We start from the raw sequence: 288,358 nt of genomic DNA on the forward strand, positions 1-288,358 counted from the left end.
ATTAGATTTAATATTTAGGAAAAACTAAATGCTTGCCACTGATTTGAAATTTATTTTATGGTAAGTCTGCTTTTGGCATTACAAAATAATAATAAGCTTGATACTACTGTCAAGTCTGTGAAGTATAACTCCAATTGGATTTCAGATGACTGATTCACTATGAACAAAAAACTTCAACAAAAAAGTGAATGGTTCAAATAAATTCAAACTTTGTGCCTAACGCTTTTAAAAGGTTTACTGGCTTATAAAAATAACTGATACTTCACCTTGAAGTATAAACAATTTAGTGTATTTACCTAAGACTCAAATCATCAACATCCAGATTGAGAGTATCTTTTCTTCTGAGCCGCTCTGTAGTTTGTTCAACAATAAGATTTTCCTCAGATGTTATTCTTACTTGTACATCAAATTTATCAGTTTTAGATTTCACTTCAGCTTCATTAGGAACAGCCATTTTAATATTTTCCGTTGACACAGTTTTAAAGTTGACTTTTTTCCCATCTATATCTGTAAGATTTTCAAAATGCTCCTTTTTTTCTTCAAAATGGAAACCAGCTTGTGAATCGGTAGACTCTTTTCTGAATTTGTTATTATTAGTTTTCTGATCAGATATGGAGTCAGATTCTGTAGTAGAACTTGAAATATTGCAATTTTCTTTAATTGTTTTTACTTTAATTTTTACATCAAATTTAGACAGTAACTCCAACTTAGTTTTATAACTTGGCAAATGATTTCCAATGTTTTCAGAAACACCTATTTCACTATTAGGGTCTGCTTCAGAGTTATCTGATTTAGGTGATTCAGTATCAGAAATAATATTAGCTCTAATGTTTTCCTCTTGAATCTCTTCTAGCTTTTCATTTGAAGAAAATTTATCAACATTGGCTAGCTCCTCTAAAATTTCTAGACCTTTATTATTTAACTCTGTTGCAGATGTATATTCTTCATCATTCCCTGTGTCCTGGACAGTTTTAGGACTGTAGGAAACTTGTAATTTTATATTTTGAGATTCTTTCTCTAATCCAGAGTCTATAATCTTCCTTCTCAAAACATGGTTTTCTACTGTGAGTTTCTCTATAACATCAGCATACTCTATGCAGTTAGAATGTTGTTCGTATTTTTCCTTCAGCTCTTTTAATTCATTCTTTGATATCTCTAAAGCGGTTCTCAGTGATACAACAGTTTGATGGAGAGCCCTCACTGTATCCAAATGCGCAGTCCCCGGTGGGACCGATTCCAGCCTCCCACTGTCCATTCCACCTTGTATTCCATCCGTAGTCCAAAATCCAACATTCCATACATGACTACCGATATTTTAAAAACTATACTTCACGATTACTGCTGTTGCCATTGTCGAGATAGCACTGTTTGACGATAAAACTTTTAATTATTCTTATGTTAACATTTGGACACCATATTCTATAAAAGAATTTAATAACTCACCTTTTAGTCCACCGATGAATAAATTTTTAAAAACACATCTGGTGCGCATTTTCGATACTTATCAAGTATCACAATAGATGAAAGACCTAACGGCGTAGCAAAGCTTAAGGGTGCGCAATCGATATAACAACCCGGGCTAAAGCGAATCGTTAAATTAATGCCCTCAAACCTAGTTTAAGTTTCGTCTGGTACAATTCAGTGATAAAAGCCGACACGAAAGCTAACAATTAAGTCAAAGTAATATCTCCCAATCTTGACAAGGTTGTTCGGCATATCTATAGTATAGAAGTAGGATGTCTGAAAATTTTCCCCCAGTTCCTCCTTGTAAACAAATCAATACCTGAATTTGCTGTTCGCGGGTGGCGGAGCAAGGAAGCTTACCGATATTACTGTCTCTCTTTGATTCTGTCCTGTCATATTGTAAATTTTATTAATTTTCTTAATTTTATTTATTAAACAACCATTTATATTCATGGTATATTATAGTCTTTGAGGTGTTTTAAGTAATTAGTGTAATTCAGTTTAAAAATAGGATTAAAACATTTGTCTCATTTCATTATGAACGCTGCGTATTTCCAAAAATGTCAAACTCATGTGTTGACTTTTGGATAACCTATAAAATGTAAATAAAAACGATATTTGAATTACAAAATGTTTAACTTATTTAAAATAAATAATTGCACCGCATCGATTTCTTACTTACTTTTACAATCCAGATTCAAAACAAAAACACATTGGGTGATTAAAAATAAGATTTTATGTTATCATTGCTATAATATATGTGAACAATTATAAAGAAAAACATTTGTTTATAGGCAAAATTAAAAAAGAAAACAGGTCCAAAATACAAGGCACTTAATCATTTCGATGATTTTTATGGCTCTATTTTTGGTGAACAATGGCCTCCAATGAAAGAAGCTTTGCTTCGTCGATCTAAATACGTAGCAGTCATCAATAATTATGGAGATGCAGAAGAGACCATGAAATATCTTAATTATAGAGGTATTGTCATATAATATTTCTGTATATAGCATTTAATAAATAAAAAGTACTTTTTGCGAGGAAGAGCTAAAAATTTAATACCAATTACAAATTTCAATTAATAAAAAATAAATTTAATAATCTTACAGGTGCACATTGTCTAAAAGATCTAATAAAAATACAGCAAGACTTCCATAATGAATACATGCCTAATCAAACTGAAACTGAACTACCACAGTCAGACACTAATGCTATGGACAACTACATATCAAGATTACAAACTAGTGAGGTAGCGGAAGTTTATCCAAATTGTAATGACATACCTGAAGTATTGGATATAACAAACAAATCTTCAGATAACACAGAAGAATTAAAAAGAGATAAAATGTAAGTACTACTTTGAAATTAGGTTGCAGATATAACTTAGATAATTTGTGATCTCCCAAACTTGTTTATATTTCATCCTAGAGAGGATACTAGGGCCTGGTTACCCATGATTAAGCTAAGTGAAACTTATCTTGGGTCCTTTAAAGGTGAATAGATGAGCAGCCAGGCTGTGGGTGTGAGGATGCTATTAAGAAAATTATCTTATAGCTCTTATACAGGATTATAATCAGAAATCTGACATCCAAATGCATATTAAACTGAAGTTGTGTGTGCTTGCTATGGAAAGCATTTTTATATAAAAATATTGTGGATGTGAATCAGTAAGATGGACAACTATATTTGCTTGTGTAGGTGTGGATTTGGAGAAAGGATTGTTCTTTTTTTTTGTATTTCATTGCTGTCTCCATAAATTCATGAATAGAAGAAATAAGTAAATATGCACCAAAACATAGCATCTCTGATCATTATTGTGCAAACCAGAATTTATTACTTGTCCATAATGATCTTCTTATGTGTGTGTGTGTATATATATATATATATATATATATTATATATATATTATATTTTGATACTAAATGTCCAAATGTACAATTTTATTATGTTTTACTTAGTCTCTACTATATTTTTGCTTAGAAAGTTATGTATTACATGCCAGAAATATAAAGTTGTATGAAGATGCCGGGTGTAAGATGCGTCAATCCACTGAAATCCTATTACTGAAATGATGATGATAAAAGGAAAATGGCTAAATATAATGAAGTTAAAGTTATAATAAAAAGAAAATCTTTTAGAGTAACAATAAATAACACTCTTGATCAAGCACTGGAAGAGGCAGAAATTGATCAGACTAGATTAATTGATCCATCGATGGGAATCAATTCAGAAACTTTATACCAATATGTACCAGCAACCAAACTTAAAGGGTTAGAAGAATGGGTACCTGAATCTCTTCATTATTCTTTCTATAATAATCGTGAGTAAACTATAATACTTTAGTAATTACTTATCTTAGCTCTAAAGTTTTCTGAATCGGTAGTAGTATTGATTAATGCAATCCTTGTGGTAATCCGGTAATGGTGACCAATCAAGTCACAGTTTGACCCTGAGTAGCAATCTCACATAAACTAAGAACTTAGAGGGCTTCCGAAACTATTTTGAGATGTAAGTTCTTAGCATTCTATAGATTTGCTGGATAGGGTGATCGGGGCTGGCAACCCACATAGCAGGCTTCCGTCAAATGCTTTTGCATTTACTTTAACCAACCATACTTTCCCTATTTAACCAAAAACTTAACCATATTCTTCTAATTCTGTTTTAGAAGATGGTTTCAGAAAAGTGCAGATATTTTCTCTTGACAGGTTTAAATCTTTCAGCATGTCACAGAGAAATTTCACTGTTATATTTACCTCTTGCACTACCTCTCTCACATACGAATTCACTGTTTGTTACTAGATCATAATATGTAAACAGCCTGTGCTGAGGTTTCCAAGGAAGCCATGGAGCTGGGTAAAGAGTTATACTTTCTTTAGTGCTCTGTTATCTAACAATCTACAAAATAAATAATAACTAGAAGATCATTATAAAAAGCATATTTATAATAAAGAATGCTATTACATAACAATGAATCAAAAAATTCATTTTGAGTCAATAGCAATCTCATAGTCCCTCTCCAGTGAAGCCTTAAAGTTCTAGAGTGGAGACTGTGGTCTGACAGTTGCAATGTAGGACATCTATTCCTTAGGTGGACTTGCTAAAGTCATCAAAAGACTATGCAGGTCACTTCCTATAGGTCTTATTAGAAATCTATTGGAGACTCCTATGTCCAGCAGTGATTATTCTACAGCCGAAATGTTAAAAAGTATGATGATGATGATGATGATAAATCAAAAATTTACTGTTATCAAAAATTTTCGCATGAAATATTTTATACCAGTATATTTGTATTTTTATTTTACTTATATTAGTAACTGTTCATCATTCGCTAAATAATTTTACATTTTTATTAACAGAGGTTAAGGATTTTCCATTAATAGTAGAGCCAGAAAAAACATTTACATTTCCGGAGCATTTGAAGGTTTATACATATGAAATGAATAGTGAATATACCATGTTTCCTGAACCAAAGAGATCCCAAACAGGTATTTATGATTATTAAAATTCAATTACTAGATTCAGTATTACACAAATAATGGAAATAAGCTTTTGTTGTGAAATTTTTCAAATGTTTTGTACAGGGTGATTGTTTATAGATGAAAAAGCTCAATGGTTTAAAAAATAAAAAATACTATTATAATAACATACAAATATTTACAGTGGTGAATGTATAGTTTATTTGACAAATAAGCTACACATTCAACCCTTTAAAGTTTTCAAACAATACATATATTCAAGCAACATTTACTTATATCCTTAATGAAAAAAGGCAATTAAAAAATGCAATTGCGGGAAGTTGCTGTTTGTGTGCAGCGCTAAAGTACATGTACAAGTAGAATAAATTAAACTAGTTTTTTTTTATTTTTAGGAGTATTTAATTATTATCCTATGGATTGCAGTAGTGTTTTAGCAGTACTAGCACTCTGCTTGTCGTCCGGCGATAGAGTTCTGGATTTGTGCTCAGCGCCCGGAGGAAAAGCTTTGGTGGCACTTCAGACGCTGCTCCCCGATATAGTTGTGTGTAACGACGTATCTGTGTCGCGATCTAATAGGTAAGAACAACATGGGCGTTTATATTTATTATTGATAAATGTATACACATATATACTCCCTAACTAAAAATTGCCAGTTCTTAAAACTGACAACTTTTGATTTAATTACTTGGTATTTCTATTTACAATTCCAAATTCAAATTATTTTAAAATTACGGGTAACACAATTCTGTTACGTAACTATTTATTTATTAGTTATAGCGTCTTTTTATTTTATTTTAACATAATAACATAATTTTTGACATATTTTTCACCTTGACGATCTTGACGTCTAAATATGTACCTTCATAAGATATATGTGATTTTCCATATGTTATATCCAGATTTAAAATTCGTCCGGAAAAAGATGGATGGATTTATCTAATTACATAGTTAATTTTATTTATAGTTAAATTCGTTTATAATTAATTCTCAAATTATTCTTTTAATAGTATCTAGTGTTAAATAAACATTTTCATATGACTTTTAGGATAGGAAGAATATTCCGCGACTATTTAATAGACTTTGACAGCAACGCAAAATGGCGGGAACGTGTTTTGATTACTCGGGTAGATGGTCGGGTATTTACGGACGACCACGGCTTTGACAAGGTATTGTTTTTATTAATAATTTTTTAATCTGTACATTACGGGATATATTATTTTCAGGATAATCTTTTTTATTTTCTTTTGTCGCATTTTGTTTTTTTTTTTCTCTAAAAAGTTTGCAAGCTATATTAAGACGGTTTTAAATAAATGTATTGATCTTTAAACATGTTTTTTATTCAATAAAAATATATAATTACAATGGAAACAATAATTAATAATATTATCACGTTCGTATGAAATATTTACCGCGTAAATATCGTAAATATTCGTATGAAATATTTATCGCAGTTATAAAAAATTATTGACGTTGATGTGTGAACTAAATTAGGTTTTTCTGTGCATCTACGATCGTTGTCGATCAGATGTTTTTTTTTATTACAGAACAAGGTTACTATTAGTACATAGGATTATGCTTAAAATTATTGACATTATTAACTTTTGTCTCCCACCTACAAATAACTTAAAATTAAAATTATTTGTAAGTAGATTTAGCAAGGTAACAGCCACCGACCAAGTCGAGCTTCGGCTCTCTCGCGCGCCTTTGAGTCGGAATGCTAACCAGATGTTATTGATGATTGACAGTCCCGGTTAGGTGAAATTGTAATATGTAGCATCCTGAGTTAAAACTCTTCAGTAAGCTCACAAGCTTAAAAGAGGTTTTAAGTTTAGTGCCCTCAGCACCCTGCCTCTCCGCACACGCAGAATACGTAAATGCCACTTGGACCGCAGTGAACCAGGTCAAAAATATATGTTGATACATAGGTGTTCAATCTTTAATTTTATATTAATGCTTGTAAAGGTGTATTTCTTATTAACGATGATATTGACGCTATCATTTTAAGGTTTTGGTGGACGTCCCGTGTACAACAGACAGGCACTCCGTGACGGAGGACGAGAATAATATATTCCGACCTGACAGAGTGAGAGAGAGACTTACGATACCAGAGACACAAACGCAGCTTTTGGTGTAAGTATTTAAATTAACAAAAATATAATACTGTAAAGATAAACGAGTTGTTGAATCCATATAACTCTGGTACTATTTTATTTTAGAAGCTTTAACATTACACATATTATGATTAGCATTTAGTATTTAAATTTATAATAATCTTATGTAAATGTTGCCAAAATTATAAGCTACCACACCATGTACAAGATCAAAATCAAGAATAAGTTATAATAAATAATTATATGGAAAATTAATAACAAAACTTCATACACTTTGTGCATTAATTATATGGGATTGCCACAACTCACAATCAGGTTTCCAGAGGATGGACAGCAGCGTCCTCTGCTTACCATAATACCGCACTGCCATAACGAACCCACCTGTCAAACGTGGCGATTATGATACATTCCGCTATAGACATCTTTGGGGGAGACTTAAGCCTTGCAGTGAGCGTTTATGGGCTGAAACGTCGAATATTTCAAGTCAATTCTCCTCTTACGAACTCTTTCAAAGAGAATAATTTTCTTAAAATGGATCTTTGAAGTTGTACTCGTGATCATCTCTATTTCTTCAGTATTTCTGTAGCTATATATCATTCTACATTTATACCAGAGAATTGCAAGACATAGAAATTCAATCCACATGAGGAATCTTTCTTGTCTTGACTTAAGTGGCAAGGAATGTTTCTTAGTTCACATATGTCGTACATTTTTGTCATACTAAAGGCATTTTCTGTAATTATAGCATAATGTACTCGTATTTCTGTTTATTATTATTATAAACAATTGGTTAATTTCCTTATAACTTTGATTATCGTTTAGACAAATAATCGGTCTTTCAAAAATACCTCAAGTTAACATCACTAGTCTTAATTGACAGGAAATGAGTTTTTTGTTAACAAATGCGTTTAAAAAATGCATTTTAGATTATATTAAAAAAAAATACTTCTTTATATGACTATGCACAATGAATAGGCAATGAATACTCGGAGCTTCACTGCCAGTCAGAAATGAAGAGATCCGCAGAAGAACCAAGGTCACTAACGTAACTCGAAGTTGCGCGTCTGAAGTGACAGTAGGTGGGATATATCGTTGGTGTGACTAAAGTTTTCAACTGGCGATCACAAGTCGGTAAACTGCATGGGTAGGGCTTACATTAGGTGGATCGACGACTTAATCAAGGTCGCGAGATGTTGATGGACGCGGGCAACCATGGGAGAAAGCCTATGCTTTGCAAGAGTCTATTGGTTGACTTGATGATGATAATTCTTATTATATATTAGATAATTAATGATTAGATAATTAAGTCTATTGGTTGATATGATGTGTAAAACAATTTGTATCCAGAAACGCATTGAAGCAAGTGAAGGTTGGAGGCGCGGTGGTGTATTCAACGTGCTCATTAAGTCCGATACAGAATGATGGCGTCGTGCACGCGGCTTTACGACGCGCTTTCGAAACACACCAGATAGTAGCCGTTGTCAAGTAAGCACAAGGAATTCTGTACAATAAACATATTTTTACCGTGTAGTTATAATAAATATCAATAGATAGCATTCACATACAATCTGATTAGTTATAAACGTAAAACCTATGAAGTGATGAATATATAGACATGCGTGACCAAGCTCCAAGATAGTTCGAGAAATTGTTCGAAATTTGATATTTTTCGCGAGCCGTAATTTAATACGCATTTAAAACATGCAAACAAATGTTTTGTTACAAAAATTATATTTATTGAAATTATATGACAAAAGTAAGCATTATACGCATATGAGTATTAAAATTACAAATAATGGCAGGCGTTTATGACAGCACTCCTAATAATTCTTACGATGCCGGTTAATTAATTATGATCAATGTATGAATTTCTCTAATTTTATGATAATTATAATAATAATTATTCACACCAGTAATTTGTTTTGATTTCCCAGGATTGACATTGGTTATATAAATTTAAATATTAAAATAATTCGGCAATCAATCGGAACCAAAAATAATCGTTCAAAGAGCCGCAGTTTGGCCACCCTTCATTTAGCTCATTTGTCAGCAAAAACCTTTAACGATTTTACACCTATTTACTTTATTGCTACGAAATTGAATTATTGAAGTTTCGAGTGCCGCCAGTAAACGCTGCGTTGGTAGGCCTCCCATGTAAAGATCGATAGAAGTTACTAGATGCCGGCAGCGTAAGTCGTGTAGTCTCTCGGGGTTGTTTCTGGGGTGACTTATGACTTGCAATGAGCATGGAAAAGAAGAAAAAGAATGCCTGAAAAAATCTATTTTTACGATAATTGAAGCTATATTACCTGTAAAACTTAGCGTACATTCTTATTGTATTCAACCAGCAAATCCTCCTACTTAAATATTAGTATAGAAAATTTATAATAAATAATCTGTTACAGAGATTTGTCAGCGTCGATAAGTGGGTTAAGCAGTACCTTACACCTGGCCAGTGGGGCCATCAAGCCGCGCTACGGGCAGCTGGTGGTGCCCTCTATAGACGCCAACTTCGGACCGGCGTACATCGCACGCCTTGTCCGGATTAAATAAGAGTTATTATTCATAAATGTATAGTTGTAATAAATGTGAAACATATTTTTTATTTTTACTGTGTTACCAGATTTAGGTTGGATTTAGACCGAAAATCAATAGTTACTAATTTTAGGAATAACAAAAACTAATATTTTTTGCAGTAAAAGTTACAAGTATTACATGAAATTTAAACTTATAGTATATATGTCATAGTTATGGCCCCAGATTTTCACATTTACGTGTTAAATCATACCCTATATATATTTTGTGTTTAAATTAATATTCGTCGTTTTTAAACATGATACACTTGTGCCGATGTTTTGATAATTTTTTTCACAATAAGGCTCGGTCACTCCTTCATAGCTAACACTCCACCAAACCATAACTGAAGTCAGATAGTGAGTGATAGTTCTACTATGTTCACTAATTGGAAAGTTTTTTTTTTAAGATTTCAGCATATATAGGTTAATTTTAAGTTGTAAAAATGTTCTCATCTGTAAACGCAATTTTTCTGTGACATCTCTTTGTGTACCACTTAAGTTGTTTTGATTTTACCACCCTATTCTTTTTTTAAGTCTCGTATAGGCTGCTAGACCTATGTTATCTTTTTAAATTTGCAACGTGGTTTTCATTGCTATTTTCATCTGATGAGATAAAATCTTTTGCTTTCGGGCAAGATTTCTTCGAATTCTTTTCCATACTGATTGTTTTATTCGTACGAATATTACGTCGACGGCCTGATATTTTTCTGTCACAGACAGAGGTTTCATTGTACTAATTAAGAGTCCTAAATACCTACTTTATGTAATACAAACACAGCGATTAGATTATCTTTGTCATCTAATTCCTTTGTAATGTTACAGAATATTTTATAATATATTGGTGCGAAAATAAGAGAACTCAATAAACAATCACATAAAAATGACTGATTCCAAATTCAAAATTAATATTTTGTTTATTTTTTATTATAAGTATATTTATGGCCAGACTAAATATCGCTTGGTATATCCATGAAGAATAATAAAGGGATGTAAGAGAAACAACACAAGAGATTTAAAAAAAAAAACATTTATTAAGAATTACTACATAAGTACTGCACTGTTATGACAATAAGTACAGGTCTTTGGTAAGCAGTGTCAAAATAGCGGTTCTATTACAAAAATGTATAAAAGTACATTTAAAGCTTTCATAATCCAAAAATATTGGTCATATATAGCAGTTGATAAATCGACAGTTTTAACATAAAAAAATCACACTAAACACATGTTTTATGATAAGTACATTGTGGATATTAATTTTCTTAATTATTATACAAATTTGAATTCTTAGTACATAAACATAAATCTGATATTTGGATCCATATTTACCTAAAGTTTAAGTGTTAGCTTAGTACGGAAAGAAACTGTATCGGAAAAATCGTTGTACCATCAGTATTATTTCAGCCATAGGACATCCAGTTCTAAACAAAGACTTCCCCGTTGGATTTTAAAGAGAACTGATTGGACGTCGCCCGCATCCTTTGTTTACAAAAAAAGGTCTATGTGCTTTGTGGGTATGATGCTATTTTTGTTTCTTACCTGCTATAATTTGCCTCATGTTGAATTATATAGTATTTCCTAATTAAAGCTGTCTCCATAGTTTTTTTTAAATTAAATATAGCTTTAGGCAAATATAAATCAGACTATCCGACATCTGTATATAATATATTAAGTTTAAATCTAAATTTATGACAGATTTTTGACTTATCGCACATCGATATAGCATCAAATAAAACTAAAAATCACTTAATTCAAGCAGTCATACAGAATAATCACTACACTACAATTGTTATTACAAGAAAAAATACAAGGAGTTTAAAAATATTAAATACCTTTAATTCGATATTCTAATTATTTATGATTGTTTTATAAAAAAATATCGATAACTTATGCCATTTCCCATAAGAGGGAGCTTTCTCATAGAATTATAACTTTGAACTAAAAATTAAATCAACTATAAGTACATATGTTTACTTATAGAAATAATAATAACATTTGAAGTTATATATTTATGATATTATATCATTATTTCAATATATTAGTGTTGGTATACATAACTTTCTTAGTCGATAAATTCTTAATTTAAAACGTATAAATAATAAACTCAATTAAATAATATTAAATTAAAATAAAAAATGTTGCACGAATTTGAAGTAAATGCTACATGTAATACTATTATTTCCAAGTAACGTATATTGTAATCGTATATGGACAACAAAAAATATTTTAATATGGTTTATATAAAATATTAAATAAAGATGAATTAGAGTAAAATATTTGGGAATAATCATAAAAAATTTTAACTGTAGGGTGTTAACTGCGTGATATAGGTCGCACAATAGATTTCCAATAGGACCGGATGGAAGCGTCCGGTTTGTATCGTCTGCCGATAACTTATAAAAGGTCATAGTTCCAACTTGTGGGTGGACTTCCTAGTTTGGCTATAGAAGTATTTTGGAGATACTGCGAAGACGACGTGTATCAACTCAACCAACTAGTGGCATCTACTACTACATACCACAGGTACACCATCTTAAAATAAATCTCATGCCATGCTGTACTTTACCCGGTCCAGATCTATCGATCCGAAGACGCCAGCCAAAATTAGTCATTAATACACGGAATAGACACGCTCAAGCTAGAGGGCTGCCCGAAAGAAAATTCATAATTAAAAAGAGAAAGAACGAGAAGAACACACTAAAAGCCCTTCTGACCAACGAAGCTGTGACGGCCTAGCAAGTGTAACTGTGACTACATGAACCAAAAACCTAATTTCCGGTTATGTATCACTTAAAAGTTTACAAAAATCATTATTTCTTAATTGTCAACCGATAAATAAATAAGATTAAAATCTCTTCGTGTAAAACTTACCAACCAAATGAATTTAGTTCCGTCTTAGCGTCTGTAGTGAGCAGATGTCTTTTGCGTTAACTCCAAGGATATCAAACGTATAAATAATTATGTATTAATGAAAATATTACCTACTCAATAATCATTTAGATTCAAAGTGGCAAAAACCTCGAAGTTCTTTACCAAATTTACTAATTAGATATAATTAGATTTTTATAAACAACAGTGTTCTACATTTATAAAATTATCAGTCATTAAAAATAAAAAAAATCTCATCAATTACAAATATAAAAATATTATATATACATACTTTTGTTTCTTTTTTCTGCTTTTATTTCAAATATAAAAAATATTACTTTGCTAGTACAATACGCATATACAGAGTGTCCCATAAATCAACGTCAGGCGAACACTGGCGATTGAATATAATTAAAAATTCTGAAGAAGCTGAAAAAACCAGAATTGCTATCAGCGTCAAGCACCAATGGAATACACGAGAATCTTCTAAAGCTAATATTTGAGATAAGTACCAAGAATTGTAATTAAAGTCAATGTAATCTAATTTTGTAATAATCGTAGTGTAAATGGGCAATTGTGGGTGAAATATTAACGGTAATGCACGATTGTGCAGTTAACAGAGATAAGAACTAAGTTGATCCGAACAGCCTTCAAATTCTTGTGCGTTTTTTATTGGCAATTATTTTAAAAATGACATAGATTTTTTTGATTAAATTTTTTGTTACGTGTTACGTTCTACCTCCTTTATACCATATTGCACCTTCAGTCAATAACAGGACATCCTGTATAAATAGAGAATAAATTAAGCTAAAGTTTGTAGTTAAAATTTAAAGCTACCACAGATTGTTCACACGAGAGTCTTCTCTGTCTTGTTGAGAGGTTTCTCAACGCCGTCCTCGTGATCCTCGGGCGGGTTATTCCAGGGCTGCTGCTCGCCCGACCCGAACAACGTGTACGCAATAATCTCAACGATGTACAACCCTATCGTTACGAAGAATATTACGCGCCATGCTGATATGGTTTGCTAAAAATAAAATAAATTCAGTTATTTCTTATGTCAATGTTACCATTATTTCAGCTATAAGACGTTCAATGCTGGACATAGGCCTCTGTAGACTGACAATAGGATCGATTGGAAATAGTCTGAATCTAGAATCTTAACAAAGTTGGCGTGTCACACAGGAGACCGCCGGGAACATAGGACAAATTCCACGAAAAAATGCAGTCGGGGCTGACGGCGCGATATTTAAAATGTGCATGTGGGGAAATTAAGGCATTAAAATTATGCGGGCACTATTGTGTGTTCATCTTTATTGCACCTTTCTCAGTAACTTTCAGGCGCTCACATAAAATAATGTACGGGTTACTAAAAATCTTCGTCCTTCAAGTGGATTTATCGTTTCTTTACCTCACCTTACCAGCTCGCGTCGAACTTTCCAAATATTACCTGCCTACGGTATTTAAGGCGCGACCTAAAAGGAAAGCAGAGAGTCTTTCTTTTTTTTGGAATAATTTTTCTGCTAACTCTCAAATTTCAGACCCTGAGTCCGAAGAAATTGTAAAAGCCAGAAAGGCTAACAGCGCCAGAAGAGTGCGACACGTTACCGGGCATCGAAGTGAAGCAGTGTTCGCGGAATTATAGTCTAGTGTTCGCGGAGTTAAGAAATTGTACGCAAGCGGTAAATAACCTTCCACTGCTATATTTACATTCTGTGCTGTAAAATAACATAGTGAGCTTTTAATTCGAGCCCCACCGATACGTAACAATGTTATAAAACAAATATACAATACTTACATTTCCATGTGTAAGAACGCCGACAAAAATTGGCACAACAATACCGGGAATAGTTGCCACTGTATTGGTTAAAGCCATGAGGGTACCTGAAAAAAAAATTAAAAAATTATTTTTTTACCCCCTACAATGGTTACTCGATATGATCAATGATCACATCAGACATGTATCGATATGTCTAATATGTATATCGAGATATATCGATAGACGCCCTGCAAGACATAAAAAGAAAAAAAAATCTTCTCCAAAGATCGCCACGATGAACGGTCTCGGTGTGAGGATCCAGCAATTTCCTGCACCCTGGACTTTGTATTCGATACACTCAAATTTAAATATTGTGTGTGAAATTAAATTACTTTTTTTATTTATTACACAGAATCGAATATGCCATTGAACAGAAACTCAAACATTCGATATGTAATTTTTAAGAAGAAATCTAATAATTTATTCTTTTTTTTCTATGTATTTAACACAATTATGATAGAAAGGCACAATTTTCCGATAGTACATAACATTTGGATTTAGATTTATTCCATGACATGATGTTGAATAATCTTTTTTTCTATGGGATCCTCTCATTGTCCAAGCCTCATAGCTTCGTATACGCTGAATATTACCATTATAAGGGAGATCAATTTGTTTCTAGTTTTATACATTTCTACCTCCACTAGCATTCATCTCGTGAAATACGCTGGTGGTCACTAAATGACTTAGGTGTAAAAAAAAAAGGAAATTCAATTATAAAAATACATCATAGATGAAACAACGTTTTCCGTCATATTAGGCTCCTTTAAAAAGTTTTGTCTTGTACCGCTGGATGTAGCCCTCTCTATATAATCAACAGAAGCGATAAGAGACTGCATCTAGCGTCCTAACCTAACATATACACAACAAAGTCGGACAAATGGTCCGGTTTTTAGTTAAATGTGGTTCTCACCAGCGAAGTTTGGTGCGATGTCGATGTGATTGGAGAGGAAGCCGCAGAACATGCCGCCGATGCCGGTGACACCGATGGCCATGAGAGCGACGGCCGCGCCGCGGTTGCATCCGATGTAACACAGCGATAGTAGGCACGCCGCAGGGACCGCCGAAGCTACCAACACAATACTTAGGTAAAACCACAAATTATCATTATTATTCAAATACAAAAATTCTTTATTTAACATTCGATTGATTACATCTCTCTCGCGGTCTTAACTATGTCATCGATCTATGAGCAAATATTGAGCACAGCCCTATCCATTGCTCTTTGGGTAATCTAGAGCCTTCTACGAGGCCCATAAATGTTTCAGTTCCATAAGTCATTACTGACAACACACACTAGTCAAGTACCTTTGTCTTCAGGTCTTCTTTTTATTCGTCTCCTATATATATTAAAAAAAAATAATAACTCACCAAACAAGGTTCCAATCTTCCTAGCAGTGGTGGTAGTGATATAGTCTTTAGCTCGCATCCAGTCCAACGTCCTGCTCAGTGCGATGCTGAAGATCCAGAGAGACAGGAATGGCAGTGAAGTCGTCACGGCATTCTTCAAAAAATTCAAAATAATGTAAAATGATTATAATATATGTGGGTACTTCGCGAAAATATATGACAACATTTTTAAAAATTAATCAAGATGGCGGCAAATACTTATGTAGATATTTAAGTCAATCCGTGTGGCTCTGGGGGAATGCTCTTCTGACGCGCTTCAGAAAACTGATTTATAATAAAAAAAATATGTGCCACAATAGTAAATAAAATTGTAATAATTAAGAGTTTTATTGATATGGTACAACTGCACCTTATTCCAAGCATTCTTTGTGCGAATATGAATAGATGGAGTAAGGAACAGTAATTTAAACAAAGAGCCTACATGTATACAATTTATAGAAGCAAAACATTGCCAGTGTATTATAATTAGTTAAGATATTTAATCAAAGAAAATTTAAACTTTTGAATAATAGCTAAGTCTAAGAGGTAAGGTATCACCTAAACACGTATTTATTCCTTTTTCATGGCGACCAAAATGACGACCAAAATGACGACGGGCGTGATCGAGGCGTTTTATTTACATGTATACAAAGATTATTTACAATTTCGCTCAGAACGTAACGGCAGCGCCAACACTGATGGCATCTGAATTCAAATTGGCGTTCGAATTTAATGTCAAATGCGCAAAAATAATTTAATACCAAAAAGTATTGTAGCCATAGTGATCTAATAAAGCACGTTTTCACAAGAATGCTATGTGGGAATCTACGTAGGTCTAGTAAGTCTTGGGGTTGTAACAACACGAATTCAAATTGTGTATATTCATTCAAGCTTCGCCCGTATTTATACGACGTAAATGAACAATTTTATTTCAGTGGAATTCCCCTTTTTGATGCGCTGCTGACGATGACGTAATGTTGCCCTTTCATCTATAAATTATTAAGCTGAAAAGCATTTTAACCATTATAGTTAACTGTTGGGACCGAAAGGTTCTTAACGACCACAAGACAATATAGACAATAAGGTTGCGGGAAGTCACTGGATCCAGGGGGAGGACTATACCCTGCAGGGTCTATCGGCTGACATGATTACGGTGAACTAACCTCGGTCATGTTGAACTTGAGCACCTGCTTCATGTAAAATGGAAGTTCGATGAGCAGCATGTACCAGCCCCAGTTGGAGCACGCATGCGCCACGAGGATCGACAAGAACGCGGGGGAAGTCAGTACGGCTCGCCAAGGTACTGCTAATTTCTAAAATAAAATACATACATTTGTAATTTATAATTATAATGATATATAATATATATTAGCTGACAATGCTTTTAAAATGTGTATTTCCCTGTCATTAATATTACTGTGGTATAAGGTTTGGAAAAAATTGTGCAAATATTTTGTTGTTGTGTATATTATTGTTTATTTTTATACCACAATAAAAAAAAATCAATTTTAGGCACTGACGTTTTTTTCTTAATTACTGGCCAGCCAAGTCGAATTCATTATTCGATATAGTAAAAGAATTATCAAAAAAAATTTAGAAAATTAAATTTATCTCCTCTCAGACCAACGCGCGTTTGGAATCCTCGTACATTTATATTGAAAGATATTACAGGGGAGCTCCATTTAGTATGTTCTATCAAATTGAGAGCTGGGACATACAAAAGTGGGAAAAAAAGACTTGAAGATTTACCTTATGCGGAGTGTGATCATTGGTTTTCCCTCCAAGCGAGGTGACGATCATTTCCCTCTCCTCCGCGCTGATGAGCTGCTGCTCTTGCGGCGAGTCCTGAACGAGTGCGACCCACAGCACGCACCAAATACACGACAATCCGCCCATCGTGTAAAACACACTCTCCCAACCTGGTGCAACAGATTAATAAAGAAATATACTTTATATATATATGTGTGTTATATAGATATACCGACCACTGATATTTATATTGTATTATAACTATATACGAGCAATTAATTAAAAAAATATTTTTTGTAACATTACATACTTAATTTACATTTAATTTGAACATAATCTGTCAAAAATGATAGAAATTTAGATATTTATCTAAAAGAAAAGTGTTGGCTTATTAAAGAACACTTTTGTATTGGAATAAAATCGTTGCAAATGATAGAGGGAGTCAGACAGTGGTATATGCTTGTGAGTAGGAAGATAAACTATATCGCATTGTGTTTGTGTTTAAAGAATCAGAAATTCACATTGGCACTTAACGTCATCTTTTCTCTGTTATAACGTTCGCTCACATTCTGTATTTTATATATAATTAACAAGGCAATCCTTCTATCTGATGATGACTAGTCAGTAGTGGTATTGTGACTGTGTTATTTCGTTGAACGTTGGAGTCAAAATAAACGGGAGATTTCTTTCCATATCACCTCCCAAAACTTCTACGATTTGGACGTAACATAACAAGTTAAAATTTTCATTTTGAAATTGTTTCATAATGTCGTGTATAGCATTGTATTAATATGGAATAGGTCTAACACCATCAGATTAACGTTCTATTCATTATATTTATATTTTCATTATATATATTTTTTTGAACTTTAGAAAATGACAAGTCATTTTCTTACAAAAATTATTTTATAACAAATAAATCGTATATTAAATACACAAATCTTTACGGAGTACCTTGACGTTTTACTTAAGGAAGCCTACGTTAAGTTAAATTAAATTTGTTATTTTTTTCCATCTTTTAATTTAAAAAAAATACATTATATTAAGGCTTACCCAAGGAAGCGGTAAGGACACCGGCCATTAGCATCGATATGACAGTGCCCAGCGAAGTTCCCGCGTAAACCAACGCCGCCATTACGCTACGTTCGGCGGGAGGCGCCCATTTTGATAACAGCACGTGCATCGCCGGAAACGTCACTCCCTTTACGATAAATTTAAACAATAAATTAGAGAAAGACACAGTAAGTCGTATGGAAATAAGGTGCTCTAAATAATATGTTGATTTATTTTATTTTAACAATTAATATCTAAATAAAATGTTAAAACTGCTGAGGAGGATGGATATGGTCTATTGCCAACAATCTTCAAGAAAATCGATCATATAGACAAAACAATTGATCATACATGTACATTAGCTATATATATAAAATTTTCATATGTCTGCGTAGTAGTAGACTGAAATCACAGTATTTACCCGCTCATAAAAGTGTCATAAAAAGAGCAAAACTACGGTCTCTTTGACAACGAAAATTGGGAAAGAGCAGAGTGGAGAAAAATTGGACCATGTCTTGAGTCAGACAAAAGCTAAGATCAAAACCATGACACCTGTAAATGTATGAAAACTAAGCAGACATAGAAAGTTAAGGCTGTAAACACACGACATTAACAATCAGTTAGTTCGATTTCATTTTATAATTTAAATGCGTAACAGGTCTACGTACCCCACCAATACCTTCGCCTATCCTCATAAATACAACAGCGACGTAGTGCGCCTCGGCCATAACTGGAGTCAGCAGTGTACATATGACGTTGATGGTAACACTGAAGAACATCACCCATTTCGCAGAAAACAGCTCTGCGACGCGAGCACCTGAAATAAAACAATATGATTATACTACTCGTAATAATTTAAACATTATAAGGGGGTGTTATAGTCAATATACAGTTATATAGGTGTAAAAACTTTATATGGTTTAATGTATAGCTTTTACATTTATTTCCAATCATCGTGTATAAAGGGACCACTATGAAATTTGTTATGTTAAATTAATGTTTTCCTTTGTAATGCGACAGGGCAATAACTTCTAAAATTGCCAAAGTCTACAGGAACAGATAATTAATTACTACGTGAAGTGATTTTGATAATGCTTTTTTTGACTATATTATTGTGATTATATTATCTTGATAACAAAGTAATAATTAGAAAATTTTATTTTCCCTTCAGATTAATTTTTCAGAATTTTTCCAAAAACGTCTATTAGATGGTGTATAATACGCATAAAAGTACGTTAAAAGTTTTATTAATAAATCAATGTTACTTATATTAATATAATTGTTTATGGTATACCCCAAAAATTACGTACAGTACCCGGCGATAAATATTGCACATCGACCTTTGGAAAGAGACAATCGGCTAATTTCGCCTTCGTAGAGCATTATCTCTGTCCCACATACTGTTTGTATTTCGTGCGACAGAGATAACGCTCTACGAAACCGAAATTAGCCAAAAGTCTCTTTTCAAAGGTCGATCTGTAATATTTATAGCCGGGTATTATAGAAGTATTTACTTACCAGGTATTTGAGAAACAAAATAACCCCAAAAGTAGCAACTGAGGACGATACCCTGGATCTCCGATGACCAATCGAATGGCCCGTCTAGTTCCTGAAAATAAACATATTGTATATATGTTAAAAACAACGAAATAAATCTATGCTTTTAAATGTTTAATCTTCATTAGGAAAGATAGCGCTGTAAAGTTCTACGAGTAATCAGGTTTTATTTTTATATTACATTTACGTACCATTTTTAAATTACATTTACGAAAACATGATTCATACTTACATTTTCATACATATTGGCTATTTATACAACAACGTATACAAACATATATATAATAAATATAAATAATAAAGTAACATATGGTTATGCTACAATATTAAATATTGAATGTATTAAAATTTAAAGAAATACTATCGTCGTTTCATTTATTGCTTGTATGTATATATAAACGCATGTTTATGTATGTTTATAAGTAAATATTTGTATGTTTGTGTACACGTATACTACTCGCTACTTGTCCTTCTATTTCGGTACAATGGTTGTCTGGAATAAAATGCCTCATGTAATAATAATTTTTGGTTATTTCACATCAAGGTATTTTTTCTGACCTGAACAATAAAGAGTATTAAGTAGATCGTCCATTCTAGGATATAGGACTCTCCCATAGATTTCCAACAGGTGCTTTTGGGAGGGTTCCATATCCAGCGTCATCCGGCGACCTTAACAAGGATATTTATCCACCTCGTGGATGCACATCCTACCCTGGGCTAGACGTTCCGTGTCCATAAACCTTAAGGCCGCAGTTCCCACATTTACTAACATATAGTAATAGCATCGCATTTGAATTTTTACTCTCTATCCAACTGTTAGATATAGTATTAAACCACATAAATAAACGGTAGAGTTGTATGCAGTTAAATGATTAAATTATTGTTATATATATATTGCTTGGGATTAGTATACAATTTTGAAAAAATATGTGACTAGTTAAACTTCTTAAAATAGGAAGAATCAATTACAAAAAAATAGATTCAAGCTTGATAATATTAGATTTAAATAAGACAATCCTTTTAAAAGGTACTCGTGTGGCGATCAAGAGTCAGGAGACGCGATGAACAAAACGACAAATTGACAAGGTTACGAGAAGAAGAAGATGATGATGATAAGACTTACTATCATCACATAAAGTGTTTTTCTGAGGTTCTATCAAAAAAACCTTTGTTTTAGTCATTTCTTAAAAGCATGTTATATTGAAAATACATTAAAATCAATTAGTCAAGACGCATCACCGGGTATACGTACTTCAACGTTTGCAGTAAACTTGCGTAAAGACTATTATTGGAACTGCAAACAATGACTAACCGACAACAAAATCATTAACTATCTTATACGACACATTCAAATAACGTGAAGAACGACACGTACAAAATGTATACGGTATACCATTGTGAATAATGCAAATCATCACGCAATTCCATTTTTAAATTTAAATTATAGAAGTGACGTCACCATTTATAATTACGTCACACCTTTAATGAGAAAAAAATACGAAAACAATAACATATTTAAATAAATAATTTTATTAAAATAAGAATGATATTTTAACATCAATTATTTCGAATATTCTGGAATATACGTAAATAGTAATTCAACATACTCATTTAATTCACTTCTTACACAAAATGTAAAAAGTGTAAATAAATAATTAGTATGTAATAACTCTATAAAGAAACCTAAATAAAATTTAAATATGCCGACATATTAATTAAATTTAACGCGGTATATGTCGCCCGGGACAGCTATATGCACGTACTTATTTATCTCGTTTGAGAATATTTTCGCTCCACAAATACATTATTCAGGTCAAATTGATACTTTTATAAACGTTTCACGGTCGTTATGTTTACTGATTTATAATTACAATAAAACAGAATGACCCGTGATAAAAATAATTCGCATCGAATCATCTTTTTTCGTCCTTGCATGTGGAAGGAGATAAGTTATTACTGCTCACTTTAATGAATCTTGCAATGCAAGATTAGAGGTGCGTTCTATGGTTATGAGATTTGTTTATTATTATCGATATTTTATATTTTATTAATCCTGCAAATGTAAGTCTGTAATTCCAAGTGTACAATGTTACGCTGCCAGCCAAATTAGACTTTGTGCAGCTTCATCGAAATTGAGCTCAAGGTTCATGACCTAAAAAAATTACTTTGGCTGATTGTATTCGCGTATAGTATAGTAATAAAGTGTAAAAGTTAGCGAAGCAAATATTCCTACGAGCCGAAGTGGTATGGTATAGAGGTAGGGTTCGGCCCTCCAAATCACCCTAGAATTGGAACACCACTTAGGGTTCCAGATTCCCCTGACTACTCTAGCCAAGATCCGTTAGTGGTGGTTTTTGCACTTAGTAAACCCACGGAGATCCGTCTGAGCTACAGATGTGCGTCTTCGAATTAAGGATCAAAAGTTCCTTTAGACATAAAGAAGTCAAGGTTAAGAGTCTTCAATGCTTCACTTCCTGCATCCTGATTAAAATGTTAATATTAACGATAGTACTCCCGAAACCGCTATACCTCGGTTTTGTAAAGCGCAGCCAGGTGAGGGAGCGATAAAATAAGAGTATGAGCGAAGCCGCTCGTATTCCTAAGGCACAGAATAGCTATTTCAGTAGAGCAAACGACATTTGGCAATGACAGTAGCCTTTTTTGGGTAGATTTCCACTTAAATCGGGTACAATCTATCATTTACCTGACAGTCGATATCACAAGAAAATTAGATGAAAAAAGTATGAAAAATTATGATTGTTTTACAAACAATTTAGTGCAATATTCGCATTAGGTAAACGTAATTAAAAACGTGACTGCAAAGTATTTAAATTTGCTTTAAGTATTACATATACGATATACCTATAAAATTATAATTTACAATATTATTTTTGAACGCAGTCATCGAGTTTTAGGACCTCCAGATGGAAATATTTTATGCTTTACACGCGAAAATATTTTTGATTTCTCTTGTTGGAATCGTTCCAATATATACAAATGGTATAACTACACAAGCACGTGATGTTAACCTGAAAAGGTTTATCGACTAAAATAATTTCACAGATAAATATAAACCACATAAAGATTACTATTTAGAACATCTATAATCATGAATTGTTCTTGAAGATATACCCATGCAGTCTTGCATTTTTAAAGCGACACCGGCGATCGATGCATATACACCAATACCATATTTGCGTCGTGGTTACGTTCCAAAAAAACACGACGCAAATTGAAACGCCGCAAAGTGAATTAAGATTTTCTATAGCAAAACCATGTAAAGATCGAAGATAGATTCCAGGGTCACAAAAATACTACTTTTTATAAAGAAAATTGAACAAAGTAAACATTTAAAAAACAAAAATAATATAACTCTGCCAATATATATAAGTACGAGGTAAGGTAAATATTTACCTTTTTTGTAACCAGAAATAATACTTAAAAATTTGTATAAATTCATTATTCTCTTTAAAAAAGAGCACAACACACTACGTAATTGAAATTGAACTGTAAAATTAGCAAAACAAAGTGAAAATAAAACAATATTAAAATTGCGTTGATTTTTAGCTAGAAAAGGAATCCCCGAGTTTTGATAGCATGGCGCTATTAGAAACAAAAGTGTTGCCATCTTTTAGAAAAAAAGAAAATCCCAAAAAAAAAATAATTAAAAACTCGAACCCAATACAACGCAACCTCGAAAATCTAACGACGCACTGTGAAAATTAGTACTAATTAAGCAGCGACGCAACTTCGAAAAAAACGCAAAACGAGACGACGCAAAGCGAGGTATTGGTGTATTAACAATCTGAATGCTGATATGAATACTGAATAGTATCAAAAATATTAAGTGCCGAAATTGTAAATGCATTGGGCAGACTACATAGCGCAGAACAGATAGCCGCTGAGGCCTCAAAGTTTTGGAGTCCTGTGTATTTCGGCAAGCGCAGAATAAGACGTTCATCCATAAGGTGGACAGACGACATTATTCAGGTTGTTGGAAGACCTATTAGACCTAAGATCGAACGTCCTATTGGAAATCTATATGGTAGACTATATCAAGATATGGAAGTACTACGTCTAATATGGTGATCAGGTGATGAGACCTCTTTTGAAGAAGGTTCTAAGAACCTTCTAGAATCTGCTTGCAAATTCTAACAAATATAATATGAACATATGAATGTTTATACGCGGTGAAATATTGTGTAGCAATATCGAACAACATTTCTCGTGATTATACCTTATCTGTGATTTATCATACTTAAAATCACTTGAATTTAGATGTCATAATTTTCTTTAACCCATTTAATCTTATTTAAAAATTTAGTTCTCATTAAACCAGTACCAATAAGTACTTTAAATTTTTGTGTACATGTCGCCTAATTCTGTGTAAAAATAAATTTTTATTGTCAGAACTCACATTGTTTATAAAAACCAGTTGACGGTCCGGTAGGTAAAAGTGCTATAAATATTCAATTTTACACTTTATTTAACGCGCATTGCCAACTGCGGTTGATGAAGTTCTCATATATGACTTTTTATTGCATTTGGCGCCAGTTTTAACATGTTTGTTTACGATGCGAACAAACGAGCAAGACGTTAACCTAATTTAAAGGAAATTCGGGATGTTAGAAAAATCCTATTAACAGAATTTTATGTGGTAATACTGCTTGGACTCTGCTTCGGATTTTTCTGTGAGATCGAATTACTGGTAAGGAGAATCGTAAACGAACAAAAGCAACTGATGTACTCCACATAGCGTCCGGAACAGCTGGCGGCTGGAGCCTTACGGTTCTGGAGTGGAGACCTGGACCTGCTTGCTGGTCAAAACCAGCAAGCGCAGCGTGGGACTTCACCCACGAGGGAGACGACAACTTTGTCAAGGTCATCGGAAGACTGTGGATGTAGGCCTTTTCCAATCGGTCCTATTCCGGAAATATACAGGGGAGGCCTGCGCCCGAAATGATAATGTTAATAAATATAGCTTGAGAATAAATGGCTTCAAGTACCGCATTAAAGATATTTATAAAAGTTATCTCCTAAAGAATCCGTCTGAACTCGCTGTGAGCTCTTCTCAAATTATAATGTGTTTAAAACTGATGATTTGATGCTTCTAGTTTCTATCAAAAAGGATTCTTTGGATTTTTTTCTCTTGAAGTTCAAGTGATCACTATAAATGTTAAATTTAAAAACAGCCCGTATGATGAATTTGACCCATACTGTCTTTTTTGAAAGTAGTCCTGCGTTCCAACAGTGCTATAATAACTGACGCGAATACCTTCGTTTAAATCATAACAATATATATGTATATGTACGTATATATATTTTTTACAATTTTAAAAGCTAAGTAACGATACTGTGTTACAGCCAGCCGGTGTTTTGATATTTATTTTTTATTTAAATATAAAATTTAGCAGCAAAATCACTTGTCGAGACAGCACAGGTTTAGTAGGAAATTTGTCTACGGAAATTTCTTTAGCAAAAGATTACGTCTTTAAAAGGTATAATTTGAACCATAATTAACAATTATAATGTATAGTCAGGGAAAATTTCTAAACTACTTAATATTCATTTAATCGCTTGGTTAATATAATTAAATAGGATAATTATTTAATAAAAAAAATTGAAACAATATTTATGCTAATTTGGTAGCTTACCGTCTCATTAGAGCCACCTGACGTTGGTTCACATTCCAACTCGCCGGTGTGATTGCCCATGTCCAGCGGTTCCCTGTCGGCGTGGGCTGCCAGTCGAATGGAAGTATGGTTCAACATGCCCACCATTGCGACCGACAGGTTCACCTTCAGTCCGTAGACAATCGCCATGCCGATGGATCCAAGTACTGCGAGAATGTAACGCGCCGGTACCAACCCTGTCAACAAAATATATCCCGTTATTGAAGTCTTGTTCCTTTAAATAAAACTTGAACTGAAATTTTAGAAGTGGTTGTAATATTAGTTTTAGAAGTTCTCCTGATAATCTTATAGGAAACCCAAACTCTGCGAAGAGGTAAGTGCCAACAGGCAAAAAGCATTTGTAGATAAAAAAGCTGGCAAAGTAGCCTTTAATTTTATATACAGGATGATGGTTATGGGTGTAAAAGCTTATTCGCTTTCAAATAATATCTGAAAAAGCGCTTCCAAGATTCCGATTACTATATATATCATAATTAATTATTGTTTATCGATAGAAGTTATTGGGCTGTCGTTTTCTAATTAAGTTTCAGAGAGGTAATTTTAGGCAGATAAATAGGTGTAAATTCTTTAAAGCTTTTTGCTGTCAAATGAGTTACAGATTTATCCATTTAAAGTTTTTACAACGTTACAAATGGGAAAATTACTGTAAATTTATTTTTGTAGGGTGGACACATATTTTAATAACACATGTTCATCAAAAATTATAATAGCGTCCAATGACAAGGGTAAATATCAAACGTTATGGCAGTCCGAAGAGCTATGTAGAGGATTGCTCTTTATGCGCTTTAAAGAATGTTGCAAACGTAGTGATTATGTGATCAAAATGTAATATTAATTGTATGTGTGAGCATGGGGATGAGCAGATCTGAGAACAGGATTGGGCCGCGAAGAGACTACATATTTATTGAAGATAGATAAATATTTCTCAGTATTACACGGTTTAAGGGAATGTTATCGCTTAGATATCTGTCGATGTTACACTTTTAGTCGCATATAAGAAGGTTTTCCGAAACTGTATTGTATTAGAATTGTATTGTAGTCACCGGAATTATATTAGCGATGTTGGCATGTTTGCTTGGCTTCGGTTGAAGTGGATGCTGTTAGCCCGGTGACTTTTACAGTTTCACCGGAACTGAGTTCAGGTCCGTGAACTTAAAAATGTTGGCATATATAATAGAAGTACTAATATCGAATAGAATAATAAAAACAAAAAAGAAATCGATTCCGCTTTAATTGCTGATATATTTTAATCGATTTCACTCAATAATCGATTGTATAGCGATTGTTACCTAATTATACATGATAAGCAAGGTCTATCCAATATAAAAGCTAATGACGTGAGCAACAAGTAGTGATTACAGTGTAATTTGATATCAGATTCGATGTTATTGAATTGCGGCTACAAATTGGCACATCCCTGCCCAAACACAATCGTTCAACGTCAGTGTAGTGTTTACTGAATATATTTGAAGTGTTACCTTACATAGTACACAACTAACGATAACTATAGCTCTCTTTAATTTTAGCTATTATTCTAAACAATGTAGATTATGTACAATTCAGATTCACACGTGATTTTTTTTAAATATCTTCTGAATCGTCAATTATTTTAACATTATAAGTAGTAAGGAACCATCAGTTCGGATTGCAGATCTGTTGAGAAGACCTGACCCAAAACTCAATAAATGCTCTTTTTTAAAAATGTAACAGTGTTTGATATATACGTTATAATATTTACGATGTAAATGAGACAACAATCTGAGTTCGATACATTTCAAAATACTCTTGAATGCTATTGAGATATATTTAATTATATAATTTTATACATAAATGTGATAATAGGATGGTGTAAGAGTTCTTTGTTGACATAGATAATTACTGTTTTGGTGTTGAAATCTTACATTCCAATATAATATTAATTTATCGTGTAATGGAAGCAGGCCACATATCGCGCAGAACGAATATCCGTTGGAGCCTGATTTTGTTTTGAGATAAAGGACCACCGTGGTGGACAGACGCTAACGTCTTCCTGCAATATGCAGGCCGCTTCCTACGGGTCTCATTGAAAATAAACGTCATACGGGTGAAATAATAAAACGTGTATTCAATATTAAATTTAAAGAATTTAAGACGACAACAGTAATATATACTTTGAGTACTCTGGCGTCAAACGTTGCCCTATATTTAATTAATACTACAATCAAATACAATCGTCATCAATTGGAATGAATGATATTTTATCTGTTTCAATTGATTTTGACAGCTATAAAGTAACTGGAGTTAAAAAATTAAAAAGTTATGCGAGTAATAATAAAGGATACTTAAATCGTTTAAGCGACTTACTTTAATGAGTAGCGTGGTATTAATATTGTCCTGGTAAATAAAGATATTTTTAACTTGAAGGATTTAGACGTGTGGTGACTTTAAGATATGTAATCAAAAAGCCATCATTTCAGCCGTAAGACGTTCGCTTCTGGACAAAGACCTCTCCTATAGATTTTCAATAGGATCAGTTGGAAGCGGCCTGTATTCAAAGTCTTTCAGGGATCTTAACAAGATCTTAACAAAGTAGTCTGTCAAACTTGTGGTTTTTTTTCTTCTATATGCCACAGACTTTAACGACCGCGCCATTGTGTTTACAATTTCGTTTAATATTAATTTATTTTTTACTCGCATATCTTAGTATTTCTGCATGTCACAGTGTTTACTAAGTCTCTTACACTATTTCCTAATCAACTTAAATCTTAGGTTCTTAAATTATTAGTGTCTTGTTTGTTTTTCACTACTTAAAAATTTCCAATTTTTAACATTACGGTTCGTGCGACTATTTCCTTATCCCTACTCCTCCGCCTTGTGATTAGACGTTCTACGCTGCGCTTGCCGTTTTGTCGTCTCCACTCCAAAACTTTAAGGTCCCAACTTCAAGTTACCAATTCGCTAATCTATGCCGGTCACTTTCGAAATTAAGTTTAAATTAACATATTAATTTTTCTCTGTATTATCTGAATATAATTTATTTGAAACCACTTATGCATCTCGCAGACATATTTTTTAAAATATAGTTTCTAAAACAAATTCCTACAGCTATCTGTTTATTATTTCAATTGAACAAAGCCACTTTTGAACCGAAAGTCTAATAATTTCTAATCAAAAATCGATCTTGGCAAATATTTATGTGAGCCACAAATGTTGTCCATATAAAACACCTTCGACTATCCTTCGATAGTACTGCACGTGTATTTTGTATATTACGAGTATTGTTGATGTGATTGATTATAGGTGTAAACGTTTTGTAGCGGTTAATGTATAGCTCATTTGCTGTCAAATTATTTATGATACTTTATATACATACATACATATATATATATATATATATATATATATATATATATATATATATATATATATATATATGTATATATACATGTATATACACCCAATTAATGATATCAGAAATTACTTAATAATTATATAATAAATGAAGCGTTTTCAAAATTCAGATTACGACATTAAAATAAGTTTATGTAGCACATTTTTCTCAGTGACCACGTTATACAATGTGATTTATAACTTTTGCTGATAAATGAGCAATACATTGGCCCCTTAAAGCTTTAACACCTACATTACCCAATCACCCTGAATAGATTAAACATTACTACATTACTAACCCAATGAGATGTAGAGTTATAAGCGACAAATTTAATTGTCGAATGTGCTTCTTAATATCCATGATCTAGATATAAATAAAGTTTTTTCTTATATTATAATTTAAAGGCATTATTAGTGAAAATTGTATTAAAAGTAGAGAACCTATTTTCTACTTTTGTCTTTCATTATCCTGTAGAAACCGTTGCATCTATCGCGCTCTATGTAAACACACCTATACAAACCACTGTTTAAACATGCACATTTACGAAAACCGGATTTTAACCGTTTCTGTTGTCGACGTGATGTGAAACGGAGATAGTTATTTGGGTTACTCATTATCTTTAACTAATATATCTTAATAACGAAATAAACCGGAAAAATATAAACTATACCATGTTTTATATATATTTATATTTATACTATTTTACAATTTAAAATCAATAATGACACTCACAGCACATTAGTAAAAATTCCAGGTGAGCTAAATTTTAAAATATCTTGTTAAAATTAAACTACATTTTGATAAAAACCAATATTTTCTTGTGCTTACATATAATGATATACTTTAACCCAAAATACAATACTAAGAGGGTACCAAATGCAAATGGGAAGAATCCAAAAAAACCTGTCATTGTTATTTTAGCCCACACACGCCCACTGCTCTATGCCTCCACCAAAATTATCTGTGGGGGATATACCATAATCGCCATATTTGGCAGGCGGGTTGACGATTGCAGTGTGATATTATGGTAAACAGAGGACGATGATGCCCATCCTCTGGAAACATAATTGTGAGCAGCGGCAATACTAAATAATTAACGCACTAAGTGCGAATTACATTAGATTGTAACCCGGTTGTCCCAGTCCTAGCCCAGTGGAATCCAAGACGTATGATCGCACCACTACACGTTAAACTAAGTGGGTCTTTGTTTGATAATCTTCACAAATGTCCATAGCACAGTAATTACATCAATTTATCGATATACATTATCATTTTCTTTTTTTTTTTTCATTTTTATCTTGAAATTTTTTAATTTTTGATTTAGCTAATTTATCTATCAGTTAGTTACTTCTGAACCAAGTGAATTGCTCTTTGTCAGAAATTGTTATCATATCGCTACGCTCTATCGAAAGTAAATGTAAACTTATTGTCGGTTACTAAATAAATATATCATTACTGTTACAGCAAACCAAATTTATTTATTTTAGAAATCATTGGAATAATTTGTAATGCATCTAGGTAAAATTCAAACAAAAGATTATTTATAGTATAAAGTATAACAGGAAAATGTAATACTATGCACCGAGTTACTGCTTTTATTATTATGGTTATTACTTTGTGTGTTTTGTTTATTAAACAAACCTATATATATGTGCGTGTACTCCCTATCTTGTTGTAGGACAGGGTTTAATTTTCTTTAACGATTTTTTCACTTTCTTTTCCTTTTATTTCTGTACTCTTCTATCATTATTTGTATGATCTATCTTTCCTCTTCTTTCATTTTACAATCTTATTTCATTCTTTTTTATACTTATTCATCGCTTCACTTCCTTCACCTTGTTTCTCGAATATCACAGATTCGGGGTAAATAACATTTCTTTACCTTAATTTATATTTATTTTGCGCTAATTTACATTCTTATTTAATATGCTAATTTATTACGAATTATCACAGTTTGCAGTTTTTATTTTATTTACCTAACATTATGTTTTTTCTTCCCCGTTTTAATTATAGTTTTATTTTTCTTTTCTCTACCTCCTGATTATTTAGTAGTTTGCCCGAAGTATAAAAGTATTAATAGAATCTATGAAAATATATACACATGAGAAATTTCACCACGCACTTATTCATCACGATTTCGATTTTTCCTTAAGGTTTAGAGACTTGAAATTTGTTAGAGGTAGTCTTTTTCGTGAGTAGATGACAGCTAAGAACGAATTGTGACGAAAGACGACTACTTTAAAATATAAATACATACATATAAAATTTTTATTATTTTTTTATTTAAACTTATACGTAGAAAAGCAATATCACTTAAATTATAAACATCAGTTAAACTAAAATTGGTTTACATGTGAGTATATGTTTGTGTTTTAGGTTATTTTCCTTATAATATGCTTGCCTATTGCACACACTTGACCAATATGTCAGTTTACTCAGGTTTGTATAATTCACCTCCATAACACGTAAGTAATGCTAAAGCGCCCTTAAAATTAACACAATAGTACTAAAAACAATATCCAACCATGCTGTAGTCGAATTTAAAAACAAATGAAAAAACATACAAGGAAACTTTGAGGCCTGGACGGATAGACGCATCGATAATATACTGACCGTAGACTAGTGTTAATCGTAAGTTATTTATATAGTTATTTATACCTAGTTTATATACAAAAATTAACCTTAACGTATTTCTACAGGGTAATTACTTATAGGTTTAAAAGCTATAAATATGTGAATGTATAGCTAATTAGTCAGCAAAATGCTTTTAACTATTTCCAATCAGCCTGTATAAAGTGATAACTCTGAAAGTTGTTACATTAATCATTATTTCATATTGTAATGCGAGAAACCAAAAACTTCTGGCAGTACAAAGTCCACAGAGATAGATAGTAATAGTAAGCAACAATTATACTTTTGCCAAAGCTTTAACTAATCACCCTGTATAAGAGATCCACCAGATCTCAAGGGATTTAAAATAAATGTAATGTTTCGTATCAACTTAGCATCGTACAATAAACCCGAATATAGTACCACGTGACATAGTACGTCTAATTAAATCAGTAATTTCACAACAAAATCGTAATTACTTCGACATTCTCATAGCTTTATATCATTAGTTATAGAGTTTAAAATATCAAATTTAGTATATTATGAATAACTACGCAATTGTCCTAAATAATAACGAGCTACGTGACATCCTGTGACCTTTACGTGCTTCAATGTCATATGACTAAAATAATTTTATTCCGGGTAACACTATAACACCATACGAAAATATTAAACTTCACACCGCTGCATTTCCTAACAAATGTGATCTTGAAATGAGATTGAAATACATCTCTTGCAAGCCGAAAAAGTAAAATAACCGGCATTAGATTTGGCACAAAGGAAATATAATAAACAGAAGCGGTTATCACTACTGTTTCTATATATAATATCTTCTTTATATATTTTTAATTTTTTTTTAATATTGCATTACAAATAATGGCGTAACAAAAATTTAACCAATAAGAATAGTATAGAAACTTAACAATTACAAAATCAGCCACAAAGCCAATATCCACTATACAATACTAATGTAATATTTACGTTAAAAAATATTTCGAGGTGCCAAATCAAATGCCGGGTACAGTATCATCGTATAAAAATCAACTAATAGAAGAATGTTATAATGAAATATTTTCATTTTCTATTATCATTGTAATATTTCATAATAACATTTAATAACAAATTGTTGAGGAGTTTTATTAAAGTTTCACATAGACACGCAATAATAAAAAAATTAAATGACGCAAGTAAAACCTGTAGTTACATAAATTAATTATAGATATTTCACAAATTTATATAGATTAATCAAAAAGCTCTCGAAGTTTACCTTAGATTTTAATATTTTAATATAATCGCAACGGATAACCGCTACCGAAGAAAACCATTACAAATTTTTAATATGAATATGTCATGTATTCTAAAAATGTAAATAGAATTAAAAAAAATTATCCTTTATCCCGGAATTTTTGATTGCTGGAACTACACACGCACGTTATTTTTGAATTTTATCTTTATGCGTTCTAGTTCAATGAACTTTTATTAGTGTGCGTCGTTATGGGATCTGGTGTTTTTGGAAACAGAGTTTCAATAACTCACATCTGTATTCTCACTCTTATTCTCACTCACATTTTGTTATCTACAAATCTTTTTAAAAAAATTCTGAATAAATAAAATAAACAGCTTTAAATATTAGCCACATAAATAAGAGTTCATAAACTAGCTTAAAGTTTCGATAAATAAGCATATCTATAGCAAATAAATATTATTAAATCGTAAAGAAATATCATTATTTCCTTAGCTTTTATTGATAATCATTCTACAGCAATTATAAACAAATTCACTTCTCGAGATTAATATTTCGTCACCGCTACTTTATAAACTTAGTAAATAAAGAGAAATAATATTGAAGTAAATAAAATAGACTTACGTCCTAAAACGTTTCCTTTAGCCGGTACATCCATTATGACGATAGTTTCTTATATTATAATTGATATAATAAGTTTCAGTTAAAAGTTCATTTAAATAAAATTCATTTAAAGCACACGTTTGTTTTCAGCGGAATGTTGCACGCGTCTGTCACCGCACGTATTATAAATGTAATACAAAATGCAAGACACTAAAACATGTTGCAATCATACTGAGATGCATTAATACTCTTCGTGTGTCTCTTAATTTGGTTTATATACCAAAAGCATTCTTTAAGTCCATCGTACGTGATTACCGCCATGTACCAAACCGCTTCTGACGTCCCGGTTGCCTCGTTTAAGCTTTCGCGGTATTCCAAGGTGACCTTCAAAGCTTCGGAGATCGATCAAGTCTGTCCCAATATTTAATAACATTGCATTATCAGTCCAGAAAATACACATTCTATGTATTTCATCATTTTTAAAAATAAAAAAAATTTTGGACACATTTCACATAACATTCTATCAATGTTATATTTATTATTATTTAATAATAGGAAACAATATATTTGGTTGCTAGTAGTGACATCTATGATATTTAGAATCATATATTTTATCGGAAAATATGATAGCAATGTCACTGTTCTGTTTGTACTTGTCAACAGATGACTCTTTTATGATATTTTCCGTCATGAGTCTTTATTGCTGTCAGTTCAGGTTATTTTATTTATTATATCGGAATGGGTGCCCCATGCTTTTTTTTTTAAAAAAGCGACTATAGATCGCTTAGGTGTATATTCCATAGAGTGGGCACCAAAGCCCTGAGAAAAAACTTCGGTACACATATAAATTTCAAATTTGAGACATAAATTACGGGTCAATTGGTTGCTATTATCGGATTAAAACTGTGGCAGAAATCAAAGAAATTATAAACATGTATATTTAACGGAATGTTAAATTTTTTATGATACTAGGTTTTATCTAGAAATATGAATTAGTTTATAGACAGACATTTAGTAATATAGTTATCCCTTTCTTCCACTCATGCTAATGTATAGTATATTATCTATGTCATTCATTCCCATTCAAATCAATCTCATTCGAATAATTGTCAATGATTAACGTCATAGCCAAACCATTTTCAATTTTCAATGAAAGTTGACGTACGTGTGTTTCTTATTAAAATGAGATAAAAAACCTTTACAATTTTTTTCTCACGTAAAAATGTACTTATGAGTGTACTGTTTGTTATTCAATCACGGGATAGGAATATTAGCACACGCACAAAGCGTTTCTGTTACAAGACAAACAGTAAAGTAAGGAAAAGTCAAACTACAATCGTGGGTGAAAGTTTGTTTGAAGATGTTCCGAGCTAATTCGTGAAGAAATGCCAACTAGTTTTGAATATAATTAAAATAAATTATTAGAAGCGATAACCAAAAAATTTGATGTTTGTAATTTGTTCAAGAAATTACTAAATTATTACTTAGTGTTCGTGTTTCAAATTTTTTTAGAAGATCAATTGAAATGGCTTTATCAATGGAACCGAAGACCGACCTGGATTTTATTCTCAGGAATTTATTAGCCGGAGGTTTGTGACTAATTTAAAAAACAATGTTGTGTTACACTTTTCCAATATTTACTGCAACTGTTGGCATGAATATTTTATAAATAATGAAAAAATATATTTTTTCGTATCATGTTCCTCTCCAATCGAGAACATAAACCTGTTTTTTTTTTATAAATTACGAGATTACTTTAAAATCCCATTTTTATTTAATTGAAAAAACTTAACATCGCAATTCTTTAAAAAAAAGATCATTAATTATTGTGCATTATCTGACTGGGGTTAGTTTCAGTACTTAACATTTTGCGATTTTTTTTAACAAAGAGTGAAAAATAGGTTTTATAATGTTTACTAATTTTTTTTCCTATACTTGGTTGTTACTGGTCTGTACGAATTATTTTTTTTAATTAATGTCAATTTCAAAAACTGAGACATAACATTGTGATGATTAATCTTTTTATTGCTAATTGCTGGTTACTTGGTGCGGTTTATTCTTTAATATTTCCTACTCTTACTTATCAGGTGTAGCTGGCATGTGTGCTAAGACTGCAGTAGCACCTCTTGACAGGATAAAGATATTACTTCAGGCTCAATCAGTGCATTATAAGCACCATGGTGTGTTTGCTGGACTGACCGCCATTGTACGCCAGGAGTCTATATTTGCTCTGTACAAAGGAAATGGTGCTCAAATGGTCAGAATATTCCCCTATGCTGCTACTCAGTTTACAAGTTTTGAAATATACAAAAAGGTAAGCTTTAATATTTTTTAGTGTGATAGTATCATAATATATTTATCATAATTCTTTATAAAAATACCATCAAAATCAGTTTTTATCAGACATCTAGATGTATTAGGTGGACCAGAAAGTAATGACACTTTCTTTAGTTAAATTCTCACAACTACATTTCTAACAAGTTTTTATTTCTAATCAACAATATATTCACCTTCATTATCAACAACCTTTTACTATCTATTATACAAATATTCAATGTTGGAGCAATAAAAATCAATTGCTTTTTCTATAAAACATGTTGACGGAAATGACATTAATTTCCGGTACCCATAATATATATTTGTAGTTTAAACCACAGGCTTAGAAGTTTTAAAGCAGCCTTGAAGAGCTAAGTATAAAACTTTGGATGTATTGACTTATTTTATTAAATTTCATTTTGAGACATGGTAGTTACTTCATAATTACATTTTTGATAAAGAATTCCTAATATCTTTTTAAAATGGGCATGCAACATTAACATTATTAAACAGAAATCTATTCAAAGTCCACAATTAATAAACTTTATATAATATAATTTTAAATGTTAGAAACATTAAATTTATAAATCAGTCTAGCATAAGCTTCAACTATCTAGGTAATGTTTGACATGAACGGTCATGTTAACACTGGCAAATTTGCCTTCAAACTTTAGTCCCATGTATTTGAAAATTTATTCCGGCTTTAACTGATAGACACTCACTACTAGGGATGTGAATGAATGAAATAGTCACAGTAGAACAGGGAATATGAGTCCCATGAAATGAAAGTGAAAGAAAAATCAACATTTTTATATTCTAAAAGTTTTAATTATATTCTTAATCCCTTAAGGTTGTGTCCGTCTTGAAGTACCTTGGCAATAATGATATGCTGTTTATATCTCCTTTTGACTTTTGTTTTCCTCAAGATGTGATCAATAGAAATTATAGACTTAACTTGATTAGATCTACAGATAATTTAATATGGTCTTAATTACAAGGTCTTCTTTCTCTATAACTAGTTTGTAAAAGGTATGTAGTTGGCTATTAAAAATTTGACTAAAATAAAAAATACATATGTATTAAAGTAAAAAGTCTTATTGAATTAATTACATTAAAATGACCTAAAGACATTGAACATAAAAGGTTGAATATTATTTAACTCTTATAAACTTTTGTCTTCTTTTTTAGTAGTAGTTTTTTTTGTCTTTAATATACATTAGCAACTTTGTATGTTAGAAGGTTATCATTAATTTTTTTTTTCTAAAAAAATTGTACTGACAAATGATAATCTTAGAATGTGCTTGATCTAGCCGAATCTCTTTTATTACAAAGATTTAAATAAATGGTAATTTTTGATACCACACATATAGCACATTTGCTTTTCAAGGATGAAAAAGATTTCTTTTAATTATATGTAATAATGTTAAAATATACAAGTAGAAAACAATGAGATAGGAAGATATATGTTTTTATTAATAATTATTTATGATTTCATGCAAAATGAGTTTTAAAATACCACAAGTCTACATTAACATTGTTTATAGTAAATGAAGAAATTAAAGTCATTTAAATATTTTTTGTTTTCTTAAATAGTACTTAACACTAAATTGCTTAAACTTATTTTTTTTATGATTTATATCATTAATGTGACAATACACTGTCAAATCGCTGAGAGCAATATCTTAAAAAACAGCCATATAGAGGAATTACTACTGCAGATAAGAAACTTATGTGTGTATATTGTAAGTTAATGTTTGATTTTTGCATCAATAAAAATTTCTTTTAATGTTATATTGGCACAAATACATTTTATACCATATAATTTTTTTCGGCTTGGTATCTCACTTCGGGCTTCTTTGGCAAGCTCACTAGCTAAGAAGAGTGCTATGCTCGAAATTTTACTACGACATCGAATTAGGTATGAGGAGATTCGTAATTTCGGTCACTCTAATAGCAAATCACCTTTAGTAAAAAATCACCGATATAGCTCGGCTAATTAGCAAGTTAAGTGGCTGTGAACTAGCCGCATAGAGAGCGAAATAGGTGGCCGCTTTGGCCTTATGATTCTGGAGTGAAGACCACGGATCGGCAAGAATAGCGAAGGATGTCCACCCATAAGGTAGACAAAGGAAGGAAAGAAGTAAGGAAGACTTCGTTCGTCGAAAAACCCGGGATGAAAAACCCTTCCTTTGTATAGCAGTGAACGTCCTATGTACCTTTTTAAAGTTTCGTGCTTACACACTACATGGAATATCCAATCGCTGAGGAGGCAACGAAATAGTTATGCCAGGTTTTAACCAGTTACATTCCAATTTTTAAATGCCTTTTCCTCTACCGTAGTGTTAAAGGAATTGTCCTTTTTTCTTGACGACTTAGAGTTAAAATCACCCACTTACAGGCGAAAGCAAAATTAATGCGCCCTCCAATACGAGATGATGACTGCATTTTTATTTTCTTGTCCGCCGATAAATGCGCTACTACACCGCGTAGGGTGTCTCCATAGATCGCCACGATGACAGACCTTACGATGTCCGCAACCAACTACTTCTCGTTTGGTTTTATGGTATTCAAATATAATTAATACTAAAAATAAAACCAGCATATTTCATCAACTAATTATATGAACAATTAGTAAATAAATAAACAAGTCGATGCTGGTCAATCTCGTTGGCTATATTGAGTGATTGTATAACAATTTGTTTTCTATAAAAATAAAATGCAATTAATTTCTATTTAACCTAATGACGCAACCAATTTGTTTATATACTCTGTAATAATACGAAATAATATTTAATATTATTAACAATTAACTACACATTATTAATGGTACATCATCAATGCGTTAATCATTTTGACGGTATACGTAAACGTGTTTGTGTAAATGAAACAATAATAAACTCTTACAAGATTTGAAGTACTTGAAATTGGTTCAGCTCGATTCATTTCCGGGGGCGACCTCTCGCTCCATACCCGCGATCAGTGTGGTAGGATCCGTATCTACCCTCAGATTGCCGAGTGATCTACGCTGCTGTCCCAAGCCGCAAACCATACACCTACACGCGTAGAGATCCCATCTTCATGCGAACGATATCATGCAACTGGAATACGACTACCCTGTAAATTGTTTTGCAAGTTCACGGATCCTTCTGTTTTCTGAATTCAATACCGATGAAGCTATAAAAGCTCCCGAGCTAACAGCATCAATGTCCACAGAAACAATACTACTGATGATGATTAGGACTAGGATGAGCAAACATAATCCGTCTCATGTATATCATATAACAGGTGGGTGGCAACAACTCTACCCTAAGACGATAAGGCGTTCCTGTATTTTTTATAAAAGCCGTTGGGGCTTAAGGCGGTGAGTCCGGCCATAAGTTCATTGCTCCCCTCAACGGAAGGGCATACCACGTAGGATTTCCTGACAAGACAAAGCCGTGGATTTTTGCCTATTTTTTGCGATTGCCTCTCATACTACTTAATTAAAATAAAATTAAACTATAAAATACCTTTATAACTTAAAAGGAAATGTATACGGAGTTATTGTAAATGGTATATACAAGCTTTAAAGAGGAGAAAGTGAAATACATTTTTCAGGCATTGAGTAAAGTGAAAAATCATGTATAGTGATCAATCTGAAAAAAAAAATGTTGGAATGCAACAGCCCAATGACTTCAGACAGTACAAAATCTGCAGGGAAAGATAGTAAAGAATAATTAATTTTAATACGAAGTAATCAGAATTAAAAAAATATTTCTCTATCTTTATTATCATTAAGATTTAATATGGTTTCAGATGAAACCATAGATTTTTAAATAGGGTGTACTATACATTATTTCGCATCGGTATATTCACCCGTTTTTAACTTTTACACTTCTAACCAATTACGTTAAAAGTACAAACGTTGTTTTTAATTTGTCTTATTTTCAAACGAATGTTCACATTAGAAAAGAATAATGATTTTCAATGGCAATCTTGGTTATTTTTAAATTAATAATACATTTTTATTATATCTTATCAGTATAATTTTTATTTAATTATCGTTAAAATTGTTTTTTCTCTAACAATGGTGAGAATGTACATGTAACCTCTACTTGTTGTATAAAAGATTTCAAAAATCGAATAATTGAAAAAATCAGTTTCAATTTAAAAAATAGCCCTTTGAATAAATTAAAAATAAAATATTATGTATTTACGGTACCCGGCGATAAATATTGCACATCGACCTTTGGAATGAGACAATCCGCTAATTTCGGCTTCGTAGAGCACTATCTCTGTCCCACACTACCTATGTGACGTTTTGTCAGTCGTATTTCGTGCGACAAAGATAACGATATAAATTTAAAGAATTTTATTTTAAAAATTACAAAATGCGTACGTAATTAGGTTTAAACAAAACTAACTTATACTTAAGAGATAGGGAAGAACTAGACAATTTAATTAAAGATATTGTCTTAAGATATTGTATAGTCAGATAGTAACAACTTTTACTTAAAAGTTATATTCATCCCAGCTAAGTATTCTATACAATTTGAGACAAAGATAGTCAAACCAAAAGTTGAGCTAATGACCTAGTAAAGATGATCGGAAAAGATACAGAGAGAGAGAGAGATACAGGGCGCTCATTATCCAACGCGCACCCGGTCCTATTGGATATCTATCGGGGAAGCCTATGTCCAGTATTGGACGTGACGAATTCCATTATCTTGCCAATAAATTAATAATAAACACACTAGTACATGAAACCCGTCTTTTTTTGCTAGAAAATTTTAACAGATTAACCTATTCGCTTTTTACTAGTCTATAAGTTTTTGAGTGTATATATATGAAGTATGAATTTTTATGAAATATATTGTTACTAGGTAGGTAAATAATTTTCAAGCTTTAATGTGCCATGTCCCACTTTAGATTGGACTTGGGTTAAGTCCAGTTTCGAATTGCCCTCCTTAACAATCAAACTGCCCCTGTGTGGGGCGTGGGCCCCACTTTGGGTGACACTGATGTAGGTAGACTTTAGGTATCTGGTATGGTAACATTTGACTTCACCAAGCTTCTGTTGTTAGGCGGTAGTCTGCTATTCGCTTTGATTTATTTAGGAAACCTAAACTCGACTGTTGGGACCTTAGAAATTTTGAGCTTCGGTCGTTAAATCAGGTATTTTACCCGATAGATATAGGGTTTATTGCGCATTGCAAATACTCTATGGTTAAACTAGGCACAAAAGAAAGAAGAGAACCTAAGATTCTTCCTCGGGGTCTCAAAACGTAATTAGCGTTATTAAGTACTAAAGGCATAGGCACGTAGAAAGCATTACACGGAAAACGGCTACAATACGAGCAAAGGCGGAAAAGTTATTCTAGTGCATAACAACGTTCAGTCTTGTGTTGGGAAAACTTGTTAAAACCTCTAATTCTTAAACGCCACTGTCCCCCCGCCATGTTCGCCGATTATTGAGTCGTCCGGTTACAACTTGTTCCGTTCGTCGGCACATAGTCTGGCTAATCATTTCTGCTCATATGAAGACATCGAAAATAGTTTAGTTCGTCGATAGCGTCAAAAGACGAACACTTTTATCGTAACAGTGTTTTTATTATGCCAGAAAGATAGTGGAAAGTTGTTGCTATCAATGGCCAATAATTTGAATTATATCTGAGTATAAGTGCACAATTACCTTGAATTTTAATGAAAAGAATAAATAAACCAAAACTTATTTGCGCATATAATACACAAACAGATATACCTAAAAGCTTTTCTGTGTTAGAACAACACGGAACAGCTTTTAGGCTTTTCAATATTTTGATTTTCAATATCAAACTGGTTCCGATTGGGCCCCTGCGGTTGCATTTCTACCATATTTCCAAAACTCTGTGTTTGGCACTAATCGGTGTAACATAACTCCTGAAGATGCCCCGTGGAGGGGTGAAACACGTGTTGAGTAATTTGGCGGTGGCGGTTGTGTGATTCGCATTGTTTGCCGCATACGCATTTTTCAGCGGGCTGGCGGGCAGTGCACTTTGTTGCACGACTACCACTGCATGTGCGGAAATGGCTAAATATTGGTCCTTTTCTTACTTACGATTATATCTAACTATAGAAATTTGCTTTGCGGCTGAGTTACGATCACGAATCAATAGCTTGCCGAAAGAAAAAAGAAAATTAACCAAATAATTGAAAAGTGATTCCTTGCTTTGTAAGTCTCGACACACGTTATATTGAATAAATAATTCAAGGTTTTACACGTAACAATCACTGGTATTCTTAATACATCTGCCTATATTGATAGATGAAATCAAGCTTTAAGTTGTTCACTTTCGAAAGCAAATTAATAATAGTTAATCCCAACTTAAACATCATACCTCAATTTTTTGTCACTTCGGCGTAGACACCTGTCCAGTCTAGTGAACCCCTGAAGGTCCACCTGGAGCACTTTGGGAACAGAATTTAGACCAGTAGTGTGTGTGTGTGTATATATTAAAGTAAAAGGGTTAGACTCGTGTCCACTTTTGAATTACCTCCCTTAACAATCAAATTGTCTCCCAGTGAGATCTTACCCATCTGCTGGAAGTAAGATAAAAAATGTTAATTAAAAAATGCTCTTTTTAAACTGATGATAGCTTAACCTTCCTTTAAAATACCATACCTTCATTGAAAAGATAAATGCGACAAGTGCTACACCTTGAACTTTATTAACTTCTCTTCGAAAGTCACGGACGTCTTCCAACATATTAATTTCATTTTCCTCGTATTATACACCGGAGAAATAGTATCAGTAGTGATTTTAAAGAGAGTGATGTCAGCTTTGCCAATATCGCTAACAATTTTGGTGGTTAAAACAAACATTTCAGTTTCAGAATATCTTTCCACATAAAGCGAGTGTTTACAGGTGTAAAAGTTTTAGAAGAATTTTTTTATAGTTTCATTTGAAGTCAATTAAAGTATGGTTGCAGAAATTATGAACAAAGTAGTGATAATATAGTAAGAAAAAGCGTTTTCAAAATTAGGATTACGACATATTGAAATTAATTATTGTATTGTATCTATCCCTGCAGACTTTGTACTGTCAGAAATTATTGTCCCGACTCATTCAAATAGAAAAAATACATTAACCACATATTTCAAAGCGATCAGTTAAAAAAGGGGAAATAAATGTAAAATCTTCATAGCTTTTTACTGACAAATAAGCTTTACATCCACTCCCTTAAAGCTTGTGCACCTATAACCATTTACCCTGTGTATTTTTACAAAGTATAATCACGGTTGTAAAAATACAAACATTTATTTTGCTAATTATCATTTTGAAATGAATTTATTTCAAATAATTATTGAAAATGATGTGTGATAATCATCTGCTATTATGGGAGGGCTTTCAAGACAGCTTGGCTGACACCTCTGTATTCGAATTCAAAAGATATTTACATGTATGTATAGTAATAACAATTTATAGTCATTATTATTTCTACACTTCACAATACGCCAGTCAATAATTTTTTTTTATGATCTATGTACTACGTACCATCTATGTACCATCGATATAAGATAAATGAAAGACTATGTTAATATATGTATTTTTGTTTTTTCGTTATTTTTTCTTGTAACATTGTTCGTTCTAATAAGATTAACATTATGCTGTAAGAAAAACCAGCCTCATGGTAACGAAGTAGATATTGAAATAAATAAAAAAAATGTTGGCAGTACACTTCAACTGATTTATTTGTATGCAAATATGCAACATAAATCTAACGATTTAGAGTCGAGTATACTTTACAGCTATATACGTATTCAAACTGAATATTCAATTGTAGCATATGAAATACTATTGATGTTATCAGAGTGCTCTGAATAAAACATCTGTCTGTTGCGTTAACAAAGAAATCGCTAACAACCGTAAAAGTACTGAACAATATGTTATGGAGGTGTTACGTGACCGTAAAGGTCGCCTGCGTTCGAATTTTAAATCTCATGTTGACTTTAAGTCAACAAGGAAGCTACATAAGTACCGTTTATTTTGAAAGTGGCATAAGTCACATTGTTTTTAAGTCGAGATATTTTTTAAAAATGAAAAGATACCTTTCAATTGTATTTAGTGTTGCCATACCCTGGAGTTTTTAAAAAGGTGACTTAAGCCACTTCCAAAATTAACGGCTCAGATGAAGGTCTACAAACAATGTATGATACCAGTGATGCCTTACAGCAGTGCTCTGCATCTGCTGTGCATCTACGCACACTGAAATCTTTCCAGGATTTCTCGGCACACCGAAAGCTATATTCGAAAGACGATTAAACGTGACATGCCACTATGTTTCAAATACAAAATATGTACAATGAAAAATTTTAAAATTTCAATTTGTTAATTTTTACCACGGCACACTTGTATCCGACCTATGGCACAAGAGTGCGCCACGGCACACCGGGTGCGAAGCACTGCTTTTGGACTCACTGGCAAACTTAGAGACGCTCAACGAACCATGTAGAGAGAGTTGAATCAGGAATGAGGACATGAAGGCATCCGATGTGGCCCAGCAGACTGATAAATTTAAGAGATAGCGCGAAGAACAAATGGCTGGTTGTACCTTAAGACTCCGCCGTGAGGAACGCATTGACGATAGCCAGATGACGTTGTTAGGTCGATGGAATAATTTTCATAAAACTCCAAAACAGGTATACAGTCACTCGAGTGAATCGTGTAGATGTAGTAATTAAAAATTTAATATTTTTTCTTATGCTTTTAACCTTATCTCAGTCTTAATGTATAGAATACAAACTTGCCATACCTGTAAGTTAAAAACTCGAGTGCACGACGTTAAATTAGAAAAAAAGTTTTATGGTGTAAATTTCTTGTATCCAATACGTGTTGTTTTTATTAGAATAAATTATATTTTATAATGAAAATCTTTATACATCTTTTTATGTAAGATTTTTAACATTTTATATTCTTGTCCTTTGGATAAGGCCAGTCTGCGCTGTTACGGTCTCCTAGACACTTGCATCGGACAAGCGTAACACTTTAACTCTTTGATGAATGGCTATATAATTTGCACTCGTGACTTTTTCCGGCGAGAGACTTTTGTATGGCGACTAAACTGTGAGTCCGCTAAGACCGCATACAATTTAGAGATTGTCTTACACTCAAAGAAACCTCAAAGAGTAAGATAGACGAAGTTTAGAGAAAAACGCTTGCGCTTATTGATTAGACTCGTGATCTTAATACAAAGATGTAGTACGAACTAGTTTTCGCCAATTTGTATAACTGGCGAATGTCGATCTCATTCGACTTAAACCTCTTTTCGTTAACTAAACTCGAGTCTAGTCGCGACCTCAGATCGGGACTTTATATTAGATATTTCACCAGATGATTAGGCAGCCAAATTCTTACATTGCTTAGATAAATGCTCACGGGCACGCTTGCCTTTATATGTATATACCAAGACTAACGCGATTTTAAAATATCTGTAATTTCGCTGAGACGAGACAGGGTCAAAGTTGAAGGTGTATGTATTGAATGACTTACCTACTGTACGCCGATATTTTATTGAAAAAAATTGTTTTAAATTATACTTGTTTAAAAGTTCTGCTGGTTAGTGCGTACTAAAAATATGTTTGTAGCAGCTAGTAAAGTCGCTATAAACATACTTCGTACTGTTAAAATGTATTAGCCTGTTGCAGCACAATAGAAAAATAAGTAAATAAAAATTATTTTTAATAGGGGCCTTATAAAAATATTAATTACAATGACAATATAAAACAGTACATTTTTTTCTACGAGTCCTTATTATTACGCTTTTTTATTTTGATTGACAGCCAGGGACAAGTACTTTTAAGGACACATTTTAATTTACTCTGAAGTTTCTATTGGTAAGGAATATTTAATCAAAACAGGGTCAAGAGGACAGGAAAAATAGCTAACTATACTTACACTAGATTTAAGTTAAATATGACAAAACATTTGGAATGTATAAAAAAATTAAAAGTGGAATTAAAAGGCTTAGTATTCGCATGCAAAATATTTATATGTAAATAAGTGACCGCGAACCAGAGGGCACAGCGAGAGACGTCCACCCACAAGGTGGACAGATCTCGTTGAGGTCATCGTAAAATCCTAGGTGCAAGCCTCTTCCAACCGGTCTTATTGGAAATCTATGAGGAAGTCCTATGTCTAACAGCGTTTATAATGTATGTGTAATTACGACTGAATTGTTTGTAAAATATATGTTTCCATTGATCACAGTATCTGAACGGGCTGAACATTCCGATGGTGCAGCACGGCGACAAGTTCGTAGCGGGCGCGGGCGCCGGAGCTACGGCTGTCACACTCACCTATCCGCTGGACACGATCCGCGCGCGCCTCGCCTTCCAGATCACCGGTGAGCAGCGCTACACCGGCATCGCGAACACCGCCATCACCATGTTCCGTACGGTCGGTGCCTCATAAATATTTTTTTACACCATATAATGACACAAACTCTATACCCTTTCTACAAAGTGGTATTCAAAACTATTATTCCTTTTAGAAAAAATGACATTCATAATGATTTTTTCCTTTCAACTAAGTGACACCGATAATGCATATTTCCTTGCAACAAAAGTTATTTACAATGCATGCAACTTCAAAAAAATTATCGATACTCATAAGGTCTATTGCTCTAGGACACCGTGGTATTAATAATACATATTAGATTAGACAAAGTGACATCTTCAATTAATATTTCCCTATCGACAATTTGGCATCCATAATGAACATTTCCTTTTGGCAAAGTATTATCTACAGTGCATATTTCCTTACGACAAAGCAACATCGATAGTAAATATTTCCTTTCAAAAAAAACTATCTCTTATGCATATCTCTTATAATAGATAAATCTTTTCAAGAAAGTAGTACAAGTTTTACTTGTCGGACGTTATCAAAACCATCACTGCTATATACAGTAAAAAATATATTTTAATAACATATTAATTTTTTGTTAAAAATAACAGAGATGCAACTCTCAACATTAAAAGGTTGATTGGAGCCACTAAAATAGTATGTACATAAGTATTTTTTTAATTTCACATAAGAACTAATTTATTAAATAACTCAAAGTAATGCCTTCTCCGTCTATCTTATATTAGTTTGAAAACTATCGATTTCCTTTGGTCGAAGTGGTAACCATATCGAATAATATAATTTTGAAAAGTGACAAAACACAAACCATTTCTGAATGCCTTATTTTAACTGGGTATTGTTAATACGTTAATATGGAAAAATCAAATCCCTTGTTAACAATATAAAATACTAATATACAGAGAGAGAATATACTAATATAAAATACAGAGATAGCGAGAGCTAGTCATGCAATCTTATGGCGTAAAAAAATAATTTTCAATTCAAATTAATACATAATAAACACACACGCGCAGTAAGTTTTACGCTATAATTACAAACAAAACTTACATTGTTTAAATGTATGTATTATGTACTTTTGGTCCAAAGTGCCCTCTGTAACTTGTATGTCACAGGGCTAAAAGCAGAGTTGCCAGATCTTGTCATTTTCAATTCTTGAAACGAAGTCTCTATTTATTTATAGCTGTCCTCTACCAACGTGGCCCGCACAGCCTTGTGTGGAGCTGCAATTTTATTAAATATTGTTTTTGTAATCCTTAATATGCCAAAAAAGGAGTCTGGCCAATTTTTATAAGAAGTATAGAGGGTTGGTAACATGATTTTTTTAAATACTCCTAGTCCTCAATTTTTCTTTCGCATTGGATTTGTTAAAATCTGCTCTACCTAACCTCTACTCAGCAAAAGAATTATACGTATCAAATTTCAAATCTCTAAGTCTTATTCTAATAAATACATATATATACGCATTATTAACAATTTTTAATTGTGTTTTATAACTTTAAGAAGTACATTTTCAAGTTATAACGTTAAAAAGTTATTGTTACCAGATGTTAAGAAAATAGGAATATGCACAACAAAGGAATTCCTTTATCGTGGATATACCTTTTGTGCATACGAATCGATTCGCTTCAATTTTAATGCCTATAGAAAATGAATGGAATTATTATTGAATCGTATCAGTGTTGCTATTCCACCTACTTTGTTAGACTAGAAATACTGCAAATGATATCTTTAAACTCATTTTTTACGTAAAAATGCATATTATTGCCACAAATAAAAATGTTACAAAATGACAACTCAACATGAGTGCCGTAAGGTATTTGATATAAGGTAACAGATACATAATGATTCATTCTGTAGTGGATTCCAAGTTTGACTGGAGGTTCCCCGTCCTGGTAGCCGGTAGGGTAACAAGTAACGTCTTAGGTTGCCATTTTTTTGGACAAATGTAGTCCAACAATCTTCACACATTTTGTTCATACGACAATAAAATAGCAGAAAACAATAAATAACGCTTTAAAATGGTGAACAAATTGGTTTATTTTGCAAAAATGAAATAAAATTTATAAGTGCGTAATTTAAAATGGCGAATAAATTGTATTATTTTGCAAAAATGAAATAATTTTTAAGTGCGTAAACTTTTTAAATGCATGTTTTTTTACAAGAATTTTCGTTTTCTCAAAATTTTTTTTATTCTATTTCAAATTAGTTGATTTAAAAAAGAAGAACTGTATTAAACAAACGAAAGGTATATTACATCAAAGGATGGCAAAAGAAGGGTTGGTCCTTATTAATAACATAAATTATCTACCTCCATTTTAAAAATAGGAAGAAGTCATTAAAAAGTCATTAAAAGGCATCACAACGATAGTATGTATTGTAGATCTAACAGCGTTTCTTTTGTGTAACGTATATTATTACTGCACTGTTACTCAATTGAAAGTACAGTCGTTTTATAAAGTCAGCAAGTTGGCGCGTGCCCGACACGGTACGCCTCGTGTAGCACGGATGCGTGCGCAACAACAAACCGTGAGGTAAACACAACGGTCGGAACGACTGCGCACACTCACATGACTGAATATATACATAAACGATTTACCGTTGGCAAATTAAATTACTCATTTTGATATATACTAATTGCCAGTATCTGAAAAGTCATTAATTTTATTTTTTAATCACTTGCTAATCGTTGTTTAACATGATGTGAGTTGCTAGAACATTTGAACAGAACGTTGATATTGTTCCGACCGATCGTGAACTTCATTCGAAGAATGCAAAAAGAACCTAGTCTGATGAAAACTAGGCTACTATTAAACTTAATGTTTGGATGTTACCAAACACGCTCTTATCTGAAAAGACCTCACAGCTTACTCAAACGGGTTTTGTTGTGTGGTCACTTTTACAATATTCTAATGCAGTAATAAAACAATTCATTCCCAAACTTTGTTATCATTCGTAAAAAATCACTTTAATCACCAACTAACGAACAATCAATATAATAACAAACGAGTTGTCGAAATTTTCGACACCTAATCTAGGATTTTTTATACCTCAGATTTTACTACGAAAAATGAACTTACTGTCATCACAACTCGTTGTAAGTTATTTTATTGGCATTTCAATAAATTAAATACAAGCTTACATAAATTACAGAATTTTTTTCTGGTTATTTCATGTTTACTATGAATAAAAATCTAACCCTATAATACCACTCCTCAGTCACAAAATTTCTACACGGACGAGTTTGTCGACCAAGTGTCTGTCGGTGTAACTTTCTTTGTGTTAGAGTACCGCGATCTCCAGTGTGTTTGGTTATGGTATATAAGTAAAAAAGTATCAAGACCTTCAATATCGTGGTTTCCAGGAAGGTGGAATCCGAGCGCTATACCGAGGCTTCGTGCCCACCATGATGGGCATGGTCCCGTACGCCGGTTTCAGCTTCTACTGCTTCGAGTCGCTCAAATACGTCCTCATGAAGTACATGCCCACCACGATGTGTAGAAAATGCGATAGGAATACAGGTAAGTGTTTCTTTTATATGAACGTAGGCTTATTTAATTTGAACTATGTGTTCCATTATGTACAGTAATAAGTTAACAATGGTCACAGTTGCTTCGAATCATTTACTGTGCTTAAAATTGTGCGACCGATACCTCCAAAGCGCTGTTTCTAGTCCGTTGTTTGACTGAGCTGAATCTGCCAATAACGGCATGTCGTTGTTTAATTTTCTGTGTGAAATGTTTGAAAAATGAGTTAAATCAATGCAGTGTTTAGAATATACATTAGAAGGGTTAGCAGTTGAAGGTGATGGACGTAAGCGCGCGTATTTGTTCTTTGTGATCGAGGTGGTAAATAATACATATATACAGATACAATTTCTACTCAAACACGATGTCGCATCAATGATGCTGTCGGATTTTAAATCGTGTTCAAATCTGAATTTGAAAACAAGAATAATTCAACAATTAAAAGTATTGTCACCAGTTGATGAAATGTTTTGTCTTTTTCTTTTGATTTGATAATTAATAAATATAGTAATTAATTACAATGGACATGCATACCACAAAGATCGCCACGATTACCGATTTTGCTATCTGCATCCAGCGACTTCTCCCAACCTTTACTGTTTGGTCTTAGTAGTGGGGGGCCTCCCCAAGCCGCGTCTACTGGCCGTCTATGCTACCGTTTTGTCTAAAACATTTATATTGTCTCCATGCAGGTGGACTTGTACTAACTGTACCAGGCAAGCTTGTATGCGGTGGGCTGGCAGGCGCCGTCGCGCAGTCCGTGTCGTACCCGCTAGATGTAACACGGCGCCGGATGCAGCTCGCGTGCATGGACCCGCAGACAGCCAAGTTCGGGTAAGTACACCCTCAGTTTATGGACATAGCTAGATTCGCACGGTATACTAACCTTCCTATGGTTCGGGGTCCGCCTATTAATCGGTGAAGTCAAAAAGTTTTTAGTGTTTTTCGTTAGATGGCGTTAATTAGCTGTTATACTCAACATGTTTTTATGCGATTAAAGGGGACTACTGAAAAGAAAATCGTAAAAAAAACTTCACAATAGCTACGATAGCTTACGCAACAAAATTAAGAAGTGTTTTTTTTTTTCATGTGTTGTATAGGGGCCGCAGAAAAAACTATTATGAAGGAAATAACTGTCCTTACGAAATAAACAAAACATATAACCATTATCCTTCTGACAATACGCAAACTTTGTGTAATAAACTGTTTCAAATTCGCTTTCGTTTCGCACTCGTTAGAATTTACGCTGCGTCTGTTATTTCACTTCTGTATCCACATTTACAAGATTCTACCAGCAATTTTTTATTTAACTTTGAAATTTCCATTTACCGCACAAAAAACTGTACAAAAACAGTTTTGTTTAAAGATGCGAGATTATTCAATCGCGTAATTAATTACATTTCTTAGATAAAAAACACTAAAAATATTTTATTTCACCTGATTAAGTTCTCTTGGCGGAAAGTAGTTAAATTTTAGATGAATATACTCTGTTAATGAATCGATCTCACAGGAATTCAATTATATGCTCTATGTTTACTATAGTAATGAGAAATAATATTAATTTACGATAGTTTTTAAATTTGATAAATCAATATTAGATAGGTTGCTAGATTTAGGTTGTAACATAAATTTGTGTAAAACATTGTTGTGTGATGATCGCATGGCTTCGTAAATAATTTTTCTTTATGTATGATAAAATCGGTCAAAAAGACAAAATAAATCGTGCGCATAACAGTTTTAAATTTATGACCTAAAAATGTGCAAGTCATTATCACTATTAACCCTTTCGTTACCGAAGTACGTTCGTACAAAATGACGCCTACTGATTCGGCAGCGCGCCGCGAAGTGTACACATTGCATGGCGGTAGGCGGATGTTCGTATTTTCTTATTTAAGTGTTATATGTTTAAAGATTTTACTGGTATATTAATTAATAATGGAAGTTAGGATAATTCTTAGTAATTTATTTGGCTGTAATAAATCTTAAAACAGAGATCTACACATAACCCAAATTTATTTTTTTACAAAAAACGCACCTTCTACTTCTATTTATTCCTCCTGATTTATTAATTGAAAGTAGAACGCCTTTCGGTCAAAATTTTAGTTACCAAATACATACCATATACTTATGATCGTATCCTTAGAGGAGTCAATTAAATAACAATGGATATAACAATATAAGGAACGGCAACCGGATGCCACCTAAATGCGACGCTGGTACACACGGATGTCCAGTGGATGCCGTCTAACTTTGGCGCTGGTAACGAAAGGGTTGATAATTGATAAAGCTCTTTGACATTTTTTTAACAAATTACTGTAAAAATGATTCAAGGTGAATATTAAATTTGTACGAAAATAATCTATAATTATATATGGTTAAATAATTCTCGAATGTAATTAGGAAATATTAAATTATTCATATATAAAATATTAACAAATTCATTTCTATATACCAAACGATCATTACTACTTTTACTAATTATATAGATAAGTAACCAATAGATTGTATAACCAAAGACATATTTATAATGCACCTAACTAAACATTTGTGCTTGTAATTATTCTGAAGCGCATTATGTAGTCACTAATAATTTCTATTAATTATTTCCTATTGCATAATCCTTGCATGATGGTGTTGGCGCCGGTAACAGAAGGTTGGTTACATTTTTTTTTTATTTAGTTGGTCTTAAATTGTGCTTGTTATATACGTGTTTTTAGCATTTTATGAATATGTCTTCACTTAATTTTATTGCGGCTTACAAAGTAATTGTTTAACTTTAATATGGTAGTTAAATAACATAGTGACAGTAAGTTTATGGATTAAAATAAAATATGTTCAAAAAAAATAATAAGAACACAGCTGTTTTCATTTTTAAGAGAAGGTAAAAATAAAACATGTTTTTACACAGCAAGTACGCTATAAATTTTAATTGTCTAGCTAATTATCATTAACAATGCACTTGGGTGGAATTGTCGTTATCACAGAAATTATATTTTATTATGCAGATAAAAAACACAATTACATAAAAGATTTGTTAGTCATTATTACATATTTTATTATTCATTCCCTTTAGTACCAAGAAGTAATCTGATGACTGTTTTAGTAAAGTTAGTCATGTTTCCTTAAATCTGGCAAAAACCCATAGCCAGCAAATAAACTGAATCACTAATCAAGGTTATGGAACCAAGTGAAGTGTTATAAATGCACATAAATTATTGCTTTTCTGTACTTTAAAATAACCAATACTTTAATTAGGTATACATATCATCAATATTACAGCCGTAAAACGACCTTGGCTGAAAATAGGCCTTTATGCATCCCAATAGTAATGGCACACAGCTTCTTCCAACGACCTAAACTAAGTCGCCTTTCCATCTTGTGGGGGGACGTCATGCTTCACATGCCGGTTCGTGGTCTCCAATGTAGAACCTTAAAACTGTAGCGGCCATTTGTTCTGGGCGCCATGTAGCCTGACTACTTGCTTAATTTACCTCATTTCTTTTGCTGATCTTTTAAGAAATCATCTGTGTAATATAATATATCTCTTTTATGTATTGTGCTTCTTACAGCAGACATTAATAACTATCAATACTTCCTGCTTATCGGAACATTTATTGGTATAAAGAAATGTGCAAACTTTTATTTCAGTGCGGGCATGATACAAACGCTGACCCTGATATACCGCGAGAACGGCATAACGAAGGGTCTGTATCGAGGAATGAGCGTAAACTACCTCAGAGCTATACCCATGGTGGCTACCTCCTTCTCGACCTATGAACTGATGAAGCAACTTCTGCATTTAGACACTGGGATGACCGTCGCGTAGTTTATTTAGACCAAATATTTAAATACATGTCATCTAGGTAATAAAATGATCATACAATATTTCTACCGAAAGTGGTAGAATGTTTTCTATAGAATTTGGTAGAAAATTTTCTACTGAAAATGGTAAAATATTAACCAAGTTATTTATTAACTACAGTCATGAACGATGATGAGCAGTCTCTCTGTTTAGTGAATAAAAAGTATTACACATATATTTTTTTAATTTATAACGAAACAGTATGTAAAAAGTATTTATCAGAAATTTATAATTTAAAACAAATTATGATGTGGTAATGTGTGATTTTTCAATTATAAATACATTGTCAATAGTTTCGATCATCTGAACTATGTTAATAATATATATCTTATTGAAATTATAAATTTTATATATTTTGTAAGATAATTTATGTATTAGTATAGGTAATGTGAAACGGGTGTTCGTTTCTTATAGTGATATTATTAGCTATCAAAGAAAGGGATTAGGTTTAAATACGTGATAACTTGTCGAGGCAACTAACGTGCGATGCGTTGAAAGGTTAAGTGTAAATGCTATGAAATAAATATGGTGGTTGTATTCTGTTACATTGTCATGCATTCCTTATAATGACGTAGGTTAATTAAGTTTCAAAATTGTTACATTTTTATTACGGTGATTTATTTGTCGGTATTTACAAAATCTATGTTTTTTTTACTTACGTAATTTCATGTTAACTTTTCATGTATATGGTAAAACGGCACAAATATGTAACGTACATTGTACACTCTCTAAAAATATTTTATCAAAACAATGTCCACGTTTTATATATAATTTTAGTATGATTCTAAATTTATTACAAACACAAAGAAATTTTGTTATATTTGTATGACGTGACTCCATGTAACAGAAAAATTATATTATGGGATTGTGGTAATTATTTTGAGTTTGTTTTGGTCACTTTTAAATGATCATTGACAAGCTTTGGCCACGTCGAATAATTTGAATACAGGTGTGCTGTTTGTATTTATTTAAATTAAATACCTTTTGGACTATTTTGTTTTTCTCTTTTTACCCCTCTGAGACTGTATATGTTTTTATTTAGTGGAATTAAGAAGCTGGGTTTTAAAGGTGGTAAGTAGAACGGTGCGCCTAGAATATACAACAACTGTACTTTTTGTTTTGTGACATGTACAATTGGCTAAGTCCAATTATCATCATGTCAGCGAATAATCGCCTCCTGCGAGGTATAGGTCTCCCCAAAGATCGCCACAATGGCAGGACCGGACTTGCGCTGACATCTAAAAACCGCGACTTTATCTATATCGTCGATCCATTTGAGAAACTACAATCTTTCGGCCCAAACAGCAATTGGTTACCTGAACAATGTGCCCCGTCCTCTGCCACTTCAGACAAACATTTGAGTTACCTTGGCTCCAATGCTGCCATCAATCTATAGAAACCGGTAACGGTTATGTAATATTTTTTGGCGGTAAATACAGCCTTTTAACCAGCTATCTCGAATCTGAGGCCCAGTTAAGACTTATGGTTAGGTCATTAACTTAAGAACTGTTTATCATGTCAATAATCCATTTATTCAGTTAATTCGACGAAACGTTTTGACATAAGAGTAACAACTTGTCGAAGTCGTGGGGAGATGAATCGTCCAGTTGGATATTTACAGAGGAGACTGTGATGCAGTAGACGTTCTGAGCAGGAATCGTTTAACAAGCTAAATTTTTAGTATATTTTTAAGGGTACTGAATAAGCTCTCAATACTCAATTTGAAACAATCGAAAAAACCAACGATTTTTTTTAAAATTTTGCTGCCGCAACACCTGAACTCTATGAAAAAATAGCCAGTGCTCTACACACTGATGTATAATAAAATTAAAAAAAAAACATCAAGACTCCTAATAGAACTATCGATAGAACACAAGTATGTAGGTGGAAATCATACAAAATGAACATGCAGTACAATCTGTCATTACCATGCTGGTATTCGAAACTTGAATTTGATAAGTTTCTTTCTCCGAACAAAGGTCAGGACTTTTTCAGATTTAATTACATTTTACTCGCAATGTGTTATAATAAGGGGCGTTCTTGTAAGTTCGTGAAAATTTCTCATAAAACATTGCAGTCTGTTGCAATCATTATACATAGTATAATAACTAAAATGTTGCTGCAAAGTATTTACAGTATGTTATATTATAGGAAACCTTAATGAAAGATAAATATTTTTATAATTAATTTTATTTATTATCTAATTCCTATCAACGGGCATATTACAGAGTTGTAAGAATAAATTTTCAATTAATAATCGGTTTACTCCTGACTTTATTGCCATTACTGTATAGCTATTCCAATGTATTCAATATCAATATATTAAATTAATATAGTCGCAATATCAACAGCTTGCAGTTCTCTCCATAAATGTCACACAACAATCATTCAATAAAAAAAAATCTTATCCTTGCTTCATATCTGATACTCCATTGAATGTTGAATAACCTATGCAAATAACCAGGAAAGCCTTAATATACAACGGGAGCTTCAGCTGCGTGAAATAATTGCTTAATACAAAAAAACCACCTCTTACACCGACATTTCCACGTTCACTACAACTTGTATTTCACACAAATGAAGCTCAAACTTTTACATTTTTTTTGAGTAATTTTTGTTTTTTATGATTTACCTACAACTTATTTAATACTTAGATCGATAAGACGTGTGGCTTCAGATGTTATTTGGTGGGAAAAGTCTTTGTATAAACTACACACGCGTTTTCATACATATTCAATTGAAGTGCAAATTTGGAAATGTTTAGTTTACAGAGCCCGTCTTAAACTATACCATGGCACTGACAAAAGACTATCCACTGTCTGAAACCCCTTTGATTGTGCCCTAACTTCTGTCAGTTGCGTTAAGAAAGTACGCCTTGTCTTTAGCGAAACAATATGCAAAAATCGAAAGGCGAACTGAATAAAACCTAAGACTGTAAATTATACTAACACGATACCTGGTGTCTCATAGCAATCCCCGATGAATAGCAGGCTTTCTCACACAAAATGCTGTACCATTAAACTACATACTTCATTAAGTATGGCATCGCACGAGTAGATTTAGGGTAAATAATCCGAATTTATTTAAAACAATAAACTATTTAATGCCTTGACATTTAGGTATTTACATAATCGCCTAAAAAATTATTGACAGTGAAATATATATTAGAAAAAAAAAAAACTATTAAAGCTCCACTCTTGTGAAACACTTTATTCCATGTTATACAGGTACTGTGGCACAAGAAAAGGAGAATTTAGAAAAAAAAATTGAATCTCGAAATGCTATGATTAAATTATACATTTTATGGCAGAATGGCTGGGGCACGGCTTCGATAAAAAATTAAATATTGATTCCCTAATACTTTCCACTGACTAAGTCACGCGCTACTCATAAAACATATGCATTCGAACCATTCTGTCACAAAATTAAATGCTCTCTATTGTTCGATACAAAGTAACGCGCCGACGGTGGCTCGTCGCTGCGTACTTTGTGCTCTCCATTAAAAATTAATTATAAATAATTCCATGTGCATAAATCAGGATCATTTCCATATATCGAACTGGGAGAATGTATTACATAAAATTAAAAATAAAACGGACTGAATTTCGATCAATGACTTACACGCAAAATTACAAAATTAACGTGACGGTCGCACGAAGGTCTAGTCACCAAGGATTGATGGTGGTATGTCCATTCCGCGAGTCCCAATGGTGACTCGTGGACGAAATAAAACCACCGTTTCAGCAAACGTACGCCGTTTAATGAGGTCTTAGTGTCTTTGATACATAAGTTATACATAATATAGTGAAGACCGCCGCACTTCGGACGCGTAATGAACATACCAGCATTACCTGGGAGTTGGTTGTATGGGCAAGGACCTGCGAGCGACCACACGCTGCCGCCGCCCACCGCTTCACCTCACTCACACCACCACAAGCATTTCTAAAACTTACTGTGCTTTCATTTATTTGTCTACTATTTTAACTATAGCAACAATGAAAAGTAACGATATGCACATCTCTAATAATTCAGAATAAATGTGCACAAATATACTAAATAGCAACAGATATTTTTTTTTACTTGATACAACTTTATATATTTTTTTCTCACACAACCGCGTGAAATTAGAACTACTAATTGCAAGATAAACTTACAGAAATAAACAGCTGTATCAATTTAATAGACATTTCGGCACATTAAAAACCTTAAGAAAAAATCCTGAGTGTAACAATTTATTTTTTATTTATTGGCTTTAGTCAACAATAAGTCCGCAATGTTGCAAGACGTTAAAATATAATTATCTTCAATATGAACGCTAAGCATAATCAGGTCATAGTTTTGTAAAAAATTGTTTCTTACGGGAATAGTAATAAGACTTTTAACAATGTAAGTGCAGAAACAAAAGCATATAAAAACAAAACTAATCACATCTTATTGGAGATGTGATAAATTATTTTTTCCATATTCCAGACCTATAATTGTGGAGTTTAGGAGGGGGTTTTAGCCCTAACATTTAGGGCGATTTTTTATTCGCAATTTAGCTATCAAAAAGTTGCAATGATGAAACAAAGTAGACATGAACAAGATGCAATGAAGTTGAATTGCATTAAATAACTTGAGTAACGGGCTGAATCGGCCCTGCTCAAGAAACATTCGTTCATATGAAGACTTAGTTGATCTATATGCATAAAGTGAAAATAGTAATATTTCTGTTACATGACTTAAGGTTATATGGTGAATCAAATGCATTCTTTCAGAGACTCAATTGAATACTTTAGTTTGTGTTGTTGAAGTAGTGTGGTTCCAATATTACTCAAACAACATTAATATAAAGACTTAATAGGTATAAAGTGAAAATAAAAATAATTCAAGATTTTGTGGTAAATTAAAGGATTCATTGAAAAGAGTATCAAAAAGGTGCTTCGAGTTCGTGTTGTATAAGCAGAGTGGTTCCAAATATCTCAATGGTTAATATTCATAAATGAGAGACCAAGTCTTGGATGCAGCCGAGTAAGGCAGAGTGAGAAGTCTAAAGTGGTGGGCGTGCGGGGCGGGGCGGGGCAGACGACGCTTGTCTCTGCGCGGGGTCAGGCTACACTTTTTATGTGCAGGGTCAGAACGCGGGCCGGGCGGGTCAGGCGGCAAGGCGGATGGGCCGCGGGCAGCGTGGGTGCGGGCGGGAAAGCGACGAGCGGAGCGGACGACTGAGCGGGAAGCGAACGGCGGAGCGCGTCCCGCACGCACTCGCGGCCCCTCCCTCGCGCCCGTCTGCGTTTGCGCCGCCGCTGTAAACAATATCACATATTTATTAAAATTATTACGAGTATAACAGTTCATTACTTTCAACCTCACAATGTTCTCTTTGGAGGAAGGGGGAAACTATCAGATATTCAAGATACCTTGCTTATAGGACAGGACGTGTTTACAAATTTTAAATTATAAAATTTTAAAATAAAACGTTATTTTAATATGATACTCAAATTCCCATAGCGCTATTGATATGTACGAGTTTTTCTATACAGATGTGGACAGAGAAGAATGAGTCATCATCAGATCAAAAGGAGGTCTATGCGTTTTTGTGTCTGTCGGTTGATATCATGACTAACGTGGCGCTATTGGCGCTTACCCTATGGTTTGGAATAGCATCATAGTGGCGCCCCCGCACAGCATTGTGTAAATAGTTTGGGTGTCTGTACTTACGTTTGCGGTGCGGGTGTGCTATCGTGCGCCTACATGAAATAGTCGGGCGTCCGCCGCGTGACGTGCGGCTCGCCGCGCCGCGGGGCCGGGTCGAACTGCAGGCTGCAAACAAACACATAAGTCTCACATAGCTCAAACTACCAACAAAAATGTAGCACCGTTCTTGGTCATAAGTTTCAATATCCATTGCATGAGACACAAGTCTGCTTTAAAGAACTCAATTGTAAACAATTTATTCTTTTTGTCATCACTTTGCGCTGATAATCATTCCGATGGACAGATTAAATTTCGGTGGCAAATTAAATTATACTTACAATGAATACTTGAGTGCATCATCCAATTCCATTATGGCCGCCTGGTTACCGCATCTACAACAAGCAATGACATTTATAAACTGCTCAAAATATATTAAATTTACTATAAGGATTTTCTCTACTAGTCGACGCGTGATGCGGGCTGCTTCCAATCAGTCCTATCGGGAACTTATGGAGAAGGCCTATGTCCAGCAGTGGACGCCCTAAGCCGAAACGATGATTATGATATTATACTGCAAAATTGACCACGGTGAGTATTGTCAATAAGGATTTTAGTACTTACAGTCGAAAAACAAATCGTTAATTTTATTAATTCAATAATGTACACGTGTAAGAAAATTCAAAGCAAAAAACTACATAAAAACAAAATTTGATATTGCCGAGTGAACGTCATTTGGTTGCCTTAGCATTTTTTGCTTAACAAGATCTTAGAGGTCGCTTTTTACGCTCTTCTTAAAATGAAAAATGTGGAATTCATTCAAAAGGTCAGCGAGTGGCACTGATTTACAGTTGAATTCATGCTTTTCAAGAACACTTAATAAAGGTACGTAAAATAAAATAAATATTTGTTTTTAATCGCATCAACCAGTGTTCTCTCACCAGGCATATTTTATCTAGATAGTTCCTGATTTATTATACACAAAATCTAACTAGCATATGGCCGTTGGGGCCTTGTCCTGGAATAGTGACCACGCAGCGTAAGAAGTCCATAAATAAGGTGGATATACCTTGCAACATTGTCGGAAAATGCTGGAGGAAGCTCAAAATCGGTCTTATTTTAAAGGTAATCTAAGAGAGAGGCGTACGTCAAGCAGTGGACGTTCCCTAAGGATGAAATGATAATGGTTTTATGTAAAATAGATTAGGTCACCTGTAGCAGTAGTTGGGAGCGGAGAAGATGGTGACAACGTTCCTGTCGTGGCACCAGTTGTAGCCCTCCATGACGAGCTGGTGGGCGCGCGACACTAGCGTCAGCCCGTTGCTGTGGTTGAACGTCTCCGAGATGTCCTGTCCGAACGTGTAGCCTGCGCCGCGCGGAGATATGCCCCATCCGCCTCTGACCACACCGACAAAAAAAAAGTAATAAAACGACTTGAATAAGATAATTTATACTCACTTTTTACGAGTGTACCTACACCATTCGGGCAAAAACAAAATAAACAACTCAAATATTTTTTCTTAAATAAGAGCTATTTCAGTCTAAAGTAAGTAAAATACGGTTATTTATACATAAACAATAATTAGAGACTTAGTATCTAGTTTTAGCCATACAGCAAAAGGCCTACAGCCTAAAATTTTGTATGAAATTTGAAAATCACGCCGTCCAGTTGAGAAACTGAATCCCACGCGGCTTTTCTGTGTGTGTTTTGTTTGATATTTGAAATATGTGGCTTGCGAGAAATATTTCAGATGAACCTGTTTACCCGTGAGCCGCGTATACGGAAATACTCGCTATTTTACATAGCGTCCAACGTGCTAAAGGATTGTGAAGGATATAGCTATGTGTTCCCAATGTTTATGTTATAACCGATATTTATTTCAAAATAAGGCTCGAGACTTATCTGCGGAAGAATCGACGTAACTCCTCTCATGTAATTATATATAAGTATGAGTAATTTATTTGTATATTAGATCCTTTTATTTACATATGTGTTTCTCAGCAATAAGATAATAAGTATGTACAGTATATTCTATTTGTTTTGCATTATTTATCTATCTCATTTACACACCTGGTAGAGAACGCCTATAAGGCAATAAGTCAGCCATTGCATCTAGTGTGAAAAGAGTGGATAAGTATTTTAGAAAATTCCCAGTTTAATGTCTACCACAAAACTCATTTTTTTACAAGAAACAATGAAGAAAAAGAAAAAATGTACTTCGTTACAATAATTATATCTACGGTCTCCATCATTCACAATATGCATACCAGAGATGAAATATTTTAAAACCTGAATGTTAGGTACGTAAGTAAAATTATTTCACCCAGATGACACCTACAACAATTTTTATTTTTACGACAACTTAAGGCTAAAAAAACTGTTAATTAAAGTAAAAGTGAGTGTCGGTCTATATATAAGCAAAAGAAACGTACTAACTTCAAGGTTTTAATACTCAATTTTTTCTAAGTACAAATTGTACAAGGTAAAAAACTATTTGTAATTTTATTCAAACAAATTGGGAACCTTTCTTTTCTAAAACATAGAACTATTTTTGTAGTATAGCCTTTATACTGGCATATAGGGACAAATGCAGTCGCAACTAACGGGGGCGAAAGACCGGAATCGTGTCAAGGACTCGAAACAGAGCGGAGGTTCGACTCAAGGGTCCGCTAATGTTACCCTTACAACACTCACAACTACTTTAAACTAATTATGTACTTTTTTTGTTTTTAATGAAAACATATCGAGGCCAAGACGTTTCCGTGTAGGAGCGCCGCCAATATTTTTTATTGTTTAAATTAATTAGATAACCTCATTGCGTCAAACGACTACCTTGAATATCATTAAAACGGTCATCAATGGAATGATTGTTATTGATAATATTAATGACAAATAGTTTGGTAACCGTTACACCGTGCTGATGTTAGTAAGTAAAATTAGTAATATTAGTAAGCGTTTTAATTAATTTAACGTGCTAGGACTCCATTGAGAATTAAAAAACAACTCATGTAACATTAACATTGTTGTGTCGACGGTTAAGGACCTTTTAGGAAGGTAGCAGAACACAAAGGTAATTTCTTTCTATTATAAAGCACTATGATGGGACATTAGAATACAGTCTCCCTAGAAATAAAGCGTTGGCTTATTAAGGAAAGCACTTTTGTGCCGAAAAGAAAAAGTAAATAGTCGAGTGTACAAACTACACCTGCTAGTGCATCAGGAGTGTGCGTGTCACATATAAAATATAAATATCTTAAATACAATTTTATCTATAATCATTACAGCGAAGAAAATATGGACACAGCTTTGTTTGTTTTTTAAGCACTTCTTATACAAAGTATTTATATAAGCCAGAGATATTTTCTACCACTTAACCATTTGGACAGAGAAGAGACAAATTAAGGAAGGTAGTGGAAATGAGTAAATATCAGAAGAGAAAACATTATAAATAAAATAAGACACGAACAATCTATTTACAATTTCAGACAAGATTTTATACTTTCGTTACTGATATATAAAAAAGTTAATAATAATAGACTATTATTACAAGCTAAAAGTTATAAAAGGAAGTAGTAACGCTTGTAAATTTTGCTGTGAATTCGTATATAGAGATCTCTCTACCGCAGGGGTGACGAACTCAAGAGCTAACTTGGGCCAATTAAATTCTTACTATATTTTATATTTGGGTATATTGACTGGGGCCGCAAAAGCGCTCATCTCGAGCAACATGCGACCAGCGGGCCGCGAGTTTTCCACTCCTGCTCTACACTCTCTCTACGTACAAAGACAAAAGAAAATAATTTCACAATTCTATAGTTTATAACATTTAAGATGGAAGATACAATAATTTTATTCAACAAAGCGGAGCATTCAACATTTAATAAACTATTTCTATCTCGATTGTAACTATTTTATTGTCGGACGAAGTCCACGTTTTAATCTTTATCGCTTTCCGCATTATACCTTTCACTTATCCGAAATTTATGTGTGTTACTTAACAGCATAGATTAGAAATAATAAATATTGAATCGTTTGTTAACAACCTTAAAAAGCTTGCCTTTAATTATACATGACATGGGCGTAGGCAAAAATCTCACAAAACAAATAAAAAAAATTAGGACGGACTTTAATTCTTATCTTCAATTGCCAAAAATATGTGTGAGAAGCGCCTTAAAAATACGCGTAAGCGGGCGAAAACTCAATGAATGTATTGTTGTATAATATTTGTATTGTACAATGTAGTTAGACTAAAACTTAGTCCATAAACGTTAAAATATGAGTAACTAACTTACAATAGAATAGTTAGAAAGTAATAGCTCCTGTGCTGTCAATTAACCATACGCCTCATACAAAAATCATTGGTTTCAAAAATAAAAAGAAGAAATAATAATATAGTAAAAAACAATGTTCAAGACTATGTAAGTGTCTATTCACGCATCAAAAGTAAATTAAAGTTACATATTTCCGAGTACTTGTATTAATTTATACAAGAATAACTGGAAATAGGTGTAAAAACTTCAAAGCTTTTTACTGATTAATGAGCTATATTTTGAAGCCTTAACTTTTACATTCTGTGTAACTATTTACTTTCCTGTCGTATCTTCATTGCAGTGGGTCGCGTCCGTCATGATATTTATTGACGAAATCGATGACATGCTCTTTCCATAATGTCCTATGCTTCCTGAGCAGTAGTAATAGATTGTCAAATTATTGATTTCATGTAATCAGGCCCGCGGGTAAGTTATAATTATTCAAAAACGTAATTAATAGTTAAATGTCTGAAGATCCAGAACTGTTAAACTCACCTATCATCGGGGTCGCTCCACAAGAGATCGCACATGGGTCCCTCGTGGGGCACTTCCTGCACGCGGTCGAGTGCTCTGATGTGGTCAAGGGTGTCGATAGACGGGCTCAGTCCTCCGTGGAGGCAGAATATCTGGCCGTCCACGAGCGCGGTCAACGGGAGAAAGTCGAATAGGTCCGTGAAGTGTTTCCAAACGGACGCGTTGCCGTATTTGCGGAGACACTCGTCGTAGAAACCGTACACTTGGGTGATCTGACGGGATTCGTGATTACCACGGAGGATCGTTATTCTCTCGCGATATCTGACCTGAAAACAAAATGCATGTATATAATATCAAAACAAATTTTTTGGTTAAGTAATATCAAAATGGATTGTTAAACTTAACTTCAAGTAAGTCAAACAATTGTAAGACAATTAAGGGATTATTTCTATATGTATGCTCCTCGTTTAGAGTGCTTCGCAGTACCCAAGGTCACGGGTGGGTCTGAAATATTGCGACATCATACGTCATAGCCATTCAGAGGTACCTGCAAACTTGTTAATTACTGTTCTTGGTATGCATAGCTATGAAGTATGGAGCTCACCATATTTCGAGGTTTTGTAGTTTAGAACTCAAGTAAGATCATATTTTTGATTCGGCATAAAATCCGATTAAAACCTTGCTTACTATTGCAAAAGCTTTCAGTCAACTTTAACACATTAAATCTAAATATTGATCCAAATTATCATTTACCTAATTCGATTACATGAACAAAACCATTATATCCTAATTACTTATTCACTTAAACATAACTCTAATAACCCTAAACTTCAAATGACAACTTCATGTACATAGTTAATGTTCTCGTAGATCAAAAGATCATTCGACACAAGGTTTCATGTATAAATTGCAGTTAATGCAACACAAAGTTCGAGTCACAGTTTAACGAGTTCTTTAATAATCTTAAAAACGCTAAGTGTGAGTAAAACCTTACAACCATTAGAAACTGTTAGGATGAAAATAGCATTTGGATTAACAAACAGGGATTCGTTTTTAAACCGACATTTAGATGACTAAGTATTTATTTTCAAAACAAATATATTGAGCAACTGCTGGAAAGAATTTGCACCACATACCAGCCTACCTACGCAGCACCGCCTTGTCACAAGTATGAATAGGTGAAAATCCCTATTAGCTTTGTCACTTATACGATCGGTTGGGAACGCCCTGCATTTATCATTAAAGTTACAAAGTCCACTGCGCTTGCCTGTCCGCAGTATCTACTCCAGAACCCTAAGGCCCAGTGTCCAATCTAGCTCATACAGTAACAATTACTAATCATATTACGTTGCTAAAACCAAAACTGTTTTACTCAATTTTTGTGGAAATTTCGGCTTATAGTGTATAGACCAATGGGTGAAATATTCATATTTAAAATTAACAGAAAATGCATCCTTATTTTCTAAAGGTACAGTGGGTCCATGTGAACATACGGTTTATTAATTAACTATGATCTGAGGCAGTGTTTCCCAACCTTTTTTCGTCCATGCATACATCATTTCAATATTAAAGCGATGGGGATAAACTAGTGTTGATTCCATTTTCGAACGATGCCCCCCGTTAACAATCAAATTACCCACACCCGTATGGAGCGAGGGGACCACGTTGGAAAACTCTGATCTAAGGTAAATGGGCTGAGCCGAATGAAAGCCATGACTCAAAATTTTTGTCTGTTTAACTACTCATTCTTGCTTAATATGTGATGAATCTTTACGTCTACGGTTAAAATCTTTAAGAAATATCTATTTTGGGCCAATATCTCAATGAAACTAGTAACTGACATCGATAATCCGAGTCTCCGCTTCCAGTTACTCACCTTCATTGTACAACATTGTAACATAGCCGCAATGTCACATTGCAGGGTGCATTGGCTTCATCTAGCGCGATTGTGCCGGGAGCTGCTCGTAATTGCAGCTTAATGTTATCGACTTTGTAATGTCTTTCAACATTTATTACACATTACACTTTACTAAATTGAACAATAAAAAGTGCAATATCCCACTTTGTTTTATTACTTGTTATATTTATATTACATTATTTATACTTATAAGTTCTTTATTTGTTTGTGAATGTACATTTATGGAAAAATAAATGTTAACCTTTTATTAAATATCTAATTTATAAGATGAAGTAATTGCTAAAAGTTATATTATAAAGCTAGAATATACCCTATGTGTCTATAATATATCCACATAATTGAAATACAAGGCTACGATATTTTAAGAATGCGAAGTTTATAGAATAGAGATTATTTAATTAGTCAATCAACGTGGTATTTGATATTTTAGCTAAATTGCTCGTCTCATAATTTTTTAAGAGTCTAAATTATTCTACAATATCTGCTATAATGTTTTATGTTACACTATTTTATACCTATGCGTTTTACACATTTATTTATCATTAGACAATCCGATTCCTGCAACAGCTTGTCCTTCAACAAAGGCTTTCTGGGAATGGAAGACTTTCGCTTCCATGTATCTCAGTTTCTCTTGTTGTTACGGTATAAAATGACATTAAATGAGGGTTTAGCATATGTTTCTTGTATTAGAGGCGGTTTTTCAAAAACAGTCGAGAACGTACAGTTAACTAAGTAGAAAAGATTGTGAAAACGCCCCAGGAACTGTTGCTGTGCGGATGTTATCATAAATGACAACTGTTTACCCACACACTAATAATCACCGCTGTGTTAAAATAAATCTTTCAAATTAAATTATCACTTGAAAACGGTATGTACGTATGCAACTTAAACAAATCTATTTGCCTAACAATCTTGAATCACGTGTGCATGAATGCTTAACTGTTTTCTTTTCTTGAAAAACATCAAGTAACTTTATATAGTGGCCGTTAAAATTATCCTTCTTTCAGTATTATCTAACGCTACAGACCAGTAAAATATTACCTCAACCTAATTCACTCTACAAAATCGACTGTACTTAGTTTTAGTCTTTTGTTATACATTAAGTTTTATCTCAATTCTTGTTATGAAAATAAAATGTAGTTTAAAATTTTATCTAAAGTTTTAATTGTATATTAAAATAATTTCTGTAAAAAATGTATTTAATACTTCCAAAGTTCGAGTAAATTAAATCTCACCGCAAAAAATTTAAACACGACAGCCATGTAATGGCTGGTGGAATTTTTTTTATAATGAATAAACATAAGTTTTAGTCATAATCACCAAAGAGAAAAATATTTAAAAAAAATAAAATACCATTGAATATAACTATATTCAATGCTATTGTATTTTTTGGAATATATTGTTCCAGCCTACTTAAAGTTTTATTAATAAAAAAAAAATGATTTATATCGGGTATTATAAAATTGGGAAATCACAAGTTAGTAAAATGAAAGAAGCAAATAGAAGTTTTATTCTCAAACCATTGGGAGAAACAGCATTGGAATAATGAAAACGTAACGAGCACGTCTAATGTTAACCTCGGTTAGCGTAAGGCGCCAGAACAATAGCGCTGCGTCCAATTTTAGCCATTTAAAAATCCGTTACAAATTTAGTTGAAAGTAGGTTCATGCCTAATTTAGTTTAAATTGCCTATATTGCTAAAATAAATAGCTCTTTATAAATAAATACAGCGGATTATTTTAATGTCGTCAACATCTGCAAACGAATTTCTTTTCAAGGATATACAAACAGTTTTAGGAAAATATTCAAAGTAATATAGGCACTCTATAAGACTCAGTCGCCCAGAGAACAATAGAGACATACATGAGATCGAAACAAAAGTGATCTGCAGAAATACTAAGGTCTGTTCCGATCTACTGTTGTATCCGAAAGGTTCTTGAGTGGCGACCACAAACCGGTAGACGCCCTTGGATAAGTCCTCCACCCGGTGGACCGACGACATAGTCAACTTCGAAGTCGCTGGAAGCGGACAACGCAACACCGATCATCGTATCGGTCTTTGGGCATAGGCCTGTACCTCAGAATGAGCCTCTATTGGCTGACATTAACAAATATATGCCCAATGTGTTTACATCGGGAGAGCTGGCAATAATCTTAATAGTGTATATATGTACATTAACCCATTTTCGACCACCGTTCATACGGTGAGTTGTTTATTATTTTGAAAGGAAAGTTTGTTATAGGCATTAGGAATACTTGTCTCCTACTGTAAGTGAATATTTATAATTTGCTCTTAGGTTAACTACGCTATGCTTTGTATAATTACTTACAGGTGTCAGTCGCTTATACAAAAATATATTTGAATGGGAGACTAACAGTCGTAGGTTATTAGGATTTACGTATATTACTCTTTTTGCTGTATTTTTGAATAATAAAAATGCCGGATGAAGGTTTCAGTAAAATATGGATCGCATTATTAAACCGCGACATGTATAGAGAAAATAAAAATGACAACATTTTTTAGGCACAAAATAAATATAAAACAAAGAGGCGATGGAAACATTACTTATACAGTCGCAACCACGATAAGTCAATTTGAATCGCAAATTGTTATACTCGGTGTGCAGCTCTAGATATCGAACTAAAATGTCGAAGCACGAATTTATCAAAATATAATGGAAACTCCTTTACTTTATAAAGAAGTATAAGAAGTTGACTGACACTTAATTTTACAGTGCAAATGGATCAGTTTTGCTAGATCGGATGTTTATCGCTTTCAGTTTAGTATTTACCATAGGCCGATGCACAAAAATGTAAAAACGAAACTTTCCAGTGCTTATTGCCATAGGTCACAGTTAGAATTTTTATTATATAATTAGATGTCAAGATACGCACTACCAAAGGTTAAGACGAAAGAGTACGTACAGCGATTCTGGTCTGGTAGTTTCTTTGTCCATCATTGAAACCATCTCCAAAATTTCTATGAATGAACAACTTAAGGCAAACATATATCCGAATATCAAATCTCAAATTATAACATTTAAAATACTGTATGAAGATCCGACTGTGATGATATTTCGTGCAAGTAAATTTGCCTACAGCTCAATGTAAACAGTGACCAAACTATTGGAGACAGTGCTGATAAGGTAGCGACGGGACTACGCGCACGTAAACCCGCTGTCGTTTATCATTACACCTTTGTTTCATTACAAACTCTTCAACCATGTTTACTATTACAGATTTCCGAGTTGACATCACCATGTTAGCCGCTAGACGTCCACTGCACAGCATAGACAATGACCGGCCTTGCACAAGTCGCATCCAACGGCCTTATATAACCTTTGGGGGGGGGGGGAACTTCCGGTGTTCAAGATGCCCCGCCTCTGGGGGGAGGACAGGGGTATGCGGGGTCTCTCGTACCCCTATTTATGGTGGGACAGGGTTAGTTTAATTTTTCACATTCATTTTTTATTTTCATTCTCTTTTCTTTCGTTCTTCACATTCTCTTTCAGTCTATTATCTCTCCTTCATGCTACAGTTCTTCTACCTTTCTCTTTTGCTTTATTCAACTTTCATTCTTTCCTCTTTTCTTATTACAAATTCCATTTTTTATTTTTATTTTACATATTTATTTTTACATTATTATTGCTAGTGGGAGTTTAGGGCCCCCACCCTAAACTCCCGCGACTCCGAAGGCCCCGTTTATGGCAGGGGAGCACCATTACATAATGCTATTATAAAGCTTAAAAAACCTTGACTATATCGTCTTTCCATCTGTTATTATGAGTGGTTGAGAGGGGGTTGACTTGACCCACGCTATGTCTATCTATCGACTCGTATCCAATAGCGCCCAATCCATTACCATTCCATAACAGCATTTTTAAAGCTACGTTAGTGAATTTGGTTCTCCTCATTCCTCATTCAATCTCGCAGTGAAGCTCCAAAAAGGAAGCAATGGACAGCCTTCTCAAAGACCCATCGATGTGCCAATTTGACAGCTAACAAATATATTTTAATTATATATGAAGTTCATTATAATTTCTGGCGTAGAACGCGCACTGCTGGAAATCTTCCTATATATATCGAAACTGTTGAAGACACCTCGATCCATCGTCTTTCTAACATGTGGGCCAAAACTTTAACGACCTACCGGCCTTCCCTTTGGCACGTTCTATGTGACCTATCCACTGACTGATCAACTTGGGAATCCGTTTACCTATGTCTGTTATTCTAGTTCTTCTACGAATCCTGATTCCAACTAGTAGATAAATCACAAACTTCTACGTTATTTGTGTTTTATACATGAAGTAGCATCTACTTATTAGCGTTTGCATGGAGTCGTGGTTTCAGCCCATAAACATTCACTGTAAGGTATAGGCCCCCCCAAGGATATCTGAGAGGAGATATACCAAAATCCCCGCACAGGTTAGCGGTCGCAGCGAGGTATTATGGTACACAGAGGACCTTGCTGCCCATCCGTTTTAGAGCAGTGGCAATTCCATAAGAAAAAATTACTTAAGATTATATCCCGGGAATCAAGCTAAAAAAGACGATCGCAAGTCTCAATCCTCCACCGCTTGGTAGAGAGACTACAACGAACCCACTCGCATGGATTAAACAAAGTAAATTTACAATCATACGTGAAAACTTTATTTGGAATATTTCACATATACTGTTACTTTGTCGGGTGTTACTCGTATTGAAGCGGTTCTATGAAAACTCAAATCCGAGCCTCCGCTCATTATGACGCATTGTTTGTAAGTAAAATCGTAATTTACTTATTACTCTTTGATATTCCAAGATAAAATGAATATTTTATCGAAATTATATTTGGAGATAAAAATCCAATTTTTTTATCATCAACTATTATAACTACGTATGATACGTATTATCTTTGTAATAATACTGATCATTTGTGTTTATTACGTCTGATTCATTAATTATTTCGTAGTTTATCAATTAAAAAACAATCATGATGTATACGTAAGAAATAAATAAAGTTACTTAATTTTTTCTATACTGTCTGAAAGTACAATGAAAAATACGTACTAAAAATCTTTCGTGACTAAAGCCCGACTGTTGTGTAGAACACTTCATATGTTTTACTTGAAGTATGCCCCGGAGACGGTAGCCTATTAGTTAGTGTCAATGCTAATAATGTTAGGAAATTAGCTTAGAACAGCCATACATCAAGAAGCTTTTCGATCTTGACGTTTCAATACCATACCAGCGCTGACTTTTCATTTCGCACCATGCTTGCCTTTGGCTTAAAAGCCTTAATTGTCAAGCATAAAATGCAGCGAATAAATGACGTGGTACAAAAATAAAATCTTGTTTATAATATTTCTTTACGAGTACATATTAAAATATCCATATTTTGCTATCGAATAGTTTCCTATTCAATACAACGTCAGAGTCATATTGAAAATGTGATTCTATTTAATTTTCCCAGACAAATAAGGCTTCGGCAGTGGGTGGCTAACCGAAGCTTTATTTATTTAAAATATTGTATTATTTCGTACACACCAAAAGTCTCATACTGAATAAGAAGCTGATTTTAAGAATTTCCTTGGAAATGTCTTTGAACTTAAAATTTGCTGTAGACTGAAACTTGATTAATGTATCTCTAGAACATTCCAGGTCTAAGCTATTATGTGAAATTTAATGGCTAAACGCGAGGAAATAGTCACAGCGTTTATATGATATGATTCGGCCAGATCAAAAACAATCCTTGAGAGAAGTTCGTAAACTTTTAAGTAGTAGTGGCTTAGCCCAAAAATCAGCTGGCATTTTGTATAATCAATGCACTTAATTAAAGAAAGTTAGTTTCTTAAAACATAAATGTCGAATCGCTGTTACTTCGGAAGATGCTGATAGATAGTGTTAATATTTGATTTCTTCGAGCTACAGTTTGACACGGGTATCTTATATAAAGATCCCTCTGCTAGGGGAATAACAAGAATATCGGAGCTCCTCGCTGCTCTTAAAGCGGAATTTTTATAAATTCCCCTTTTCGTTTCTACGCTACAATAAATATAATAATATTGCGCCCCCGTCAGGCACTATGCACCACACATCACACTCGTACGTACGACACCGGCGGCAGCGTCCGCCTCACACGCGTTCGAGGGCGGTCAGGAGAGTGCCATGTCACTCCCGACCGCTTAGTAGTCCTCGCTTCACTAACTTACTTTACGCTTTAGTCGCAACACTACACACCTACACGGGTATGGTCCCTTTTCGTGCAAATATCATCATTGTAATACGAATACGATCCGCCAGAGTAATATTTTTAGTTCACAAACCTCTGTTTCCGTGAGCTTAATTTCACACCACACAGTATAACAAGGATCAAAGAAGACGCGACATATAAATGAAAATGGTTATTGCTTAGCATCATCTTAGAACCGCATAAACAGTATCACATAAAATACGAAATACCGAAAAGTGTTGCCATATAGAAATAAATGAGTAAAATTCTGTGCAAATTGGACATATGTTAGGAGTTATTACCAGGGTAGAGCGTTTTACCAACAATCAAACTCGTAACATGTGTAGATCGATTAAAAAGGTATTAAATAAACAAGTAAATGTTTACCTTAAGCGCGACGAGCAATGTGACAGTTTCCACGCTGTAGTAGCCGCGGTCCACATAGTCGCCCATGAACAGGTAGTTGGTGTCGGGGGAGCGACCGCCGATACGGAACAGCTCCATCAGGTCGTGGAACTGGCCGTGCACGTCGCCGCATACCGTCACTGGGCATTTCACCTCTTGCACGTTTGACTCCTTCGTGAGGATCTCTTTTGCCTGCAGAAAATCGAATTATTTAGTTAGGTCTAGTAATGTAACAAAGATAAAATTAAGATACAATCATAGAGTCTAACACCGGGTGTCGCCACACCTAGACAGGACCTCTTTTGTTATATGCAATTGAAAGGATATTTTAAGACATGCAAAAATGCAATTCATAATACAGAAATTATGTTGATGGAAACATAGAAATCAAAATACAATAAATATGAAATAAAATGAATGAAAATATACACTTAACACTACTTCTCTTGTTAATTCTTTAAAATTTGGTGAAAATTGTGATAGCATTTTGTTAATTAATACTTACCTGCTTTTTAATTCTACGATTTTTTTTTAAATACAAAACCACTAAAATGTAAGAGATAGTAGCAAAAACGAGTGTTCATATATTAAAGAGAAATTTATTTTACCGTTTCGTTAATTCTCTTGTTTATAAAGAATTTGAATTAAAACATAAATCTTTAATAAAAAGATTTAAGTCTTACTGTTTTGCTAACAACACATCTTGGAATATACTTCAACATATAATACAAATTATTAACAACAAGAAGCACGCTTTCCGTAACTGGCTTACAGAAGAAATATTTAATGCTAATATTGCAATAGTTATGAAAATAATGAATGCTTGTTAGTAAACTACAGTCAGTTATTTTATTATATAATTGTTATGCAAGGTGAATATGTTGCTGGTGCAATTTTTAGAACATGTACGCAATTTACCAGCAGCGAGATAAATTAATTCCACAAATATATACTTTTACTATATTCGCAGGACTTGTTTAAGCGTTCTTTCATCCCGCACTTTTGCAAGCAATTGAATGAGGAACCGTATTGGGCGCCAACAATTTTAAAAGAATTTTAACCCTTAACTTGGCAGTTTTTTTTTAATATTACATTAATATTCATACAACTTGACTTTTAAGACCCAAGGATGCCAACAGAAAAAACTGAACAAGCGTACGAAAATTAAGAAATTACCTAAACATTCACATACAAATGATAACTTTGCATTCAAAATTGATGCCACTGTTATTTTTTAATTCTGATGTATCTCTACAGATACATTATCGAGAAAAGGGCTAAAGATGTATTTCCACATATTTAATAGATGTTATAGTTAATAGCTATTATGTCGATTTTTTAGTTCTTCGCATTAAAAATAAAATTATCAGTCATTCATTTTCAATTAGATTATTAATTTTTCCATATGTATAAAGTACACAGCGTGTGTGATACAACATTCTAACTCTGAAACATTAGACCCGAGGTTAAGTTTAGTTTACCAAGTTTTGCAAGCATTTGCATACCTGCGAGTTGAATTTTAAATGCACAGAAAATAGCCTAATCATCACATAGATTCATGTTCGCTAAGACGTAAGATCATACGTTGCTATCTACACGACTGATTACATACGACCTAGTTTAGCTTATTTGAATACATTTGGAACTGTTTTGGTATTATTCAAGTACATTACATTTAGTAATTATTTTTTTTTTACCTATACTAAGTAATAGAACTCACACCCGCTAAGACTCTCTAGATAGACAAACCTAACTATTCTATAATTAAATAGTCCAACTCCAACAATCGTTATAAATATTTAATATTCAATATCCCAACAGGACATGAGATTGAATCAGAAATGAGAAGATCCTTATACTAATGAAAGTAAACGAAGGTGATAATGGGCAGACGACATAGCGCACACAACAGATGCCCGATGGGATCTTCTGAACCGATAGTCGTTGGTTCTGGAGTGACGACGACGGAGAGGCATGTGCAACGTCGAACATCCACAAGGTGTATAGACATCCTGGTAAAGTTTGTAGGATAACACTGGGTCCAGGCTGCTTCTAACTGGTTTTACAGTAAATTAAAAAGGCAAATTAATGTTCAGCAGTACAAGTCCTGTGGCTGAAATTATGATGACAATCGATTTTCATAATTAAAAAAAATTCTACTACAAAAGTGTATGCCTCTAACACGTGTCGGTCATTGGGCTCTTAATACGACAATATCGATTTATTTAGCCACATTGTATTGTCAATAATAACTTACATAATTCAGAATTTTATAGTACTTGATTTTTTTAAATTTGTACGGTAATGAAAAATTTATGCACGTAAAGGATTCTTTTCTTTATTAATAAATTACGTAATAATATTTGAGTGCTTAAATTCCACTTATCGAGACTATCCTGCGTGTTAAATTTGAAATGTAATTTCAATGGAAAGAACAGAGTTTAGTGAACGAGTGCTATACTTCAGATTCGTAAATTAAACATTTTATATTTTTGATAGCGGATGCAAAAGTTATTAGAAGCCATATGGTACACCGTAAGGAATATTTGATCTAGATGTTATGACCGGCGCAGCTCGTTGAGACCGGCCGCCGACAAATGAGCAGTTTATTTTGAAAGTGACATATGTCACTTTTTTTCGAAAAATCGAGTTAATGGCAACACTGAATATAATTGAACGGTATCTTTTAATTTTTTAAAAATATCTCGACATAAAAACAAAGTGACATGTTACTTTCAAAATAAACGGCTCAAATGTAAAGAACGTGCGATCGATTGTTTCGCGTTGACAGTACGCGAATAGAATCCACTCCGCTTCCGTACGGGGAACCGAATCCGCCCGCCTGTGTTATTGATCCGCTTAATAGTTTAATCTTTGCGGGACTTACTACACTAGGGCGGGCTGAATGTATTACCGTCGAACAATCATTATTCAACTTAGCATACTGTCAACCTTTTGCACATGTTCGAAATTATACTATCAAATGGATATAGGGATGGTTGAAAATGAAAAAGTTTTACAGAGGTGATTGTATAGCTCATTTGCCGTCAAATACTGTATGGTATTCCTTATCCAAAAATCAATGATTTCAAAAATAATAAATAACGTAAATAAAATTGAAATTGAGTTAATTTACAACTCCAGAAGTTTTTAATGACTTTATACAGATTTATTAGAAATAGATGTAAAAGTTAAAGCTTTTTGTCGAGAATTGAACTATACATTCACTCTTTTTAAAGCTGTTACATCTCAAACCAATCACCTGTATACAGGGTTTTCTTTAAATCAACATCAAGCCGAAATCGCGTGATAGGACATGCTATGGCTAGCTTATAATAAAAAAATAGAAACTTGTTCACGATGTTGTAATGGTTTACATTGTCATCGGAAAAACGTCTTTTTTAAAATAAAATTTTTTACAATCGTTTACAGAACTCACTGTAACTTAAAATTAAAAAAGCAAAGTTTAATTAGTAGCAAGAACATTGTTTTTAATTCTCTTATATTTAGTTATGTTTATGCACAGTACGCCAACATATAAGCGACAATTATCTTTTTTTACTATATTTAGCCAACATACAATTTTACTGTAATGCTGTTCTTGTTTAAAAATAAATTTATTATCTTTATTACAGGACTAATCTATGTCAATGTATCTTAAAACCCCATATACCATTTTAGAACGTGTCGTCTTAAAGCAAGCGTTTTCCTATCGATCATAATCAGAAGGAAATGTTTGTGTATAGAATAATGTCGGAAAGGGAGACTAAGATAGCAACAAATGAAATGGCAACGCCATCAATAAATGTTCTCTGATCGCAAGAGGATGCAGCCAAGCGACGGTTCTCACGTTCGCAGAGCTATGACAGAGCGGTGTTACGTTCACTTTTTAAATACATCAATTGCCCACAATCAGGTGATACAGGTAAAGATAATTAACCAAATAAGGATAAAATATTTATAAACGATCACAGATTTAGATATTTTCAATCTTAATACTTCTAGTGATTTCTATCGAGTCATATATCTGCTAACACCATCTAATTTCAAAGAGTCTTTTTACCTGACTTACAATGCTTCATAAGTGGCATTTACAGATTCCTCTGGTGCAAAGGGACAGGCCACTGAGAGCGCTTTGCCTAAAATTTCTTTTAAGGTAGCGAAGTACAAGGGCTCTGTTCAGGTCGCTACTTGCTACAACTTCATCGCTGCGGATCTCTTAGATCGCTAAAGCATACTCTTCATGAAGCAGCTAGGGTCAGGGGTCCCCACGAGGGGACCTCAACTTAGGATGTAACTCGTCTATATTATTACCCGCTTAGCTTTCAGACTCAAGAGCGTTGGTGAAAGTAGAACCTTGACTAGATGGGTTGCTATGGCTAACACTATCACTGGAGTATTCCACATTTGTGCGTATTACTCGATATAATCAATTTTAAGTCATTTATTTATTATAGCATATAATTATCTTAAAACATAAGTATTTTTTAATTTATGCACATAACATTTCCAAAGCCTTTCATTTCTTGATGACCGCCATATTTGAATTTTTCTTTGGAAACAAGTCTATATATAAAGGTTGTCTGGATAAAATCGTAGTTTTTAATAGTTATATACTTTCTATCAATTTTCCCTTTTCGTTGTTGTTACTGTGATGTACAGATAAAACTAAGTTTCAGTAAGTAAAATCTAGGCATATCGCTACTGCAAGACGTCACCTAAATATCGCCCATTTTTAAAAAAAGTATATAGGTGCCGCAGTAATTGAATGGTATTATTCTGTGTGCCCTTGATAGGATTCAGAGCCTAATCGTAAATCCTTAATAGTATCGGTGTCTAGTTGAAGTTCAATAATGAATTGGTATAAAATAGATTAATATATGTCTTACGTCTTAAAACAAAAATAGCAAAGTTTCTCACCATTCCATGCTTTACGAGGCGGCTGAGTACAAATAAAAAATGAAAGTGTGTGACCGCTCCGTTTTAACAGGTCGTTTGAGTAATGGTTCGCCGTTGTATAACAGTTGGGGAGCTCAGATTATAACTGGCTATATTATAAACTAGTCGTCACTGGTTTGAACTCTCGTCTTCCTAAACCAATGACTTAAACTATCTAGTATAACAAGTACGTGATAGTATATATCTGAATGATTGTAGATAGAGAGGTGTCCAATTAAATATGACATCCACAGGAGAACCAAAATTACCGACGTAGCTTGAAGAATTGCTCGTCTAAATTGATAGAGCGACAGCCATTACGGCGAAAAGGTTTTCGAGTGGCGTACACGAGTCGGTAACGTGGGTGCCCCCCCCCCCCCCCACTAGGTGCACCAACGACATAATTAAAGTCTTGCAAAGTCGCTGGACAAAGGCAACGCAGGACCAAACATCGTGAATATCTTTGAGAGAAGTCTAAGTCTTGCTGTGGACGTCTATCGGCTAACAATATGATGAAACAACACCTGACACACACATGACAATTGTAACTTGTAATTTTAAATGCAAAATTCTGCATTTAAGTGTTTTCATTAGTCTAATAATTTCTACAGACGGAACCATTCAAACGAGTCTTTAATTTTTACTCAATACAGTCCTATACAAAACTGTATATCTCAATATAATTGTGATAACTTATTTAGAACAATAAGACGCCTATACATTTCATTAATTTTATACATTTAAATATTTATTTTAGTTGTTAATTATTCTTTCAAATTAAATTAATTATATGAAACATTGCTGTTGCTTATTATAATTTTATGCAGTTACGTTATCTTCAGATCCCTTATATAAGTTAAGACATGATGACTTCGTGTATTGTATTCAGTATTACTATTTCTTTTTTCTTTGAATATATGATGTGTAATGGGAAACTTTGTTTTCTTGCGCATCCTGAACAGTGTAATTTTAATTTGTCTTTTTATCAGCTATTATTAATATACATATTCTTTTGTATATTGCATTGATTGCTTAGTGGTAGAACACTGAATTACGATCGAAACTCCCGAGTTGGATACTCGGATAACGACACTACTCACAAACGCTGACAATAATATCGTCTTACCAAAATATTTGTAAATTATTGTCCTACAATGTTTTGGGTTGTTAGGGTAGTAATTCTAGTGTTATTTTGTGAAAATGAAAAAATCTAGCACTTGCGCACTGTCAACACATCTAGAACACAGGCTTAAGCAGCAATTATACCTTTTCTATAATAACAACAATATAAGTCGTGTTTAAAAGGATATCAACTAAAAATTACAGCGTACATTCAATTTAACTTTTTCACAGAAAAGTCTTGCTATATCAACTCTTAAAACAATCATTTGCGGCTTAGTTTGAAGTTGGGTTCAAAAATACAATTGAATCATCTGTGGGAATATTAACAAAATTACATTCCGAACAACCCAATATATCATATCTACTTTTTAGCATTGGGCCCGCATGGATTCTATGCCTTTGTGTCTTTCAATGTAAGAATTTTACAAAACCATCTAAAACATACAAAAGTACTTATACAGTTCTAACTCTATAAGCCAAACAACATCCCACGGATAAAATTCACATTAATACCATTTGTTTTGCAACAAAGGATGCACAATATACATACGTACCTTAACAAAAACGACGCATGACGCACATGTACAATTGGACAATTAGCAGCAAGGGGTGCTTACATGTTAAGCATACGCTAACAACATACACGTTCGAAAAGATGTGTAATATTTAGCTTTTAAAGGCACCAACAAAATATTTATTTATTCACTATTTTTACATAATGTGTATAGACAAACTTATCCAAGATAATGTAGAGATAGTAAATAGGCAACTGCATAAATGTAATAGAAAAATAATTTAATTACATGTATGCTATATATAGGTACTTGATTGATCGATGACATAGCCAAGGTCACGGTCACGGGAAGTCGCTGGATACGAATACTGTAAGACCGGTCATCGCGGCGACCTTAGAGGGGGAGGCCTGTGACATTGAATTACGTAAATGAATTGTAACATGTACAACACAGGGCGATAGGTGTAAACGTTTACTGTTTAACTCATTTAAAAGCTTTAAAACTTTTGAACGTATTCTCAATCAACCTGTATAAAGTGAACACTCGTAAAATATTTTACATTAATTTAATTTTTTTATTGGAATGCGACGGGACATTAACTTCTGGCAGTACAAAGTCGAACACGAGCCGGTAGACGCAACGTGGGGAGACCGCCCACTAGGTGGGCCAACGACATAGTTAAGGTCGCGGTGAGGCGCTGGATGCCTTCTGCGCAAGATAAGTCATCGTGGCGATCTTTGATGAAGGCCTATGCCTCGCTGGGAATGTCTATCGGCTGAAATGAAGAAGTACAAAGTCTGCATGGACAAATAGTAAACCATACTTAATTTTAATACGTAGTAATCCTAATTTTGAACACGCATTTTCTTACTTTATTATCATTAGGCTATTTAATATTTATGCAAGTAATGATTTTTGGATAGATTGTACATTATTTAGACAAAAATGTACTATTTATTAACCTCTTTAAAGCGTTTACATCTATAACCAATCCACCAGTATATTGTTAAGATATTTTTGAACCTCGAAAATTTGGTAATACTAACAACAATCAACAAAAATTGGAAACTGAACAAAACAAACAGAGAAAACAATATTTAGTATTAATGTTTAAATATAGTAAGCAAAGGTAAACGAATATTCTGCTTTGCGTTCAGACGTAACGTTTTAGACAAGGACAAAACACTAATTATTGCAATGTTCTTGACCTAAAAGAACAGACAAGGCTTTCCATATAAACTTCCAAATCATGCACGCGAAGCTATCTGTTTATTCATAATAACTATATGTAATTTTAGTATATCGCGGGCAAGCTCTTTGCATGTCTCAACACGTTGTACTGAGTATGGAAGTTTTACAAGTAACTGTCGCAGTTTCGTAAAATATATTTGCCATCATTATATATCAAGTAAAGCCTACATTTTTGTTCTTCACTATCGAGTAGAAAAATTCTCGTGGACACCTAGTTTTATGTCACGCCTACGTAGACTCCCGTAAAGTCTCCTCTAGGGGTCTACGCAGACCTCTTTGGGAACAAAGGATTCGACGTCGTCATTACATTACATGTTCTACCAGAATGGAAGACCATGCTGTCCTTAGGACGAACACACCGGACGCTCCATGAAGTGACTACGTACGAGCCCCTCAAAATAGATCTCATGTTTAGCATTTCTATTAGAGAATGCACGAGAGAGCCAAACCAGTGTCTATAATCATAATAAATAATTAAAAAATATGATATTTCAATGTGGTTAACATGTGCATCTATATAAAACACAAGTGCACAAAAAATCAACTTGAATGACGCAAGCAGTTTCTCCGTCGTACACGTGCTTCTCATAGCATACTTAATTTGTTATTAACTTAATGATATTCAACAAACATCGGACTAGGCCAAAATTAAATGTAAAAAACACTAACTGTGTATCCTTGAAAAAATTCGTGACGACCACATTACAAGAAATCACTTTGCGTGCAACAAGACATTTCCTTAATGTCAATTTGATTGAATGCATGTAAATGAAATCGTTAAGAGCGAAAAATTCATGTAAAAAAGTAGGGTGTATTTGTTAAGAAAAACAAACTATGTATTTTTAAGTACTCTTTCTGGTATTAGTTATTTTTTTAAATTCCCCTTATACACAAATTTGTACCGTTCGTTACCTCTAGAAACGCTTTCACAAGTTTTACTTTGTAAATTATATATATAAAATAAGACTTTATATATATATATATATATATATATATATATATATATATATATTGGGCGTCTTGTTCATTCATCAATGTTAGATAATAGACGCCCAATGCACGGCATAGAAGGTCTTAAGTCCATTGCACAAGAGATGCGTAAGTATAGGTTCATGCAGTATGTGTCGAACTCCCACTACAGTAATAACCATTAAGTTTTAGTAAGTAGAAAAGTTTATCATTTTTATTTTAATCGATAGACGCCCACTGCAAGGCAGGCCTCCCCCAAAGATGGTCACGATGTCAGCCAAGTAAAGAAGTTCAATGAAGAGTAATTATAGCAACACGACCATTAAAGGTTAAGTGAATGACCTCTAGGAACGTCACTATTCTTAACGAAGGCCACGACCGACCTGCTCGTATGTAAATAGGTTACTAATCAATAATACAAGAGTCAGGACTGAATGAGTACGTAACAATAGCCGCTCTTTCTCGCATAAGCATATAGTCCAGTCGGACCATTCCTTTTGATTTTTTGTATTACTATCAAATTAAAAATATGCAAGATTTGACAATATATATACTGATTTTTTTAAAATTTCCTTTGTTTCACTATACCGTGTATTTGGTACATATTAGGAGCACCGAAAATTAATGTCGCTTTCGTTCTCTTTCACACGACTACATTTTTAACAAGTTTTTATTTCTAATCAACAATATATTTACCCTCGTTATCAACAACCTTTTGCCATCTAGTATACAAAATTTCAACACCGGAGCGGTAAAAATCAATCAGTTTTCTGTAAAAGATTCTGCAAGATATGACAGAAACGACATTACTGTCCGTTCCCCTTAATACAAAAGTATTTGTCTTTTTGGTAAGGGACATCGCTCATGCAACCAACCGGTAGACGCGGCCCCCCCTCCCCCCACTAGGTGGACCAACGCAATATTTATGTTTGCGGGAAGTCGCTGGATGTAGTTTCAATCATCGTGGCAATCTTTGAGAAAAGTCTGTAATGTCTTGTAATGCGTCTATCGGCTGACAATATTGTTGGCAAAAAAAAAAACTAGTTAATATCAAGTTTTTTTTTACACATAGTAGACATGCATACTCAAACAAGTTCAATAATGAAACTTATTTTTAAGCGATTACATCACTCAATGTTGTAACAAAATAAAAATAACGTCCTTTACCGTAGACACCACAAACATGTTATACATAACAAAAACTCTTCCAGTAACACAACTACATTTTTCTCACGTACTATAGTCGACTGTACTGTAAAAAACGTAGCCAGTCCCAAGGGACAGGTAACAGGTACGATGTGGACAAAAAAAAAACAATGGAGATTAATAATAAACGACCTGATGTCTTTCGTGAGCACTCAAATTCCCTAGTTGCGTTCCACTGCTATGTCAGTATAATATACAAAATTATAAATGCATATTAAATTTTTATTAAAATTTCTACTATGCGATGAAAGCTTAACCGTCGTCTTTAAATAGACTCTTGTATGATATTTAAGTTATTTAATACATATATAAAATATATTTTTGTAAAAAACAAACATTCAAAAGTCGTACAAGTATGGAGAAGGCCCGAATACTTATGTTAAGATGCATGTAATAATCATAAAAATCCTTGTTCTTATAAAGTTTATTTTGACTAAATTAAAAACCGTATCAAATAGACAAACAAGAGAAGATTAAAAGGATAAAATTTAAACAAATGTAAATGGTATGCCACAGTAGTAATTGTTCGGTCATTTAAAATTAAATATAATCGTGCAATGTGAAGCTATCGGATTGGTTTCGTTCTTGTTAGAACGTGGAACCTGTTTAATAAACACTTCAAAAAGTGGAGCAGATACACTGCAAAAAGATAAGCTTATTTACAAGGTAAGTGGCTACTTCGCCTATGAATCTTTAAATTCTTAAGTTTTAAATATCTCAAAGTCAAACGACAAACAATTATTCTTGTGTTTTCGAGGACAATGTTTTGATTTCTAATTTTAAGAGAATTTAAGACAGGCTTGCCCCAAGAATTTTCAATATGACCTGTTAGAAACGGTCTACGTCCGGAGTCTACTTAGGACCTTAATAAAATTCTCTGTCCTACTAGCAGGTGGACATCCTACGTTGAGTGAGTTTACATTCACGGTGCGAGAAATTTCTGTACACTCTCGTGCCACGGGGATAGCATAGGATAATTTTTATCCTTCAGTCGATAGGCCTCGTTTATTGTTTTTCCATTAGGATCTCTCGTAGCATCATTTGGCTGTTTTTTTTTTTTCAAAATCAAAATTATTCAAGTATTTGCATGCGCGTAAGTGGAAAGCCGGTCAGAAACTCAACAGTTATCTGTTAAAAGAAATTTAAGATTTTTTTGCATGTACATTATAATATGGATTATGTAAATGAGACAACAAACCAAGTTCCACACATTTCGATCAGCTAATAACTCTGGAATACGATTTATTTATTAATATACTTTTAATTATTGATTTAAAACTAAGAAATGGAAGGTCTAATATATCTCGTGAAACATTATTATATATATGTACACTCATACCGATGAAGGATTTAATAACAATCGTAAACTGAACTGACTAAATTGTAATGAAAATGGAATTTCAGATATAATATTGATTGATATATTATTGATGCTTTTAGTATCTTTTACTTTGAAAAGTAACAACCACCGACGAAGTCAACTTTTGATGGAACATTTATGTATTTCGGATAACACCTGTAGAAAACTTGCGTTAATTTTAAAAAATTCGGCGGAATAAGAACAATAAAATAACGTTCTATCATCTATGTGACCGTAGAGCAGGGTGTGCGTAATTATCATGTACCCACTTACACAGTTCGGCGCTGGTATATCCTTTGCGATAAGCACCGTTGTACACACGCCATAAAATGGACCAGATAAGATTGCATATGCAAGCTTTTTTAATGAAGAATTAGCCGCTTGAATTTGTTAAACACATGACTATACATTATAAGGTAATAACACAATGTGATAAGTCGTTTTTAAAAACGGTCGCCTAGCCTATTACAATGTAGTGCACTGGTCGGAACCCGGGCTAAAAAACTGTCCTTCTTGCGAACCTTGTCGCGAACCCATTATTACAAGAAATTTTTTTTTTCAATTAAACGTTACAATCATCATCATAATTTCAATCGTAGAACGATCACTACTAGACATAGGTCTCCAAAGATTTCGGATAGGATCGATTAGAAGCGGCCTGCATCCAGCGTATGACCAGTCGTCTGTCCACTTCGTGGGTTGATCTCCTACGCTAAACTTGCAGGTTTGTGGTCTCCATCCCAACCTTAGCTTAGCTTCAGCGGTATGCTGTTCTTCGCCTGCACACTGCCATTTCAACTTACCTCTCCGTTTAGCATATGGCTACGTAACAAAACCATTTAATAATTGTGTTTACGAGTTTACACATGTCAAAATAAAACCTTATTTTATATGCACATATAAAATGACATTCAAAAGCCTTACATAAAAACTAGTTTTGATAAAAACGAGCATAATTGTAACACGATTCCACCATTAATAAAATAAAAAGTAGCACCTCGTCTGCTTTTTCCTAACATTTACAATTAAAAAATCGAAATAATTCAATATGTAAATTATTTAAATTTTAAAGTAAAAATGTATTAAAACCGACTTTGATAATATACTCGTCAACTAACTGTCCTAACAGACTTCATTCTGTCAAAAGGCCCAACAATAAATAAATAAATTGTATATCAACGCAATCACTTTATTTATCAATCTCGACAACTTTCCGGCCTCGAACGGCCATCAGTTGCACGCGCTATTCGCCCCGCCTACTGCCACTACAGACGAGCAATTCTTCGAGCTACGTCGGTTACCTTCATTCTTCTGTGAGATGAAGATATAGAATAATAGTCATTTGCTGCACGAATTTATAAAAGACCAAATGTATTGTAATAAATACAACTTTAAATATATTAAAAAACAAACTGGCCGACCCATTTCAATTTCATGAAATTATAATCACAGTAGTATTTACTCTGAAAGCAATTGTAAACACTACCGCGTCGTTTACCTCTCAAGCCTGCAATTTGAAACAGGAAATCCGTTAAAAGTAAAAAGAGATTCAAAGAGAAATTAAACCGTTGTAAAATTACAGCAACACAATTTCTCTGCGAGAATTCGGAGAGCAAAAAAAAACACGCAATACAGATTTCTTAATAATTTACAAAGATGCGTACTACATGCACTCGTCAAAATTTATTATACAAGTAGTGAATCACTTATATATAGGTGTAAAAGCTTTAAAACTGGTGAACACATAGGTCATTTGGTGTCAATTTATGTATGGTACATCCTATCCAAAAATCAATGTTTTTACAAATTTGGATAAAACATTTCCAAATTATTTTTTGTTTACTATATTGACATATATTCAAATTAATCATTTTGTCATGATAAAAATTAAAATAGGTTTAAAACTTTAAAGCTTATTGCTGACAAATAAGGTCTGCATACTAAATCTATGACCACCATTGTATATATACATGCAATTAATTGCAACAGTTTAAAATAAAAAATAATCTTTGGTTAGTTTTTAAATTAGTACTATTGAGATGTTATGGTGTAATGTAATTTTTACTATATAAAATATTTACTTATTTTCAACCATGGAAGATACCTTTCCCACTATAATTGTCAACATAAAATGTTGGCAAAAATAATGAAAAGTAACACATACATTACAAACATGATTTAAATTAATATTTAAATATTAATCTCAAATGTTAAATTCTACTAACATTTTTTTATTAATAATACAGGTGTTGTTGTTATAGGTGTTAAAGCTTTACAGTGTATAACATATAGCTTACTAGCTTTCAAGGTACGGTACACCCAATCAAATAAATTTTCATAAAACTTACCTGATTGAATAAAATAACATAACAAAGAAATAAGACGGCTATGTAAAAGAATTCACAAATACAAACATTACAAAAATATTACGTATAATCCTTCCCTCATATTAATGAAACGGTCAACCGAATGCCTACAACTCCCGCAGATCTTACGTAAGACGGGGTTAAAAACCCGCGGAAAAATTTTATGAACTTTCCCTCCACTCGACCGAGAGCCGTCTCTAGGCCAAATTGATTTAAATAATCGATTGGATAACGCGGGAAATGTTACGAGATTAACGTCTTAAATTCCCGTAAGAATGTCTTGATTACATAAAACTTATTTCACTGCTGTTCTTGATTACTACCAGTTTTTTATGAACATTAAATTTACTAGATTTTTTTTATATAGACTGCTATCTGTCTTCTCTAAGGGACATATGCGGTTTATATGAATTTTATACCAGGTCTTGAATAAGAACGCGACCACTGCTCATTGATTGACCCCCCACTAAGTGTACTGACATGGTTAAGACAGTCTATCGGCTGATATAACGATAAAAAATTAACAAATTACTAATAAACAAAACGTTACGAAAATGTTTTAGAAAAACTCCTTAAAGAGATGATTAAAATAATTCTTATTAAAATTATTCTTATTTAATTTGTTTGGTAAAGAAAAAAGACAACTAATACTTCGGTCGACCTTGGCGCCGGCGCAAATTTTATCGATAAATTTCTCGTGACCCGTCCAACTCGTTTGCTTTGCATCAGACGCTCCTCACGAACCCCACAAGATATTTTGTCTTTGTTTTTAAAACGCATTGTCTCTTGCAAAATATTCTTTCATACTCTTAATTGTAATTATCGGTAATTAAATATCATTCTAAAAAGTTTTCATTAATCTAAGCAAGTTTTATTAAACTTTTGAAAAAATTGTCGCCGGTTAGATATTTAATATATTAAAACAATCTTGTTATCATATTATATGGTGAATTAATTAAAAAAGAATATAAATTGTTTATATAAACAAGAAAGTACTCGATAATAGGCAAACTTAGGGATATATTAAATTCTGTTAATCCATTAACACTATTTCTGCACCTATTCTAAAAATATCAAATAGTCAATTACTTTTTAATTACAAAACATAACAAATTAAACATAAACAAACAAAAAAAACATATACAGAATGGATATTTATGAAATTTTGTGTCACTATGCAAATATTCCAAAATCATCCAAAGACTTCTATCATTCTTACTAAATTTAAAGGCTTATGTTGATATAAGCATTTATAGAAAAAGTCTTCATTAAGAGATCATTAGGATATAGACTGTTGTGTATATATACAGGGTAATTAATGATAGGTGTTAAGTTTTAAGGCACAAATACATAACACATTTGCAGTCAATTAATGTATTGTACACCCTATCTAAAAATCAATGATTTCAGGAAGAATAAATAATATAATGCTAATATGGAAAAAGCTATTTTTCATTCAGATTATTACATATTATAATTGATTATTGCTTACTATCTATTCTTGCAGATTGTACTCACACCTTTAAGCAATCACATGTACATATATGTTTAAAGTGTATATTTTTTTATAAGTTTAAATTATTGAATGAACATGAAAACCACAAATAATGCTTAACATCACTGTCATCATGTTACTTAGCTAATTAACAGAGCATGAACCACCACATGCAATGACCTAATCAATGCAAACCACTTTACTGTAACTCAAATCTTGAAGGTAAACACAAGTGTTACATAAGTTTTAATATAAAAAATATTTATTGTAATAGAATCCTGATAGAGTATATTTACCATAGCTTTACCCATGCCTTATTGGGGTAAAATTGTTATAAGAAGTTGTCTTATTTGCCTTAAAAAACCATCATAAAACTGTACCTTTTTTTAAGTCATCTATGTGTACTTCTCTATAATAAAGAGTAATAAATAAAGTTTGTTTTTCATACACCACTTCTTATAGGATTAACAAAGTTTGTTTCACAACTTTGTTGATCTTTAAAAAGTATATATATATAAATTGTAAACAAAATCAACTTTTAATCTATTTACAGTTATGAAGTTTATCATACTTCAGATTAATATTAAACCTTTCATGTGTAATGATGCTACAAATCTAATTTGAATTACACATATAAAGGTCATTTCCTAAGAGTTTAGCACATATTCTTTGTAACTAATTTTTAAACATAAAATTCTTTTAAAATAAATGTAGTTATTAAATTATAAATATTCTGTTTTCTTCTTTTAAAAGATATAAACAATTTATCAAAATAGGCAAAAATATTTATAAACCAGTTTTATTAAGTTAGATTACACAATAAATGAGTAGAATGTTTTTCTCCTCTTTATTCACAAGTAAACAGTTAAAACACCTAGAAGTAAAATGTGATGTTTGGAATATAATTATTTATTTATAAAGCTAAAGTTAATAATGTTTACTATACAAAACATTAGTGTTGTTTTCCAATAGAAATTAAAAATGTAAGGAACATTTCTAAAAAATAAAAACTATATTAATCTTAAAGAATTAAACTACATCACTTCAGAAATATTTATTAGTATTACTTTTTGTAATTTCTAAAATGTTAGCTATGATGTTATTCTTGTCTGTGCAGATTTAAATTTTGACATTTTTATTACTCAGATAGTTCCAATTAGCATAATGAAATATAACAACAAAAAGTAAGCTCTTTTAATGAAACACAGGTAAAGCATGACTCACGGCAGTTTTTATCATGTTAGGTGATGAGTGAAGGAAACGAAAAGAATACTGATTGTTTATGTAAGTGTTTTGATAAAACAGTTAACATTTGATATCAGAAAAATCTTGTGGATATTTTAAATTCTGTTAAACCATTAACATCATTTCCGCACCTATTCTAAAAATATCACGTAGTCAATTAAATTGAAATCAATCGAATGTTTTTATGTGGTCTCAATAAACAGATCGTGTCACCGGCATATAATGACACCTAACCCTCGTACTGTAGTGGTTACGGGCCTGCCGATCAGCTTTAACTGCAAACGACTACATAGGCGAACTCAATTCTCGTCTATGTAGGTACATGATTCACACAACATAGACATAACTAGACACCAACCTATCCGATAACACCGCTGACAAAATCAATTACCGAACGTGCATCTCAAATTAAAAGTTAATATAATGCTTTATTACCTTATCGCATAACGTTTTCACTTGATTTTCTGTCAGTTGCTTGCATTCATTTAGCTGTTCTATCCATTGATCCAGTTCCTTTAATGACGCCTTGTCCTCCATACTTTGAGTCTGTGAAATTAACGTGCGAGACGTTAACTTAGATTTGTGATAATTTTAACTTTTTAACGTACACAAAACCATGCGAATTTTGTAATTTACACAGAGTCTAGAAATACTGACTACAGGAGACACTTACAAAATGGCGTAGGTACCACTTGCGTGACGTCAATTTGATTCAAAAGAACGACGGCCCCCAGCGGAAATCATGGGTACTACTATTTGATGCTACTTTTAAGATACGTTCAGATAACAAAAACAACGTTATTTAAATATATAAATAAAACTTTTGATAAAATCAAGGTTACACGATGGTTAAAATGTTTGTATTTATTATATTTAAATTTAAGGTTACTACAATATCTTCCATAATTTGAATAAATTACAATTGTATAATTACAGTTTAAATGCGTTCATAGACATAAATTTTCTTCAAAGGTAACACGAACAAAAATATAAAATCAATAAAATAACATTTAGATAAAATACTTATTATAAAGTAGTAAAACTACTAAGATAAGTAGAGAAGAATTTTAAAAATATATACTGTAATTATACTTACTTTTAAAATATTTGAAGGAGTAAACTTAGCTTTTGCCATAATATGGGTTTCAACGAGTAAATCCATTAAAAAACTTATATAAACAAGAATGCTGAAAACAAAAAGTAGTGATTTTAAGTAAATCTACCCATAAATCAATACGAAAAATAAAATATTGTAATAGTAAGCATTATACATAATTTAAAATTTATGCTGTCGATGATTTGTGGGAATGTCAATAAAATTATTATTTTTTTGTAATCTTGCGAGATGCGTCAATTTATATTTAAAAAAAAATCTTATAAACAGAGAGAATTATAGCACTAAAAATAATTTAAATTTTCAATAGAATAAGTGTAATATTTTACCATTGTATTATTAATGCTTTTAATAACTTATTAATAAGTTAACATGTTTATGAATTAGAGTAATGGTAATTTTTCTACGTTTATATACTAAATGTAGCTCAATAATTAATTACAGTCTATTTAATACTAACAACGGTGTATTACAAATTAATATAATGCAGAAAATAGTTGTTTTTTTCATAACTGGCAATACAAGCTACATCCTTATTGTGCCGATAAACATCATTCTTTCTTTTACTGCTCGGTGCTTGGTTTAGCCGGTAGTTGGTTGATCTCCGTTAACCATGACTGAAACATTGAAGCTAAGAGGCACCCTGCGTGGCCACAATGGCTGGGTCACACAAATTGCCACAAATCCCAAATATCCTGATATGATTCTGTCGTCTTCGCGAGGTAAGTTTTTGTAGCGATGATAATTGTAATCATATTAATCCAAACGAATCTTGTTAAATATTTCACTTTTTACTTTAATTAACGTTCATAAAGTTTTCTTGCGATGCAAGATATTCCAACCAAATGCTATTTGTAAAAATATGTGTTTTAATGATGACAAAATACTTTGCCACGTGATTTCTGATCGGCAAGCGGATATGGGGCTGAATTTAAAAGCCATGAGCCATATGTTGCTCGTTAATTGCAATAAATTTCAACCGTTTATTTTTGTTTAGACAAAACCCTCATTGTGTGGAAACTAACCAGAGACGAGACTAACTACGGGGTTCCTCAGAAGCGTTTGTACGGCCATTCTCACTTCATCTCGGATGTAGTTTTGTCCAGCGATGGAAACTATGCTTTGTCCGGTTCTTGGGATAAAACACTTCGTCTGTGGGATCTTGCCGCTGGAAAAACAACTAGGCGTTTTGAAGACCATACTAAGGTGTGACAGAACTTACAATTTTTTTGTGTTTTAATGCCTAAATGGCTAGTGTTAGCGCCTATGCGAGGCAGAAGACGTTGTGTTTGTGCCTTTGCGAGGCAGAAGACTTTATAGTCACGTTGCAGAGATGTTCTTGTAAGTAATCTAGTGTAAGGTCCCTGAGTTTTCAAGTAGTTTTAATTGATTAACTTCTTTAGTTAATTGTATAGTAAAAACTGGTAAATGGTGTAAACCACTAATGCAAAGTTCTAGCTCACAAAGACTGATAATTTTAATTTGATATGTTGTAATATATACAACACCATTTAAAACATGTTTAGATCATTAATTTTTATTCTATACATACCATTATTATTTTGTATGCTAATATTTATTATTATGTATAGGATGTCCTGTCAGTGGCTTTCTCTGTAGACAACAGACAAATTGTGTCTGGATCTCGTGACAAGACCATCAAACTATGGAACACACTGGCAGAATGCAAGTACACTATTCAAGAAGATGGCCACACTGACTGGGTTTCATGTGTGCGTTTCTCTCCCAACCATGCCAATCCAATCATTGTATCTGCGGGCTGGGACCGCACTGTAAAGGTATTACTTTGCTTACCTATATTTATTTTTACAAAACTGAAGTTATTTTTATGTTAAAATTTGAAATAAAATATAAACTGTCTTGTTTTTTAGGTTTGGCATTTAACTAACTGCAAGCTCAAGATCAACCATCTTGGCCACTCTGGATACTTAAACACTGTAACTGTGTCACCTGATGGCTCTCTTTGTGCCTCTGGTGGCAAGGACATGAAGGCCATGCTTTGGGACCTTAATGATGGAAAACATTTACACACACTGGATCATAACGACATTATCACTGCTCTTTGCTTCTCACCAAACAGATACTGGCTGTGTGCAGCATTTGGGCCATCAATCAAGATTTGGGTGAGGATACATTTTTATAAATTAATTAGATAATTTAATATACAAATTGATTGTGTTACAAACTACTACTACTACTACTTACTTATATTTTTTGATTCATAAGTTATTGACTGACAATACAGTGATGAGATTGTTGGACATGGGCAGCATAAGGTGTGGTCATTGTAAAGATATTTAGGGAAGGCCTAGCCTTAATGTCAGCATGTCTATCCACTGACAAGGTGATATAGTAATACAAGTTGCCCTTTACCCATATAGTGTTACTAGTGAAGTCTTGTCTTGTCTTGTTTTTTATGTATATTAAACCTGTTTTTTATAAGATTTTCTCTTAACTTGAAATTATATGTTGCAGGACTTGGAAAGCAAGGAAATGGTTGAAGAACTCCGGCCAGAAATTATCAACCAAGCACAAAATGCCAAGGCTGATCCTCCACAGTGCCTCTCTCTGGCTTGGTCTACTGATGGCCAAACATTGTTTGCTGGTTACTCTGACAACACCATCAGAGTCTGGCAAGTTTCAGTGTCGGCGCGATAAGAAGTTGAAAATGATTTCATTTATTTTTGTGCATCTAAAATTTTCACTTTTTAATGACTGAAGTATAAAAATAAATGGAATTGTATGTAATGAATACATTGTTTTTTTTTATGATCTCTCAATATGTTAGGTGTGCTTGGTTGTTTGTGGAGTGACTGTATATTTGTACATTAATGTATGTTGTTTATTTGTATGTAAATAAAGTAATTTTTATAGAAGGACTTATTCTCTAAGAAAACCCATTATTCAGATGAGTCACAATTTTTCATATTGAAATACTCAACATAGTATTTTATAGTTCCCTGTTGAGATTACATTTAGTACAACTAAGATAACCTTTACTCCCTTTTTTTTACATATTAAAACAATTTTGTAGTTGACAAGTTAGCAACAGGTCACCACTACACAAATTCGTTTAGCAGCTTTTCAATTACCCAGGTAATCAATCAAATAAATAAACTTTGTCCTCTAATTAAGACTCAAGAGCAGTGTAAGTTGAAGTTAAATATAAATTATAAAGACAGTATTCTCTAGCAGTGTTGTGTAAACCATGTAAAATTGTTAGAACTAACAAGATTTAAAACCCTATTCTTAATGTTCTATTAAGACCTCTGATCCTTGTTGTTACATAACTTTTTGATAGGATAAATTACTAAATGCAAAGAAAAACGTAATTCATTGTACTGTATATTTCTACCAGTATAAATAAATGTAAAAATATTTTTTCTCTGATGACCTTTACAAGTAACATGCTTACTTATTCATTATTCTTTTGTTACAAGATTATTAATATAATAGAGACTTAACTCTTTCATATGTATATTATAATTTACATAACCTCCTTCCAAAAGAATAATGTTTGAGATTTACATAGATAATTCTTCTAATAGATTCAGGCATTATTTTGCAGAAGTCCATCCTAAGTAAGAAAAGGACTAATATATAAGTGCACCACCTGCCAGCCCACTGATAAATGTGCAAAATATAATTAAAAATAATTCTTGTTTGTATCTTAGTATAAGTTTACAATATTTTTATATGCCATAATTCAAATCATAGCGGTTTACGTCTACTTAAACCTTCCAAGTTCTGAGATGAAACAAATTTTTTAACATTATTTTATCCAAGTCATATTAGCACATAGCACAGAAACAGCTCAAAATATTATAAAATATAGTTAATATTTAACAACATTGTAAAGGTATGGAATGGTTGATAATTTGTATACACGCACTCCATCCAAATAAATATGCTTATCATATCAAAACCATTTACATTCACAATTCCCATGCCATCTACATACATAACAAACTTAAACAAATTAAGTATTTTTTTAACTCACAAAAGTAACATTTTCTCCAAGTGGAAAAAATTTGATGTAATCATCCCCAAATAAAATAATAAATAACCCATTTATAATAATTACTAAGTTAACAATACATAATACTTGTATCAATTTGTGTATATTACATAATAATTACATTTTCTATTTGATATTTTTACCCAAACCACACACAATAAATAATTGCTAGGCTCATACACCCACATGAATAATATAAATAAAAAATCTTATTTCTATGTTTTTAAAAAACTTATCTACAACCTTTTTAACCAACTACTAATAATATTAACATCTTGATATTCACTGTAATATCAATGCTCATTTAATATTTAAAGGTGACCCATTCTGGTTTAATAAATGAGAGAATACTTCTTCGGGACCTTTACCAACTTGTGTATGGATAACATACTTAATAACATCTTTAGGTTGAGGTTGAATAGGAAATGAATTTAAAAATGCTGTATCAACTATTTCATCATTTTGAAGCCCAACAACAAATTCTGAATTTGATGAAGGAAACAAATGCTTGATAAGAGCTAATACTTTAGGTACCTCTTTGTCCAGAAGATATAAGCATGCATTTGGACCAGCATCAAAAGTATATGCAACCTTTAGCTCTTTACACATGTCATTGTATGCATGAATTATTTCCACAACTTTGTGAGAAACATCAGTCATGTAAACACAAGGAGGATATGTGTCAAGGCATACTGCGTGAAACTGGTTACTATCTTTCATGGTTAATTCAGCGAATTTTGCAAAATCTCTGTTTATTATCGCCCCACTTATTTCCTCAGTTCTTTTCGGCACACTATACTTTGCTCGATACTTCAATAAATCCGACGTGTTCACGGAATTCATCATTCCAATTGAAGAACTAGTGTGTTTTTTATTATCTGATGCAACTAGTATCAGTGCTTTCATCTCCGGCCAATGGGTGTAATCTGCTATTTGAGTCGCCAGTGAATCGCTGCCGTCTGCTTTGACTCCAGCATGCCATCTCACGAACCCTCCTAAAACACTTCTACAAGCACTCCCTGACCCAATCCTGGCCAGCACACTTAAATCAGTTTTGATTTTGTAGAGTTTAGCGAGAGCTGTCACTAAACAAGCGTAACCTGCTGCAGAAGATGCTAATCCAGCAGCTGTTGGGAAATTATTCTCTGAACAAACTCGCACTTTCCAAGTCAGAACAGCTGCGTCGACGCTTTTTTGGGATACAGCTATGGATTTTATTTTTTCTAAGCAATTAATAAGGCGTTGATTCGAAAACGTCGTTTTGACACCATTAAGCCAGATTTCGTTTTCAGTGAATTCTGGTCGCGTACACACAGAAGTTTTGGCGCACATAATACTTGTATCTAAAGTTACACTAACAGAATCGTTGATAGGCAAAATAAGTTTCTCGTCGCGTTTGCCCCAGTACTTAATAACGGCGATATTAACCGGAGCGATTACAGTTACGATCTCACTTTTCTCCATATTAAATGTATGGTTTGACACTACTTCAACCGTGGCGCGAAAATACTTATATGAAAGTGCGACTGGCGATAACTAAAGTCGTTAAGACTGAGATTGAGAATGAAAAATGAATGAAATCATCCTATTGGCTATAATTTCGGTGGAAATTAATAAAATATAGATGTCTCTTTTACACGTCATTAGATATTGCTTTTTACAAACTTAATGCATTATTTTCATAACAATTTTGACAATACTTATTTTGTTTTCGTCAATAAATAAATATTAATTTCTTTTGTATATTTATTTATAAAATTAGAACGTTTCTTATGATATTCATTATCAAATATCTATATAGATATAGGTTATACAATTAATATATTATAACTATGTTTTATTCATTCAAATTTGGGTAAAATGTTTATTAATTGTAATTATACAAAGGTATATTAATAATTAAGCAAAGAGTATAAACAAAGTGAACATTACATTCTCTTTCTAAATTGCAGCTCTTCAACTTTGGCAGTACAACTTAAAAAATACTATAAAAATTAGTGGTATCTTAAATAGGCGTAACATCAACCAACGTACTATATGTATTGTATTTAGTTTTTAAGAGATATATTAACGTGGCTTTTAAACACTAATATTATTAGCAGGAACTTTACAAAGATAGTATTTTATTATATAAAGTGCTACTAATACATAAAGAATATTTTATAGCCTTTAACTAAATGCTTTAGAGGTTTAATTCACAGTTTTTTCCTTTTTATCATTCGCTGTTCAGGAATAATTAACAAATATTTTTGCGAAGGGCACACAAAATGTCATAACCTTTAATTGTGACACTTAAAATGTAGATGTTCTTTCAATGTCAATGTAAAAAACCATATCAACCAACCACTTTTGTGTTTTGTTATTATGTTTTGTATTTAAAAATTTTGTTACTAAAAATTTCTGATATTCATTCAACGACTTTTTGTAGTATTATTGATAAACCTTAACATTTTACTGTTTATTTAAACTTGTTGATTCTTATTCGATTCTTCTACTCGATTCACATTAACACTGTTGACAAATTGACGTAAGCGTTGCGTAAATGTTTAGTATATCGATGTTTTAAAAAAATATCAAAATATTTGCTGCAAAGTAGACATTTTAATATAGGAGAGTTTTAATATCAGTTTATACAACGATGGTTTATTTTTATTTAAAAAAAACGAATGTTCTTTTACGCACTAGATTTTTTCTGTACTCTAAAATTCAAAATGATTTTAATGTAAATTAGGGTCAGATTTCAAAAATAACCTTACATCAATTTTGATGTGAGATAACATTGGTAAAATAAAATCACTATAAAGTTATTTTTCGCGTCTACTTTGTTGCATCTAATTAGCGCAAAGTAGCTTTAATAGCATTATTATGATAGGAATATTTTTCGTTAATAACATTTACTTTAAGTAATTGTTTACTTATTATTTTCTTTATATTAAGTTTTCATTTTAAATAATTGATAGAGTACTGGAAAAATATTATCAAAATTTATTTATATATGGTATTAAAACGGTTTTTTGGTAGAAAAGACCGTTTTGTAAACGAACCGCTCTATCCTTAGTGTTGTCAGATTTCTCCGCACACTTTTGAGTTTAGAATATCAACGCTGCCATTTTCGTTTTGTGGCACGGTATTAGCGGCAGGAGAGTATTGGATTGTTTGAAATACTAAATATTAAGTAATTTGTATGATCAGTGATTAAAGCGTCGGTATATCCTGTGTTTTTGATTTGAATGAATATCAAGATTACCGTTCAGTGTATTCAATACGTCGAGTAATTGTTGACTTCCTTGGGTGGAACGGGTGAGTGTACCAGTTCATAATATATTTAATTTATTGTCAACAAATTCATTTTACATTCAATAATCAAAATTAAATGTTGCCTAGGTGGTTGATACGTTATCGTGATATATATATATTTTCCAAGATAAAATTTTAGATAGTGTTAAATTCGTGCCCTAAAATGGGCGTTGCGAATATGATGAAAATGATGGTTTATCATTTATAATACAACTCTAGGCCATGCTTCTGTATCCACCTCGAATAAACCTATGATGAAACTTAACGTTACTTTAAAGTTACTATGTGATTATTACGTTTTGTTTTAAATTTATTTTATTTTAATGAATAACTTTTTCAAATAATCTTATAAGAAATGGAAAACACAATGCCAAAATTTTAAATTGTATTTTATTTAAGCTTTGTTATACAAAAAACACTAAATGTATTTTAATTGGAAATAAAGCTTCATCAGTTAGATATTCAACTATCAAGACGAAATTTTCTTGTATCGTATTTAGTTATTAAAAGGATATGTATATCAACATTAAATTGTTTAATTTTGTCATTTGTGTTGATTGTATTTCCATGTATTGTATGAGTCTTTAAAACGTAGTTGTGATACAGAGAAAAATTAGTAAACTTTACTAGTTGATCTTTATCAAGTTATTAAAAAGTTTCATATCCTTAAGATTATTACATACTAATTAGTAATGGAGGTACAATTTTCTGAACTAGTTATTGTAAATGTGCTGTGGTTTAGATAAATAAAATGTAAAATTAAAATGATTACATATTACAGTTTATAACTAAAATCTATCAAAGGTAGTATTTTAAGTTCATTTTCATATATTATTAATAATTCGTAAATGACATAGTATACACACATTCATAATAATTGTTTGCAACAAATCATTGCTAAATGAAGGTTTTTTTAAATTATTAGTCTATATGACCTGGTTATTTTTGCAATCATATAGATATTGACTTTTATAATAATAGCTGTTCCTGAATATTTAGTATTTAGATTAAAGTCTAACAAAACAGCATTATAACAAAAAGTAATAATTTTTAGACTTTTAGACTTAGTGTTAAATGACTATAACAGATTTTCCCTTCCTATTCAAATTTTTAAATTAAAACAATAAGTATTTTAAGTGATTCACATATTTTAAAAGTGTAATAATTACATTAAAAGAGACTGGTAAATTAGTAGAGAACATATTTTAACAAGACATTGATAATGATGAACCAGGAACCAAATTATTGATATGAATGATGGTACTTCAGCTTTAATGAGTTGTTATAGATAAATTAAAAACAGGAACATATAGAAAGATAATCCAAAGGAATAGTTTCTTTTTCAACTCTAAAACAAGAGTAGTAAGTCATTGACTCAAGCAATTGTTGTTAAACATTTTACTCACCACTTACATAGATATTTTTTTCTATGAAAAAGTTATGTACATATAATGGGATAACACTTTAGATTAAACATCCGAATAACCTAATTTCCCTTGATTCATGACATGTTAATTACTATATCTGATATTACCTATATGTTGAACATAAAATTTAAAAATTAAATTTTTGGTATTTTTCAAAGACTGTTGATAACATAGAGAATAGATGCTCCCTCTAAACAATATCAGTCATTTGTTATATAACGATATGTATATATTGTATATGTATATGTACATTAATTTATTATGAACTTGTAATTAATTGTTCATTGTACTCTATAGTTAATGCTTGTTACATATGTAACAAGTCATTCATAAAATCGGTAAAAATGTTCTAGCAAAGCTCTTAATATAGTGTAACTAAGTGTGCATGATGCTTTTATAATCTAAAAGCAAATTTGTAAGCTTTGGTATGATAATTATTAGTTTCTCTTATTGTGTAAGCTTGAGCTATTATCATTGTTTATTCAGGTTTATGGACTAGGCGCTTTTACAATGCTTTGAAAATGTTACTAATTTGCTGTAAATAAATAATATAATGATAATGTTGTAAGAAAAAACATTTTCAAAATAAGGATTCTTTTTATTTTAATTGCTGAATGTTCATTCCTCCCTTGGTTGATGATTCGAAATGTTGCCTCCATAGGTCTCTGTGACCTACTATTATGAGTGCTTCTGTTATTGTGAGACCCCTACTGACTCTGCTCTGGTTGGTGATTGTTCTCTTGATCTTATTCCCTCTACTTTTCTACAACAATCAGCATATTGAGAGCCTATAGTTGCATCTGAGCTACATTGTTGAAGTAGTCTAGAATATGCTTGTAACAGATGGTGGAGAGCCTGGGCTTCATATGGAGTTGATTAAGAAGAGATTGATCGCTTAGTTTTCCTGAAAAATTAAGATAAATACATATTAAAATAAATTATTGAATGCTATGTCTCTGCAGACTTTGTACGACCACAAGTTAATTTTGAATGAATAATTTTTTTTGAATTGATATTTATAATACATGAAGTTGATGTGTTGGCTTGTTATAAAAACAACTTTTTTTATCAAAAAATTCCAGGACCGGAACAATTGAGATAGATTGTTGGACACCTTGTTTGCAGACAGAGGCATGGAAAATTGTTACTGTTTTAATTTTTAATTTCTTAAATCATTGAAATATTAGATAATTTCCTAACCTAAGAATTTGTATTTAGGTGAATGTACACCTAAACATCAGCTCACTAAGTAGAATATATATTTTTGTATGCATATTTTTAATATTATAATGCACAATAACTAGTCACACATCTAACAATATGCAATATAAATATATATCATATAGTTGATATGCAAAATTGTTACCAGTGCATCTCCATAACAGTTTCACAGGGTATTGTGTTATTAAAAACATTTATGATTACAATGTTCCCGACTATCAACTTCCTTACTTGTTCTATGTTATATTCCATAACAGTAATTTTAAAATCATGGTAGATTGTTAATATTTTTATAATGAAAAAACTACACGAGAACCAGAGCTGGAGGAGCCTCTTCTTTTGCTGTATCAAGACAAAAGGAGAAGCAGAAGTATTTATGTTACTCATTTTAGTTTTTATTTCTTTTAATACAATTATTGTTTTATACAATAATATTACTGTCTTATTTATTACAATGATTTTTATTGAAACTTGTTTGTTAATAGATGTATATAGCCATAGTAGCAAGAAATGACCTTGATGTTAGAACTTACTGGCCTAGATCAGAAGTGTCTAAGACACATTTTTAAGATTTTCGGACCTGCAATATTCTAGTTTTTCTTTCAGTTTTTTTTTATAGCGATATTGTATAATGTATTATAGAATTGAACAGGGGACCCACATTTATATGTCGCAAACATTAACCACTACACTGTCAAGGTTCTTTAATGAATTATACCTTTTACATTACTAGCGGCTCAAATACTTATTACTTACTTTAATATATGTAATGTAGAAATTAATAAAGCTGTCACAGTTCAATAGAGAAAAAATAAGACTAAATTTAGAATGATCTCTATTGTTTTGGTAGACAACATAAGTTTTCTATTTCGCACAATGCAAGAATAGTAATAATGTATTTATATTGTCAGTGTAATTCTTAATGGTATACAATATTTTTGTTCACATCCTAAGGCGTTTTTGGTTTTGATTGATTTCAAATGTTTGACAGCTACGGATAGGTGTTTTAATTTATTTGCGGTCGTATGGGAAAAGCAAAATGTTTTAAGTGTATTTACTGCAATTATTTTTCACTCTTCATAAGAAACTTTTCTGTCATAGTCATTATCACAATCATACTTCCTCTTCATTGCCATCATGTCAACTGCTAGACGAGCACTGCAAGGCGTAGCCCTCCACCAATGATCGCCACGATGACTGTCTACGCGAGAAAGAAGAAAATATAAAAAAAATAACTAGGCGACTTGTTTAAGCCGTTGTCTAGTTTTGAGCTTAGTAACACATATTTAGCTTTGTGTTTTTGTTCGTATTATATTTTTCTGTGATAGTCTTTAGTCTAAAGAAGTGATAGCCCAGCGGTAGAGAACTGAGACTTCTGATCGTATGTCGCGAGTTCGATTCCCGGGATACAATCTTATATAGTTAATACTTTGTGCATTAATAATACTGCTAACAAACGAGTTTTCAGAGGATGGTCATCAGCGTCCTTTGTATACCATAGTACCATACTGTAAACCCGCCTTCCAAGTGTCGCGATGATGGTATATCCCCTCATATATGGGGGCGTCTATAGCCTAAAATAACGACTATGATTATACTCCTCTACTCTCATTTTTTTTTTCTTCTTTTTTTGCTTTGTTTTCCATATTATTAAGATTGATCATATGTTTCGGCGGCATTATTCAGAGATAACTACGGTGCTGTAAATACAAAGATGGCTATTATCTGGGAACGGCTAGCTCTCCCCTCCGGAAATCGTTAAAGTCTGCCTTTTTAATGCACTGTGGTGGATTCTAGGTCGCAGATATTTCAACTAAGCTTTTCAAACTTTGCTATCATTAAGTATTCTTGAAATATTTAAGATTATCGAGTAACATTTTTATGACTACAGTCCGAAGAAAAGGAAGTGGTGTATCGTCAATACGCCACAATTAAATTAAACTCCTCTGTAATAACATCCTTGAAATAAAGCTCCTAATTATTACAAATAGTTTTTTTCGATGCTATGCGAAATTTTTTGCCTATTTTTAAATTAAATTGATAACATAAAAAATTAACTGACTGAAATATTACCGCAATACGCCGCCAGCCAAATGTAGCGATTGTAGTATATCCCCCATAGGCATTTTTAAATGTTGCCTATGGCACATTAAGTACACTTAAATTACTTAATATAGGCTAATATATATATATATAAATATGAGAATGTGCCATTAACACTTATTATTGTCTCTATTAAGTTGAAGTCACTTTGTTATTTCACTATCACACTAGCACTTGACTATATTAAACCGAACGGTTTTGACCGTTATAGTTTTAGCACTATATCTGTATTGTCTAGAAGCTAGATAGCCTTGACATTTACATGATGGTGAAGTCGTTTACGGGCTTCCTCGTAAATATATTTAATAATTGTATGATTATAATAAGTATACCTAGTTTAATTTTTACATATTAGTTTGATAATACCACCATCGTTTTTATAGTTTAAAATCAGGCTTTAAATAACAGGTAGTATGAATATAAAGGTGGCGTCATCGTTATTTAAAATGGATCTTATACATACGTGCTATGATATTTTCCAAGGGCAGTCCCAGTGCGACAAAGATAAATTGGAATACACAATTCTTCCTGTAATGTCGACCTAGGATCTTATAAGAAACAGTATTGGATTAGAAACAGCTGGTTGATACTGAAACATTTGTACCGTATAAAAACAAAATGTAAACAGATCACATGAAATCGGCGCACGGATAAACTTTCAGGGCTTGGTTTCCAAGGTTTATTGCCTTATTGTTACTACCACAGTGTGCCGCTAAATCTTACGGTAAAAATGTTACGTAGTTAATCCAAAGTATAATGTAGCTAGAGATAATGCTTGAAATTGTAAAGAAAGGTAAGTGTGTATAACTTAACATAAGGTCAATGTCCTGATTATAGTCAGATTAGCAAGAGTCTTAGTTTTGTCATCTTCATCATCACACATGGACAGAGGCGTCCAACATAGATATCCAGTGAGACCGGTTGGAGTAGGTATGCATCTAGCGTCTCCCGAAAACCTTAACAAGGCGGCCTTTTTTATTTTATAACAAAACTAATGCATTCATAACTTTATAGTTTTTGCGTGCACTATATTCAGATATATTTTATATAGTAACTGTTTAAATCTGTGTAGAGTATAATGAATTGCATTTTAAAAAAAAATTAAAAAAAATTTTTGTACATTTGACTTTGTCTGCTTCCCGTGATAATACTCAGAGAACATCTTTAAATTCTTCGGTATTGGAATTTTATGTTAATAATAGAAACGTATTGCGTAAAGATGTTTTAGTTCCTTGTAAGCCTTTAGGCTGGTATTTTTGTTTGGTATCAGGATACGACATGAGACGTTTGAAATGACGAGCGCATAAGGGATAAAAAATACAAGGTGATTTGTTGTAGGTGTAAAACCTATTTCACCTATTTTCAATCACTCTGTATATAGTAAACACTCCGATAGATGCCCACTGCAAGGCATAAGCCTCTGAAATATGTTACATTATTTTTTTTCTGTTAGATTGCGACTGGCCAATTACTTCTGGCAATGCAGGGATATCTAGTAAACAATAATTAATGTTAAGTAAAAATTCTAATTTTAAAATTACTCTTTCTTACTATATTATCATCACATTATTTATTATTTCTGAAACCATTCATCTCTGAATTGGGTATACCATACATTAACTGACAAGAAAAGCTACGCATTCACCCCTTCAAAGCTTGGGCAGGTCGTATCACTCGCCATCAGTTTAAAAACTTATGTGGTTACAGTTGAAATAAGTTGTGTATTTTTCTTTGTAAGAATTGCAGCTCTCTGCTGTAGGAAAATCACCACACCGGCGGGCCTTATCTAGACGCGAATGCAGTTGTAATGAAGTTTAATTCTTGGCGGCCTACTGAGCCATTTCTACAATTTATGGGCCAAGCATTGTCTGTGAGCGCAGATTTCGCGTCCTTTGCAGTCCAATATGTAGTTTGTTATATTTTCGGCTATAGGCGTGGCTAAATGGACGTAGATTTCATATTTAATTTCGTAACAAATTATAAATTCGATTAGTTATCAGCTATGAATTCATTAATTAATATAAAAAGATGAGTTAAGGTAATTTACTATTAATTTATGTAAATAAAAATGTGCTGCTAAGTTTAAAACTTGTTAGGCTTATCAGCCATTTTTTCTCATATTTTCAGTAAAGCAAGAGAAAAGGTAGTAGTCCAGAGAAAAGGACTAAATTTCGCGATCGTAGGTAGAGGGTTCGATTCCCGGGATACAATCTTATATAATCCATATTTTGTGCATTAACCATGTAGGATTGGGATTGCAAGTTTCAAGAGGACCAGTAGCAGCGTCCTCTGCGTACCACAATACCTCACTGCGCTACCCCGCATTGCCAAGCGTGGTGATAATGAAATGAAAAACCTTGCAGTGGGCAGCTATGCGCTGAAACTACGGCAAGAAAATAAAAAACAACGTTTTTCTCTCTCAACAAAGTATATTAAAAACCTGTTTTTAGCTGTTAAACATTTGACGTCAATCAAAACCAAATAAGGATGCCTGAGTGTGTAATCTAACTATAAAATATTGCAATTAAAATATTATAAGTAATCCACGTATATTATTAAATCGATGAATAAAACGATCATTTCTTTATGACCTATACATGACGATTTGAAGGGGACATGTTCGGAAAGGGGATAAAATATATTATCACTTGATGTTTTATATATTTTTTCACCTTAGACTACGACTTGACAATAGCTTGATGGTACGAAATTTGTCCCGGCAGATAGTTTTAAAATAAAAAAAAATGTCCCAAATTAACCCTTAATAAAAGTGAGCATGCTTTATAAAGTTTTTTGGTGCGAACTTTTTTATGTTGGAAATAGCGCGTAACTCCATAAAACAAAGCGTTGAAAGCGAGCGTTGACAACGACTTGAATGACACAGTTTTGTTGTGTCTATAAACATCACAATACAGAATTGACATATTTGAGAAAAAAAATTACCCTCCTTATTTAGGATCATAGCCCAGTGAAATTTTTAGTACACAGTATTATTTATATACTGCTGGTAAATAATACGCGCTAAAATATACGTATCTAAACGGCTCTTTACCATAGAAATCTGCTACCAACCTTATTATCGAAGGTAGTGAAAATCGGGAAATATTGCTAATTTTTTGCATGTTTCTTTTAATCTTTTTTTGTACATTATGTATCTACAACACAAAAATAGGTATACATAGACATAAAAAAAAGGAACAGATAAACGATAAATACGCAGTTCATTGCTACAAAAAAATCTTTATAACAAACATTCTACAGTAACAAGGCGGTAATATACAACAATACTATTTTTTATGAATCATTTGTACATCTTTGTGTGTGGTAATATGACCTTCAAACATGATTTCGGACTCCCTGTTTGACGACATGATGTCTTTATTTTTAAAAAGACTCTTATTAATTTTTTGACTGTGAATACCAGATAGTCTCGTCGCGTACTTTATAAAGATAATATTTGTGCTGATTTAGGCAATTAATTATTAATGGTTGATGATGGTAAAGCTTTTTATTACTAATAACTGGAGTACCTTTTGTTATTGTATTGTTAAACACTTTGTGGGACAGTTTAAGTTGAGGTCTCATATTGGGAGCCTGTACGTCTAGTTACTGCATGGAGCGTTCACCTAAGCAATCCATAAGGTCAAGCTTTAAGCCTAAAAATCTGAAGAATTAAACAGTAGTACTTAACTGTGTTACCAGTAATGACCTGTAGTACAGAAACGTGGTATCTCACTTCTGGCCTCATTGGCAAGCTCATAGTTACGCATAATCAACGAGGGCTGTGCTCCAGATTTCTCAAGATCTAATTAGGATTGAGGAGATCCGCAGACGAACTAAAGTAGTCCTATGTCCAGCTGTGGACATCCTGCTGGATGACTGCTGAAATGATGATGAAACAGTAGTAAATAGATCGAAACTAGGTTATTGAGTAAGCTTTTGAACTCAGTTACTAAGATTAGGCTAAGATGTTAATTCTTTGCGACTTCCAAGTTTGTTCGGTAAATAGTAGCTGGAAACGAGGATTACCCAACAAGAAAAAACTAACGTTAGTTTTGTCTTCTTCAATATTGACAGTAATGTCGTTTGCCAGTTCACAGCAGCTTCTTAAGGTAAATAAATTAATATTTTAAATATTAACATCAACATTGGATGTCTATTTTTGATGTCGAAATGGGTTTACCTTTTCTTCAGAAACCAAACGCCTTAAATCTGTGAAGAATTGGCTGGATATTTTTAAAGGATTAAATTACATGTACATGTGTATGTGTTAATACATTGAAATAGGCCTAGTAGGGAACAAGTCATTTTAAGGTTTATTAATTTAAATCAATTTTATTAGTACAACAGTATCTATTATGAAATGATTAACAGAAAGAACCCTTCCAACCGGTCCTATCGGAAGTCTTGCTTATGACGATGAACCCTTTAGCACATCAGCACACAAATTAATTAAAATATCATAATATCTAAACTCGCGTGTGTACAGTGAATATTAATTGCAAGGAACTGTATACATATCCAGTTTGCAATACGCGGGAAATCAATAGAATATTGATCATCCGACGTGACGTCACATCCATAAATCCATCAGCGCCGTTGCGGTTTTGTGTTGCAATTGCACTTTGTATCTTTTTCTGTGCAATTCACATTATAATTATTATGAATTTAAATTTATTTGAGACAATGTTTACAATGTTTGTTCATATATACCATTTTAGATCTCGATTTAGATGTTTACTGTAAGTTCGGGATTACCCTCAACCCCAACACTAGAGTGTTTTTTGAACCACAAGACACTTCGTATAATAGATTTTTGTTGATTTGTATTGATGAAATATCGAAGTACGAATAAACTAGATAGACGACTAGTTAACAATAAAACACGTGCTTTTGTGCAGGTAGACCACCGAAAATAATTTCTTAATATTCCTATTGTTTAGATATGAAAGCCATCTCAAATAAAATGAGAAGTAACAATTTTTTTTATTTCAGTAATTTTTAAATATGCTTTTGTTCAACATACATTGTCAGCTATATTACGATATTTACTGCGATTCCGTCGAAGGTCTTAACCCTATCTCAATACTAGTGTTGTCATTCCAAAACAGTTGTGTATTAATAAAATCTTTGACAGTACTGGAGGTATTGAAAATAGTTTCTTTTGTTAATTTCTCTATATTATTTTGTCATTAAAGCCTTCTCCATAATTCCATTATGAAAAAGGAGCTTTCATCTTCACCATTTCAGCCATAGGACGTCCACTGCAGTACTTAAACCAGCTAGATTTTTAATAGGACCGGTTGAAAGCTGCCTGTATCTAGGTGGCTTTTACGTCGTCATAAATTATATGCGTGATTCACGGTGTAAAGTTATCGAAGCGTTTGTAAATCGAAATCATACACAGTACAGTTATTGTGTTTGTGATGTTGAAACATAAGATGTTACGTCTCATTAGACTAGTAATTGCACTAGCTCCAGACCTTCGAGCCGGAACACGGTAATGCTCTTATTATCTCTTGCCAGCAGATATAGATGCCGCGGTGGTAATATCGCCGGACAAGGTAATTACCCGAAAATGCCATTATTTTCATAATGTTATGTTTGTATGTTATTTTTACGATACACCGGGTAATTGGTTACAGATGTAAAAGGTTTAATATGGTGAATGTATAGCTTATTTTCCTTCAATTAATGTATGGTACAATCCACAAATCAAAGAAATATTATAGGTAACATAATGATAAGAAAAAGCGTCGGATTACTATACATTGAAATTAATTTACTGTTTTTGTTAGAATGTATGAATGCGATAATTTTTTGCAATGCAAACTCTGCAGGTACAGATAGTAAACTTTAATTAATATTACAAGTATTTCAGAGTAATAACTTTAAGCTGGGCAATTGAAAGTAGATGTAAAAGCTTTTAAGTTCTTTTTTTGCAGAGAATTGAGCTATGCAATTTTCCACTTTTTAAGAGTTTTCACCTATAACCAAATTACCCTCTTTAATTTTTTAAATTAAATTATAAATACCAGTGTGTAATCTGTAATATAGACGAAATTTTATTTCCAACATTCTCTATCACTTGATGACTCCCCGCTTCATTTTTCCATATTTACCAAGTCCATTTATTTGACTTTTGAGCTTTTATTGTCTATTTCGTCAGATTTTTTATGTCCTGTTGTTTTTCAATAAAGTTATCTGATTGGCTAGAAATAATGGGCTAAGAGTGCGTCAACACGCTTTTGTACGTCTTTGTTGTAAGTTCAAGTTTAGCTTGCGACTTAGCGTGTTTTTGGACTGATTTCTATTTAATGCATGATTAAGCTTATTTTTGTTTCGATTACTTTTTAACTTGTGACCTAATTTTATATTTAAACAGCGATAGGCAAGGCAAACGTAGCAAAATATAGATCGGGTCATTATTTTGACCTCATTGAAACTCAACTGGGAAGACGATGACTAAAAGATATTAAATAAAATGGGAATATATATATTTTATGTTACTTGGGCATTCTTAAAAATGTTTTTGCATTTAAAGCCTCGTGATATCAACTCCCGTAAAAATCGTCACAATAACCAGTACAGCACTGTCTGCATCGAGCGGCTTCCGAGGACTATGCCATTGGCCGACCTAGAGGGAGCTAGTGGTCGTCACCCGAGGATCTTTCGACCGCAACGGCCGTCGACAGCACCTGCGATGTACCCCTCAAAGTGCGTTATATTAACTAGTTTCTAAGAGACAATAGATGACCAAGTGTAGGAAACTACATGTCAAGTTTTATAACATGCATTGTAACCTCAATTCGCTATCTGTAATTATGGACTATTCCTGTTCGTATTGTATTATTTATAGCTAATGAGTGCAGTGTTATAATCTGTATCGGATATGTTGTAATGTCGAGCGCTGTAGTACAAACATTCGAGTTAAACGTCGCCGGCGCCGGGTGGGCTCGTTTTATGTGATACTATTGTGAGACAATGAAATTGTCACTGAATCGATTTGCTGTTTGAAAAAAATCTTTTAATTTCTTGAATAGAAGACGTCGATCATAGGACAGAGATTTCTCAACTTAGGATTTCTAATAAGATTGGTTGGAGACAGACATCTGACTATTTTATGAGTGGTCGTCCCACGTTGCGCGTGCCGGTCCGTGCTCTCCGGAACGTGAGACCTAGAACTATGTCTCCAGCGGCATTTTGTGGCCTGCTCGATTTAATTTGCCGATTCGCTAAGTTGTTAAAACATTTTTAATTTTAATATAAGCAGTTAAATCTTTAAAAATTGTAATAAAAAGAAAATGGTTTTTTGCTGACTTAACGTCATTTTCTTTAGTCTAATTTCAAACATACGGAAACGATCTGTTAAGTCGTAAAATTAGGTCTTTATCTAACAGTATTTAATTTTTTTTTTACTTACCATGCTGGCGTCTCGTGGTCGCCACTTGAGAACCGTTCGGTACCAACGGCCAACGATTGCACGACTAATGTGCCCTACCCACTGCCACTCGTCTGAACGAGCAGGTCTTCGAGCTACATCGGTGACCTTCGGCTCATCTGCAGATCCTTATTTATAATTCTATCTCACGGGCGAAACTCCGAACATAGCTCTCTCCATTGCTCTTTCGAGGACCTTGACCTATAGGTCCTTACCTTAGTGCATCATACATTGTCCAACTGTAAAATAACCATTTCAGCACAGTATTGTTTTGAAGTAGTCATTTGAGCCGCATTGGTACCTAACCGCAAGGCTTCACACACCTAATAAAAGATTGAATTGATCTAGATTTAAATTTCTCCGTGACACACATGAGAAGGCGATGAGATCATCGTAGAATGAGATTAAAAGTACAAGCGCATTATACATCGTGTATGGACAGATCTTTATCCATACAGGCTATTCAGTTATGTAATGTGTTAGCAGTTTTAGAACGCGGGAAATACATACGAATTTAAAAAAGGTACTATATTGTTAACCGTTATTTGACGTTCAAGATGCTCCGCCTCTGGGGGGAGAACAGGCAGTGAACAGAGGTGTGTGGGATTCCTACCGACTAAAACCCCCCGGTAATCGCCGTATGCGCTATCTCCTCTCGCTCCGTGCTATTTTAGATAACCCGTCACGGGGTGTGCGTGAATGGTTCACGCTTTCCCCGAAACCCTCGTGGTGCTATCACGATGCTTCGAGACCACGTCGAACCATCGTCCGCCTCAACTTGTACCTTTTCTAACTCTACTGTGGATGTCTGTAAGAAATTGTCTTGTGTGACAAAACTGCCATTCTTCCTTTAAGTTATTATAATACTATATTTTTCTCTTTTTTTCTTTAATGTTCGTATAAAATAGAGTATTAAAAAATTAACACAATATAAGTTATAAACTGCTTATTTAGGAGCCGTATTAAGTAATGGTCCAATCCGAGGCCGCCTCTAGTAACTTCATAATGGCCACCTAATACGGTGAGATATCTACGAGAGACTAGGCTAGAACTATTAGATTATATGTTAGGGCTAGGCGGCGTCGCCGCTCCGTTACTTGCTACTCCACATATTAAGCTATAAATGCAACTAAGGTAGAAGTAATCTACCGCCATGGAAAAAAAAACACAGATTAATTGTTCAGAAAGAAATAAAGTTAAAAAAATATTAGGGGGACTGGAAAGTAATGTCGTTTCTGACTACATATTCTACAGAAAAACCGGTTGATTTTTACCGCTTCGGCAATGTAAATTTGTATACTGGATGGCAAAAGGTTGTTGATAAGGAAGGTGAATATATTGTTAATTAGAAACAAAAACTTGTTAAAAATGTAGTAGTGGGAATATAACTTAAGAAAGCAACATTATTTTCCGGTCCCACTAATTTTAGTTGTATCATAACGGTAATAATTCGTCGAATTTTCGGGACTTGTGACATAATTACTACTCTTCGCCGTCTCATAACCTTTTCAAACTTTTTTCATATTGCTTGTGTTTTCTTATCAATAGAATTTCGAATTACAGATATGATGATAACCTAAAATTGTTGGCCAATTATCGTGTTAAAACGTAATTGCTATCAATTTAATATTTAACGTTACACGATTCTGACCTTTCTGTATGATAAATTGCAGGTTCTGAAAAAGTATAATAACATAATTTGATATTGGAATTATTCTTTTATCATTGCGAAAAATATATAATTGACAGTATAAAATTGTATATTTATTTGAAGTAGATGTAGGGCTTGGGTAACAAAGGTACGGATTGCGTTATATTTAGCAGCCAAGTTAGGAATGCTGGATATCCTACCTGCAGATTTTTGTAACTGAGCTTCAAATGCAGCCATTCTGTTCCCTTGCTTCATTTCATCCACAGAGGCTTTTATTGTTTCATAGCAGGGCAGATGAGTTTAGTAATAAGTGATATCACGAGACGAATAAAAGGAACTTAGTGAAAAACACAAATCCCGGCAGATAGACACTTACAGATTATACTTAGATATATGATGTACTTTTCAAAAAATATAGATATTCATTTTCCCACCACTTTCTATTTTGATATGCCGATTGTTAAATATATGTGTACCATGTGCACCAAAATAACATGAATTTTGGGTTTAGTATATACATATACTTTAAAATACGGTTCACATAAAATCGCTCGTACAAGACACATTAGCTATAAAATAATTCTGGTCGTAAATGTGAAGGAATTGTTTATTTATAAATGTAACAATGCAAATATTTGATAAATAAATATATGAAACTTATTTATATTAGAATTTTAGTAAGCTTCTTCATTCATTCTTAAATAAGTTACAACAATTATTATAACAGTAATCAGAATTTTGTAAATGGTTTTTCTTACTTTATTATCATTATGTTATTTAATATTCCTTATATACAATATTCCAGTAATATTGTATTAGGTGTATCATACATTAATTTTATTAATAGGAGAGGTATACCTCATAGTACATTCAACGTTTAAAATCTTTTACACCTATAAATCATTCTGTATGTTAAGTATTTTATGTAGTCATTGTTTGAAATTTTGCTAAATGTTACAGTTACAATTAGCATGGGAAAGGAAATGGCCCCCGGGAAATCATGTTTTGTGTAGTACGCTGGTTGCCTTAGCATTAATAAATAGTACTTCAATACGAAACGCCCATTATAAAACATGAAACTGTGGCCTTGTGGTTTATGAATATTTGCTTTTAATTTTTGTTTGACCGGCTGGAACCTTGTGGGTGGATGTCTTGGTCAGCACTCCAGAACCTTAAGGCTTTAAGGGCTTTCTGTTCTGCGCACTATTTGACCTGACCACTGTCACTTTTATTTGTAAATTCGATAGGCAATGTCGGTAAAGTACATTTTACACATAGAAACAATAGTAAAAACTGTTACGTTCATAAAAATATACTAGTTTAATTTCGGATGTCCCCAATAAGTGCAATATTGACTTGAGTTTAAACTTAAAATGAGAATGTAATATAACACGGTATCAAGATGCTTTATTTATGCCAATAGAAAACACTGTGTCCACAATTCAAAAGATTTAGTACGAGGGGCACTCGTTTTGAATGTTTGTAGATCAAAGGGATGCCGGCGGGCATCGCACCTAGCGCTTTGATCGGGAAATGAATCACGGCATCAGATGTTTGTCTCATATTCAGTTGCTTGCTGGGGTACTTCGGTTTTTGTATTGAAAACGTAATACGAACTTTCGAGTTTTCGGAATTATTTTTGGGGCTTCCAGATGTGGACAATATGGTGACACTATTGTTTGTGGAACGAGACGTGGATGTCGCTAGGGGCGTAAGGAAGGGCAGTACCGTACCTACCTACACTCGATTGCCAGATCGAGTTGGCTCCGCGAACCGCGTGGAGTACAGTTTGTGTATATTTATAAAATAGGTCTATCAATAAATACGTCTGTTTTAGTTTTTTTGGCTTTTAGAGTTTGTACCAATAGTTTCTATTACTGGAATACTAGTATTTGTATAATAAGAATATTATTCGGACCGGAGACTCACTGAGCAGTCTAAACACGTCTATTAATGTTATTTGAAGTGATTTATTTTATATTTATTTCAATAAAACAAAATAAACGTACGTACTTTACGTAAAATATTACTTTGGAGGTTTTGTTAATACTATCAGTAAAATGATGTAAAACATTTTGCGATATCACTCACAAATTTTCGAATGACGACAGCCTTAGCTGAGGTTCCGTCAAGAAGGCTCTAATCCGTAGTGACATCATGGATTATCCATCTAAATTACCTACAAACGTAGTGTGACGATCCGAACCGAGGTCACGCAGGGACCACTCGAGTGTAGATACTGCGAAGAAGTTTAAACTAATGCCTGACATCTCTTACCGGGTATAGTTATAAAAATGCCAACGGGCAAACGGTGTTGAAAATTATAAAAAAACAATTTAAAGTCATTTACTTTAGCCCCATAAAAAGTCAATGAGGATTGAAAAAATGACGCTAGAAACGGTTCAGTATTTCTTGGCAATTGTCTGTTTTTAATTTAAATGTTCATATTAATACAATGATTTATTATCATCTATATTGTTAGAAGTGTATATACCGATTGCAAGTGAATCACGATTGTCGAATGCCGACTGTACGTCTGGGTTGTTGCGGGATTACGACACGACACAATGGAGCTGGGGTCGCGGCTGAATGTGAGCGCGGTCTGGCAAAGGTCAGCGATAACTGTCGATCAGCTGTTTCGCAGTACGTACAATGTTTGCCGTTTGCGTTAGGGCCCTAATATTAATTACTGTTGTGTCATTGTCAGTTATAACGCTTTTTTTTTTATCTGTTCTCGTGTCGACAGTATTATATAACTTTTTAATTTCTAATTTGTTTTAGACGTCATCTTTAGACTTTTAATTCAAGTTGAATTCGCAACGATTGGAATTGGACAAGGTTGTTATTGATAGTTATTTTGGGAAAAATGTGGTCGAAGTATATTTCTACATTTCTAGTTAGGTCGGTTTTCAATTGTACTATACCGATATTAAAAGTAAGTAAATATTTAGATCTACTGTATACTTAGCGTCAATAATGGGACCAGTTCGCCTTCCGTACAACACTGCGGCAAAATGTTGAGATACGGGCGATGGCATATAAAAATGTCTGTATAGTACTAAGTTCCATCGGTTTTTCTTTTCAATCGACATAAAGAACCATGAACGATGACCAGTCTGAAGCTGCCCGTATAAGGCGACTTCCCGCGACCTTCACTATGTCATCGTTCGACCTAGTAGGGGAGGCTGGCGGATGCTCACGCCACGTCTACCAGCGTGTTTCTGTAATTGAAAATAAAAAATTAAGATAATAGCTTTAAAAGTATTTATTCCCTGAAAGAATAATACAGCTTCTATACACGTGTATCTGGAGGTAGTATAGTGAAATTGCTTGAAACAAATGCGTGTATTAATTTTAATCTTTAATTTAAACAATATTATCCTGCGTAGGTCATCAAAAAAAAGAACTTAACCTCGATGTTTAATACGATTAAATTGTAATGCAATAGTGTGTTATTTATTTTTAAACTAGTTTATTTTTCTATTGTGTACTTTAGTACGCATTGTCTTATTTTTATTTTTAGATCGTAGCAGGGTAAATCTATATATTGCTAAAATGTCTTTGTAAGTTTGTATGCAAGGTAGGGAGCTGAAATGTTGTCACAATTAACCCTTATATAACAGATCCAAGATCCTCATTCCGAACTCAATACGTTTTGCAAATCCACACATTGGTGTCAGGTCATTGAGATGTTACATGTGTAATCATTTAACATGTGAAGACCCGGCTCATTGTTATATCATAAACAATGGCTGTCATGAATAAAAACTATGAACACAGTTATATTCATGTCAAACTAGGGCGTCGCTACATTGTGCTTAAATAGTCGTATATAAACATAACGTTCGTATTATATAGAAAAAAATTCAAATAACTCTGGTTACGGATAGATTCGCATTACAAAAAAATAAACGGCTATTTGTAAAATTTAAAATCGTAATAAACAACCATTTAAAAAAATGTATGAAAAATTGTTTAGTATACTTTCAGGGGAAGTCCCATAATTCGACTAGTATTGCCTGTATTACTTATTGATTAAAGGAACTTTTTTTTAAACGCAGCATAGCTGTTCCACTCACCTACATAATATAATACGTATTCCTTTCGATTAATCGATACATCGTCTTGTCGGCACATTAAACCCCGAACGTTGCAATCGATTGCTCCACTTTACATCAAATGATACGATGCGTGCGAATGGTGAAAACGTGTCGAATAAAAATTATTGAATCAATTAATAAAGCACCGCAACGGGTACAGGGTGCCGCTGTTTCGATTCGATTTCGTCCGGAAACGTCGCGTGTTGGCCGATTGTTTGTCGTGCACTGTCTATTGCTCTTGACTTTAATCGAGAGAATTTTTTGATTTTTAAACCGTGTCGTAGTGTTTTCGGGTATTATTTACCGATATTCAACGGTATATATGTCTATCTTTTCTATCGATGTCTACATTTTTTTTAATGTTTAATAGTGTTAATAAAATCATTGTTAGCACGTTTTCTTTTTAAATTTTATTGATATAAGTTTTTTACACATACCTCTCGCTTCACTGGTAAATCGTTCAACGAACCATGGAGAGGAGGACTATACATATGATTTTTCCACGAGAACGAATCCGGAAAAAGATCTGTAGTAGGTAAAAGACTTTGCCTAGCAAATTGGAAGGTTCAAGTGGCCACTAGAACCTTAGGGTTCTGGCAACTCCAGACCTGCAAGGTTAGCTTCTAATCTGTCCTCTTGGTAATCTATGGAAGAGATCTCCAGCAGTGGAAGTACCCTATGGCTGATATGATAATATTGTCTATAATAAAGCAAGCTGTTTTTCAGCTTAAAAGAATATGATGTTGATATTGACTAATGGGTATCTTTGTTTTGTCTATAATTTATTTTATTTCCATTTGTTCTAGTTACGAATATACCTTTAAATTGTTCCGTGAACCAACGAACCGAAACAAATTAACTAAGGAAATGGTATAGTTTAGGATATTGTACATAGATAGGTATCCGTTTGCTGCAACCGTGTAACTTACTTCATTATAAATCGTACGTTAAACTTGCGCCATTAGTTTCAGGTGCTTTATTTAAAAAAAATGAATGTAGTTCAATAGCCAATGAGCGTATTATTAGTGCGGATACGTCAAATTTGCCTCACCACCCACACGCCGTGAGAACGTCAGGTCATATCCTTTAGACTGTTTCTAGGCATTATTGAGGTAACAACGCCGTATTTATGGAACAAATTAACAATAGTCATATACTTTAATTGGTTACAAGACATTTTTGTGTGTATTTCACTTAAGATGAAAAACGTCTTTTTTACTCGTACGGAAATCTTGTATGGGACACCAACGAAAGAGTTATGCTTTACTTATATCAGCTAAAACCATTTTTTTTTGAAGAATTTTGACAAAATTACGGTAATGCCTTTGTATACTACCGTAGCTTCACAGCAGTGACCTTGTGTCTCAATAACTTAGGATTACGTTACATCCCCACCCATCAATATCGTATATCGTGCGGCGGATTACTCTGAAATTGACGCCAAGGCCTTGTTAAGGGGTTGAAGGAGATATGCGTACTACATGTAGTTAAACCAAATACTTTGTAGAAAGTATTTTTTTCGCAACAACCTTTGGATAAAACAGAAATTATATACCGTGTAAAATGGAAAGCATCGGAAAAAATCTATATTCAACAGTTGGGACATATCACAACAGTGATGATTATGCTTTTAGTCTTCTTGTTTTCGTTGACAAGATGAAAGAGTAAACATTTGTAAAATTGTAGGCTTACTTTCTGTTACCTACATATTTCCTAGTTTATGGTGAAATTAAAATTTAAATAGATAATCCATACCGCCTGTTTTTAATAAATATATTATTATCATTCCAGCCGTTATTATCTCCACTATGGGACATTGGTTTTCCGAATTGATTTCCAATAGAACAACGGTTGGAAGGGGTCTCCTTCTAGCGTTTTGTATGACTATGACCATAACAAAATCATCTGTCCACCTTGTGGGTAGAAGTACTATGCTACGCTTGTCGGTACTCCAGAATTTTAAGACCCTAGCGGTCTAAATAACCTGCCACTGCAAAGTCACCTTGTCAATCCGCTGATCTGTATATTAATAAAGCATATATTTTATTAACATTATAAACACTTACATAAAGCGTCCACCTATTAGTGGTTTAGATAAGTGCTTCTCTATCGGCAGATAATTTCGGCTCTGGACAACGGATTCTTAGTAATTGAAATCAGCATGAACTTAAACATTTTAAAATATCCCATAATAACATAATACATCAGAGACATTACAGGGATAGAACTTTCCTGATTCGTTATGCGATAGCGAGGTAATTGTATTACAACAAATGATGTGATCACTATTAAATTACAATACAATGATGGACTAAAAAACCTGATTAATTGTTGCCCTCTAACTTGACATCGAAGATAAAACTATGTCGGACGCAACAACCTTGCTTACATGTATTTAATTATTTACAATGGAAATGAAGCCTCATATATTTACTTTCAAGTTTACCGATATTTATTAATTCTTTGTTTTTATATACAGTTTTGTAATGTACAGTTTTATAATGTTACCGCAAGCGTGTTTCATCATAGCAATTATAACTGTAAGGTATATTTTGCAATCGTTTCTGGAATGCAGGGTAGCGCCATTAGCCAACGTACCGTGATCAGTTTTGCCGTTCTATCATTGTGATGGCGTGTAAAATCCCGTTGTTTACCACAAGCTTTATATTTAAGCGCATTATTTTTATAGGGAAAAGGATAGAGATCACTATCGCCTCCATTTTGATTGTGAAAGAAGGCAGAGAATCCTTTCTCTATTTTCGCAGAAAAATAACAAAAACTGTGATAAATAGGAACAAAACATAAGTAAAAGTAGTGTATGCAAAAATGTAAATCAAAACTAAAATATAATATAAATAAGTTAAAAATGTAAATAACAATACAGAATAAAAATAAAACTGCGGTATGTATAAAATATAAAATTAACGTAGAAATCTGTGATTAATCAAAAATTGTAAAATAGACCTAACTACGGTAATTGAGAAAGTGTGAAAGGACACTAGAGCGGAAGAGAAAAATTAGTATATAATAATGGAAGCAGAGTATAAAGATAATATAAAGAAAGTGAATAACTTAATAAAGAAAAGCAAATCCCTGTCCCGAACAGAGTAGGGGGTGGAACAAGAGGTTTCCAATAGGAAAGAGGGCAATAAAAAAATGTGGACCTTAATTTGTGCTCACAGTAATTTCGGACCGTAAATTGGAGTTGCAGTAAAATTGTCCTTTATAAATAAATAATCCTTCACCCATAGATTTCCAATAGGCCAATAATGACGAGCGAATCGGGGATGAGGACAATTGTAGACGAACGAAAGTAACCGAAATAGCCCAATAGTTGAAGGATGGGTGGCTTAACTAGTTTTGGGTGTCTAAGAAGTGATTTAATGTTTTACTGTATTTTCTTCAAAATTTGTATATAAATGTAAATTTTCAAAATACCGTATTTTTACCTTGTAATTATCCAATTTTTATTGAAACAATTAATGAGCGTGTCTTTGTCTTAATTGTTATCATAGTTTGGTTGCAACCGCTTTAAAAGTTTACGTGAAAACTCTGACAAATAATACTTAAGAGCATTATATTGGACTTTGGTTAAATACGATGAGGTATAAAAAATACGATAAAGATAAGACAGAGGTCCACGGAGATTCATGTAATGAAAATAAAAAATGTAAATTAGAAAAACTAAACAAATTATAACAGAAAACAACTTAAGTGCTCTAAGGAAAGCCTTTCAAAAGTAATCGGACCACATAGCGCACAGAACAGATGGCTTCCGTGGCTGTAAGATTCTGGAGCGAATATTACGGGCCAATGAGCACAGCGTAGAACGTCCATCCATAAGTTGAACTGGTGACCTTGTTATACTGTCCATAAATTATTATGAAAATGAGATATAAAACTGCACCTCGACAAAATTTAATTTATCAGACGTGTGGGCTTATTAAAATGAATTCGTAAACTAAACAATTTAACGACATGATGATGCTGCCAGTGTACAAATCCAAAATACAAGTAATAGACATCCTGTAATTCTTTTGTATGCAACTGTCACCAAATTATGAGTAATTACTCTCGCGTTACATGACACGGTCTGCTCCGAGAAGCAGTCCATAGCGACCGAGTAGCCAAGAGTCAGGTTGCCGATTGACATTCTCATTGTGTCACTGCTTTTGGAGTCAAATAATACACAATCGAAATGTAAACTTTTAAAGACATAGTTTTATAATTTCTTCGAATATTCTTACGTTTTATTTTACAAGTATGAAGTTATTAAAATAATCGTAATTAAAAAGTAGAGTATATTTACTGAAATTTGAATATTTTGACATATAAGGTGTCTTGAAGAAATTGAGAAAACAATACAAAAAGATTCATATCTTTTAGCCTTTACAGCCTTGACCTCCTCCTCAGAATTTCAGTATGATAGGTTGAATGCGGCTTGCATCCAGTTTTCCGACTACCTCACTGTGAGTGGATGTACTGCGCTATGTTTGAAGGTTTCTAGTCTACACTCTAAATACCTTAGGCCCAGTAGTGGTCAGTTATGTGCGGTATTTAGTCTTCTTACTGGTACTTCAACTAGCTAATTTAGTAATATGTCACCCATTAAGCACTTGGATGTACGAGATAGCCACACTATGGCTAGATGAATTGATACTATAGTGCTACCGAAACAGCTGTACCGCGCTACGTGACGAGGCCGCTTCTTTCTTTCAGTCCACCGTCAAAGTTCGTGATAAGGCTCATGCTCTTTTTTTCACTCGATCACCTCGCCGCACTTTCCTAGCGGTCTAGGTGCCACTGATTATAAAAAGTAAGATCTAACATTTTTAATTTTATTGGGTTTAATTATACTTCCAAGGCCGTATCGTACCTATGTATCGTACGTACGTATATAAGATGTGTATATGCGTGTATGTTAGGTTTTTATGTTTAGTTTTATTGCAATATAATTGAATATAAATCCTCTTAGATTAAGTTGTAAGACTTCTCCATACATCATTTAATTCAACTGGCAGTTTTTAATTACACGGTATGGGTCTAATGACGTAATCTTTATATTAGGGACTTCGCAATTCGTAAAGTGCAATGACACACGTGACAATTACCATTCGGTAAAATAAAATTTTAGAATACTTATATACTCAGATATACAAAGTTAAACAAAAAATAATGCGATGTATACTTTTTACAGATTTTAGTCTAAATATATGGGGTTATAACTAGGCTTAACAATGATTGGTATTTTCGTATGATTTTGATTGAGCAGAGTCCAGATTACTATTTCTTTTAAAAAAATATTCGCTTAATACTGATTTGTTTTTATCTAATTAAAGTGTAATAATTGTAATGGTCAAAGGACAGTCGACTCTCAGTAATCTAGGAGTCTCTTAGGATTTAAGAACCTTGCACAACCTCTCTATATTTTGATAGTAGTTGCTACAGCGAAGAAATGATCTTCAACTTGCTGTTCTTTAACGAACTGTGACTTGTTCAAGTTTGAAAGCGACGAGCGTCCTAGCTACGCGGGGGAGCGTTCGGATTTTGAATTCTAAAATATTAGCAGAATTTCTTAATGTATTTATTGTAAATTTTAGTTATAACTTTAACATTAAACATTGCGGTATGAGTTATTGACTGGAGTGGTATATACTATAGTCCTATAACCTCGTCATATTAAGACTATAATAGACCACGCCTGATACGATTCATTTGAATTGAGACTTGGCGTAGAACAACGGCTTACTTAGGATAACTTATTTCATAACTTGAGAGGCGACCAGGAGTCTACTGTAGACGTGGCATAGGTAGGCCCACTGACTATGTAGATCGACGACATAGGAAGTCATCGCAAGACCGATCATTTGGCAATTTCTATCACACGAACCAAACTTATAATAACACTGCAATCATATCCAGCTGTTATTACAAAATAATAAAAAATTGTTACACAGCAAATAATCTTATCATAAGCAGGATGCCGCCATTCTGATCCCCTGTACAGAAATAACAAATCGCTGATTACGTAACCCTGTTTAGTATGACTCCGGTTTAACGCTCTTACGGTTTTACGATATATTTAGCCTTATTTAGTAACTGATAATTTTAAGTTAATAACATAGGGTGATTTGGTTATAATTGTAAAATTTATTAAGGTAAATGAAAATAAAAAATCGCCCATTTGCTGTCAATTTATGTATGGTACACACTATTCAAAATCAATAATATCAAAAATAATATTGAAAATGACGATAATATCAAAAGAAAAAAAAAGAGTTGAAAATTCGGATTTCTACATGTAAAAATTAATTATTGTTTAGATAGTAAAGAATAATAATAATCTGCAGATTCTGTTCTGTTAGAAGTTATTAGTCTGACGCATTCCAATAAAAATAACATTTGAATGTTATGTTATGTTGACAAATGAGCTATATATTTACCACCATGCTTTTACACTAATCATTCTTATTAAAATTACCTACGATATAAATGTTGAAAGATAGAAACAAGTTTAGTAATTTTTTATAAGACGGCCTTTCCACGTCAGACCATGTATGATGTTAATGGCTCTGATGCAGTTTGTCGCAATGCAGGCTCGACCGAGAAACTTTATTGTGACAGTGTGTTTTGAATTTGGCACGCCGGATCCAATGGCTTAACCGTGAGATGCATGGGCATCGTGAAAAACATTTAACAATTTTTTTTTGCAATTTGTTTTTACTTGTGTCTGTTTACTTCTGTGTTTAATCAATATAAATTGTACTACTCACAATGTTATTGATGCAAATAGAACAAAAATAGAATGGTGACGTCACGACAACGATTTTTGTTGTTTTATGTATACATGTGTTGCAGACAGGAAATATTGATGTTAGCAAACGCTTAACGGACATTAAATTATTCTCGAAACATTTGAATAATATCAAGGAATCGTAATTTTATATTAATTTAGGCTTTTTAAAACGTAAGCTAAATTTTGTAGACACTGCAAATCAGATACATCCATGTTTCTAGCCTAATACAGGATGATTGGTTGTAGGTGTAGAAGCATTAATGAGGTTAATGTATAGCTCGTAGTGAAAAGCTTTTGCGACTATTTTCAATCATCCTGTTTAAAGTGATCACTCAGAAATTTCTTTTATGATTTTTTTTCGACAGGCCAGTGCCTTCTGGCAGTAGAAAATCTGTAGGGAATGTTAGAATAATCTATTTAAACATGTAGTAATCTGAACTTTGGAACTAATTTTCTTACTATAATATCATTACGGTATTTATTATTTCTGAAACCATTGATTTATTATTAGGGTGCACTACACATTAATTGAACGCAAATAAGTTACTTATTTAACTCTTCAAAGCTGTAAGACGTATTACCGATTATCCTGTATATTGTTATAACCTATGTAAGTTAATTAATTTCTGTAAAGTGCAATAATTCTCAGAATACTATAACATAATAAAATTGGACTATCTCTTATGCGAAAAACTTAATATACTACCGTTCAACTTACAAGACCTTCTCAGGAAAAAAATTTACAGCAAAATCTTTTCATGAATTGGCCCGTCACATTGTCCTAAACTTCAAGGCATTTAACGGTCTGTAGCGCTTGGGCAGCGACTCGATTTAATGTAATGTACCAACTAATGTATAATTGAGTAAAACTTCTAAATTGTATTTTTATATGTATAAATTCTACCTGTATTTACTCATAAGAAAAAAGTGTAAACAATGATAAAACGCTGTCGTGACTCGCAGCTGAGAGAAGAAAGATCCGTATCAAATAGCGGCAAATCCTCTCCGAACTGTCTTCTCCTAGTAAAAGTGAAAAAAATTGTAAACAAAATATTAGCGATACAAATTATAATGAATAAAAAAGCTGGACTATCGAATAGTAGAAGATGCGTAAGAAATTAAGACTCGTGACTTTAAGATGAACGTTCGTCTGTTGACAAGTGAACGTTTCCATAAAAAAGGACTACACGCCATCTTGAGACATAATCATACAGCGTAATGTTTACATATGAATGTTCGACGGTGCCAGTTGGAGTTGCAGTATATGTTGCACGAATTGTGGACTACCCTCAGCAAACAATACAAATAACTTTTTCTTTGAATTAAATCGACATTTTAAAATGTAATTGTGTATATTGTACAAAACATCATTTCATAATTTTTTCAACTTTTAAATTCTCTTTTTATTTGATGTACCTGTAAATTTTCTGAAAATAATAAATGGGATGCCCAATAAAATATACTATTTAGTTTAAATGTTTCATAGACTATGTCAAGGATGTATGCTTATTTCAGATAACATATTTTCCTTTAGTTGTTTTGGTAAATATTTTCCTTGTAAATTACGTTGCTGTAGAGATTTACAAATGTTTTATTATTATTTATCTTAAAAATAAAGTTGAAGACGTCAATGAAATGATTGTTTTGGTGTTTGCACTAAATTAAAACAGGATTTACAATTTGTTTTATTTTATATGATTCTAATATTCTCTAGAGTTAATCATTTTCATTCATTCGATCACGTAGATTCAGTCGAGATGTCTCTACGATTCTATACGTTATCTTTTTCGTCTATTTTTATTAAAGTGAACCGACCTCAAAATTTTGATTCCTAGCAAAAGTCTCAAATACACAGTCGAGGTTGTCTGTCAAAGTGACGGAAACAACCCAAGAGAACTGGAGTTAAGCGATAGGGAAAACTGCAAGTTATAACTAAGTTTTGTACTAAATAAACTACACGTTACAGTTATTAGTTTAGATGAACAGACCGACAGAGGATTGAAAACATCGGAATAATCAAATAATAACTTTATTTAAATACTAAAGACATTAAGATATAGGATTTTTATTGCTCCGTTTGATAAAGATTCAATAATTTAACTCTTATCTTTATTTAATGCTATTAGTAAGCAATTAACACGAACAGTTACAGCTTACAATTATAAAAATGTTTCATCGTCAGCATCCTTTCAGCCGGACGTTTACTGTTGGAAGCTGGTCGGTCACCCTCATCGATTTACAATCGTGGTTGGAAGCGGCGTTCATCGGGTGCTCTTTGTTACACTACGCTGTACTTACCAGTTCGTGATTTCCTCTACAGAACCTCGAGTTCTCAGCGGCCTTTCGACCTGCCTGCCAACTCCCACTTCCACTTAGCAATCTACGCCGGTTCCTTTCGTTCGTCTATGGATCTCCTTATACCTGATTCGATTTCGTAGGGAAATTTCAAGCATGCTGTTCTATATTCATACACTTTCAAAATTACCATTTGCAGAATAATGCAATATTAGGCTAAATAAATTTTGAATGTTTTTATTTAGATACGTAATCGCTTTCGAAGTTCAATAACCTACGGAATCCATGCCAAAGAAGATAACGTCGTTTTAAAACAATTACGTAAAACACATATCGCCTTTATACGTCGTATAAAGTGTTGATAAATAAATACTTTTATTATAATATCTGACTAGTATAGTTATCGTTTTCACTTAGGGTCGTCGTTGCTGCCCCATACTGCAAGGCATAAGATCTTCTCCATAGGTATCGATATGGGATACACCACAATGGTCACGCTTGGCAGACGGGGTGTAGAACGCAGTGTGGTATTATGGTACGCAGGAGAAGCTGCTACCCATCCTCTAGAAACTTGTTTGTGAGCAGTGTCAATCATATATAATTACTGCACAAAGTATAAATCATATAACGTTATTCCTCTCGCGAGGTTGCGCGTCTTGTTCCATTGGGACACCATTATTCTAAGTTCAATAGAGGACACAGATGTTAATTGGTTATATATAAAGAAACCCAACTAAAATTAGTAATCTAAAAATGTTTAAGCAAGCCTCGCTAATAAAGGAGGACGAAAAGAGATCAATATTCCTCGAACCTTGTAAGAAAATTGCAGAAAAAACAATCAGTAGAAATAAAAGTTAAAAAAGAATAAGTGTAAACAATAAAATAGCAAATAAAGCAAAATAAAAAATAAATTGCACAAAATGTTTAAAATAAAATAAAGAAATGTACTGAGGAATGAATGATGTCGAATGAAAGAGAAAGGCAGAAGAAATGTGGAAAGAAAGATGAAGTACGAAAGATTAAGAAGAATGCAAGAAGAGCGCGCAAATAAAAGTAATGTGAAAAAAATTATTAAATGAAATAAAACAACCCTGTCCTTCCCAAAGATAAGGGTATGAGAGACCTCCAATAGCGGGCACCATTGAGAAAAAAATAAACGAGTACAATATTGTAACGTGTAAAAATCCTTGTAAATTTAAATGTCGATCAATATATACACCATTCCATCTTTTTTCCTTCGTATTGAAAATTTTTTGACAGATCTCTTTATCTTTCGTGTTCGTAGTTTGTATCTGATGTGTGTTTTTGTATTTATTTTAATGAGGAACACCCACATATATGACTTTTATTCATGTACATGAAAGTACCACTTCACAGCCGTCTCCCGTGTTCGTTTTTTACCAGGTGTTTTCTTATACATATTGCGATGTTTTGTGGGAGTCTCCCCAATATGATACAAGCTGTCCCCCGCTTGCTTGGCGTGGCAAGCTCTGCTCTTTGTGTATGTAATATTATAAAATTTTACTTTGGTAATTTTTCACTTGTCAAAATGTATTCTGGATAAGTTATGTAGCTATGTGGGCTTTAGATTAAAATATTCATTTTTAATGATTCGCGAAAGGAATATTCTTATTAAATTTGAAGTGTCTAAGCCTTTATGGTTCCAGAAATATCGACTCCAGTATACGTTGGTAGAAATGCATTTGCATATATTTAGGAGGAGATTATTATGTAAATGATAATTGGTCGTTCTTTATATTATGTTTATAGAGTATTGACGAGGATGTATATTTCTCAGTGAGTGACTCGTTAGGGAAAAAGTTGGGTTTAGTTAGTTTTCAAATTTTTGTGGTGTTTATGTCGGAAGACGGCAGATGCAGGTTGCTTTCGGGTCCTATTAGAAAGCTTTGAGAGGGGCCTATGTTCAGCAGTGGTCGTTTTACATCTGAAATAATGGTGTGTAGATGTTTTAGCGTAGTGTAGGTATTATGTTAGTAAGACGACCAAAGTTAGCGGTTATATTATCAACGTAAACGTGATAACGAAATGAAGACTCAAGTTTTAATTCAATACCGTGGCGTCATGCTTGACGACTCGCACGCGTTTCGGGTGGATGTGAATAATTAACGATAAACAACGAGGAACCGGCGACGTCGTCGGTAATTGGTGAAAACCCGGAAAGAAGAAATCGATTTGTCCAACCTTTTGATTTTGCATTCTTTGTGAAGCGGTGCGAACATGGCAGCTGCAGTGGTCCGCATCCGCCACGCGGTAATGGAACTGTCGCCTTTTGTCTACGTTGAAAAAGAAAATGTTTTAATTTTCACCAGGAAATTATGATTTTTTTATTTGTGTAGTATCTCTTAATTATTTGTATTTATGTATATCCTTTTCCCACGTAAATATATGTACACACACACACACGTATTATTTTTATATATATGTACATACACTCTAAACTGCCTTCTCCTTCATGTCTCTACCCTCCATCCAAAGATTGTCTGGAGGAGATCTTTTCGAGCGATACCTTTTATGAATTATTTCATATGAATTGTTCCTTTTTTCCCTCCCTATTTATTGTCTATGGTGTACAAAAAACTTTTATAAATAAATAAAATTATTTATGCATATAGATCATCACTATCGACATAGGATAATTCAAAGTGACCACTTGTGCACGTAATGAGAGGAATGCCAGAAGAGCCTAATTTGATAGAAACTAGTATCGAATTGAACTCACTAAATTTTTCGCCAAGAGAATCTCTAGGTCTCATATTATAGATTGCAATTTTTACGAGCAGCATGAATATTTAACAGCAAGCTACGAGTTACAAATGCTAGACAGTGCAATAATCTCATTGCGAAGTATCCGTGCGTATTACGATCGTGCACAGATTAAATTGTGGACACGCCGGCGTGTGTTTGTAAACATGATCACGTATTATCTATAGCAAAGTGTAATAGATTATAATTATGTTTGCGGTTATTAAACTGAAGGTTACGACAGGTAACATTAACATATTGCTTGTTATATTAATAAGAAGTGGTATCAAAAATATGGGTGGACCATAATAAAGATCACTTGTTTTTTAAATAAGTTCTTGCAAGTTTTAACAGCTCACTAAGTACAAATCAATCAGTATTCACCCTGAACTGAGTCGTGGTTCCAGTAGGACAGGGCTACTTACTGGTCACATATCTAATGCCGGCATTAAAGTCACGAAAAAGTTCCCGGGGAGACATATTTAAGAGGAGTGACATCGAGTGCACCACGATGTCCAAAATTGACGTCATGTAAAATCTTTTTTTTTGGGATATAATTTGATAATATTTGTAGAGCACAGTTTTCCTTAACACTTCAAAAACACTTGTTGAACTAAAGCAAAAGAGAAGATATATAATAGTTCAAACGACTCAAAATTGTAGACATGTTTTTGAAAACCAACGGTGTCATTTGGAAGAATGTAGTCGATGATCTGAAGGACGGGATCCAATTTTCAAAAATAACTTATATTCCTTCCTTTGTTTTATAAAAAAATATATTCGTCAAAGACACATGAATTTATGATGTAATTTTCTAAAGTAAATTATATTATGGTCCACTTTTTATAGCGTTTGGAAATTTATCATTATTAGTAAAGTATTATTATTATTATTTACTTTATGGAAGCTTAAAGCGAGAAAGCCACTTGTTTAAATCGTAAAACGTAGAAGTTATGCCACATCTATCAAAAACTATCTCATAATAGTATATTTATTTCTGATTGTGTTTATTCATGTTAACGTTCTTAAGATATATTTTTGCTATTGCCCGTTTTTTACAACACACAAAACAGGTTACAAACATGTATACATTAAACACATATAAAAAATTACTGAACAATAATTGTAATCGTGTTCCAGGAAGTACTTAATAAGTAAATTTACAATTGTAGCTTAATAAATTATTATGTGATATGATTGTATCTATCAATAACTAATTTCTTGTAATGTTGATCTGTATTCCATAAATTGTAATTTGTTATTACCGTAAGGTATGCATGCTCATGTTAACTGTATGTAAAGAAACATTACCATATGCGGTATTACTTTAATATGTGAAAAAAATGTGTTGTATGTGGGGTCCTTAGCTGTGAAGGGGAACAAAAATTTAATATTCAAATAGATAATGTGAGGTTTGGGAGATATGAATCTACCGTAATAAAGATTGCGTACAACTTTGTGAAAGTATATTATATATTATATAAAGCATAATAGTTTGTTATGAAAAATAATATAAATGTTTCATCATCATCCTGCTAGCTGATGGACGCCAACTGGAAGGCATAGGCCTGCCGGAAAGACAGCCACGATGACATATAGCCTTTCTGTGACCTTGACTATGTCGGTTTACCAAGTGGAGGCCTACTCACGTCGCGTTTACTACCTCATGGTTGCCATTCGAGAACCATTTAACCCCAACGATCCACGAGCGATGTATCCCGCCCTCTGTCAGTTCAGACGAGCAATTTTTTTTAATTACGTCAGTAATGTTAGTTCTTTTTAGCTGATAGATGTCCATAGCAAGGCATAGTCCTCCACAAAAATCGCTACGACTTCTCGCGACTTTGGCTATGGCGTCAGTGCGTCTAATGAAAGGCGTATGAATGATCGCCAATTATGTAATTGTCAACTGATAGAATAAAGCCTATATATTTTGTATCAAAAGATATTAAAGTGAATGTTTTTGTTGTCCGCAGTGATGGTTCGTAGGTAGCCGGCGGCGCCGCAGCGATGCCGCTGCCGAAGCGCTGCGTGGAGCCGGTGCACGTGTCCCGCGGCAACGTGCCCGAGCGGCTCGCGGTGCCGTCGGAGCTCGAAGCCGTCACCAACGGCACGCTCGCCAACACCGTCAGGTATGTGCTTTTAGCGGGACCTTTACCTAATGCTGCCCAGTGCACCGAAATTTTGAGATGCGCTGGTATAAAAATGAAATATTTTTTACAATAATATGTTGCATCGATAGTAAGATTATAATTGTTTAATTATTTTTCATATATGACCTTTTTTTGACTATTACTAGTTTTTATTGCGTAATTTTGATTTTACTATTTTATTAATTTGCAGTAAATTTGTATATTTTTGAATGAAAGGGGCGCCCTAAACTTCAGAAATGGTAAGCGATACGTAGACTACAATATCGCTATGCGCTCATAACTTCGATATGAGACAAGACGTATCCATAAAACAACCGAAGCCAATGAGATCTCGACTAACGTCTACAAGGACATCGCTCTCGCCCCACATTCTAAGATTACCCAGGCTTTCGGCAACCTACCGTTTAAACCTAGTTAAAACTATATCAATATCAATTATTTTTTCCTTTTATTTTTCCAGTCGTAAATAAAGGAAATCATTACATAAATCATCATAAAAGTGGGCTATCATTTTAATCTATTTCTTTAAGATTGGATAATTGAATTAGAAACTTTAAAAATTTATTCAACAAATCAGACACTGGTAATTTTTGTGATTTCTTGCGTATCGAATACGTAATATGTTTTATTATATGAAATTTATAGTTTTTTTTAATTATACTAGCGAAAACTTATTAAAGGGACAGGCTTCAAGATACCAATCAAACTGCAGAAACATTCACCATCACAGGTCGAACAGCGTTTGCAATGTGAAAATGATAAATGCACGTACACCATACTTATTATTTGCTAATGTCAATGTGAATTTATACACAGGGAATTGAAAATAGGTGTAAAAGCTTTAAAGGGGGTATGTGTGTAGCTCATTTGTCAGCAAGTGAATATTTTATTAATTTTACTTACTACTCAGTCGCTTTCTTGAAGACATTCCATGCCATGTGGGGCGTATACAATCCCCGCTGAATTCTCCGTTTAGACCATTTGCAGTTCTCATTGAAAATCAAAGAATTCTAAAACAAATTAATTGTAGGGTCAAATATGGATAACTTCACATCACGTATGCGCGTACGTAATGCATATTAAAATTTATAACTATTTTCTGCTAATTATAGCTCTGCAGTATTTACAAAGTGTAAAGCATAAGTGTGCGTAAACGTCCCGTCCCATGCGGCCTTAATGGAAAATCTTTAAAAATTGTCGTGGCACGGAACGTGTTGAAAAAAATTGTTAATATATCGCTAGGTAATGTTAATGGTTTTCGCAGAGGACTATATTCAATAAAAATGTATATGTGACGACACGTTGGATAATATAGTAGGTAATGACATGAGTTTGTTGATATTGTGATTGTGTGATAAGAGGGCCGGATGATACGGGTACTTAAAATGAGGGTGTGGATTTCGGATTATTGATAGCGACTATATCATAAAATAACATTACGTCAAACTGAAACTTTTTTATACTTTATTCAGTTTTGGAAGACCGTACATATTAGGCGATGAAACAAATATTTATCCTTTCGAATAGGCTATCCTTAGAAAGGGCAAGACATTATTATAATGTACATATTGTTATTATTATCAATTTCCTCTATGTGCTAATTCATTTGCCAGATACGGAATATTGATTCCATAGAAAAGAACCTAGCAGGAAACTCGATAGTTCACGATATAAATCTTTTATTTATCAAAGCATGATACTCATCCCAAGCATATTAATCTTAATATGCTTGGGAAAATTAAATCAATATAATAATTAAAATTAAATTAATATAATAATATGCTCTATTGATCAATGTTTCTCTAATAAGTTTGAAGTTTTTTTGCGGAAATATAAATAAATCTTTGTCAAACTAACTTTTGCTGTTTGCAAAAAGTAATATTTATACTTTGTGAAATTGAATATTAACGTTCCTTTGTTACATAGATAAAAAATTCGATGCTAAAATCATGTTTTTCTTGGAATAAAATCAGTTTTTTCGTTAAATTATCCTTTTATTTACCTATAATGATGTTTCTTCTGTTGACATACGCAAGGGTAAGAAATTTAATTTTAAAGTATGTTAACAGTGACGACCGTGCAGGACTTTCGAAAGATAGGAGAGCCTTTTTTATAGAAACAAGAATTTAGCTTTAGTAAAATGACGTGCTTCAACTTAAAAATACGGGGTCCAAATGCGTCAGGACGCATTAGATCAGGAACTAGAACAACAGCATAACAAGTTAGCCTAAGTTTTTTTTTATCAATTTCATATAAAACCAGTTCTTTTCGTTCGTTATTAGAACAAAACATTCTCAAGCTGTTTTATAACTTAAAAACTCCTTTTGCTTATAGTACGATTTATACTATTTTGTTCGATGAAGAAGAGGCTGGGAATCCTATAACTGGCTTTGGGTATAATATTTTTTTGTAGTTATTAGTATAGAATACAAAATTAAACACTGTTTTTAAGAGCCTACCGCTACATTTTATCTGTAATAACAGATAGACATAATAAAGCATTTTATATAAATGAAACACAAAAGTTGAAAAGGTTATAGCTAGGTGAATCGTATGTATTACTTTATATTGCGCTTGGTTTCTGTTGATGTTGATGCTATTAGTCCGGGAGCTTTTACAGCTTCTTCTTACTGAGTTCACGTAGTGGAAGGGTTCGTGAACTTATCAAAAATGAAACCCGGGCAGTCGTACTCCAGATGCACGATGACGTTTGCACGTAGAAGATAGCTCTACCCGAGTAGAGGTGTATGTATAGTTTTTTTGTTGAATTATATTGTTCGTTTAGCCAGTTTATATTTTAAAAAAAACAATTGGCTTATAAACTTTGCAATTAAGAAAGGCGATCCTTAAAATGGTTTATCTCTAAGCGACGTCTGAAAGGACTGATGTAATTACTCCATTACCAAATAGTTTCGAACGTTTCAGGCAATTGTCTTCACTTTCGAAACATGCAGAGGATATGTTCGGGGAGCTGACCCGGGAGGCCACTAACTTGGCGGAGAGGACAAACATCCTGCAGGCGAGGATAGATCGACTGGCTATTAAAGTTACACAATTGGATTCTGGCGTAGAGGAAGGTGAGTTAAACGTTCTTGATATCAGCCTGTTAATGTTCGAACCAATATTAGTTCGATCGGGCAGGTCTTAAGACCTAACTAGATACGGGGATATATATATATTGCGGACTGGTAGATGAACTGTCGGTCAATAATGACCGATACATTTTTCATTTAATTAAACTCATATTTTATCATGATAATATAAGAGTACCGCTCCACTACTGTCATAGATTTTCCAATAAGACCGGATCGTAGCCGCTCGCATCCAGCGTCTTCTGGTACTGTTAAATGGGTCTTCTGTTCACCTTCTAGGTGGAAGTCCGAAGTAGAAAATCCTTATTGTTTATTTCATAAAAAATTATTATTGGATACCAAATAAATTAAATGGATCTATTTTAAGCTATCAAAAACATTCTAGTATATTACTAATGTTTTTAATAAAAACTGGCTGATGAAAGGAGATATACAAGGGTCTACAGCTTATTTAAAATAAAACTTGAAATTTTTATTCATAATTTTTGTGATATCCTTTAGGGAGATCCCACCTGAGAATACTTCGCATTCGTAGTTAAAAGTACTCCGAGATACATAGTGAGTGAGGGGTATAACTGCGTTAGTTTGTAAACTTTCAGTGTCGCTGCAAGACATCCAGATGCGCAAGGCGTTCCGGTCGTCGCGCACGTTCCAGCAGCAGCTGTTCTCGCGCGGCTCGATGCCGTCCGCCATGTTCGCGACATACGCGCGCTGCGACCGGCCGCCGCCGCTAGAGGAGCTCAACGAGTTCCGCGACGACGGCCGCGACGCGCGCAAGTTCTACACCGACCCTGACTACTTCTTCGAGCTGTGGCGCCGCGAGATGCTGCAGGACACGGAGCGCATTCAGCACGACCGCGGCAAGAAGGTACCGCCACCAGCAAACCGCATAACAAAACTACATCATGCTCACTCATCGCCATTTGATAACCAACCGATCTCGTATGAAACGAGATCGAAAATGTCATAAGAGACGCTAAACCTGGTCGTACTAGATAGAAGACTTGTAGGAGTTTGTCCCGTCACTTCTCTCAGAACTAAGCTTTGAACAGGAACATTAGGGTAATAAGAGATGGTGTAGTAATTTTGGTTAATATGGAAACTTCAAACACAAAACAATGTAACTCTTAAGTAATTTTATTTGCTAGGGGAAATAGGTGCTGCAGTTGTACCTACCTAGAAGTCCGCAAACTGATGATACTGCATTGTCTTTTTATTGCAATAATATGCATTGCAACATTAAACAGTCATCATCTTCATCATTAATTCAGGTGCAATAGGATGTCCACAGCTGGACGTAAGCCTCCCTCTTAGATTTCGAATAAGACCGTTAGGGGCCTAAGTGTGTTCCGACGATCTTAACAGGGTTATCTGTCCACTTTGAGAATTATTATCGATGATTTAAAAATTTCCCTTTTGGCATCAGATACGATTAACTGCGTTATAATAGAAATTGTTTTATATAATTCTATTGTCGGATGAATCGGAGATATGCATTACATTTTTTATTTAAGACAATTATTTTTGTGTGTATTAAAAGATTTTTCGTTAACACATGTGCAGGTGCGACAGCCGCGCAGCGGAGGGCCAGAGGGGCGGGGCACGCGGAGGGTCCGCGCGCCGCACTCCACGCGTGAGCGGCAGAAGGCGGAGGCCGTCACCCGCGGCGAACACATCATGGCGCCCAGTCAACTGCGCCACTACAACATCGACACGCATTACCGCGAACCGCTCTATCAGAGTGAGCTATTTTTCATCATCATCATGACAGCTAATGGACACCCACAGCAAGGCATAGGCACCCCCAAAGATTACCACCATGAGTGGCCTTACCCAACCTTGAGTATGTCATCGGTCCACCTAGCGGGGTGGCTTACCCACGTCTCATCTAACCACTCCCGGTCTCTCGAAAACAGTTCGGTCCCAAAGCCGTCGGTTGCATAACCGATGTGCTCATTGTCATTTCAGAGGAGCAATTCTTCGAATTACGTCGGTGACCTTGGTTCTTCTACTGATCTCCACATTTTTGACTCTATCTGGCAGCAAAGCTTCGTAGACACCTTTATTTAATGTTCTTTAGATGACCTTGAAACTTTATATAGGGCTAATTTTGTAAATTTTGTTTCAATGTCTTTACCTACACTTTTAGTTTATATGTTGTGAACAATGCAAAACAATTAAAAAACCAAAAACTTTTAAATTAATTGAAAAAATATCGTTTAATTGACATCATGAACTAAAAACTACAGTTAAAACTGATAGACTCCCGACCAATCGTTGTTTAACATAATTCATCATCATAATGATGCTTTTCAACCGTAGAACGTTCGATGCTGCAGACAAGCCCGTCTATAGATTTCCTATACGTTTAGTTGAAATCGGCCGGCATTATAGATTCTACTATCTATCAAACCTTTTGTATTTTATAATGTGTAAATAATATGTATTTTTTTATTGTTAGCAACTAACGTTACGGATGGTGGCTACCGAGCTCCACAGAATCGTGCACCTACATCCCAACCGGCAAGGCCCAATTCCATAGAAATAGAGAATCAACAGAACAGGCAGCCCAGGCTTACGGGCAATGGACATGGTTAGTATAAATACTAGATTTTAAAACCCCATGAACTGGAATTGTGGTTCCATGTTACTTACACTACAACTAATGACCCTTTATATCATTTCTTAAATATGAATGGCTATGTGGACTCAATTATTACGCGAACTGTATGTTTCTCTATAGCCGTTCAAAATACACATTTAATTCTTTTAAATATTGTATAAACGTTGTCAATTGTAGTTGTTGCTGAAGAAAGTCCATACGGGACAGCGGAGCCGATCTACGGTGGAAGTATCGCGGGCACGCCGCGTCGAGCTCGGCCCTCCATACCGCCTCCAGCGCCCCCTGCGCCGCCCCCCGACGAGCCAGCGCACCTCACGCCCACCAGGTACCCACAGCAACATAATAAAATTAATAATTATTTCAAGCCTTCTAGTTAGTAACTAGTTCACAGGCGTTCATGAAACGTCAGTTATTTATATGTGAAGGTACAAGTACAATAATAGTACAATAAAAAAATAATAATACAGAAATGTCTGAAGTCGACCAGTGTGTGCCGGGGTGACTTACGGAGACGCGGTGTCGGTAAGTCAACACTACGGTGGCGATCTTTGGGGCAAGCCTATTCCTTGCAGCGAGCCTCTGTCGGCTGATTTGATGATGGTGATGATGGGTAGGTGCTTTATCCAAATAAAAATGTCTAGTTTGTATCATTATTATTTTTGTATGTTTTCTGTTCAAGGCAAATTATTTACATTTACAGCTTTCACATAATTTAGAAAAGTTATTGCGCACAAACACTTCCATGAGGAGGAAAATTAATATAAAAATATTTTTTTTTTTTAAATTTTCCACTTAAAATAATAATTAAGAAAAGGACCAATATTTAGCCACTTCCGCGAATGCGGTGGTAGTCGTGCAATAAAATGCACCGCCCGCCAGCCCTAGTGTCAAACACAGAGTGAGTTTGGCACTAATCGGTGTAACATAACTCTTGAAGATGCACGGTGGAGAGGTGAAATACGTGTTGAGTGATTTGGTGGTGGCGGTTGTATGACTAGCATTGTTTGTCGCATACGCATTTATCAGCGGGCTGGCGGGCGGTGCATTTTATTGCACGACTACCACTGCATGTGCGGAAGTGGCTAAATATTGGTCCTTTTCTTACTTAAGATGGACTTCCGCGAGGTATGCCGCCTGATTCCATTAAATATTTAAAATAATAATTGTTATTTTATAAACCTAAATATAATAAAAGCCATTCAAAGTAATCAAAAAATTCATCGTTATGTGCCACTGCAGGGGTCTAGGTCCCTTATAAAGGTTGATTGGTTACAGGTGTAAAATCTTTAAGATTTTATTATTCATTTACTGTTAATAGATGAATGGTACACCCTATTCAAAAAAAATAGTTTCAAAAATAATAAATAACGTAATATCGTATAGTAAGCAAAAGCGTTGTCAAAACTTCAATTACTGCATTTTAAAATTAATTTTTGTTTATTGTTTGCTATTTTCCTGCAATCTTTGCACTACCAGAAATAGTTGGCTTGTCGCATTTTAATAGTTTCAAAGTAATCACTTTATCGAAGATGATAGTATAGTAAAAAAATCAAAATAGATGTAAAAACTTTCAAACATTTTGCAAACTAATGAGCTGTAGATTCGCCCATCCAACCTATACCCTTTATAAACAATAAGTGTCAGTGTATCTATATTCTGGTCTAAGCCATTACCTTTGGTTCTAAATTATTCATAACAGTGAGTTTTATTTTTATAATTAAGGATTTTAATATTTTTTGTCACATAACAACTTTATCTTATTAATTTATTACCCTTATTAATTTAATCAAAACAGTACCGAAGTTTTTGTAAGTTAATCTAGGTTTATCAATTTTGTCTCCTCTCACTACTATTCTAGTTCTCAAAAATGTTTTAAAAATTAAAATAAGAAACTTACGTCAATTTAATCTACAAACAGAATTGTGTTTCTTGAGTGTTTATTTATGGTACAACACAAGTTATAGATACAATAAAAATATATTATAAAAATGATAACAATGTTGTAACTGCGTCCTTACGATATATTATATAGAGACATTAGTTTTGTGGAAATTACAGTGAACATTATGTTTGTAGATCAGCGCTACCGCCTCCTCCGCCCCCGCCAGAAGGTGCGTCGCCCCCGCCAATGATTAATGGGGCTTCGCCTCCGCACCGCACGGCACTCGACGCACATCTTGATCAGATGCATGCCGTCATTGGTAAGTTCACAATTATTTCTGACCGTTGAATATATTTTTTAAAATAATAATGAGTTCTTTAATCTAACACGCATCTTCGGAAGCAATAAAAAGCAAATGAAAAATATCTTCAATCAAATAGTTATTCATACTAACTGATGAATTGTAAATGTTATTATTATAAGTAGTAGTGCTACCACCGGCTCGTATGGCTCTTACGGCTCTCTAGTCTGCCAAAAAAGAGCCAGCCAAAAACTCGACAGTTGCTCTTTTTAAATGAAATTTAATATTTGGTATGTACATTATACAATCAACCATGTCATTTCCGCAAACCAAGCTCTATGTATTTAGATCAAATAAGATCTCTGCTACAATAAGATTTATTTAACATTATGGTTTTAATTTTAGATTAATAAAAAAAAGTATAGAAGGGCTGTTGTGGTACTTTATAATACAAGCATACACTCAGACCCATCAAGGTTTTGTTAACAAGACGAAATTTAAGCGTTGTTAAGAGTTAACTTTAATTTCATATATTTACAGGCCCTATCCAAACATACTGTTCTTTGTTCCATATATTCCCCACAAAGATTACGTGGGGTTTAACAGATGACAAACTATTGTGTACTATACCATTCATATCACACTCACATTAATTATGATTCATCATTTTATAATTGTTAGACATTTACATAGTACTCTATTATGAAATCAGATCACTTTAAGTTCAATTATTATTAGTAATTTCAAACATTAGCTTTAAAACATTTTCCATAGTGCATTAGAAGAACAATGCTTCTACTAGCAGTCTCACTACCTTGAAGAATTTCTGGAAGGCTAGATACAAATTTTTCGAAAGACCTACATATATAAAATAAATTTCAGTGCAAACACTATTTTAATAAAATGTTTTGTGAAACAACTGTTAAAACACGATTTTTTTAAAAAAACAATCTCACATGTAATCTTTAACTATAAGTATTGTAGATTTATGAACTTATTAATGAACAACGTTGTTGCAGGTATGATGTCAACGGAGGAGCCGATGAGCCCGCCACCACCGCCGGCACCATCACCGCCAGCACCGCCGCCAGCGCCGCCGGCGCCCGGCGACCGTCCCCGAGCCCCTTCTCCAGCCGCCCTGCTGCGCGGAGCCTCGGCGCTAAAGCCACGCCCTCCGGCAGCGCCACACGCCGACCCGCGATCCGATCTGCTGAAGGCCATACGCGATGGTATCTTATCCACTACCTTCATAAAAATCTGTTGGATTAAGATGTTTATACCGTCGACGAAGTTGCTGGATACGGGCAGCGCAACACCAGTCAACGTAGCGATCTTTGAGGGCTTTCTAAGCCGATAATGATAAAATTGTTTAGCACAGGTCGGAAAAAGCACATTCGGCTTGTTAATATCAGTTAATAGACATGTTATCTTTTCAAAAATTTCAAACTCAATTTAATTCGTAAGCTATTGCATGGCCTATAATTCGTGTATTATTTTCTCTGTAACTTATGTTTTGCATTTATAGCTATTTTTATATTGATATGGTAATCAATAGATTCAAATAACACTTGTTAAACTGTGTCTGTTATATGTTATGTATTTATATAACTTTTTGTTAATGTATAAAGATTATAATATTGTGTTCACGTATATACAGGCATAAAATTGAGAAAAGTGGAGAAACGCTGCGACGAGAACACGGGTCGCTACGATACTCTTCGCGGCGCGCCCGCCTTCCTCGACGTGGCGTCGATTCTCGCGCGCCGAGTGGCCGTCGAGCTGAGCGACACCAGCTCCGGTGCGGACTCCGACTCCGACGACTCCGACCAGTGGACCGAGTCGCGCGCGTGACGTCGCGCCTCCCCGCGCCGCGAGCCCCCCCAGCCCCCGGACGAACCACCCCAGCCCCCCGATCCTCATCCTCCCGACCCCGGGGAAGCAGTCCCTATAAAAATTAAGGAAAACGAGCAGAATATGGCACGCGAGCAGGCGGACAACAACGAGCAGAAAACCGACGAATGTTACGTACGAAACTCATCGTTCTTAAGTCGCGACATTGAAGCACAGAAAGCGAAGGAACCGTTGAAACGTATGATCTCACCACCTGTTAAAGAAAATTTAATAAAGACAAATAAATCGGAGAATGTTACGCCACCGAAGAGCGGATCACCGCCAAAAATTTCATCACCACCGAAAAGTGCATCGCCCCTAAAAAAAATTCCTCCGCCTCTGAAGACGGATGCGCAGCTTAGGGACTCTCCTAATTTAAAAGGTGTCACTTCACCACCCTTGAAAAAAGATTCGCCAATTTTAAAAAAAGAATCGTCACAATTAAAAACTTCTTCACCCACTTTGCTTAAAGAACCATCACCCATATTAAAAAAAGAAAATTCATCGCCACCAAAGAAAGAAGTTGTTACGTCACCTCCTGCTTTTAAGTTACACAGAAATGATTCCAAACCAGAGAATAACACAGTTCCAAACAAAATAATAAAGAAGGAATTTGTAGATGTTAAAAATGTTTCTCTGAAGGCAGATAAACTAGTAGCAGTCTCTGTTGATCATGAGGATGATAATGAAAAAGGGAATGAAAATGGCAAACCCAATGTTGATACTTCTGACGCTGAAAATAAAAACAATGACAATGCAAAAACACCAGAAGAGTCTAATGGGGTTGGGGATAAAATAAGAAAGTTTGAGAAAGCAGCAGAAGATGCCAGTGCTAGTGTAGGTAGATTGTCGCGTCCAGGTTCAGTTCGTGGGAGAACACGAACTGACAGATTAGGATCAGACAGCAAAGAAGAGTTTCCACCACCAGCTACACCATTCAAAGATAATGTGTTTTTTGAAATGAGTGCACAAAGTGATAAAAACACACCCAATGAACATCACAGCAACCATACAACTCTGGAACGACAACAGAGCCTCACTAGAAACTCTGTCAACTTATTAAAATGGCAAAAGAGTGAAAATAATTCAATTGAAGGTGAGAAGGTCATACAAAAACCAGAGCCCCAAAAAATTATAAAACCAGAATTTAAACCCATGCCCTCACCTGTAGATGTCACAATTCGTTCGCCCAGTCTTGGAGCTAAGATTCCTGATCAGTTCCCCTCACATGGTACAGCCTTCCGGAATGTAGCATCCCCTGACACTGCTCGTACCAGTAGGGATATTCATAAAATCAATGAAGATGTAAATACTCAGAATAATTTTAAAACATGTAAGTTTAAAAATAAGGAGAAGTATACCGTAAGCAAAGGATCAAGCTACTTCACAAGGGGTTCCGAGGAAATATGGTTAGTGAAAAAAAAGGACATTGAAGAAATTGAAGAAAGAGTTTTGGACTCATTCCGGAGAGCTGGAGGTAGCTTATGTATGCGGTCAGAATCAATGCGTCCATCTTCAGATAGTGGACAGAGTGTATCTTTTTCCCACGCTACGATGGGACGAAACAAACGTCAAATGTATACTAGAAGTGAATCCTTAGATCCACAATGGGCCGGTACAAGAGCGCAAACATTGAAACGTCAATCATCAGTTGCTTGCACATGTGGGCACGACAAGAAGACGCGCGCCAAGAGCGCTGGGGCCGAAGCCAATCCCCGTCCTCGTTCTCGTTCTCATGGCGACGAGAATAACCAATGTCACGTCCTGGACAAGTACGAAACACTTGTATAGTAGTGCACTCAGCCTCTGGTCGCCCTATCAAAATCCATGCAAGTGTGTGTAGTGTTTATTGGTGCAATGCATGGAATGTTACATGTAATTTTTACATTATATTCACATAATCAGTTTGGTGTATTTGTATGGTATTGATATTTATTGTTTGAGCAGTGGTTTATTGACTAGGCTTATGAATATTATGTTAGGCGATGTTTTTGAATGAATTTAAGGATGTGTTTGATTGTAAACCAAAAACATTAGCCGTGAGATGTAGAAGTAGTGTATAATCTACTCTTCCCTTTTATAAAATATAAATGTTGGCGTATAATGTATTTTATGTGGCACTTATGTTCATATTTTGACTGATGGTGTTACACTAGACTTATTGTTAAGTCAATTACGCGTTTTTCCCTTATATCTCATATTATATATACATCATATTAGCTATTTTCGTATTGACTCTAGGCCCACCTAAGCACAATCTAATTGTATGGTGCTTTGCTTGTTAAAATTATGTTTACATCTTGTGAAAAATAAATCTCTTCATTAGTGGTTGTGAAGTCCTGTTTGAGATTTTAATATATTTTTACATGATATGTTACAATGCTTTTGAACAGTGGGATATTTAGTTATATTATGAAGTTGCTAGTCTGTCTTTGAATTGAATAGTTTATTGTGAAGAGTCTGCCATTTCGGTTTGTGGCGTATCTATTGTTTTGCCTAAAAAGTATTCTTAAATAACCACACATTGTAGAAGGAATTAAATTTTCCATGGGACTTGTCTACTAGATAGAGATCTTTAATATTTAGATACTTATACATAGTTCTAAGAGTACAATTTTGTAATTTCATATGTGACCTGCATATGTAGTGCCAATTATGTCAAATATATCCAATCAGTGGATATCCTTAGCTTCCAGTTTGTATTCAACTTTTATACTCGTCTAGACTTCGCTCATCAATTACATTAAGTGATGTCAGATATTTATTTTCCAGTTTTGTAATTTATATATTGTCTTCTGTTCTTTTTAAACACAAACAAAAATAGAAATTTTGTTTGCAATTGTTGTTTAATAATGCATTCCAAACCATTTAGTGCTCATTATGTTGAGGCAACTAAATAGTATTTTGCATATAATGTTATTAAAAAAGAGCAACGAACGTGTACCAAATTCTTAATACGTAGATTTATACCTAATATAATTTAGAATTAGGTTTTCATTTTTTTAAGTACCTATGAATTTATTTATTATAGGTGCCTAGAGTTGTTAAGTTCTTTTCTGGTATTCTATTTTTATGAATCTTATTATTTTTGGATATTTTGATTACACATAAACCTCTGGGCACATTTGACAATACCTGATTTTACGTCATAAGTTACAGTTAACTCCGCCATTTTGTATATATAAGGGTCTAATTTGACAAAGTTGTTAATGGTGAAAGTAAATGACCCAAGAGTGTTTCCAAATATAAGTTTACCGTGCAGCATCTTATTATTTACATTGGAGCAGTGTGTTTTGTATGAGCAGCAAGCATGTAGTATAGTAGTTTTATTCGCGTATGATGATGATTAGCGCTAAGAAATGTAAATTATAGCCGTAAGAGAAATAAATAAAGCATGTTTTATATTATGTAGATTATGTAAACGCCTCTTTATTTTGCCACGACAAGGCAATTGCTAATTATTTATTTGCATTTTTTTATCTTAAATGTTTATGATTTTTTAATGTTAATATATCTAAAGCAAGTTGTTGTATCCCATGAAATTTCACAATAGTCCTTAAAACTTCATAAATTCTTTCTTTTAACTATTGTTGCTATCAATGATGGAACAATTCTTGAAATTGCAGTACATAGAAGACCAAAATGAGTATATGATTTTGTTTTAAATTTCTTACATCGTTTTTCTTGATATGTGTTGTAAAAATCATTGTAATTCATGTACATCAAGATATGCTTCGTATTTGCGGACTATAGTGTCACTTCTATTAAGAAAATATTTTATAACTTGTTTATTTGCTAATACAATAAACGAAAATATCACTTGTTTTATTTCTTCCCATGTTTATTTACTTAAGGTGTCCTAAGAGTCCTTTCTAAAAGTGTTTATCTATAAGAAAATAACAGAAAAATAAATTATATTTTCAACAATTAATTTTAAATTACCTTAAATATGTTTTAAATGAACAGTCAAGTACCTAATCGAAAGTTTAAAATTCTGGAAATTAATATATTTTTTTAAGAATCAACTTATTATGGTTTATGAATTTTAACTAATTACAAGTCAAATATATTGGTTGCTATGAAAATTAGCAAAATGATTTTGAACCCAAAGGGTGTTTTTATCTATAATTTCTAAAAAAGTAACTTAGTACTAGTATTGCAATATTTAAAAAATTCTTGTTACAGCTTTGCAAATTTCAAGATTTTTTATATAAATCGGGAAAATGCTATGTAGTTTGTTCATTTCATTAAAATGTATAAATTCCTCTTTAATTCTAATATATATTCAAAAATGGTGTGTAAAAAGTTATAACAACTGTCCGTTATGTGGCTTTACAAATATTTGTATAAATAGCTACGAGGTAGTTATTAAGTAGAATCGTTTTCTTATTATTTTATGGGTTATTTAAAAACTATTTTGTGGGCAGAACCTAGTCTACGTAATCACGACATATTAAACATCAGTATTTTGAAACGCCAATACATTGAAATATAAAAAAATTGACTATGCATTTAACAACTAACTAGAATAATAAAAGAAGAACTTAGCAAATAACACAATTTTTTTCTGAGGTCAGAACTGATAACCATATAAAGATGTACATTGTACAGTTTATCCATAACAGCATGGCATCACTAAAAGTTTTTAATAAACACCACTCAGTAATTAAAGGTGCGGCACTTCAAACCACTTTAATGTATTGCGGCGAAAAAATGGAATCCGAAGTAAGATCGAATAACAATATTAATACAATTTTAATTTTTTTGAATTGATTCCGTAAATTTGTATGTACTTAAGTCCATAATTTTTTATTTATACCTTAATAGAAAAATAAATATACCGTTAACGTAACTTATTGCTGATTAAGAGTCATGAAATGTAAGCTATAGTAAGAGTAATGATCAATGATTATTAAAAAACAATTTTTGTTAGAAAAAAAAAAATTGAAATTTGTAAAACGGAACGTGCAACACTTCGTTCGTGCTCGTTGCTTGCTGTTGCTATCGTTAGCTTGTATTGTAATTAGTGATGAATTATTAAGTTTATTTTTTATTTTTTTATTAATGAAATTTGCTAAGGTACGACATAATTAAATCAAATCTGTAAAGAAATTAAGAAAAGCCAACGAAATCTAGGAATATTTTAGCTTTACCTTTAATTTTTGTGCAACAGCTTTATAGTTTTACAAAGTGGAGTCGTTACAAAACATTACAAAATGACTTCAGCACTTTATTTGGAACATTATTTAGATAGTCTCCAACATTTGCCTATAGAATTGCAGAGAAATTTTAAATTGATGCGTGATCTCGATGACCGCGCTCATGGTCTAATGAGGACAATCGATCTTATGGCCGACGAATTATTACCGAATATTCCTAAAATGGACGATGAAACGAAGAAGGAAAAAGTTAATACTATTCAGGGACTATTTAATAAAGCCAAGGAATATGGGGACGACAAAGTTCAGCTCGCCATACAGACGTACGAGTTAGTGGACAAGCACATACGGCGCCTTGACTCTGACCTCGCACGCTTCGAAACTGAAATTCAAGAGAAAGTAATAAGTTCGCGTGCCGCGCAACAACCCGACGCGAGCCAGGAAGCTAACACGACGGCTGTCAAGAAGGGCAGAAAGAAACATAAGGCTAATGAAAAGACCGCCGCCTCTGCTGGTAAGAAAAAACGCGCTGGAGCTTCCAGCGAAGAGGACGCGGCAGCTAATGGTAAATCTGCTCCAAAAAAGAAAGTGCAAAGGAAAGGTACAACAACGACAACCAATGCGGTTAAAGAACAAGAAGAAAATGCGGACCTCGACACCGTCGCTGGAATGGCGCATCCGAGCGACGTTCTCGACATGCCTGTAGACCCGAACGAGCCCACATATTGTCTGTGTCACCAAGTGTCTTATGGTGAGATGATAGGGTGTGACAATCCTGATTGCCCCATAGAATGGTTTCATTTTGCTTGTGTGGATCTTAACACCAAACCCAAGGGTAAATGGTATTGCCCTAAATGTACACAAGACAGAAAGAAGAAATGATCCACGCCGAAACCTCCTGTTATTAAACCTGCAGAAAAGACTGTTGTGCTTGTGAAGAAAGAGGTGAAATGACTGCCTAAGTTTAGTATAAATTAATTTTAATTTATAATTAATGTTGAGAATTAGATATATTAAATTATTTATAATAATTATCCATTTCACTTATAGTGAATGAATGAAGTTATTTTGTAAATATACAATGTGATGATAAATTAACAACCATTTAACATTTATTTTATACCGACGCATGTTATGTAGCTGGATTTTAAATTTCTGTTTATTCTTTCAACACAAAATTGGAGTTGACTGAAATGAGAGAGAATCGATAGATGATACAATAGAATAATTGTAAATAAAATTAAGTGAAATTCTTGAGAGTTAGTGATAAAAGAAAAATTATTTTTCTTTTACCTAAATTTTATTTTCTCTGTAAACCTGACGAAAAATGAAGTGGCCATTGAATTAGGTAAATGCTAATGAAAAGAGATGTATTTACTTTATTATGGCATAGAACTAATTTTAATGAAATGCTAAACTGTTATTGTATAATAAATTATAATAATTTTCTACTCTTGTATTTTCTTTTTTAACTATATATTTATTTACTATATAATTTCGTTACATCTTGTTAATAGATATGTGACAATTTATACACAAAATATATACAATGTCAATTATCATAAACAGATATGTTCCTTTTATATCCTGACATTAGTCATGTTGGATCTTTATTTACTAATTATTATAATAAATAGGCTTTAGGAAAAATGTAAGTCCAAAGTTATATATTCATACACTGTTTAAAATTTGATGAATATGTAACATAGAATTGTGATATTATAAATGTTAATGAGTTTTTTTAATTGTATGAAGGAAAAATATAACAAACATAGTTCTTATAGGAGGGAAACATGTTTTCATTTATTATTTATGAACAAATTATCCAATAGGATAATAGAAGTCTTACAATACTGTGTTTGTTCTTATTTGCCAACCGAAAAAAAAATATATTAAAGAACTCTTCAAAGTAATTATTTGTTACTGTACTACAGAATTAACTAAACCATAAAGTACAATAAAGGATAAATTCTAGCAATAACAATTTCATCAAGAGTTGAAATACAATTTTTTTTTAGACAAATTTATATTACTTTCTAGTTTAACAATATTTTTTGTTAATTGCAAAATCAGTGAATTCATTATAACATATAAATAGTTACTTTTAATCTAATTATTTATATAATATTTAAACTTGTTCTATTTACACTTGATGAATGTTAACAGGTGATTGTTAATAAATATAATTTCATAAATTTTATAGTTATAAAAGTTTGTACAAATACCCTGACCACAATAATGACGGATAAATTAAAGCATCAAAAACGACTCAAATTAAATATTCTAAATCGAAAGCTTTTTGGTTGTGCTACGATAGTGGGGATGAATTAGGGTCATGTCAGTTGAATGCGTGACTAGAGGCATGTCCGTTGATCATTATTTGGGATCAGTTAAATGAACACAGCTATTTGAACGTTTCAATTATTTGTCTTCTGAGTCGATTGCACGTACATCGGAATATTAATGCACATAGTTATATTTATTTAACAGGGGAACTATAGTACCTTCTACAGTGAAAGTGAAGTTGATGATTGGAAATTTGAATTAAATTATCGTTTCATACATGTCGTAAGGACAATTGCATTAACTAAATACGATAAGCGCAAGAACTGACTTGCGGCGTTGCTTGGCCTGTATCCAAGAGGGTGCTTTAAAATATTATTCGATGGTTGATTATTAAATACTTTATATTTTTTTGTTTTGAGAATGATTAGAACGTTTTATACGTATTTTTTAATAACATATAGTCACAAAACCGTCACGATTATTTTAAAAAAATGTATTTTTCTTACTAGCATTGCCCTATGACCCTTTACTATCACGCTTGATAGATGGCATTATTATCAATTTTTTCTAGTCAATTATGGCAAAAAAAGATGTCAGTCATTCAATCTTAAAATGTTATAACTTAATTTCCAATATTGGTTAAAAACTGTTTTAAAAAACTATTAATTTTTTTAAAGTGATCGCTTACAGCTACTTGCTATGTGTCAACTTTCAATATTTTACAAACATATTCATAAGTTATCGTATAGTTATTAGTTTTAGAAGATTTGCGAACAGGATTGTGTAAAACCTAATAAGAAAAAATATTTGGTCAAAATTAATTAAAAATATCAAAGGTAAAAAAACATTCAAATATTTTCATAGTAAAAATATTAAGGTTAATACTCGATGTTAATGATATTGTTCGATCTGATTAAAATTCGCAAATCGCTTAGTTACAGAGCAAATGTCTATGCTATTCTATTGTTTCTGAAGATGTTGTGATGATGCTGTTAGCCCTAAGGCTTTTACAGCTTCATCGGTACTGAGTTCACGGAGCGGAAGGGTTCGTGAACTAGATTTAAACTAAAAACTAAAAGCTGGGGAGGCGCCTACCAGTTGCACGGGGACGTTTGCACGTTGTTAAGGCTCTTCGCGGTAGAGCTTTGACGGGGTCTGTTGTTGGAGTGTGCTTGCGGGTTAGGACGGCAGCGTGGATCACAGGCGAGTCGAAGAGGGATCCGGATCCAACCACGGTTCGCCCACGCTGTTCGCGGTTAGGAAGCGGGCGGCCGCTCACTAAAAACGGGTGTTGTGGCGTGGTGGGTGTTGTTTGTTTTGTTATGTAGAACGCGACCTGTGTAAAGTGTTGCAGGTGCAGTGGTTGCTGAACAGAGCAAATATGACGTATATTTCAAGCCTCATGATCATGATCGATGAAGCGATTTTGCGTGGGATATTATTTGAACACTGAATTTGTTTTTAAAAACATAGCAGAGAACTATTGTAAATCAATATGAAATAATTGAAAATAAAATTCACGGTCACGTCGAAGTGGTTCGTGCTACAAATGAACTACCACTTTAAGACTAGTTTGTGAGGCGGGTTAGGGAGCATTCAGATTAACAATTAGTGTCAGTCGTAAGCATTAGTTCCCAAGTGGTCCAGAAGGACCCCTAGGGGTGCGCGAGGGTCTAGGTGGGTGTGACACAAAAATTGGGTTTCACAATTTCTAAGCGATATACATGGATATTTTGATTTCGATAGTGTTGAACTATAAATTCGGCATGACGTCTTCTATCAATGATTATATTTTGAGAATTTTAGCCATTTGAAAGTTCTGTTTCGCATCCTCTTGCGAAGGTGGCCGGGTTTCTTGCATAAACTCGCCACCGGAATCCAATGATAAGACTAGGTAGTGTAGGCTTTGTTTGAACATCAAAATGTTGAATTCATTAAATATGAAGTTTGTGAGCCCAGCGGTATGGATTGAGATTTGCCATCGTACGTCGCGGGTTCGATTCCCGGAAAACACTCATATATAATTTACACCTATACACTCATTAATTATAAACAATTGTTACTGCCTCACAAACAAGTTTTCAGAGTATAGGCAGCAGCGTGATCTGTGGACTATAATACAACAATACGATCGCCAACCAGTCTGCTAAGCATGGCGTTTATGGTATATTCCCTCATAGATACTTCAGGGGAGGCCTATAACTCAAACGAATGATTGACCTTCCTTTAGTGCAGATCTTAATCCGTTTGATTACAAAATATAGTAGATTTTGGAGGCTAAAATGCTACCTAGAATTGAAAATCTGGAAAGCCTAGAGTTATCGCTGAGAAAAGTATTGACCAAAATAGATATGTATATGATATATTGCAGCGGTCCCTGGGTAGCCGTAGAGACTAATGGAAATGTCGGATATTTTAAATAAATTTTGATTTTATATTCAATTTTAGCTTAATACCTATTTTAGTGAAATTAATTAATTAGTTTTGTTTTCAAAAGTCAATACACTTGTGGCAGTGTTTAGGTATTCACTATGTAGAATATAGAAGCAATGTTACCAAATAAACTGGGTTTTTTTATATAGTAATTTAATGTTCCATGGTATAGGAAACTTACTAATAACAACAACATCTAGTTTCATCAATATTTTTAATAGCCAAAACGAGTTAAAATGGTAGCTATAATTTTAAACAAGCTAAGCGCTCCCTTTCAGAACATCGTTTTAGATTTGAAAGAACACGTTTTTTTAGTAGATATTTCTTACCGCGTCTTTCTGCAGGAAATAAAGGACACATAAGGGTATCTTGAATGAAAGACTGTAGTATGTTCTTCATGACTGTAGTGTGTTCAATGTTCTTTTTGCATAAGATTGAATTGACAATGAATTTCGTGGGAATGAAAATAGTAAAACCTTTTTTGTAGTAGTTCTCTTTTGTTGGAAGCTGCGTAATATTGTGGGAAGTATTATTTAGCCATCACAAACTGGCGAGGAAACATCAGAGTGTCCTTTTTATAATCGCGTCGCAGCAGCGTTTTTACCAGAGATGTGCGAGGTGGTGTGAAAATTCGTAGCAAATTGATCTCAAGTGCGGGAATTATCGAAAGTTAAATCAACTGTTTTGGAAAAACTAATAAAAATCCTCCGTTAAGTTGATGATTTTTAATTTCGTTACATATCCAAAATCTTTGCTGTCTTATATGTCAAAAGAGTAATAATAGTATCTTTTGCTTCAATTTCTATCATCGCAAATTGATTTGTTGTCCAATGTATTCTGTATACACAGAGGGTGGACCAACTGGATAAAGACAGTCTTGAAGAGTAAATGCAAACCAGAATACCAGCGATGCCCGATTTACTTTGACAAGCGGCTGGGTACGCTTGACGAGGGGACCGTTTCTGCCTACAGCGTGCTTCGACAGGTTCAGCTGGACACGATCTTGGTTTAAATGTTCACAAGGCACGGAGGATTCTCCGAGTAGAGATGTGGACAGGACCATGGTGCAGCCAGTCATCGGCTATCCTGCGTTCAGACCACTGCGATCTTATTGCCAGATCAAGTTAGCATCTGTAATCAGGTGGGACACCATCATCGCTCTAATGGGCGACAAGGAACTTCTGTATTGAATATTTTAGAGTCATGTGTTTCTAAAATATGCAAAAAAGCGGCACAGTTTATTAGTACGAATGACTGAAATCTAAGTGAAAATAAAAATTATAAACCTAACAAAAGCAGTAAATGAAAAAGTTACTAAACATAATATTGGACTAAATGACAAAAATTTTAAATTAGGAGGTAAAATAGTTGTAATGTATGAAATGATTACATTCAATATAAGAAATGTAAAACAAAAAGATAGTAGTTAAAATGTAGTAAACTGGTATTTTACAAAATATAGCGAAGGATGTGAGACGATATGTGCAAGGAGTGTAAAAACCAAAAGAGTGACAAAAAAGAAAGAAGAGTGGAAGAATTTGTGAGATTCCAAAAAAAAAGTTTTTTTTTTTATTTGGATCCATATCGCTACTTACTGTCATTAACATAACACTTTAGAATTTAATGCTATGACATAAACGCTTGTATTTAAAATAGCATTAAAACGATTAATACTTTTTGCTATTTTCAAATCTTAGGCGCTAATACTGTTTAGTTCGATTTTGGGAGCATATTTGATATTTTTAGTATCCATTAGGTTATGGAATTAATATTAGTGTATTAATTACATCTTTTTAAAAGTAATTAGATGTTTTTGAAGGTGGCTACTTAAATTAAGGTGATCAATATTATTATAATTAATTTTGCTGTATAACAGCAGAATTAAAGCAGTCGCCTGAAAGCTTGCTACTCAGTGGGAACATTAACGGAAAGATTATTTACGGTTAGTACAATCTGTTTTAAAGCACGAAATTTGACAACAAAGAAATTTGTCGAATTATTAGTTTTCTAATCCGGTTACATAAATTTAGAGACGCCCTGATCAGATGGCCGCTGGGGCCTTAAGGTTTTGGCGAGAAGTCAACGGATCGGAAAGCGCATTATAGGATACCAAGGTGGTTCCATCTTGTTGTGGTCGTTGGAAGACTTGATGCAGGTTGTTTCCAACTAGTCCTATTGGAAATGTACGGGGAGGTTACGGGTACATGTCCAGCATTAGACGTATTATGGCTGAAATTATGATAAATTATTAGAAGATATAATGGCACCAATGCAATAAAATGTAGATATTTATAATTATACTGGAATTAATAACTGTAGTACAAGTAGAGACATCACTGACCTGTGATGGTTTGTGTTGTATCGGAATAATAAATAGGAAGGTTGTAAAATTTTTCACACTTCCTATAATATTCAAAGAACGGTTATTTCTATTTTAAGTAGCTTTCAAAGGTACAATAGGTGTGGTGCAACGAATGATATTATCGTTTTTGGAATATAGGTTACTACCACTGTTATATACTGTCAAATAAGTGGTGTTAGAATGTTGCACTTTGTAATTTAACTATTAACTAAATAATTTCGTTAAGCGACAATATGCAGGAGCAGAAGTATCTTAAAATAATAAATAAAATAGTTAAAATAAGAATGTAAGGAATAATGTTGCCATATTAGTAACGTCTTAATTAATGTTAGGCGCTAACATTTGAACGAGAGGTCAATAATCTTTCAATATAAATTCTATTAAGAGTCGCCTAGAAATTTACGCGTAAATTGCATAAAACAGAACAAATTGCTATGAAATGATTAAGGAAACTATGCTTAACCATATCATTATTTGTTGCGGAATAATTTGTCTCGAAGTGTTCAGAATAGAGAGGTGAAATTTAAATATTATCGATACCTGTAAATGTTTACATAAAAACTAATCGTAATTCCGACACTATGACAGGTTTAAAGACAATGTCTTGGCTCTGCCTGTCTCTAAGCTTTTTTTTAAATATATTTAATATTATAAATGTAAATGTATTTAATAGTCAATGTAAACTAATTTTAATGCGTATTAAAATTTTGTCGATAATCTTAAATTTTATATCGATTCATCCCTATTGGAGATATAATTATTTGGCGGCAAAAAAGAAGTGGGGGCTTTAGAGTAAAAGCTCCATTATTGCGTCAGGCATGATCGTATGAACCTGTCGTTTGCATCAGAATCAAGTTGTCCGAGTAGTTCTGCACAACGTGCATGCAAAATAAACATTAAACATAATTACGAAAATATGAAAAATAAAAATGTAAAAATCCACAGAATATGTAATTTTAACTACATTGATTTTTATATCTTTTGTTCAACTGTATTAATTTGTACCAACAAACATGACGCTACAAGTATGTTTACAAATTTTAGGAATTGTATAAAAGTTTCTTTGACGAAGCCTTCCTATGTCTTTTCTAATACACTCCTAAAAAACCTAGTAGACATCAATTAGTCAATACAATACGTCAGGCGACGCACCTGACGTAGATTTTCGGGTCGTAAATCCCAAGAAGCTGTAGAAGCCAAAAAGATTAACAACGTCTAGCCCCAATCGAATATAGTCTTAGAAACTCTTACTAGCATTTATATATTCAGTTACTAATTTAATGTCAATATTAAAAAAATATCTACATTTGAATAATAAACTTTTTGATATAATTTTTATATAATTGTCATAGTAATATGTAACGAGGTTAATCAGTAAATCTTTTGATTGATCAGTTTTTCCACATATATTTGATCGTCGTATCAGCCAATAGACGCTCACTGTAAAGCATAGGCCGCCCTCAAAGATATATATGGAAATATACAACAATAGCCATGCTTGTCAGGCGAGTTGGCGGTCGCAGTGTGGTATTATGGTATGCAGAAGACGTTACTGCTCATCCTTAGGAAACTTGTTTGTGATAATTGGCGATCCTATTTAATTTATTTACAAAGTGTTAATTATATATATTTAATACTGTATCCCTGGCATCAAACCTACAACCTGTGGTTGCAACTCTCTGTACTCTACCGCTGAGCTACCACTGCTTAAATTGATATATTTAGCATAAAAGATTAATTTCAGATTATTTTTTTAAGAAGAACAGATATCCACAATGTTTAATAGACAGGGTTTTAAAATACTGAAGTATTGTTTATTATTTGCTGAAATCGAATATGGAATATTCGGAGCGCAAATATAATAATTTTTCGAATTCATGAAGGGTCATAGAGTTTGATTCGTCATATGATTTTTTTAATTACATTTAGAGTTTCATATTTGTTACGTTACGTTACGTTTGCGTTATTTGGTATCTGATGCTTTATATATCAAGCCTATATAAAGCATCAGATACCAAATAACGACAACACACAACGTTCATACAAGGAAAAGAAACTAAATAATTATGTTTATTACCTTATTAAATGGCGTTACCAAAATTTATGCCGCGAAATCGTCTCTCTACAACATTAAAATTTGACACGAGGCACCCAATAGAGGCTTAACACCAGTAAGATAAAGAATATTTAAAACGGATGTTGATTAAAATAAAACTGTATTAATTTTATTATAATTGAACATTTTTATGTAAATTATTTTCCTCGGCAAAAGTCTACAGAATCTCTCGACATATTTATAGTATATCATTATCAGAGATGAAGTATTCGTATTTAATATACACTCCAGACTTTGTACTTTATTGAATAATTTTAAAATTTATCTTCATGGCAAATACTAAAGTACAGGACAAACAGGCAGTTTTTATTTGGCCGAAATTTAATAAGTTATATTAATAGAGACAATAAAAATGTCACAGATTTTCACTAGATAGGTAGTTAAAATATATTATTTATTGATTAATCAGGAAGTGTGTTCATTTACCGGTAAATAAAATTTTATGATATTTATAACATACAAGTGATAAAAAATGTGTAATATAGATATTTTTTAAAATTTCTTAACCAAAAATGTAAGGCATGATAAATAAAAATATACTAAATTAAGCTAGAAGATTATAAAGCTTTGTAACTGATGAAAGAAAAACAACACATTTCTTCATTCACATTATATTTTTGTATATATATTACATAAAGGTTAAATGAAACTTTAGATTGAGTAAAATCATCTGTGCATCCAAATTACCATTTTATAGAGAGATGTATGATGAAATTTAATAAATAAATAAAAAATAAAAATTAATGCGTACATATATGCGTCAAAGAATCATGGACGTGGTGTCCATATTGCTTTTAAATAATACTATCGGACACATCGCTACTTCACACCGCGAAGGGTTGTTGGAGGAGACGCGTGTGGCGCAGTGGTCAACGGGATATTACGCGGGAAAGTTTATTATTATTTTAACAAAGTAGTTATCGGAAAAAAAATGACTACGCTTTTAAGAAAAATGTGGAAAACCCACTCTAAACACAAAAGTGAGTATTCCAAAAATTATATTTGTAAACGGTAAATTATGAAAACTAAAATTAATAATTGTCGCTTATATGTTATTGAGATAAGCACTTAATACAGTTGTAAATATTATTAATAATATCTTAGACTATATTTACATTCAATTTTATTATTTAATAACATTTTTGTTTATAACATAGTTAGTATGAATTATTTGGATGAATTATCATTTTTCTACAGAATAAAAAAAACATTTACTTTAAATTATGACAGTAACATTGTTGTATGCAGGCGAAAGAAGTAAAAAGAACATTTCGAAGTATTTTGTATCATTTAAATTAATGTATTCATCAATATTAATTAAATTTCCTATTCAATATTCGTATTTAATATACATAAACAACAATAACATGGAAGTTTATAAACAGTGAATCATTTCAACAAAATTATTTCAACAAAGGAATATTTTTCATTAAAATTTACATGGGCTTGTCTGACTTAATTTTGAGTTTGTTCAAAGTAAGATTTAAAATTAAAAAATTACCTAATTAGTAACAAAATACGAACAATTAAGAATTTCATTTAAGAATTAATTAATTAAGGATAACTATTGGAAAGGTTCACACACCTATTTTCTGTTTAGTTCTGTAAAATTGAATGAACCTTATTTGAGGTCCCGACTTGAAGATATAAATAATTATTTACTCGGTTAAAATCAATTTAAATATTTATCAACGGATACGTTATTATTCTATTAAAACTTGTTATAAAATGAACTTTAAATTTAATAGAATATATTTATTAATTCTACACACAAGTAATGTTCAGCATAAAAAATGTTTCGTTTTTGATTTAAAATTGAACCATCATAACTTTAATTCAAAATAATAATTATTCTTTATTAAATAATCTAATATTCTACAAAAATTATTTTATGTGTTTTCATAAAATAAATTAAAAGTTCGTAATTAAATTAATCAGGGGTAATACAAAACATGAATAAATACTTTGGGAAAGTTGCCCTATTTTTGATAAACGAAGACAAATAAATTTTCCGTTGTTTATATAAAATTTATATAAATATATATAATAATACTATGAATATTATTTTATATATTTATATAATGTGATACAATAAGTTATTTCTTTAAATATTAGAATTATGTTTACCAAAGATAAGCTTATTTTAAGATAGGTGTGGGATACACTATCAGTAATAATTAGATATTTTTTGTGTATATAAATGTTTGTTCACAACTTTGTTAACAAGATATGGCGAAAAGTATTGCATGATATTCATCGCAAAGTAACACTCTCCTGTAAGAAATCGAAGCTCTAGATTTTCTAAGGCTCTATTAAAAACTCCAAGTTAGGAGCCAGTTGTATTCGAAACGACGCGTGTGTAACTGCGTAAATGCAGTTTTCTCTCCAATTACGTTGGAATTGGGATCTCTCCGGACCGACGTAAATGGCGGATAGGTCGGCGGGAAAAAAGTTGCTATATCTGTTAACGAAAGAGGGCAACACTTAGCGGTATAGCAGGAACTATGGAATGATAAATTAGCCATGTAAGTTATAACGGAGTGATTGACCCATATGTGTTGCCGTTATCAGGCACATAAACAGGTTTAGAAATAAATGATTTCAAATGAAAAAGTTAGCTAAGAATTTTTTTTTACCATTCACATCAACCCGTGTCTTTTGATTGATCATTATAAAACTTTACAGGAAATGGTCTCCACATAATTTTCTCTATTTCTTTTCTCTTTCTTCCCTTTCCTTTTCTTTATACATCTGACTATTCATTATTATTCAATTTTCAATATTGACATAGTACAAATTTAAGCCTACATTACCTTAGTTTCCACTCAAGTAAGAGTATAACATTAATTTAATCACACGTTGCTACTCTGGAGGTATAATGCTCCCGAAGCTGCTGTACCGCGCCTTAGGTACGCGGGCAGCGAGACGGGGGAGTATTGGCCGCTTCGTTCCGTTAGTCTCCATCTTGCCTGGCTTTTCCTAGACACATTAATTTGATTTTAGCATCACTATAGTTCTTCTTAACTAACGCTGCCTAGAACAAAATCATAGTCCTTTTACGAATATAATTTATTTGTCTTTTAAATATAAATTTTTGTAGTTTATTCATTTTGATCATTGTCTGCTTCTATTACAACTACAGCTTCAAATTTACATATTTAGTATATTTATACATGTTAGTTTTATAGAGTACTTTATGTTTTTACCTACCTGCTACTCATTCTTCTGTTTCCATAATTCATTAATTTCTTTACTTACTTATTTACTACTAATTTCTAAGAAATTGCCTTTAGTGATAAGACCGACCATTGTGCTTTTTTAATTATTATAACTCTCTATATATATATATTTTCCCTAAAGTGTAGAATACAGTGTTAAATTAAAATTAAATAAGTTCATGAATTTTAGTATAATCTTGGTATACAACTGACTTTGCGAACGACATATTTGTCATTACATTTCGTACAAAATATCATATAAGGCATATTTTTAAAGTATAAAAATAGTATCAAAATGAATATAAACGAAGATCTTAATATATTTTCTTGATACTTGGCAGAAATTATAACTGTACGGCCTTGAGAGATAAGTTCATAATTTTAGTTCGAAGTCCAGAATATTTGCTGCGTAATATATGACCAAAGCATGAATCGAGAGTACGTTCGTTTATAATTAGATTAGTAATCAACAAATGAGTTCACTTGCCTAGTTCAAAGTTCCTACGGACGCGAGCTTTCATCTAGACGTTGTAATTAAAATATACAAAATTTCATTTTTTAAGCTAAGATAGAAAATGTAAATTCAACATAGATATACATGGCCATTGGGTTTGTATGTAAAAACTTTAAAGGTATGTATTGCTAATTATTCAGCAAAAAGTTTTAAATCTTTTACACCTATTTTCAATCAACCTATATACAGTGATCACTCTGAAATATATAACATTATTTTTTTTCTGTAGGAATGCAACAGACAATTAATTTTTGGCAGTACAAAGAATGCAGGGACAGATTATAAATAATAAAAAATTGTAATATGTCGTAATACGAATTTTGAAAATAGTTTTTTCTTACTATAATGTCATTATGTTATTTATTATTTCTTATTTTTGATTCTGATTGATTATTGGATAGGATGTAGTCATTATTTCACAGCCAACCAATCAATTTATATTCCGTTACTCATAATTGATTCCCATGAATGTTTATACCCTTTTCGAATATAATAATGACCACCAATACTTATATTGCATTATTTAAAATGATTTTATTTCAAATTAGTTGAACCAGCGACCTTGGTTCCGGTTAACACTCAATGAATGTACAGATTTCCGATTTTTTTTAAATGACGTATTTGAAATAAGAAATATAAATAGCGAATATCATTTATATTTGGTATTCTATTTCTAAAGAAGTTAATCCTAAAACATTCAAATAATTTAAATTGGTCCTGCCCTCTTTGAGCTTTAAGTTGTGTATTTAACATCACTTTGTTTTATTTATATCAAACATCCTATATAAAGTGAGTGTTTTTTTCTATTGGAATGCTAAGGGCCCGTAGCTTCCGGCAGTAATCTGTACAGATAGATAGCAAACAATAATTAATTTTAATATGTGTTAATCCGAATTTTGAAAACGCTACTCTATTTTAATTATATTATTTAATGTTTCTACAACTAGATTTTTTTGATCAAGTGTACGCTTACAAAACTTTTACTCCTATTTCAAAGCACTTGTATTATAGATGAACGGCTAGAATTATTTTTAAATAATTAATATTAATTAATGAATTTCAATTTCTTACTCATCTTATTCAGCACGAAAACAAATCCAAAAACACTGAATTAGTTAAAATTCGTTCACTCGTTACTGGGCCGTAAATTGTTATTAACACGACTTTTTAACGTTATATATATTATACATGTAGCCTTGTTTTCATCAGCTAATCTTACCTATCATCACCATCATTATTTAAGCTGTAACACGGATATCTACTACAGGATATAGACATCCTCCAAAAATGTCCAGTAGGACTGGTTGGAAGCGTCCTGCATCCATTCTCTTCCGACGACCATAACTGTCTGTCCACCTTGTGAGTTAATAACTTCACAACTTTAAGGCCCCAGGTGCCATTTCTTCTGTGCGCTATATAGCCTGTCCTCTGCTCCTTCAACTTCATCTGATCACCTTTGTTTCGATTTTGTAGAGAAATTTCGAATATAGCCATGGGATGAAAAAATGTATTGGCACAGATCACTGCAATAGAAATGATAATCTTAAAAATTGCACATTGTTTTTATTTAATGAAGTCGTTTTGAAATGCAGTTTTTACTAATAATAAATGTTGGGCGCACCTGCACCGTAAAGAAAAGAATGTCGCTCTGTTCTGTTACAACAACCTTTCTTTGTTCAATAATGTATATAGTTCTGATAAATCTTCACATCCGGATTTTCTACTTTTTTATGAGCATTATAAGTCAGATGGAAGAAAATTCTATTGAGAGATCGGTACCTTTCATAAATAATCGTTGCGAGATCACCTATGGTGTTGTTTAGAAAAAATTGCACTTTGGTTTTCACAACCTATTATCTCCCGTTTTGTTATAATATTATCTTTTTTTATAAATATACATGGTGTATAGTGGTCTTAAGTGTCTTTTGCTTGTCCTTCTCAGGTCTTAGGTATTTATTATCTGAACATTTGGTAGGTATTTTGACGCTTATAAAAGATCTTATCAATTCTATATTGAATAAAGATTTTTTGAATTAAAATTTGAACAGTTAACTCACTCTGTATATTTATATCATGTTTAGGAATGAAGAACTTGAGTTATCGAGAGAGGTTCTCTATTTTAAATGAATAAAGACTGCTGTATGTACCGCAATGATTGTTCCATACGGAACCCTGTTACGGAATATTTGCATTGACAAAGTTTCATGGCGTTTTATATACCTACGGGATTAATATCGTAAAAGCTTCTCACGGTCGCGCGGAGAATGAGTGGCTCGATTGGGCGACATTTGACAACTCAGTTTCCTCTTGTACTTAATACGGAAGTTCATGTCTGTCTACAAGACAATCTTCACTCAAAGTGTATTGTCGGTCGAGACACACACGTTAGCAATTTTGCGATAACATAAGTAGGTTCAAATGTTGCAGTTATAAGTGTACCCTAACATATGCGCAAAAGTATAACTTTGTGTTATATAATTACTCATAACGCAGCCCTAATGCGCTTTAGTGATAGATTCCGTCGTTTACGATCATCGTTATTAATAACAGATTTGAACTATTGACATATTAATGGTTATGCAAACAAAGACGTAAATTATTCGATATATTATTTGCCTGTTTATCCGTTTAATGAACTTTTGTAAACAATAAATGATTTCCTTACAATACTATTATAATTGTTGTAACTGAGTTCTTCGGCGATTAATAAGTTAATAATAAGCAAGAGTTTTATCTAAATTAGGAGGCAAGTTCCAAGTGACAAAATGAAGATTACACAGGATGGTTATTTAAAGCCATGACATTTATGTTGTCTGACATATTGATTATATTGATTTATCTGACACTTTTCCATCTCTTCATTTAAGGCACTATTTGGACCTAAGGAATCACTTCGTAGAAGATATATCTGCTCCTATAACATTAAACGTTCCATGAAGTAGTCTCCTAGCGTGATCTAATCCATGTATATTCCGTTCGGTTGCCCTCTTTGGGCCATGACAGTTTTTTAGAAGAAGACCACGATCTTCAATATGCATGACACGACACGACTCCTCGTAAGAAAAAATGCTTTTCACCAGAATCCCTTAATCTAGCTAAGTGACATTTCACCCACCGACGTTCATTCGTTTACAAGCTATATGACGTTTAATGTTCCAGCGCTAATTCCAATTTACATTATGAATTCTCGTCTTGGTCCTTTAACATCATTCTCGTATCGTCATCATGAATTTATCATTCACGCTACGAGTTTTATTATTAAAAAAAATCGGTCATGGAGGTTGAATCTATTCATATCCCACATCAGCATGAACACATCCTGTCTTCTACCAGCGCTCCCCGTTCCGACTTTCTGCCGTCTGACCAGTTCTGGGAAACTGTGCGGCTGCTTACCACAACACACAGTCCTCGAGTACTTTTTTCAGTCGGAAAGCGCGCCAGTATTGTCGCTGCCTTGACGAATATCGTGCCATATCCATATAACCATCCGCCGCTAACGGATACAATAGATCTAAGTTCTACGGCGTTCAATGGTTAGCATTTTTGTCAACACGGGCTTTCGTATAACGAAGGTTAGTGATCATACCGTCTCCGCACAGAAAGCGCAAATATCATCCTTGAATCCTTCGATATAATATCAGTTTGTGTATAGTCCCCGCTATTTTATCTATCCGGGAAGCAATTGTATTTATACGCTTCAAGATAGTTGGTTAATGATGTATGTAGAGTAAGATGCTCATTTTTATAAAACATATAAATTATAAAACCTTTTTATTACAAAGTGACAGGCCAATAACTTCAGATAGGTCAAAGTCTCAAGGGTAGTAAACTATAATCATTTTTAATAGTATGGCAATACGAATTGACAAAAAAAAATTACTATATTATCATTTGGATTGGATGTACTACTATACATTCACCCTTAGCTAACCTAGCTTTTACATATGTAAACAAATCATTCTGTATTTATTTTCGACATGATTGAATGGTTTCTATTTCAATACATAAAATATAAGACGTCCAGTATAAATTATTGAAAGGGTTGGTCGTTGCACTGGTTATAATCGGCGCTGATCTTGTTTGCTTTATTGCGCCTAATAAACTGACCTCTGGACCATTTTCGCTATCTGTCCCGTCTGGCCTAGATATTTTGGTATCAATATAATAAATATCCGACTGGAAGCTGATGAATGCGGTATTTGCTATAAACAGTGAATTGGATGTCTATAATTAGACTAAGAAGACTCGCACAACATATATTCCATTTGTTGTGGTACTCTGGTTCCATACACGTGTATTTTCCTCTCATTCAAATAATGTCAAGATTTTATTTGCTTTAGATCGTCTCGAATATTTCTGTGGCACCTATTTCCACCATCTAATATTAAAATTACACATGTTTATTATTATTTTATTTTTTTTATTTAATTAACTTAATAACTAAGATATATAATATAGTACAGTAAAAAGATTCTATTTGTTTTTGCTGTAGCGTCTCCATTATTGTACGTGAATGTACGGTAGCGATTTTTTTATATATATCATAGTTTATATCATATTATGAATAATCATTTGATTTTTCTAATCTAAATGCAACAGAGCGTCGTAGGTAGATTGGATGCAGGCCGCTTCCAATCGGACCAATTGCAAATCGTCGGGCGATCCCATATGTGAACTTTATACTGCTGAAATGATGTTGAAGATATATATTACATATTTTTTCATTTAAAAGACTATTCACCTTGTTACCCGCGCCTAGAATGTCACTTCGATGTACCATTCAATGTTATGACTGATCATTTTTTCGAATATGGCGAAGAAAGAGACAGCTATAAAGTACACTAACTCTTTTTTAGACAACCATAATAACGTGGTTCACCAGTTTCAAATTTTTATATCACGACTTTTTTGTTCCAACACGAAAACTTACAATTTATATTATTCTGATTTTGACAATGTTTACAGAACAAAATACAACTGGGGCAGTATAAAGATCTTCAAACCTGAAGATTATTCTGAAATCATTTTTGGTCTAGTCCGTAATAAACATGTACGCTTGGCATTAAGCAGTGATGGACAGTTACGAAACGATTTTTATTATTTATTAAAGTTGAGTGTATTTATCTCGTCTGTTAAATTGTTTTCTTTATAATCTTTCTGTAATAATTAAGAGATCTTCAACATTTCTAATGCCTGCCGGTAAAATGTCTGTCCTATTAGATATAGTATTTACGGATTTGGAATATTAGGACATGTGTAAGAGATATCCGTTGGGGCTTAAAGGTTTTTGAATGGCGACCACGAGCTGGTAAACGTGGCGTGGGTGGCCCCTTACGAGGTAGACCAACGACATCGTTAAAGTCGCGGGAAGTCTTTGGGTGCGAGCAGCGCAGGACTAGTCATCGTGGCGATCTTGGGGGAGACCTGTGCCTTGCAGTAGGCATTCATTGACTGAAAAGAAGAATATAAGGTTTTGTCACCACCAATCTGTTCTGGGCTGATGGACAATTAGGTTACTCTATGAAGTGTTACGAAGTCATCAATTTTATTTCTTCCAGAACTATGTGAAGAGTGGGCGCTGGCGGAGTGCGAGGGGGACGGATGGTGGCGAGAAGCTCGCGACGGGAGCGGACAGGGTGATGTCCGTTACGCGGGCGTGGTGCCCGTAGAGCGGGCCGCCTCCGCCCCCGCTACAGCACATGCTGTACGCTCCGCCTTACATACTGTAAAGTGTAAGACAATATTTTGAAACTTTAAGCAACTAACAATTCAAGCGTCTACCGCATGAAATAGCTCAATGAAATTCATTTTTTCGTAATCATGTTTTAAATTATAATTGCTCTTATACAGTGTTTCTCAACGCATGGCCCACACCGCACAGTGGGGCAATTTTATTTTTTTAAAGGAAGCAATTCGGAAGTAGAATCGACACGATTTTAATCCTTTCGATTTAATATAAAAATTGTACTATATGTAACATAAAGGATGTAAGAAATTTAGAAAGGATAAGGTGGGGGTACATAAAAGGATGAATTATACTGCTCTAATGAAAACGATAACTCTGCCAAATTTGTTTTGATTTAGTGTTTAACATACAGAGTGGTATAAAGAAGCTTTATAGAACTTTATATAGCTTATAAATCAACAAAAAATTCTAAAAGCTTTTATAACTTTTCCAATAACCCTGTATAAAATGATCTCTCTAAAATATGTTACATTAGTTTATTTTTTTCTATTGGAATATGTCAGTAAGTTAAGTCCTGGCAGTATAAAGTCTACAGGGACAGATGCCTATATCTAACTGAGGACGTCGTTCTCTTTTTAAATATTGAAGATATTAGTTAAACTATTCTTCACACGCACCAAACGAGTCACGCAGCTTTCTCTATAAGGTGCAATGCTTGAAGTATTCTCGTGAACGATCGTTGGAGGCATTGATTAATTCGTCTCTCCCCATGAAAGAATCGTTGCACTCAATAAATATTTTCAAACTAGAATGGTAATGTGCACTCATTTTAAAACTTGGCTTGTGGAAAATGAAAATATTAGTTGATAGGAATCGACATTTATCATCATTATTTCAGCCATTTATCACTCACTAGATGCCGATGTCCTCTATAGATTTCCGGTCAGTGGTCTCCTCTCCAGATCCTTAAGGCCCCAGCGTTCATCTCTCTTACATGCTGTCTGTGGCCTATTCACTGCCACTAATATTTTCCCATTCGCTGGGTTATGTCGGTTATTTTCATTCGTCTACGGATCTCATAGAGAAATTCAGAGAATGGTTCTCACTATGGAACGACTGAATGGACGAATGATTTTGTTATGTTTTTTATGTTATATGGCTAGGAGGGATGACATTATTACGAAAATAATCAAAAGCAGTTACTATGTTTATTTGTTAATATGACGAAGAAATGGGATATCATTTCTTCGTTAAACCGTTAACTCTATGGTCAAGGTAAAATAATATAATTTTTCTTTAATAATTTTTGTCTGATTTTATTAACTCCGATGAAGGTAAGGAATGTCGAGTCCATCTTTTGATTCATATAAGACGTGCTAAGTCACTATATATATTAAAGAAAATGGTTAAGAAATATTTACTAGACGATTGGTTAATTATTAAGTCAAGTGCGATCCAAGTCAGGTTGATGTTTTATTTATTTTATTTTTTATTTATTTATTTAATATTCTTTATTGTATACGAAAATAAGAAACATTTAATAAGTTTTACAATAATATACAAAAAAGTACAATGGGCGGTCTTATCACACAAGGCAATCTCTTACAGACAACCATAATATGAAAAGACAATATATTAAACAATATTTACTACCGTGTTTACAATTATGTAATATACTTTATTTTAGTTATTAATCTCTCTACTGTTTTTCGATACTATGGTTATCTGGAAGAAATTTCCTCGTGTGAAAAATTGCCCATTGTACTCTTTCTTAATTGTCTCTCTGTGTAAAGTGTCTCTCTATGTATTTTTCAGCGTGTACAATTAGGTATTAAATCAAATTAATTTGTTACATTTCAAATAAACTTTGTAAACTTAACGTAATTGAACTTAATGAACTTGATCCGTGATAGATTATTTTGAAAAATTATAGAAAAGTGGCGGAAAACCATCTTAATTTTTAATTCTATTTTTAAAACGTCACTTGTGTTTTTACTGGCACTATTTATTAAATAAAGCTTATATTTAATCAGAAATTGGCAAATAAATTATGAATTGGCTTAGAAAAAATGCATTGTTATTAACATTAAACATTTATTTTTATTTATTTTTTCAGCTTCAAATAAAAAGCTGCAACGGGTCAACTTAGACATAAGTGCAAGAGGCATTTTGGTGACCGACTTCGAGACACAAGAGAGCGTTCTTAGTGTATCAATATACAGGTATGATACTCTTTATACAATTTTAAATGTTAATTATAATTAGTAATGATCCTAACAAATTACGATAAATTTTGTTATAATTTTGAGACGAAGCTAAAATTTTTCGATATGTTTGGGCGTCTTAAAAAATTTTAATTTTCCTTAGAGTATAACAAAATATTCCAGTTTTCAAAAAAAAAAAAGGAAATACTTCATATTATCTTTGGAGACAATCATTGAAATGAGACTTATCTTAATTAATTATCGTTTAATGTCGGCGTCTTGTGGTGTTTAAATTGTTGTGTCTAGTGACTGAGATATAATTGAGATTAAAATATATGTTTGATATAATTTATTGTATATATTGCAGAGAAAATTGCTGCTGCAATTAAAATGACTGTTTCATGACAGAGAAGTAATATATAATATAAAACAATTATGATTGAATAAATAATAAACATAATAATAAATGATCGTCTGATTTTTGTGTCAAAGGTCTTCAATTCTATTTTAAACTGTATGTTTTGCGTTCGAAGATTAAATATGTTTTATTTTTCAAGTTTTGTTTATATTACGTAAATTAATAGAATGATGAGGAAGAACCTATTTTTCATAAAAAATGCATGCCGTTTCAATGGCGTTATTGTCATCAGGCGATAAAAAATAATAATGAAAAATTTCGTGCTTTATTTTTTTTCGTGTTCATGATTATAATATATTTATTATTAGTATTTGCAAATAAATATATGTGCATAAGTAAATGTATTTATTTGTCTTTGTTGCAACGTAATTTATATATATATATATATATATATATATATATATTTATTATATTCTGTACTGTTTCTATCTAAAAACATATGTCATGTGTTATTCGATATATTAGATATAATAATTTTCATAATTGCTTCGTAATAATAATGAATAATTTTTAACACTAAACGTAGAAGTGTACTTGGCTAAAAATGCCTGCGGCATAAAGTTCGCCTTTTTACAGCAGTGTAAAAAAAGCAAATGTTATAATTATTTACAAATATGATGGTATAATTATAGTTATTAACTATATAAATAAACAAAGAAAAGAGTACATAATAAAATGGTACGAAAGTAAAGCTTTACATTTACTGCATAAGCGGAGCGTCAATAGTAGCGTATTCCAGAATATCGTATTGCTCGGCGGATGCAGCGAATGCTCGTGTGTTCGCGGTGGTGGAGGGTAAGAAGACAAGCGGAGCGGACGAAAGCCACGTGGTGCACGTATTCGTCTGTGCGAGAGGGAAGCAGGCACGAGCGCTAGCGTTGTCTCTAGCACACGCTTTCAATGATGCATATCAGGTTAGTTATTTTAGTTACTGCCAAATGTAGTTCACATGAACATTTATTACTCCACCGGAATTGGAGTGAGCGCTGTAGGCACATAGGGCTGTTATACACGATACGTGGAAGCTTAGACCTGGGCAGCCGGGGGAGGTTCAGTTTTCCTCGTGCGCGTATCGTTGGACATCAAGGGGCCGTTTTAAAAGTACGAAGGACTTCCTTAGAAGGGATTTTACATGGCAGGACAGGGTATCTTATGTGTGTCTAGAAGATCATCTCCCGAAATCACAAATACACATAGATATCACCAGATTCGAAGGCTAACAAAGTTGTAAATCACTTTGACAAAGCTCTGAAGAGCTACTGAAAGAAATTGTCTGTTTGTTTGTCACTTCATACGCTTGTAATAATCCGATTCGTGGGTGCCCGAGGAGATCAAACTTCAGTTCGAGCGCTTGCTTCAAAAAGACGGTCGTTGTTCAAAAACCGTATTAACAGCTTAGCTAACACTTGTTATACATCCAATGTTATGTTGAGTTGTTAATATTTGTGTAAGGTTATAGTTTGTTTGAATCACTATCGAATATTTTTCATTTGATTTGCTTTTTTTTTTTCAAAAACGCTTGATGTAATAATGTGATGTAATTTACGAGCTTGTAATTATGCATAGAACCATCGTATTTTACAAAATGAAGAAGCAACGGCGTGTTGGACTTTCGTGTATATCCTGTACGTCTGAAGTTAAAAGAATAAATAGCATTTACTCATTAATTAATATTTGCATGACATGGCCATTATATGTTTCGTGTTTGGGGATTTAATCTAAGATTTTGGGTTTTCTTTATGTGATCAAATCAGGAATAAGGAGATCCACCTGTGATATGCTTGAAGAATTGACCTGAATACGTAAAAAATATGTAAAAAAATATTTTATTACAATTTTCAAGAAGATCTTTTTTTCAGGCATGGCAATCCAATCAAGCTAGCTCCCTTCAATCCAATGGCAAAAGATTAGCACCATGGGTATGTTTAACATAAAATTTGTAATGTTTAAAATATATTATATATATTGTAATGCAATTTTGTAGGTAAATGTTAATTCTATTATTTGGTTTTATGGCTGGCAAGTCAACCTTTACTTAATGTAAAATAAAAATGTTTTGATTTTTACACATAACTTATTTATTATACGAACAAAGTTATTTTAGACACAAACTTATTTTTATTTTTAAAGTAAATAATAAATAAGTTTTACGTGTTTAATTTAAAATATCTAATTGATTCTTTTATGATTAAAGACTATTCAATTATTTTTTTCACATTTTTTAATATTAATTGTCAATATATTTAAAATACTTAAGATATTTTATTCCCAGGTCCGGTTTCCTGATGAGTCGGATGAAGAAGCGGACAGCGAACATTGGCAGTCGCCCGCGCCGCTTGTCAGTTTCACATGACCTTTATTTTTAGACTTTATTTATTTGATTTACTCACATGTTATATAAGAGCGAATATATGAAATAATAGATTATACATGTGACTTGAAAATATTTTTTCGTAAAGAATGCGGTCATCTTGGTGTGTAAAATATTTAATGATAGAAAAGTGCTTTAATTTTGTTATATTTAACTATTTCTTATTTACCAATGTTTGAAACAGTACGGATAAAGTTTTTCATTTTAAAGGTTTTTATGTACTTTTTAAAATACTTTCTTTCTTTATACTTTCGTTCTGTAATTCATTTATTCATATAAATTAAGAAATATCATTATTTTATACACGATTATTTGTTTTGTAATTTCTTGCTAATCAAATTCGAGTAGCAATCGCCTATAAATTTATTCTTTTTTAATTAAATTCAGAATATTTTTATTTTAATCAGGTAAGGGATGGTCATTGTGGCCCTACTATAAGAGATTTTTGAAAAGGATTTTGTTTTTTTTTTAAAAACAAAATAAAGCCATATGATTATAAGATGTTTTAATAATACATTAAAATTATTAATACATAACTAAAGATCATTGCAAGTTTTATGTAGAATGTTCTATTGTTATTTAAATGTTAAGAATATTATATCATTAGATTTAAGTAGATTAAAAGATAAAAAGTGGTTTATTCTACTCATGTAAGCTTTGTGAAAATAAAATATCATTATTTAAAGATTGTTTTTTTTAATTTTTAATATTCGCCGTCAAAACGAGCGGCCACTTTTAGACTTGCTTTGCAAATATGTTTTTTTTCAGCCAATAGATATCCATAGCATGGCATAGACTACCCACAAAGATGCCTAGGGAATAGACCATAATCGCCACGTTTAGCAGACAAGTTGTCGATAGTATGGTACGCAGAGGATGCTGCTGCCCATCCTTGTGAGCAGTGGAAATCCTGTATAATTATTTGTAAATATGCACAAAGTGTGAATTATATAAGATTACATCCCGAGAATTGAACTCGCAGCATGCGATCGCAAGTCTTCAGTGTTTTACCGCTGCGCTAATACTGCTCCAATATAATTTTATTATATATAAACATTTTTAGAAAACTTACAGTAAGTAAAGCTATGGTGTGTAATGTAGATAATATATTTTTAATTGTCTACGTTATTTTACACAAAGTCGATTACAACTCATTAAAGAGACATAACACAACATTGACCCTAACAAAACCTTTAAGTCTAGATGTGTATTTGATTCTCGCTTGTGTTTTTTTTGGAACTACGCATTTATCAGTTCTTCGCCTGTTAGTTTCCATGTTGCATATAAATATTGTCGTTTATTGTTTGCATCGGTTAGTAACCAAATTATTTTATTTGTTTCACAATTAATAAATAAAATATAACTTCGTTAAACTTATTTTTCCTGTTGGAATGCGACTGGCAATAACTTCTGGAAGCAGAAAGTCTGTCGAGACTGCTAGTAATATTAAGTAGTTTAAATTATATCTCAAAATTCTGCTGCAAAATTTTAAAGATATTGTGGTGCAATAACAAAATAGTAGTTTTCTGTTTAGTTTCCATAACTTATATTAGTGTGTTAGGAAGACGGTTATTTTATAATAATCATACAGTCTTTAATGGTTTAAATTTAGGTAACTAAAGTATTGACGTTTAAAAGCGACATTGTTGATACAATTGAAGGCGTTTCCTGCCGAGGCTCGTGAGAAACAAAGGCTCACTGCACGCCCCTCCTCCGTGATGATTGATCATCATGTAGTCGAAGCAGTTCGTGACTCCGTCGTTATTGCAATCCTGAAACATTTACATAACATTTTGCAAACTTATCAAAGTATTAGGAGGATCGGAAAGTTATGTTGACGTTACTGTTGACATATTTTACAGAAAAACCGATTGATTTTATCCGTTCCGGCATTGAAAATTTATATACTAGATGGCAAAAGGTTGTTGATAACGAAGGGTAATATATTGTTAATTAGAAATTAAAATTTGTTAAAAATGTAGTCCCCAAAAAATTTCATGTTTTTATTTATTGTTGTGTTTATAGCACAAGCATCATATAAACTTAGTATGGTTATAAATACTATTACAACTAAAAATAAACAAAATATTAACAAGTTAATATTATAAATCATAGAGTTTTCTTGGTATTAGTTGGAAGCAACAAGAATACATAATCAGTCACCTCGTTATAATTCTTATAAGAATGTTATTATTATTATTTCATTATGTTTTAAGACTAAAAGTTTTTTCATGAAGTACATAAATATTGAACTACAAAGGGCTCCAACATAGTCGAAGACGCAAGTGATTAGCTTTGCTTCATTATGAAGTCACGAGAGAGCAATAGAGAGGGCTATGCTCGGAGTTTCGCTACGAGATCAATCAGAAATGAGGAGATCGGCAGATAAGTCAAGGTCACCGATATAAGAATTGGTTGTCTAAATTGGCAATGGGCGGGACACATCGCTTGTGCAATCGAAGGCCGTTGGGGTCATAAAGTTTATTTTTTGTTATGGCCTCTGTTTTTTGGGGGCATTTCGTTCTCCTGTCTTGGGTACACAGAGCTTACTTATACAATATTTTTTTCACTGATGTTATTATTTGCAGTGAAATGGTTATCATGTGATGGTTTCGAACCGGTTGACGCAGCCTGTGTTGGTTCCCCCTTAGGTCGCTCGACGACATAGTTAAGGTTGCGGGAAGTCGCTGAATGCGGCGTAAGACCGATCATCGTGTTTATATTTGGGGGAGGCCTATGCCTTACAGTGGGTATCTATCGTCTTAAAAGAGGAGAAGAAGAATGAACGGAAAAAAATGAACGAAATACAATTAAATGGGATACCTTTCCAAATCTCGCCATGTAACTTTCAACGATTTTCAATGAACAGTGGAAGTCTCTAGCGCAATCTTCGAAAGCTGAAATTGATTTCTTTTGTTATCTAAACTCGTAGAAATAAGGAACAAAGGTTCATTTTTGAAAACACAGTTTTTTCTTTATAAATAAATATTTTCATTATTCTGTAAAATCATTTATGTTTTTTAATTTTTATTTAAATAACCCATTTTAATTTGTGAAGGTCAACCTTTCCATTGTATTTCATTTTCATAATTGCTATTATTATTATTAGTTGAAACCTTTACTATTAAGTCGAAAATAGTTTTATAAATTATTTTTTTACTTTATATGGTTTTGATGCGGAATAACAATGTCATCATCATTTTTCCAAAAAACAAAAGGAAGCTTTTCAATTTTTTTCACAAACAAAAAATGCTTATAACTTATATTTATCATAGCTTGAAACTATAAACAATGTAACTTGAGCCGTAAGTAGCATAGCTAGAGGACAAGAATCATTGTTAAGGTTTTCAGAAGACCATGCATGCATTCAGGCCGCTTCCTATCAGTCATATTGTAAATCTGGCGGACTATGTCCAGTAGTGGACATCATACGGCTGAATTGGTAATGATGTAAGTTATAAGCTCATAAGTAAATTTTTCATGTGGCTGAAAAACAGTCTTAACATACCTTCTTTTCTCTCCGGGCTATCTTCAGGTAAAGTCGGTTTACCTGCATCCACCCAGTAGACTCTGGATATATAAAAGGGCCCGCAGTAACCTTGCGTACAGCCGTGTGCCAGGTCGCAGCCAGCCACGTGACAGAGGCACCGTAGGCACGTGTCATTGAGGTTCGATATTTTCACTCCTTATGGAAAAAACATTAGAATTTATGGCACCCTTAACTTGCCTTCTATGAGATTTTATTATAGAAAACTATAACGATAATAGTAACAGATAGAAGTTCAATTAGATATATAAATTCGGTATTGTCATAAAATGTAATCATAATCGAATAAAATCAATTAATCGAGTTGTGATTCGGTTCTCGCGTATATCCTCGAATCGGAAAGCCAAACTTGTATTGAGCTACTTTTTTTGATTTGCGAACCTTTACACTCACCCGCTTTTGTTTTTACCTAAATAGACTGAAAACTTGGCGTTTTCCTATTGTAGTGGAAAATTTAATGAACTGATCAAGCAGAGGTTCTATAGAGAACATAAGAGGTTAAGACGGCTTAGGTCAGAAGCTTTTCGTGCTCGAAGAAATAAATGGCGTATTTGTCTATTACCCAAAGAAATTTTCTCGTAAAGTACAGTAGAATATTAAATTCTAGAATCAGGTGACAATTTCTCAAAACTACTTGTGTTGACAGGACTTTTGCTGCCATTATGAGTAATCATAATTTATTTATTTCATAATTTTTAGTTCATTTTATTATTATTATTGAGTCGTGGGCTCTGCCGAGAGCCCGTAGATAAATGAAAGTAACTGAGAAAGATCAGCGAATAGGTAAATGACATGAAGTGGCAGGGGATAGCCCAGGCCACAAAGCTATAAGCATAGCATAGAATGTCCATTCATAAGGTGTAATGAATGAAATCTATGGGGGAGGCTTATATCCACCCGTCCTATGGCTGAATCGATAATGATTTTTTATAGGGATGTGAAAGAATAGGATTTATATATTATTTATTTATTGCAAGAATATACTGTGTGCACTGTAGTGAGCATAATTATATGCACAGACATTTTGATTACAATCAAATCACAAAAAAAATAATTTAAAAACGGAAATGCATTTAAGATATATAATAGTCTTTAGAACGCTGTATATAATTACTACATAGATGATTTCAAATGAGTAATATGTAATTATTCGCCAACAAAGAAGTTTTTTTTAGTCACAGAACAACTTTGAAAACAAGTTATTGCTCATACGTGCACATATAAAATTTTAAAATTTCGTGAATTATCAGTGATTTTAAATTATTTTTTGGTTGATATGGTCTATAAAATTGACCGAAAGACCAACTCGAAATAATGTTTCGATGAAATACTGTGAAGGTGTTATCATCAAAATATCATCATCATCGTTATAGGATGTCCATTGGATATGTCCTCCCCCATAGGTTAATAAAGGGACTGGTTGAAGGCGGCCGGTTTCCAAAGTCTTCCGACGACTTCAAAAGGGTCCATGATCTCTATTTCAGAACCTTCAGAAGCCCGCGACCACTTGTTTTACGCAATGTAGCCTGTGCCTGCTGTGTGCTTGTGCCTGCTGTGTGCATACTGCCACTTCAACTTGCTAAAGCGCTAGGCTATGTGGATTACTTTTGTTGTCTAATATTTAATTTCAATTTTTTAATACTTGTTGCGAAATACGTCATAAAGTTATAACAAAAAAAGAAACAAAATGCTCCTGTCAAAAAGGGTTTGGCCGTTTTCTACCATGCAAACTTAATGCGAATTGATGGAACTAAACAAGGACATTGGATATTGGATTCGATATCTTATTACTGGACGGTTTATTAAAAGTAAGATTATGTTTATAAAAATATAAATATAATATTTGAAACATTTGTAAAAGTTGATTGGTTATAGGTGCTTTCAAGGCACTCCTTGAAAGCACCTATAACCAATCAACTACAACAATATATATAGCTCATTTGTCAGTGAAAACTTTTAAAGCTTTTTAGATATATATTTTAGATTTTTAGATACTATTTCTAATTATACCACATAAAGTGATCACTCTGGAATATACTACATTAATAAATTTTGTTGGACATACAATAAACAAAGATTTGAATTAGGTTGTTCTTTTCGTATAATCTATATAAATAAACTTATTTATTATTTCTAATATCATTGATTTAGGATAGGTATACATTATAGCCCCGTTATATCTTTTACACCTTTAACTATCCGAAATTTATTAGTAAATGTTACCAAAATTATAAAATCATAATTTAATGAATCGCCATTAGCCAATTACTTCTTATCTGTGTAATTTTATCGTTAGCTGTAAATAAAATTCTCAATAAAAGTTAAAAGAAAAAATGAATTAAAATTTTAATATTCCAGGAAGTGCTTTATATTCATTATTATATCCTTTGCACAAAGCGTGGTATAAATTTGCATTTTGCAACAATTAACCTTTAAGAAAACTACGTACAATATGCACTAGATCTACATCCTGAATAGGTCTTAATGAAGAAATAGCTTCGATGTATGTCCAAGCTTGTTGCAAGTTGTATTTGTGGGCACGCAGGTATAGAGATGTTTGCTGTGTCAATATTTAGACGGGCTTACTGGTTCGATAACTGGAGGGTTTGCTTTAATAACAAATACTTATACAGGGTGATAGGTTATAGATGTAAACGCTTTAAAAAATCTATACCTATTTTGAATCACACTGTATAAAATGATTTCTGTAAAATATGTTACATTAATTTAAGTTTTTTATTATTGGACAGCGAGAGTACAATAACTATGGGCATAAATTCTTCAGGGATAGTGGTAAACATTAATTAATTTTAATATATAGAGATTAGAATTTATTAAAGGCTTTTGCCCGATAATTGAGAATATACCAATAAGTTTTTTATTATTTCTGAAACCATTGATTTTTTGATAGGCCCATATATAAATAGATACCAAAAGAGCTATACAATCACCCATATAAATTATTACACCAATAATCAATCATACCGTATACATATCTATAATATAGTTGTTGGTTCCATGGCATACATGTCAATAATTCTAGCTTATGATAATATTTAATTTAATCAAAGTATTGTCACGATTATAAATATTACAATTATGTTCGTTTATGATAATTTTTTTAAAAAAATCTAAAATCCAAAAACGATGTTATGATCTAATAAATAATACGTAAATTATAATTTAATTAAAATTAAAAAAATTAAATTTAATAATATTATCGCTCTTAAAACTAAATTGTAAATAAAAATTAGCATTACTTGCCTGTAGTTAGAGTAAATGAACAAAAAAATATTAAAAACACGTAACGAATATTGATCGTCATAATAAAAAGTCTTAATGCACTTTACACTTGTTCTAATTTCGAAAGTTCCTGTGCCGGATTTACTTTTTAAAGAGGCCGCAGTAGTCGAGCAGTGATGACATAATGCCACTAAACGGACCTTAGCTTCGGTGTACTAAAAAACTAAACAGCTATGGTACAGCGTGGTTTGCGTTCTTAGAATGAAGTAGGATGTAAAAAAAAAACATTGACGAGACGAGGCGACCGACTGTGGTCTGATCACGTATTAAGTTTAACTGGAATAAGTCATTTATAATAAAGCCATTAGTCAATAACTGACCGCTATATTGTGCGCGTATTTTCTCGTATTTTTTAACGCATTTCTAATTCCTTTTCACAATTGACTTTGAATAATAACATACAAAAATTATTTCTTTGTACAACATTATTTTAATTCATTGTGCAAATATATTTTTAATAAATTGTTATTCAAGTAGTGTATGTATAGATAAATTACCCTCTGTGTTTTACGTAAACGTATTCATTACCAACATCAGCCGTAAGCTATCGACAGCTGGACATGGGATTTCTCTCCACGTTTTCATTACAACCAGTAGGAAGCAATCTGTTTCCAGCGTCAACAAAGTTGAAGTCACACGGCCACCTTGTGGACGTCCGTCGCTGGGCTTGCCGGTCCCAAGCCCCCAAAACCTTAAGGCCACAACGGCTATCTGTTCTGCGCCTTATGAGACTAAACGTATAATTTTGAATACGAGTAATATGCTAACTTGAAGAATAATTCATATGAGTGGAAATTTCGTCAGATGTTTTTATTATGTATGATGTTTTGTTGTATTTCATATATATTTGAATAAAGAAGATAATTAAATAAAGAAATCTCTGCCAAAGATATTTATGGGGCATACACTGTAATAGTCACGCTTGAGAGGAGGATGGGTGATCTTAGTTTGGCATTATACTACGCAGAGAGCGCTGCTGCCCATCTTTTGGAAACTTGTTTGCGAGCAGTAGCAATCCTATATAATTAATGCAGTGTGATATGTATATACATGGTATATTTATAACACACTTTGTGCGTTATATATATATATATATCCGGGGAATCGAACCTGCGACCTACGATCGCAAGTCTCAGTCCTCTACTGCTAGTGATAGCTCAGTAGTAGACGACAGTTAAAAAACATTATAACCATATTTTCACCACAAACCATATTTTACTTGTAAATATAATATTTAAAATTTTACATTTGTTAACTTATTTAATCTAAATAAATTTCATCGGTTACGAAATTTTTGTACCAAATGTTTAAGCATAAATTTAAAATTGTAGTTATTAAAAAACTACATATTGTTATAATATATTATATTTGTTTGTTTGTTTCTGTTATTTTTTAAGCTATGTTATTATAGCAATTTTTTCGTAAAACGTTGTACCGTAACTAAAACTACAAGATGTCACTATAAATCCCGTCAAGCAAGATCTTATCAGTCTGATTTATAAATAGCGAAATGATCATCTAACTATTGTTCGGTTGTCAGCCTTGCGGATTCCGCGGTTTAGAGGTGGCTGGGCGCAGAGGGATACCTTTTAAAGTAGTGAAGCTCGCGGCCTCCAGGGGGAGCTTTGGCTCGGGCCTTACTAGGTCCGTTTGCCAAAAGCACTCCGGTGATTGGTTAGGTTACGATAGGTGTAACGGCTTTTAAGGTTTAAATTTGTCAGCACTAAGTTTCAATGCTTTTACTCCTATTTTTCTGTGTAAAATGATCACTCTGATATATGCTACGTTCATTTATTTTTTCTACTAAAGCATTTTACTTCTGGCTGTACAAAGTCTGTACGGACATAATAATCTTTATATTTTGTGTACAATACATTATTTAATCAAAATCAAATGCCAAACATTCACTCCTGTAAAGCTTTTACACGGGTATCCAATCATCTTGTATATTATAAAACCAAAAGTTTTGGAAACGTCATTATATTAGCATTTAAATTGAAATTAGCACACCTTTTCTTTTGTTCCTTTCACATTTCTTTCTTCGGAATTGTTTGTGTGTTTAAAATTAATTATAAATCGTGTTGCGGCTACTTATACTATTGAAAACGCGAGGGTAAAACGTCACTTCTCGTCCGACACTCACTGACGAAAGACCTATTGTAAATCGTTAAACGGAAATACAAAATTAAGCATTATCTGGGTTTTTGTTCAAATTTAAAGAGCAGATAGATTTCCAAAGGAACCAACAATCGTTATAAACTTCTTTGTTTACCCGCTTTTCCAATGCGTGGTTTTATGTTATGAAAGACAAATGAATCTACACTGCACTATCGTAGTTCGTGCGTTGTGTATTTTCTATATTTATACGAGGATTTTATTACAAAACACCAAAATTAAAAAATAAACAACATTGACAATTCAAAATTATTGTGAAATTACTTCTCTTTATCTATTTACATAAATTCTCATGTCGCTGTATCTAAAATAAATAAAATAATATTTAATGTACACGTTTTATTTTTTGAATTTAGTAGCTGTTTTTTTATATTTTATATAAATAGAAATATTTAAAAAGTATATTAAATATTAATAATAAATTTCGATACATCAACGAAGTGAAATTTATTTTACAATAAATTTGGCGATGAAATTTGAAAATGGCGTGTATTAATGTGTACAAAGTTTTTAAAATGCTATTCATATTTACATAAGTTTTAATATTAACAATAGTTTCGCAGTTGCTCAAGACTGCATGGTTTTTGGCAGCAGCTTTCCACAATTACCACGTCATAATCTCTCTTCCGTCGCTGGCTTTGCATTGACAGATTTGACTTCCTCTGTAATTCCTTATTGCCGCCGCCTGGAAATAATAATTTTGTTTTTTTGTTGATGATTTTGTTTGTTGATTTGTTTGGAAACGGGTTTTCATAACAGAACTCTAGCTTTTCCTTAATACTTTACTATTATGGTACTGTAGCTGTTACGGGTTTCCCCCTGCTTCCTCACTGTACCACAGCAACACGAGACCACTTCACATTGCTGCCATTTTCGTGTTCGTATTGAGTGGGCGATGAATATTTTAGTTAATTTTTTAGTCATCTATTACGACAGGCAGGGGATACCTTAACTCTATTATTACCCGACTCTATTATACCCAGGCTAAAGGGTTATGAGCAGGGGTACGGAAATTTCGTATTTACGAAATAGATGCGAATAAATGCGAAAATTACACATAAATGCGAATAAATGCGAAATATATGGTAGTGTTCGTATGATGGATTATTAAATTATTATCGTATCGCCAGAGTCGCGACTCGCGTCAATTGAACTTGAGTGAAGTTCGTTTTGGACGAAACGGTCGACGCACTTTTTGGACACGAACTGACTCGACAGAACGAAAGCTTTCGAGTCTCTCGAAAGTCGGGGACGTTGCATGCGAGCACTCGAGCAGTGTTCATTTGTAACGCTTTAGGCACGCAAGTGTTTTACAAAAATATTTTTTTTGTGCTCTTAAAATGGGACGCCCTAAGGAAGATTTGACAGATAGAATACTAGAACTTAAGAAAGATGGTCTGTATGTGTCCGACACAAATATTTTGATGTGCCAATATTGTAACATTCGTTTGTCTTAAGGACTATGAAGGAATTGATGAGACAATGAAAATTATGTTGAAATCAGCAAGCGCCAAAAGTTTTAGTAAGCTTTCTCCACATGAAATTAAATAAGACGAACGAGGCTTTCTTTCACATTGGCCAATTGTTTTCTCCATCTGCGGCTGCAAGTTCAACCACATTAAATATAAACGTATTGCTGGAAAGCTTTTCGAAAATTCCTTTTTTCCAAGGATTTCCTCAAAATGATATAATTGATGGGTATGCGCACTTTCATAGGTTAATTCTTCGGTCTATTAATATAAATGAAAACCCCAATGTAAGGTACATATTGTTGGTTGTCAAATGCAACTTTCCGTCCTTTGCTGAAGCAGCATTACAGAGTATTTGGAGTCCAACCAACAGCGTGGACGCTAAACGCTTCTTCAGCATATACAATGTCGTCGTAACGGACCGAAGAACGACGTTTAAGGAGTCAAATGTTGAAATTTCTGCAATGTTATCTTTTAATTAATTAAAATTGTTTTATGTTAAGACTTGTATTTTGAAATTTTGTATTTTGTTAAACTTTACTTTCATATTTAGTAAAAAAATTACTAAACAAGTATTTTTGTTTAATAAATACCAAATTTACCCAAATTTTACAACTTCAAAAATATAAATGCGAAATTTATGCGAAATTTTTAAATTTTGAAAAATATCAATGCGAAATTGGTGATTTTTTTTTGCGAAATTTCCGTACCTCTAGTTATGAGGTAGTTCTATATCAAGCAGTAGACGTAGTATCGCTGAAATGATGATGGTAATAATAGTTAATTTAATTATTTTTTTTTTAATTTACATATTACTATGTTTATTATGAGTTAACTCATGAGGTAATAATCTTAAATTTATTGATGTTTGTACGTGTTTAAAAGATTTTAGTTTACTAATCTACAACATTAATATTTCACTATTCCTTTAATACGATCTTTTTTATTGCTTGATTTTACAATGTTCCATATGAAATGTACATACGTTTTATAGATTTCCGTAAAAGTTCCAATTCTCTTATAACATTCTTTTCGGTCTCGTTGCAGACCAACTCAAGCGCTCTCCGGAGTTTTCTGCCACAGAACTGCAACATTTTGGATTCGTACACCACTTCAACTGTTGCGTTTATAGTAAGCAATGCTTCTATTGCAAGAAGGCAGACAACAATTTTCATGTTTCTGAAAATAAATAATTATAAGGAATATGCTAAAAGTGACATTTTTTAATTACAATTCGAATGCAGAATGGTCTGACAAATATTTTGACATTTATTTGTGCATTACGTTAAGTGTTTGTCCCAAACAATTTTTATAAATTCATATAAAAGACTATAATAGTTTTGTTGCATTAATTCAGATTTTGCTATGAAGGTGAAGGTTTTAAAAAACCTGGTACCGTTTCTAACATCTTAGATAATAAGTTATAGCGGCCAGTAAGAGGATTTATCAAATAATAAGTTTAAAAGAGGCACGCTGACAACTAAACATGTTTACATTGTTACAAGTGTCGTATAACGTTGTACCAAATTAAATATGTTTGTTTGTTGTAGGCGTACACATCTCCTGATATAATTATGATAAATTATATCTAAATTAAATGAATAATACAAAAAAAGTGTATGAGAGATCTGTTTGTGTTAAAATTAATGTTAAATTAATGTTATTATAGAAAAAAAACGTATGTTATTAAAAAAAGTATTCAATATGAAATAATAATAAATCTATCAAAGTAATCCATTGAGTTCACCACTCTTAGGCGGCCTCGAATTGGAATAATAAAGGCACTTTGTTTAGACCCTGAGTTGAGGACATTTACCGCGGGCCCTTACGCCCTGTCAATCCGTTGAAACAAATAATTTGTCCCAAGACTAGCGACGAAGCGTTTGAGTTTATTTACCGTAAAACTGTCGATTTAAGAGTCTTCAGCGCTCTGTCATCTAAAACACCACGAAGCTTTAAATGCCAACGGGCAAAGAGCATTTGTCATTAACCATAAAATAACATATATGTTTAATATAAAACGACGGACGGTGACATCAAATTATGAACTAACGTCACAGCGAGAAACTCATACCTTTTTAAGTTGACTTTGTAACTACGCTTTTAGATCTATATTCTGGTGTCTTTGGTATTAATAGGTTCGGAAGGTTGTGGTAACAGAGCGCGGTACGAGTAGCCAAATCCTTGTTTACGTAACTTAGCTCGAGATCTCCCTTGGGAACCTGGGCTCGCCGTTACTTGCAATATTACTGGATCAAGTTAATTTTGCGGTAAATTAAAAATTGCAGGAAGAGTAAATTCAACAGACTTATGAGAAAAAATAAAGTAAATGCAAAAATACAATCTAAGAATAAAATTGAACAAGTAAAACTGTTGTAAAGATAATATATGTATCATATGTTCGCGTTTAATATTTTGATATAAACTACCAAAAATTTAAGTCATATCCTATATAGTTCCGACCCTTCCGCTCAGTTAAGTCAAATCCGATGATGTTGTAAAAGCCTAAGCGCTAGCAGCACTAACTCCATCGAAACTAAAAAATATAATAGTCATTTCCTATAACTCCATCGAAACAATAGAATAGTCATATTCTATGGAAAATACTAAATCGTGACTTGGAATCGTTTGGTTCAATATGTCGTTGTTTATATATAAGAATAAATACGCATTTCTGAGTTAGTCAGTCAGTATTTTACAGATTTGATGAGAAGTTTTTTGAACATAGAATTCCTGGTTATAACTAATTTACATTTGTTAATGTCATTTACAAATATAATGTTGTAATAAAAAATTAAATTGTAAAAAAAAACTAAAGTATCTTTGTTACATTTACATAAAATTTTATTTGCTATAAAATTTGGAACTATTTAACGTATTATAATTGTACATCAAAACACTTACCTCCGAATTAGTTTTGACGTCTGTTACAACTATTTCGTTGGTTATCCCTTATATAGTAATAGATAATTAACGCAACAGAACGTTTCTGAACGCTCGTTTCGCTGATTAAAATAACAGGAAGCAGGAATTAACAGACTACATACCTCGGTACCGTTTTCGCGGATAGGTACAATACGACTACGGGAACCATAACTGAGGCAGCTAGTTCATAGGTGTTTGTAAATACGAGATAGAATACAATAATGTTATAGCAATCTTTAATAGATTGTTTAGCGGATTAACTAGAAATAATGACGTATATTGTTAACGTGGATAAATTTATCCATTACTTTATATATTAATTTAATTATAAAATTATAGATTATTATACTAAATGTCTGATGTCTGATGGATGTGATTCAGAGATTCATAGACAAGCGAAAGTACCCGCCATAGTCCAGTGAATCGGCAAGTTTATGTCGCAGTGAACAGACTAAATAGCTCATAGCAAACAGATGGGCACTGGAGCCTTGGTTCTGGAGTGGAGATCATGGAACGGTAAGCCAAGCGAAAGTCAACAAGGTGGATAGACTATTTTATTAGGTCCTTCATAAGATGCTCCATACAGAGGAGGCCTACATCCAGTGGACGTCCTTTGGCTGAAATGAGGTTGATGATAAAACTGATATTTAATCATTTAAAAGAGAGCTGATCAGACAGAAAATAAAATGTCAGTATGCCGTAACATCCGGAAGGTCATACGGGCAATAAAATGAAAGGCACTAGCAGGTGGGAGAAAGAAAGGGAGACTAAATAAGTGATGACCTGATAACATATCATGAAAAGATTGATTGGCCAAAGGCAGCTACGGCCAATCAGAGAAGAAAATGGAGAAGGCTTTCGGTCAGAGAAGAGTCCATATTCAAAAGTATAAAAATAATTAAAAGCGTTTTAAATGTACATATAAGGATGTGAAATGAAAATAAATATTTTATTTATTTAAAAACTCGTGACCAGGTGACAAAGCGCGCAGAAGATATGGCCGCTGGGGCTTTGGGAGTCTGGAGTGAAGACCATGGACCGGAAAGACAACTGCAGGATATTTGCACACAAGATAGAGCTTAAGATTGTCTATCTTAAATTGGCAGAATGACGGTCCATCGGAAATCTATGGAGGAGGCTTATGTCAACAACATTTGTATAATCGTACATATCTGTATAAAGAAGACTAGAGATTCATTTTTTCATTGCATGATGAAATAATTTTTTTAGCTTTAATTTATTGTTTAAAATTATGAGATACGTAAATAAATTCATGCTCACTGTAAGTTAGAGTTCTATTTAAAATTACAAAACTAAAATGGTGGGTCCGCAGCTCTTTCCTAAAACGTTAAGACGCTAAGCCACCGCCTTTGAAAGTTATAATGATAGGTGAATGTATATTTTTGTCCTATATTTAGTTAAATAATATGTCTAATAGGTACGCAATCTCATAAGACAATTTTAAAAACTATGTAAAAATATATAATGCGATGAAAATTAAAATACGTGTTGTTAAAAAATATTTTATTAAATATATTTTGATCTTAGACAATTTGTTTTTTTATTCTTAAATCTATGATATTAAGGTTTTTTTATTAAAATTTTCAGCAGTCTTTCAATTTCAATGATTCAAAAAATTGTAATTTTACTACTAAACTTTAGCAACTGCATTTTTTACAAGCATGCACTACTGCAATTAATTTCAGTTTTTATTTATTAGGTTGGTAATGTGCATGAGGGAAATTTAACCCTGGAATGAAGCGACGTATGCCAGGCACTGGTTGAAGGTGTTGTAGAATTTGAACGGCAGGTCGCCTTTGCAGCCGTAACCTCCTAGCTTGTGGATGGCGGCGAAGTCGTAACAGTCGATTTGTCCGTCACCGTTGCAATCCTGTAACATTAAAAAACATTTAAATTAAGACTCCATTCTAACAAAATCAAGTAGTAATTTTTTCTGTACGAGGTATTTTAGCTATCATGCCTTCATATAACGTTTCCAATTTTTATCTGAAGGCCATCATGTTCACTGTGTTCCTGATTGAAGATCTTGAGATAGTATACAATTATAAACCCAAAAGAACAAAAGTATGGAATAATACATTGAAATTAGTTTTATGGACATCATCATCTTAATTATTTTAGTTGTATGACTTATGTCCTATGTCCATTATTGAACATAGCTGTTGGATAACAGTGTTCTGCTTCCAGCGTTTACGAACGACCTAAACAAGGTAATTTGTCCATCACAACTACCACGTAGTTGGGTGTCCATTGCCTTTACACCAGAATTTTAAGTCCTCAACGGCCTAGTTCTGGGCACTATGTCCAGTAGTAGATTTCCTATAGCTGGAATTTTATTATGATGATGAAAGAATGTGATGATGACGTAAGACTCGCAAACATATAAACAAGATTTACATAACTTAAACTGGTTTATTGCTGTCAGGCCCATTTCGTAAGACACCGTGTTAGTATATATCATCGCAACATCTATTTCTGTAGCCCAATATTAGTTGCGTAAGCATTGTTGTTTCGTTTTGACGCTGCCCTTCTAAGGCTTGGACTTTTAAAAATGTTTCATGTTTCAAGTTAACACACGTCAATACGCAAGTCATTGTTTTTCAAAACCTTATTTACAATAGCTTCAAGGAGTAATTGGTTCTTATAGGGTTTGTTTTGGGCTCGTCTTAGATCACGGCGCGTTTATACTTTTAATAGGACATCCATTTGATTGTAATTTCTATCAAATAGAGGATAAGCATTGAAGAACGACTCATAATGTGTTGAGGTGCCTCTGATTTGCATTTTCCTATTCGAATTAGTATGTTGTATGTTTTCCTTAATTTTGAAACATAAATAATTGCAAATAATAACCACATGCATGATCCACGACGTAAGTAATATAAAATCTTATGTCGTAACATCAACAGTATTGTAAGAAAAAGAAAAAAAATAGTTTTACGAATTATTACGTCATTATAATGCGATTTACGTTATCCAATGTTTCTAAATGTATATCGAATTTAATAAATCATTTCTTAAAGAAAGGATATGTTATAATCTCAAAGTTTCATCTAATTTTTCAAATGTAAAACAAAAATAGTTTAAACTACCACGAATAAAGAATATGAATGTATTGCGTTTTAATTAACAAGTCTATTTTGAACTAAGCAAACGTTTTGTCTTATTTCATAACATATACCACTAAGGTGACAACGAATGTTACACGAAAACGCCGTTAAAAGTGGGACGATAATTGCCGACGCTGATAGAACATTTATATTATTATCTTTCTGAACTTAACAAGAGGAAAAAAGAAATTTCATCATCATCACTCTAGCAATAAGATAAGGCTACCCCCAGAGGTTTCCTAAGGATCAGTTGGAAGCGGCTTGTTTTCAGCGTCTTCCGATGATCTTAGTAAGTCTGTTCACATTGTAGGTGGACATCACACTGCTATTTCATCTTGCCAATTGCTTTGTTGTTTATACTCGTTTGTTTACGGATCTCCTCATTTCTGATGCCATCTCGTAGAGAAATCCCGAGCCCTCTCGATAAACAATAATATTTACAAAAGACACACTATTACACTTTACATATTTTTGATTTTACTTATATGTTGATTGATTTATTTGTTTAAGTTGAAAGTCATCAATTACCTTTTTTTGGAGTTTTTTATCTCCCCAAAATATTACTTCTAATAGAACTATTCCCTGTAGTACGAAAATCATAATCTTATATGTAACGAAAGAAAACTATTCTTTTTATGTCAGGAATTTCGAACAAATTTACATACATGGTAGCCCTCTTAAAAAGGTTGAAAATAAAATGACTCCATCTATGGTCTAACTAATCCGGTTCCACCGTGACAAATGTTATAACGAAATTGTATTGTTGTTATTTATTCAATGTCGTGGTATTTAGGCGAGTGATGTCATCGTTTGTGGCTGCGCCTTATGCAAATATCAGTTTGACGTGCTGTTCAGTCTATTCGACACGTAGGTACGCCCACTGTCTTGACGGACATTCATAGCGAGTAACGAGTAGAACAGACGAGCTTTGTAATTTTGTTTCTTAATAAAAATGCCGGAAACAGGTTCAAGTATTTCTTGAACAGTATCTTGGACAAAATGCCATTTTGTATTAAGGTTTAATTGGTTTAATAACCAGGAAGTTATTAAGACCACCAATAAAGTAGAGTTCTGTTTAGTTTTTTTTACATTATTATAGTTGACTGATACATAATTCATTTGATAATACACATGATTGGTGTAAAAGTTTTAAAGGGGTAAATGTATAGCTCATTTGTCAGCAAATATCTTTAAAGTTTTTTCATCTATTTCTAATCATCCTGTAGAAAGTGATGTCTCTGAAATATTTATGATATATATAAATATATACATTTAAACATAATAGATTTTTTGTATAAGTAAATGTGCACATATTTATTTATGAGTAAGAATTTGTAAATTTGTCCTCTCTATTCGTATCTATATCTGTGATGGTGTAGATACAATTTTAAAGTGCAAGTGTTTTTTTTTAGTTTTTTTCAAGATCTAGTTCCTTATACCAGTGGCCTTTACCTTTCAAAAGCTGGAATTGATCCAATCACGGATGTATTGTTTAATTGTCTATCGAATAAATATTTCATTTTTTTTCTTGTATCTTGTTATTTAAAGTCCAATATAAGCGGCAAATTATTTACATAATTTGAGATATACAGGGCGATTTTATACCTTTCAATTAATGTATTGCACAACCTATCCAAAAATAAATCATAATAAAATTAATTATTGTTAGATATCTGTCCCTGTAGATTTTGTACCGCCAGAAATTATTGGTCTATCCTATTTGCATAGAAAAAATCAATATAGTTGTAACATGTTTGAGAGTGATCACTTTATACAGGTGTCTAATCTTTCGCTTTGTGTTGATGACATTCTCTCCTTTAAAGCTTTTACACGTATAACAACGCTACCGGGTTATATGTATACTATGCATGAATCGTAATTTTTAATCAACAAATGTACATATAAATATGTATACAAATTATTACCATTATAATGTTTTATGCATATTAAAGTGGATGTTATTGTTTATTTGAATAATTTTATTTTATATGTGAATGATTAAAAGTATATCAATATTTATGTGTTTAAAATCTAAACTTAAAACTTCGTATAAAACTGTCGTCTGTAAAAAACTCACTAGTTATTGTACTTTAAAATTCATTTTGTATATATTTATTAAACAATTTTGTAGCATAATATTGAAATTTTTTGATGTACAAATTATTTTCACATGAGCTTTAATTTATTTTTATATGAATAATTTATTTTTAACGTATTTATGTTGGGTGGTCAAGTTAGGTGGTGGTCAATTTTCATACCTGTCCGAAACGTCTCATGTAGAGTTGGACAGTGTGAGCGGCGCAGCGCGGGTCGTTTGTACATCTGGGATAGGCTGGAAAGATAAATAAAAGGAAATGAAAAAAGGTTGTTGTTATTGTAAAAATCAAAAAAACCTTCTATGATTATTCTAAACTTTTTTATATATTTACCGTAAATAATTAAAATTTTCCATTGCTTTACTTATTTTGGTATTTGTGACGTGTTAACATGACAACATGTGAACCATTAGAAATAATTAAAAAAATATGTACAGAATGTAAATTTATGAACAGTGCCAAGTTATCGTTAAATTTATTGGTATAGTGTTTATTATATAGCTGTTTAGCTAGTAAAAGCAAATAAAATGCAGCAGAAGCTAAAAATTGTCACTGTCTATGTAAATATTTATATTTATTACGAAATATATATCATATATATTATTTAACTTCTTTTATTGCATTTACGATTTTCGAACCTTGGGACCTGTTTGTCGGTTTTATTCTCTAAGATGATCTAATACAGGTTTGACGGAAAAAGAACTGTCATAAGGTTAAGTGGACTTTTACATGTATAACTTCATTTGATGTTCTATGAATATATTTATGTTAACAATAAAGAAATAAGTCTATGAAAGGATATGTAGAGTAAAAACAACGTGTATAGTCCTTCATATGAAAAATTTTGATGCAATAGAAGACTATGTAATGTCATCCTCACCTTCATACACTGATTACGTTATATACGTATACAAGATGTAAATGGTCATAGGCTTCCGTTACATATTTTCTGATAGTCTGGTTAGAAGCAACCTGCATCGAGCTTTTTTCGAAAACCTTAACAAGCTCGCTTGTGGGTGGACTACATACGCAACGCTGGCCATTACTTAGTCTTAACTCTAGAACCTTAAGACTTTATTAGCCATCTGCTTTGTGCCCTATGTAGGCTGTCTAATGCCATTTCAACTTGGCAGTCCGCCGAGCCTTGTCGGTTATTTTCGTTCTGTTATGAAACTCTTCACTCTTGATTCGATATAGATAGAGATATCCCGAGCATCAACCCCCTCCGTGGCTCATTAAGCCACTGTAAAGTTGACAATGGTGCCTGTAGTGATTGAGACAGTTGCGCTGGTAATAATTGGTCGAAAATTTTAGTTTTTTACCACAGGGATATTGGACGAAAATATGTTTCGTACATATGGACAACCCTTGCTATGATTTGATCAATTTTTGTCATTAATAAAGCCTATTCCACTGTAAACTTACCGTCGGGAGAATCAGGCGAGCTTCCGTCAATGGTCGGCTTGCCAGCGTCAGCCCAGTACGCCCATGTGATGCGGAACAGGCCACACGCGTCTCCGTCACACTGGAGACCTTCCTTACATCCAGACACCGCTTGACAGAGACATCCGAGACATACCTCTGTAACTGGCTGCTCCACAGCTAAGCCTAAAAATATAATAATAATATTATTGTTAACTAGCTGCATACCGTCGCCACTACTGGTGGGATTTAATGAATTTTGTGATTGTTATTTCATACAAATTGTGTTTGGTAAAATGAATTTCAAAAAAGTATTCAAAAAATTGTCAAAACCTAAAAAAATATTAAATCTTACTTTATTAATTTTTGACTTTAAAATGAAACCTTTATTCTGGAGAACTTTACGAAAAATCGTTTTCTGAATTTCCATTATTCGCGAATATTAAAATACTGGTCATATCAATATATGGTATTAAAAAATAAATTACATTCCTAATTCAAAGAAACATTTGGATGTTTTGAAATTAGAACGGCAATTAAAACATGTCTTTTTTTAAAAATGTTTATGAGGGAAACTTATTGCTGTTTTCATTATTGTTGATATGTATGATTATGTACTCTATAATACGCATAAAGATGAATAAGCCTACACTAAAATTACATAAGCCCTTGGCCGCTTTTTATTCTTGACGTTGCCATAAATCGATACGAAGGTAATCCAAGATGTTTTGTGGGGAAGGTTGAATTAAGGAAATGTTTAAAAATGGCGAGCTATTTTTGAAAGCCTAAAACTGCATAATCGATGACAATGAATCCATGAGGTCAAGGCATCACGACTAAAGCCACGTAATGCACCAAGCCTTGGCATCTTGAGATCCGGTATGCGTTAAATGAATAACTTTTCTGCAAAGTAGTGCGTCATTTGGAAATATACGTATTACATATCCGCGAGCTTGCATTACTGGCCGCGTTCGTTATATAGCAATTATCGTAGCTTTTATAAAAAAATATCTTTAATTATTTTCCGTCAATAAAGATTACAAGAGCTAAATAATTTATTATAAAGTCTTCTTGTTCCCATCAAGACGTCTCATATATTAAATAACATTTTTGTAGTACAAAAGAAAGCGGTTTGTATAATCTCTCTCTCTCTCTCTCTATATATATATATTTATATATATATATATATATGTAAAACTACGTTTGCAAAACAACGTTTGCGGGATCAGCCCGCAAACGTTGTTTTGCAAAAAAAAATTGACATTTTAATTTACAAATAAAAATTAAGGGTTGATCGTAGAGGGGTGAAAATTTATGGTAGTATGTATTCTTATATGCCCTATCATAAAAAAATAAAAACAAAAAATTTCGTTAAATAAATAAAAAAAATTTTTTAAGTGTGAACAACCTTTATCACTTAGGGGTATAGAAAATAGATAGTAGCCGATTCTCAGACCTACTGAATACGCATATTAAATTTGGTAAAAATCAGACAAGCCGTTTCAGAGGAGTTCAAGTTCGAACACCGTGACACGAGAATTTTATATATTAGATATCAGAGCTAGAGACTCTTAGAGAAAAGTTTTGTTACAAATATTACGATGGTACATATTAGATTGTAAGCAGATGTAGCCCAGTGGTAGAGGACGATCGTGGGTCGCTGGTTCTAGTCTGGGTATACAATCTTATTTAATTATACTTTGCGCATTAACAATTTAGGGTTGCCACACACACACACAAACAAGTTTCCAGAGGATGGGCAGTAGCAACCTCTGCGAACCATATTGCGACACTGCAATCGCCAATCCCCCTGCCACAAAAAAACCGTCAGAGTTTATTATTGGTTATTCTAACATCGAGTTCCGTTCGGAACCCGCGTAGTTTTAAATAGAACAATGTTATTATAAGGTAGGTTAATCTGTTGTGAAATTTAGTTTCTTTCAAATTCGACTCTTAGATGTTGCGTGGAAAATTAAATGATTTTATATTCAATATTAACTGAATATAAATATATTCAAGTCATTAACTTTATTGTAAATAAAATAATTATAGAGAAATCTCAGCACAAAGTAAACATTCCGAGAAATAATTGTTTCACCACAACTAGCCCGTCGTTATGGAAACGAATGATTAATGTTTTTCTTTGTTTAGAACATAGACATCGCATTACTATGTTTCCCAGGCTGTCTTACCTTTACAACAGTAAAAGCATTGTTAGAACAATTTTTTCGCAATCAACGATTTTTTGTCCCTTCGTTGTTTTTAAATCAAAATTTACCGCCTACGTTTTTGTGAAGTATGCACTTTAATATCAATTCGCAAAGTGTTCTAAATGACATTTTAAAATAAAAAAATATAATGATTAAAATGGTAGTTCGAAAATCACATAGCTGTGAAATTGATATTTAGTTTCATTGTCTTTTACGTTTTCTTTATTTCAACCACCATATGATTTTAGACTTTGCTTTTTTAAAAAGAAAATGAAATAAGGATTTTTTAATATGAGAAATGTACTAAGAATGTACACAATTGCGATTTGCCCTATAAATATGGTCATGAATTATGGACACTTAAAAAGGAAAACCAGATGTTCGGTGCAAAAAGGCCTTTTGTACAGAAAGTGTAAATTACTGTAGCTGAAGAAAGAGAAACTAGGTATGGTTCAGGACAGATAAAAGTGACGAAATCTCGTTTTGAACCTAGGTTTTATTTTGACGGAGGACAAGAGGAGTACGTAAGTACTAACGAAGAAATAAATCATTTAGAACTATTTATTTCATTATACAGGGTGATTACCCTGAAATATGTTTAATATGTAGTAAAACTCTTTTTCTGACATTATTATAATTAAGTTGTTTATTGTTTCTAAAAACCATTGATTTTTAGATAGAGTGTACTTACATGTAATTGAAAGCAAATGAGCTTATATATACATTCACCCTTGCATATCTTTTATACCGATGATCAATTACTTTGTATGTAGAATGGTTCATCAACAGTGATCGCCTCCACAATCATCAAGAGTTAAGGCGTATTAATTAGTTATTCAGGACAACACGGATAATGCCAATATGATTATAATAAATAGACAAATCAAGTTACGTGTTGACAAGGTCTTGAACATACAATTACGCACATGCATATTAAATAAGTATTTTAAGTTATGGATATACAATGCGGAAGCTGTGACGATTTTTTTCTGATTTCTCGTTGAATTATACAACAATGTTATAGGGAATTATTATATTATCAGTGGAAACAAATGGAATTTTTTAAACATTCAGTTGTTCAAGTAAAGATCAGGATTAATCTAATAGTAAATTACTTGCTTCGCCTACATAACATATTTTAAATATTAGATTTCATTTTACAAAAGTTATAGAAATCTTTCTAGGCTTTCTTAAGTTATAAATGGTGTAACTATCACTTTTATAGTATTCCTGGTGATACTGTTGCAAATCAAAGGAGGCGGTCTTTGTCTAGAATTATACGTCCTACGGCTGAAAGACGATGACATTATTGTCTTGTAGTATTATGTTAAATAATCAAAATAGCTAAGTCAAAATAGTTAAATAATCGAGCACAAATAAAATAAAAATCAGAACGTTTTCTCAGTTCATAGATCTTTTTTTTTTAAATTTAAGGGTCTTTTTATATTTCCTCTTGTCAGGAACGGTGTCCGAAAAAAATCTGTACCATATTGTTAAAAGAAACTTTTAAAGTTTTACTTTTAGAAGCGTATTAAATAAGGAATAAAGTTTTATTAGCCCAGTAGTGTCTCCAGCTTTAATAAACATCACACTATCTACTATTTTCATATACTTTAAGCTTAAAAACAGTGAATATATTGATCATTTGTTAGCATAAACTTTAAGAAATTTACATCTATTTTCAAACATACTGCATAAAGAAATCGCTCTGAAATGTTTTACAATCATTATTTTTTTATTGTAATACGACAGGCCAATGACTTCTGGCAGTATAAAGTCATGCAAGGACAAATGGTTAACAACTATGAATTTTAATATGTAGTAATCCGAGTTATAAAAATATTTCTAACTATATTTAATTATTACGTTAATTATTATCTCTGAAGCTATTGATTTTTAGGTCAGGTACCATAGATTAATTGACAGCAAATAATCTATACATTCAACCTTTTAATGTTTCATTTTTCATTACATCTTTAACGAATCATCTTGTATAGGTATATCGAATTCGAGACTACACTGTAAAATATTGACTGATGTTTTATCAACAATAATAGACATGAAAATGACCTTTGAAATAACTTAAGTGTCGTATTATGGGTACGCACAGGGCGCTGCTGCACATCGTATGGAAATTAGTTTATGATAATCCTATATAATTAATACACAAAATGTGAATTATATAAGTGTATATTCCGGGAATCGAACTCGTGACCTACGCTTGCAAGTCTCAGTCCTCTACTGCTGCAACATATATATATATATATATATATATATATATATATATATATATATATATATATATATATGTATATATATATATATGTATATATATATATATATATTAATAATCGTAAAAAATATTTTTTTCTCTCTCTTTGCCTTTTTTTAATCTTGCTTTTCTCGGTAATGGCATAGGTAATGATTATTAATTAAAAAATAATTTAGACTAATAATTGTCGCTCCTATAAAGCAAACCCCACTAGAGGATAGTACTAACACCGTTGGAAACAAATGATCTAGAGATAAGACGTTGTTCCACGGAACACTAAATTTAAAAACATACATTACGTCATTAACAGAGTTATTAGAGCTTACATCAATGAAATTTTTGTATTATATATTAGTATAATGATTCGATAATACAGTTGCGTGAAAAATTGACAAAGGTAATATGTAACACTATTTATAAATACAAGTATAGGATCCAGTTGACAAGTCAACCGGTCCTCAACTGGTCCTCGGATATCGCACAACCTGACGGGTCACATATTTCACAAGTCGTTTATACCGTAGGTATAAAAACTAGTATGGAAAATGCGTTGAAATAATTTATGATTCACTTCACTAAAAGTTTTGGTGATGTAAATAAAATTCTTGAGCTTCAGTTGATAATTGTACAATAGTCAGTAAAAAATAGCTAATTGTAATTGTTTTTTGATGATGGGCGGCTCTGTGTATACTCCGTGTACATATTGTGAACGCCAACCCGTTTGTCAAGCGTTGCGTGTAAAGTACATTCCTCCATAGATATTATACCTTTGGCCATAGAAGGCCTAATGGCTTGTAGTGGTCACCTATGTGCTGAAACGACGACCCTTTGTCAGGGAGAGATAGAGAGAGAATTATTTTTTTACGATTATCAATTTATAAAGGAAACATATGAAATTGGTATAATTAACTACTATGTAAAAAGGGGTGTAGGAATTAAATTTAATTGTACAGAATTGGGATGATAATAGGTTTGCTCTAAAGGAACCTTTAATCATTGAAGTTTATATACTGTATTATTTACAGGAGGTTATATAACATATCTATTTACATTCAATAGCAAATCGCTTATAACTTCATCTACGCAATTTGTTTGTACGGGTTAAAGTTTATCGTAGCAGTAAGTGAATCAAGGAGATTAAGATAGGTATTTTTCCATTAATTACCATCAATGCATGCAAACAGGAATCACTGGGAATGAAGATTACTTGGAAATTTTAAGTAAACAATAGATTAAGTTACTATTTACTTTCTGTATTAAAAACAACGATAATTAATTATGCAGATCGTGTTTTATTTCTTAACTTACTTGTTTTGCATTTTTTACAGGCGTAATAGATAACATATATAAATAAATGAAATCGAGAGCTTCAGAACAATGAAAAATTTAAAAACAGAATTATTATTATGCTACATGCATTCAAAAGACGATCATGACTGTATTCTAAATTCGATTTATAATGTAAAGATAAGTAAAAAAGCTAAGTCTCTTTAGGAAAGTATTTTTTTTATTAGTGCAAGCAATTTAATACAGGCTCGCTAGAATTACACTTAATTCATGTAAATTAAAAAACGTTAACCATCGCTGTTCTATGGGATAGCGAAATTATGTTTATGGTTTTTTTATTATTCTAACTTCATAATCCAATGACTATGTTTATTCTATAGTTAACTTATTTAAAAACTTAGTCATTATAATTTTAATATATTGCACAAGGAACTAAAGGCGCAAGGTCTCTTTTTTTACTAACTTAAAAGGAAGTTAGTTGTTTAAATCTATTTTAATTCAATTTATATCGAATATACGCAAAGTAAGTATTGATATAATACAGGTTTATTGGTTATAACTGTAAAAGCTTCAAACGTGTTATTCATTTGCTCACAGTCACTGAATGCTAATATTTTAAGAAAGAACGCTGTTAATATTTCGTTAAAAATATTAAAATAAATTATCGTTAGCTATCTTTTATATTTAAACCCTGTTCTTCACCCAAAATACTGCTAAAAGGAACTGTAACACAAAATAGATAATAACTAAACATTAAAAAAATTATATAAAGGTACAATAGGCGGTCTTATCGCTCGACGTCTTCTCCAGACAGCCTTTTGGAAGAAAATAAGACATGAAAAAATATATTTTACACGAAAAAGGTATTACATAAATACGAATAATAATCAATCTTATATTTTAGAGGCCACGGAATTGATCTTTTACCACATGATGTGGTAAAAAAGCACAACTATATATTCCTTACATAGAAGTGACCTGAACATATCATAGCTATCTGTGCTAGCAGACTGTACTGTCAAAAGTTATTGGCCTGACACATTCCGATAGTAAAAAATAATAATTTATATAATTATGATAACTTTATAAAGGTTGATTGGGAATTGGTGTAAAACCTTTAAAGTTATTCGTTGATAAGTGAGTAATACATTCACCTTTATAAAGCCTTTAATCTATAGCATATCACCCTGTATATTCCTAGATGTATTTTAAAGAAATCGATATTTACTAACAATAGGTAGTTAATGATATAATAAGTAATTGATTACATGGTTAACTGTAGTTACCTTTTTTGTGTCTTCATAACGCAACATTTATGGAACAATTGGATTATGCAAATTAGTTCGGAATAATGCAAATTATACGGAAGATGCTTTGATTTTATTTTCGAGTTAGACTGACTCACATGATTATCTGACGTTAGATACATAGGCCTTGATATTTATTAATGTTCCGTTTAGTTATATATTTTCGATTTGTATTACATACTAGGAATTTGTAAGTTTATTTTGTTAAAGGCCGTTTCTCACTACGTAGTTTACTACGCGTGAGTGTTAAGTAAAACTAGGTTCCGGTTTAAAAATGATTTAAGTGTATTAGTAATAATCATTTGTTAATTAATTGCTCAAGGTAGTGAGTGAAAACGTCTTACATAACAGATTTCTGTATTTAGAAACCCCAAACATATTGTATTTTTATTTGGTATACATTACATTATGTGTACAACTTTCTATAATTAAACAATGTTATAAATTTTAAAATAGCAGCTGTTATAAGTTACGCTTTGATTATTTGAAAACGAACGAACATTTTTTCCCTATTTACTCAACTTATCCAGAATTTGAATATATTCATTTTCCTATTTATAAGGTATTGCAAAATTGCATTGTTCCTACATATATTTAAATTAAAACTTATATGTTTTAAGTTCAAATTATACAAAAATGTAGTTTACATATGACAAAAGAAATGGAATAAACTCTACGCTAAACTGTTAGTATATAAGATTTTGAAAGGTAGTGCTAATTTTGATCTTTTAATTATATATCAGTGTATTATATATATCAATCATTAATGAACATAGTGAGAACATCTAATACTGCAATAAAGATTAATAAAAAAATAAAGGCGAAAAAAATAATATTAATTGATGTATTCTTTAAATTCATAATCAAAATATCTCCACTCAAGTAGATATTTACTCGAACTTTTAATTGTTAATTATTTTAAGATTTCAAATGGTAAGCGATCATGAGCTCGGAATGCTGATCTGCTGAGAAAAGCCAACTGGAAACATAATTTCTCTTACTCAACTTCCTTTTATACGATGTAAAACTAAGATTGTATTGTTATAAGAACATCGGTCAAGAACATCACTCAAGGAAATAACGATATTTCCTTCCATTCATATATTTTTCAATAATTTTAATTTGCGTTAAAACGTAAGATTAAAAATAACGTTACATACCAACATCGGCGGCGGCGAAGCCGAAAAGCATCAATATGGCACTGAACTTCATCAAGGCGGATGCCATTGTGGCGGAATTAAAAAAGTATGTATAAATAAAGAAACAGAATAGTATGAAACGTGTTTTAAGCGCGGGCAAACGTTGCCGACTGACATTGAAATGGTCTCGAGACCTCTTTTATGGTCGACGCAGCCTGATTCACCATCTTTTAAATTATCAAAAATTGCCGCGTTCGTTTTGTAATTTCTTACTATCATGTTACTAACGTGTATGGTTTGACAAACATAGGTGGAGTACTTGAAATAAATAATATTATATATACAATATGGTAACAAAGTCAAGGTCGCGGAAAGTCACTGGATGAAATAGAAGAATTCACCGCGTGATCGAATCAGAAATGTGTATATCCGCAGAAGAATCAAGGTCTAAAGTGGCAGTTGGCGAGCACATCGTTCGTGCATCCGCCGACCATTGGAGCCAAAAGGTTCACGAGTGGCTACCACAAGATAGACCACGCGGTGTTGATAGGCTCTCCACTAGCTGAAACGAGGATATAGTCAAGGTTGGCGTGAGTTGATGAATACGGGCAGAGCAAGCTTTGCATTGGTTGTCTACCGGTTAACATGATGATGAAAGGATCACCATTTTAGATTTCACAGTGACGTGCGAAAACATCGTTCGTATTACATAATCTTGTCATGTTCATAAGAGTAACCGCATTGTTATGGGTATGGCATGTAACTTCCAAATGGGTGAACTCGCTTTGTCATCAACGCATATTTGTGTCAAGTTTACACTTGACCACTTGCCTTTTAATGAATATGAATTTAAATGATTTGATTTTTGCAAAATATTTTTTAATATTTATATGGTTATAGTATAATATTTATTTAAATGATAAAAATTTTGTTTAGTATTGGTTTATGTTTTTTTAATATTGGAAGTCTCTGAATGAGGGAGCCGTCAACGTGGCTATGTACATGATGATTTTGATGACGTGATTGTTACTAATTTGTAATCGATTTAATTATTACATAATTTACCTTCAATTCTTAGTACCTGAAGTATTATATTCTTACTATTATGAATTATATTTACATGTACATGATTTTTCATTTACACATTGTTATTCTAATCAGATTTTTAATATATATATATAATTATATATATATATATATACACATATATGCATTCGTATATGTATGTATATTATACATAAATATTTTTTTACATCTTGATGAATTTGCAAACGCCTTTTAGGCAGTAGAATAACCTAGGTAAAAATAATGGCTTAAATACTATATTGACTGCGTTTGGTTCCAACTTTCTTGATATTGTTCTTGGTTCCGGAATTGGTATCGTGTAAACAGTTTGCGCTTACCGGTTCGTGGTCTCCATTCCAGAACCCAAAGAGCCCGGCGGTCATTTACATAGCGCGCTACGTTCTACGCCAGACTACTGCCAGTTCAACTTATCAATCCGCTCGGCTATGTCACTTTCCCTCGTCTATGGACAGCCTTAAAACTGATTCGGTTTCGTAGAGAAAGTTGATAAAAGACCTCATTAAGGTCGCCGGATAACGCTGAACACTAGGTCTTATTTGAAATCTTTGGGGGCGTGGCTGTGTCCAGCTGCAGATGTCTTATATCGGAAATGATGGTGATGATTTTAAAATAGTTCGTTGTTATAATATATATTATTAGAAAATGTCGTAGAAAATCTAATTAAATTTACTTTTAAGTTCTTGTACAAATTCTGACTAATTACTGGATTTTCAAGTAACAGAATTTGAAATTTTGAATAATACGATAGTTTATCTGTCAAATCCTGTGGTTATTTAAAAAAAAAGTTTTTATAACTTAAGGATTACTATCTTGATAGTTATTTTGCGTTGACATACAAATTGTTACCTAAAGAGACATTTGAATAATCGAGTATACAGAAAAATAAAATACTAATTGCTCAAGTTTACCGTATGAAATTGATTTTTAAACTTCTTATAGGATATTTTTTTATGAAGTCATTGTATATCTTTACGTTGTCAGTCGATAGACGTCCTACTGCAAGGCCCAGGCCTCCCCCAAACATCACCTCGACCCGGTCTTGCGGTGCCCGCATCTAGTGACTTTTCATGACCTTGACTGTGTTGTCGATTCACATAGTTGGCGGGCCTACCTACGTCGCTTCTACCTGCTCGAGGTGGGTCTTACGGGCGCCGTGCCCCTTCCAATGTCACTTCAGCCGAACAAATTTGTACTTATTAAATTCTTTATAGTTGAGAATATATTAAATGTAATTTTAAATTGTTTGTTTTATCGTACAGCTAAAATTAAAGAAAAAATTGTTAATAAAATATGTAACGGGTTCATAATAAAATCGAAATGAAATGCTAGGAATAAAAATATTGAAATCATCTCATGAATTCTCCGTAAGCGAAGTAATAATCGATTACTAATCATAATACCCATAACCAGGATCCGGCGACTCGTTTTATAACTATGATATCATTTTTACTCGTATTCATTGCCATCATTGATAAATTATTAATACGCAACATTATTTCTTTGACATTTAACAACTAAAGATACTTAAAAAATATTTATCATATCTAATTTTTTATTTTACACTACATTTTTGTGAAATATATTTATTTTTATCAATTATTCAATGTAGACTCATGGATGGCTATGACCGGTGTTTCATTGCGTGTTCGAATCAGAAATGATTAGATCCGCAGAAGAACCAAGGTCAGCGACCCAGCTTGAAGAGTTGCTCGTCAGAAATGGCAGTGGGCGGGGCCGAAAGGATCTTTAGTGGTGATCACGAACCGGTAGACCGACAGCGTATTCAAGGTCACGGGATGTTGCTGGATGCGAGCAACGCAAGACCGGCCATCATGGCGACCAGTCATGGGGCTTGCAGTGTTTTTTTATTAGTTCTTACTTGTATCGCCATAGTGTTTTGCTTACGTTTTTTTACACGTTTACTGAATGTAAACAGATGGGCAGTCGCTATTTGATACAGATCTTCTGCCACCTGCAAGTCATGCGGCAGCCTGTTATTATGTACAAACTTTCTTATGGGATAGAATTTATTTACATTAAAAATAATATTTATGACTATTACTAGCTTTCATTCATTTCTACATTACATTTCTTATAATTTATTTGAAGTCGCTACCCAAGCACTAAAGACCGTTAATTCCCTTAAGATTTAAAACGATATACCGGGCCAGCTCAAAATAAAAGTTTGGAGTAAATTTAATTTTCAGGAGGTCCGATAAGTTGAGCGATGGCATATCATTGTTTTCGCAAAGGGTTACGTGGTTACGTATTTTGGATACGATTCGATCTAAATAAGTGTTGAAAAGTCTGGTAGTGAGGAGTCGTCACAAGGGCATAGCTGTCAAATATTCTAATACAGTGCAGTTACTGCTCGCAATACCCGTGCCTGCTTAGCAGTTCCGAGGTATGAAAAGATGTTTTGATAAGTTTCAGTGTCCTTTGGTGTGTTGATCCTAAGCAGAGGTTTCCCGTATCTAGTTTGCCAAACGCGGTTGTGTTTGGCGCTGACTCCACTCTTCACGAAGCTCACTGGGTAGGAAGCGTTCGCCGGTGTAGTGCCTTGCGGCGGCGCTTTTAGCTGCCAATTTAGTTGCCTTCTTACCAATGAAATCTGTTTGATTCTTAAGTAAAATGTAAGGTCTGCTAGACGTACGTTCGTGTATCAAAGTGTAAATTTGTATGTTGCTTCGATTCCATAGTGTGACGATAGCCGATTGCTAATCTGTGTAAATAATGGTTTTTTTCGTCAGTGTGTGTTGAACTAGCCCAAAAGCAGGCTTTCAAAATCGCGTGGAGCCCGGCTTAGAAAACCGAGCAATGAAGTCTCTATTTTTTGAAAGCTATCTGGCGGCCTTCCAGGTAAGCAACGAATGCACCATGCAAACCTTGCACCCATTAGTGTTTTTTTGCACGTGCACAAAAAATCTTTAAGGATATAAAAATTGCTTTTTATCTTATTCTACTACAGATAGGCATTAAAACCCATTATGTTAAGTAAACTAGACTAAATGAAAAGCTTTTAAAATATTACACATTGCCCCAAAATCAAATTTTAGATCTACACGTTATCTTACCTGACATACCGATATAATTCATTAATTAATACTAAATGTATTTAGTATTACCCTTTTTACAATATATGTAATGGCAGACTTAATACCTTATTTTTTATATTCTCTACCAGTCAACCCAATTAATTTTATACGCAATCTTAAACACAGAAAGAGGGATTAGTATGGATCTTTTATACAGTCCATCTTGGTGTATGCCACGAATGTCAATTGTATTATTGAATTACTACTATGTACTATTTTATTTTTTAATTTTTAGAGGCAGGCAAATGGCTCTATAAAATCATAGTACGATGATGTTAGATTTTGTATTTCAAAACCACAGAGAGTATGGTAGTGCTTTTGGTTTCTTTTGTTTCTTTAAAGTGTAAAAACAATAGAAGTTTTGTATTAACTAGTCAAAATCCTCTTTCCGTATTCAGTTTTCGCTTAAATTAAAAATATTGAGAAATTAAGTTAAAGACATATTCGCTTTATGTTCGTTTATGAATTTGACTCTAGCGAGAAATTCAAAGGTGATCTAGCTATACAAGCTTACGATTGCTTTATGATCACAGGCCACTTTTTGTACTTATTTTTCCTTACATCGATTCTTCTTTTAACGTTATAAATATCACGTCCTCTAAATTCTTTATTTTAAAAACTTTTTATGCGTTTATATAAAGCAGAATTGAAACTTGTTATTAAAATATACCTGAGTTAACGTGTGGGTGCAATTTAGGGAAAAAAAATTCTCTGTCTCACTTCTGAGACACTCCTGACCTTTTAGCGTCGCTGTTTTTAATAATTACCGATCAAAGAGGCGTGATTAGTGTTTATCTTTATTAATTCCAAATTGTATCGCCAGGGAGTTTTGCTTACAATTTTTTTTCTTGTGTTAACTATGCGCCGGCAGTTGGAAGAGAGATTGCCGCAATTTGATACGGATCTTTCAACATATATATATATGAAGGAGTCCTATGGTGTGTCGACCCTAAGTTCTCGTATCTATCCTGTCAGTTTCTTCTTTCTGCTCCAGACATTTATGTTGTGAGTGGTGCATATTTATTCAGAACAGCTCATTGGAGTCTTTGGTCTCTAACCATTGACTTTATAGTGACAATGAGTTTGTGGCAAGCAGCATTGCCCTTTACTAAACGCACTACACTATATCGCGCGAGACGGCTGCACAGGCGCGCGAGGCAAGCGCAGCGGCCCCGAGCTAGTTGGCCGCCGAGCTAGACAGAGTGCTCTGGCAGACTTCCGCACTACCTAACGTCGCTCCGGAGTGCCACGCTTATACCCTCTATTTTGGTCCATTTAACTACTACAGGGCACTAAATTTAGACTTTGATTTTGCCGTCTATAATATTAGAACCCGTTAAAAGTTTCTGGAGGTAGACGACAGGTTGGGTCGGGAGATGTTTCCGAAGAACTTGAAGATCCTGTAAAAGCATATGTTTGAGGACTTCGGTTTCTTATACAAATTCAGTGCTGCTGTTCATGGGGAGTGTATTAGTTTCCGCCAGCACAACAACACTTAATTAACAAAAGAAAACTAGATTGTCGTCCCTCACGTTCAAGCAGATATAGTTCTCCATCCAAATTGCGTTCAAAAATGTTTTCTATACAAAGCTAACACTTCGAATTTAACTAAACATGCTTACAGGTATACTCTATTTAGTTGTTATTCTCTTCTTCTTTTCTCTTTATTATTGTTAAACAAATATGTTTTGTTACGTTATATACAAAAAAATAACAGTTTTCTTCTGTGAAATACCCTCTTAAAATTTTGGATTCGCATTATATACGTTGACAACATGTAAATAAAATCGAAAACATAATGACATCAACATCAATATTGTTATTTATAACGTAATGAATAAGTCAAAAAGGGTATGAATGCTGAAACGCAAGGTCGTATAAATAAACAAGTTGCAAGTGTGTAGTAGTGAATATCCACGCATTGGAATACTAAACCTTGACAAATTGACGAGCAGGATGCGATCGCTACGGGCCTGTGCCAAGTAAGGAAGAAATTTGCATACTAAGTGCTTGCTTTCGTCTACAATGAAATCCCTTCATTCACTCTTATTTTTTGTATTTATACTCATAATGATGTCCTGAATAATTATTATAGCACACTGGTACTAAATCTATGTACAGAGTGATTGATTATAGGTGTATAAGGGGTGAACGTACAGGTCAAATAATGTAAAGAACAAAAAAAAAACAATGGCATTAAAAAAAACTTTTACATCGTATGTAACACTTCACTCTTCTTCCTATTCTGCTATCTAAATCTGAACTTAAAGATAGACCATGCCTCAGCAATTTATTCTGCATTAGAACCTCTTAATACAAGATAAGATGTAAGGCTTTAAAAGGGTGAATGCATAGTTCTTTTGCTATTAATGAATGATATACCCTATCTGAAAATCAATGGTTTCAGAGGTAATAAATAACGTAATGATTATACATTAAAAAAGTGTTTTCTAAATTCGGATTACTCTATGTACTGTAATTACGTATTATCTCCTTTTTGACTTTTTACTGTTATAATGCATTGGCCTGTCGCATTCTGATATTAAAAATATTATGGTAACATTATTAAAATTAAAGTGAGATAGTTTAGAGCTATTACATATGATTGGTTATAAAGATTCATAACCAATCACCTATTATTTTATATACATATAAGAGGTTTCCGCCTATGTACTGACTAATCAAGACATCTCTGGAAGCATACCATAATCATCATAGTTTAGAGGCTTGAAAATTGGTAGGTATATTCCTTACGCCTGGAGGTCAATAATTTGTAAGATTTTACGAAATTACACTTACAACTAGGGTTTATAGCCGTTTGTTAAATAAAGTTATATATTACCAATAAAGGTAATATTTAACATATTTGCAAGGAGACAGAGATTATTTTAAATATGGCTAATATTTTATATAATTGTTATACTATATAATGACGAACTTGTATTATTCCGTTTATTCAAAATTAGGACATAGCATGTCGAATATTCGTATCTCATGTCGTATATTACAACACAGATATAATAATAAAATAAGGATGCACCTGTTTAAAAATTTATTACCTGTCATAAATTTTATCGTAATGATAAAATTTTTATTCTTTTATATCTCAACTCATTAGCCGAGTTATTTTAATTAACAAGTTCCAAAGTAATTTAATTTATAAATTGACTGTATACAAAATAAATTAGATTATGATTTTTTTCCGTGAGTTGCGCGTTTTTAAAATCTCAAATGATGTTTTTCACCGATGCACTGTAACGACGACTTTGTAAATTTCCTTTGCGGAACATATTATCATTATATTATAAATATATAATGTTATATTCACTCATTCACGTCAGCCGATAGATGCCCACACAAGCCATAAGCCACTCCCACAGATTGCCATAATTACCAATCAATTATTTGAATTTTAAAAACATGCTTTGATATCATTTATTTCAAAGGATAGCCTTTAAAACTAAAACCATAAATATATTCTTGTACATGAAGTTTTTGATATATTGACATTTTTTGTTATACTACATTAATAATTTCTAGATGTTTATAATTGAAAATATTAATACAATGCGTTTTACGACATAAATTAGTACACTAGTGACCAATACAATAGGTACTTTAAGAATAATGATGAAAATAGTCAAATATTAAGATTAGAACTTCTTGTTATAAAAACACATAACTAAATTTTACAATATAAATGTGTTCAACTAAATTAATTGAAAGTGGATTTATCTTTAAAGAGCTATTCCCCGAAAGTCCATTTTGAAACTCTGTGAGTCTAAAGAAGTTCTCTGTCGAGAAGCGATTCTCTTTGAAGCCTAGCTTAGAACTGATTAAGCCTTATCCAACATCCCTCAATCTGTCAAGATGTCAACATGACATACAGGACGTTCGATTATACAATCCTTAATACACAGCTTACTTGCTAAAATCAATGTCTAAGAAATGCACGTTAATTCTTGTTTAGTTTCCTGCGTTTATAACTACGTTTTAAGGAGAAGGCCAAATACTTAATTCTTTATAAATTTACAAAAACCATGAATATTAAAACGATAAATCAATATTAGCACAAAACAATGTCAGTTTAATTTGAATTTAAAAATAATTTTGCATGATTTGAATATATCAATGTCCGTGAATGATATAAAAATGTAGTTAATTTACTTTAATTTATTTGTGTATACTCTCAAGTAAAGAACAAAGAAGACGACTAGAAAAAAACGACAGACTTTGCTTTACTATAGTGTGCTTTGAGGTGTGAATTACGTTTTCATTTTATAAACAAAATATAATGTTAGGTGACTATTATATCAGTTATAGTTATAGGTTATATCAATTAAAAAGAAAAAAGGAATCAATTTATTTTTTATACTCAACACAATTTACGATTTTAATATAGCTATCATGCATCGTCCCAACTTAAGTTGCGCTTTAATTGGATACACAATAATAATAAATTATTACCAATCAATACTATGATAAACATTTATGCTTATTAATAAAAAGTGAGAATAAGGTCCTCCGGGGTCTGATCTGGTAGACTGGATGATGAGGTAGATCTTACATAAGTTTGATACTAGGATTTGGTGATTTCCTCCCGACGTTTTCCTTCTCCTTTTACAAGAGGTAAACCGTGCAGGGATTAGGAAATTACCCTTGCTTCATATTAAATAAAACGACACAAGAAACCGAATCAGGAAGTCAGTTTAGGGCTAGACGGTGGATGTATTATTATTGTTTAGCCAAAACTTCTTCTTAACTTTTGCTAAGTGTCTAAAGATGTGTGTGCTCTAGCTTTATCATAATGAACGATCACACCCTGATTAATTCTAGCCGATTTCTTACAACTTCTTGCATTAACCTCGGTGGTTGGCAGTAGAGATCTGAATCGATAGTTCAACTCAGCGGTAAAAACTCTTAATAAACAATGCCCACCCAATCCCACCATAAACACAATTACACTTATTGCGTTAACTTGGATTTTGCCACAGTCTGTATAGCTGTCTCTGTTTGACTACGACTTTTTCACACGTTTTGCCTGGTTGTTGTTACCTGCCTACTATTACTATCACTTCGAAAAACTTTAGCTGAGTGAAGAAGTGGCGAAGGAAACTCTAGCAATGCTTCTATATCAGGGGTTGGGGGAATAGAGGTCTTGTGATACAAGAACTGACATCAACGAGGGTTTTCAAACGGATGAAAAATGTTCTGTAAGACTGTCTTAGGTCGACGCGGCGTCCGGAGACTTGAGCACATGTCTCATGAGGATGCAGCGTCTGAATGTGCCGAGTGTGGATGTTTTGTAGATGATGGCACGTACAATCAATGACTTCATTGGTTGGGCAGGTTCAAAGGAATAGATCATTTCCAGTTTTAAGAACTGGGTGATTCTCGGCAGTTCTAAGTCTTATGAACCATGAACCATCAGTTCATGATCTGTTTTGTATGACGCAGACACTGTGAACGATACGCGGATTTGCATGCGTGAAGCACGTATTTATGTGAAAACGGATCTGTTTACAACTTTATAGTGTTACTTTATTTGACAATGACATTTTACTTCAGCTATTTAGTAACGGATACGCCGCCTTTTTTTGCGCGTTAGCGATATGCGCACTAAAGTTTAGTTTATCATCCAGGATATCTATAGAAATTACATTGCTCTGTAATCAACAGACGTTACTCTAAAAAGACTTTTTGTGGTCCAGCTCTCCGCAGGGCACGAGGGGTTCTCCGAGTATCTTCACCGGTTTAAGCTCAAGGAGGTCCCCTTGTGCTTCTTAGAATCGGGCGTGGACCAGATCGTGGTTTACTTGGTAGCTCACTGTCCCGCAATCGGAGGACTCGGGGTCGACTCCGAATGCTGGTTAGGCAATAAGGTTAGCGAGAACTCTATGGCCTCGCTAATCAAAGACAAGGAAGCAAGACCAATGTTCCCTAAAAGTGTGCAGAATGATTACAGAAAATGAGAGAAAAAGAAACAAAAGTTGAGCTAAAATTAAAAAATTGTAAATAAAATTGTAAAAATAGAAATTGTATAAATAGGTAAATAAAATAACACATATAAAAATGTATACCTAGAATGGATCAAAAATGTGATATAGAATATAAACTAATAAATCGTAATAGTAAAGGTATGAGGAGAAGAAAGAATGGTATCGAATATAAAGAAAAATGGATATGAAAGGGAAAGAAAGAAGAATTGCAGAAAGAAAGAAAATAAAGGAATGAAAGATCATAGGAGCAACAATGTAAGAGCGCGAAAAATTATTAAATAAAAACAAAGTCCCTGTCCCATAACAGAAGAGGGGTTCCCATAGAAGGTGCCTTTATTAAAAAAAAAAACTTTTTGTAACAGTGATCGATCAAGCTGAGGATCACCTTCCTTGTCACATATTTTAAATGCGTTTCAAGTGACAGCCTACCTCTTTCGAGGTTTCTTTTGGCAAGTTGCTCCAAGAGTCCTTTGAGGAAGCCTTGGAGCTTAGTTACTGTAAGAAGGTTTCATCTATGCGCCATCAGCACTCTGCCTCCCCGGTGTAGTTTTAAATGCAGACCGAAATTTTTATTTAATTCACAGTTATTTTAATAACTCACATATATTAATAATTCACAGTTAAATTAATAGTAACATTTATTCCAAAAACTTGATGAGATATTAATAAACTATTCGACTGGTCGAATTTAATGCGACTTTTTGCGACCATTCAAAAACATATTATCGTTGAATGTACCGGTAGAATTTTTCTATGACATTTATCTCTGCATGATTCAATCATTTTAAATTTATTCGTAAAACATGATTTATTACATTATGATTGAGATTAAAATGCATTGTGTGATAATTGAAATTTTTAACATTTAGTCTAACTGTGGATCACAATCTATATTTAAAAAAATTAACACCTAGGAGTTGAACCTAAAGAAAACTTAAAGTTGAACTTAAAGAAAACTTAAAAAAAATATCTAAGACTTCTATAAACCATGCAACTACTTCTGCTGTAATATTTTGCCTTCAAATACAATTACTTATCAAAATTGTTCCTCGAACTTCTGTTTTACTATGTAAACTCGATATTTATAATGTCTTTTTAAAAATATTGATTTTAGGCAAAAACATCTCCAAAATCACACACGTCTTACGTATTCCTATTGCAATATAATTTCCTAGAAATGTTTAAAAAACTACATACATTACTTGATTTCATAAAAATTGCAACTAAAAGTACCGTATATCTAGACTTTAATATTGAACTTAATAAAAACTAATGAATAAAAAAAAAAAAAACTTAAGTAAAAATAAAATGTCATTGCAAATTTAATCGTCGACACAAATGTCATTTGCTTTATGCCTAATTGCCGCCTATAACTTTATCATCAGCCAGTCATCACTATTTGTTGAATGTGTCGTATTGTAAAGAGGAGGTTATCTTAGAGACAAAAAGGCCGAGAAGATACGTGCGGTATTCATCATTTCTTGGAAAAAGGCGATGATTGAAAGGAGATTTCTAGTTTAAGAAAGTTTTCTTTTGAATAGTTTAAAAAAAAGATAGCAAACACTAAATATTTACTAAAATGTAATCTAAATTTACAGCATTCTAAATAAAATTCATGAACTGTTAGGAGTAGAAACCCAAAAAAGAAGATTAGATATTAGATTCTATATCCTAACTGAAATGAAAGACTGTTGTATAAAGTAAAATGCATGAGTGTATCATATGGAACGCCATACGCAATTCATCAAAGTCACATGGCTATATAGGCTTGACTAACAGTGGTTGCCGAAATAGTCTAACCACCAGCTGAGTCTCGTTTGTGATTACGTGAGCAGCAAGTTGAAGCATTGATGAGGCCATGAGCTGCAGTTTAATCGACGGAGACGGTTGATCCATCGTAGCGCGTAGTAAGTCATAGGTTACAGCTTTGTCACGTCGGTTACTAATTGCAGATTAAAGTTGATTGATGCTTCATCGTACCCCGATGAGTAGAGAACTTTAAGCGAAACGAGGTTCTCTATCCTAAATGAAATGAAAGATTGTTATGTGCAATAAACCGTATGACTTTTCCATGTGGAATGCCATTACCGAATGATACAAAGTTACATGGCTATTTATAAATGCGCGGGAATAATATAATGAAAAGTTCTTACAGTCTCATGGCACATAACTCATGTTCTGTTGCATTTTAATCGATACTCAAAATCGTCGTCTGTCAACAAAATTATTTTGGCTTCATACGCCACTCGTGGATTATCAAGCGGCCGATGAAATATGAAGGTCCAGATGGAAGGAACTGCGTTTTTTTTAACAACCTTTAAAAATAATGTTTCATTAAGTTAAAATTAAGTCAAAAATTAATGTTTTTATTATTATAAGAACAGGTTTTAAGATAAAAAGAGATCGATATCAACGTAATCTAAAGTATAAATATAAATTTTGTGGACCCTCTATTTTAATCCTTAAAGTGTCCTATTTATTTGTAGGTATACGATTTTGTACTGCCAAACGACGCAGTAAATATGTCTCTTAGTAAATTCAAGAGATTTATTAAGCACAGGCTTCGCTAAAATGTATGTAACTCTATTACAGAGTTTGTTAACAAAAAAATAGAAAGGAAATTTTCTAATTTTAAGTGAAAACAAAAAAAAGTGTTAATGCAACCATCAAAAAATGAAAACTAGTTTTATACCCGATAGTCGGCAGATTACCAACTAGCGTAAACTTATTATGTTATGCTGCCGATTATAAATAACTGTAATTATATCATCAAATAGAGCTATTTTACTTGCAACATTAACCAGCGAATGAAAAGAAATTAATATTTCTCAAAAATAATATTCAAAATTTTAATTTCATTTTTAAGCGAACTTAAAAGTGTTGTTGTATTTAATAAAATAGAGTCGACGACCTTTATACGTTGTCATAAAACTGTAAAAAAAAAAACAAATTTATATTCATTGATTATCTCAAGATACGGTTACCAGTTAAAACTTGATTTGACAATCTTATATTACACGTATAAGTTATGTATATTGATATAATTAACGGTCATTGACATAAGTGGGCTATGACAAAGATAAATTAAAATAATCTTTTGAAAGCCTTAGATATTGGAGGTAGTTGGCATCAAGTATTTGTAAAAAAAAATTATTTGTTTGTTATATTGATTATGAAGTAAAATTTAACGATTAACTTCACCAAAATCTAAATAAACGAATACTTGACAAAGGTCACTGAAATACTCGTGTACTTTATAAATCAATGATATTATAATTTATAAACCACTCCAATTGGCAGTATCAATATTATGTTAAAAACTAATTTTCTGATTTAAATTTTAATTTTAGTGGTTTGTTAACTTAATTTTTAATTTGAAATAGTACAAAAACTCATAATTTAATGGTATATTCAAAACAATTATTAAAAACATATGTAAAACGTTGGCAATATTATTTATAAATTACTATTTGGTTTTCGGAAGTGTTGCAACTTCTGATATATTCTATTTATTGGCTTAAATTATCGCTTTACTTCTTGCACATAGTTTCTTTTGAGCTATAACCAAATGAAAACACAAGTAATGCATTGAAATATATTTAAATTAGAACACTAATAATAATTAAGAGGTTAGGAGCATAAGGTAATATTAATCATCATGTGATGCACACTTGCAACTTACAATGCTTATTATTACAACTTTAATATTTTTATTTCTTTTCTGTAAATAAACTTTAAAACATATTTGTGTTTTTAATTGACTTCATTTATAAAATCGTTTAAACGCATCCAGATTATGCTAGTCTAAAATACATTTATATTAAATTATAACAAAAGGGGAAAGATGGATATATTATTACACAGATTTAGGAAAATATTTTTAACAATATGAATTTAAAAATAAGAGTTAATTACGTAAAAATTTTAATACTCGATTTTATTTTAATACTCGATAGAAATTTGACAACATTCGATTCTGTCAAATGTATCAAGTTAGTTCTCAATGACTCGATAAATTAATGATTGCTTGCGTTGCGAGTTTTTATTGGATATGGTGCTTTTTGTGCTCAAGTAAGATTTTCAATTGGTTGGTTGGCATTTGGGTAAATAAGTCATATTAAATTACAATGGTTTAGGAAACAAACTAGTCAAAGTTGTGGAAGATTGCAGATGTGAAATTTAATGTTGAATACGTTTAGGAAAAACAATATTAATTTTAAGATAAGGATAAATTAAATTACAATAACGGAGAGAATAGATTACAAAGGTAAGATTTGTCAGTAATTTATATATCGTTTCATTCAGCACAAACAATTTCGTCATATGCCCGGTTCTCAATTTGTGTAATTTGGCCATTGATGACCATTACGTGTATACGATGTAAAATTGTATGTGATATTAATAACGTTTCATATATTTTTAGTTAAAATGATGAGAAGAAAATCACCCCTTTAAATAATAATCATTGGGATAACTTCATGACTTGCCAATTTAGGTCGTGGTTAATGACCTTTATTTTAATTCTATTAGTAGCTCGATATTGAACGAAACCTTGATAATATACAGTCTTGCTATTAACCAGATTTAATTTTCAATGTCAGTATGTCATGCAGTGGTGTAATAATTTTTTTTAATTATCAGCATTTTGCTTCTAAACATATAAATGGAAAACATGTAGTCTTTTACTGAGACTAATTCTTATTAATCTTTTGTTTGCACCAAATCTTTATTTGATGATAAAGTAATGTCACATGCCTACTTATCTACTTTTTTCTATACAATCAAGTTAACAGTTTATTTTATCTCTCATTGACTGAGATAAATACTATTTCTTATTTTTAGTAGTAACTCATTGAAGCTGCCTCCATAATTTCTGAGCAAAAATTACTAGCATATTAAATGCTTTGGAATAACTATCAGGGTAAGATAAAACAGAAAAATCACCATGATTATCTATGTACTTTTAAAATGTTTTACAGATAATGTTTAATAACTTTCATTGGCTTTTTTATGGTTAAATAATGACCATGATATTCAAAAATTATTTCTTTTTCGTTTCCAGAAGTACAATGCAGCTTTTGCTGTTATCTGTAGCATTACTCTTAAGTAGTGCATATGTCACACGGGGTTATGAAGATACCACATTAGAAGATGATGATTTTGCTGAATTTGAACAGTTTGATTCTGATGACGATGTGACTGTTACTGGTAAGTAACATTAACATGTGAACAGTGGTTTTAAAGGTTATTCCAGAGACATTAGGCATCTGTTAGTAGTAAAAGTGTTTATTGCCTTAAACTTTTATTTAAAACTCAATTTTCTTTTTTAAAGTGTAGTAAAAAATAAAGTGTAGGAATTACTTAATATACATTGACAACTCTGGCATTATTGTCTCATAAGTACCATGTACTAACCAATGCACAGCAGTAGCACACTGGAGCATGCTAATTGAACAATGTTGCAAGTATAGCATGATTAGTAGTAACTTTTTTCATATAAATTGCATAGACTAGATTTTTTCCAAACCAAGGTGAAATAGTGATTGCTTCATGAATGATTGGTAAAGTCAATTGGATTAGGCCTTGATGCTTGAAAACTGTGACAAGAATAATAGCATAAACATGACAAAATTACTCTTCTATATTATGGTATATTTTAGAAATATATTGCTATATTTGTTAAAAAGAGCTCTTAGTCTTGTTGTTTAGATGGATGTAAGACCACTAGGTTAATCACAGGTTCATTTCAGAAATTAAATATTAGAACTTAACCCTTTAGACTCAAGGTCATTTCTGCATGGACCTACCAGCAACTCAAGATGTTTTTTTAGTGCTTTTCGTGACTACTACCGCTAACATAGAATGATTACACACGCAAAGTAACATACAAAACTTTCATATTTTAATACTTAATGTATTTTAACATGTTTACAAGGATAATTTGTTTAACATTATTGATTGTAAATTTGTTTTGTGTGATATTTTATATAACAATTGCCAAGGTGCATGCTCGGCTTAACACTAAACATACCACAACGGGTCAAATGACCCATCTTGAACTTTTGTATTATAGAAATGGTCGAAGTATTATTTAATAAACATTAATAATAAAAATAAATTTAATTTTTATTTCCGTTAATACAACTATATTTTATACATTCAACCAGGAAAAAAAGTCGGGTCATTTGATTCGCTATGGTAGAAATAAGTGCTTAGTAAGTGTTGGTATGATTAGTGTTAATGGGACAAGTGTCACAGTAGTACATTGTTTGATGTCTTTTGCCAGGTGTACTTTGTTGAGAGCAGACTTTGCAATCCTTCCTAACTCCTGTTAGAATATTGTGCAGCTTTCCATTTAAGTGGTCATTTTCAAAACTGGACTTTGAGGTTGAAGCTCAAGCACATGCTTGATAAAAATCTCCTGTCAATTGTTGAACTAAGGTTTTTGCATACCTCAAGTGACAAAGTGGCTGTTCCACTCTCTGCTGTTTAGTAACAAATTTCAAGTCCCCAGAAAACAGTTTGCACCACCATTTCAAGGATTTTCGTAAGAATGTACTGTATATTCTGCATAATTGATCTGCATGATCGACACCACCCATATATTTTATATAATTTATTACAACATTAGGCTTCTTGACTGTAACTTCAACACGACTTTGTAACATTCTTCTCACAGAAGTCATTCCTGCATTGTTCCAATTTGACAAGCACGTGACAACCTTCTTGTCTTTCCATGATAAAACTAATGTATTTCCCTTGCGGAATGCTGCTGTCGATTTCCTGCCGAAATTTTTGTTTGGCAATTGCTTCCTATTTGTTAGTATTGTTCCTGACAAGTGGCATTTCAATTTCAATAACTCTTCAGCCAGGATAAAGCTGGTGTAGTAGCAATCGGTTAACATGTGGTGTCCTTGGCTGCCAGGTACTTTCTCCTGGAGCATCGTATAAAACCTTTAACTTCCTTTTCTTTTAACTTCCTTTAACTTTCCACGGACCTTTCCTTATTATGGAAGCTATAAGGCTTGGAAGAATGCGACAGATATAATCAGTATTTGAGTCTGCCATTGTGTAAACTCTAATTCCCCATTTCGTTGGTTTCTTCGGATTATATGCAATAAAAGAAATCCGGCCTTTGAACTTGATAGTAGATTTATTCATTTTCGATCACCTCTCGAGTTGCGGCATAAAATCGCGTGGTGAGTGAGACTCGCCTCTCGAGTGCAAAGGGTTAATTTGGGTTGATTAACTAACTGTAAACTTTTAAACATATAAATTCTAATAATGTACAGACAAAGTAACCTTCCAGTTTATCATCCTAAATTTTTTGCATCTCCACAAAAACATATTGACATTGCAACCTTGCATTGTTCTCTTTTATTTGACGGTCACAACTTCACAGACAAAAGTAAAGGAGTATTGTTAGGAAAATATAGACCCATGGCCTACCAAATCTTTCCAAGATAGATTTTTTGATAGTCCTTCGTCATCACTGGTTACCACTTCATGTATGCTAGGTGGTTATGGTGCCAGAATATTACCTGATTTGCTCGAGGCCTTGCATTACATTTTACAACATACATGGTTCCATCTGACCAACCTTCCCTTTGCCTCCAAGCTTTGGACTGGCATCAGCGCAGTTATGTTAAGATTTAAGAGCTACGTTTAGTAACTGGTTTTACAAAGTCAGTTATTGAATATAATGTTACTAATAAAATATGTCTATTTTAGATTTTGGTGAGGAAGAAAAAGAGTTGCCTGTGCATAAGAATGTCCCTAAGGATCAGTTTGAGACAAATAGTGATATTGAAGATGAGATATTAGTTGAGGTTAGTGCAAATCAGTTATATTAGGGGGACCGGAAAGATAAGTTGTTTTTTTCAACATATTTTACAGAAAAACTGGTTGATTTTTGCAACTCCATTGTTGAAAATTTGTAAACTAGATGGCAAAAGATTGATAATCAAGGTGAATATATTGTTGATATGAAATACAAGCTTGTTAAAAATGTAGTCATATGAATTTAACTTAAGAAATTGATATTACTTTCTGGTCCTCGTAATAAGTTATTGTTATAATTATTTATTATTTCTAATTATAGATCTAGGTTTCTGTTAACTGTATATCTACAGTAAACAACTAGGTTACCAGCGACCTAGATAAACTATCTATATTGACATTTAAACAGATGACAATATTAACTGATGTAATGTTTCTTGTTTTAGGATGAAGATAATGAATTTGAACATTTTCAAGATCCAGAAGAGTTTGAAGGTTTTCAGGATAGCACACCACGGAGCTCTGAACAACCTAAAATCACTATTTCTAAAGTAAGTCCACATTTGACACACATTTGATCCACTAACATTTTATTAAAAAAAAAAATATTTATTTATCACCCAGACTTAAAGTTTAAAATAATAATATAAATGGTTAATCTTAACTCGGGCAGGAAGATGGCCATTCAGTAAAAAGTTGTGAAGTGAAACCACACTACAATGTTGATTTTCAGTTATCATCTTAAGTGACATGTCCATGGGTGTCAAAATAGTTAATTAATTTCGATAATAAAAAAAAAATGTTTAAAATTAAAATCATGAGAGGTGCTATCAATTGATGAGTAATAACTCTTTATATCTGCAATGAAAATGTGTTGCTTAGTTCATGTGTATGTATCATGAGCATAATTATAATAAATATGTCAAAAGCAAAAGTTATAAAAAAATGTTTCTTATTAGTTTTGTATATTACATTGTAACATCATAACTGCTCATAATTGAAGAAAAGAGAGAAATAATGAATTATAAAATATAAAAAAGAATTATAATTATTATAATCTAGCCAAATTACATGACCTCTGCGACTGGGCTTGTAAGGTGGTTTGCGACACAGCCCCTTGCTCGCAATTGACTCTACAGTGAGAATTAAAGGTTTACCACATTTTCCTACGTCAGTTTTATAACAGAGAATGTTAATCTTATAAGTAATGCAAAGTTTTATTTCTTTTTAATTTAAATAATTTGTTAATTTGTCTCTATATTATTATAATCTTTCTCCATACAGGTTCCTATAACAGTGCGGCCGCGATGGGATGCCTACTGGTTAGAGGGAATACTTTGCTGCGCATTAGCTGCATATGCATTAGCATATGCCGTGGGCCGAGCAAAGAACACTTCCATAGCTGTAAACTTCTTAAAACTCCACAAGCCATTGTTAGAGGATAACTTTACACTAGTTGGTAAGTTTTAATAATTTGGCTTTATTCTTTCATCATCATCATTTCAGCTGTACTCTGTCCTTCATTTCCACTGCTGAACGCAGGCCTTCCGTACAAAATTATTTAAGGCCTGACTCAAACAATCTTCTGATGTCATTACCAAAGTCATTTGCCTACCATGGGGATGGACGCCCTTACCTGCGCTGGTTGGTCCATGCCTCATTGGTAAGCTCACACTCACTGAACAAACCATTGGAAGGGCTACGCAAGGGAGTTTAATATGACATATAAGGGTTGTGGCGATTCATAGAAAAATGAAAATAAGCCACAAAAGCATTCAGTACAGAATCTTGCTTACACTATTAAATGTATTCTTAAATTTGTTATTATAAAAGAGAAATAATTATACACTCTTATTCTGTAATATACCATGCCTGTTGACATTTGTAGCTTTTACAAATCTCAAACGTAAAAGTATAGAAACATTCAAAATAATTTTACATAGGCAGAATGTTATTTAATTGGTGTATGGTTATTGATTTTCTTGATTACAATGCCTTCACTAATCAAGAACGAATAATAAAGAATAATAAAGAGAAGATAATAACACACATTCAATATAGATGATCTGGGTAGTTAGAACCAAATTGTTTATAAGTTATTTGGGTATAGGCCAGTTAATATCAAGTATGGTTTCTTAAGTCCCGATAATATTGGCGCTTAACCCTGATAAAAAGGTTAACAATTTTCTAAAAAGCATTTTGTTTAGGTGAAACTGGAGCTGATGTGGTATCAACAGGTGATGATCGGGGCTGGAGACGAGAAGCAGAACATGTCTTTACAATGTGGTGTAGTGGTCGGGTTTGTTGTGAAGGAATGTTGCTCACTTTAAAGTTAATAAAGGTAATAACATGTTTCAATTAAAAATACATGAATAGTGTTAATTGAAGGAAATATTTTTTTTTATAATTAAAACACTGCATGTTTGCTTAATATATAAAAATCCCTTACCATAATTATAAAACTAAACTATAAATGAAATTATAAGTAACATTTCTCAAATAGTTATTTTCTTGTTTTAAACCATTTTATTATTGCTAATTGTTGTATATAGTTCAATATTACAATTTTATTTTATTACAATGTAATGGTGCTAACAAGACTAACCTGGCTGCATTTCCTCATTCTTCAGTGAAGCTTTACATTTGAGAACAAAATTGGGTTATACTTAGTATTACTTTAAATTAACACATTGTCTTACAAATCGTACATTATAAAATAATAATAATGGTTCGAAATTATATATTGAGCATCATGTAGTAATATAATTGTATAAAATAAATTTTACTTAGTATATTTGTTTGTGACTGTGAGGCATATTGATAGAAAAAAACATCACAGATTGCAAAAAATTTGTTTACCTTTTTAATTAATATTATTAAAAAAATATTGTATGATTTTGAATTAATTTTTTAAAAATATTGTTCTCAGCTTCACATTGAATTATGGTACTCTAAATGAGTATACATATTTATTTTCAAAATTTATTTCTTATTCTAATTCTACATTTTTTTTTATTTTGAAGCGTCAAGATTTAGTACATGTGCTCCTGGGTGTCGTTAGACCATCTCCAGACACACTAATGATTCGTGTAGAGCTTGGCAAAGATGATTGCGATCCGTTCGTATTTTGCGTCGGCCAGAAGAAAATTGCCACGCGCCTGGCAAAAGAGATGCAGGACTTGGTAAGCAATTTTAAAATAAATGTCAATTATATTGGATAGAAATTGATGGCTATATTTGTAATATGTATTGAAATTATCAATGTTATTTATAAACAGGTAATGTCTGTATAATTTTATACTGAAATCATCATAGATTCAGCCATAGGATGTCCACTGTTGGACATTATGCACCCCAATAGATTTAAAATAAGACTGAACCGAGTATTATTGGACGAAGTATTCCTTTTGGCACTACTGAAGAAAAAAATTGCAAAGAAAATATTCTGAAGGTGCATGTTTGATACATATATGACAATCCGGTGTTTGAACATTGAACTTTATGAAAAAAATAGCGATGTTCATAAGGTTAGCACCAGAAATAACGATACCTTTTTTTAGGCTTCACAAAATTGTATAATGGTCTCTCATCAGAATCTACTTCATATCAAATTGGGTGGCTCTTCTTGCATTTTTCTTATGACATACACATTTGGTCACTTTTAATGAATCTTCGTCAATAATATGAATCAAAAACATTTATTAATGTTACTACCTGTTGTACAGAGCGTGTTCTGCCCAGAGAGGCGCGCGGGCGACAAGCACGGTCTGCCCAACTCTATGAATGTGTTGTCCGAGTGTGCGGAGGCCACGGGCGCTCTACTGGATGCTCGGGTATGCGGTGCGCTAGCCCAGTACCACAAGCACATACAGTATATACACATCTCTGACCGGTACAGTGGGCCCAAGCAGATGGAGTGAGTTCATTGCCTTAATTTTTTTTATTTTATAACTCCCAGAATGGACATCAAGTGTCCTTCAATATCTTGTGCCCTGTCCTAAACATCCTTATTTCTAAGTTTACTGTGTTATATTGTACTATAATTTTTGATTTCCTTTTTTACAGTCTAATTTTCTAATTATTCACTTAAGTTTTTCTCCCTAGATAACGTTTCACTAATTTCTTTTATTATATGTTCAGATGTTTCATATATGTATATTTTATATCTTTCTGTTTCTTCTTCTTTGATCCCTAATGATAGAGTATTGTGGCTAACAACATCAGTTTCTGCTACCACCTTTTTCCAGGCTGTTATTATTTTTCTATTTAAGTATATGCTTGGTAGTTATCATGTATATACAGTGTATAGAATTTTACGATAATTCAATAATTGCAAAGAATAATTCCAGTATTATAACTTATGAAAGTACACAAACAAAAAAAAACTACTAATAATAAATAGACTGTGAAAAGAGTAAATATATAATGATTGTGTTGTACAACAGGGAAACAGCGACAACAAAGCCGCCGGATACGGAGCGTGTGCTGCTGGCTAGCTTTGCGCTAGGACCAGATGGTGGCGGCGAAGAGCTGAGACCACTGCTCTTGTTGATGTTTTATTTATTGGATAAAATAAAACGACTAAGGCTCAGCAAGGAGGTGAGGACACTACCTTTAAAGCCTTTGATCCTATTATGCAATTGTTTCAACAGAAATTTTAAAAATGTTTAAAAAGTAGTGTATCTATTTTTTTTATTAATAGTCATTTTGACGTATTTTATATATTTTAATTTAAGAAATTAATTGTTTAAAATTGTTTTCAATGTATTGGATAAAATAAAATGACCCAGGCTCAGCAGAGGTAAGGTTGTTGTTTAAAATCATTTGTCTTATGATACAGTTTTTACAAAAGTTTGTTAGGGTACATAAAATTAAAAAAAATATTTTTGTTTTGTTGTTTTTCTTATTAATAATTGTTGTTAAAACACAGGGTTCGGAAATTATTTTTTAAAAAATAAAATCATCAGATATCATCCAAATCAACACTTACGTAAAACATTGGAGCTTCCTGCGATGAACCTAGACTGTGATACTTAATAATTTATAGTTTACGCACTATTTATTTGGCAAATACACGCAATGCGACTTTTTTTGTAAATGTTATTATTAAACTTTGAATATTTGTTTATTTATTATATATTGAATTCTGTATCAAATGTGAATTAATTTATTTTTTAACAGGCTTTGGCCAAGTGCGAGAAGCGTCGACAAAAAGTCGCGGAGGCATGGCTGCGTGGCGCGCACGCTGCACGCCAAGAGCAAGCTGCACAGAGACGCGAGGAGAAGCGCAAGCAAGAGAAAGAACGCATATTGGCTGTAAATATACCATTTTTATATGTTTACTTACCAGTACAGAATAAACGTAAACATCAGTGACAATTTCTCTTATTAGTAATTTTCTATTTTATAATATTATATTCAGAGCACACTATTGACATAATACAAACATAATTAGAATAAGAGTATAAACAAAACAAGGAATTAAAGTACTGATTGAATAATTAAACTAGACACAGAATGTATGTTAAAACAAAATGTCAACTAAACAAAAAGCCAAATGACATTTATCTGTGTAAGTAACACTAAGGATCACTATAAATGTGCTAAGTCAAGTGAATAAATGAATGTAATTTCAGGAGGACGACCCCGAGAAGCAACGGCGTTGGGAGTTAAAGGAGCAAAAGCGTCAGCAGAAACGCAAAACCCCAAAAATGAAGCAGTTGAAAGTGAAAGCCCTCTGACCAATTCACATTTGTTGAATATTCGCAACGCAATATTGTTTGCCTATTATTTTGTTAATTATCTTTAAGTGTTAAAAATATTCAAAGGGCGGCGAATAAATGATTTTAAAAGTACCCTCCTTGTTTTATATTTCAAAAGCATTGAAAATATTTAGTATAGATTATCCCAGTTTGGCGATGGAAGCAAAAAAAACCTGTGAAAAACATATTTATTTTAATGTTTTTAAAATAAAATAGAAATAGACATGTTATGAAAGAGAAGATATGAATAAATGTAAAGAAATATGATTTGTTAATAATTACACACCAAACAAATATTAACTTAGATATTAGTACACATATAGACACTCACGGAAGATTCAAGCAAGCTCCTTAATGGCATCTTGCAGATGTTTCACAGTCTTCTTTCTTTCTCTAATATTTATTTGTTTGTTTTGCTGAATTTTGTGCCTATATAATTAAAGGTTTTCAAATTTTGGTATTTGATTTGCCACTAAAAACTTCCTTTCTTCTGATTGGCGAAAACGAAACTATAATTAAAATGATGACTGAGTAATTAAATTAAAGCAATATAAATCTGTCCAAAAAGTTTTTCTTAAAGAAATTGTGTGTTGAAATTACCCCATGTTGCAAATAGGTGAGTCAGATGGATAGCTATGAGAAAAGTTCTCTTTGTTAGCTGTGAAACCATCTCTACATATTTTTTTTAGCCCAAATAAGCAAAATATGTATCTGATTATCTAATCTCTACCACTATTTGTCTTTCTTCTCTCTGCCAATCTATTTTGTCACAATAGTTATGCACGTATTAAACAAATAATTTGTGGTTAATTATTTACTTATATGAAAGTTCTGAGTAACTGACTGTGACAAGTTCGCTTTAACAATGAAGTTTTTATCAATATTAGGATAGTCAGTAAAACCATCCGTGAAGAGAGTTCTAATACTAACCACTACATGTTAAAATTATGTTACTGTATAATAAACGGTTTTAATATCTGGTTTTGAATAATCAATTGGTCATAATAAAATTTAAATTTATGATGAAAATATTTAGTAATATTTTTTTATGATGTGCACATTTTTATAACACATTTAAAATATTTGAATAAAGAAATATGAATGGTTAAAGTTATTCAAATAAAAAGGTAGTAAATTTAAAGCAATACTTTTATTTTAAATATTGTTAAACAAAGAAAAATAACAAAACATGCTAACAAACATAAGTAACTATTTCTAAGTCACAAAAAAGTATGTTTAAATGATGAAGTAAGTTGTGATTAATTTTTCATTAAATTTCATAATGAAATGAGATCCAAAACACACTCATAAGTGTACTAAATGTAATGTAGACAATGATGTGACAATAGATGATGTTCTATCAGAACAATAATATAAATAGCTACTCTATAAATTTTAATTAAATATTTTTAATCCAGCAAATGCAGCTGTGACTTAGGGAAAATATAAATATTTGTTCTCTTTAAACAATGGCGGTAATTGATTACAGGTAACCATATATTCATTGACAACTAGTATTAACTAACAAAAAAGTAAATTTTTTGCACTGTTTACAATCCTTAGCATAGTTACACATCCAATTCCAAAATAAAGACCATTTTGAGCAAATGACAAGTAATTTAGGTTTTATGAATCAATTGAGATTTTAATTTTTAACAGAGTTACTAATGTCATTAGGACATTATTCATATCAAACAGCTAGGAACATTTACAATGATTTTCTCTACCTTGTGTCCATAAATGTGAATGCACTGAATAATACATTATCCGGAAAAATTACCGAACATTATATATTCACTGTTTAGACACTCAGACACTTTAAAGTGCCATTTCACCAGGATCGGAGTTGTTTATAAGCGAATGGTTTTGTCATTCATCAACTTGTAACTTCTGAATCCTCGTTGACACACAATCCATTTCTGGAGATGTTTCTGTGGCTGTTTGGGGATCAAGAGATAAATTAAGATTTTCGAGCGATTGGCATCGTTTTGCTGGACTCTTTGAATCTAAGGTACTGTAGCCACTGGTGGATGGGTCTAGAAAATTGTTCTTGTTCTCGCAGCCGTTGTCGCTTATATCACTTATTGCTTCAGAATTTTCACTCTTAGTTCTGTGCCTGACAGGTAACACGTATGGACAAAGTCTGTTTTTGTTTGCGGCTCTTTTCATACAATACCCCACTGTGACGTTAGATACGTAGCGTGTATTCAAGCGCATAACACCAAAATTAGATTTAGACTCTTTTAAATATTCTCTACGTGCTTCTGTTATAGCACTTAACATTCCCAGGTCGTGCAATGCTTTATCCAAGTTATTCAGATTCATGTGATGGCGAGGAACCTGTAAACAAAGTAATTAAATTGTTGAAAATGAGTAGATAACCATAAAAGTCTGTTAATGTTTAACTGATATGTTATTACTTACACTTTTTTCGAACTCATTACATTTCATCATGAATTGAATCAAGTGGAATTTAACAAAATTGCAAAAACCGTGTGAAAATAAACATCACAAAAAAGTCATAATAAGTAGTGACATGCGAAACAAAAAATTGCCCTTTTAAAACCTTTTCTACTGTGTAACGGATAATAAAAGAATGAAAGAAATAAGAAATGGACAAGATTAATAAAAATATATTTTTAAATATGTATAATTATATGTCACACATAAAATTGATTATTGTAATAAATTTTCCTTATTGTCTTTCGAAAGTAGCAAATTGCGGTCTTGTTGCTATACATTATTTTTAAAGTACTTTAGAAGTTACATGAATAGTAATTTCAAGGATGTTAAAAAAAAGGACGTGTATTTTATGCCAAGTAGGTAAGGCTTACTACCCATCATGCACTTACATTATCCAAGCTATTTAACTGTTCAGCAGATATACAAAACATGGTGGCATTTACGTAAACGACTTCTTCAACATAAGGCGTAGTAATAAATAGTACAATTGACAATTTAAGTTATAAAATTACTAATCAAATATATAATGTATATTATTTGAAACTAATTTCATATTTGACATTAATGAAAAATAAAATTATTGGCATTAATTATCATATAAAACAATCACTTTTTGACATAAGGTATATAAGATTTCATATTTTTATTAAAAATGGCTGAAATATTAAAGGAATGGCTTTCACAAACTTTAGAGACACCAGTTACTTGGGAGGCCGAAGAATTTGGAAACACGATGAAGAATGGACATGTTATAGCGACGGTTTTAAAATGTTATCATGTTATTAATGATGAGAAACATTATTTAATTATAGCGAGCAATGAAGAAGACGATATTAAAAATAATTGGAAATACTTGACGGAATGGCTAAAAGATGTAGAAGTAAATTTAACTGAAATAGATTTAAAAAACATAATGACTGGTAAAGGTTCATCGTTACTCCGTTTATTTTATCAGCTTTTTCTCCATTTGGATAAACGTGATCGTATTAATTTTATTAAACGTGAGAGAAAAATGGTTTCAAGTTTGGTAGAGAAACTAGAAAATAGATTTACAGTTAACAAAGTGTCTGAAGATCAAGAACCTTACGTTGAAAATCTTTCAAAACCATTATTAGATGAAAGACAATTTATAGAATGGCAAAAGCGTAAAGAAAAACAAGTAAAGGATTCATATGATTACTTACACCATAAATATGCGAAAATAATACAGAAAATTAAAGATTCTCATGGTCAAGGACCTTGCTATAAAAAGGGATTAAAACAACCTTATGAAAAAGAAAAGAAGGCAATAGAAAAGTTTGAACAGAAATATCCGTGTAAATTTCAGAACTACACTTACGAAGAACTATCAGCATTGGAGGAGAAGGCGTTACAGAGGAAAAGGTCACTAATTGATTCGGATTGGGCAAATGAATACATGAATAATATTTATCAGAGGATCCGTAAACGATCTGATTCCGAAGAATTTCAAAGACAGCTAGGAAGTGCACTCAGTAACTCATTGTGGAACGCATGTGTTACAGAAGAAGAAAATAAACTTGACACGGACCTTGCAAAAAAAGTAATGAAATTATCTCAATTCGAGAAGCAGATGTGTACACAAATTATGGAGACCAAACAACAGGCCCGAAATTTAGTAAATAATAGAATACAGGGTGAGAAAGAGTATGCTGAGCAAAGAGAACAGCAACTAAGCATATTTTTAGATAATTTAAAAGAAAAAATTGATTCGGGCAATGTTGAAATTGATTTTGAACGAAACAGACAAAACCAGTTACACAAGCGATTGTATGCAGAAAAAATGAAGAGAAAAAGGCAAATTTATCATGACATTTGTTATGAAACTCTTTTAGCTCTTGTCGATTATGCTGTTAAATTGGGATATTTTAAAAAGTTAATGGAAGGCGACGTGCCTCAACACTTTATTCATGAGTGGAAATGTTTATTCTTTAAACAGCAACCGATATTTGATGTTTTTATTCCCATGGAGGATATCATAAAAGAAGAAGAGGCAGAAGAGGCATCTATATGTAGTACGATTGAAGAGATTATAAGCATTGAACGTGATAGACAACAAGTGCTTAATGACTGTGAACTAAAGGAATATCTTGATTATTTTTATCCATGGGATTTAAACATGTTATTATCAAACTACGAGGACGATTCAGAAGAAAGACAAATTGAAAAATTAGGATTACATGTATTAGGACATGTAATATACACTTTATTAGAGTTGAAGTACCCGTATCCACCCCTGAGGTTACCCGCTGAACTAACAGAGTATTCTGCTAAAGTTCTCTTGCGCGGACTGCCTGATAAGTCATTGACTAATATTTTGCAAATTCTATTAAACTTTCGGAAGATCCATGTGGTACGATTAGAATCAGTTATTAATTATTGCTTAAGAGAGTATAAAGCTGAAATGATTGGGCGAACTGAAATTGAATTGCCTTATGATAATTTTATTGCTGCAGCTCAAGAAGAAGAAACTAAAGAACTGATTAAATCCATGAAATCTGAAGAAGAAATGCTTGCCAAATCTCGAGAATATAGTGCTTCAGATCTTCTTGTTTCGGCATTACCTAATTCCAAACAAACACAAACGCCGAAATCTTTACCAGAAGATGACATGACTATGTCTGTTGCAGCTAGCTTGGGCAAGTATGCATACGATGCTCTGACGTTCGGAGAATCCTTAACTGATTATTTACTGGCGGCAATGATCGTGGAGTATCTCAAATTTCAAAAAGATGTTGATGGTTTCGTTATTATAAATTATCCAAACACTTACCTTCAAGCGCAAATATTAGAAGAAAGCTTTTCAGGAATATGGCCTCCTGACGTTGAAGAACTAAATGATGACGATGACGTACTTTTAGAAGAAAGTATATTAAAACATCGTAAAAAAGAAATGGACCCCTACAAAGAGATACGAATCTCTAAAATAGTTAAAGACCCTCATAAAAAGCGTATTCAAAAACCATTCGAAACTTATTTCACGTCTTATATTAATCTTAAGCAAACTATGGATATTTCGCAGGAACTAGTACTTTGGGAGCTTAATCATGATAATTCAGATTTCATTGATAGATTTTATGCGATAATGGGAATAAATTATAGTTTATTTTATGAAAGAGTGGATAAAGATTTAATGACACAGCTTTGTAAATTCATCATCGGAGACTTTAGTCTTCCTTTAAAATCTTTCGACGAGTTGTTCGGCGAAAATGTTTTAAGCCAAATAGACCTACCTAGCTCTGACCTTAAGCGCTTAAATTCAAAAATTGTGAAATCTGACATAAGTAACGGTAAATCAAAAGAAAAAATGAGGAGAAGTTCTAAACTGAGCAATTCTAAATTCAGTAAAACTACTATAGAAACGGATCTTGAAGTAATAAAGGCACCTCTTTCACTTGGAGAGGTAGATCAAAATCATGTAAGAACATTAGAAAGTATGATTGCACAAGATAATAAAAGCAAGTCTTTTCATAGTGTAGAAGAAATTAAAATTTTAGCAGGTGAAGAAGATTGGGAGTATGGAGAATTGCCTATATCAGAAACGATAGGTATATCTTTAGCCAGTTATTGGGAGGAGTTCGAGAAATCGTACATTGAAAGCATTGAAAAAATATTTTTCGCTAAACGATTACAAATGAACTCGGTTATACCGTATACACGATTTTTGAAAGACAAAATGAATCAAATTATAAATCTACCATCAAATAAACAAGATATAGTAAACGAATTCTTAAACAAATACAATGATTTTGAAAATGATTGGCGTAATTTTAATGTGTCTAAAAACGAATGGCATTGTTTAGTAAAAGAATTACAAATTAAATTGTATCAAATTTGTGACGAAAGAAAAATATTTGCACAACAAAAGAGATATGCGCTCATATGTGATAACTGGACTTTAGAAGAGCTTACAATTTTAGTAAATACATATATTTCTCTAATGCAACTAGAATTAAATAGGTATGTCCAGATTTTAATTTTGATTTATCTAAGTATATATTAAGTTTTGTTAAATTCTTGTCGAAAAATCGTTCTTAATAATCGCCTACAGAAATTTTAATTAGGATTGTTCACGCTATTTACATCTCACAAACAACAACTAATGTGAAGGAAAATTATGATTTGCAACCGAAAAACACTGAGTAACCTGCATTAAAAATAATGTAGCGGTAAGTAAAGCGGCCATGAAAGTTTGGTAGGTCGCTTAATACGCTGATAGTGGTGAGCAAATTATGACTATTTTTGCTTTAATAAAAAAAGCACGATCTAAAAACAAACATTGAACTTAATAGACCAAATCGATGAAATGCTGTGTGTACTACTATACAAAAAGTGTTATTTACATCTTATTCTTAATCCAGAAATTGACATTAACTTTAACATAACTAAGAGTTGAACAAGGTTGTTGACATCTATGTATGTCACAATTTAAACTTATCGATACTTATCTGAGAGACTATTACTTATAAGAGACGTAACTTTTCAACATTTTTTGGATTCGCCTTGCGGATACCGGGTTCATCGCGTTGTAAGCATAGGGTCGGGTACGATGCCCATAGTTAACGACTTGAGTAGCAGGTTTAAAGAGATCAGATTTGTCTCCCTTCTTAACTAAATTTTAATGATCTCTCCAGCTAATGTTTGCCCTTGACACACCTAAATTTTTTAGTAAGTTGTTCAGGAGGCAGGAGCGAGTGATCTACAATTTATTTTAAAATGTGTTTTCTCTTTACAGGACAATAATATCGTTCCAGATAATGCAAGATTTTTATTTTACTATGTTAAAAGGCTCACCTAACACTGATAGACTTTCTTCTAAAGATCTAACGAAATTATATCGAGAACCTGACACAGCGTCTTCGAAAAAAGGAGGCGATGAAAAGTTATTCAAACATTTAAGAACCGTTTTTCAAGATCTATTTATAAAAAACATTGAATTTGACTTTGATAATAATCCATTTAATTTTATAATAGAAAACAACATAAAATTTGCCGGAAAAATTGTAAAAGATTTATGTGATTCTTATCGATCTCTTATAAGTAAGGAATACGCAGAGAAATCAAAATCGGAACCAGCAAAGAAAAAGGAAGCAAATGATTCAAAAGAGTCCAGTAATTTAGAAGAAATAATTAAAGAAAACTCTTTAAAGTGTTTGGAAGAATGGCCTACGGGTGTAAATGGGGAAATGTTTCGTTTTAATTTACGTGCAATGGCCGTGCAACGTAAATTGTACACTGATATGAAGCTTTTTAGTGACCAGGTATTAAAAGCTTTCACTGAGATCCAAAATGACATAAATACTCATTACGAAAATGAAATAAAATCAGTGAATAGATTATGTAAGTATTTTCACATGGCGATAGAAAAAGGCGTTAAAATACCCGAATCCTTACTTCTTGAGTATGATACTTTTGTAATAGATCCTAACCTCTGTCAATTTGCCGAATCTGATCAAAACTTGCCATTAGAAGAAGGAGATGAAACGCTAGGTTACTCTAACTTCAAACCTTGTCAGCTTGTCCGGTTGCGTTCACTGTTTAAACTGGTGGCTCCTACAGGTATTATTTTGCAACAAGCCTTTATATATTTGATACAAGATTTTATTCTATTTGGCAAGGAAAATGAAGAAGGTCCATTATTTCCTGAGGCATGGAAGAATATAGACCCTGACCAGGTCCAAAAATTAGTATTTTTGTTGTTTGGAGAAACCGCTTACGTTGACTGGAGAGAATTTCTTATTTACTGTCTTCAAATTCCTTATCCATCTATAGAAGAACTATTACGAATCCGCGAAAGATTTCGTTGTAATGATTTGGATTGCAGAGAACTAATATCACGAGATAATTTCATTAATGAAGAACTTTGGTTTGAAGAAGATTTTAAATCTGGTCTCAAACAAGATCAACTTCGATTAAATCTGATTAAACACTTTTTGTTCGAACTTTATGAAACTGAACAAGATATGATGAATTATTCCGCATTTTTGTTAGCTTTTTGTAAGAACATTGATCCTATTAAAGGCTTTGTTGCAGCCTTATCTGTAGCAATAGGGCAGCAGATATGTTTTTCTTTATCTGAATGTGGTGAAGTCGTAAATCATTTAATAAAAGAAAAAATGTATAGAGATGCATGTTTAGCTTGCGCTTTAAAGTGCACAGAACAATTTTTGAATAAATTAATACAAAATGTTGTAACTATTTGTGAAGGAACGACAATAGAAGAATTAAAATACACAGAAACTTTACCTGAGGATAAAAAAGGTAAAAAGACAAAAACTGGAGGTAAGACAAAGAAAGGAGAAGCCAACCAAAGCGGACGATCAGATAATTCTCAAAAGCCAACAACAGTTCTACAAACCCAAGTTCGTTCTTCTATTCCATACTCAAAAACTGATTTTGTTTGTCCACCGTGTGACCAAGCAGCTGCAGAACTAAAGGAACTCGAAAAGGAACCAGAAAGTATACCCGAAGAAGTTATAGAAGAGCAAGTACCGCTTAGAGATCCAAATTTAGCCTACGAAGTTAGTCAGTCTGTTATATGGAATGTTTTGAAAATTTGTTTGCCTTGGCACTTCGACTTGTTGCCAGATATAAAACTATCTTTATACGCCGAACAAGTTCAAGAAGTGCTGAAATTTTTAGAAACAGATACAGACAATAAAGACATTTACATTTGTAAGCTAGTTTCTGATCCGGAATTTTGTAAGATGTTACATAAAGTTAAAAAATTCACTGCTATTAATTTGGTCGAAGAGTTTTGTAATATGGTTTAGTATTTTTATTGTTTAGATTGATTTAGTATAATTAAATAAATAAAAATGAGTTTTTTGTTATAAAAGAATTTTTTGTACTTTAGCTTTTCAAAAAACTTTAAGGAAACTTAGTATTGCGTTCATGTTGGAACACTTCATATTACTGGCCACTGGGTATGTTAATATTCTTTCGTGTTCGTTTATTACCGATTATAATTCAAAGCAAAAAGTTAGAATTCAAACTAGATCAAGCTAATTTAAGTTTTGACGCTAAATGTGAGATAGTTATTGCTTATATTGTGGTCAATCGAAATTGTAAATAACTTCTGTAATATATACCACATAGAAATTTGGAAGAAATTCAGGCATATATTAATTAACACTGTAATCAACACTAAGAAGTATTGTTGGCGTCATCTTCAGTTCATCTGAAGGACATCCACGGTTGGACATAGGGCTCCTCCATAGATTTGAAGCGATCCGCATTCAGCGTTTTTCAATGACCCTAAAAAGGCCTCTATTCATCTTCTGGGTGGACTTCTACTTTGTGCCTGTCGGTTTATGGTCTCCATTCTAGAACGTTAAGGTCCCGGCAGCCATTTGTTCTACCCAATGCGACTTCAACTTGCCAATCACCCCATTCCTAATCTGATCTCGTGGAAAAATCCCGAGCATAGCTTGTTGAGTTAACGCGAGCTTGCCAACGAGGACAAGTGTGAAATCACTACGATGGCTATATATTGAGGAATTATTTACTATCAAGAAAGTATTTACTATGGATAACAACCATGTACCCCTACAAAAGAGGCGTTATAAAATATTACTGGTTATTAATAAAGATAATCCAGATGTATCGGTGCGTTAAACACCGTAAAATTTATGTCGATGAAATATGCTTACACAATAACTAAAGAATATTTGTAAGAGTTTTTTAGTTATTGTGTATAATAGTTAATAATAATAATAATTATTATTACTAGTAATAAAATTTTATTAGTACTATTAATAATAATAATAACAACAACAACAATAATAATAATAATAAATATAAATGTCTCGGGGCCCGAATCTAAATAACAATATTTCACACAAATATATTATACGAGATCTTCTGTACGAAAGAAAAATAACATTATTTCTGTTAAATATGATAATTGAAAAATGTTTGCAACGATCAGTTCGTCGTCGTCATTTCAACCTATGGACGTCTACTCTATGGCATAGGCCTCACTCAAACATATTTATGGGGTGGAAAAAAATGCTGTTACTGCATAAAAATCAACCTTGTTTTTTAATACCATCTATACATTTTTCAGTGAAAGTCAAAAAGTAATTTAATTTAATTTATTTTATTGAACAGGCTAGAAAACATGTAAATAGTTTTATAATAATAAACAAAAAAGTACAATGGGCAGTCTTATCACACGAAACAATTTCTTCCCAACAACCATAGCATGGAAACAGTATAAGTATAAATAATAGATAGTTAACATAAACAAACATACATATTACATATATAAATATAACAAATAAGGTACAATATAATATTATTATTATTATTATTTATATATTGAATTATATAATATATAATATAAATATAATACAATAATAAATAAAAATCAAACTGACTTGGATCATATTTGCCTCAGAAAGAATGAAGAAACAGAGAAACAAAAAGAAACTAATTAAAAGATAAATAATCCTAGATCTAGTGAATAGTTCTTAGCTATTTTCTTATAAGCAGATAGTCAGCACGTCTTAAATATATCGGTAAATTATTCCACAATCGAACGACCTGTGTGGTAAAATATTTGGCCGTAAACAAAGAATAATGCGCTGGCATTTTTTATTTTAGAGTTTATTCTTTTATGATGTTAAAGATCTCTAACGTGTATAGTGAAAAAACTGAAATTTTGATTTTAGGTAAGAGAGATTGAGGTGATTAAAAGGAATATTGTAGAGTAGATAAAGTATGTAAATATTCCGGCGAAGCCATATGGATAACCAAATTGAGCTTAACACGAAATTCGGAGAGATGATCATATTTCCGTAGTCCAAATATGAAACAAATACAGAAGTTCTGAAGAGGTCTAGATAGCAGACATCTGCATAATCATATATGTAATAAATAATATTTACAGTAAAAACGTATAATGCGTAAAAATCAAAGTAGATTTTTTAAATACCATCTGTACACTTTTCACTGAAACTCAAAAAGTAAATATGTGTTGAAAATTCAGAGCAACTAAAATAACACTTGAATTCATTTTGCTTTTCCGAATCGCTGAGGAAATTAGCAACAAGACCGTCATCAGTGAAAACAAAGGCTGTAATTAAATTTGGGGTCCCCTGTCAGCTGGCCTGTTCTCCCGCAATTTTTAGAATTTTCTGGACGCTTTGTTTTAATTGTGAAACTCTTGAACGCTGTGCGTTATTTACTATAAATTCATATTAATTATCATTTATTTATTTAATTCTTCTCCGTATTATATTGAATTAATTGTAATGATCCATATATTTACGATAACCTAATTTATGTACACAAAAATCGTAGTATATTTAAGAAAAATAGTGAATTCCAACAGCTTAATCTTAGGAACAAAAATAAACTTGCTGTGCCTGCTACTAGACTTCATAAATTGTCTCATTCATTCGTAGGTTAATGTATAAGATTTTATAACAAACTACCAAATGACGCGGTAAATTTATCACTTAGCAAATTTAAGAAATTTATTAAGCATAGGCTCGGCGAAAAGGCATATTACTCTATGTCAGACGATGGATGGAAATGAATTGCTCTATATTTAGGGTTTTAAATTGTTAATACAATCATTAAAAAATGAAAAACCCCACTGAGTTACTTGTTAGTTCTTCTTAGTAAGCGGCGCGTTCCTAACTAACGTGCGCTCTACCATTTGAGCTACGCCCCCGTTGAATTTAGCAATAAATACGAGCTTTAGATACTGTCAGTATTTAGTACGGAGTTGCTTGAACGGAGCTTTTATTCTAGTTATCTTATATTCAATTATCAAGCAAATAAATCAAGGGTAAGAAAATAATGCAATTCTGATAAATACAGTTAAATTACACGAATAATATATAAAGGTTATATACTTATATTTAAGGACTTGAATAATTTTCGAAACTCTATCAATACAGGATAATGAATTAGGAGTAAGCTAGATGGCGGTATCTCTTGTTAATAATCAATATCTGAATGTAGGTGGAGGAGAGAAACAGGTGGGAGATTCGACAACTTATCGCAAAAATGCTAGTTGTTTTAAAAAAAGAACATCATTTATTGTTTTCTTCTTTCATAGAAACTGGTGGTGCCAGGTATCGATCCTGGTGCTTGCCGAATGCTAAACGAGCGCTCTACCATTTGAGCCACGCACCCGTTGCGTTTAGTGACAAATGAAAGCTTTATATAGTTTCAGCATTAGGTATGAAAGCTTACACGTTGCCTTAATTATAAATTCAAAATAGACGCAGCGAGTTAATTTTAAGAAAATTACATTAAAAAAACTCGAAACAATGGTTGTAAAAGTTACATCAATAACATCTTAAGATTCACAACATTAAAGGCTTAAATGGTCATAAAAACATTGGTAAAGACAAAAACTACAATTGCACATACAATGCATTACAATTAGAATAGATGGCGGTATCACCTATTCATAATCAATATTTGAATATTCTGCCACGTGAAAAAACTTGGTAATTAATCGCCAGATAATTGTTTTAAGTTTGTAATATGATTTAAACCGTGAAATAAATTGTACACTTTTGTATAATTTTCTGTCTTACACTATTAATATTCTTCAAGTATCACATTAGTTGTAACCAAACCTTTAAAAGGCTTTGCGATAGTTCATTTGACCCTGTCATAGAGGGCAGTCCTGATTTAGAGTTACTATGAAAATATCAAGGAAAGTCTTTGTCTGCCATATAGATGACCTGTAAATGATTTTATCAAAAAAGTAGTAAAACAAAAATTTCCATTCATAAATTTTCATTTAATTACTAACAGAAAATCTAGAATTTATTAACATGCTGGGGTATTTGCTTTTAAATAAATTATCTAAAAGAATAAAAAAATAAAAAATAATGCAATCATTTTTCAATTAATGTTAACAACATTGAGCATTTAATCTGAATAAAGAGCAAACGGTAAAATTATTATTGAGGGTTTATTTCATACAGACAATTCAGATTTGGATTAAAAAATGTCATATTATTATCTTGTTTTTTATTGCGTAGCATCAAAATCAACAGACATTTAACCTGTACTATTTTAATGTAATTACTGATAAACCGATACTATTTATAGTGAATTTATTCTAGTTTCATTAAATAAAACATAATTACGTAGCACTCTAATATCTTCGTAGCAGTGTAGCACAATTTTGTAGCATGTGTCATAAATTGCAATACTTTTTAATAAATTTTAAACACTTTGCGGTTTGTGTCTCTTTTGGTATAGGTTAATTTTATACATGTCACCGTAACGCATTATTGTATCGTAAAAACGTAGCACTAGAAACGCATCTCGTAGCATTGTAGCAAACCGTAGAGCAAAAATGTTATACCTTTGAACATATTAGTGTCATAATTTTGTTCAAATAATTAATAAAGTGTTATATTTGGAAAAATATTTGCACGATTTATATTTTCCTTTTAGAATTTCTCAGAAAAATTATCTTTTAATTTTGAAAGTAACCAAAACATATAAATTACAAACTGGAGCGTTTTACCATATGAACTACGCCCCGCTGAAACTAGTAAGAAATACCAAGGCCTTCATACCGGCAAAGTTCAGTAAAAAAGCTAACACTGATAATATATTCTTAGATTTAAATAGGTATACAATAAACAAATCGCAATCAAAAACTTAACATAATGTAACAAACATTGTTAACAATCTTAAAACTATTTAACATAGAATATTCCTGGTAATATCTGATATATTTAATTAAACTGCGACAGTCATTACTATGCTTGAATCATCATCATCTGATCCATAAATATCGAATAATTCAATTTTATTGAAATTTTCGAATTAAAAATAAATTCTAGACATTCTTTTGTGCTCTCGTTGGGCATTATCAAATCAAGTGACGGCGAGCAGGCCACGCAGAGTGGCTTGGGCCTTAGAACTCTAGAGTGAACACCGCGAATCGGCAAACGCAGCATATCCTACAAACGGATTAATCTACTACTCACTATGTATGATTTTATAATATGTATGATTACCCGAATGACAGTAAAGCTTTACCTACTAATTATGTTACTTAACAAATCCATACACCTTAAGCAAAATTTTAATGGTAGCTTTGGTAGCTTATACAATTACAAAGTTACTAGAGATTTTCACCAGTTTCCGAAGTATTAAAGTATAAATAAGTATTGAATTTTAAACTACTTACATTGTTAACTAGTTTTCAGCGCTTTAACTAATGACTGAAAGCTCTGGAAGCTTATCGTTCACAAAGATACATATTTTGTTATTGTACTGAGTTTTTTTAATGCTCTTTTATTTAAATATAAGCACATAAATGAACTAAAAACTTAGTGGAGGCGCCGGGTATCGATCCCGGTACTTCACGTATGCTAAACGTGCGCTCTACCATTTGAGCTACGCCCCCGATGATTTTAGTAACAAATACGAGCTTTACATATTTTCAGGATTTCGTACAAATGCTCATCCGTAGCATTTGTTCTAGCTATACTTATTGCATACAATGTCCAAACAAACCTGTATTCAAAAACAATTATAAACATAGTATACTTTTATTATAACATATTAAGAGTTTTTTTATATCTTTTAGGACTTAAAAAGGGATTCAAATGTAAGGAATGCAATAAATGCATTGCAAGTAAACTAGAGGGCAATATGAGTTTTAGTCATTAACTATTTAAATTCTACGCATTACTTTTTTGGTTTTATTGTATTCTCCGATTAGTAATTCGATTATATATTTTTTTCAAATTACTTATAGAGTGTACTCCTTATTTGACACAAAAGTTATTTCAAAAATATTCAACATAACCTGAATACCACATAAAAAGTAAAAAGTGCAGTATTTTTAAAAATGCTTCCAGTTATAAATGCGATTGTAGAATATATGGTACGATAGCCTTAAAAACCATTCGAAACGGTTCGAATAGGAAATTTGAACATTTTCGCTCTATACTGTATAAGTTATCAATAGAAATGTTTCACTTTTTAAAATGTATCCTATTAATTAAAATATAATTTATATTCTTTGACCGCTTGTTAGCACCGGATAATTTTCTAAAGAAGAATTGCACAAAACTGCATAATTTTTGAAAGAAAGTAGTTTCATTAAAATAGATCAACGTTAAACGCATCCAAAATGTCCGTTGCTACGCGTTACTGAAATTTTTGTTACAAGAACGAACTGAGTAATAAACAGAGTTATAAATAATTTTGTGACATCAAATGTTTACTAATAATACATCTACACATGTCACTTTGAACCTTAAGTAAGCTTTATTAGCCTAATAATTTTACGGTTTCCTTAAACCTGACTACGGTTTACTTAAACCGTAGCACTGTAATGCAAGGATAATTTTCAAAACATTTGCAATACGTTTTACTGCACTGAGAGTAAGCTAGAGGCGGTATCCCTAGTTGATAATCAATATCTAAATATACGTGGAAGACAGGATAGGTGGAAGATTCGAAGGTTTATGACGTATATTTCATATATGTACTTCGTGTATTAAATGAAGAATAAGTTTTCTATTTCATAGTGATTGTGTATTAATAATCTATCAAAATCATATAAATTGTGACTAATTAATTAATAAGATTGCCGACAATTTGTTTAATTAAATCATAGAAGGTAGTTCTATGCAAGATAAAGGTTCCAAACGTATCCATAAAAATATAGGTATAGCATAAAAACTACACCTGTGAATCGGTTAGGAGAAGTAATAACAGTTTATTAGTTATATTGTGCATCGTACTTTGAACAAGTATATATATCGACATATTTTTACTGCTCTGCTATTGTAAATTTGTATACTAGGTGGCAAAAGATTGTTGATAACGCAGTTGAGTATTGTTGATTAGAAATAAAAAATTACTAAAAACATAGTCGTCACACGACTTTTACTTAAGAAAGCGACATTACTTCCCGGTCCTCATAATACATTTAGTTTTTGCTTTTGTTGAGCTTCTAATCCGCCGAATTTTAATTAAAACCAGCGAAGTTTAAGCTACTTTAAACATTACTAAGCAAATGCTAAACGTAAATACTTTACTTTCGAGCCAGTACAAAAAAATCATAGTTAATTGGAAATAATATGCTTTTCGATGTTACAGGATGTCAAGCAAATTTTTTATCAATCAATAAATTAAAGTTAGTCCAGAAAGACAATAAGCTTTTCTCGTGCATATCTATAATAAACGTTGTTCAAAACATGTTTAATAGCATTATTAGGTCTAAAAACTATAATTTTGTTTCATTGAAAAGTCTGATGAAAATTGCTTGTAATCGTACCCGTAAGTCTATTGTAAAAGCAACTCCTTGTAATACTACTGGTAAGACTATTGGGTAAAATTACAGGCAATAAGACGTATTCGACCTATTCTTGGTACCTGAACCGTAAAATTTTTATCCCGAATATGATGATAGGGACGAAAGTAGACGCAGTGTAGGTGGCTATTTCCCTCCACTCGGCGGACCAACGACATAGTTAAAGACGCGGAAAATCACTGGATGCGAGCAGGAGTAAAGTATAGCTCTATATAGAAACTGAAGCGTCGAAAGGGAACTGCTTGAACTGGCACAGTAATTAAAGAATTTCCGCAGGTAGTTTTTTCAAGACAATAAAAGAAATAAAAGTGAAAAGCCCATAATTGCTTCGAATAGCCGTCTTTTGGTCATTTACAGATTCCGCGGGCTTAAATAAATATAGCGTGAAAGGCGATTAGCCTAAACATCGTTTACGTAACTTAACTCGATGGCTCTCACCGAAACCTCGGGTAAGGCAGTTACCGTTATTGATATTACCTGATTGGGGAGAGCCGTTAAATTAATATTGTGAAACGATTGCACACGGCTTAGCTAATTTTATATTTAAAACTTTTTTATAAAACCGAAGTTGGCATTTGCACACACTTTTGAATAGTTTATTAACATTATAAGTTGTAAACTACCACAGATTTTGAACGCTGAACTGCTAAAAGTCGGCCCCAAACTCAAAAATTACTCTTCTTAAGTGAATTTAAGAATTTTTGATGTATACATTATAAAATCATTATTATAAAATCAACCATACAATCGAGTCAATACACTAGGGTAAAGACGCTAGTAGATGGCCACTTAACGCAGTTCCATTCCATTTGTAGGCATTCCTAGGTTGAATATAATTATATTTACTTAATTAAAATGTTATGTAATAGTTTGAACTCCACTTTATTAGGAACTTATGAACAAATAACATCAAGCGAAAGAAATTTAGCAGATTTCTTTAAGAAAGAAAAAACACGAAAACTCTAGTAGATGGCCACAAAAAATTCAGTAGATGGCCACTTCCTAGCTAGTAGTTGCCCACCTCGTTTATTTTTGTTTATTAACACATGTGTCACGTGTTATACCACTTAATGAGTAAGTAAGTATGAAAAGAAAGAAAGAAAGAATGTAAAGTCTATTTCTTTTATAAAAAGAATGAAAAATATGTAAGTAAGTACTTAATAAGTTTTTTGCAATTTTTAATCAGTTATAGTGAAGTATTTCTGGCACATTGTACAGGTCTCTCGTTTACTGGTTTTCGTCGGCTCTTCTATGCTTGTAATTACATTACATTACAACCCTTTTCCTCTAATTTTCTTTTTACTTTATTAAACCATTCTCTTATATTAGCGGTTGTCACAGACGCTCTTGAAGACGTGAGATTTTGGGATGTCCTTGTTGTTACATCTTTATTTCTTTTCATGAAGAGTCTAAGAAAAGTTTTTCCTGGCTTATTTTCATCGTTTAAAAACTTGCATTCTCGCTTAATGCCCTTAAGGTACCGTTGAATGCTAAAGAACAATTGGTCTGTCGTTATGGGGAAACCAGTCGCAGCGGAGTCGTACACCCATGTGCATATGCGTTGTTCTTCATCCTTAGTTAGCGTAGGAGCAGGCCCCATTTTCCTCTCAATTGGCGATTTCCCTTTTACTTTATTTGATAAAGTTTGTCGGGGTACCCCAAATTTTTTGGCTGCTTTTCTTATTGAGGTGCTGTGCAGGCGCAAATCCTCAACTGCGTTTTTCATTGCATTCTCCTCATAACTTAAAAAATTTGCTTTGTTTCCAGGCATCTAAAAGAAAAAATAATTAATTAACAGCGCACGCGGCCCAATGTATAGGCCAAATAGGTATATTTTTAGTAGTTGGCCAAAATTGAAGTCAGTAGTTGCCCACCCGGCCCATTACTGAAATAAAAGAAGATAACACAAGTATTTTTAAGCTGTTTCAATGCTTCGTGTATTTCGGTCAAATTTAAAGATATTAATAAAATTTTACATATAAATTTCAAAACCTCGGTAGTTGCCCACCCCGGGCAACTTCTAATTTTTATTGAAAAATAGATGCCAGTAATGGTCCTCCCCCTCCGTTACTAATGTAAACAATCCGAATTCACTGAGTTCATAAAAAATCCTTGCAATACTTTTGCAAATTCCAAACCAAATAGTTTAGCGTATAATTGCAAGAAAATTCTTCAAAATTAGCAAAATACCAAAAGAATATCCTTAACAAATTACTTAAGAAATTACCTTGAATAACTTGGGACGCCGATGCTTAACAGTGAATATTCGCCATTTTGTAGTTACAGAGCTGCCAGCATTTACACTTTTATCTACAAACTATCAGATGGTGATACCATCTCATAAGCTAATAATATGCTAAAAACAATATTTAAAACTCTTATTTTTTAATACTTTCTATCAAAGTGGCCAACTACTGGCGCATGGCCATTTACTAGCACTTCTACCTTAGTTACTAATACTTCTATCAAATGAAAACTCTTGAATGCTATAATAAGATTCATTTCATAACATACTTTTAATTTTAGTTTTAAAACGAAGGAAAAGGCAGGTCTAAGATATATTATGAACTTAAGTGTATGTAATTACACAGACCCATCAAGGACATATCCAAGGACGTCAAGGACCAAACTAAGTGTTACGAGTTTATTTTTATTTCTTGTATTTATCATTTATCCGTCAAAATTATTTGTATAAGAATTAAAATTTTTTTGAGTAAATAGTATGGTATTAAATATGAATTTATAGCATATCAATGTACTTAATATTTGGAAAAAGGTCCAACTTTCTACATAAAAATATCACTTCACAAACACAATATAAAAGCAATAATTTCCCCTTTTTATAGCGTTGAAACTGTAATTTATCGCTTCGGTAAAATATTACTCGTTTCCCGGAGTGTACGCGTGAATAACTAGACCCGCATGAGTTGTTTTTTATGATTCTCGAATCAACGGAGTATAATCCATTGGAATAAAATTATCAAATACATTTATAAATACGCCTAGTGCGTTATTTTTAGACAGTATTTAGATTACTTCAAATTCATTCCAGATCATATTTGTAAAGGAATTGGATCAAATCTTCGGTAAAGAAAATCAATAAATTAATAAAAGAAATACATTGATACAAGTAGAACTTAGTTCTGTGGACTATTTTCTCATTTTATAACGGAACAATAAAAATTAAATGATTCTATAAAGATCGTTTTGTACTGTTTCTCCTCCGCTGCAAAAGTTCTTTAATATCTTCATAGCGTTTAACATAACTGATTTCGTTCATTTCTGTGAAAACAGTTAATCACAATATCAATTAATATTTTCAAAACCATGTCGAGAAATTCCTTGTTATTATAGCTTTGAGTATATGATTAAGTATCAGAAAAAGTCCATATATTTACATCATGACTATATCTCTGTAATAGTATGTAAAACATCGTTATGTGATCATAATCATCATGGCAATTGTACAATTTGCACAGCTGTACATAGACCTCCTCGATAGATTTTCAAAAGGACCAGTAGAAGGCAGCCCGCTGCTACTTTAACTTTCCAATTTGCTGACTTACGTCGATTAATTTCGATCGTCTATGAATGTTATGTACAGAAAAATAAATAAAATTTCAAAACTTGTCATCAATGATAAAAAATGGTTAAATCAATTTATTGATATGGAGCGTTCAAAAGAATTCTCATAATATATTAACTAAAACTCAGTCGCCTTCCAACTATTTCCCAATATTATTCGTAAAGTGCTACCAAAGCCGGCAATATCACAGGTGACGTAACGGCCTAAGCCAAGGTTTTCGTATGAGCCGTCGAGTTGAGATACGTAAACGATTCCTTCTGTCAGCTAAAGCTTGCGGAATCTGTAAATCCCAATAAGAAAACAGTGAAGACTCAGATCGAAAATAAAACTGCCAACAATGTATTTAGCTTTGCTAAGTAGTGTTTTGTAAAATTGAATACCACCGGTGACCATTGCTGAAGTAATAGTTACTGGGGTAAGTGTGCCTTAAATATTATAGCGTATATTTGGTATACTAGTGCATTCAGTCCAAACAATATTCGCAGACGTTTTATACAGAAAATTTCATAAAACAAGAGACATAATATGTCAAGAATTTCATAAAAAGCATCGAGTAGCAATAACTAAAGTGAAAGCTCTTTACTTTTCTCTTCATTATTTACTTTTTTACGTTGTTGGTTGTAATTTTTATTTTCAGAGCTTGCTCTTGCCTATAATAGTTAATTATCTACTAATCTTTTTCAGCATTAATTTAAAAAGTCATCTGTCCACCTTGTGCGTAAACATCCCGCGCTGTGTTTGCCGGTTCGCGGTGTTCACTCTAAAGTTTTAAGGCCCTAGCCACTCTGCGTGACCTACTCGCCGTCACTTGAATTTGACAATGCCCAACGAGAGCACAAAACAATGTCTACAAATTATTTTTTATTGGAATATTTCGATCTAATTGAATTATTCGATATTTACGGAGCAGATGATGATGATTCAAGGATTATAATGACTGTAGCGCGAAGTTTAATAAAATATTTTAGATGCTACCAGGAATATTCTAAGTTAAATAGTTTTAAGATTGAAAACAATGTTTGTTACATTATGTTAAATTTTTGATTACGATTGGTTTGTTGTATGCCTATTTAACTCTAAAAATAAATTATCAATGTTAGTTTTTTTATTGAACTTTTTCAGTATGAAGGCTTTGGTTTTTCTTATTAATTTCGGCGGGGCGTAGTTCATATGGTAAAACGCGTTTGACATTTACATGTTTTGGTTAATTTCAAAATTAAAAAATAATTTTTAGGAGACATTCTAAAAGAAAAATATAAATCATAAAAATTTTTGTCCAGATATAATACTTTATTAATTATTCGAAGGCATTTATGACACTAATATGTTCAAAGGTATAACATTTTTGTTCTACGGCTTGCTACAATGCTACGAGATACGTTTCTACTGTACAATAATGCGTTACGGTGACATGTATAAGGTCAACCTAAATTGAAGGAGAAACAAACCGCAAAGTGCTTAAGAATTATTAAAAAGTATTGCAATTTACGACACATATTACACTGCTACGAGATTGTGGTAAACTGCTACGAGATTGCGGTACACAGCTACGAAGATGCCGTTTGCTTCTTAGATTAAATGTTGCCTTAACAGCAAAATAATTTATCGTTTTTGTATTTAACTTAATCGGTTGCATATTTTTTTATTAATTAATGCTTTTAGATGATTTTTGAATTTTTGAAATTTTTGAATGGAAATTGTCGTTTTACTATTTTTTGATAGAATCATTTACAGGTCATCTATATGGCAGACAAAGACTTTCCTTGATATTTTCATACTGTAAATCAGGATGATGCCCTCTATGACAGGGTCAAATGAACTATCGCAAAGCATTTTAAAGGATTGGGTACAACTGATGTGATACTTGAAGAATATTAATAGTGTAAGACAGAAAATTATATAAAAGTGTCGAATTTATTTTAACGGTTTAAATCATGTTACTAACTTAAAACAATTTTCTGGCGATTAATTACCAAGTTTTTCACGTGGCAGGACATGCAGATATTGATTATGAATAGGTGATACTGCCATCTAGTCTAATTTTAGTACATTTTTCAGTTTTTACCTATGTTTTAATGACCATTTAAGCCTTCAATGATGTAAATCTTGGAATGTTATTGTTGTAATTTACCATTAGATTATTTTTAATGTACTTCTTATTGAAATTTATACGCTGCGTCTATTTTTAAGCCAAAATTTAAGCAACGTGTAAGCTTTCGTACTTAATTCTGCAACTATATAAAGCTTTCATTAGTCGCAAATGCAACGGGGGCGTAGCTCAAATGGTAGAGCGCTCGTTTAGCATACGGGAAGTACCAGGATCGATACCTGGCGCCTCCAGTTTTTATGCTTTCGTTTTCTTTATCTTAAAAAATTAAGAGATAACTTGTGTGATGAAATTATTTTAATACAATATTATTTTAACACTTTTTCAAATATAAAAACATATTATATGTCCACTAGACTTTCTAAAAAATATGCACCAGCGAACTATTATTTTAATTTTCCTTATATGGCTTACGACTCTGTGGTCCAACGCCCCGCAATCGAAATATTTACCTCGGTGGTATTTATATAGTTACTCTATTGCAAAAATAACACCAACAAAATTAACGTTTTACAAAATTTATTTTAAAAAACGACTGTTTTCTATGCTACGATTAGTTCTACGATGCTACAAATTTGTGCTACGAATCTACAAAGACATATGATAGGTACGAAATTAAGTTCTATGTTAAATAAGTTTTTGCATCGATGAAAAATGTACTTATCAGATATTCATTTTTATTTCAGTGTTTTGCTATAAAAGAACATATTTGGTATAATTCTATTAAAACAATGTAACTTAACTCGAACCTTAATTTGACGTTATAAGAAAAACTACCAAAGTTTACATTATACATCAGAGTGGCCATTTTGTATACAATAATTGGAAATAGGTGTAACAGTTTAAAAGCCGTTTTCTGATAAAAAAACTACATTTGGGGTAAATGTAAAGCTTTTATACCTGTAATTAATCACTGTGCATAGTTTCTGTGCATCGTAATCTAACATTAGCTTCAAAATAAAACTTATCTAAAAATTTTACCCTTTTTATTATATAAAATTGTAACACTGCTACAGAGTTGTTTTCCACTGAGCATTATCAGGAGGCTTACTTAAAGTAAATACTTTAGAAAAAACTATTCCTTTCATGGTTTTCGTTGATAACCTAAAAAACTAAACTGAACTAAATAATTCATTGTTATTTTACGTATTATGTATTATTCAAGACGTTCTATCAAACTCTACATTTAAAAAGAATATTTATTTACTTACCAGCAGGGTCTTTTTAAGGTCCTTTAATTCTAAAGTTTTAGATCATTGCTTTATCTAAAGATCCTTGTTTTTGGTTTCTAAAGAGATTGCATAAATAATAAGATAATGCTATATTTCCTTTAACACGGTTATGTTATTAATAGGGCCTCATATCTTAATCGTAATGATGGAAATAAATTTTTACACCTGATGGATATATAATTCACATTTCAGTTCCCAATACCATCTGTATGCTTATGACTGTGACTAAGTTAAGCTTTGAAAGCTTTTTATAGAATTGTAAAAGGTAGATTTTTAAACCTAAATTAAAAGCTTTCGTTATTAATGCTGAAACTATTTAAGGCTTCTATTTGTCCCTGAACGTAACGGGGGCGTAGCTCAAATGGTAGAGCGCTCGTTTAGCATACGGGAAGTACCGGGATCGATACCCGGCGCCTCCATTTACTTTTTATCTTTTTATTTATATAGTTCTAGGTACATAATACTACTTGTTACAACTGTTACAATTTTATTATAATATTAACGAAACAATTTATACAAGCAATATTATTAAATAAAATTTATTATTCGATATAAATATTATTGTCTGTAATAGTGTTAGTCTCAATTATCACAAATAATCGTCGAAAGCCTCGCTTATCCCGTTTTATTAAAAATTTATTATTAACGAGTGGAACCGCCATCTAGCTTAGTCGTAGGGAATTATCTGGCGTTACTTACGTTTTGAACTCCATTAAGCCTGTAATTATATGAAATATGGGAATAGTATCAAAGGAGTTGTTAAATAAAATGTAAAAAGTTTCTTAATTTAGTTTTTATAGAGATTAATTCGCGGAGACTATTGAACGGCAAGAATAAAAGCTCTGTAAAAGCTTTTATATTTATTGCTATCAGTACCCAAAGATCATTTTAGTTATTTAATTCAAAGAGGGGGTAGCTCAAATGGTAGAGCGCTTATTTAGCATACGAGAAGAACCTGCATCGATACCCGGCGTTTCCAAGCAATATTTTTTGTTTCTCTATACTAAAAAAGCTTTTAAATAACTTTATGAGTGTTTTGTTTTGACAATAAATGTATACATTTTATTGAACTTTAGAGCTATCTTGAAAATATTTTTAGGAAAAGGAATAACTTTGAAAACAATTTGCTTAAATGTCTTATAGACTTTTTAGTTTAATATATTATTTACTTCAGACGGTTTGTAACACCGTATTGACCTTGTCGCTCTATTGCAAAAGATACAAGGAATGCAAACTGTACGTCCACAGAGTAATTAAGATTTGTTTAAAAGGAATTCAGCTCTACGAGATATTTTCAGTGCTACGAAATTGTGCTACAGTTTTACAACGATATTTGCTTGCTACGAAAGTTTTTAAGATTTACTTTATTTAGTGAAATTTAAAGATATCTTTACATTATTTTTCATTTAGCAAATAAGTTTTGCAACTAAAATTTTTGAAAATATAATACATTACGTGATTTGTCGTTTTGCATTTTGAAAGGATTAAAAATAGATGACAAATGTTTCTTTTGGATTTACGTCTTTTGCTAGCACACTAAAAAACTTTAAATATCTTTTCAAAGATCTTTCGATCCTATCAAAAGTAAAATTAAATATAGTTATTCTATAATTTATTTTCCTCATAAAACACTGAAAAATATCGTACTTTAAAGGGTAAAATACCGTAAAGCACCTAATTTTCTTATCAAAACAAGTAAAAACAAGGAAATATTTATACGTAATTTGTTCTTCACTTTTAATATATGTATATTTTATTATGTTCACTGAACTAGTCAATTACACATAGTATAAAATATAAATAAAGTATACTTAAAAAAATAAAATCGAGACTTACAATGTGATTAATAATCAAACATCGTATATAGAAGCGATTATTCCTCGCTTCAATTTAAGATATTTTAACAATAAAAAACAAAAAATATTTTTTGAACAATGTTATTATGAGTTTATTTACATTAGCGAGTAGTGACCAAAATTAGTTTGCCGTGCGGGTGAGTTGAAAGCGACTCTGTTATTCAGACTGCTATAGAAACAAGATATAGCAAAATTAAGTTTTATTAGCAAATCAAGGCCGTCAATGTTACTATTACCTCATTTATGTAGAAAAATATTATATATTGTGTCTGCTTTCGAAAGAAATGAATTGGAGATTTACAAGTCTATCATTGTAATTATGTTGAAAGATAAAGAGGCCATACATGCAAGGCAAATAATACAGGAATTACAGATTATCTTAAATTTTTGGAGATGTATGGTATATGTTGGACTCCAGATAGTAGAGCAGCTCGTACAAAATATCTGTAGCATAAACGCTTCATTTTGCTGGCTTCTACGGTCATAATACTTTTATGTTGAATCGTTCTTGGGCGTTCGAATTTAAATTCGAACGCCAATTTGATTTCAAACGCTATCAGGAATGTGGTCATTGCTGTTGTGTCATGTAAATTGTGAATCCTCTTTGTACATATGTGGATACACCTTTATTGATGACTCTTGACTATCATCTTCTTCGCCATCGTGCTCGGGCCGTAACTTACCTCCACCCGCTAATCGCATGTACTTCTTTGAAAGAAGATCAGATATGTACCCGAGCAGTAATTCAACTCCGCACCATAATTGCATATACTTTTTAAAAGAATAATAGCAATCCTTAAAAATTATATTACATCTTATCAAACTGCATCTGTAAGAATTTGTTACTTTTTATTCCAGTTAAATTCTGCAGAATTGCTAAAAACGTGCCGTGATTTTCAAAACTACAGAATTTTTACATTCATAGTCATGGTTTTATCCGTTATCTCTAATGGAGGCTTCTGGTTTCCAAGTTTAAACAGTTTAAAAAAATGAATACAAAATGCTATGTACCATTTTAGAAGAAACCAAAATTTAACACGTTTATCGGCATTTCGTTAAAGAGTCTTTTATTAAAATCACTAGTTATGAATATATATGTAACCTATTACAGATGTAAGTTTTCTTTTCAATTAGATGTAAGTGTAAGTAGTTGTTAGACAATTTATTTAACTTTGGAATACTTATGCCACAACATATAACTTAAAACCTAGGAATACTTTTGTCAACTAATAAAGCATGATGTGGTCCCTTTGTTATAATGAAACTAGGGTTGTAGATGTAACATAAATAAATCAAATTGAGAGAGTTATTTTTAAATCAAAAAAGAATTTTTTACACAGCGGGTTCATGGGAATACATTTTGCCTTCATATGTTCTTTTCTAATTCTTTTAACTTTTATAAAGCTATTTAGTTAAAAGAATTGTACATAAATGTATTATTATCTAAATTAAATGAAGACGTGGCTTACATGCTATAGAACAGTAAGGAAGAAATTTAGTTTGTTTAGTTTACCGAAATAAATAGAGGTAAAATTTATAATAAGTCGAATACTGAGTAACTACTAGTACTAAATGTTAAAACTGTTCTATGTTTTTAAATTAAATGTACTTACATTGTGATAATATTTTTAAAATACATTATAATTTTAAATGGTCCGAATTAACAAGTCTTTTTTGTCGAGTTACCGGTATTACTAATAGGGCGCGAATGTACAAAAAGTTCTTTATAGTGTAATTTGTTCTAGAACTTACTACCTCGCTACGAACAAATGGTCGTAGCGCTGTAGTCAATTTAACAGCTTTTCTTTACGAAACTACGAAATAATGGCATTAAGGTGTTTTTGGTTTTCTTACTTTCAAAAATGTTTTACATTAATTCTTAAGTCTTATGTAATTTTAATATAAAAGCAGATATTATAAAAAAACAAATTTTTGAAATATTCGTCAAGTCTCTGTTTAAAGTAAAAATTAATTAAACGTTTATATTTATTTTGTTTCAGCGATATAGCCCAGCTTGTGATATACACACATATATGTATACATACATGTATATATATATATATATATATATATTTATATTTTTGTTAATAGACTTGTTTTTGTGTCTTTATTTGTCAGTAATATTTTATGTGCACTGGTGGACAAAGGCTTTTTAAATAGATTTCTAATAGGTTTAGTACGAAGTAACATGCACTCATCGTCTTTCAATGACCCGTCTGTCTACGTTGTGAGTAGACCACCTACACTGTACTTACTGGTCTGTAGTCTCCGCTCCAAAGTTTTAATGGTCCATGAGCCATTTGTTCTGCCCACTATTATCTCAACTTGTCTCCCCCTTGAACATTTCGGATATTTATGTTTGTCTACGACTCTCCTAATTTCTGATACGATCTCTCCTCTTCTCTTAGATTTTATTCGTAGAGAATTCACGAGCAGAACACTATCAAAGGTCTTTCTATATATTAATATTATTGTTAATCAGTCGAGATCAGAGAATGTTTTTACTAACAACTAGTCTTAACAAACCCAGGTGATGTTTAAAAGCATTTCTTTTTATTTTTCTTTTGGCTTACGTAACTTTTAAAAGGAAACCTGAGTGAAAGTTAGGAGCGTGCCGTTAGAAGTGTTTTTCAGTTAAACCACGTACACAGGTAAATTGAAACAAAAAGATATACAGTTAGAATACATGCGGAATACTAAACGGTATCGATAGTATTCGTTTACAGTTAAAATACATTAATTTCATTGAATGTCGTATTGTTATATATTGTTAATTATTTCTAGTGTTAACGGATCTTGTTATCATAATAGAAAATAATTACGTGAAAATATTATAAAAGATAGCATTGCGTTATTTTCATCTTATTTTATGGGAATGTCATGTTTTTTTTATTATAATTGTTTTTCTGTTGCGCCAAAAAGAACAGTTATTGTCAAAAATTAATAAACGCTTTTTTACCTTAAAAAACGTGTGTTAGAAATTTATCCTATTCTCAATTTTAAAATTAAAGTTTAAATTTACAATGCCAACTTTTTTAAAGGAAAAGTTGGTTATTTCAGTTTTTACGGGTCGTCGTATTCCTGTGCTAAAATTTAAAACAGGGAAAGCAATAGTAATAGAAAAAATGAAATGGCTGACAAGAACGTGACTAAAACCGATGAAACCTCTTTGAAAGTGACGCGAGGAGAGCTTGAAAAAGTGTACGGAAATTCTGTATAAAAATTTGGACTATTTTAAAATTAGCAAAAGTAAACCAATTTTTAGTAACTAAAAACATAAAGGTTTTCTCCTGGCTATTTATTCTTCTAGTATATATGATCGTAGTTAACAGAGCTGATAGCTCTAATGAATCACATATGAATTGCTTGAAAAAGCTACTAATTTATGGCAACTACATCATTATCATTTGAACGGTAAGACGTCTACTGTTGAACCTTCTCCCAAGATTTCTATTAGGACCGATTGACGGCCTGTTTTCCAACGATCCAGCATCTTTTATTGTACGCTTGACAGTCCGTGGTCTTCACGTCAGAGCCTTAAGGCGCCGGCGGCCATTTTCTCTAGCTTGCTTTTTGCCACTTTGAAGTAGCAAGGAGAAAGTTGACTTGCTAGTCTGCTGCGCTATATCGAATACTTAAGTTCGATCTCTTACCTGATTCGATTTCTTAGAGAAATCTCTAGCGTTGTTCTATCCGTGGTTCGTAGTGAGACTGTGGGCTTGACAATGATGTTTGAAGTAACTTGGCATACCATAGCTATTAATACGTTTTTGGTAATGACCAATTTCACTTTATATTTTAATTTATTAGTCGTGCATTTAAGTAGTATTATTGATCACTGGCATCACGGCGTTTCTTACATTTTTATACCATTTTACTTATTCTGGCGCACAAAGATACCAATGATTGAGATGCGATTTCATTGTGGCTTTTCCTTGACCTGTATATATCTAAGTGGAGGTTACACTCTTGAATTATGCAGGGCGGGGAGTTCCTTTGTATAGTATTCTTTTTTTCACATAATATAATCATGGTTATTAAAATACGTCAGTGGCAATGGACTTTACTTTATTTTGAACTATTGGAGAATTGAGGTATAAATAAGGTGCCAGCCGGCATTATTTTTCTCTTACACAAATTTCCAAGGCATCAATTTTACGTAAACCCAAGTTCATTCATTCAGGTATGAGGTTGTATGCGGGCTTCTTTTAATAAAAAGCTAAGAAGATTAGGTTATTATTAAACTGGATCTATTGTAATGCAAAGTTTTTTTATATCTAAAAATAGGTAAGCTTGTGGTTTAAAAGTTCTTCTTTTCTGTTAGGAATCCTACCGGTAGCGTGGCCGAGCGGTCTAAGGCGCTGGTTTAAGGCACCAGTCTCTTCGGAGGCGTGGGTTCGAATCCCACCGCTGCCAATATTTTATGCTTCCTTCATATCTCGACTAGTACGTGATATATTAAAGCTTAGTCTTATCAGTTAGTTATACCAGCTTAAATAGAGCTTTCCAAAGAGATGGACTTCTGAAAATTAACATATTAAAAAAAAACATTAGACTTATTTTATACCAAAAATGTGTGAATTTTCCTGACTAACAAGCTTGATGTGTATATTCAAAACTAAACATTCATAATTAATACTTGATTAATAATGGTAAATTTCAGTAATTTGTTATCGGAGTAATCAAGTGGTAATGAAATTTTAACCTATTAAATATATTTCTTAAGGGTTGAAATTTTCTGAAGGTAAAAAATATTATGGTTTCGGTTATGAATATTTAGCTGGGCGGTGGTGGTAGGTATATCAACATTTACATAAATAAACGTAGTTGCTTTTCTTTAATTCATAGAAAAAAATACAAAGTAATTATTAATAACGATAGAGTGTTTCTTAAATAGCTTTAAGAGCCACTCATTCGTTTTTAATATTTATTTACTTTTACGTTAATTTCATTAAAATAATACTTTTTATTATTGTATCACATTTTTCGTAAATGCGTATCCAATTTGCTTACGATAGGTTTCTTAAAACACTACTTCTGTAACAATACTCATTTTATTATAATCTGCAAAGCTTTTGTCGATTTTCTTTTTCTGTTAGTTCATAGCGCCTAGTTTTCATTAAAAGACCGATATTGTTTTGATGTGAAATTGTTTTATGACGTTATAATCGGTCGAAAGATGTCACTGAATATTAAAAAACGTCCCTTATTGATTTTCATCTCGTCTAGCGACATCCGTACCGGAAAATCGATGTGCTCCGCCGGCTAGATTTCTCTCGCCATCTAGTGGACTATTTTGAGCTTACCAGGATACTGTGGAGATTAAAACGTGTCATCCTTTTTGCAAAATGTAGCAATGTACCAAAGCAACGAAAATATTTTCTTTTTCAGAAACTACTTTAATTTTTCTTTAAATTAAACGTGTTAATCTCAAGCGATTTGAAACAACTGTTTATTGATAGTTATTTTACGAATAAGAATCAAATCTTTATCACTAATGATACCGGGGGGCGTAGCTCAAATGGTAGAGCGCACGTTTAGCATACGTGAAGTACCGGGATCGATACCCGGCGCCTCCAAATCGTTTGTTTTTTTAATTGCCCCAAAATTTTACTTTGAAGAATCTAATTTACATATTTTGTTAAAATCAACACTACTGGTTACCATTTTCGACATTATAGGACTATATCACAGGTCTACTTTAAATCTCTTTACAATACTGCTATTAGCTATTGAAGTTATCTAAAAATATAAGTGTTACATAAATGCAGCTTTCTATTATAATGCAAATCAAGAATTTAAAATTTATATTAGTTTAATAAATAACTCATTAATATGGAAACCTTCGTATTACAATAGTATTTTTACTATCAAAACATATTGTTAAGAAGATTGACAAATTAAAGCATTTTGGTCAACATTGTGTGGTTGAATTGTACGGTCGATGTAGCGGTAAGCGGTTGTGCAAATAATTTTTATATAAATGAATAGATTCATGTCGCTTCCAACTGGTCCTATTGAAAATCTATGGGGAGAGCTACGTTCAGCAGGGGACGTCGTAAGACTCAAATAATAATAATGATGATGACGGGTAATCAGTATTAAAACACTACATTAATGTTTCGTTTATTACTTTTTTACTGCATTAAAGATTCTGTAAAAGTTTCTAAATTATACCTACCTTAAAGTAATTCCTTCAACATTTTCCGATGGCCTGTGAAAACTAATTTTATTCTGAAAACTACACGGTGAAGTTTATTACACAAGATAGCTTTATAACGTTCCTTTTGTATGAAAATGAGATAAGAAAAGACTGTCTGCGGTTTCCTTCACGAAAATAGTTTCACAAAGGAATTACCGCTCGCTATCATTTAAAACTAGTTATAGTTTTTTATTTATAAGAAATGTTTACTTTATTGTTTCAAATATTTGTATTGTTTTATAATAATATACAATTATGTTTTACTTTTTTGTTCAATAGATTAGATTAATATACGTTAAGGATTAATCTTTGAAAAGTAAATTAATTACTTTATTTTCGGAGTCTCACATTATCAGAACCGGACCTATTGGAAAATTAAAGGGGCGGTCTATGTCCATCGGTGGACTTCTTACGGGCATAATGATAATGACGAACAGTGGTATCCCAGCGGTAGAAGACAGTCTTGCAATCATAGGTCGCCGGTTGGATTATCGGGATTCTATCTTTTATAATTCACATTTAGTGCAATAATTACATAGGATTTTCACTGCTTACAAAAATAAAGCTTTCAGAGGAACTTCCTTGCCAAACGTGGCGACTATGGTTTAAAAATTAAAAAAAAAGACTGATAATGATATTACTAGAAATTGTGAAGTACAAGTCATGTTCCCGATTTTAAATAACTGTTTCCCTCAGATAGGAAAGTGTGGTCGCTTGAACCACTGGAGCGTTCGAATCTCTCAGGACGTTGTTGCGCTTCTAGACGAGTATAAGAAGATTAGATTAAATTGTGTATATTTGTAGTGTCAGAGTTGTTGACATCAGGTTTTTGAAAATATTACTGCGGATATTTCTCTGACATTTTCTGTAAATATTTCATATTAGTCCAAGCTTAAACCAGCAATGGTTTATGCAACGATTGGTTAGGTTAATAAGGGTAAAATCGTAAAAGTCGATTACGTTATATTAAATAATAAAAAGCAATGCCGATTATGGATATCTTTGGAAAAATCACTTGAAATTAAATACATCATATATAACATTGTTCGTTTATCTTTTTGTCTTTATAAACGGAATTTAATTTTGATATGCTACAAGTGCCAATAACAAATACCTAAGATTTACGTACGTACTATATTTCAATATATGTTTGTCCATACAATTTATTTAGATTCTTTTATAAGAAAATGTTACCAATATTACAGAAAAAATACTCATCATTTATTTCGTTAGACCTTTCTTAGCGTTCCCGTGAGACGGCGTTGGGATGCCGACTCATAGTCGTTTTGGGACGGAAAATCACGCTCGATTCACTGATAGCATTTTTTATATTTTTGTTACGAAACTTAAAGAAAGTATTATTAGAGTTCATATCTTTTAAATTTATGCGCTAAATTTAAAAATATCCTCGAAAAACATCGTGAAATTTCTAACGGCTCTAAAACTTTTTCATGATTTAATTAATACTTTATCGTGATGTTTAGCGATGGTTTCATATTTCTGGCCGCATCAGAAAGCTTACAAGCGTTTAACAAGTCATAGAGAGGGATTCTCAGGATTTCTCGACTAGATTGAGTTAGGAATGAACATATCTATACATCATCACTCCTGCTACCGATAGCTGTTGGTAGGTAAGCACTTTACTAGGAAGACCGACGACATGGGCACAAGGTCGCAGAGGGTCGCTGGATACGAGCAGCACAAGACAGTCATCGTGGGGATCTTTGAGCGAGGCCTATACCTTGCGGTAGGCGTCTATCGTCTCAAAAGAAGATAGACCTATAGGCGAAGAAATGTTACTAATTTAGTCCAGTGGATTGTCAAGTCGGAGAGGCAATGGACATGTTGTATAACTAGCCTAATATTTAGCCGTTGAGACCTAAAGTTTCTATAGTGGAGATCAATGATAGGCACGTGTAGTGTTAATCGTCTACCCACATGTCGACAGATGATCTTGTTACGTTTGTCGGAAAACACTGCTGTTTCTGACATGTCTTATTGGAAATATTTAAAGTGGGCCTTGATACAGGAGGAGACATCCTACAGCTGTCAAGTAAGTAAAGTTTATTGCAATACTATTTTATTAAAAAAAGTGAATATTGTTCAATAAAATTTGGTATGACTGGAATAAATAATGTACATTGGAAACTCTAAAATTACATATCGCCTTACTTAGTTTATTACAAAAAATACGTAAGATAATTTAATGAGATTGTTAACTGCAGGAAGACTGTCAATCAAAACAGAAATTTTACAATATTTGAAAAGAAAATTACATTTTCTTGGCAACGTAAATTTACATTTCCATTAACGGTTAAATTAAAAATATATTTTATTTTTTGACTACGAAATAGGAGTCTCTGAGAATAAAATTCTTGCCGAAAGCTATTTACCTATTTTATTATTCATTAATTCACCATTAACTCATTCGACTCGAGGTCTTGCCATTTGGCATTTTAAAAACAATTGCTACGAATGATTTTAATTTGAGATTTTTAATAATTACTTTTATTTACATTAGAATACCATTATAGTGGAACCGTTTTTTTTTGTGAAATAGCGAATTTCAAACTGTTTTCTACATACGGATAATTTTTTTCACATTACATTTTATATTCTAATACAGTTAACGTAATAAGATGAAACAAATTGGGTGGGTTTTACACAGCAGTCGCATTCGGTTTAGCTCCGTAATTATTTTAAATTTAAATTAGTAAAAAGTAAACCTGTGTACTTATGTGCGTAAATATCGTTAAAAGTGTCTACCTGTCGAACTTAATGTTTATCTCCTGTTAAATCATCTCCTTTAATTCACCTTTGATAATCTCAGTTTTCCCTCAATTTTTTTCACTAAAATAGTCTGGATTACGGGTCACTATTGAAGACTTGAAACAGAACTTTGAAATAAGAATGGCCTTTTTTTAACGTGATCAGCATAAGGAGCCAAATGCGCCAGGAGATTTTTCGGGCGTAGCAGTGGAGTTTACCTTGGTTCGCACGTTTGTTACCCAAACTCTTAACTTGCTGCAACAAGAAATCGACGCATTATCTCGTAGCGTCATCACCATGGAGATGCAGAGACGTAGAAAAAACCTGCTCATTCATGGTGCTGACGAAGTACAATATGAAATTACTATGCTAGTTACTACGGACTTAGTGGTTCAACGGCTGGGGATCACCTACTTTAGTATCGACAAAATACAATGTTGCAAGAGGCTGGGTCATCTTTTCCGCGGAAATTTAGGCCCATTCTTGTATAGTTGCGGGACCCGTGGTATGCGATGATCTCTGACGCAAAAGGAGCAGGCTAGGTCTGGAAATTTCTTAAGACACTGGAAGTTGGTAAATCTTGTCAATACTCAGGGGACGTCAGCTAAACATATTAGTCGTAAGGTCTTTACGTCTGCAGCGTCCTTGCGAAGATTACGCACCTCTTTACCCCTGGCTACCAAGATTTCTCTGGTACAATCCCTTCTCCTCCCTATCTTTGATTATGTTGATGCCAGCTAGTTTAATAATACTAAAGAACAACTTAATAAGCTAGAGTCTCTATAGAATTTTTGTGTTAGGTTTTATTTGGTCTGGGCAAATATGACAATATTTCGTAATAAGCAAGAACGTAGTTTCGTAATAAGTAGTTGCAGATTCGACTTCGCCGGAAAGCTCCTATCCTTTCCTCCCTCCTATCCCTCCCTCCCTCCTATCCTTTCATTTTTCTATAATATTTGGTTTAACCTACTTACACTCAGTTACCTTAAATCTAGATTTCTTTTCTTACGTAACTCACATTATAAGTTGTTTAGATCATCGGAGAACTCGAAATAGACTATGCCTTCTCCTTCTACTATTTTCTGAAATCTTTTACTGTCGTCATTGTCAGGTTAAGGAATGAGCTGTCAGAACCAATTAGATGCGCTAAATCGCTGTCAGCATTTATAAAAGTGATAAAACAGTACTTTATTTGCCTTTAAAATATGAAATTGTGTAACATCTTTTAATTATTCGTTTTTATGTAGTACTTTTCCCAAGTAAATATTTTTATATATTTATAAATATGTATAAGTGTACATATGTATATGTAAGTATTCTTTTATGTATATTTGTAATGGTATATTTGTATATATGATGTATATATATATGGTATTATGTAGAACGGTATGCTATGGTGTACAAATTAGTGTTAATGATAAATAAAAAAATAAGATCGCGGGTTCCCCTTTTAAATACCTCGTATTTAATTATATTGCTATTGTATTTTCAATTGTTTTTTATTGAAAAAACTCCGTTTATACATAGAAAAGATCCGACTTGAACCGACTAAAATCTAACAATGATCTAACTTTATGATACAACAGTTTATTTAAGCAAGAATGTAATGTAATAAAGCATTATTATTAAAGCATTAACGTAAACATAATAAAATTGCCGAATTGGTCCGGCTATTTTAGTTTTGCGTTTAGGTTGTTTGGGACAGACAGTATAAAAAACAATTTTAATATTTAGTATTCCGAAATTTAAAAATGTGTTTTCCTTACTATTAACTATAGTTTTGTAGTAATCCATTAGGTTATTTATTATTTCAGAAACGACTCATTTTTTATGAAGGGTGTACCCTACATTAATTCACAACAATAAGCTACGTTTTCACTTCTTTAAAGCTTTTATACTTAAATAATTACCCTGTATAACTAATCTAAAAGTACCTTTCTTTATGTCAATTTATGTAAACACACCTATTGTTAGAAATCACAAAATTAAGTAACTTAAGGTTAATTTTACATTCCTTTTGTCCGCTACAATCTTCATGTTGTTACAAATATTGAAGAGCCATCTTTCGAGGATGATTATTCTTTCCTTAAATCGATTATATTGGTCGGAAGCAATAAACCCTTTTTTCGCATTGTATGTAATTGTAAAGGACTTCCAAATAATGTTAAATTATCTGGCCTGTATAGTGCTATCCTAGACATAAAATAACAAGTTAACGTTCCTACGAATGATAAGAATTTATTAGTGTTATATGTACCAGAGGAACTTTCAATTATATTATCAAAAATGTACACAATATGAACCAAAAGATAAAAAATGAATATAGACTTCGTTGTCTTCATATTTTTCTTTTGGACGAATAATTTATGCCTGCATAATTGTTTATTTCGTAACTATCAATAATACTGAAGCAATAATACACTAGCGCTTATTAACATAAGATGGTAAGTCTCAATGACCCTATAATTATATTAACTAGTTTGACCCTAAACTGTGCCGGAACGTAACAAGGTTAACTTATTACTAAATGGCTTTCAGCGAATGCAACTTGGCCCTTGGTTCAACCACAGACCAGATTGTTTATATTCTTTATTAGTGTATATATGAATTATTGAAGTCATTTAAATTATGTCAATAAACTAATAAAATAATTAATTAAATGTAATATTATAAATAAAATATTAAAAGACATTTCTATGATAAACATATTAAATACCGTAGGCGGTTAAACAAATTTTCATAAATAAATACAACAATTAAATTTATTAATTTTTTTTGAAAAGTTATTTTGTAGAAATAAGTTTTTTTTATTCATATATAATAAATAAAATTACACATATAAATTCACTTAAATTTTCGGAACACACATACCTTTAGCGATCAGGAGTCGCAATCAATGTGATAAAATTCGTGCATGGCGTACATAAAATTTCGCACGATTGAAATTCGCATATATTCGGAGCGCGAATTCGTAATTTAAATTTAAACTTATAAAATAATTACACATTTACAATTTCAGAAATGAAAAAGGCTTAATGCTCGAATAGGATAGTATTGTTTATGTTTATCGTCCTATATGTACAAACTGACAAAACTTTTTAACTATAAATTCCGCGTAGCACCATGTTTCTGGAATATAAAGCCTATTAATTTATCTAGCTTTGATATCTTACTAGCGGAGAGTCCGTAACGCTGAGATTATAATCAATACATCATGATTTCTGCCCTAGGACGTCCATAGGATCGACAGAAGTCGCACTACACAGATTTCCATTAACTCTGTTTCGAAGCGGTTTATATCTATTGCCTTCAATGCAATGGTAGTGAGTAAAAGAAGTCCAGTCTCTAAAAGTACGAATATACATTTATGTAAAATTACATAAGTGAGAAGTTACATTATTTCATCATAAACTATCTCGCAAACTTGTAGTCAGTAATATTTTGATAATAATTATTTCATTGATTTTAAAGTTAATAACTTAAAAATAACCAGAAAAATACTAGAACAATGAAAAAAAATGTTTTGTAACTGTTTGGGTTAGAATAATTTAAGGCGAAAAAAATTCGAAACGCACGCAATAACCTACTAAATGAATATTTTTCAGTCAGTTCACGTACACGCAGGTTAATTGCGTCATTTATCCTTGTCCGGGGTGAAGCAAATCTTTGAAACACATTTTGCGTATAAGTAAATTATGGCACATTTTTTTTACCTGTATATAAAAGTAGAGACAGATCGTGCTGTTAGTCAGGTGGTAGAAGACTGACTTGAAGCCGTAGGTCACGGGTTCGATTTTCGGATACAATATTATATAACTCATTTGTATATTAATTATATAAGATTGCTACAGCCTACAAACAAGTTTCCAGAGGATGGGCAGCATCGAATTCTGCGTACAATAGTACTACACTGCTATTCAACCTACCTGCCAATCTTTGAGGCACGCCCAGTGGGCATCTATGGACAGAAACGACGATATATAGAAATAAAGAACAAAAACATAATTTTTAAATTTCATATTCATTAGATAACCCCACAACTGTTGTTCTGTCTTAGCGATGATAATAAATCAAGTAAAAATATAGTATTTATTATAATGTATTTTATTTAAACACATTGCTAGTTAGGGTATATCAGAAAAACTCTTAACTATAATTATTTTAATTTCAAATAATTATTATGTTTTAAGATTAAACAAAATAACATGTATTGCTTGCGCAAAATCAGTTTCAAACAAAGCCTTATAATATATGACGGAGGAGGATGAGAAACATCAGAAGGAAGAGGGTGAGGACCATCCTTCTGGTCATTCCTTTCCCGTATCTATAATACTATTTGAGGGTAGGTTGCCGAATTGAACACAAGTTGTCGCGGATCACTTACGTTCGAAAATCGCGTATAATGCTGATGAATGACAGTTTAAAAATTGCGAAGATAACAGAGCCAATCACGTCACTTCTTAAGCGGTTCCTCTTTCTAAACAGTGACATTAACGAAAAACACTTTACCTATAAGAAGTGTGGTCTCAATGGACTCTGAACACTGCGAGCTTCGCCGCACACTTACAACCGTGCGTGCGGGACTGACGCCCACCTTTTATAAGCGATTGTAGTAGTGGGGAACACAATCTTTTCCAAGACTACCCCGCAATCGCGCGCACGCACGCACATTACACCCGAACGTAGACGACCTCGCCCACCATCAGAGGTTTCGTTACGCTCGACGCTCCTCGACTCCGAGATATGTCAATCAATCATACCATTTGTAACACACACAAAAAAAAAACTAAATTGTTATAGGTAATTTTAAATTTCATACCAGTCATTATCTTGTTTAGAATATTATTTATTTAGATTTATCATTTCATTGTATCTTATGCTTCTATTAAAAATAATAAATAAAATAATAATATTATATGTTGGCCTACTTCAATTTTCTAGTACTCAATATTGAATGTCAATTCGTAACAACTGGCAAAGTTTCTGTTTAGTAGTTCACTCATCTTTATCACTACAAGAAGATAAACCCCTTGTTTCACTATCATGCACTTCTAGACCTTTCACATTAATCCAGGATCGAATTCTATTAAAAGCTATTACATATTCATAAGGCTTATCTCTTTTAGGAAACCCGGAATATGCGTTACTTGATAACGATCATTTCCTAACGTTTACGAGTTTAGTACTTTTTCCATCATTACCGTAATTATTTCCTAAAATCATAACTAGATCACCAACTTTGTATTTAGGTGCTGGAACCCGATTAGCGTTATGTCTACGTTTTTGAATATTCTGGTCCTTTTCTTTATTTGTTATGATAATACTTCTTACACGTCGTCTTGTGTGCTTTCAATTCCTATTTTGTTCGTATGATCATCGCGCATTCGTATCCCAAATAACGTTTCAGTTGGAGTCTTTTTAGTGGTATTAGTTGTGTTATTAACATCTCACTGAATTTTACCCAGTTGCTTGTCCCAGTCACGTTCATTACCATTAAAATTTTGAGCAGCAGAATTGAGTATATCTTGACAATATCTCTCAGATTGACCATAGGTTCTGGGGCAAAGAGCATTTGTCAGCCCGAAGGGTATCGGTTTAAATTCGTAATGCCTATCGGGCGTGACGAAGCCTGTAATATGTTGATTGTCCTTAGCCACGGGCACTTAGTAGTAACCACAAGAAAGGTCGAGAGTTGTGAAATAAGCGTTTCCGCCGAGATTCGAGATCCGAACTTTTTACAATGGAAAACTGAAACAATCTTTTACCGTTTTATTGTAAGAGTTCTGAAGTTGAATTATATCGTTTTGCAGTAATTCATTAATGGTCTCCCTCACAAAAATCAATCAAAATCTTTGATTTCAGCAGTGATCCTATTGACCTTATAAGAGTTTGATTCTACTAATCGTTATGCTTCGAGTTGTCAGGTTACTAATAAGCAAATCCCCTTCTCCGTCTTTTAAATTGTAAGCACCAGTTGTCATTATCATGTCCCACCTTGTCTCTCCTTTAAAGCTAGCAGCTTAGCAGTTCGATGTTTTACGCATCACCCGTGGCGGAGGAGTATCCTCACTTGACGACGTTGAAGTAGATGACGTCGAAGGAACTCTTTTCCTCTTTACTTTCGCCCGTTTTGCGTGCTTATGCTTCCTTGGTGGAGTCGTAAGTGGCGTATCACCTACTTGTTGATCGTCTGACGTCATATCTAAATGTATTTAATAGAATCATGTCTAAATCTCTCTTATTTAAATCAAAGTTCACTCGTTTCTTACAGTCCAGCGTACATCATTGTTCGCTTATTCATTATCCAGCAAACATGTTAGTTCACCACTGTTTAATGGTTCAAAGCGAGTAATTCCCACTGACATTAATACAAAAAATTAAAAAGTAAGTGAATTTGTTTGTGAATATGTATTTTTTTTGTATACGTGCACTACCCTTTATAAGTACTATTATCTTTTCCTTACTATGGTTGTCTGTAAGAGATTGCCTTGTGTGATTAAACCGCCCATTGTACTTTTCTGTATATTATTGTATCTGTATATTATGTATCTTATTGTGTACATTAAAGAATATTAAATAAATAAATTATTCGCACAAAAATAAAGTCCCATAAATAATAAAGTAGCAACCTCTATTATATTTTTCTCTGTTGGGAGTTCTCGCTTGTATAAATATAGAATTATTACCCATATTCAATTTCCAAATATCACGTGAATCGTTTAAAATTCTGAAGAATTAAAAATAGCTAGTATAAATATACATAAAGTAAATTGAAAATTCGAGTTCAAATCACATTTAATACCTTATAAATAAATCAGTAAGCCAGTAAATAAATATTTTTAATAACGATGTACGAGTAAATGATGATCTCAATAAAAAGTCTTATGTAATATATGTGTATGATTTGTATTTTTGGGGAATAGCCCAGATCAAATGCATTGTTATGTAAAACAGTAGTAAGTATTTGTGCATTATCGAAGGGTAGCCCCGATTAAATGCAATGTAATAGTGCCGTATTTGTGCAGTTTCGAAATTAAATAAAAATAAATTTTAACAAGCGTTATAGTTACTTTGTATTTTAATGTTATTTTAACTCAAGGTTCCTCCTTTTTTTAATATGTTAAATTTTGAGGGCGTACATACTTCTTGATTTTTAGATCCCACTTCTGAAATATCAGAAAAACTCCTATGCACAGCACAGTAAATGTTTTTATTCCACTTTTAATGTTCTTATAGGCCAACCAGCATAGTTTCCACTAGATAACCTATCACTTCGATAGTTATTGAACGAGTGACCGAGCTTTCGTCTCAATAATCAAAACGCTGTTTCAGCCCCACCACTCTTAATCCTTTTACTGTAAGTTGTCACAAAAGAGTGACGGGTCAAGTAGTGTTGTCATTTAAGAAAAATAAAACTACCTTCTATAAAATTATTACAGGTACCTATACATGATACAATGATTCAACACAGGAACAGGCATCATACAATTGTCCATGGCGAATACATCAAGATTAATGCTACAAACACTCAGTGACTGCCCCTGTGATTTGTTGATGTTGCATAAGCAAGCCGTAATATAAATTGTATTTTTCTGGTAATAATTCTCTACATAATATTAGAGAACTGATAAAAAACGATATATGAAATTAAAAGCAAGTTAATTTAAAGTTAATTGCGTGACTATAGGAAACAGATTATAGCGAGTACTTTAATTTTTAATATGGTTACACTTTTGAACAATATAATAGATTATTCATAAATATGTCAAAATCTGCTACTATAAATGTTTGTTTTTTTTTGGTAATTGCTTACTTAATTTTAATAAGGTTATGTTATGACTAGTAACAAGCTGGTTTATAAACATTCGCTTGACATAATATTGAATAAATTATAATTTTACTTAGTATCAGAATTTGGTCCGAAATATACAAAAAAAAAACAGTTTTTCTTTTTAAAATAAGATAAAATAAAGAACTTAATTCATCAGATCGTCAGCGTTGATTTTGATGAAATTATAGTTTTTAAATATTCAGCGCAAGTTTAATCGGCTTTAAAATAACCTTGTTGGCGCTTAAAAATTTCAAAGCGGTTTTAACTTGATGCTGAAAATATTTTTGTTTGTGTTCTACCATTATTTGTAATTTAAATTAAGAATGAATTATTTTCTATAGTAGAAATGTATTAATGTATAATCTTTAACTTTAAATTAAAAATTAGAAGAATGAGGAAACAAAAGTTAAATTTGAAAAAATACTAAAAATTGAATAATTTCGTCAACTAACTCTGAGTTCTGTTTTAGTAATCGCAGTCTTGAGTTTTCAGATGGTGATTTAGCTATTTAATTACGACGTCTTAACACTTCTCTTCCCTCTTCGATCAACTCTGCTTTCTGCAACTCATCATACACGGGAATGGATTATATGCCACGCATGTCATGCGGGTTTCCAAACGCATGTAATAATTTTATAAAAGGTAGTTTTATTTTTCTTAAATGGCAACACTACTCGACCCTGTCACTCTTTTGTGACAACTTCTGATAAAAGCATGAGAGTGGTGGGGTTGAAACAGCGTTTTGATTATTGAATCAGGAGCTTGGTCACTGGTTCGATAAGTGAAAAGAAAATCGAAGTGAAAAGTTGTTTAGTGAAAACTATGATAGTTGGCCTATAAGAGTATTAAAAGTGGAATAATAGTATTTACTTTGCTGTGAATTGTAGTTTTTATGACACGCAGTTTATTTTTATTTGAAATATGTTCGGGAGATGGAGGAATTACCTTTAGTTTGTGATTTTTTTTCCTCTAGCCTGCTCTTACCGTAATCATGGGTGAGGGTTTTTCAGGCCACTTCCTGTCTAGCATTGGACGTACTTTAGCTGAACATGGTAATTTATTTATTAATCGTATTTATTATTTTAAGTAAGTATTATTAATAAATGCCTCTTTTTACAGATGTAAAGCTTACATTAAAAAAGAAAGGCTAAAGTATTACAATGTTACAATCTAAAGTATGAACTAGCTATAAAAATTATTGAGATAATGAAATAAAACATTTTAAAATAATCATTTATAAAGTCAAACGGTACTTAGTTAATTATTTTCTATTAAGAACAAAATAATTAACTTTGGAATATTGTTTCTTCAAATAAATTTAGTAAAACTAAAATTCATAGTAATTTTGCTAGCGAGTTAAATCATAAAAATTAAAATTCGATTGCTAAACTTTAACGTTCGGTTCGCATTCCGCTGTGACGAAATTTTTATAAGTAAAACCCGAGCACGTCGAAAGGGAACGCGGGAAGTTGTCGCAGCTGTGAGCTTTAATAAAATTCAGTTCCGTGATGGAGAAAATTTGTTCTCTTTCGCTCCATCGAACTTGCTCGTTTTTTCCGTTATCATATATTTTTTATGAAGACGAGAATAACTTGCGATGGCACAGTTCACCAGTTGAGTGATCACAAGAACAATATTAAATCGATTCCCGTGTGATCCCTTGATGCTCTGTCACCTTTTTCTTCATTATCTTTCTCTGATCCTTTGTAATAGTAATCGAATCATCATTCCTTAGCTAATAGAAAATAATAAAGCGTATCAATTTACAAGATTCAATAAATCTTTCAAAGTTTTAGACAATGTCCCTGTGACACAATGCGTCTGCATCGACGCCAAGTTCTAGTGGATTCTTGATTTAAATTATTTCTCGATGCGTAAAAAACACAAATTAGTCATTATTATAACATAATGCTAGTGTAATGGTAGCCCAGCGGTAAGGACTGAGATTTGCGATCGTAAAATGCGGGTACGATTTCTGGAGTACAGTTTGTATATAATTCACTCTTTGTGCATTAATTTCACACTTTGTGCATTAATTTCATAAGATTGCCACTACTCACAAACATGTTTCCAGAGGATGAGAAGCAGCGTCCTCTGCATACCATTACACTAAATATTGCTCATAACCCGCCTGCCAAACGTGGCGATTATTACTATTCCCTTATATACATCTCTAGTGGAGGCTTTGCGATATATAGTTACATGTGACGTTTTTAAATTACCTTAAAATTAGAAAGTATCATCTATTATAGTATCGTTTTTCAGGTAACACGCGAAAGACGATAATTTTTGTCGTCATTGCTGAATGTTTTTCCATAAAAATCTAATAGGATCGGAGAGAAGCGACCTGCATCTAACCTCTTTCAAGGATTTTAACAATCGTCCACACACGAGGTGGACATTTTACGCCACTTTTGCCATTATGTGGCCTCTAGTCTTTAGTCTTTAAGACTCCAAAGGCCATCTATTCTGTGCCCTGTGTCCTGCCCTCAATATTAATGAGTTTTTTTTTGGTATTGCTGCAAAAAGTCATGATATGAACGATGCAAGGTTAAATAAAAAAATAATGTAATGATTTTATGTGTTTTCGCTATCTAACCCTTGTCCTTAAAGTCGAGTAACATCATAATAACTATAAATTGTTTGCTATTTTACTATCTTTTTTATTAAGTCAAATATAAAGGCGGAAATCCTCATTTTTATTTTATTTGATTATAGGAGTAGCATCATAAAATGTAAATTAAGTTTTTGTGCATATCTACATTAAAGATTTCTCTTGTGGTGAATTATTGACAAGTCCCAAAGCTATATTTATTTGTCCAACATCTTTACAATTAGATTAAGTTCATTTACTGACGTGTATAGGCTTTCATCGAAACGTATCATATAGTATTATAATTATTATACAATGTTTTTAATTAAATTGCTGTTACTAATTATAACTAAGTTGTGACTGTGCTCAGATAAAAGAAAATTGGTGAAATAGTATTAAGTAGGATTAAAGTGGCATAAGTAGAATACATCAAAACTAAGTGACGACAAAGTCGATGATATAACAAGTTAGATACGACGAGGAAAGTTTTCTGGTTATTGCTCATACTAAGTTTGATCCTCGTGTCGTGAGTAACTAAATCAAATGTAAACAAATAACAACTGTTATAACTTTACAAAAGTAATAAAAGTTTATTTATTTTAAAAACGCGTTTCAGTATCGAAGCAAACAATAAATGAGTCACAAATTGAATTTTTGTTAATAAATTTATGTTTGATATATATTAAAATGTCGTTTTCTTAAGTTAAATTCACCCGACTACATTTTTAACAAGTTTTAATTTTAATCAACAATATATTTACCTTCGTTATTAGAAACCTTTTGCCTTCTAGTATACAAATTGTCATTGCGAGAGCGGTAAAAATCAATCGGTTTTCTGTAAAATAGGTCGACAGAAACGAAATTACTTTTCGATTCCCTTAATAATTATTAACCAAGATTCTGGGATGTCGTAAAAGGCCACTATAATGGCCATATTAAATGTAATGTCTGTGAAATATACACTTTACTTAAAAGAAGCCTTTGTTCAACGTCTTAAATTATGACGATGGCAATATGTATTCTTTTGTACACGTAGTTATTATGAATGTAGATAGCACGTATACAACGATGATATTTGTCAATCAATGTCAATCTTAGTATTTGTCTCATTCGTCTATGTCCACCGATTCTGCTACAGCACACAAAGTAGCTCCGTTGTGGAACGTGACCGAAGTTGCTCGGTCAGCGGAATATTCCGGACGACGAACAGATAACAATGACTCGTTGGCGACATATCTTCATGTGAACACTCCTGACATTGACCAGCTTACGTTATAATAAATAATGGAGGCCACGATTACTTACAGTTAAGACTATTTTATTATAATTTAACACTAATCATACCAACATTTACTAAGTACGTATTTCAACCTTACCGGGTAATGAATGTATGAAATATAGTTGTTAAGAAGGAAATAAACAACTTTATTTATTATTAAACATGTATTGAATATTGATTATATAAACGTATATTGCTCATTTCTATAACGAATGCAAAAATAAAAATTTTTTATTCATTGCACATCGCATTTTTACATTAGCAATGCAAAAGTTCAAAATGGGTAATCTGACTCATTATGTTATGTTTATGTACCTTTGTAAAAACATCCATCCATCTCCTATAAATTTCTAATAACATAACATTAATAAGGTCGACTTTCCACTTTAGGCGTAAAAATACGTAGTTTCTACTTCTAAATCTTAGGGTACAATTGCCTATGCTGATGTGGCTTGCCAACTTCCACTTCAACTTGTCGCTAACCCATGTTGGTTACTTTCGTCGTTATACGGATTTTATTAATCCTAATTCGATTTCGTAGAAAAATTCCGATCACAGCTCTTTCCACAGCTCGTTGAACGACTGAGTTGAGAGGTCACGATTCAGTGCAAAAATTTTAATGCATAAAAAAGTTAAAAATAAATGTTAAATTATAATTTAAATATGTTATCTTAACATTATAAATTACTTTAAAAAAGATGTATTTATATTATTCACTATTTACTTTTATATTTTGTTACATTAAGAAACAACATATTACTTTAATGTGCTCGATTAACATACATAAGTCCATTAGATATACATAAGTAAGGATACAAATTAAAAGAGACCATAAAAATTCTTTGAAAGGGTAAGAAAGGTTGCTGCTATTTCCCTTAACGAGAACATAGATATCTATGGTCCGTGAGAAGTATGTAACTTCTTATGTTACAACCTCTTTTACAGCGAAAGAATATATTTTATTATGTACTTAATTTGTTTTTATTATTTTCATAGCTCCTTCAATTTCATTTAACATATTTTATTACAGCGTATTTCGCGATTATTTATGCAGGTTGATTGGTTATAGATGTAAAAACTTTAAACGAGTCAATGTTTACGTCATTTGTTTGCAAAATGCTTTGAATCTGTTACACCTATTTCAAATCATCATGTACAAAGTAATTACTCGAAAATAATCATCATCACCGTTTTAGCCGATAGACGGCCACTGCAAGGCACGGGCCTCTCCTAAACATCACCACCCTTAAATATTCTATTTTTCATATTATTAACTTTTTTAATGGAATATGACTGGCCAATAACATTCGGCAGTACAAAGTCCGCAAGGACAGATAGTAATTCGAATTTTGAAAACACTTTTTCTTATTACATTATCAACGCGTTTGTTGATATTTATGAAAGCATTGATCTTTGGATAAAATGTAATACATTGATTTAGAGATAATAAGCTGTACATATACTAATTTTAATCTTTTAAATTTATCTTTTCTATATATATAAGAACAATCTCAAGTGAAATTAACTGTAAATGAATCTTAAACAAAAATCAAAATGGACTGGATTAACTGCGGTGTGAACAACTAATATCAAATAGTTTTGTGGATAAACTTTGTTAAAAATAGCGAAAATGCCCGAGAGTTGCGGACAATAGTTCGTTGAAAAATTCAATTAAAATCTCTAACTAAACTGGCGGCGAGCCAATGAACTTGAGCGTAGTAAATTCTTGAGCGCCCGACTCCGCCACTAATTCGATTTAGCTTTAAGAGACCAACTATTGTAAATCACTGGACAAGATAAAGAACTTTGAAAGTATTAAGACCAAACTTATCACTTGTACTACGTATTTGTTTTTGTTAGTAGAATATATAAAAGCTCCGGGCAATTTAGTGTAAACGAAAACACTTGGAAAGAGAACGTAAGGAAAGATTACATATGTGGTATTAAAGTGAATTATGTCTATAGTTTGCTCAAGGATTTAGGACTGTCAAGAGGGAACATCATCTACATTTCGGAATGGACTTCTAAACTAGCATGATATTTTTTTTAAGCCACATGAAATCCCCTTCCATCACTAGGAAGATATCTTTTAAAATTTTTTATAAATACAGTTCGAATTTTATATTACAATATTCACTAAATTGAATAGTAGTTGTATTATATTTAAAGAGAAATATAACAAAAAAACCGTAGCAAAGATTACAATTACATAAATCGCCTGGATTACATTACCCGCCTACACCTGATGCCGTTAAAACCCAAGTATACAATCATAAATGTAATAGCGTTGCGTTAGGTCGTAAGTGCCAAGCACCATATTGAACTGACAGGTTTGTGGGTCGGTAATAATATTTTTCTGCAGTAGGGTGTTAAAAAACCGCTTATCATATTATACGTGTGTCTTCCTATTACTAATTAAATAGGAACCTCTACCTTGCTCTTCGTTTTCACTGACCAAACTCTTTAGTTTGTTCGGAGAAATTGAATGCACATTCAAGCAATACAATAACATGGATGCCTCTCTTAATATACACAGGTCATTAGCCCCGAGCACTGTATCCGAACCCTTTCAGCATACGCACCAGGAATACGCACGGTTAAACCATGGAGGTAACGTTTAATGCAGCAATCTATTACAAGTGTATTTAACTCTTTTTATTTCGCATAACATCTTCTTTTCAGCCAATAGACGTCCATTTCAAGGCATAGGAATCCCCCAAAACATCGTCTCGATGATTAGTCTTGCGCTGCCGGCTTCCTTATGATAATATATCCTCGGTGCAGCTTTTCGGTGGCCTACCCACGCTGCATCCACAAGCCATGTGGTCGCCACTCGAGAATCTTTTTGTTTCAACAGCCATCGTTTGCGCGAGCGATGTGACCCACTTCCGCCACTTTAAACGAGGAACTTCTACGTCGGTAACCCTTGATTCTTCTGCGGATCTCTTCATTTCGATTTCGCAGCCAATATATTAATATTTGTAAATCTATAATTAAAATATAATTTTTATTTATTGTATCAATATAAAATATATATTCTTTGAGATGTTTGCAAGATTCATAAATATTACTGGCCGAGGAAGGGTTTGTGTTAAATATTTGTTTCCTTGATTTTCCTCTTTATACGGATACAAACGTTTTGACCACGAAAAACTTTTGTTTTCAGTTAAATTTAGAATTCTTATACAGTGTTTTTCTTTCAGGATGTACGGCATTATTTTACTCATGACTTTTTCATCGTTAGTAATACAAACGGCAGATTTAAATACAATTTTGTAAGAGTCCCACTTTAGAGATTCCCTTATTATATATGAGAAAAGATCTCTTTTCCATTATAAGCTGATGGTTAAAATCCTCATAGCCAATACACTGTTCGAAGTTCTCTGTGGTTTTATTTTTATCAAAAGAAAATACTTACGAATTAAATAAGTCTGTGCTTGGTTAAATGAAAACTTGACGTAATTTCTTAAAAAATTATAGTTTTTTTAAAAGTGTAACAATGATACCTCATAGTAATTAGTCATTTTTATAACAAGTAGATACACGTAATACAACTTACAGTATTTTTAATTTTACGAAAGAATTTGTATTAGTTAATAGATTATATTTTTTGTGTCGACCTCCGAAACCTATTTCGAACACTTAAGATCCATATGATACATGTTCAAGATATAAATTTTTAGCGACGCGGCTATTACGAAATCTTTAAAAAAATAACGGCAAATTACAGCACAAATTCAATTTTCGAACCAATTCATAGCTCATTTCGCTGCAATATTCGTACACCACATGGGAAATTGGAAACAAGGCCTTCATCAACGGAAACAAAGGATTTAATTAAATTCGGCGAGCTGCGTGCGAGCTGTCGCGCATTTCACGTTTAACTGCCAAAACGAAATCATTTCCACAATTTACATAAAAAATTTGTATATATTATTTTATGTTATATTTCAATATTCGATTTGTACATCAATTTTTTTCAAATATAAATTCAGCGAGATTAAATTAAACCTAGTAAAAGCACATAAGATTTCTGACGCAAATGTAAATATTATTGCGAAAGCTTAACGGTTATTATATATGAAGTTAATTATATTTAATGTTTATTGCCATAAATTAATTAATACCTAAAAGTGCGCGTTCTAACATCATAGTTATAAGAGTTTATCTGCATTGCGTCGGACTGCAGTTGGTGCATCTTTCGCATATAGAATGATATATTGTTATATCGAGCACACTTGTTTAACTTTGATTTATGATATTATTTTAAATAAAGAATTAATCGACTTTTTTTTTAATAATAATTATTCTATTATCTGTTGTCATAGCCATGTTTCTGTGAATACTTTTTATATTATAATTTTATAAAAATCTATTTAAATTTATTTTCTTTTTATTTTGATAGTCCGTTAGAAAAAGTTATTCTTAGAAATTTTAGTGTTCAGTGAACCTGAAAATTCTTTTATAGATAAAAGTAACACTTTAAGTTATTACTCCTGGCATTCTGAAGTTAGTTTATGAAATAAAAATACCTCTTATTTTTATTTCGGTTAAAATTTCTTTTGCAGCCTTAAGCCAAGTTAAAGTTAAGTTGTAACCGCTAGTTACAACACTAGTTAGTAACAATAAAAGCGCAAGTAAAAAAAAAAAAAACATGTATTTATCTAACTTTATAAATGATTGGACATTTTTGAAGTAGTTATTTAGATGTAAATACGATTTTTAACAATAACGAGTTTTCTTTGATCTTAATTATTTACTAGACTTTATTTCAAGAAACAGATGTAGCATAGTATTAGAATGATTAAACTTGGATATGCGACTGCGGCAACTCACGTTCACGAATCGAATTCTTCAGAACTTACTGATAAATACTCTTTTAGTAATTTGGATAAACTAAGAAAAATGTATAACATTTAAGGAAAACCGCCTTCAAAGAATTCATTCAATCTCGCTTCTACGATTTTCTTAGTAAAGGAAGCATAGAAATTTTTCTAAAATATGAGAAGTGAAACGTTAACAATAGATCCACCATTGTTAGCGTTTCACTGCTCTTCACTTTTAATTTTGATTAAATCAATATACATGCATCACATTACACTTGATGAAAATCTATTTAATTTTACTATTGGTGATATAAGGTAATTGGTTATAGGTTTACAAGGATCAATGCATAGCTATTTTGCTGTCAATTAATATAAGAAAAGGCAAAATTCGGTTTACTACATATTAAAATTTATTTTTGATGTTATTTTTTCATGTAGATTTTATAATGCCAGAAGTTATCGTGTTAGAATTAAAAAAATATATAAATGTACGATATTTCGGAGTTTTCATTGTATACAGGGTGACTGGAAATATGTGTAAAGATTTTGAAGCTTTTTGCTAAGAAACGAGCTATACATGCCTTTAGAACATAAATCATTTTTGTTTCGCGCTCCGTGTAAGTTGAAAGAATTGGTAGAAGAACTACAATTTGTCGTTTTTTGTGTCAATCCATATGCATTAAGGCGCAAATATATGAACGATTTCTTTGGTTCTCGAATTTAAAATAGCAATTCTTTTATTTATATATTGTTTGTATACATAAGTGTGCATGCCCATATACATACATACATGTGTATGTGAGTATATGTGTATATATTTATATGTATCTTGTAAGTCTGTTGCACATCCTGTATTTGCTTTAATGTTTATCGAGTAATTGTCTCCTTTGTAGGATAATGATCCTTTTGTACGTTCTCACAATGGAAATAATGCTAAAAGCAGAAACTTGTAATGACCCTTTGTTGTATAAGTCGCCTGTTATAGTTTAAATAGTTTTCAAGTTTCCTCAACAACCAAAATATAGGTAATTTCTCTGTATATAAATCAACAATTGGTTCTGTTTTTTATACTCAATTCAATTAGATACGAAGTTAAGGAAACAGGCCGTTCTACTGCTGAAGTTTCTGTGACAATATCGTTTTATCCGTAAATTTGTTGTACTCCGCTCAAGTGCCGAAAAGGAATTTAATCCAACTTTTCCCATTTCCAACTAACTTTAAAAACCTGGGCCGACGGAAGCTGCTGTCAGCTGTCCTCAATCCGCTTTAAATTTAAGCTTTAAGCGTAGTTTGTTAGTATTGTTAGCGAAGATTAAAACGGAGATTGCGAACGCAGTTTAGATTTTTTTCTTTACTTTTAATTCGCTTTATTTAATGCTGTGGGTTTAAGTATCTATAAATTAATTAGTGGTGATGTTAATTACATCACGGGAACCGTATTTATTCATAGATTAAATGAACTAATTTTAATAAACCGTAAAAAAATTTCATCTATTTAAATTAAAAAAAATCCGTGCGAAATACGAAGTATGTCAATAAAATTTATTTAACACTGAAAATTCTGGAATTTAGATGGCATTTACGCTTTTGTCGTCGAAGATTCTAGCTTTATATAGATGCCTTATTTCGTTTTGAGAATAAATAAGATTTATTCTTGATGTATATGAAGAACTATAAAAAATATAGCAGCTTTATTCGGCGAGAATAAGGAGGAAACTCCCAGATTTGAAATAACGTTTTACGCCCTATTGAGTACAAATGATGGGTATTTGTTCGGGTGAAATTGGAAAATACATCCGTAAATTTATTTGTGGATTGATAACATCCTTTGGTATCGAACTAACAATAAACATATAAATGGATACAAGAACTTTTGAAAACATTTTAGTTTTAGTGTGTAACCCTCAAGTAAGAAAGCTAGATATTACTGGCCACTCCGTATTAATACTTTATAGTTTTTATTAATAGTTTGTAAATTTATAAGTTTGTAAAATAATATAATGCCGATTCTAATTCAGAAGTCAGACAGTCAGATAGTTGCTGCTATCGCGTTTAGGTCAATCATGATTGTAAATAGATTTTGTATATATATAATATATTTTATATCTTAGAACCTTTATCATAACATAGACTATAATGAAATATCGCTATTATGTATTTTTCATCTTACATAATCAATTTGTTTCTTTGATAGTATTTTTTTAAAATGCCAAAACTTTTGCTTAAAATGACATGTTCCAATGGTAAACTTTGACTTGAAATATATTGATATTAGAGCACACTCATTTGGAAAAGGAAATCCTGATGATTCGAAAATCCTTACCATTCACGAGATATAGTTTTCAGGAACAGAAAAACAATAAAATAATTCAATAAGAATAAAGACGACAAAAAGTTTGTAGCATAGTCGCCATTCCTAACCACACTATCAACTGTGTGCTACGACGATGACAATGCGATAAGCAGATTTATCACAAAGGCAACATTTGTTTTTCCCTAGCATACAGTACATTGTACTTAGGATTAAAAGTTTTTAAACGGTGAATATAAAGGTCTCTTCCTATTAATTAATGTATGTTATTTTCTATCTAAATATTAATGGTTTCAGAAATATTAAATATTTTAATAAAAAGCAGTTTAAAAATTCAGATTACTGCATATAATAATAAATAAAAATAATTATTGTTTACTACGAGTACATATCCCTGCTGAATTTGTTCTTATATAAGTTATCAGCTAGTAACATTCCATTAAAAATTTGTATGTAAAAATAAAAGTTAAAAACGGCAGAAGTCTTAGGTTATTAATGAGGGATGGTCAGAGCTTCTTAGCTCTACTATAAGCTCTTTTGGGATTGTTACTTGACACGTTATTGTGACAAAATCTACAACCTGTTTAATTTAACAAGGATGCTGACAATAGGTCAGCACTGAATATTTATTAAATAATAATAAAGTAAAAACATTAGCGCACTTGAAAACTTTATATTTCTGGTACAATCTTGGTTTCAGTAATTATTTTAAGTCTTCGCTTCAGCTCAGGGTATTTATCCACTGCAAGGCTTAGGTCTCCCTCAAAGACATCTAAGGTTGAATTTACCATAATTACCACACTTGACAGGCGGGTTGTTCATCGCAGTGTAGTCTTATGATACGAGGAGGACGCTGATCCCGGGAATAGAACCCGCGACCAACGAAAGCAAGTCTCAATCCTCTACCGTTGAGCTGTGCTCAGATGCAAAGAAAGCTATGCAGAAATGAAATTACTTGTTTTTTGAGCTATGCATAAATGACATTACTTCTTAATGTTTTTATTTTAATGAACAGTGAGAGATTCATGCCAAATAGTTTAATTGTCGATACTGGACGAACAACTGTGATGTATTCTGCAATGCAGTGAACGATAATAAAAATAAATTTTTGAATCCATATTCTGTATCGATTTACAGGAGCTACATAACATTATTTGTGATTCGAAATACATTCTTTTCACTTTCGTACATATGGTCGCAGCATGACCAGAATATAAAATTCCGTTATGAAATACACAAAAGATTTGAACACAATAGAAACTTATTTGAATATCAACGCTTGAAGAAATAGGGTACTATTCACAAGTCGAATTTGTGAAGAAAACAGATATTTCCTTTTACTTTTTCTACTACAAGTTCGCAAGTTTAAACAGTTGAATATTTCTTTCAAGATGTTTTAAATTAAAATAATAATATTTATTTTATTTCAGAGATATTTTTTAACCTACATTTCAATTCTTAAAGCCAAAATTATAGTAAATTTGTTTTCGGTTTAGTCAAAAACCATTCAATAAATATAGTAATGAAAGCTTTTGGTATGAGCAGTGGTAGCCCAGCGATAGAGGACTGATACTTGCGATCGTAAGTAGCGGGATCGATTACTGGAATAAAATCTTATATCATTCACACTCTGCATTAATTATATATGATTGCCATTGCATACAAACAAATTTCCAAAGGATGGTCAGTAGTGTTTTCAGCGTACCAAAATGCTACACTAGAATCGAATAATTCGACCAAGTGTGATGATTATACTATATCTCCCTATATATAGAAATCTTTGGGGGAGGCCTTGCAGTGGGCGTCTATGGGCTGAAACAATGAATATCAGTTAGATGCACTACTTTTCTAATTATGTTTAAACTAATAAAAAAAATTGTGAAGTAGTAAATAAACTAACCTTATCGACGTATAAAGTATTACTGTAAAATTAATCTTTTAAAAAATAATTGAAATACGAAAATATATAGAAAAATAAAAATTATATTCATAATAAAAAATCAGCAAAGTTAATTATCCAATCATAAAGATCCAATTTTTCATCTCACTTATTAAAAATCACGAGAGCGAACAAAGAAATGATAAACGCATTAGTAATGAGGTAATAAGCAATGTTCATTTCAAGAATTACTATCTCTTTTCTATAAGTTAAGTGGAAAATAAATAATTATATAATAAAAATAATGTCTTATGTAAAAATAGTGGCGGTTGTTAAATATTTTGTTAATTGCATATATAAAAATGTTTCTTATGTAATTACTTAGTTTTACTCGTAAGTATAAAGTTGAACAACTATAAGTTGTATAAGTTAGGGGTAAGCATTTTGCTGTCGCTTAGATCGGTCAATGCGACCATCTCTGCTATCAAGTAGCGAGTTAGATAATTGTGCTACGGGTAGAATGGAACCACAGCTACTTGAATAACTGCGCTAATGACTGCAAACGTCGTTGTACTAATTATTTTATATCTCAAAAGTATGGTCAGCTCTGTTTGCTACTTTGAATCAAAAAATAGGCATGAAATTAAAAAATAGTGTAAGATATAACATTTTACTTATACGTCGTATACGTAAGTGAAAAAAAATACAATGTATATGTTAATATGTTACAGATGTAAAAGCTTTACAAATGTATAACATATTTGCTGTCAATTATGGTGAGGTACACCTTATCCAATAATCAATAGCTTAAGAAATAATAAGCAACGTAATGATAATATTGCAATAAAACGTTTTTACAATTTAAATTAGTCCATATTAAGATTAATAACTGTATACTATGATATGTATATGTATACTACCGCAGACAGAAGTTATGCTATCAGAAGTTATTGTACAGTCGCATTTCAAGATAAAAGTAGTAATGAATGTAATAGATTTCTGTGAAATCGCTTTATGCAGGACGATTAGAAATAGATGTGAAAACTTTTAAGCTGAGGACTGAGCTATGAATGCAGCACCTCTTTAAGTCTTTAATACTTATAATCAATCACCCTGTATGTTTAGTTCAAATGACGTTCACAAGATGTTTATTTTGCGGGAGGGTTGCGCCGGTATACCCGATAGAATAATTTTTTTTCCTCACAGTTCTGTTTGAATGTATTTTGTAAACTGTCCTAAATTTTGTATGTATTATGAAAAAATTATTTATCCAGTCTTTTAGAAAACACAAGGAAAAAGGAAACATAAGTTTTTTTAAACAAACTTAAAATTTTGAAAAAAAGTATTTATTTATTCACAAAAACTACTTAGTATCTTTACGAATTTATAATAATATGGGTTGTGTATCGCCTTATTATCAAATAATTATAATGTGGCATCATTTTTGTATCTATATTGCAAAATTATGTTTTAATTATAATATTATTATATTATCCAACAAAGATGTCATGTTCTTCATTAATTGTCAAAATATTTAATGAATTAAGAACGTTTATTTTGTTATTCTGAATTGTCTTCTACATGTATAAGTACATAATTGAGATATTTTATATTTTTAAGTTTCATCATCATCATTTATTAAAATGGAGATCCAGTGCTTGATTAAGATCCTTCATATTTTTGTTTTATTACACTTAGTACCCATTTTCACTCTGCAAATGTCTACAAAGCTACGAGCCTGTAATGTTATACAAATATAACAACATACGTGCTTATTATACCTCTACGAAAGTAAGTAGCCGGATTGGCAATTATCCTTAACAACGTGATGCCAATTTTTTCTATTTTTGTAAAAAAAATCTGCTTGTATATATAACAGGCTTATATGATCTTTTTTACAGAGGTTTTTATCTGGAACATAATTTAAAAAATAATGTAATAGTGAAACTAGACGGTATCATTAAATATTTACATATATGTGAAATATCTTGTAATTACTTGAAATAGTCTAATACTTTGAAAATAGTTCGATTTTTCTAAATCAAAATGGCCAAAAGTTTTATTCTTATAAGAATATTAATATAAAAAAAGTTTTATTTAATTTTAAAACTAACAAAAAGGATAAAAATGGAGGCGCCGGGTATCGATCCCGGTACTTCACGTATGCTAAACGTGCGCTCTACCATTTGAGCTACGCCCCCCGATGCTGTAAGGGATGAATAACGTAGTTATATGAAACGTTTGACACACTTTTCGATAAGTTGTTTACCATTATTTAGGGACATATCTACAACTACAATATATACTACATTCTATATTACATTTTATAAGCCTGTTAATTTATTTGATTACGTATTAAATGATGGAAAAATAAGAAAAAATATAGAAAAATAGAACATCACCTCGTGTATATAGTGTAAACGTTTATTAGGAAAAAAATTATGAGGTAATTTAATCACTGAACAACTTTACGTCTGCGCGGCTGAAAGGTCAGCGTCTCCTTTAATCGGATCCCGTCGAAATCAATAATCGCAATATAGACACTTTGCAATCGTTCCCAAGCTTTAGAAATTGCATAGTTTTCTTTGTAATTATTAAGGAGAAGAAAAATAAACTTTCATGAATTTTACAAAATGAAGACGAGATTGTATTGTTCATTTGTCTGCAAAAACCTTTAAAGGTTTTACACATTATTCTGATTACCCTGTATATTATATTAAATACCTTGTTTATGTAATATTTGGTTAATTTTAATATTTGTAATTCGACTTTTGAAAACGCTTATTTACTATATTTTCATTATGTGTTTTATTATTTTAAAATCTCTGGTTAAAGTGTATTATACAATAATTGACAGCAAATGAGCTATACATGCTCGCTTTTGAAGCTTTTATGTCAATAAACTTTACCGAATTCATTATATCATTAGTAGAATTAAAAATTTAATGAAAAGTTCTGAGATTCGAATACACTCTACGTCGTAGCACGTAGACATTTTCGTAGCTAATACGTAGAAGTTCTGTAGAAATGTATGTATATATGTATAAATGTAATATATATTTGTAAAGTAATATAAAATAAGTAATATTATTATTTTATATATTAGGTGTTATAATTAGTCGTATCATTTAAAAGCTTTTACTTTAAATTATGGCTAGTTATGTTATAAGTTTGTTCGGATTTTTTGGCTACTGATTATTTAAACGTAAATTTTGTTATACTGTTTCATTCAAAATTTTGTTTATGTATATTCAAAATGCGTTATAAGGTTTTTATTAGTGTTATAATAATAGAATAAATTTACAAGCCCATAACCATCGAGCCAAAGAATTAAGTTATATTTAGCGTTGGAAAGCGACTGGAATTACGCCAACAAACTTTTGCAAAGCTATTTAGATTTGATGATATAATTAAGGATTTAATTAAATACAAATACACAAAATATTTTTTGTTAAATGTAATTGGCAATGATTTGTTCTATTACCGCTATTTAATGAACATTATTTTTAGATAGTTGAAAGCGGAACTATTTCGGTTGAAAACAATTTTTCCTCATCAACGAGTTAGAAGCTAAACAAAAATCATTAAATGGGTATAAAAATTTAGTTGGTTAGACAGAATATGGTTAAAAGGCGTGTGTAAATTAAATGAAAATGGTAATTATTTCGTAAAATACCTAAGTAATTTTCTTTGTTATAATACGTAGTATACGTGGTATTGTAACTTAACAGATGTGGGATTCTATTGTTTGATTACCGAATGTGGGTGTCGTAAGGGGCGTAAAAAGCCGACCCAGTACCTGCTTTCGATTGTGATACCGATTTAGCCCAATATACCGTAGGCACTTCTTTATCTTAACGGCCACGCATCACAGTATTGTATGATATCTACGGTAAATAACCTTGTCGACCGGGCTATAAATTTACTTAAATTCAGTTGTGAGAAGCTTACAACCAGTGCTCCAACTCGGCACGAGTAATAAAAAGTATTACACGTGAAAGAAACTCACAAACTAAAATTTCAGGACTTATAAATGTACGTGGTGTTGTTAGGTACAGTGTTTTTGATGCACGTGGTGTTTTTAGGTGCAATACCTTTGGTGCACATGATGTTATTAAGATACTTTTGGAGTTTATATTCCGAGTAGGACTTTTGTGTCCTGATCCTGAGTTGACCCGCTGACAAGTGTCATAATACTACGGCTCCAAGGAAATGATTGTATTGACAATGAAGGAAGAGTCTGCAATGCTCGTACCGCTAAGGTACAAGCTGAGTCAAACCCTCAACTTGTCGAAAGCGTTTTGACCGCGCTTGCTATCAAAGCCTCATTTTCTTCTTCGTTACTATCATTGGTCTCAGAACACAAGAAAAGAAATGTCTCGAGCTGTATAGCAAGGTATAACGACAGCCGACAAGACTCGGAAGTGCTCGAAGACTTCACTAATTCGAACTTTTTTTGCGATGTTTGTCTATGAACAAATGGTAGAACAAATAGTGGCCCTTGTTTTGAAAGAAAAAATGGGGAGCCCTTCGTACCCATTGCCGGTAAACAACCACCTGTACACTGAACAGATGTCATAAACTAAGTCCTGAGTGCAGCCTTACTCCGGGGAAGACACCGCATCAAGACCCACTGTGCACACGTGTCGACTTCTCATCTGAACAGAGAGGGATTACTTCTCTACTCGTGAGGAAATATCAAGCACGGGAAATTGAGGACTCTGAAGTCCCGCTGCATGTTCCTCCTAAGCATTGTTGCGCAAGACTGTGAAAGGGGCAGGTATCGTCGTAGTGTAGTATCTCTGACATCTGAGATGTCAAATGGTAAAGGAAGTCGATTTAGGACAAAAGTTGGAGAGTAAATAACGAGTGGTATTTTAAAACTTAACAGAAGTGGGACTGTATTGTTCAATTGACCGATATGGGTGTCTTTAGGGGCGTAAAGGAAGCTAGCATTGTGTCTGCATTCGATTGTTAGACCTTATGTTAATGGCCAATCATCATACTATAGTTTATGTTACCTATAAAATATTTCAATATATACGATTATATACATTACCACCTGTGTAATAAATCTACTTAAATTCAACTGTAACGAGACTTCAAATTTAATTTTATTACTAATTATTGATTATTAATAAAACGATAGATGCAGGTCGCTTCGATCCTATTGTAAACCTGTAAGGAAGATCTAAGCTTGTACATTAATAAGATTTTATTGCTTGTTGATTTTTATTGCTTGTACATTTAATATCAGTAAGACAAACTTAAACTCATTTAAAAACCCGCAATGGGTGGTCTTATCACTCGTAGCCATTTCTTACAGACAACTCGAGTTCGGAAACACAAGAAAAACGTATATCCGATAAATTTCATTAAGTTTATTTTAAAATAAACGTTAAACAAACAGATTGAATAATAATTCCATGTAATACCTACGAACATTGTTAAATATTACTTAACGATTTAAAGTAAGCCTTTTGTTAAATTTAAATAATATTTTAATATAACCAATTTACAGGGTATACATTTTAGGGCGACCCTTTCGGAATAGAAAGTGCTTATTTGTGATTCAGTAAGGATTTACGTCCTCCAACTAAATTTACAAACTAAATTTTATTATTTTAATTGAAGGATCGTGTTATATTGTGAATACACTTAAGAGCTGTTTGTAATACAGTTCTATTAGTTTGAACAATATTATAGTTAATAGTTTGATTTTGTTTAACCATATATAATATATTTGTATAAATAACTGACATACATTGGACCCGTTAACACTTTGAGCATTTTATTGAAAGGTATGTTAAGATACTCATAAAAATATTTATTCATTATTTATTCTTAACACAAGCTTTTATTATTTTGTTTATAGTAACAGCACTAAACTCCTTCATGAACCTCAATAGTTTTTCTTCAGCTGATAGATACCCTCTGCAAGGTTTTCCTCTAGGTGCTATATTGGAGGAGGATATACTATATATAATAGCCACGCTTAATAGGCAGATAGGCAGTATGGTGTAATGGTACGTAGATGACGCTGCTGCCCATTCTCTCGAAAACTTGTTTGTAGTTATAAGTAATGGCAATTTATATAATTAAAGCACAAAGTATGAATTATATAAGATTGTATACCGGTAATCAAACCCGTGACCTACAATTGCTGGTCTGAGTATTCTACCGCTGGGTTACCATAATATATACATAATAAAACAATAGAAAGTGTTAGGTCAATGCTTTGGTTGTCAAATAAATATAAAAAGAATAATATCGGTGCTATACGATGAAAATATCGTCATTAGCTAATTATCGCTTAAGTTACGGTTTAATATGTTCTACTTTCATTTCTTATGATAAAAGCAAAAATATTCATAAAATGTTTATTCGTTTTAATAATACAAATTATCACAAATTTATTCGTAAAAAAAATTGAATTTGTACTATTTTATGCCGGCTTAACGAAAGAAGTGAAGATTCATACAAAGTATACTGCATTTCTGGACGACAATAGATAAGAAGCTTACTCTGAACAGCGGGCATTGGAAAATACTTTCTGCTTAATATTCGACTTACAAAACCTTGGATAGAACTATTTTACATTTCTTCTATGCATGCTGATAGCTGTTAATTAGGATAAGTTTGAAAATAGAAGATAAAAGAATATATATTATTTCTTTAAGGATGCTTTTATTTTGAGGAAATAAGAATTTACATTTGTGTCCGTTAGGTTAACTAATATTTATATGTAAGGATAAAACTATCATATCTGGAAGAACACTTACATATTTTTTATATTTCTTTTTATTATATGTAACACTAACTACTTTTTCACTTTTCACCAATATTTTTTTAAATGCTTACTGGTGGTTATCGGAGCTAGTTTCGACATTTTTGTTTTCTAAAATTTTCAGTGGAATATTATTATTTTTTATTTTAAGTTAGAAAAAAAACTTCATGTAGCCTCAAACTCCTACGAACAGGTACTTTGTATTATATATAACAGTACTAATGTTTATAATAGACAAAAATAATCATCGTGAGCTAATCGGAATATACTACAGATATATGTTATAAAAGATATTTAGTATTTTCCAATAAGCGTAGAGTCTGTTGAATACCATGTTCAATATTTTATTCTAGGTTCTGTTCATTGTGTACCAAGTTTTCTAAGCAAAGTATTTATTAAAAAACGTGGTAAAATGTTTATATAAACTATAAGATTTAGGTATTTGAATAACAGTAAATACTCGTATGTCAACAAAATGCTCAGTATTTTATTTCAACAAAATCCTTATTTCATTAATAAATGCAAAATAATAAAACAAATATAGCATTGAATATCGGCGTTCGATGTATTTTGGAAGTAGAAAACGGCCTGTAATATCTTCCAATGACATAACAAGCTCGTCTGCTTTATGCATCAATTTGCTTCATGAGACTTTCCCCCAAAAACTGATCAGTCTCTTTGGGAATATCCCGTAGCCAGCTTGGTCGCCCGATTGCACTCCAATGTATTTTTTTATCGAACTACCCCAAACAGAGAGTTTACAATGACATCCTTTATTAAAACTGTTTGTCTAATATTACATTTTTATTTAAGTTTAAAAATATAAATCTACCACCAGATATCTTGTATAGTTTTTTTTTATTCTCAGAACAACGTAACCTTCTGAACAATTTTGTATATTTCCGTAGTGATTATTTTACAATAACCGCAAATAACTTGTTTTATGTTTAAAATACAAAAACAACAATTAGTCTCTAGTTAATACTAAGATGCGCGTGTAGAGGTTGTGGTATGGTGGTATAAACATAATCCCCGCCCGCTGAACAAAACTTGTACAATTCAGAAGCTTTGTTATAAGCGGCGCGGAGCAAAGAGCCCGCTTCAGAAAACAAATTAATTGCCTGCATTCGGCAAGCACAAAAGCTTTTCCGATACGGTCAGTTCAACTTTAAGCTTAAAGGATTAGAAGTAATTTATTATATGTTAAAATTCATTGAAAATATTGGTCGGCTGACTGAAATTTCTGTTGCAACTAACAATTTAATGAACTTATGTTAAATAGCGATAATAAAATAAAGATCAATTTCATAGCTGAAGTGTTGACGGTTAAATAACAAATCGAGATAAAATTGCGATTTAAAATTCATTGTATGCAAGCCCACAGTTTTGAAATTTGCAATTCTGAACAGTTACTTAACACTTTTATATAAATACTTTTTTTCATAATTTGATATTATTTATAGTATACGCTAGGATACAATTAAACAGTTTCATAATAATAAACAAAAAAGTACAAAGGGCGGTCTTATTACACAAAGCAATCTCTTACAGACAACGATAGTATGGAAAAGGTAGGATTACAAATAATGGGTAGTTAACCTGCACAAAACATACATAAATATAAACAAACGTATATAAATAAATATACACAGACATACATACTTAAACATACATGCTATGATGTTATTTATTATATATTTATAATAAATAAGGTATAATACATATTCCAAATGTAATACAATAATAAATAAAAACATCAAACTGATTTAGACCGCATTTGCCTCAGAAAGAATAAAAAAAACATAGTGTAAAGGAGTACATAGTGAAGGATGTGAGCATTCCAGCGAGCCAATTGTGCTTAGCGCGAAATTCCAAAACGTGATCATATTTTCGGAGACAAAATATGAAACGAATGCAGATTTGAAGGCGCACAAGTTTATTTAGTTGGTTTTCAGTGAGGTCTAAATAGCTGACATCTGTATAATCAAGGATGGGGAGAAGGAGTGACAGGAGAGAAATTTTAGTATTATTAGGTAAAATGTAGCTAAGACGTCGCAAAGAGCCTGCCGAAACAAATAGTTTACGGTTTATTTTCCGAACCTGTGGACTCCACGAAAGCAGTTTATCGAAATGAATTCCAAGGTTTTTAACTGTCTAATTGAAAGGAATGACTATGCCGTTACAAGTTATTAAGGGTAGTAAGACAAAGTTTAGTTTGGATAGCGTCCCACTGCTGCAGAAATAATAGCCTGCGCTTAAGATGGATTGACAGTTAATCCATAGGCCTTCACTTGCAAATGCTGTTCATGTCACAGTTTATGTGAGTAATAGTTTCCGCAATCTTATTCAACGGCTTGAGAATAAATTTGAAGATTATCTGCATTAACAGTAATGAGCTAAATGTTGTTTAAATAAAATTGTTTCACAGAATATGGCCGTGAAGTTTTCTATTGCGACTAAATTCTCAAGAAACAATTGAGACCTGCCTTCTGCGCGACCCGTGTTTGCTTGGGGTGTGAGATTTAAAAATTAAGTAATTCTTGGCCCTCTCTGCATAACTGAAGAAAAAAGTAAAAACTGTACCACAACGAGTGTAATATGCCTATAGTTTATATGAGACTGTTTAAAAAACGATTCTAAACTGAACTTTTCAAGCGCCAAATCGAATCAGTTTGGCATAAGGGTATAACTCTGTCAGATAAACGAGAAATGAAAGGCTTATTGAACTCGAAACTATTGGTTCGGAATAAACAACTATATCACGTTTGAATTTTTGTATATAATAAATGTAAGGAATTCACATGAAACGAAAAATAAGCAGCCAAATATAGGGATGAATTGCGATTTTTCTACATTATCTCATTACACAATGATTTTACAGAATGTTAATGAGGTTGTTAGGCGTTAACTATGACGGTAAAGGTTTTTGTTATAAATGGCACCTTTATAAATTAGTATTAAATAATAAAACAATGAGTGGTTAATAATTGGCCTGATTTACATTTAAAATTGATTTCTAGTAGTAATAGAATACATTATTTATCATCGTTTCATCACACAGACACCCACTGCCAGGCATAGGTCTTTCCCAAACATAAATGGATACCCTAATCGCCACGCTTGTTAAGCGTATTGGCGATTGCAGTATATGATTTCATGGTTTGAGAGCAGTGGTATTAAGTAAAAAATGCACAAATTGATAATTTCACATATGACTGTATTTCGGGTATCGAACCCGAGACTTACGATCGCAAGTTTCAGTTTCAGAGGGCTACCACAACGGTTAATAGTAATACAAGAGAATTACGCTGACACACGAATAAATTCTTCAATGTATCTCTGAAACATTACACACGTAAAACACATATCCATGCAAGCATTATCTTATAAATGAGTATTACTTGCATTCGCATTGCATTATTATTTATCACCATTTCTCAGCCAAAGAACGTCTACTGGTGGTGCTAAACATGGTCTCCTCCATAGATTTCTGAAAAATTGGATTGAAGGGCCTTACATTCAGCGTGTTTTGACGACCTTACAAAATCATATGTCCACCTAGTGAGCCATTTATGCCATTGTGGTATCATAGTGGTATCCCAGCGGTAAGAACTGACTTGGGGTTGTATGTCCCGGCTTCGATTACCGGGATATAATCTTTATATAACTCGCACTTGGTGCATTAATTATATAAAGTTACCACTACTCACCAACAAGTCTCCAGAGGATGGGCAGCAGCGTACTATGCGTACCATAATATCACACTGTGATTGCCATTCCGACACCCAAACGAAGCTATTATGGTATACCCGCTACCCCATAGATATCGTTGTGGTAGCTTATGCCTAAGAAAAAAATTTACAATAAAATATATTTTTTGTAACCTAACCTAACCTAACTGCTTCTACTATTACTTTATCTATTATTAAAAGACTTTATATTATTAAATTTTGTTGCTTGAGGTGAAAGACCTTGACGGTAATAAAATAGATTAAATCAAGCACAGTCGCCAATCACATACCATAAATAAATAAAAGGTAAATTGTAACTATTATTCACAAATAAATAAAATATGCTGTAATTTACAACTTTCATGGCTTTATGATTGTTTATTTTACCAAACTAATAAAAACTTTTTAAATATTTACGCACGTGGCATTGTTACAGAAAAAGTTGCACACAACAAAGGCGTGTAAATAAAAAGCCTTGTGTAATAAGTTATTAAGCACACTCAGCTGTCAACAGATTTTGAAGCGGCACTTTAGCGCACCAAGTTTGCCTCATGTGTATTCATGAAATTTTATAAGCCTCTTCCAGTCACTCCAAGGGCTCCGTACCTTATAAGTATGTAAAAACACGTACGTAAAATTCACTTAGTTAAGTAATTAATACATAAAGATTTATCTCCTTTTGTTATATTTTCGATAAGGCTTTAATAACGCTTAAGCCGTGTTAGAAATTCATAAATATTAACACCTAAAGCCAATCACACTGTATATCTAAATATGTTTTAACGGGGATTGCCTATAGGTTTAAAAGCTGCAGTTACACCTCTTTGCTGATAATGATTTTGTCAATACGGACGTTTCACATAAGGAAGGCTGTACTATCTTCGGACAGAAGAGGTGAACCTCTTCGGGTCCTCCCGATTAAGCAGCAGTCTATGCATTGTTCCCACTATTTCATCGATCCAGGAAACAATTGTACTGATCTATAAGGTGTTATATTATAGAAGTAAAAGCTTTAAATAAATAAATGTATAGCTCTTATTATATGTAAAGCTTTTTCCCATATTTCCAATCACTCCGTATAAAGTATTACTCTGAGAAGTATATTATAATTTTTTTTGTGTAGTACGACAAACCAATTATTTCTGGCAGTATAAGGTCGGCAAAGCCAAATTGTAAACAATATTAAATTTTAATGTGTAGTATTCCGAAAACGTTTTTTTTATATATTATTACGTTATTTGTTATTTCTGAAATCATTGTATTTTGGTGAATTGTACAGTACCTTAATTGATATTGAATGAGCTATATATTCACCCCTTTAAAGCACTTTTACACCTATGACTAATCAAAAATAAAAAACATTGTTATAGAATGTGGACTTTTTCTTCGGAAATATATTTAAATTTTTGTGCTGAATTATTGAAAAGTATAAAGCAATGGGAAGTCAATGAATAAATACTAAATACCAATCCCACTTTTTATCGCCGTTTCAGCCCATATACGCCCACTGCAGGGTATAGGCCTCCCCTAAAAATATCTGTGGGTGGAAATTCTATAATCGCCACGCTTTGCAGGCGGGTTGGCGATCGCAATGTGGTCTTGTGGTGAGCGGAGCTCTGTATTATGGTACGAGTAATGACAATTAAACCAAAAAATCAATTGAACTAAATAATAAAGACTCAAAACATGCCATCAGCGAATCGTAATTTAATCTATAAACAATGCATGAAAAATACAGCCTCCAGAGGTCCAATGCAAGTCTCTACTAAAGATATCTATGGGGTATATATCGTAATCGCCACGCTTGGCAGGCGGGTCACAACTCAGTGTGGTATTATGGTACAAAGAGGACACAGTCGCCTATTCTCTAGAAACTGCGTTAGCAGTGGCAATCCCACATAATTAATGCACATAGTATGAATTATACAAGATTGTATCACGGGAAAGGAACCTGCGACCTACAATAGCTAGTCTCAGTCCTCTACCACTGGACTACCACTGCTCTATTAAAGAAATTCTTACGAACTGACTTTTTTGTACGACTAATAATTTATTTACCAAATGTCTCAGTGACAAAAAATTTCCTTTTCAAATGCTTTTCCGGTGTTGTGTGCTATTCATCATTCCGTCATAATAAAGTCTACCGCTTCGTCGTTCAGATTAAGCAAGAGTCTGAAACAAAATTAATGGAGCAGCTAACAAGCACTTAAGACATTCCCGCGGAAAAATATTTAATGCAAGGTATATTAAATTTTATAAGTGTACAAGTGATAATTTTTTTATAACTTTAACAGACGTTAGTAGTAATGAAAACTATTTGAATGGTTACACAAAATTAAGACTATATTTGATCGCCGGTTTTTTGGGGTCTTCTTCTTTTAAATACGATTTTTATTATATAAAATAGTACCTAGACTTTATCAGACTTCGTACAAATAAAAGTTGTTTTCAAACTATTCAAATTTTGTGATAACATGCTTACATTTTTATTACAA

The 288,358-nt window shown here is 32.5% G+C and overlaps 15 protein-coding genes and 1 non-coding gene across 19 annotated transcripts in view; 9 read left to right on the forward strand and 7 right to left on the reverse strand.

Moving 5' to 3' along the window:
* The window catches only part of LOC137918889 (serine-rich adhesin for platelets-like), an 8,672-nt gene extending 7,318 nt beyond the window's left edge, over window positions 1-1,354 (reverse strand). The window contains exon 1 of the mRNA XM_068761820.1: window positions 297-1,354. Coding sequence (XP_068617921.1) covers window positions 297-1,255 — 959 coding nt within the window. The 5' untranslated portion in view covers window positions 1,256-1,354. The remainder of the gene's footprint in view (window positions 1-296) is intronic.
* Window positions 1,355-2,050: 696 nt separating this feature from the next.
* Window positions 2,051-9,649, forward strand: l(2)10685 (5-methylcytosine rRNA methyltransferase l(2)10685). Its single transcript, XM_068761753.1, has 10 exons — window positions 2,051-2,181; window positions 2,259-2,445; window positions 2,574-2,811; window positions 3,603-3,784; window positions 4,821-4,949; window positions 5,333-5,516; window positions 5,986-6,106; window positions 6,946-7,070; window positions 8,399-8,536; window positions 9,457-9,649. Exons 1-10 carry the CDS (start codon window positions 2,095-2,097, stop codon window positions 9,602-9,604), a joined length of 1,539 nt encoding a protein of 512 aa, XP_068617854.1. The 5' UTR covers window positions 2,051-2,094; the 3' UTR covers window positions 9,605-9,649.
* A 3,003-nt stretch (window positions 9,650-12,652) lies between these two features.
* MFS3 (major facilitator superfamily transporter 3) lies at window positions 12,653-33,887 on the reverse strand. Of its 2 annotated transcripts, none has more exons than XM_068761522.1 (11): window positions 33,597-33,887; window positions 25,711-25,925; window positions 20,018-20,108; window positions 19,168-19,316; window positions 18,500-18,647; window positions 17,447-17,616; window positions 16,861-17,010; window positions 15,680-15,812; window positions 15,222-15,377; window positions 14,288-14,373; window positions 12,653-13,516 (listed from the first exon to the last, which is right to left on the reverse strand). In XM_068761522.1, exons 1-11 carry the CDS (start codon window positions 33,628-33,630, stop codon window positions 13,340-13,342), a joined length of 1,509 nt encoding a protein of 502 aa, XP_068617623.1. In that variant the 5' UTR covers window positions 33,631-33,887; the 3' UTR covers window positions 12,653-13,339. The 2 variants fall into 2 exon arrangements, with proteins under 2 accessions (XP_068617623.1, XP_068617624.1); XM_068761523.1 differs by lacking the exon at window positions 33,597-33,887 and adding an exon at window positions 30,096-30,515.
* Window positions 29,855-54,650, forward strand: LOC137918663 (solute carrier family 25 member 16-like). 2 transcript variants are annotated; one of them, XM_068761525.1, is made up of 7 exons: window positions 29,855-29,873; window positions 35,088-35,164; window positions 35,663-35,889; window positions 46,117-46,305; window positions 49,634-49,790; window positions 50,489-50,630; window positions 53,445-54,650. In XM_068761525.1, the coding sequence occupies exons 2-7, from the start codon at window positions 35,101-35,103 to the stop codon at window positions 53,620-53,622; spliced, it is 957 nt and encodes a 318-aa protein (XP_068617626.1). In that variant the 5' UTR covers window positions 29,855-29,873; window positions 35,088-35,100; the 3' UTR covers window positions 53,623-54,650. The 2 variants fall into 2 exon arrangements, with proteins under 2 accessions (XP_068617626.1, XP_068617625.1); XM_068761524.1 differs by lacking the exon at window positions 29,855-29,873 and adding an exon at window positions 34,726-34,889.
* Window positions 54,651-56,839: 2,189 nt separating this feature from the next.
* On the reverse strand, window positions 56,840-89,861 carry mts (protein phosphatase 2 catalytic subunit mts). The gene is made up of 8 exons (XM_068761895.1): window positions 89,791-89,861; window positions 89,553-89,663; window positions 72,633-72,842; window positions 64,138-64,442; window positions 60,544-60,729; window positions 59,673-59,726; window positions 59,359-59,460; window positions 56,840-58,943 (listed from the first exon to the last, which is right to left on the reverse strand). The coding sequence occupies exons 2-7, from the start codon at window positions 89,652-89,654 to the stop codon at window positions 59,388-59,390; spliced, it is 930 nt and encodes a 309-aa protein (XP_068617996.1). The 5' UTR covers window positions 89,655-89,663; window positions 89,791-89,861; the 3' UTR covers window positions 56,840-58,943; window positions 59,359-59,387.
* A 916-nt stretch (window positions 89,862-90,777) lies between these two features.
* Rack1 (Receptor of activated protein kinase C 1) lies at window positions 90,778-93,004 on the forward strand. The gene is made up of 5 exons (XM_068762036.1): window positions 90,778-90,953; window positions 91,229-91,437; window positions 91,824-92,030; window positions 92,124-92,375; window positions 92,728-93,004. The coding sequence occupies exons 1-5, from the start codon at window positions 90,845-90,847 to the stop codon at window positions 92,908-92,910; spliced, it is 960 nt and encodes a 319-aa protein (XP_068618137.1). The 5' UTR covers window positions 90,778-90,844; the 3' UTR covers window positions 92,911-93,004.
* An 867-nt stretch (window positions 93,005-93,871) lies between these two features.
* Mvd (mevalonate diphosphate decarboxylase) lies at window positions 93,872-95,801 on the reverse strand. Its single transcript, XM_068762035.1, has one exon. The coding sequence runs from the start codon at window positions 95,732-95,734 to the stop codon at window positions 94,571-94,573; it is 1,164 nt and encodes a 387-aa protein (XP_068618136.1). The 5' UTR covers window positions 95,735-95,801; the 3' UTR covers window positions 93,872-94,570.
* A 1,537-nt stretch (window positions 95,802-97,338) lies between these two features.
* On the forward strand, window positions 97,339-139,369 carry SCAR (wiskott-Aldrich syndrome protein family member 3 SCAR). Its single transcript, XM_068761586.1, has 10 exons — window positions 97,339-97,570; window positions 129,341-129,496; window positions 132,443-132,594; window positions 133,209-133,477; window positions 134,173-134,350; window positions 135,071-135,202; window positions 135,410-135,557; window positions 137,309-137,433; window positions 138,435-138,644; window positions 139,073-139,369. Exons 2-10 carry the CDS (start codon window positions 129,375-129,377, stop codon window positions 139,264-139,266), a joined length of 1,530 nt encoding a protein of 509 aa, XP_068617687.1. The 5' UTR covers window positions 97,339-97,570; window positions 129,341-129,374; the 3' UTR covers window positions 139,267-139,369.
* A 4,946-nt stretch (window positions 139,370-144,315) lies between these two features.
* Ing5 (inhibitor of growth protein 5) lies at window positions 144,316-145,915 on the forward strand. Its single transcript, XM_068761718.1, has one exon. The coding sequence runs from the start codon at window positions 144,522-144,524 to the stop codon at window positions 145,344-145,346; it is 825 nt and encodes a 274-aa protein (XP_068617819.1). The 5' UTR covers window positions 144,316-144,521; the 3' UTR covers window positions 145,347-145,915.
* An 8,589-nt stretch (window positions 145,916-154,504) lies between these two features.
* On the forward strand, window positions 154,505-168,737 carry LOC137918846 (low density lipoprotein receptor adapter protein 1-like). Its single transcript, XM_068761770.1, has 6 exons — window positions 154,505-154,641; window positions 162,952-163,125; window positions 165,196-165,301; window positions 166,441-166,615; window positions 167,561-167,620; window positions 167,974-168,737. The coding sequence occupies exons 1-6, from the start codon at window positions 154,593-154,595 to the stop codon at window positions 168,052-168,054; spliced, it is 645 nt and encodes a 214-aa protein (XP_068617871.1). The 5' UTR covers window positions 154,505-154,592; the 3' UTR covers window positions 168,055-168,737.
* Window positions 168,738-169,703: 966 nt separating this feature from the next.
* LOC137918984 (lysozyme-like) lies at window positions 169,704-179,660 on the reverse strand. The gene is made up of 4 exons (XM_068761942.1): window positions 179,552-179,660; window positions 171,581-171,757; window positions 170,896-170,969; window positions 169,704-169,844 (listed from the first exon to the last, which is right to left on the reverse strand). The coding sequence occupies exons 1-4, from the start codon at window positions 179,658-179,660 to the stop codon at window positions 169,704-169,706; spliced, it is 501 nt and encodes a 166-aa protein (XP_068618043.1).
* Window positions 179,661-183,128: 3,468 nt separating this feature from the next.
* On the reverse strand, window positions 183,129-196,539 carry LOC137918673 (lysozyme-like). Its single transcript, XM_068761544.1, has 4 exons — window positions 196,377-196,539; window positions 188,144-188,326; window positions 186,881-186,954; window positions 183,129-183,382 (listed from the first exon to the last, which is right to left on the reverse strand). Exons 1-4 carry the CDS (start codon window positions 196,441-196,443, stop codon window positions 183,236-183,238), a joined length of 471 nt encoding a protein of 156 aa, XP_068617645.1. The 5' UTR covers window positions 196,444-196,539; the 3' UTR covers window positions 183,129-183,235.
* A 14,123-nt stretch (window positions 196,540-210,662) lies between these two features.
* LOC137918709 (PAT complex subunit CCDC47) lies at window positions 210,663-220,169 on the forward strand. Of its 2 annotated transcripts, none has more exons than XM_068761587.1 (11): window positions 210,663-210,802; window positions 211,598-211,743; window positions 214,267-214,364; window positions 214,761-214,865; window positions 215,599-215,773; window positions 216,522-216,655; window positions 217,338-217,496; window positions 218,040-218,230; window positions 218,760-218,913; window positions 219,496-219,630; window positions 219,951-220,169. In XM_068761587.1, exons 2-11 carry the CDS (start codon window positions 211,605-211,607, stop codon window positions 220,053-220,055), a joined length of 1,395 nt encoding a protein of 464 aa, XP_068617688.1. In that variant the 5' UTR covers window positions 210,663-210,802; window positions 211,598-211,604; the 3' UTR covers window positions 220,056-220,169. The 2 variants fall into 2 exon arrangements, with proteins under 2 accessions (XP_068617688.1, XP_068617689.1); XM_068761588.1 differs by lacking the exon at window positions 210,663-210,802 and adding an exon at window positions 211,376-211,456.
* A 1,172-nt stretch (window positions 220,170-221,341) lies between these two features.
* On the reverse strand, window positions 221,342-222,589 carry LOC137918893 (uncharacterized). The gene is made up of 2 exons (XM_068761825.1): window positions 222,501-222,589; window positions 221,342-222,416 (listed from the first exon to the last, which is right to left on the reverse strand). Exons 1-2 carry the CDS (start codon window positions 222,528-222,530, stop codon window positions 221,946-221,948), a joined length of 501 nt encoding a protein of 166 aa, XP_068617926.1. The 5' UTR covers window positions 222,531-222,589; the 3' UTR covers window positions 221,342-221,945.
* A 602-nt stretch (window positions 222,590-223,191) lies between these two features.
* LOC137918937 (sperm flagellar protein 2-like) lies at window positions 223,192-229,330 on the forward strand. Its single transcript, XM_068761874.1, has 2 exons — window positions 223,192-226,517; window positions 227,293-229,330. Exons 1-2 carry the CDS (start codon window positions 223,192-223,194, stop codon window positions 229,328-229,330), a joined length of 5,364 nt encoding a protein of 1,787 aa, XP_068617975.1.
* A 20,659-nt stretch (window positions 229,331-249,989) lies between these two features.
* Window positions 249,990-250,071, forward strand: TRNAL-AAG (transfer RNA leucine (anticodon AAG)). The gene has a single exon. It is a non-coding gene; the product is annotated as a tRNA-Leu (tRNA).
* The last annotated feature ends 38,287 nt before the right edge of the window (window positions 250,072-288,358 follow it).

Source organism: Battus philenor, unplaced genomic scaffold, assembly GCF_028537555.1.
Source record: "Battus philenor isolate CCGP_79_NKW_IND1 unplaced genomic scaffold, ilBatPhil1.0.hap1 SCAF_15, whole genome shotgun sequence".
Lineage (NCBI taxonomy): Eukaryota > Metazoa > Arthropoda > Insecta > Lepidoptera > Papilionidae > Battus > Battus philenor.

Coding starts and splice junctions, on each gene's coding strand:
- MFS3 (XM_068761522.1), bottom strand. CDS start 33,630: ATGGATGTACCGGCTAAAGGAAACGTTTTAGGAC. Junction 20,109..25,710: donor CAGGTGGCTCTAATGAGACG/GTAAGCTACCAA, acceptor GTTTATTTTCAG/GAACTAGACGGGCCATTCGA. Junction 14,374..15,221: donor CATCGCACCAAACTTCGCTG/GTGAGAACCACA, acceptor TTTTTTTTTCAG/GTACCCTCATGGCTTTAACC.
- LOC137918663 (XM_068761525.1), top strand. CDS start 35,101: ATGGCTTTATCAATGGAACCGAAGACCGACCTGGATTTTATTCTCAGG. Junction 49,791..50,488: donor AAAATGCGATAGGAATACAG/GTAAGTGTTTCT, acceptor GTCTCCATGCAG/GTGGACTTGTACTAACTGTA. Junction 50,631..53,444: donor CCGCAGACAGCCAAGTTCGG/GTAAGTACACCC, acceptor CTTTTATTTCAG/TGCGGGCATGATACAAACGC.
- mts (XM_068761895.1), bottom strand. CDS start 89,654: ATGGAGGACAAGGCGTCATTAAAGGAACTGGATCAATGGATAGAACAG. Junction 72,843..89,552: donor TGAAAACGTTATGCGATAAG/GTAATAAAGCAT, acceptor GATTTTCTGCAG/GCAAAAGAGATCCTCACGAA. Junction 64,443..72,632: donor CATTGCTCGTCGCGCTTAAG/GTAAACATTTAC, acceptor TTTTGTTTTCAG/GTCAGATATCGCGAGAGAAT.
- Rack1 (XM_068762036.1), top strand. CDS start 90,845: ATGACTGAAACATTGAAGCTAAGAGGCACCCTGCGTGGCCACAATGGC. Junction 92,031..92,123: donor GCTGGGACCGCACTGTAAAG/GTATTACTTTGC, acceptor CTTGTTTTTTAG/GTTTGGCATTTAACTAACTG. Junction 92,376..92,727: donor GGCCATCAATCAAGATTTGG/GTGAGGATACAT, acceptor TATATGTTGCAG/GACTTGGAAAGCAAGGAAAT.
- Mvd (XM_068762035.1), bottom strand. CDS start 95,734: ATGGAGAAAAGTGAGATCGTAACTGTAATCGCTCCGGTTAATATCGCC.
- SCAR (XM_068761586.1), top strand. CDS start 129,375: ATGCCGCTGCCGAAGCGCTGCGTGGAGCCGGTGCACGTGTCCCGCGGC. Junction 133,478..134,172: donor AGCACGACCGCGGCAAGAAG/GTACCGCCACCA, acceptor ACACATGTGCAG/GTGCGACAGCCGCGCAGCGG. Junction 135,203..135,409: donor GCTTACGGGCAATGGACATG/GTTAGTATAAAT, acceptor TGTCAATTGTAG/TTGTTGCTGAAGAAAGTCCA.
- Ing5 (XM_068761718.1), top strand. CDS start 144,522: ATGACTTCAGCACTTTATTTGGAACATTATTTAGATAGTCTCCAACAT.
- LOC137918846 (XM_068761770.1), top strand. CDS start 154,593: ATGACTACGCTTTTAAGAAAAATGTGGAAAACCCACTCTAAACACAAA. Junction 165,302..166,440: donor CTTAGTGTATCAATATACAG/GTATGATACTCT, acceptor AGCGTATTCCAG/AATATCGTATTGCTCGGCGG. Junction 167,621..167,973: donor GCAAAAGATTAGCACCATGG/GTATGTTTAACA, acceptor TTTTATTCCCAG/GTCCGGTTTCCTGATGAGTC.
- LOC137918984 (XM_068761942.1), bottom strand. CDS start 179,660: ATGTTGCAGTTCTGTGGCAGAAAACTCCGGAGAGCGCTTGAGTTGGTC. Junction 171,758..179,551: donor TTTACGGAAATCTATAAAAC/GTATGTACATTT, acceptor TTTTTCCATAAG/GAGTGAAAATATCGAACCTC. Junction 169,845..170,895: donor ACATGGCGAGATTTGGAAAG/GTATCCCATTTA, acceptor TAAATGTTTCAG/GATTGCAATAACGACGGAGT.
- LOC137918673 (XM_068761544.1), bottom strand. CDS start 196,443: ATGGCATCCGCCTTGATGAAGTTCAGTGCCATATTGATGCTTTTCGGC. Junction 188,327..196,376: donor CTTCGCCGCCGCCGATGTTG/GTATGTAACGTT, acceptor TTATATTTTTAG/GCTTAGCTGTGGAGCAGCCA. Junction 183,383..186,880: donor ACATGAGACGTTTCGGACAG/GTATGAAAATTG, acceptor TTAATGTTACAG/GATTGCAACGGTGACGGACA.
- LOC137918709 (XM_068761587.1), top strand. CDS start 211,605: ATGCAGCTTTTGCTGTTATCTGTAGCATTACTCTTAAGTAGTGCATAT. Junction 211,744..214,266: donor TGACGATGTGACTGTTACTG/GTAAGTAACATT, acceptor TGTCTATTTTAG/ATTTTGGTGAGGAAGAAAAA. Junction 216,656..217,337: donor TCACTTTAAAGTTAATAAAG/GTAATAACATGT, acceptor TTTATTTTGAAG/CGTCAAGATTTAGTACATGT.
- LOC137918893 (XM_068761825.1), bottom strand. CDS start 222,530: ATGATGAAATGTAATGAGTTCGAAAAAAGT. Junction 222,417..222,500: donor GTAATGAGTTCGAAAAAAGT/GTAAGTAATAAC, acceptor CTTTGTTTACAG/GTTCCTCGCCATCACATGAA.
- LOC137918937 (XM_068761874.1), top strand. CDS start 223,192: ATGGCTGAAATATTAAAGGAATGGCTTTCACAAACTTTAGAGACACCA. Junction 226,518..227,292: donor ATGCAACTAGAATTAAATAG/GTATGTCCAGAT, acceptor TTCTCTTTACAG/GACAATAATATCGTTCCAGA.